Source organism: Notamacropus eugenii, chromosome 4, assembly GCF_028372415.1.
Source record: "Notamacropus eugenii isolate mMacEug1 chromosome 4, mMacEug1.pri_v2, whole genome shotgun sequence".
Lineage (NCBI taxonomy): Eukaryota > Metazoa > Chordata > Mammalia > Diprotodontia > Macropodidae > Notamacropus > Notamacropus eugenii.
The window spans coordinates 50581463-50806049 of record NC_092875.1 but is presented as its reverse complement, the minus strand read 5'-3'; the positions used below and the strand labels follow the sequence as shown (position 1 = coordinate 50806049).

Sequence of the window (224587 nt, the reverse complement as noted above, 5' to 3'; positions counted from 1 at the left end):
TTATTTTTTTATTCTGAACTGTAAAACATCATCAAACATAAACATTAACATTTTCATCTACACAGAACAGAAAAAAGGATTGTTCATGAAATTATGAATTTCTACTACCTACATCTTCCATTTTATGTATTCAACACGGCACTTTCTTTTTCCCACTTAATACTATTTTATTTTTTCCAATTACATGTAATGATAGTTTTCAACATTCACTTTCATAAGATTTTGAGTTCTAAATGTTTTTCTTCTTTCCTCCCTCCCCTTTCCCTTCCCCAAGACAGCAAACAATCTGATATAGGCTACACATAGGTACAGTCACATTTCCATTTTAGTCATGTAGTGAAATAAGAATCAGAACAAAAGAGAAAAACCACAAGAAAGAAAAAAAGAGAGAAAATAGTATATTTTGATCTGCATTCAATTCCATGGTTCTTTCTTTGGATGTGGATAGCATTTTTTATCATGAGTCTTTTGAAACTGTCTTAGATCACTATATTGCTGAAAAAAGCTACGTCTATCAACATGTCACTTTCAAAACTATCCTTACTTGTTTCTTTCTGAACTTTCCTCTGTTCTCTTATGTGCATTTCTTTTAAAAATGCTACAATGACCCTCTTTTCTTTCTTTCATAACTAAGATTACTGTGGAGCTCAAGATGTCCGTGTCTCCCTTCTGATCAGGAAGAGGGTGTAGTAGAAATCCTCTCAGATCGCTTCTATCCCTGCCTACAGGGCTGGCTCCCCTAGATCCTTCTGAAGGCCCTTCTCCTGGGGGACAGTCAGAGAAGAGGTGTAGCCAGAGCTTCCAGAATGTACTTTCACTGTCCACCAGCAGTTACATTGATAATGAAAATTAAAGTCATAATGGAAGTATGGAATTTACTCAGTTGCTAGTAAGAATAAAAATGAAATAAGTACCCATTCAACTCAGTCTGCCTCTCTAGGTAGTTCCTTTGACCACTAAGCTAAGCATGGGGTTCTAGCTTATATTCATGGAAACGCAGAACTCCTCAGAACTGCCTACTTGACACACCCAGCTAGGGGTTAAAGTCATATTTTAGCAAGACGAAGGCGAATGATTTTTTTATCTGAATGAGTCGAACTTAACAAAAATATGACTGCAACAGTGAGATAGATATATAGAAAAGAGGTCCAAATGTTCATATGGATGTTCCATATGGAACAGGAAGAAGAGAGATGTCTCTCAGCTACTTAGCTTCACAGTCAATGGGAAAAAGTCCACTTAGGGCATGCTTTTATCCCACTCTCTTAGTTGCTATCCTCGTTGTCTCGTGGACACTGTCGTTGGCTGCTCTTTTGGGGGAGCCTTCATCCTACTGCGCCACTTTCCTTGGATATTTCTTGGCATTATTTCATCATCAGCTTCAAGTTTTTCCTCACTCTAAGAGGGGAGGAGAAAAAGAAAACAACATTTCCCAAAGTGCTTTGTCATCATTTACAACATTTGTTAAAAAAAAAAACATTTGTACCGCTATCAGGTCCCACTGCCTACCCTATTCCACTTATTAGCACCCTCCCCTTCTTGAATCTACTTGGTACTTCTTTACTTGTGTATGCATCTAATTTCCTCTGCATCCCCCCACAGGAAGCAAGCTTTTTGAGGGCAGGCAAAGTTTGTTTTTGTCCTGGTATCTCCAGTGCTTAGCACAGTACCTGGAGACGATAGGATCAATGCGTATCTGTTCATTCAGATTGAAGTGCGTGTAATTGCACGAAGGGCAGTAAACAATAAGAGTGGGGCTGCTTGCTAGTGAAGTACTGGTACATTAGAATGTCAAGCTCCTGAAAGGTAAAGACTGTGGTTTTCTTTGTATCTCCTGTGCTGTGCTTAGTAAGTGCTTAATAAATGTTGATTGTCTTTAAAAAAAAATAATAAGTTTTATTTCCTTTCAGAAACTAAAATAGGGTGAACTTGTTTCCAAGATGTCTGGGTAGAAAAGGGAGGGAGGAGAAAGGGAAGAGAAGGGAGAAAGCATTAATTAAATGTCTATTATGTGACAGGTACTGTGCTAAGCTTTACAAATGATCCTCACAACAACCCTGGGAAGTAAGTGACTGACACAGCTAGTAAGTGTCTGAGGCTGGATTTGAATGCAGGTCTTCCTGACTTTAGGTCCAGAAATCTAGAGAGGAACTAGGTAGAAGTATGAGTGCTGGCAGAACACCTGACAGATGTCTTCAGGTATTCAAAAAGGCACTCCTACAGAAGAAGGGTTAGATTTTTTTCCTCTGCTTGGTCGCAAAGAGCAGAGATAGTAGAAATGAGGGGAAGTTAAGAGGCCAGTTTAGGCTGTGGAAGGTAAAGGAAAACTTTCTAACAACAGAAGAGGGAAGGGGTTGCCTCAGGAGGCTGTGGGTTCCAAGGAGGCTTGGATGATTACTTTGGAGTTATGTTGTAGAGGAGATGCTTTTTTTCTGGTATGGGTGAAATTTTGGGATTCAGATAAACTATCCAAGCCCTCGGGGTTTATGGGAGAACAGCAAAAGAGTTCTAGCAGGAAACCAATCAAGGACCTATATATCCTTGGGCTCCTAGATTTAAAACTGAAAGAGACCTCAGACGTCAGTTAGTCTAATCCCCTCATTTTACAGGGGAGAAAACTGAGACCCACAAAGATAAAGTGATTTGCCCAAGACAATTTAAGTAGCAAGTATCTCAGCTAGAATTTGAACTCAGGTTCACTGTGCCTGTCTTCTCTTCCATTGTACCTCGAGATCAAGAATAGAGAGAGAAGCAGGCAAACAGGAACCAGAATTGGAGGTGAAAGGATGAGACTTCCCTATGAGCTCAGAGCATATGGGAGCACATCATGGATGAGGCCAAAGGGGCAACAGAGAGAGCAGTATTGGATTGGAGGTTTTACTTCTTCTGTGGGGCAGTAGCCCATCCAAAACCAGTGTCCTCTGGGATGAGGGGGCTCTGTTTTCCCAAAATAGGGGGCTCATTCTCATCACCAAAAACAAAGGCATATCCATGAACCTCCAGCATCCACAGCATTGATTCAGGAGCAGACCTGGAGACTTTAGTTTCAGGAGTGAACTGGTCTTTGGGTAGAGGGCTGAGTGGATTTGGATCCCTGTTGGGCGCTGAAAAACCCTAAGCTCATCTGTCTGGGATAACCCATCAGTAGACAAATCTCCAATACAGTCTTCTTACCTTTAGAATCAAATGTAACCTTCTCTGTTTGGTGTTTAAAACCCTTCACAGACTGGTTCCAGCCCATCTTGTTTTGTTACTGTTCCTTGTCTCATCTGCCATCTTTATAATTCATGCCTGGAATACACTCACTCCTGACCTTCTTCTCTCTGAATCTCTTCCTTCAAAGCTCAGGTACAATGCCCACCCCTGAGGAGGTCCCTAGCATCCAGCACCTCCCTTCCCCAACAAAACCACATCATATTTATTCTAGTAACTACCACCATGTAAACAGGTAGTCTCCTTCTCCAGAATATAAATTTCCTTGAGGACAGGGACTGTTCATGTCTATCTTTGGCTCTATCCCCAGTGCCTAGCACAGTTTCCAGCACATAGTTAACACTTAATAAATGCTTATTGATTGATTTGTTGACCCTTCCAGGATGGGGGAATTAGTTCTGAGTGAGGTTCTAAGCACAACAGCACCCATGGCAAGCTTGACCAGAAAGTGTCCACTGAAAGTTTCTGCCTTCTCCTTCCTTCTTCTCAGTATGGGAGTTAGAGGAGAGAAGGAATAACTTCAAACAGTAGAACCCCAAATTGCCTCAGCAAGCATGGGAATTGGAAGGTGGGCCCAAGTATGCTGGTTGTGCTCCGTCAAGGTACCACATAACACATTCCTATTCCTTTGTCTGTCTGGTGCCTAGAGATAAAGATTAGATAAAAGGTTAGAATATCATGTGCTAAACTGGCTTCCTTTGCCTTGCACACAATATTCCATCCCTCATCTCCCCAGCTTTGCATGGGACAATCTCCGTGCCTGGGAGGTATGCCTTCTTTATCTACACTTATTAGAATCCTTATGTAAGGCCTTTCAAGATCTCTCCAGCTGTCAGAAGTCCTCCTCCCCCCAAAATAGTTCCTTGTATATACTTTGTATGTTCTGTATTCACTTATGCATAAATACGTTGTTTCTCCCATAGAATGCAAACCCTCTGAGGGTAGCAACTCTCTCATATTTGCTATTTCCAGTGCCTACCACTGGTACCAGGCACATAACACACTCTTAATAAATGTTTGTTGAATGAATGCTTGATAAGTTGTGATGACCTACCAGGTATAAACACTTTGTGAGCACTCCTGTCTTTGGGATGCAACGGTAAACATCTTCACCTCTGCTGAGACAGCATTGACTTTTGCACTCTTTATGACTAGAGCAGACCTCTCCCTCCATCTACAAGAACACATGCATTGAATTCTTGTCCCACAGAGGAGCTCCGCTCCCTCCCCCTCTGTTCTTAAAGTTCTCTCCCCACCCTATAGTCCCCCAAAACTAGAGCGAGTGACAAGATGAAGGGTTGAGGTGAACCTGGGTTTCTCTTCTTTCTAAGTGCCCCCCTAAGTGAAAAGTTTTAGACCTACCTTTCTCCAGGGTATACACTGCAGGAAAAATGTCCTTGGGGCACAAGATGGAGTGAGGGTAAAGTCGGTGGGAACGCAACAGTTGCTAAGGCACTCATTGTGGTGATTACAGGTTTGTCCAATAGCCTAAAGGAAAAGATAGGCTAGGTGTTCACACGCACCCCAACTTTGATTATCCCAGTCAATTTATTGTTTTTTATCCCAAACAATTTATACCTGAGCAAGGAAAATGGCTTAGCCGTTCAGTCCCTTGACCCAGCACTTCCTCTACTGATTGTGTTTCATGATATCAAAAAAGATTGTAGAGAAGAATTGGCATGTATAAAAGAAAGCTGAATCAGTAGCACAGCACATACAGTATTTATGCCAAACATTTTTGCTGGGTAATTGCACTATACAAGAGAATCAGGGCACATAAACAAACAATTAAAAACCATCAATCAGCGTGTCAATCAATCAGCAAGCATTCATTAAGATCTATTACTATTTGCCAGGCACTGTGCTAAGCCATGGAGATACAAAAAAAAAAAAAAGGCAAAAGCACAGTTCCTGACCCTGAGGAGCTTACATTCTAAAGGGGAAGATTATATGAAAATAACCATACATATACAAGATAGAGAAATGGAAGGTGATCTCAGGAGGAAATCATGAGAGCTTTCCAGATAAAAAATATTGATCTATTATACATCACCAGCTGCACTAAAGTAGTGTTTCTTCTTTTACCAGACCTTGTGTTTCTGCACCATGAAGGTGAACCTTTCCCTTTTTCTCTACTCCACTTCAAATTGTTTAGATATATATCCTCCCCACTGATATCAATCATGAGAAAGTGTCCCTTCTCTCTACCAAGGCAAGTAACTCTATATTGATTCCATCTTCTCCAAACAGATTGTCCCCACTATCAACCTCACTTTCTCTATAGCCTTCAATTTTTCCATGTCTACTGGTTGCTTCCCCACTGCCTATAACCATGCTCAGGCATCCCTCATCCTAAAAATAAAACAAAAGCCCTTACTTGATTCTTTTATCCCCAGTAACTCTCTATCTCCCATCCCTTTTGTGACTAACCTCCTTGAGAAGGTCATCTCCAATCCAGTTCCTTCCCTCTCACTTTCTTAACTCTCTGAAGGCTGATTTCTGCTCTCCTCATTCAACCAAATCCTCTCTCTCCAAAGTTACCAATGATCTTGTAATTTTAAATCCAATGTCCTTCTCTTAATCCTCATCCTTCTTGACTTCTCTGCTGCCTCTGATACTGATCTTCACCCTCTTCTCCTTTATACTTTTTTCTCTTTAGGTTTTCATGACATGATATGTTCTCTTCTTTCTTATCTGACCCGTCCTCATTCTCTGGTTTCATCCTCCTCAATGTCATTTCCAACCACTGTTGGTGCCCCCAAGGCTTTGTTCTGAGACTCTCTTCTTTTCTCCATCCAAACTATCTTATTTGGTGATCTCATCAGCTCTCATGGGTTTCAACTATCATCTCTATGAAGGTAAAATCCAGATCTATATTCCAGCTTTAATCTTTCTCCTCAGTTCCAGTCCTTCATCACCAGTTAGTTACCTTTTGAATGAGTTGAACTGAATATCCCAGGAACACCTCAAACTTAACATATCAAAAATAGAACTCATTATCTTTTCCCACAAACCCTTCCATTTTTCCACTTTCTCTTTCACTGTCAAGGGTACCACCATTCTCTCAGGTGTCATCCTCAATTCTCCACTCATATTGATTCCATATATCCCATCTATTGTCAAATCTTGTCATTTCTACCATTTCTTCCATATATCCCTTTCTTTCCACTCAGACAACTATTACCCTATTACAGTTGTCTGAATTATTACAGTAGACTCTCATTGGTCTCTCTGCCTCATGTCCACTCCAATCCATCCACCTCACTCAGTTGCTAAAACTAAATTCCTAATGTGCAGATCTGACAATGTCACCTTCCCTATTCAGTAGACTCCATACCTCCCTATCATTTGAAAGTATTGAAGCCATGGACAAAAGACGATGCTGCCATCATCAGAGAATAAGTGAGGGAAATATGGTTCCTCCCCTTCCCCACTCCCCAGCACAGATAATGAGGAAGCTCCTTATTCATACCAGATTTGTGACTTTGGCAATAGGGGTGTTGGGGTGGGGGAGAACTTTCTCAATGAAGATTCTCTATAACTGATGGTGTTATAGAGGTGAAAAGGTAAATAGGTAAGTGATGTGCCAGGAGGTGGCTGAGAAAGCTCTTCATGACCCTGAGGCCATCCCCTCTGCTCATTACACCACTGGCTCCCCTCCTTAGTCAACAAGTGGTCAGCTCCCAAAGCAAAAAGCAGCATAGGCTAGTGGGAGTATTCTCACCTGTCCTACTCAGTTGTCTTCAAGGGAAGGGACTTTTGTGGCTGGGAAGAGTCTGATTGTTGTGTTTGTTGTGGTTGTATTTGTCCTTTGTTTTCAAAGAGGACCATGACATCAGGAAGATGATGGTGACTTGCATTTGGCTTGGATTTGAGTGAGGAAGGGCTGTGCAGGATCACCAACCTCACTTTCTCCTCCTGAGCCATCTGGGTCTAGTGGCCAGATACTCATCAGCATGACTGGAGATGGCCCAGGATGCAGTGGGAGATCCTGGCTCTCTGACACAGTGTGGTGGGCTGGCAAAGACACTGAGCTTGAAGTCAGGAGAATCTTGGGTTCAAACCTTAATTTACAAGTTGTGACCCTGGGACTCACTTAACCTTGCTAAGTTTCAACATCCTCATCTGTCAAATGGGGATTTTAAGACCTATAATGCTTAGCTCACAAGGCCTTGTGAAGGTCAGATGAGATGTTTATAAAGGGGTTTCGAAATTCTCAAAGCACTCTATCAATATCATTCACCATTATCAATGGGGAGTGGGGAGAGTCCTGCGATTTCCATTGATATAGGAAGGTCCCACCCAGTGAGGAGATTCTTCCATCAATGAAGAGAGGTCAGTGCCTTCACCACAAATTACAACCATAAGACAGTGGCCTGGGGCAAAGATGTCAAACCAGGACATGCCCCCAAGCACAGCTAAAGCAAATTAAAATGTAATTGAGAGGGATACCTAGGTGTCACAGTGGATAGAGCACCAGCCCTGGAGTCAGAAAGACCTGAGTTCAAATTTGACCTTAGACACTTACTAGCTGTGTGGCCCTGGGCAAGTCACTTAGCCCCAATTGCCTCCCCCAAAAAATATAATTGAGAAGTATTTAACAAATTAAATAAAACACAATAGAACTTAGATATTAGATAATGGGGAATATGTGGTTCTCTAAGTGCAGGGATCCTTAGTTTAATGGCCCTGGTCCTGAATTTGACACCACTGTCTTAGACACCAACAAGTTAAGTGATTTACATTGCCAGTATATGTAGGAAGGAGGATTTGAGCCCAGGTCTCCCTGGCTCCAAGGCTAGCTCTCTATCCACTACAGCCATGCTGTCTCTCCATTATTAATAATCAATAACTCTTTTGCACACATATAACCTATATCGGATTGCTTACTGTCTCAGGGAGGAGGAGAGGAAGGAAGGGAGGGATAGAATTTGGAATTCAAAACATTTTTTAAATGTTAAAGATTGTTTTAACTTGTAATTGGGGGAAATGAAATATTGTTTAAAATAATCAATAGCTTTTCTTAAAAATAAAAGGGAAACAGGAGAAATGATCTGGATTCCCCCTCCCTGTCCTCCACCTTGCTCTCTAGGTAATGGAGAAAGCAGCAGTAATAGGCTGCCTGAAGATGAAGCCCTCTCTCCTTCTCCTTCCCCTAGCAGCTGTTGCCTTTTACCTACCCAGAGATAAAGCCATGACCCACCTTCCTCCAGGGATTGCACTCCATGAAAAATGTTTTCTTGGTACAAAACTTCTGATTTTTCCCATTAGTGATGCAACACTCGTTGCTGCATTCCAGGTGTGTGTGGCAAATCTCCCCAATTTTCTGTAGAGACAAAGGAATGTGGGTTCTGATTAGCTGGCACAGATCCTGATGTGGATGAATGGATGCCAGTGAGCATGTTAGGGGCTGGGGCTGGTAAGGGATGGAGTTGGTCTGTCATGTAGAGACCAATGTTGCTAAGATCAGAGTGGTCTGTCATCCAAGTGAAGTTCATTTCTTATTTCTTATTTCTTATTTCTTATTTCCCCAGCACTGCCTCTGTTGGCTATAAGTCATTTCTACTTTGGTACCCATTGAGTGGTGATGGTCCCAACATATTAGGGGGTGAGGGTGATTTTGTCCCATGTTAATATAGGGCTCAGTGTTTATAATGTCAGCGGTTGGTTGTTGTCCTTTGTTCTCAGAGAGGACCAAAATAACACTGCTAGACTAGAGTCAAGTTTCCATAATGTGTCCAACTGTGGCTGATTAGACCAAAACAAGCTTGGAATGCTCTACCACAGGTCGGGCACAAATAGTCTCTGTGAACATTTGGGGTGGATACTTTGTGCATCCTGAGTTTCCTTTGAGCTGTTTCAATTCTGCTTTGCTCACAGAGTACAGCACCTTCTCTGATGTGGGCATGGCATGCTGTGCAGTCTTGTGCCAGTGTCTCCCATGTCACACAATCAATTCCAAAGTTCTTGAGAGAGACCTGGAGAGTGTCCTTGTATCACTTCATCTGACCACCATGAGAATGCTTGTCCTGTGTAACTTCTCCTTAAAATAGTCTTTTTGGCAAGCATATGTTTTGTATTCAAACAACATGGTTAGCCCATTGAAGTTGTGTTCTCTGAAGCAGAGTTTGAATGCTTTGCAGTTTAGTTTGAGTAAGGACCTTAGTGTTTGGTACCTTATCCTGGCAGGTGATCTTCAGAATCTTCCTAAGACAATGCAAATGGAAGCAATTCAGTTTCCTGGCATATAATGTCTGTAATATCAGCAGTATGCCTTGACTCAATCCCTCTGTTTTTATAATGATGTGATATTCTGAAAGGGTAAACTTTTTTTCTATAACAGTATAGTAACTCATTTTCCTACATTAAAATCTAATAAACCTCCTCATTATCCTTCTTAAGCTCAGTCCACAGAAACTAAGTCATAAAAATTTCTTCTACAACTATTTAACTTCTAACTAATAGAAGGGATCCCAGGAGACTGGAACTAGTGATGTGGTCTGTTGTACAGCCTCCCTTAGCTGCTCTAATGCATATCATTATTTTGGGCCCCACTTAAAGTAATTTAATGTTCTCTTTGCCTCATAAAGTGAGACTAACATCATACTCAAACGTAGAATAAGGCTTCTCCAGAAGTCAAATAATACTACTGAATTTTGTATCTCTTTGATCTATTGGGGGATTTAGAGCTAAATTTTTTTCTGCTACTAGTTGAAGAATCAATATTCCCTCCTAGTATCATCACTGGGAATTTAACTGATGATTGCCCTTTCTGTAGTTTCTGCAGGGCAGCTGACCATTGCATCTTGGGCAGTTAATGTTCTGTAAATTCCCTTACTTCCTGTTCATTTCCAAATATTGGGGAAGGCTCTATTAATGGGTTTGGTCTCAGCATTAAATTTCCTGTAAGCCACTGAAATTCTCCATTTGCTTGCCTTCTTTTCTGACCCAGAGGGGAATCATCTGAACTAATTGTTTTCTTAATTATCCCTTCCTGTTTCAAATCTTTCAAGAATTCATTTATTTCCTTATCTCTTCCTTCAATTCTATGCTGAGAGATATTAACAACTTGCTTGGGGATAGAGGAATGAGACTATCAGATCCCATCAGACTTTTTCTCCCAATAATTAAATGCTGATTTTCAGATTCTGACAAAGGGCAAAGTTTTTACTTAATCCATGCATTCCAATGATTGTTTTTTTCCTGAGCCTGCAATACACAGCTAGTAAGTGTCTGAGGTCAGATTTGAACTCAAAAGATGAATCTTCCTCACTCCAGGCTAGGCCCTCTGTGCACTATGCTGCCACCTGGGTGCCCTATTTAAATCACAGTTCTCTTCTAATAGGACCTCATTAATTTTGTGACCTATCTTGTCCCTGGTCCTAATTCCCAGGATTGCCTTGGTTCCTATTCTTTTGATCTCTAAAGGCATTATTACCCTTGTTTGGTTTCCTGTTCTACAGGGAAAGAGCATATTTCTGAGCTAGCATCCTCACTTGATCTCAGAGATGTAATGGATATATTCTACAGTCTTGGGTCCTCCCAAGAAGGAAGGTTACGATGATCTAAACAATGTTACCTTATTCTCAATGCACTTCACTAGTCCTGTCTTTCTATATCCTGGGTCAAATCCAGATATATCCATTCCACCAGAATTTCCCATAGACTATTGCCTCCTCCAAGCACGAAAAATCCAATGCAAGAGAATCTCTTCCGCTAATCCTCTACCTTGTTTTAATATAGTTTTAATGGTTTGGACCAGTCCTTCATCCTTACTAATCATCTTAAAATTTTGTTGGGTTTTTTTTTTTAGATCATTGTGATCTAACCTAATGGACACGGCACTTGATTGATAGACTAAATAACCAGGTGGCATCTGATTCGTCATTTTTTAAAACATAGTCTTCACAGATTTTGCCCAGATCAATTCTATTAGAGGCTCTAGTTTCTGATCTAGTAATTATTTCCTCTTCATCCTTAAAAATACTGAAGGTTGGTAAAGAACATGAGACCTGGCTGTGGGGGCCAGCCACAGCAGTTCCTGTTCCAGATGGTGCTGCCGGGTGCAGGTGGTGAGACCCAGGTCGCGAAGGACTTGGTTCTCTGGGGTCGCTGTTGGGGAGAACCTCTCACCTTCCCTGCAACCTTAGCTGTTAGTACCTCAGGAACTCCAGCCCACCCCTTTCCAGTGTAAACACACACCACTGGCTGTCCCACCCAACCATCTTTTGAACCACAGCCGCCCCTGGGGTGGCCTGCAGGTGGTGGCCACCCAAGAAGCCTCCCTGTGCTGCCTGCATGGAAGGGGAGCCATGGGCCACCTGTGACAGATTGTTCCTACTGGGCCTGAGCCCTCCCACGAAGTCCCTGTGAGCCAGGTCGATGTTTACAGAGGACAAATAAATTCTTTTGCTACTAAGCCTTCAGCAATTATGGTAATATCCTGGAAGAAAGCCCTTCTGATACTTATAACATCCCAGGGACCATCCTTCGTGAATAGAACTGAGGAGGAGAAAGTACCTGAAGGATGCATTCTCTTGTATGTGATTCAGGGTCAGATTTAAGCTGGAAATTACAGCTATTTGAAACTAAATCATGAAGGGAAAATAGTTCTTCCAATGAAAAGTTTAAAAGATGATGCAGATTTGTATGCATCTGATACCACCCTTCATCCAAGTTTTGATGAGTATGAATTACAGTCTGTAACTTGTGGCCAGGATGTTGTTTTCATGTCTGGACACTTCCAGCACCTTGTGGGAAGAGGTATCTATGGATATCCATCTCACCTTGAGAATGAATTTGAAATGAAAGTATATTATGATAGAATAATTGTGGAATATCCATTTGGTGAAGCAACTTATGCTACAGATGGCAAAGCTACAAGCCAAAAGCAGACTTATACACCAGAAGATACATCTCAAGATGAAGAATCCATTGTTTGGACAATAATGATTGGTATTTTGAAACTAATACTTGAGGTTCTTTTTTAATATCATTGGACAGACATACACTGGAATACAGTATTCTTAACCTGTGAAGTAGATTGTGATTTGCTGTAAACATTGTTACTTTTCATATGTTTCAGGAAATAGGGTTTTGGTTAGCTTTTTATGGTGGTTGGGTGGGGGAAAAAGCCGTATTTAGTTTTGCATTGTCATTCCCACCCAAATAAGAGCAGCAAACACAAGATTTGTCATTTTCTTTAAAGAAAGAAGAGTTCGTATATCTGGAAAATATACAATTAAAAATGCTTATACTTACAAAAAACCCACAAGATCTACCATGGATCATCCATATTCTAGTATCCCCAGGTAGCACATCACTTGACCCACTATCAAGTCACTTTGCCTTCTCCTTGCTGTTCTGGTTTCCCATTACCTGTGGGCTACCTGATATAATGCCTCTAATGAAAAAACAAGTCATCTGTTCTTTACTTTTATAATTTCTTAGCTTATTTTCTATTTTTATAGGGAGAGATATACTTTTCCTATAAAATTTGGTCTACTTTTTTCTCATTTTTAAAGCAGGAAATCCTCAGCATTCTGCAGGGCAGTATTTTTAAATTTTCTTTCCAGTAGTTTTGACTTTAACAGTTACAAGGCCTCTGAAGCTAGTCTGGTATATTTGTCACCTGCACTGTCTTGGAGTACTCCCTCAGATCTGCCTTCCAACACTGCAGTTACTTCCAAGGCTCTGCCTTTTCTCTGTTCCACCCATGGACGTAAGTTTAGTAGAATGCTATCACTTAAAAAATAACAAACAACTTTTTCTTAAGATTTAACAATTCAATTCTTAGCTTGAAATAAGGCTTCATTCATCTCCTGCATGGGTATTCCTTAAACAGGATACCATTTCAAGAATGGAGAAGTATAGGTATCATGATGACCCTGGTTAAGAGGAAAATAACAGAAACCAATCTTTGGCCTGACTTCTCCCTTTCCTTTCTGTCCTAACAGGACATTTTTGCCTTTGTTTTGTTTTCTTTGTTTTTGTTTTGCCAGCATTCCATCCTAAACACCAAATGTAACTCATAGCATGTGAGGAACTGGCTTACCATTCTATATGCTGACTAGAGAGAAGATAAAATTCAATCAGACTTCTACTCACTCATACCTGAAATCACTCTTAATTAATCATGTAATTATCTATTCAACAAAATACATATATCAATGAGAGCCACAAATATTTTTAACGATAATGCAATGGCACATTTCGGTGACATTCTGAAAAACTGTCAAAAACAAGTGTTATATTAGATAGATTCCTAGTCAGAAGTGAACAGAAAAAAAAATCAGTGAGTCAGACCAGGAAAGTGATTCTAAAAAACAAATGAAGGCAGTAGTGTTAGTCTTAACTTTTAGTGAAAGTAGCATAAGAGAGAGCACTTTCAACACTGAAATTCCCAATGTTCTCATAGAAGGAGCTTCTCCTTCCAAGCAATAAGCCTTCCTCCTCCTCCTCCCTCTCACCAGCCACGATTCTTCTCAAAGGTAAACTACAGGTTAATTTATTTTATTTTCAGTTTATATCTTGTACTAATCATTGCTGTTGTATTTCAGGTGCATTAGGGACAAAAAACTTACTTAAAATTATAAATAATTATTTTTATATTAATTTTTTGGGATGTGGTACCAATCATCTGACTTTACATTATTTCCTATGGGAAAATTCACTTTGCAACATGAACACACATAACGAACAGAATCTCGGAACAAATGAAATTCATAAATCTAGGTTCTACTATACTTCAATCTAAGTACTTACCTCATTCCTGAAACAAACAAACAAACAAACAACAAAAACAAACCAGCCTACATTACAACTTCTAACAAAATAGAGTTGCTCATGCTATTAACATACTTATTCCTACTACATGCATCATCACCTCTTGACCGAACTCCTGCAAAAACTTCCTATTTGGTTTATCTGCTTCCAGTCTATCTAATCCATTGTCCATTCAGAGTTGTCAAAGTGATATTCCTAAAGCACAGGTTGGGTCATGTTACTCCCCTCCTCAAAAAGTTTCACATCGCCTTTAGAATAAAATACTAAAATGTCAAGACTATCACAATCTGGCTAGAGCCTATCTTTCTAGGTTGGTTACACATCACTCCCCCACCCCCAACTCTATCCCTTAGCCAACTTGCTGGTCCTTACCTGTGACATTGTTTCTTCCACTTCTTTTGCAGAGGTTGTCTCTTAAGTCTGGGATGGTTTTGCTCCTCACCTCTATCTCCTTAGCTTTCTTCCAGACTGAGTTCAAATGTCACCATCTACAAGAAGCCTTTTTCCCCTTCCACCAATTTTTAGTGATCCTTCTGAAATTATATCTCTTCATCTCTGCTTGAGAGAATCTGTCTCTCATTTCCTTCAAAGTATAATTCGGGTAACAAGCAGCTCCCATCTAATAGTAACTTATTAAGCTTTTCAGATCTTCTATGGAATTCTGAGGGAGTTTCTCCTCAAGCTATAGATATCAAAATAAAGTCAGATTTCCAGATCACATGAACAACAAAATAGAGGACTGATTATTTTCTCTGACCCCCAAGACTTCTCAGATCTCTCTAAAATAGAAGTTATGCACCGAAGATAAAGCTACTTAAGCCATCTTCATGATGTAGAACTCTCTGGAATCCAAAAGAAGGTACACTGCATATATTTTTGGACTTTTTCCAATATATTGATCACTTTTGTTAATTTTTTTCTTATTTTTATTTTAAAATATTTTTGTTAAATAAGATGACTTTCTGGAAAAGGGAGAGCAAAGTATACTAGTGGAAACATTGGTGAGGTTAAAAAAAACAACAAAAGATATCTATAATTTTTTAGAGTTTGTGGTATCATGGAGACTGACCTTTTTTTTTAATAAATGGGAAATACCAGTGAGCCTCAGGAGCCACAGTGATAAGCAGTGGAAGCACACTCTGAGAGAGAATTTTTGTCAGAGTTATGTGGTTGTGGCCATGATTTGTCCGCTGACCCCTGAAGGATGTCAAATATGTATTTGTAGGGGCAGGGTGCAGGGGATGAGTAAGCCAGAAAGAGAGTGTGGGTGCCGTATCACTGACCATGTAGGTAAGCCAGTACCACAGCTGGACTACACAATGGGAGCTCATCTGGGATTTATGGGGGTGCCCTTTTCATTAACAGGGACCCACTAAAGAGATTTTCTACTTGGGAATCTTTGGCTATCTTAGTTTGACAGAGAACAATTTTTAAAATTTAAAAGCATTCCAAAAATTTAATATTTTTTAAAGTTTTCAAAGAAATAAAATTTTTTTAATAGTTTTCCTATGTGTTTTTTCTTTATAAGTCTAAATAGTTCCTGTTATATAAATTTTATTATTTGAATATTTAAGCATTAATGTCTGTTGATTTACTTGCACTTATTAAGTATAGAGACTAACATAAGTAATGGTGATTTTGTATTTCTAGAGTACTGGTGCTTTGCGATATAAATAGACTCACACAGAACCTTGGTTAAAGGAATACCAGCTGACCTGAGAAATAAAGATATTGAGGTCATTTTATGAGATGGGAACCTCAGAAGAAAGGGTAAAGGATATTTCCATTCCAATATATTCGCTGTTCTTTCTGAGCTGGGAACTGGACCCAGAGAAGGGAAGGGGAGGCTCCATCCAGGGCATTCCCCACATCAATTATGAGTTTCAGGGAGAAATGGGGCAATTTTTGGATTGAATGAAACCCCTTAAAGGAGTTCAGGAGCAATATCACTCTCACCTTGTGAAATTTCATGGACCCTTGGGATAGAAGGAGAGACATCAGTAGAAGCTCCAAGATACCTGCTTTTGTGAATGGACCCAGCAGCATCCCTGGAAGAAAATGAATATTAGAGCTGGTCTGATAGGGGATGGATCACCTAATACATTCATTTCTTTCCTGCTACTCAACACTGGATAAGTTTGTTTTTCAAATGTGTATGAAAATTCCCTTTTATTTCCTAAAATCATTTCCCATACATTGGTTATCTCCCATGAGATGCCTTCCAAGTCCTCAGAGCTTTCAGGACATGACTGCCTCCATTCTGTATCATCTCCTATGCCTCTGATTAAATCAGTTCCTGGTAGTTGCCATCTCTGTCCCCTTCTCTTCTGGCCTCATTCTCTTACCTTTGTTTTCTGAGCTGAGAAGTAGGGTAGAGACTTTTTTTTGTCTTTGTGTCTACAGTGCCTGGCACATGATAAACACTAAATAATAATAATAAATATTTAAATGCCAAGCTCTATGTTAGGTCCTGCAGACACAAAACCCCAAATGAAACATTCCCTGCCCTCCACATATTTATATTCTGTGGTGGATAGAGGGGAATCCTGTACACAAAGAAGTCAGCATAAATAACATGGAAAAGAAATCAGTGGGTAAGAAGGTAGGCTTCACCACTGGAGTCATGAGCTGAGCTCTGAAGGAAGCCAGAGAGTCTAAGAGCCAGAGGGGAAGAGAGAGGATATTCTGGTCATTGAAGACACTCTGCAAAGGCCTGGTGATGGAAGAGAGAGTGGAATGTATGAAGACTGGCCAGTAGACCACTTTGGCTAGTGCGTAGAGTGCATTAAGGGGAATGATGTGTAATCTGCTTGAAAGAATAGACTGGAGCCAGTCCTTGAGGGGCTTCCAATATCAAGAAGAGGTCATATTTTATCCTAGAGACATGCGGAAGCCACTGGAACTTTTCAAGCAGGAAAATGACATGTTCAGAATTATACAATAGGAATGTCACTTTGGCTGTTGTGGAGGGATTTAATGAATGGAGGTGAGCTGAATTATTCCTCTATTTCAGGCTCCGTAGATCTCTATCCACCCCCTTTATTCACTATTGTTCATCCAAAATGAATGTGTGCACATACAGAGAAACTCAGAATAAAAATCAGTCACAAGCTATTCTCTCAACTTGGAGGGTGAGGCAGGGACAGAGAAGCCTGTTCCTTCACATGGTGGGGAACCTGTAGCCTCTAGGTCACATGTGACATTCTGGGTCCTTGGGTGCAGCTTTTTGATTGAATCCAAGTTTTATAGAACAAGTTCTTTTATTAAGAGAATTTGTTCTGTGAAGCTTGGATTCAGTCAAAGGGCCACACTTGAGGACCTAGAGGGCCACAAGGTAGCCTTGAGGCTGCAGGCTCCTCACCCTTGTCTAGGACATGGCAATTTCCCTTTCCTAATTTTTATTTTTGGTGCTTTGCAGAGCCTTCTGGGCCAAATGAGCAACAAGGTGAAGCCATCGTCTCTGATCCCCACGACCTCTCAGACCTCTCCAAAACCAAAATTCTGTGTTACAGATAAAGCAACTTCAGTTGTCCCCATGGTCTAGGACACCCAAAATCCTGAAGAAGGAAGAAAAACAAATCTGAATGTTTTTATTTATGCAGTTGTTTCTCTTGGCTAGAAATTCTAGTTGCATAGGGATGCTCCAAAGTCACGTGCCTGTGGCTTTAAACTACAATAAAAAATGGCAGCTCAGTTTGGAAAGTTATCGATACTGTTAGAGGAGGCAGATTCTGAAATTGATAGCATTAAAATGCCACCAGAGTATCTAGGTGGCTCCATAGTGCACAGAACACCAGATACCTACTAGCTAAGGGACTCTGGGCAAGTCACTTAACCCTGTTTGCTTGCCTCAGTTTTCTCATCTGTAAAATGAGCTGGAGAAGGAAATGACAAACCATTCCATTACCTTTGCCAAGAAAACCCCAAATGGGGTCATGAAGAGTAACACACAACGGAAACAACTGTCACCTATGAAGTGGGCAATGTTGGAAGGCTTAGTGGATTCAGAAATTTAACTTACAGCTACCATTATAATCTGCCTGAGGGCTAGCATCTCAGCTTCATCAGAACATAAAGCAGTTTCATAAGGCTGATAATGAGGCATCTCATGTTTTGCCTCTGCACAGACTGTTCAACCAACCACTCCTGAGACTATCTGTTAGTAGAATGGGAAGGTTTGGGCCAGTTCCATTCTCTCCAAAGGCACTGTATTGTTGCCCCTTACCCATTCCCTTCCATACTGCCATTTTAGAGGTGAGCTCATCTCATTCACAGTCAGAGTTAGGATTGCTAATTGTATACTTTCCTCCTTCATGTCCCCATACTTCTCTGTGACTTCCCCTTCACAAAGAAGAAAGAATGTGATCAAAACTAGCGATCTGTAATTAAAGTCATCTGGTTCCACTCTACTGTCCCTCCTCAGGCCCCATCCACTGGTTCTCACACTTTCTTACATTTGAATCCTCTCTTTACCATCCAACTGAAATGTGTTTTGTGTGTGACTATTTCCTCCCCAACTCTATCCTTAAATCTATTTCCTTTTCCTATTATCTTCACCTTTTTTCTTTGTTGAGTGTAATGTATTGCTGCTCCAAACTCTGTACACACACACACACACACACATACACACCCAGGAGCACACAGGCACTTGAACAAAGTGTTCAATTCTCCTTTGTCAGTTTCTGATAAGAGTCAGGTTCATGTGATACCTGCTTCCCCCACCTCTTTCCTAATAATCTTAAGCAAGAAAGCATTCTGGGAGGGAACCACCCAAGTAACCAATAAAACTGGGAGAACCATCAGAGCCAGCAGAGACTCAACCAGTAACCAGAGCCAGTAGCAGCTACAACCGGGTCACAGGAGGAGTCCTTGCAGCTGAATGACCTGTGTGATCTGGCACAGTTACAGACTGACCCATCAGCCAAGACTCCACATTCTGCAAGGATCCAGCCCGGCTGAGGAAAGGGAATGACTCATCCATTGCCTGGGCCTTGTACCAAAGCAAACTTGGTGCAGCCTGTCCTTCTGGGGTTTCCCAGGGAATAATCATCCCAAGGTTGTGGGCTTGCATTTTTGAAACAATAGTTCACAAGCTCCCACCAGTGTATTTATCTGTAATAGTCTGCCGGAAGATACAATTAGCTCAAAGCAAAGGCATTTATTGAGATGGTATCACAAGAATGGTAGCTACAAAATATTCATCCTCATAAACTTGGGATTTATTTTCCCAAGTGGGACACTTTCCCACAAATACACACAGTGTCAGTGTGAAGAATGGACAATCAGAGGACATTAGTAGAAAGGCACACATACCTACATACACACAGACACAGACACACACACACACAGAACATATATGACTAAGACAACTCATCTTCCTAGCACCCTAAGGTGCTTTCTCTTCTCATGGTGTCTGGCTCCCTTGGTTGGTATGTGTCTACTGGGCAGGTTGCTCAGCTGGGTTGCTATGTGCTATTTCACTCCTCTCCAAAACTCAACTAGACTCCTCAGGGTTAGTTTTCTCTCAACTCTGAAAATGGACTGGTATAGCCAGCCATCTCTTTATTTCCCGCTGAGCTATACTGCTCTCAACTTTGTCATTATGTCCCCACACCAGATACTTTCCCCCTCCTTCTCTTTTAGCTCTCTTTTTTGTGTTATTCCTGCATTCGATTATAAGCAACTTGAGGGCTTTTTTTTGTATCACCAGAGCTTAGGACAGTAACAGGCACATGGTAGGTGTTTAATAAATGTTTATTGACTGACCAAATAACTGTAAGAGCCTGCCTGACTTGCACCACTGTTAGATACCATTACCAATGCAGTGGGGAAGGGGAAAACATCCCCTCCCCATGCACTACCCCATCTACAGAAGAAGTACAAGGCAAAAGGTAAACATCAATTCCTTCTTAAGAGTTGGTTCCTTCCCCTGTAACTGATTCTTTTCTCTACTGCTAGACAGAACACACCTGGCTCTTTAGTTTGAAGAGCTTGCTGGCTTTTTAAGGTGTAGCTAACTCCTCAGTCATCCAATGGCTAAGCTGGCTGCCCTAGAATTCCATCAAGTTGAATAAAGGAACTTTTTACTTCCTTAAAAATATAAATATTTCTTCACATTTCCTCTAAAGTCTTTATAACTCATTGCATCTATCTGTGTCCTTTCCTTCATATCCTATAATTTTATCAATTAGGCTAGAAGAAATTCAGTTCACCAGGGGGTTTATCAGTCAATCCTTCTGCTACACTCACGTATTGTTTCCTCTAGCTAGATTACAATGTCTTCAAGGACAAGGACTGTTTCATTCTTGTCACAGTATCCACAGCGTGTAGTATAGTACCTGGTACATAGTGGGTAATTAACAACAAATGTTTGATGGTTTTTACACTCAGAAAAAGCATTGAATATTTACCTCCATGGTTTCATCTATTACAGAACCCCTGTATAACTTTAACAAATGCATAGTCAACAGTCTTGTTGGAGAAGAATCTTCAAAGCTGTATTTTCTATTAAAGAGCAAGATACTTTTTAAAATGCAATATCTATTTCCAACCTTTCTAAAAAAAATCAAGATAGACTTCTAGGTCATGTGACCTACAAGTTGAGGAATTAGTCCCTTTTCACAGATACCTTGAACTTTCTAAATGAAGAAGAGGAGGAGGGGGAGAAGGAGGAAAAGGAAAAAGAGGAGGAGGAAGAGGAGAATGGAGGAAGAGGAGGAAAGAGAAAGAGGAGGAGAATTATGTGCCATATTGCACAGCTGAACCTATAAGACAAAAAAGAGAGAATGCCAATAAGATAAAATACTTATGAAATAACAGGGGAAACTCTGATCCTCATTCAACATACTTCTCTCCCCAACCAGCCTCCAGCCACTCTTAGCTAATCTTAGCCTTACAACTGATACCATGCTCTTGTTTCTGATTCAAAGGCTCTACTGGAACCCCTTACCTCAACTCCTACCTAAATAAAGCAAGAGGTGACAGGTTAAAATTATGTTGTCCTGTGATGGAAACCTGATCCTAGGTGAGAGATCCCAAAGGTTTCAAAGACTCTACCCAGGATACTCTTCTTACCTTTCCTCCACCCCATAAAAAGCAACAGATGCTTATTTAAACTAGATGGTAGGAAAAAAGGAGGGGGATCAATGGGGAGATTGAGGTAAGGAGCCAGCATACATAGCTGTGCCAGGCTTGAAGGAGAGGAGACTGAAACCTTGTTAGTGTCATTCCTTTTCCCTCTCTACCCTGGCACTGAGGGCATGGACATGGGCCAGTGAGCATTATATTCCTCAGCAAAGAGGTTGAGGAACTCTGGAAGGCCAGCATTGGCAGCATTCCCACCAGTAATGGGGGAGAAGCCAGAAAGTGAGTAACAGGAGATATGAAAAAAATAAGCTAAAGCACCAAAAACGTCAAGGGGAAAATTCTCATGAAAAGCTCAGAGCACAAATAAATAAATCAGCAGAGATGATCCTAAAATCAGAAGTAGAGACAAATAGTAAATTTTCAAAAAGAATATTGAGTCTTCTTAATTAAATACTATAAGACAAAGGAGAGCAAGCCTATGCCTGATGATATACAGAATCCAAGGGTTCTCAAGAGAATATAGAACCACAACAAGAAACTCTAAATTGTTTAAGGGAGAGATGAATTCCTAAAATCAGAAATTAGGGCAACTAGGTGACACAGTGGATAGAGTGCTAGACCTGGAGTCAGAAAGTCTCATATTCCTGAAGTCAAATCTGGCCTTGGACACTTACTTGCTAGGTGACCCTGGGTAAGTCACTTAACCCTGTTTGCCTCAGTTCCTCATCTGTAAAATGAGCTGGAGAAGGAAATGGCAAACCACTGCAGTATCTCTGCCAAGAAAACCCCAAATGGGGTCACAAAGAGTCAGCTATGACTGGAAATGGTTGAACAACAAACAATAACAACAAAAATATGAAATTAGGAATGAATATAGGTCAGCACCTAGAGCTCCCAATGCAGAATTTGAAAACTCAATTAGGAGATTAGAAAAAATGTGAACCCACAACAGAAAATTTCTCTAAAGACATGGAATGAGGCTGGGAGACAAGCTGATGGAGTAAGTAGGAAATCACTGTCATTTTCCCTTATTGAACTCTGGGGTAAAAAAAAAATACAGACAGAAAAAAGCATCCCAGGAAAAATCTGGGAACAATGGAGCCAGCAGAAAGACAGAGTAGAGCAGTCTTCTAGCCTGGGAATCTCGGAGGATCTATAAGAAAGGTCCATCTCGCTAGGGTAAAAGGGGAACACAGTCCAGGACAGGAAATGCCCCAGAAAGCCAGTAACAAGCCCCACCTCAGAAAACCAGCAGGAGATTCTGATCCCCAGGGTGGTGGAGCAGGCAAAAGTCAATACCAGGACTCCCCAACATGCAGCTCAGAGAACCACCATGTGCACCAGTGCAGCCCCAGGGGGGTAGGCATCCTCCAACTGCCAGACCCTCACATGCCTCAGCACAACCCAGTGTTGGCAGGAGGCCTTCAGTGTCCAGACCCTGATGTGTCTCAGTGTAGCCCCAGGGAATGCAGAAAAACCCCACCTGGCCTCAGCACATGCCAGACACCACAAAGACCCCAACTCAGCATCAGGTGAAGTGCCAGACTTCTACATCCTCCAGCTGCCAGCACACAAAGCCAGTGACAGGCTCCTTGGTCCCCAGCACAGAAAGCTTGGAACAGTGCCTCAGAAGCAGAACTCAACTTTAAAAGCCAAGAAATAGGCAAACACCATAAGCAAAAATGAACACTGACCATAGACAGTTTCTATGAGGACAGGGAAGACCAAAATACAAACTCAGAAGAGGACAACAGTGTCAATATACCTACATCTAAAACCTTAAAGGGGAACATGAGTTAAACTCAAGCCCCAAAAATCTTGGAAGAGTTCAAGAAGGATTTTAAAAGTCAAATAAGAGAGATAAAGGAAAAAATTGGGAAAAGAAATGAGAGGTATGCAAGAAAGAGTCAACAGCTTGGAAAAGGAAGGACAAAAACTGACTGAAGAAAACCTGGAATATAATATTCCAAAAAACAAAGGAGCTTATCTTACAACTGAGAATCAACTACCCAGCAAAACTGAGCATAACCTTTCAGGGGAAGAGATGGATATTCAATAAAATTGGGAACTTCCAAACTTTTCTGATGAAAAAACCAGAGTTGAATAGAAAATTCAATCTTAAAATATAAGACTCAAGAGAATCATAAAAAGGTAAACAGGAAAGAAAAAAAATATGTTATTCAATAAGGTTAAACTGTTTACATCCCTATATGGGAAGATGATACTTGTAACTCTTGAGAACTGTATCTTTATTATGACATTTAGAAGGGTTATAAATAGACAGAGAGTAGGGATGTAAGTTGACTTTGATTTGATGATTTAAAAAATTAATTAAAGGATGGAAAAAAAGGCTTGTACTGGTAGAAGAGGAAAGGAGGAGGCAGAAAGGGATAAATTACATCATACAAAGAGGTGTAAAGATCTATTACAACAGAGGAAAAGAAGAGAGGGGAGTGAGCATTGTTTGAACCTTACTCTCATTGGATTTGGTTCAAAGAGGGAATAACATACACACTCAATTGTGTACAGAAATCTATCTTACCCTATGGGAAGTAGGAGAGGAAAGGGGAAAGAAAAAGGAGAGGAGCTGATAGAAAAGAGGCCAGATTGAGGAAGGTGGTGGTCAGAAGCAAGATGTTAATGAGGAGATTAAGGGGAAAAGGGGACAGAAAAGCAAAAATGAGAGGGGGAATAGGATGGAAAGACACAGTTAGTAACAATTTTCCCCCAAATATATTCAGTTTTCAACAACCACTTGCATAAGTTCCAAATTTTCTCCTCCTTCCTCCCCCCTTCCTCCCCAAAATGGCATGCAATCTTATATGGGTTCTACACATGCATTCCTATTATATTTTTGCATTAGTTATATAACATAGAAGAATTAAAACGAATGGAGAAACCATGAGAGAAACAAAACATAACAAAGGAGAAAATAGTCTTCTTGATTCTACATTCTGACTCCATAGTTCATTCTCTGGATGTGGATGGCATTTTGCATCATGAGTCCTTTGGAAATGTTTTAGGTCCTTGCATTGCTGTGAAGGACTAAGTCTATCAAAAACAGTTCTTGCACACTGTAGCTGTTACTGTGTATAATGTCATCCTGACTCTGCTCCCTTCACTCAGCATCAGTTTATATAAGTCTTTCCAGGTTTTTCTGAAGTCTGCCTGTTTGTCATTTCTTATAGCATAATAGTATTCCATTACATTCATATACCACAACTTGTTCAGTCATTCCCCAACTGATGGTCATCCCCTTGATTTCCAGTTCTTAGCCACCACAAAAAGAACTGCTATAAATATTTTTGTACATGTGGGCCCCTTTCCCTTTTTATGATCTCTTTTGGATAGAGTTCTAGAAGCAGTACTGCTAGGTCAAAAGGTATGCACATTTTTATAGCCTTTAGGGCATATTTCCAAATTGCTCTCCAGAATGTTGGATCAGCTCACAGCTCAAACAGCAGTGGATTAGTGTTCCAACTCTCTCACATCTTCTCCAACATGTATAATTCTCCAGTTTTGTCATGTTAGCCAATCTGATAGGTGTGATGTAGTAAATCAGAGTTGTTTTGATTTGCAACTCTCTAATCAATCACAGTTGGTAATAATTATTGTGAATGTGAATGGGATGAACTCTCCCATAAAATGGAAGCAGATAGCAGAGTGGATTAAAAACCATACTCTTACAGTAAGGTGTTTACAAGAAACACATTTGAAACAGAAAGATACATACAGAGTAAAGGTAAAAGGTTGAAACAGAATGTATTATGTTTCAGCTGATGTAAAAAAAAAAGAAAGGGGTAGCAATCCTGATCTCAGACAAAGCAAAAATAAAAATAGATCTAATAAAAGAGATAAAGGAGGAAACTACATCCAGTTAAAAGGTACCATATATAATGAAGTAATACCAATACTAAATATATATGCACCAAGTAGTATAGCATCCAAATTCTTAGAGAAGTTAAGTGAGTTACAGGAAGAAATAGCAAAACTATACTAGTGGGGGATTTTAACCTTACCCTCTCAGAACAAGATAAATCTAACTACAAATTAAAAGAGAAAGAAGTTAAACAGGTGAATAGAATTTTAGTAAAGTCAACACGGTAGACCTCTGGAGAAAAATGAATGGGGATTTAAAGGAATATTTTTTTTCTCAGTACATAGCATCTACAAAAAAATTGACCATGAACTAGGGCATAAAGACCTCACAATCCAATGCAGAAAGGCAAAAATATATTAAGTGCATCCTTTTCAGATCATGATGCAATAAAAATTACATGTAATAAAGGGTCATGGAAAGATAGACTAAAAATCAATTGGAATCTAAATAATCTAATGAGTGGGTCAAACAACAAATCACAGAAACAATCAATAACTTTATCCAATAAAATGACAATTATGAGACAACATACCAAAACTCATGGGAAGCAGCCAAGTAGTTTTTAGGGGGGCATTTATATCCCTCAATGCTTACATGAAGAAAAATAGAGAAAGAGTAGATCAATGAATTGGACTTGCAACTAAAAAAGCTAAAAAGAACAAATTAAAAATGCCCAATTAAGTACCAAATTAGAAATTCTGAAAATCAAAGGAGAGGTTAATAAAATTGTAATTAAGAAAACTATTTAACTAATAAATACAACTAAGATCTGGTTTTATGGGGGGGGGAAACCAATAAAATAGATAAACCTTTGGTTAATTTGATTTTAATAAAAGAAAGAAAACCAAATTATCAGTATAAAAAATGAAGAGGGTGAATTCATCACCAATGAAAAGGAAATTAAAACAATAATTAGGATCTATGTTTGTGAAATAGATGAATATTTACAAAAATATAAATTCCCAGATTAACAGAAGAAGAAATAAAATACTTAAACAACCCCATTTTAGAAAAAGAAATGAAGAAACCATCAATGAACTCCTTAAGGAAAAAGATCTCCAGGGCCAAGTGGATTTACAAGTGAATTCTACCAAATATTTAAAGAACAATTAGGTGAAAGAGGAGTCTTGCCAAATTCTTTTTATGATGTAAATATCCTGCTGATACCTAAACCAGGAAGAGTCAAAACAGAGAAAGAAAATTATAGACCAATATCACTAATGAATACAGATGCAAAAATTATATGTAAAATATTAGCAAAGAGATTACAGAAACTTGTCACAAGGATAATACACTATGACCAAGTGAGATTTATACCAGGAATGTAGGACTAGTTCAATATTAGGAAAACTATCAGCATAATTGACCATATCAATAACAAAAATAACAGAAATCATATAATTATCTCAGTAGAAGCAGAAAAAGCTTTTGATAAAATACAATACCCATTCCTATTAAAAATGCTAGAGAATATAGTAATATATGGAGTTTTCCTTAAAATGATAAGCAGTATCTATCTAAAACCATCAGCAAGCATTATATGTAATGGAGATAAGCTAGAAGCATTTCTAATATGAGCAAGGGTGAAAGAAGGATATCCATTATAATCATTGTATTCAATATTGTACTAGAAATGTTAGCTTTAGCAATAAGAGAAGAAAAAGAAATTGAAAGAATTATAATAGGCAATGAAGAAACAAAGCTGTCACTCTCTGCAGATGATATGATGTTATACTTAGAGAATCAATTAAAAAACTATTTGAAATAATGAACAACTTTAGCAAAGTTGCAGTACATGAAATAAACCCACATAAATCATTGATATTTCTATATGTTACCAATGAAGCCCAGCAGCAAGAGATAGAGAAATTCCATTTAAAATAACTATAGACAATATAAAATATTTGGGAGTCCAGCTGCCAAGATGGACTCAGGAACTATATGAACACACTTAAAAAACATTTCCCACAAATAAAGTCAGATCTAAATAACTGGAAGAATATCAGTTGCTCATGCGTAGGTTGAGCCAACATAATAAAAATGACAATTCTATCTAAATTAATTTATTTATTCAGTGCCATGCCAATCAAACTACCAAAATTATTTTATAGAACTAGAAAAAATAATAACAAAATTTATTTGGAAGAACAAAAAGTCCAGAATATCAAGAGAGTTGATGAAAAGAAATGCAAGGGAAGGTGACATAGCCATACCAGATCTAAACTGTATTATAAATCAACAATCATCAAAACTACTTGGTAGTGAATAAGAAACAGAGTGGTGGGTCAGTGGAATAAGTTAGATACACAAGACAGTAGTCAATAACTACAGTAATCTACTGTGAATAAACCCAAAGACTCCAACTTCTGGAATAAGAACTCACTCTTTGAGTTCTTGTACCCTTATACTCTACACCAAGATAAGATCAAAACAGGTACATGATTTACACAAAAGGGTGATGTTATAAGCAAATTGGGAGAGCAAGGAGTAGTCAGGTCTATGAAGAAGGGAAGAATTTATAAGCAAACAAGAGATAGATAACATTATGAAATTCAAAATGGATAATTTTTATTACATTGAATTTAAAAGGTTTTGCACAAACAAAGCCAATGCAACCAAGATTAGAAAGGAAGCAGAATGCTCGAAACAATTTTTACAGTTAATGTCTCTGATGAAGACCTCATTTCTAAAAAATATAGGGAACTGAGTGAAATTTATAAGAATATAAGTCATTCCTCAACTGAGAAATGGTCAAAGGATATGAACAGGCAGTTTTCAGGTGAAAGAAATTAAAGCAACCTATAATCATATAAAAAATTCTCTAAATCACTATTGATTAGAGAAATTGAAATTAAAACAGCTCTGAGGTACCACATCACACCTATCAGATTAGCTAACATGGCAAACAGAAAAATGATAAATACTGGAGAAGATGTGGGAAAATTGGAACAGTAACGCATTGCTGGTGGAGTTGTGAACTGTTCCAAACATTCTGGAGAATAATTTGGAACTATGCCCAAAGGGCTATAAAACCATGCATACTTTTTGATCCAGAAATATAGTAGTGTATGTCTGTATCTCAAAGAGATCATGAAAAAGGAAAAATGACCCCAAATTTATAACAACTCTTTCTGTGGTAGCAAAGAATTGGAAATTGAGGGGATGCCCATCAATTGGGGAATGACTAAACAAGTTATTGTATATCAACGTAATGGAATATTATTGCTCCAAAGGAAATGATGAGCAGGCAGATTTCAGAAAAATCTGGAAAGACTTACATGAATTGATGTTGAACGAAGTGAGCAGAACCAGGAGAACATTGTACACAATACCAGTAACATTGTGCAATGATCACTTTTGACAGACTTAGCTCTACTCAGCAATGCAATGATCTAAGACAATTCCTAAAATCTTGCGATGGAAAGTGCTATCCACATTCAGAGAAAAAACTATGCAGTCTGAATGCAGATGGAAGTATACTATTTGCTTTTTTTTCTTTGTCATACTTTCCCCCTTTTGTTCTGATTCCTCTTTCATAACCTGAATAATGTGGAAATATGTTTAAAATGATTATACATGTATAACCTATATCAGATTGCATGCCATCTTGGGGAGGGGGAAGGAGAGAGAGGGGGGAAATGTAGAACTCAAAATCTTATAAAAGTGAATGTTGAAAACTAAAAATCAATTAATTAGCTAATTAATTAAAAATAAAATGAATAAATTTGGGAAACAAAAATATAGAAGTGGAGAAAAATCTGGTGAAAGAAAAGCAAAAGGCTTTAAAAGGTTAAAAGAGCACGCAAACTCTATATAAGCCAAAGTGATTGATCTCAAAGACAGGATACATTGAGACTAACTGAGGATCATAATTATCCCAGAAGGACATGACAAATGTAAAAACTTGAACAACACAGTAATGCAGTAAATAATACAAGAAAACTTCCCAGAACTTCTAAATACAGAAAGCAAAACACTACTCAAGATAATCCAAAGATTACCTCAAAGAAATAAAACCCTAATACTCAGTAATGAAATTTAATTTGAATGACAAAGTAAATTTTGGCCAGGAAAAAAAGGCCTTCAGATGTAAAGGGGAAAAAAATTCACATGACACAAGATTATTTCATGTCCATGAGAAACCACAAAAGAGAATGGAATAGTATATTCTGGGAAGTAAAGACACTTAAGCTATCACCCAAAATAAAATACTCTGCAAATATGACTCTAATAATCAGTAACACTCAACAAAAGAGACACAACTGAGGTGTTTCTGGAAAAATAAACAAAGATATGAGCAGAATATTCAACTTGAAATATATACCTGAACAACCCTGAACAACAGAAACACAGACAGATACACAAACACACACACACACATGTACACACACACACACACATACAAGAAAGATAAATAAGTACAAGTAGCATCCGAAGCATAGGAAACAGCCTTCAGGAATGTGCTGGAGCCAGTTTAGACTAGAGATGATTATTAAATTTTGGGTGTGAGCATTTATACCTGTGAAAATGGCACATGCTAAAAATCAGGGCAAGATGTATTGTGTTGTTGACGGTCCAGACTTAAGGAAATGATTGAGAAAATGCTACTAATGCAGATTAAAATTACAAATGTTGAATAGTACTTTCCCCACTCCCAAAGAGCCAGTTGTTAAACACTTACCAGCAAACTCCTGGCTTGACAGGCTAATGCAAAAGGACAGAAATGGGAAAATGAGTATCATATAGGAAGAATAAAGAGAAGGCAAATTTGACTGGTGCATAGGGTATAGGGAAAGTGAAGAAGAAGGGAAGGAAGGAAGGAAGGAAAGGAGAGAGGAAAAGAAAGGAGAGGAGAAGAAAAGTGAAGTAAGCAAGATTCTTCATTTTCTTCCTTGAGTGACCATTAGAATTATTCAGTCTCTTGTTTCTGATGCTCTTTTCATGAACTTTGCTACCATTATGGTATGCACTATTTTTCTCATTCTTCTTACTTTGCCCTGCATCAGTTCCCATAAGTATTTCCACACTTTTTTGTAGTCTTTGTACCTACCTTTTCTTACAGCTCAATAGTATTCTATTATATTCATGTACCAAAATTTGTTTAGCTGTTCACCAATCAATGGGCATCAATCTCAGAGGCTTTGAACTTTGAGTCTTAGGTCTCACTCTGTCATAATAACTGGCATTGATATCAGGCTTTAAAATTTACAAAGCATTTTCCATAAGTTATCTCATTTGGTCCTCACAACAACCCTGGGAGGGAGGTGCTACTATTATCCCCATTTTACAGATGAAGAAAATGAGACTAAGGGAAGTTAAGTGACTCTATATACCACACCATCTAACTGCCATGAGAGGCTTTGTCCCCTGAAAAAGGAACTTCTCTGATCAGATAGGGGGAAGGTATCTTGAACAGGGGACCTTTTCAGACCCTTTAATACCATGCCTTGTAAGATGTTGCTAACAGGTATGAGTAGTTTGGATTGGTGGGCACATGAATGAGCATATCAGAAGCTGGGACCTAAAACCTTTGTTCTGGTTCCTGCTGACATGAGAAGCGTATGCACCAGCTGAGAGTCATGGACAGAGTCTGACATAATTCTATATGGTCACTACAGACAGGGAGATAGAGAGCTGACTGCATTTAGAGGAGGAAGGAGAGAGACATATATGAAGCCAGAAGGAGCTATTATTTGAGAAAGCTGGATTTGTAAAGGTGTAACCTGCACCTATGATATGCCTGAACTTGTACCTGTGCCATATTCTCTTATCTTTCCCTGGAGTGTTATTCACTTTAGGGCTGGGTAGGGGTGGGAAGGGAGATGATCATTTAGGGACACACAGACAGAGGACTGGGAGAGGATTGCTGATGCCTGGCATGTCTGAACCCCTTTGTGGAGTTCCTAGAGATCACGCTCTTATAATAGGCAGGATACCACACATGAACAAGTTGCAACATGAGAGGAGGAGGGGAAAGTGATCTGGACCCTGGCACCCTGAAAGGGTTTTCTCCCCTGCTTTTTCTGGTCCTTGACAAAGACTTCTAGTCTGCTCATTGTTTGAGAAAAAGCAATGAATTAAAAAAAATATTTTATTTTTTCCCAATTACATGTAAAAACAATTTTTAACATCCTTGGCTTTTTTTTTAAGCTTTGGGTTCTAAATTCTATCCCTCCCTGCCTCCCTCCCCTCTCCCTTCCCAGAGATGGAAAGCAATCAGATATAAGTTATACATATGCAATCACGTAAAACATTTCTATATTGGTCATTTTGTGCAGGAAGATGAAGGAAGGAAAGAAGATAGAAGAAAGAGAGAGAGAAAGAAAGAAATCCAATCAACAGCAGTTTTTAACTTGCCTCTTCATTTGGAATCATACTGAGTGTGTTCTGGCATATTCATGTTGCAGACTCTGGTGAGACCTGTTGATTGTGCCAGACAGGGTGGCCCATACCTACAATCCTGACTACCTGTGAATCACTAGGAATTCTGGGCCAAAAAAGGTTGAGCATCCAAATGAAGTCTAGGGTACCAGGTAGCCAAGAGGGTAGAGGAAAGGCAGGGGGACTCGAGTACCTGAGCTCTCCCAAATTTCCCTCCAAACAACTTTAAAATAATGCCTCAACATGAATTCTAGAGCAGCAAAACCCACACAAAGAAGGGGTGAAACAATTTTCCAGTCCAAGACAACTTTGCAGGGCAACAGGAAAGGTCTGTCACACTGGGTGAGAGTGGAGCAAAGTCCAGAACAGGCACCGCCTGGCAAGATAGCAGCATGCCTTGGGGGGGGGCAATTAAATCATTTGCAGTGACTTCCAAAGTTCTCAGCCTACAGACAGTAAGGGGGGATGTTGAAAAACTGGTCAGAAGGAGATTATAGGTATCCCTTTTTTGGCACTGGGTGCAAGAGTCTGTTGTATCACTATATGTGGATCACAGTCATGGATTATAGTCCCAGGGGGAGGAGGAACATTAATACACCAGACCTTACCACCATAGGAAAGTGGGGACTTTGGTTACAGTTCTAGGGTGAAAAAGAGTGCTTGTGGTCACTCACAGATCAGAGTATAGGCCAGGGGAGGAATAAATACACCTTTCCTTAAATCATACCATTTTGAAAGAATTGAAAACTTACAGGCCCTCAGAACTAGCTTTGAAAATAGCTGCACAAAAAAACTGAAGCTTGGGACAGTGCCCCCTCCACCCCAGGAGCAGAGCCCAACTTTAATAAAAAGTTAAAAGTCAAGAAATAGGTTGGAAAAAAGGCAAAAAAAAAAAAAAAAAAGGACCTGACCGTAGAAAGTTATTATGGTGACAGAGGAGATCAAAACACAAATTCAGAAAAAGACAACAAAGTTAAAAATGCTACATCCAAAGCTTCGAAGAAAAATGTGAATTGGTTTCAGTCCCAAAAAGAATTCCTGGAAGAGCTCAAAAGGGATTTTAAAAATAAAATAAAAAAGGTAGAGGAAAAATTGAGAAAAGAAATGAGAGTGTTGCAAGAAAATCGTGAAAAAAGAGTCAACATTTTGGTAAAGGAGGCACAAAAATTACTGAAGAAAATAACATTTTATAAGATAAAATAGGCTAAATGGAAAAAATGCACAGAAATTCAGTACAGAAAAGAACTCCTTGAAAAGTAGAATTGGGCAAATCAAAATTGATGATTTTATGGGACATTAAGAAACAATAAAACAAAACCAAAAGAATGAAAAAATAGAAGAAAATATAAAATATCTCACTGGAAAAATAACAGACCTGGAAAACAGATTGAGGAGAGAGAATTAAGGAATTATTGAACTATAGGACAGCTAGGTGGCACAGTGGATAGAGCTTCAGCTCTGGAGTTAGGAGGACTTGAGTTCAAATCTGGCCTCAGATAACTTGACACTTAGTAGTTATGTGACCCTGGGCAAGTCACTTAACCCCAACTGCCTCATGCAAAAAAAAAAAAAAAAGATATATTGGACTACCTGAAAGCTATGATATAAAAAAGAGCCTAGATATCACCTTTAAAAGAAATTATCAAAGAAAACTACCCCGATACTATCGAACCAGAGAGTAAAAAAGAAATTGAAAGAATCCACTGATCACCTCTCTCCTCTAAGAGATTCCAAAATGAAAACTCCCAGGATTACTACATTCAAATATTTTCAAAAAGAGGAAAACATTGCAAGCATCCAGAAAAAATATAATTCAAATATTGTGGAGCCACAGTCAGGTTAATAGAAGATTTAGCAGTTTCTACTTTAAAGGATCAGAGGGCTTAGAATACAATATTCCAGAGGGCAAAGGAGCTAGGATTGCAACCAAAAATCATCTACCTAGCAAAACTGAATATAATCCTCCAGAGAAGAAAATGGATATTTAATGAAATAGAGGATTTTCAAGCATTCCTGATGAAAAGACCGGAGCTGAATAGAATATTTCACTTTCAAATACATGACTCAAAAGAAGCAAAGAGAGGTAACTAGGAAAGAAAACTCATAAGAGATTCAATAAGGCTAAACTTTTTACATTCCTAAATGGGAAAATGATACTTATAACTTCTATGAATTTTATCATTATTAGGGCAGTTGGAAGGACACATAGATATAGGGGCTGGTTGTAAGTTGAATATTATGGGATAGTATTTTTTAAAATAACATTAAGGGGTGAGAAAGAGGAAGGCACTAGGAGAAGGGGGAAGGGACAGATAGAATGGGGTAAATTATCTCACATAAAAAAGACATGAAAAAGCTTTTACAATGGAGGAGAAAATGGGGAACTAGAGGGCAGTGCTTGAACATTACTCATCAGAATTTTCTCAAAGAGGAAATAGCATACACAGTTAGCTGGGTATAGAAATCTATCTTATTCCACAGGAAAGTAGGAGGAGAAGGAGATAAGGAGGAGCACTGAAAGAAGGGAGGGCAGACTGAGGGAGGCAGTAGTCAGAAGTAAAACACTTTTAAGGATGGATAGGGTGAAAGGAGAGAGAAGATAAATGAGTAAAGGGGAGAAATAGGATGGAGGAAAATACACAGTAATCATAACTAAAAAAAATTTTGCAAGAAGTTTCTCTGACAAGAGCCTCATTCCCCAAATATGTAGAAAACTGATTTTATAAGAATTTTATAAATATAAAAATTTATAAGAATATGAGATAGGTCTCAGGTGGTGCAGTGGATAGAGTGCAAGGACTGGAGTCCAGATCTGAGTTCAAATCTTGCCTGAGACCCTTACTACTTGTGTGACCCTGGTCAAGTCACTTAACCCTGTTTACCTCAGTTTCTTCATCTGTAAGATGAATTGAAGAAGGAAATGGCAAACCATTGCAGTATCTTTGTCAAGGAAACCCTAAAAGAGGTAAGGAAGAGTTAGACACGACTTAAAAAACCAAACAAACTAAGTAACAGGTACAGGTCACTATACTAGGGGCTGGAGGAGATACATAGTTTAAATAGAACACAATACCTTCCCTTTTGGAACTTTCAATCTAGAAAAAAACCAAGATAGGTAATACAGATACACCATAACACATTGTAAGTGTTATGTTGGAGAGAATGGGTAATTAGGGAAGGCTTCCTGAAGGAGGTGGCATTTTAGTTGGGCTTTAAAACATGAGGAGGAATTCAACATGTAAAGGCCATCCCAGTAAAGGTACGGAAGTGGAGGAAAACCTTAGGGGATATTTGGGACATAGAATATGTATGAAGCAAGTAAAACAAGACTAGAAAGGCAGAGAGCTCACAGTTTGTATCATGTCTTAAATACTGAGCAAAGGATTGTAACAGCATAGATTTAAAGCCCAATGGGGCCATTGAGGTCAACCCCCTCATTTAACAGATGAAGGAATTGAGACTGGCAGACTTTAAGTGACTTGAATAGGGTCACACAGCCAGTGTCTGTGACAGTATCTGACTTGCTTCCAAGCCCAATGCCCTAAATCTGGGAGGCAATAGGGAGCTGATAAAGATTATCAGAATACAAGGAACATGATCAGATCTAGGGGTAAGAAATGTTATTATGGGAATCGCATGGAGAATCAGTTAGAGGAGAACAAGTGAAGAGGTGGAAAGGCTGAGTAGGAGACATGCCATAGTCCAGGTGGGAGGTGAGAGTACTAGGATGCTGCTGGTAGGGGGAAGAGAGAGAAAGAAATGGACCTGAGAACTGTGGCTGAGATGGATAGATTGGACTCAAGGGGAATGAAAGAAGAAGCAAAGACAGCCTGAAAGCTGTGAGCGTGGGAGATGGAGTGCCAACACTGAGAGAAACCATGGAGTCAGATGAGAGAAGAGGCTTTGGAGAAAAAATCCAACCAGGCAGGTGTGGAATGCGGAGTTGGTAGTGGCCGTGGGATAGCTAGGTAGGAATGCCCTGCATGTAGGGAGACATGAGAGTCTGGACACCTCAATGTGGGTTCAGGGCTGGAGACAGAGGGTTGGGAGTCCTGTGCATGGTGGTGATAGTGGCTAAAGCCATGGGAAGGTAGGAGAAGTGTTTGAATGGAAAGGAAAAAGAGGTCTAAGCACTCATTCTTGGGAAATACTGACACATTGGGGTCAAGAAGAGGACAAAGAGCCCTGCAAAAGAGGTGGAAGCGTGGATCAATTCAGGAAGAAAGAAGTGAATCAAAGAATTGAATAGCTAATCTTGTCCAGGGCTATACATGCTTTATTTCATTTGATCCTCACACTAACCCTAGAGGAAGGGTGCCATCATTAACCCAATTTTAATGGGGATAATATGGGGAAACTGAGACCTAGAACCTAGCTGCTTTTATGATTGGAAAGACCTGAGCATGTTCTTAGGCAGATGGGATGGAATCAGTAAAGAAAAAACTGAGGAAATTGAGAGAGAAAGAGAGAGAGAGAGAAGGAGAGAGAGAGAGAGACAGAGAGACAGACAGAGAGCGAGAGAGAGAGAGAGAGAGAGAGAGAGAGAGAGAGAGAGAGAGAGAGAGAGAGGGATGGGCTTAGCAAGGTCACAGAAAAAATGACAGGAAATGGGATCAAGGGCTTAGGTAGAGGGATGAGCCTCAGCAAGGAGTAAGGATGTCTCCTTACTGTGTTCTGAGACCACAGGGAAAGAGGGAAGATAAAGTGACAATGCAATGTGGGGGTGGGGGTGTTAAGTAGGCAGTTAAATCTCTCTCATCGCTGGCCACCACATGTCACTGTCACACACTACTCTCTCTTTCCCCACTCTCCCTTTCCTCCTTTTACTCCTCCTTCTCCTCTCTCTTCTTCCTCTTTCTCTCTCTCTTTTTCTCTCTCCCCCTTCCCTTCTCTCTCTCTCCCTTCTTCCTCCCACTCTCCCTCCCTCTTTCTTTCTTCCCCCTTTTCTCCCTTTCTTTCTCTCTCTCCTCCCTCTCCCTGTCTCTCTTCCTTCCCCTCCCTCTCTCCCCCAACTCCTTTCTTTTCCTTTCCATCCCACCCTTCCTCTTCCCCCATCCATCTCTATCATTCTTTTTCACTCTATCTCTCTCTCACCTGTTCCTGAGGACAAAGCTCCAGTTTGATTCTCACAAGAACCACACCACCAAAGACTCTGAGAATCCTCCATACCAGTCACTGGGGCAGAATCTCTCCCAGGACCCACAGGATCTTTTTGGCTTCTTTAAGAAGATATAAAGCTCTCTGGGGGAAATTGTACACCGGGGCACAGTGTGGTCATCCTCCCTCTCTGCTTCGCTGTTGGGCAACTGTGGTTTTCTCAAGAAGTACGCTTTAGAGAGTGAGAGTAGAACTGGTTTACTGGGAGGGGTCAGAGATTCCTTCACTGACCAAGGCTGTTTGGAAAGAGCAGAGCAGGGATGGAGCTGTAAGATGCAAGGCTCAGGAGAGATTTCCTAGAGTTCTAAGCTATTCATGAGGATTTATGCTCTTGTTTGTTTGTTTGAAGGTAGTTGTAGTAAAAGGAATGGCATAGAAATAATAGAACCTGAGAAGGAATGACGAAGAGGGAAAGAAAGAAAGAAAGGAAGAAAGAAAGAAGGAAGGAAGGAAGGAAGGAAAGAAAGAGGAAGGAGAGAGACACACAAAAGGGAGGAGAGAAGGGAGGGGAGGGAAGGGGAAAGGAAGAGGGATAGAATAGAAGCTCCTTTTGCAAGCAGGGATTGTTTTATTCTTTGTCCTTGTGTCTCCAGTGCCTAGCACAGTGCCTGTTGATAAGGAGGAAGGAAGAAAAGGGAGGAGGGATGAAAGGGAAGGGGGAGGGAAAGGGAGAGAGCTCCAGAGAGGAAGGAAAGAAGTAGAGGGGGGAGGGGTAAAGAGAAGGAGGAGAGGGAGGTTATAATTCAATCAAGACTTGCAAGGCTGAGGAAATCCAAGCGATCTGGAGAGACCTTTGTGAAATAATGCAAAATGTGAAAAAGTAAAACCAGAGGAATGGAGGAAGGGCTAATTATAACCGGAAGGAAAGCAAGCAAGCGCAAAGAATTCTGTTGGGGACCAGAGGGAGGCACAGAAATTGTGCCATGATACTTCATGCATTGAAAATGATGGATTTGAACATAAATGGATACTGAGGCAAATTTAGTTATTTGTATCGATAGTGAGGTTTTAAATAAGGCATTTAATTTTTTTTTTAAAGCAACAGAGACCAAGAGGGAGAAGCAGAGAGGAAGAAAGAAAAGAAGAAAAAAGGAAGGGGGAGAGAAAGGGAGACTGAAAGAAAGAGGGAGAAAGAGAGGGTTTGAGAAAGGATAGAAAGTGGAGAAGAAGGCAGAGAAAGAAAGAATAAGAAAGAAAGGAAGAAAAGTCTCTCTTCTAGCTCCCCGTGTGCCCCGGGAATTTCATGAAATCTGCCACAGGAACTGAAAGAATTTTATCACCCTTGTCCTTAACGTCCAAAGAAAAGTTGGTATTCTGTCAGATGACTTATTTTGGTAAATAGCCCAGACTAGGACCTTAGAGGCTTTGATACTCTTTATCCCATCCCCATGTCTTTGTACAGCCTGTTCTCCCATTGCTTTAAGGCTGTTTCTTCTCCCACTCATCTCCTTGAATCCCTAGTTTCTTTCCAAACTCAATTACCGCCTTCTACATGAAGACTTTCCAGATCCCTTAACTTGCTGATGCTTCCTGGCCAAAATTACTTTACGTCTATTTTGTATGTGTCTATATATGTACATGCTATATTCCCCAATAAAAAGTAAACTCTCCGAGGGCAGGAATCATTTCATTTTTGCCTTAGCTTCCTAGCATCTAGCAGGTGGCATACACTAGGTGGTTCATAAATGCTTGCTTGCCTGCTTGATAATAAGATGATGGCCAAAATAACAAATGAGCACATTTATGTTTCAATAGAATAGAGGGCATGGGTCACATCCCCAGCAACCTTACGTACACTAGATACTTTGCTAATGTTCCTTATTATTGCACTAGGTTACTGGGAAAATTCTGCAACTGTGTTTTGGGGATAACAGTTTATCCCCACAATAACCTTAGGCAACCTGTATCTTGTCTATTTTACAGACAAGGAAACAGAGGCGTATACTAGAACCCTGAACAGCAAGAGATGCCAGGATCCTAGACTTGGAGCTGAAAGGGACTTCCGACGTTATCAAACACAACCTTCCCATTTTACAGAAGGTGAAAGGAGGCCCAGGGAAGGCTTAGACTCACAGAGGGTGCAGGAGGCATGGTGGGGGTTCTGCATCAGCCTGCCTGCCTCCAAATCCTATACTTTTGCCGTCCCAGAGCACTGCCTTCCGAGGTCTTCTGTGGCCCTCATGCTCCATCTTTCTCTTCTCACCAGCCTTTCTTTCTGCTCTCCTCCTTGGTTCCCCTTCTCTGTGCCCTGCTCTCCAAAACCCAGGGTGGCAGAAGTGTAAGGAGTGGGAAGGCAACGGAGCCAGAGGAATCTCTGCGAGTTTTTTCTTTCCCCGCTTTAACCTCTAGAGCAGAGAATTCCTAGAAGGCTAAGGGGGAAACTCTTCCTGGCGGTAGGTCACCCGCCGCCCCCACTACCCAGGCCATCACTCTCTCCCACTCTGAGATGCAGGGCCTGGAGGAAGGTAAATGGGAGCTGTCCAGGGAACAGTTTGTTGTGTTTTGTTTGGAACGGCTGCGACCCAGCATGGCGTGGGTCTCCCATGCCCCCTATCACTGAATGCCTCACGCCTTATCAGGTCTCCCCGGGGGACGCAGCAGGGGAATGGAAGAAGGCTCCTGTTTCTGACCTGCCATAGCCGTGGCGGTGGGGACACGGATGTCTTCTCTTGGGATCCCCTTTCCTAGGGCTAGCCCCACAAAGGCTCCCGCAAGAGGCTTCCCAGGGTTTTCAGGGCACACAGGCTAGTCAGCCTTAATCCCAGGCACCTAAAAAGTAGATGGCGAGACAGCGTGATCCCTGGGCACAAGCCTCATCCTCCAGTCTCCCCCGATGCCAAGGGAGCCTTACCTGCCTTACTTAACACTGTATGCGTCCCCCTGGTTTTTTAGGGGCAGAGCAGCAGGGAAGCCGGCCTGTCAGGGAGGTATCCAGTCTTGTCTCTCTCCCTATTCCCAGCTGCTTCCTGAGGAGGGGGGCAGGGGTGGGAGGAGGGGACGGGCGAGGGAGGAGACCTGGGGTGGAGGTGGAGGGGCGGTGGCTGACCACGAGGGGGCGTGGCTGTGGCGGGCATCTCCGCTCCCCCATCCCCGCCCCGAAGGGGTGGTGGGGCACTTTGGGACCGGAGGGACCGGTCAGTGTGCTGGGAAGCGCAGAGGCGGCTTGGCAGGCAGCGAGCGGCCCATGCCACAGACGGCTCAGGGGCCCCAGGGACTGAGGGGTGGTTCCTGTGCCCCGGGCCCGGCAGAGAGGGAGCAGGGGCCCGGGGGCCCGGGGCCCGACTTCTTCATGGCTACCTGCGAACCAGCAGCCCCTGAGAAGGAGCGCTCGGCCCGGCACATGGCCAAGACCTGCTGGAATGTCTTCTGGGGTTTCTGGGACTACGAGACGCCCAAGGTGATCGTGGTGAAAAACAGAAACTTGGGCTTCATCTACCGCACGGTGCAACTGCTCATCCTTCTCTACTTCGTCTGGTGCGGTCTGGTCCTGGGGAAGGAGGGGGCGGAGGGGGCAGGAGGGGACCCGAGGGGAGGGGGTCCTGGGAGAAGGCAAGAGGGGATACGAGGGGAGCGGGGGTCTGGGGGAGGGCAACGGGATTCGAGGGGAGCTGGGGTCTGGGGGAGGGGGGAAGGGACAGAACAGGAGCAAGAGGGGACCATCGGGGAGTGCGGCCTGGGGGAAGGCAGAAGGGGAGTGACCTGGAGGGACAAGAGAGGATAGATAGACTGGGGGTGCAGAAAAGGCAAGACATGGGAAACAGGAAAGGGAGACCCCCAGGGGGAGCAGAAGGGGACGGAACTGAGAGGGGCCAGACCTAGGGGAGGGCAAGAGAGGATACACCTTAGGGGTGGCCAGGAGAGGACAAATGGGGCAGGGGAGCAGCTGTTTGCTGGAGAAGATAGCCATGGAGGGGCAAGAAGGGGCCAAGAAGGGGAGCAACGAGTGGGGGTGCAAGAAGGGACAGAAGAAGAGGATGGGGCAAATGTGAGACTGAGCTGGGGGGGCACCAAGGGACAAGGAGGGTGGCCAGAAGGGAATAGACCCAAGAGACAAAATGGGTAGGTACCTGGAAAGCACCAGGAAAGAATAGACTTGGGGGACAGGAAGAGAGAAGTCGGAGGAGAGCAGGGTGTGAGACGGACAGGGTAGGGAAAAGCAGGGTGGAAAACAAAGATGGGGCAGAGGATGCTAGAAGCTGATGGGAGAGAAAGGCTCAGAATGCTGGCCAGACCCAGTTTCCCCCTTTTTAGAGTACAAAAAATGACAGAAATGATCCTGGGGTGGTAATGGGCTAGCCCTGGGGAAAAGCCCCTTATTGAGCTAGTTTTCCCCTTGGGGCCCCCCAACATGTATGTTGCTAGGAAAGGAGGGCTCTGCATTGGGAAAGGCACTCCCCCTAGAGAGGAGCCCCAGCTGCCCCCTAAGCTAGCCTGGGTATTCTCTCTATTTGGCAGGTATGTATTCATCATTCAGAAAGGCTATCAGGACAGTGAGACTGGTCCTGAGAGTTCTGTCATCACCAAGGTCAAGGGCATCACCAAGTCCCAGGACAAAGTATGGGATGTAGAAGAGTATGTGAAACCCCCGGAGGTGAGGACCTTTCTGGGCCAGAGACACCCCCTCATCCCAAGGATGTGGTCTGGTTCCTGAGGGTGGAAAGTAATGGCTCTCCTGTCCCTTGGCCCCTACCAATCGGGTCAGCTTCCTCTGTCCTGTTCTGTCCTGTTGTGCCCTGCCTAAGAGGGATGGGTTTAAAGGAGGAGAGGACTCCTATTGCCAGGCCCCACCCCATCCCACTTCATGACCCTCTCTTCTTCTTTTCTCTGGAGCTTAGGGGGGCAGTGTGTTCACCATCATCACCCGGGCAGAAATCACTCCCTTCCAGACCCTGGGAACCTGCCCTGAGGTGAGTATTCTGCTGCACCAAACTTTCAATATAGGCACATGGTGGTGGTGGTCAGAATTATGTAGTAATTGGAAGGGAGGGACTAAAGAAGGGAGAAGGTGGAGAAGGCATCATGCCAGATCTTTAGAGGTCATTTTCTTCTTTAGAGGGGGAAGATTTGGAATCAGGAGACCTGGGTTCAAATCCCTCCTACTTAGTAACTGTATGACTTTAGGTAAAACATTTCCCCCTCTTAGAGCTTTTCTAATCTGTGAAATAAGGAGGTGTGAAATGACAGCCTGGGAGCTGGTCTCTTCTAGCACACCTTAAGTGTAGTCAGGAGGGGATGGATAAAGAACTTCAGAAGTCAGTGGCTGGGGCTCAGTTGGCTTATCCTTCCTCATGTCCTCTAGAGCATACGCATTCGCAATGCCACCTGCTTCTCTGACAATGACTGCATAGCCGGGGAGATGGACATGCTGGGCAATGGTGAGTGTACAGGAGCAGAGCATGGCTGAGAGGCAGAATCCCTTGCTTCTGGGTCCCTGCTTTCAGAGATCCAGTTATCTTCATCCCTTTCACCCCAAATTTTCATGTTATCTCTATTTTCTTAGGAGAGAAAACTGGACGCTGTGTTCCCTATTACCACGGGACCAAGAAGACATGTGAGGTGTCAGGCTGGTGCCCTGTGGAGGACGGAGCAGTCCACAGGTCTAGAGACCACTAGAATCCATCATTGTCCCCCAGGACCTAAGTTCTCAGGCTAAAGGAAACCTTCTCTGTTTGCCTGCTTCCTATAGAACCTCCCTGGCCCTGGTCCTTGCCCTGCCCCCTCCCGATCACACTCAGGATTCACAGGAAGAGACCTCACTGGACTTCTAGCCCAATCCCTGTCATTTTACAGAAGAGAAAACTGATGGAAGTAACTTACCCAAGGTTGCCCAAGTGGTATCAAAGGTGGAATTTGAACGCAAATCCTCTGTCCCCTCCACTCGTTCACTTTCTATTCTGCTAACCTGCCTCTTGGCCAGATAAAGGCCATTCCTAAAGTTGACATGAAAAGTTGGAGAACCTGGGGCCAACCTTGGACAAGTCATTTCTCTAAGCCTCAATTTCCTCATCTGTAAAATGAGGCAATTGAACAAGATGCTATGGAATGTCCAGCTCTAAGTCCTCTCATCTGAAGACCTGGCTTTTGGCTCCAGATCTGTCATTGATGTGTGTGTGTGTGTATGTGTGTGTGTGTGTGTGTGTGTGTGTGTGTGTGTGTGTGTGTGTGTGTGTGTGTGTGTGTGTGTGTGTGTGTGTGTGTGTGTAGCGCACACGACATAATTGTTTGGGGCAAGGGAAGTGAATCTGACCCCACAAACCCCACCCCCTGGTTAGGGATGCAGCACTCTGTTCCAGGTGAGGAGGGGAGACCCTCACTCTTGATCTGTCTTTCCTCTTCAGTGAGTTCCTGGGGAAGATGGCCCCACAGTTCACCATCCTTATCAAGAACAGCATACATTATCCTAAATTCCAGTTCTCCAAGTAAGAGACAAAAAAGCAGTTTGTCATGGGGCCCAAGGCAGAGGATGGGGCAGAGGGAGAAGGGGAGAGCCACAGGGAAGGGAGTCATGACATCAAGTTTGGAGATGAGATTGGGCTCTTCCGATTGAGAGAATATCTCTGCCCCACCCCCAACTTCTTGGGACAAAGGGAGAGAATTGTCCTAACTCTACCATGCTTCTCCTCCATCTCTCAGAGGGAACATCAGGGACTATGATGATGGCTACCTGAAACACTGTACCTTCAATGCTGACACCGACCTCTACTGTCCCATATTTAAACTGGGCTTCATTGTGGAGCAGGCAGGAGAGAACTTCACAGAGCTGGCCTATAAGGTTGGGGTCTGGGGTTGGGGGTAGGACGGAGATGAAGAGTGAGGGTGGGGGGATGGACCTGAGGGACTCAGGAATGAAGGATGAGGCTTGGGACTTGGGAGTACTGTGGGAGCCAAGGGGATCCCCTCACAAAAGTGGCAGCCCTAAAATCTGAGACTGGGGGTTCAGGAGTGGAAGGTGAGGCTCAAGTTCAGGAGTGTTGTATAGGGGCTGGGGGAGCAATGGGACAAAAGTATGGGGACTCAAGAATGAAGTATTGAGATTGGGGAATGCAGCACAGCCATGAGGGCTCAGGACTGGAATATGAGGACCAAGGGGAGAGCTCCTCCTGGGATTTCTGATCAGCTTGGCAAAGGGCATAAAATGGCACCTAAAGCCCCAACAAAGGGAGAATGAGCAACAGGAGGCTGTGTTCCTGTGGGAGGGTCACCAAGTCTCTCCTGTCTTAGAAGATGGGTTGGCCCCACCTGCCACCAGAGGCAGAGGAAAGAGAAATGTGATCTGTCTGGCAAACTTGGGTATACGTAATACCTACTGAATTATTGACTGCTGATGCTCATGGCTGGCCTGCTAGCTTCCATGTGGACTGAGGAAGCCATGGAAAATTTTGAAGGTGGGAAAAGGGAAAGCTGGGGGAAGGTGTGAGTGTCAGGAACTTTGGCTCTCAACCTATAGGTTAACCCTCCAAGTGTGGTGCAGTGAAGAGAAAGCATGGTTTGAAGTCAAAAGATCTGAGTTTGAATCTCAAATCTTCAATTTACTACTTGTGACCCTGGGCAAGTCAGCTGTAAAATGAGGGGGTTGCTTAAGATAACTTCTAAGATTCCCAAATCTATGACTTCACGATACTTTCTTCCTCAGGGTTAACCTATATAATAAGGTCCAATTTAGCCCTGACTCTGATTTCTCAACCTTTTGCTTCTTCTACCTCCAGGTCTGAATGGGCTATGGACACCATCCTTCTCCTTTGTTATAAGGGACCCTCATTCCATTTCAGTCATAGAAACATAGATCTAGAGAGAGGAGACCTCAGAGGATGTCTGGATCAACCCCTCTATTTCATAGAGGAGGAAACTGAGGCCTAGAGAGGTTAGCTGACTCATCCAGGGTCACACAAGGAATAAGGATGAGAAAGGGGACTTGAACCCCAATTCTCTGACTCAAGAGGCAGGACCACCATGCTGCTCCTATCTTTGTAATCTCAGTTCCTCTTCTTTTCTCTGCAGGGTGGAGTCATTGGGGTCATTATCAACTGGAACTGTGACCTGGACCTGTCTGAGTCCAAATGCAATCCCAAATATTCTTTCCGGCGGCTTGACCCTAAGCACATCCAGGCTTCCTCGGGTTACAATTACAGGTATGCCCTGGGGACTCAGTCCCCCACCCACTGACCCAGCCAGTACAACACCAGCAGGCCAGGGTTGGCCAAAGAACCAAGGTAGGAGGATTCCCAAGAGCCAGGACTTTTCCTTCCAGGCAAAGATGAAAAGGGACAAGTAGAAGGCTGTGGGCCTTCTATGACGAAGGCTAGGGGAGAGTTTTTCCAACCAATCCAACCCAACAAGCATTTAAGCAACTATGTGCTAAATGCTGAAGATACAAAGGCAAAACAAAAAACCGTCCCTTCTCTCAGGGAGCTTCCAGGCTACTGGAAGTGGGGGCTACGATGTGTGAACATAAGTATTCACACAATTTGAGGAGAAAACCCTGATGATGAGGGGATTTAGGGAGAGCTCCCTGTAGGTGCTATGGGAGCTGCTCTCCAGTAGAATTAAGCTCCTTGAAGGCAGGGTCACTTCAGTGTTGGGTGTCATTTTCATGTCCTGGCCTAGCACCTGCAGGGCACACAGTAGGTGATCACTGCATCTTTGGATTCGGTTAACTATCAGATTCTTGAGAGCAGGGAGTGTTTGTATCCTTAGCACCTAGGACAATTGGTCAATAAGCATTTATTAAGTGTCCACTGTGAGCCAAGCACTGTACTAAGTGATGTGGATAAAAATGAAAGTCAAAAGGCCCTCAATGAGCTTGTGGAGGAGCTTAATGGAGGAGACTATTGAGGTCTGAGGGGTACTGGGGGACCCTGGAATACCAACACGCTAGGTCCTGCTCAAATGAATTCAACTCAAGCCTTCTTAAAGTCAAAGAAAAATGAAGTTTATTAAACATTCGCCATATTGGGTTGACGCTTAAGGAACCTAAGCATTTGTAATGCTTATATTCACAAGCAGGCCAGATAGAACCTTAGCTAGACAGAGTTTGAGCTAGATTGAATCTGAGCACCTTCATGGAGGCAAGATGGAACTTAAATACAGAAGAGACTGTAGGAGGGATCCTGGTGCCACCAAGTAGTCTGGGGCCCCAGGAATGGTCTTGACAGGAGCAGTATGGGACTGACCAATACCCTGGGGTGAATACAGATCGAATCTAGGGAGGGTCTTGATGGGAGTGGTCAGCAGCCTGAGGAATGGGGTTTTGATGGAATCAAGGGTGGGGAGTGCAAGAGAGACGGGGGCACAGCAATAATGAAAAGCCCATGGGCCTCCCAAGACTGCCGGATCAAATGGGAAGATTAGATTTGAATAAAAAAGACTAGATTAAGTGAGAAGACTCAAGGGGAGTTCAAGGAAGTTCCCAGAGTCTGAACCCCATCATTACCACGTGCATACAAATATATACAGATAAGCTATATGCAGGATAAAGAGGAAATAAATTGAAAGAGGAGGGCTCTGGAGTGAAGAGGGCTTTCTGGCACATAGCAGGTACTTAATACTAGTGCTTGTTGACTGATCGGCAAGCTGAGTGTTGAAGGATGCCAGAGATTCTAAGAGGTCGAGCTTTGGAGGGAGGGCATTCTGGAGGTAGAAGTGGAAGGCAGGGAGCACTTTGAAATAAGCAGGCAAAGGCAGGCTCTGGCTTTCAGTGAAAGGTGTGAAAGGCCAAGCAAAGGTATCTGGATTTGGCCCCAAAGTCACAAGGCCAGGTGTGGAGAACTTATGGCCTCAAGGTTACGCCAGGTCCTCAAGTGTGGCCCTTTGACAGGATGGATTCTGTGGCCTCGAGTCTGCAGGTTCCTTAGCCCTACTTTAGGGTATCACTGAAGATTCCTGCATAGGAGTGAAGTGGCCAATACTTATACTCATATGGGTCACCATGCTGTTTTGGTGGTCGGGTAGAGAATAAATTGAAGAGGGGAGAGACCTAAAGCCAGGAGTCTACTTTTCCACCTTCAGCCCAGTGCTTGGGGACAGAGATGAGGACATTGTAGGCACTGTCCAAATGTCATGTGAGAGTGTTGACTGTACAGATCATGTTTTACTCCTGGCCCCCTTCCATTCTAGATTTGCTAAGTACTACAACCACAATGGCACAGACTCCCGTACTCTCATCAAGGCCTACGGGATCCGAATTGATGTTATTGTGCATGGACAGGTAGGGAGCCTTTGAGGGTTATGATATTGCCTAAGGGAAGGGTTCAAGGCAGTGGCTGTAGGGGAGGATACTAAAAGTAGGTCTCTTCCCACCAGGCTGGGAAGTTTAGCTTGATTCCTACCATCATTAACCTGGCCACAGCGCTGACTTCCATTGGAGTGGTAAGTGTGTTCCCCTGGGGTCCTAGGGAGGGCATGGGGCTGGCAGAACACTTACTCAGGGCCCCTATTGCTTGCTCTCAAGGGCTCCTTTCTCTGCGACTGGATCTTACTGACCTTCATGAACAAGAATAAGGTCTACAGTCACAGAAAGTTTGACAAGGTACAACCCACTCTCCCTCCCTCCCCCTCCCTTGGGCAGTGCCCTGCAGACAGCTCTACAAGCCAGAGCCAGATGTCCAAGCACTTCCCCTTGCTACAGATGGGCAAACTGAGGTTCAGGGAAGGACCCCAAGAAAATGATTTACAGAAGAGGGGCCAGTAACCTAGAGCCCTAAATCTCTAGCCTGGGGATCAGCCTGTACTCCATCTCTGCCCCTGGTCCAAGCAGATGGTGGATACCCAGGACCCGAGGGAAGAACAAGGGCCTTCCAGCCCACGGGACTCCATACCCAAGGAACCCAAAGGCTTGTCCCAGCTCTGACCTTCCCAGCACCATCTCCACCTTTTCTTTGTGCTGCTTAAGAGACTGAGACCTTGGCTGAGGCCACAGGGTCATTTGAAGTCAACAGCTCTGCCGAAAGATGGGGTCCCTGGGCCCATGCTGCTAGTACTGAGGAGCAGCTCAGATCAACAGGCCTGGATCTGGGCCCCCAATGTTGCCTGTCCTTCTAGTTGTTGTCTAGTTGGTGAGGGCCTGGCTAAAGGGGAATAGAAACTTGGGGTATGGGAGGGATGGTTCTCTCCTACTCCAGTCCCCATCCTCCTAGCCTTTCCCTTATCTCCCCCCTTCCCGACCAGTTATTTCCCCACCACCTACTCTGAACCTGCCATATTCTGTATCCTCAGCAAAGTTGTATCCTTTTATTCCCACCAGCTGAAACCTCAATTTCCCCCTACTGGACACCTCACAATTCCCTCCCTCTTCCCATGAACCTGCTGCCAGATGGCTCAGTGACAGATACTCCTTCCTCAGACCTGAGCTCACATTCCAGGGTGACTGGAAGGGGGAGATTTCCATATCATCCCCTCTCCCCCGGCTTCATTATCCTAGTATATATGCTCCAGCTCTCCCCCAGAGAGGTCCTCATTAACCCCCTTATGCAACTGGAAACAAGATGGCAGTGAGCTCCAATAAATCACATATGACAGAACCTGCTGGACTTTACCTGTTCTTGGGAGTATGGCATAGGCCAACCACTTCCAGATCTGGAAGGCCTATCTGGCTCCTTTCTGATATAGGGTGAAGGTCATCATCAAAGGGCAAGAGGAATTTTCCTGGGCACAACTCATGGGGCAAGGGTGGAGACAGCTGAATTTAGGGACCAGGTCCTTGACTTGCTCTTCCCAATAGACCTGTCCAGCGAGAGACCTTACAGGTCACAGAGCTGAGAAGCCAGCCCCTGCGGAAAAAGGGCTGGAGAGTGTAGATTGGCCACAGGTGCCGATGTTCCGCCACCCAATTTAACTGAGAGCTGTCTCCAAGTAGAATGGGCTGCCTCAGAGGTCCCTAGGGAGGTTTTAGGCAGAGGCCAGGGGCCTGCCTGTTTGTTGGGTATGCTGGAGGGAAGCGGATTCAGGTCTGGGTGAATAGATGCACTTCCAGGACCCTTCCAACCCTTAGGTCTGAGCCTGGCCCTTTGCTGCTTGGCAATGTTCCTGTCTGTCATTCATTCTAATACACTGGGTGGGGCTACTTCAGACTGCTCTCCTCAAACCTCAGACCTTCTCCCCTGTCCCAGAGTGGGTCAGCTTGCTCAAGCTCCATGGGAGAAGTCTGAGGCAAGGAAAGTGGATGGTCCTGGAGTTGGGAGTGGGCGACTAAGGATCCTGGTGGTGATCCTGTCTCTCTTAGCTGGTCAGCCCCGCATTCTCTGAGCTTAAATCAAAGTTAAGGATGAAGGGAGAGAGGCGCATCAGTGCAGTGACAAGCGATGGGCCTGTAGGAAGCAGACATGAGCTGGAAAGCCACTGCTGGGAATGGAGAAGCAGCTGATGCTAACCTGATTAGGAGTGGAGTGACCCGAGTATGTCACTGGGTAATCCGATTGTTCAGCTCTTTCTGGCTGCTAACAGAGACCTCAACCTCTCTCAGCATCCTGGATGGCTATTTCTCAGTCCTCACCTACTACCCCCAGGCCTGTCTGCCTCCTTAACCATAGGAACTGGTTTTGGTCCCACTCCTCCAGACTGGTGAAGGAAACCCAGCTCCGAATACCACCGATCCCCAGGGACCTTGGGGCTTCAGCGCTGTGCATCTGCAGTCAGTCATGGAACAAGATAGGGAACTGAGGCTGTGAGAGGGAGGGAGGGAAGCATCCCACTTGACTAAGGCACATTGGCGTCTCTTGTGGAAAGTGGGTTGCCACTGAAGAGCTCTCAGCCATCAGCTATGTGCAGGGTATCTGCGTTACAGCCCTGAAGACTCGAGAAACTGGCTTTTCCAGCTGGGCATCTGGCATCAGCTCAGACATGGAGAAAGCCAGTTCTGAGGGCTCAGATTTCTAATCCCCAAGTACCAATGGTCACTAGGACTCTCCAATCCCACCCCTGAAGGCCTTAAAGTGGCCTCACTGACCCTGGCTTGACACCCATCTCTGCAGTGGGAGCCACAGCCATTAATGTCCTCTCCACCACTTCCAGGGACAACTTCCCAGCCTTGTCACCTAGGGCAGCCGATGCCCAGGGTTAGACCCAGTACGCAGAATGGAAGCCTGCACCATCCCCCAGTCCCCAGCACTTTCCCCAGCAGTCTGCCTTGGGATATTTGGCCCTGGCCCTTCCAGGAAGCACGGCTTGTATCATTCTTTCCTCCCCCCACCCCTCCATTGCCCCTGCCTTTATTTAATTTGATTTTGTCTTCACTCCAGAGCCTCTGCAAGCCAAGCTGACTCTGGCTTCATCTACCTGCAGGCAGCTCAAGTTTCCTACAGCACTGGGGAGCGGCCGTCGCTTTCAGGTGCCATCTCAGGCCTGCCTGGAGCCCCCACAAGCTGGGTCTGGTTATGAAGAGCCCAGGCTTTCTAGGACAACCCCCTCATCTCCTCCAGAAAAGCCTTCTGCTGGGAGCCTTCTCCTTGGACCCCCCTGCCCCTTTCAATCCCTACTCCCAAACTCTTCCGCTAAAGAGGGGGACAGGGTCAGGCCTGTGGGTTGGGTTCATTCCTCCAGTCATAGCTCAACAGGACTAGTTTTCCTGTGGACACAGAATGCCAACAGGGTCGGTATTCTTGGAATACTCTAGGGTTCCAATCCTCCCAAGATAATTGCTATAAATCCTGCTTTCCTTAAGCATGGAGCCCTAGCCAATGCAGCAATGAAAACAAACTAGCTCAAGACACAAGCATTTACATGCTCTTGCCAGTGCATGGCAGGGTGACAGGGCACTATTCTGAGGAAGCGAAGGTATCAGGTAAGCTGGTAGCCACCACTGCCCTTCTGAACTCCAGGACTAAAGCCCGGGCTTCTGGCAGGCAGGGACTAGAGTTCTGCACACCAGCAACAGACTTTTTTGGAGCAGGTACTCAAAGCATGGTCCCCAGGAGCTCCCCTGCCACAGGCCTGGAGAGGAGCTGCTCTGTACAGAATTACATTTATTCACACAGGTACCAGTCCCCAGTCTTCATCTGATTCTCAGCCACAGAAGTGGCCACAACAATCAAGGTATCTCCAGTGGCTCAGAGCCCTCCTTCTTGAAGGGTTTCAGGCCTGGTTCTGCTGTCACAGGATGAATGTTCACCCTCACCTCCTTGGACAACTTATGACCAGAGTCAGCTGTTGATTCAAGTGCTCCGGGGAATCTCCCCGCACCACAAGCTTTTGCCCACTATTCTTTATTCCTCTGGGCTTAGAAATGCTGAGTGCCTGGTCACATGTAAGTAGGGTGTCTTCTGTCCTCCCAGAGGAAGAGCTCAGTCACACTGGGGGCAGTGGGGCGGAGACCATGGCCAAATGTCTAGCTAAGAGCACATCCTCTGGCTGGGCTCTAGTTGGCAAGCTGGGGATTCATCTGGAGCAACCACTCAATCATTTCTGTCAGGTAGGTCATGCCGTAATGTCGGGCAATGTTCCTGAAGATGCCAATCTGTTCTACAAAAACCTGCAAAGGCAGAAAGGAACTGCTATCAGTTTGGAGAGAAGCACTAGGGAGAACAGAACCAGTACTGTGAGTGAAGACATCACAGACAGAAGTTGAAAGAGGAAACCCTGCAAAGGGATGACCCTGGGGAGGACGGGCCTGCTCCTACCTTGGTCTGAATGGTCAGGGCAAAGTCTCCGGCACAGTTGCAGTAGATGGGCATGTTGGCCTCCTTCACTCCTTTACACTTGAGGCAGATCTAAAATAAGGAAAGCTAAAGCACCGAGCTGTGGGAGTGAGGGGCTTCGATCCCCCTGTGCCAAAACCCCGCCTCCTTCCTTTGCCCCTCAGCTTGGGAAGTTGTAATACTCCCTGACGCCTGAGCCTATGCTCACATGCCTAACTTTCCCGGCCCTCTACAATCTGAGTTTTCTCTTTGGCCAACCTGACCTCCCACCACTCCTCAACACATACCCTGGATGTCTTGGGCAGATTCTCAAACCTTTCCTCTTCTACCTGCACGACTCTCCTTTCCCTGACCACTGCAGCCCATGAATTTCCTCTTCCCTTCAGTTATAAGACATTCCAAATAATGGAGCACTTGATCATACAAGACACTAACTTTGGACTGAGGCCTACAAATCTTAAATCCCCCTGCATATCTTGTAAGAGTGTCCTCTCTTTCTTTCCCCCACGCCCCCCACCCCTACCCAGGGCTGAGGACACAGTAGATGTCAGTAAATACTTGCTGAATGATTGGAGGATGTTCTTAGTGGGCTCGCCTCATTTCCTTCCAGCTGGGAAATGCAAGGCTACTCTCTCAACCAGAGCAAATAGCCATAAGAAGCAGGGTATCAGTCCCTGGGCCCTTCCCAGGAACTTCTTCCCTTTCTCTCAAGGGATAAGAGTTGATGGCTATCACCAGGAAAGCCAGCCAAAGTCACTACGGGCCTGCAGTCCTCCACAGAAAGAGACCTTCCCTCTTATCACCTACTTCAGTGCTGCTTGTTTAAAGCACACGGAGGGGGACAGGGAAACTCTCCTTAGAGAAGATATTGCAGCCAGTGCTGCTGCAAGACCCTGAATAGGAGGAGGTTGGATGGGACTGGTTGGCCCAGTGCCCTGCCCCCAGAGCCTCACCAGGTCCTGCAGGGTAAAGGCCATCAGCTTCTTCTGAAGGGCTTCTACCAGGGCCATCTCAATGTGGGCTGAGTCATATGCTGCCTGGCAGTTGGAGCAAAGCCACTGAGGCAAGATTGAGATATCCTAAATGGGGAAGGAAAAGGCAGCGAGATAAGCCCTCTGGCCAGGGCTTCCTGGTCTCTAGGAATTCAGACATGGTCTGTGCTTGTGCACTCTACAGCTGTGTGATAAGTCTGTGCAGAGGCCAATGAAAAAAAGCAGAGTCCAGTGAGAAGTGGTCAGTCTCTCTTAGTGGCCCTGAAGAGGAGGGAGGAACCCGGGTCCAGGGTTAGTCCACAGCACTGCTGAGAACACTCACAGCAGGGGCGGGGTGACTTAGAGAATCTCGGTTATCAGGGTGACAGGAAAGCAAGGTGTGATGCAAAGGTGTGGAAAGAAAAAAGGAGTTGAGGCCTGGGGCTGGAAGATTATGTCCCACTGAGGAGGGACCTTGGGGCTCACCAAAAGGTCATAACATCGGCTGATCTGTACCTGAGAGAGGAAGGGGTCTTTGCAGAGGTCCAGGTCCCGGCAGAAGTTGCAGTTTCGGCAGATGACTTCTGGGAGCACATAGGAGCGGCAGGGGTCCCGAAACTGGGCCTCCTCTGAGAACTCACCCACATCCACAAGCCTCAGAAGATCACGATTCAGCTTATTCACTTGGTTGGTAATGTTGGTGTCCAGAGAGAGCACCTGCAGAGACAGCCCAGGGGAGTTGGCTGAGGACTCTGGGAAGGAGATCGATCACCTGCTATGTCCTCTAACCTCCCATGGCCCCGGGGCTACCTTTCTCTAAGCTGGATGGCATTGCTAAAATCTTATTTCTTCAACTCACTGCATAGGGAGTTGGCTCATCTATACTTTCCTTAACGTTGTTGCTGCTGCTGTGAAGTACAGAAAGTTCCTGACTTACTAGTTGAAGACTCAGAATGTGTTTTTTCATAGAAATATTGTTATAAAGTGGGTAGGCTTCAAGGTCAACCCACAAAAACCAATACAATTTGGGAGGTTTAGTGTAGTGGGAAAATACACTAGGCTGTGACTCAAGAGATCCAGATTCCAGTCCCAGCTCTGAAACCAAAGCCCTCTCTGGGCCTCAGTTTCCTCATCTCTACAATGAGAGGGTTGGGCTAGGTGACCTCTGAGACTCCCTCCAGCCCCAGCAGACCATCATGCTAAGTCTATAATAGTAGTAGTCCTATGGAATTCAACCTGTTTTATGGAACATTATTCTTAGATTCAATTTGGGATGCCACAAAATCTCCCCACTGAAGACTGGCCGCAGAAATAGCTTCTACACCAGATGGTGGAAGCAAGGACTCCAGTAAATTTGGAGTGGGATGAGAACCCAGAAGCTGGGAGCCAAACATGACAGAGAGAGAGAGTGGCGAGGGTAGAGTTTTCCCTGGCCTTTCTATGGCCAGTGCCACAAGGCCCCAGACTGTGCGGGCAGCAGCTGAAAGGCAGTGACTGTAGGAAGAGCCTCTAGGGTCATGGGAAATCCCTCCAACCTTCTCTTTATGCTCTCATTGAACTCCAGCTGCATCCCCAGAAAGTCTGAGCCCTCTTGGCACCTGAGTGGACCCTTGAAGGATGATCTGGACACCAGAGGTCGCCTTTCTTACCTTGCACACATATTTTATGAACTCCAGGGCAGGGTTGTTGAGCAGTAAATGAGAGCCAGGGAGGTGTGGGAACATATCCGAGGGCTCTGTGGAGTTACGGGAGCCCATCACTTTCTTTTGGATCTTCTGAGTTATGGTAAAGAAGTTTTGGGTGAGCTCATTGGATACATAATCTTGGGAGAAGGTGATCATTCCTGGAAGAGAAGAAACTGTTCAGGTCTTGGCTGACCTGTGACTTCCCTTATACCTTGAAGGGGCTACTAGAAGAGAGCATAGGTCTTGAACACATGCCACAGAGAACATGGAGCAAGGGAGAAGGCCTCAGGCACAGCCACGGGCCAAGGCCAGGGCACATCACTCACCAGGGAGAGCCCCAGCTAGTCCTTCAGCTTCCTGGGACAATTGGCTGTTCCCTCTCCTCTTGATGGGGCTGCACCCAGGGGCACTGCGTCTCAGCTCCTCCTTCATGCTATGGTACACAGCCACAATATATGCTGGAGAGAAAGAAGATAGTGACAGAATGGTGGTGACCATCAGGGAAATACTACTCAACCCCTGAGGGACCTTAGACAAGTCACTTTCTCTGGGTCAGGTATCTGGTTCCTCACCCATAAAAGGAGGGGGGAGAACTGAGTGATCCCTTACAGCTCTAAATCCTATTGTGTTATTTAAAGCTTAAATTATTTTCCTTCTTTGAATGAGCCAAAAGCCCTTCCTAGTTAAAATCCCTGGACTTCTATAAATGCGTAGATGCTAGGGAGCCAGTCTTTCCTAACCATCACCCTCTAACTGCCTGATTAAAAGTCAGAGAAACACCAAGAGAGACATAACCTCCACAAACAACAAAAAACAATAAAACAAAAACAAAAAAACCAATAAAAACAAATGTATTCAAAATTCAAAACTACAAGAAAAATACAAATATTTCCCCAAAAGGCAATTGCAGAAGAGCAAAGGGCAAACCTGGATATATGCTAGAAGTGAAGGATATTTCAGGAGGCCCTCAAAAATAATTCCTGAAGGAGGTAATGAAGAGACTTACAGAAAACAAAAGCCACACCAAGTTAAAAAAAAAAAAAGACAGAAAATCAGCTCAAAATCAGCTTCACAGTGAGAAGCAAAGGATTAATGAACAAGGAAGGAGAACAGCCATCCCCAAGGCCAAAGGGAGGCGAGGACAGCTGAGGCTGAGAGGGCCCAAAGTCTGCCTAAGAAAGATCCAGAAGGCCCAACTTCAGGACCACTGGCACGACATAGATCAATGAAAAGCAAAAGACTTGGGACACATCTATTTGTGAAGCAATGACAACAATGTCTTGGGATAACAAAACCAAACAACAGTCTGCAACCTAAAACTTCACAGGGCCATGTCAGCAGGAAGAGCTTGGCACCTCAGAACTCTTATGGAAACATCGTAAGCAAACACTCGAATGAGAAATATGAAGAAGGAAAAGATCTATCAATACAGGAAAAAGAAAGTCTATGACTTTCGCAAAAAGTACCACGGAGGACTGGAGGGCTTCTCAGCAAACAGTGCAGTGGCGGGTCCAAAGTCTCAAATGTCAGACCTGTATTGTAGAAAATGTTTTATTATACTGTTTAAATCTAACTGTGCAACCAGAGATTGTTTGACTCCAGAATGCCACGACTCTCTAGAAATGTCTACAAGGAATTCTGGATTACCCAGGTCCTGTTTTGGGTCCACTCAAGTTTGTATTGTGGCTTTGCTCAAATTTTACTGAATATTTTTATTTACTGATATCCATCTTAATCCTTCGTGCTTTTAAGCTGCCCCCTCTGCAAAATTTCTTTATTCTACAGTAGAGGATCCCCTTATCTAAATTCTGTATAACATAAACTATCCAGAGTCATACCCTTTGGGGGTGGGAAGGAACCATACCCTTTGTGGTTTGCTGTCTGGTGCCAAACCTAATGAATCGTTTTCTAAAACTATTTCAGATTTTGGAGCATTATTCTCAAATCTAAGATGATGTCAGATATCAAGTTCAAATCAGCACTAAGACAGGAAATAATACTATTACATGATAATGAGAGGGTAACAACATGAACATGGCAGCAAATGGTCAATGAACAGAGCAACGGTCTTGGAGTCATGAAGACTCACCTTCCTCAGATTCTGTGCAACACTTAACCGTTTGCCTCAGTTCCTCATTTGTAAAAGGAGCTAGAGAAAGAAACGGCAAATTGCTCCACTATCTTTGCTAAGAAAACCCCAAAAGGAGTCAAAGTGTTGGACACCAATGAAATGACTGAACAACAACAAATCTGGGGTAATAGCGATAATAATAGCAGCCTTGACATTCCCTGTCCTAAGGATCCTCCCAATTCTGTTTTCTAAGGGCCCTTCAGCTCTGACATCCTGTGTTCTAAGGGCCCTCCAGCTCTGACATCCTGTGTTCTAAGGGCCCTCTCAACCAGCCCTGACATCCTGTGTTCTAAGGGCCCTCTCACCCAGCCCTGACATCCTGTGTTCTAAGGGCCCTCTCACCCAGCCCTGACATCCTGTGTTCTAAGGGCCCTCCCAGCTCTGACATCCTGTGTTCTAAGGGCCCTCCAGCTCTGACCTCCTGTGTTCTAAGGGCCCTCTCACCCAGCCCTGACATCCTGTGTTCTAAGGGCCCTCTCACCCAGCCCTGACATCCTGTGTTCTAAGGGCCCTCCAGCTGTGACATCCTGTGTTCTAAGGGCCCTCCAGCCCTGGCATCCTGTGTTCTAAGGGCCCTCCCTCCAAGCTCTGATATCCTGTGTTCTGAGGGCCCTCCCTCCCAGCTCTGACATCCTGTGTTCTGAGGGCCCTCCCTCCCAGCTCTGACATCCTGTGTTCTGAGGGCCCTCCCAGCTCTGACATCCTGTGTTCTGAGGGCCCTACCTCCAAGCTCTGACATCTTGTTTTCTAAGGACCCTCTCAGCTCTGACAGTCTGGTCCTAAGGGTCCTGATATCCAGGAAGATCCCATCAGTCATGGAACTCCATCTCATTACCACCCTCCATGGGGCCATCAACTCCGAACTTCCATTTAAGGAGAAAACTCAGCACAAAGCTCATTGCTCACCTGCCTTTACCACTTGGGACTTCTCTAACTTCCCCATGACCTCTCTCTTCAACTTCCCCCATTAGCCTAGAAGCTCCTTGAAGACACAGACTTGTCTTTCTTTTTCTGTTTTTGTATTTCCAACATTTGTATCAGCGTCTGGCACACAGTAGGTACTTAGTAAATGTTTATTCACTATTATTGACTGACATTCTAGATCTCAAGGTGTTCTCCAGTTATCACTTTTACATAAGAAACTTCCAAATCTTTAAGTGTCAACACCTTCCTCTAAAAAGGTAACCTAAGAAGAAACAAAGTATATATAATCACCTAAAAATATTTCCAACCCTACAACAAAGAAGTGCAAAGTAAAACAACTTGACACCCATGAAGCAAAAATGATAAAAATCAGAGCTGTCAGGGTCAGAGTTATAGGAAAAAGAAAGTACACTCACATGTTAAATATATTTCAGTGGAGTTGCAAATTGGTGTAATTTAGCAACACTGAATAAGAATTATAAAACCAATCATATCTTCTGACTTAATAATCTCATTGGAAACATATAACTCGTGTGTAATTAAAAAGAAAAATATACGTTGAAATAAATACAGAGAAACACAAAACAAACTGGTACAAATTAATATGATATGCTACAATTAAAATGGCAAATACAGAAAAATATAAATATATAAATATACGAATTAATGTAATGTGAAGGAATTTAGATTTGCGATAGTATACATGCTAAAAACACATTTATATACGTGAATGGATTATCAAAGAAATCATAAGTTGTTATTTGTTGTTTTTGAATTGTAAATAATTTTAAAAGTATGTTTGATTTTTAATGAAAAGTTAAATTCATGATAAAATTGTATTAAAAACAATTAGTAGTCACAACCATATGTATATTGGAGCATATAAATGTCTGGTCAAAAGCTGTGGTTATTATCCAGAACAGTAATAAAAAAACAAAAACAACCCCACCCTAGCAAATTCTCCAGACAGTCCTGTAGGACATCTATAAAGTCTATGACCTGGATCAATAGCCAGCCAAGGAGAATGAGGAGGCAGTGTCAGATAGACAGTGGAAGAACTAGGAGAAAGCAGTGTCACAAGAACTTAGAAAGGAACACATTATCAAGGAGAAATCTTTGGAAGGAGAGCATCTTTGGAAGACAGTGTAAGGCTTCAGACAGGTCAAGAAAGATGACATTTGGCAAAGAGGAGACTGTTAATAACTTTAGACTTCAGTTGAATGACAGATGTGAGAATCCAGAGTGCAGAGATGTTAGAAGAGAATGAAAGAAAAAGAAGTAGAGGCACCTGTCATGCCTTCTGAAAGATTTTAGTCACAAAAGGTAAGAGAAATATAGAAATGCCTTGCACCAGTGAGGGCCCAACTAAGGTTATGTAGTATAAATTGGTAGTGGAACCACCAAGCACAGTTTTGTAGTTTTTTTCACTTTTGCTCAGCAGCATATATACAGGGACAGAGGCAGTGAATGGTGAGTGATCCAAAGCTGACACTTGGCAGGCCAAGATCCCTAATATGAAAAGGGGTCAAGGAACTCAAGAGAAAAGGACAGCGGAGAATGTGGCTGGTTTACCAAGGTTTACCAAGGAGGAAGGTGAAGCTAGTGCACCAGTAATGGCTTGGAAGAGATCTGAGGGGTCAAGGGGCTGGAAGTCACGGAAAAGACAAAGATCAGGGTTAAGGGTTTCAAGGCAGAGACAAAAGTAGAATGACAACAGATGTGGTAAGGGAATATCATAGTCTGTGAATAAGGAAAGTAGAGGCAGAGGGAGAACCTAGAAGTAGCAACCTTGACCAGTGACTCAGATATGAATGAAAGTGCAATCAGTGCTGGAAAGGGTGGACAGGGTGATTGTGTCATCAGGAGGGCACTGGGTCTCAGGGAGAGCCAGAAGATGGGAGGAATAAGAAAGGAAAAGAGAGAGCATGACATGTGTTCAAGTATATGAAGGGCTGCCCTTTGGAAGAGGTAGTAAGCCTGGCATGTTGGGCACAGAGGGTAGAACCAGGAGTAACAGGTGGAAGTTATAAAGAAGCACATTTGGGCTGGATGTCTCATTTTTAACAAAGAGCTGCCTCAAAGTGGGATGCGTTGCCTGAAAAAGTAACAGGCTCCCCATTGCTGGAAATCTGCAAGTCAAGGCTGGAAATCAGTTGTCAGGCATTATTGAACTAGGATTCCTCTGGTGTATGGGTGATACTGTGAAGTGGGCACATTTACTAGCAGTATATGCCAGAGAATCTGGCAGGGACGTCCAGGGTAGATGGAAGGGTTCTCGCTAGGCACAGTGTCAGGGCAAACAAGACAGGAGCTGGGGATGGAAAATGGAGGTAACAGGCCCAAAGATCTACTCACCTGAGATAATCATGAGAAAGTAGCTCTGGCAAGAGGCTGTCTGGGGAAGAAACTGCACAATGTTCCAGCTATTATCTAGTAAGTCTTCCACGTTGGATTCTTCTATCATCTCCTTTTCTTCCTCCTCTTCCTCCTCCTCCTCTTCGCTCCCTGGCTCTTCCTCTGTTTTCTGCTCTTTCTGAGTGTTTCGTTGAAGGATTTTAAACATTATCAATTAACATCTTGCTTCTATTTTCAGTGTTTTCACTGTAAACATACTCAATTACCACCAACAAAGTGCCTCATCTTGGGACAAGATTCCTTTCCATGTCAATCCCCTGCTCAAATCCTTAGTGGCTCCTTCATGTCTCTAGGTTAACATCTAAACAAATCAGTATGCATGCTAACCATGCCTCTCCACCTCCCATCCCCATCTGGCATGGACCTGCCTAACTGAATTTTCTCATTTCTTTTCATCTGCTCTGCTCCAGCCAAACTGGTTTCCTCACTGTCCCCTGGACAATAACATTTTCCATCTCCTCTCTCTGTGCCTGGGCAAAAGTTGTCTCTTTGGAGATTAACTTCAAAGAATTCCCTTTCTAGCATGCTTCCTAGAATTCTTAGCTTTCTTTGAGGATCCAATCAGGGGCTGCCACTTATGTGAAGAGTTCTCTGCCCTCCCCCAAAGCATCTGGTATTCACTTCTGTGTCCATGGGGCACAGCTTGAGCCCCGCTCTCGTGCACAGTGGCGACTTAATAAACATTTGTTGAGTTGAATCAAACACATTCTCATCCTCCCCAAGGCACCAGGGGTGATCATCTAATGGATATGATTCAATTTACAATCTTCCTGAGCCTCACTTTCCTCATTTGTAAAGTAGTTTGAGTGCGTGCGGAAGCATGAAAAACAATATCCTCTACAGCTTCCCTAGAAATGTTAAGGAATAATATTTCTATAGCCTAAAAATCTTTCTAAACTTGCCTCCTTAGGAAAGTGCGCAGAACAAAAGCTAAAGCCTTTCTTAGGGAAAAGGATGAAGGATGTCATCAAAACTTAACTCTTGTCTAGAGGAATCCATTGATTTCTTGAGGGGAGTGGTCCAGGAAAGTAGCTTGGTTACACAAAAATTCTAGAATATTAACCCAATCTGTACTTTGATATATTGTGCTCTTTTCCTTATTCAGGATTCCTATAAATGTTACCTGAAATCACCGTGGGATAAGGAGTCATGTTGGAGGACTATGCCACATTGAACATTGCCTTCTCCAAGCTAGAAATGCTTGGATATTAGTATGAAATTAAATAAAAGCATTTCTGGCAGACCTGAGCCTTGAACATCATGTTGATATTGACGTTTTTCTTTCCCATACTTCACTGGCCCAAGAGAACTGCTGTGAGAGTCAAATAAGATAACGCACACATGCAGAGCGCTTTAGACACACCAAGTTCTATATAAATGTCAGGTTATTAACAGGTGAAGTGAGATGGGGAGACAGGGCAGACAGTGAATGATGTGGCCAAAGGCCTAAACAGGCAGAAAAGTGCACGTGGCAAACAGGCCCGTCTGGCTAGAACACAGGGGACTGGGCACAGCAACATGACAGAAGGCTGAAAAGACAGAGTAACACCATATTCTAAAGGTCTGGGAATGTCTAACAAAGGAATCTGAACTTGGTTGGGAGACAGGAGGGAGCCACAAGATGACTTCTACACTGAGGAAGGATTTGAACAAATCCACACTCGGAACAGATTAAAAAGTCAGGGAGGAAAACCTGTTAAGTGTCACTGAAAGAATAAAGGAGGTTGATAGAGGGCTGTAATGGGTTAGCAACAGTGGGAACAGAGAGAAGAGGGCAGATGGGAGAGATACAAGAGACCAGATTTGATAAATGATTTGATACAAAAACTACGGGGTAGGAGAGAGTCAAAGGCAACACTGAAGATTTGAACTCAGTGACCAGGTGGATGGTGGGCCTGGGGACAGAGATAATAAGGTCAGATGAAGTGTATGGTTAGAGGAAAAACAAATAAGCCTGGCTTTGGAGCATCGTATTTGATAGGCCACCTCCAGCAACTTCCCCACCCCAAACAATAGCCTAAGACCAACTTACTACTGACCTCTCCATAATGGACATGGTTTGGAACTTTTCCTTTGATTCCCCCATAATTAGCAGGATCCATCCAGAGAAGAAATTCCCAGCAGCGGGAGAAGGAGATTGTCAAAGAATGGAAGATTTCTTTGGAGTGGATGCTGAAAAAAAAATGCAGTAGCACAAGGATGATCAAGGAACTATAGACCACATTTCCGCTCAGACCTCCTGGGGAGCCACAGCCAATTCAGCCATGTGTATGCCATGTATAGGACCTTAGCAAGGCTCATGGCACAATCCACTAGAGGCCTTGAATCTTTGCTGTAACATGTAATAGGACATTATAAATACACAGCACAGCAGGTAGAATCTTCTGTCATTATAAATGTGCATTTTCAAAAAATTAAGTGTCCCTCACAAAAAATGGTCCTGAGTATGGTTGCCCATCCCCAGTCTAGCATGACAGCCACCATTATCTGCAAAACCACGCCTTCTTTTGAACTAAACCACTTGCCCAAGAAGAGCCAATGCTCTGAACGCAGCCCATGTTGCAGCCCTAGAGTCCTCTGTTACCATATCCCCAAGACTAACTTTGGTCATGAGGTTGTCACCTGTTGGTGATGTAGTCTATGTAGGCAATGGCATCCTCAATGCGACGCTTCTTGGTGCAGAGGATGATGCGATTGAAGTTGGCATAAATGACTGAGGAACCCAGACGTTTGAATTCAGCTACCAGCCTGAATTGGAGAAGACAAGACACAGTGATTGAGGGAAGAAGTGCAGCAACAGGGATGTCCCCAGAAATCCTCCCTATGTGGGAGTGGGCTCTATTGACCCTACAGGGCATTTCTGTGGAAGGAGGATGACACTTGCTCTGCTTGGCCAGGGAAAGGAGCAGTGAATACAAATGGTAAAGGGGCAAAATTATGCTGGATGCCAGGAAAAATTTCCTAATAATGAGAGCGTCCAAAAGTGGAATGGGCTTGTACCTTCACTGTAACACGTGACAGAACATGCCACAGATGGCAGAATTTTGTCATTAAAAGTATATATTTGTAAAAAATGTATTATTAAAATGCCAATTCCTGTGGTCCTGGGATCACCTCTAATAAGGTTTCTCTTGGATACAAGGCCACCTATTTGAGAAGGGGAACTGTGCTCTGTAAGCCAGCCCCTGCAGTCACCGTATCACGGAGGTCCAGGAGCAGAGGTCAGATGACTACCTGAAGGGTGGGACTGAATGGCCACTGATCCCCTTCCAGGATTCTGTAGGTATCAGCCCTTGGCCACTGTGGAACTCATTAGGAAGGCCCAGCTGGGGAGAGCAGTGCAGCTACAGCAGACAGCCTTCTGACAGATGAATATTCCCACTGGCCCACGAGGCTCCTAACAGACTCAGAGGTTACTCACTGGAGGAAGAGCTTCTTCATCATGCTAAGGAGAGTGCGGTGCAAAGCGGGGTCATAGAGGAGGGAGGATGGGGACCGGAGCCAGCGGTAAAAGTGCATCACTTGGTTGTCAGCATAGACATTGTGGTACTGAGTGATCTCCTTCACCCAGCCCACCACCATGCTCTTTAAGATCCTGTAAAAGAGGCCCAGAAAGAAGAATAACTTCTTACCACAAATCTATTCCCATAGCTCCACATGGATATCTCACCACCTCAAACTCAGCCAAGTAAAACCAAACTCGTCACTTCCCCACTATCTCAGCTTGAACTTTGCCCCTGACAGTAGCCTTAAGACAGGAACTTACCCTAAATGTCTTGGTTCCTTCTCTAGTAAAATGGGGTCATTAATCCCTGTATAACCTTATTGTGAGGATGAAATAATATAAAATACAAAGAGCTTTAAGAGGCAGCTAGGTGGCACCAGCCCTGGAGTCAGGAGGACCTGAGTTCAAATTTGGCCTCAGACACTTATTAGCTGTGTGACCCTGGACAAATCACTTAACCCCAACTGCTTCCCACCCCACAAAAGAGAGAAAGCACTTTGAAAACTCTAGAGCTCCTGTTATCATCTATATCACTCCCTAAACATTGACTTACATAAGGAAAAGAAAAATGAAAATTATTGCAAACATCTTACAAAATGAACCATAAAATCAAATGGAATTCTCAATTACCTAACGGAGATGGTAAACAAGTTTTCGGCAAAATGATATACTATAATATTTGAAATAAAATTTATCTGAAAATATAAAATTTTTAAAAATCAGTCTTATATTTGGTGACATTTAGAAAAAATGTCACCAAAAGATTTCAACAAAAAGTCCCACCCAAAATTCTAGATAACGTCAAAGGTTTCAATCCTGCCAACAGGCTGAGCACCTCTGATCTCTTTGCAGTTCTCATTCCCTATTGCCTAGTGTCTTGTGTAACTCCAACTCCCAGCTATCTTACAAGTTCCTTTAGGGCAGACCTGGGAGACACTTCTATGCCAGAGTTGACAAGCCAAGCTACGGCCAGATCTGAAGCTGGCAGAGCTCAAGAGCTTCCTGGTTGATAAAACAGGCTAATACTGCCACACACGTGCCCAGACCAGCCATGATGTCTGCTGCTTTCTGATCAAAGAGCTCTGGTCACTTGCCACTGCCTAGCTTGATTTTTGTTGACACTTAGGTATCTTTATCTGGACCTGTCCTGTAAATGACTTCTGAATGTTGTGACTTGGGGCTAACTTGTACAGATTCTGAGAACTGAAGTGCTCGTATAACACTAGTTAAGTCACTCTTGGATTAAACAGACTCTGAAAGGCCAGGCTCTGTCTGACTCAGGCAGAGATGCAGTGAACACCACATAGGTTAATAGTCAGCTGTTCCATGGGCCGAAGTGGGGCAGGGGGGTGATAAGAGGAAGGTGAAACTCGAAGTAGGGGTGGAGACTGAGTGTGTCTCCTGGGTTGCAGCTCATACCTGAATGTGTTAGAGCAGAGGGCAGTCTCATCATAGCTGGCTGGGATGTTGGCTGCCTGGTTCCCTGTGACCATTTCCTCCAGAGAGGCTTGCTGGATGACATCGAAGCTGATACCCATGCTGGAGGCTCCTTCCATGTCATTAACATGGTGGGACTGCAAGATGGTATTTACTGCCAAGTTCTGGATGTCCAATTCCAAACATACTGTTGACAGAAAACCCATTGCTCGGTCCTCAAACCAGTCAGCACCAGTGCTAACTGGAACCACCAATTAGTGGTCCCATGGGATCAGTTCTTTCCTGGTGGCCCTCTGCTCACTATGCTGTGAAGACTCATAGCTCAGTAATACAGAAGTTGTGCTGTCATTTGACCCCAACACAGCCAGGCTTCCATGAAAGAGATCCTGTGGTACTGAGTAACAACACTATGGGGTGAACTCTTTACAATAAAACAACATTTTTCTTGGTCCTCCTGGGACCAAGCCCATCACTAAGTGGCTCTGCTTCTCTCAAATGGGTGCAACACACACTCACCTGTGGAGTAACATCCAGGATTATTTATTTCCACTGAAGTCTGGTCATCAAATTCCATGACAAGGCGATTGTCATCTGCTTCTTTCCCACCTAAGTCAGGGCGGGATGTAGGAGAGAACCAGAGCAAGTGATTATGGTGCCGGAGGTGGCGAGAGAAGAAGAGATCTGAACCAAAGGTGGAGATGTCTTCTGGGAGGTTCCCAACAGGAATGTGAAAATATCTGTGCAGAGAGATATAAAAAAGCTCACATTCAACAATCATCACGGATTTATGAAGTGCCTACTATGTGCCAGGCAATGGTGAAACAAAGTCGGAAATGAAACAGTCCTTGCCTCAAGAAGCTTTTATTCTTTCAGGGGGAGTATATACAAAACAAATGCAAGGTAAATTGGGGCAGGTGTAGACAAGCAGTTGGAAAGATCACGAAAAGGTTCCTATAGACAGCCCCAGTTGCTCAAGCACAGTTTGGAAGGAACTGAGGGATCAGAAGTGGCAGAGGTGAAAGAGGCATGGATGGGAGATGGAATGTAGCATGAGAACAGCAAGGTGACTAGTCTGGCTGAATCATAGCCCTGGGCAGAGTATAACTTATGTACAAGAAGGCTGGAAAGGTAGGTTGGGGCTATGTTGTATGGGACTCTCAAAGTTGAGCAGCAGAACTTTTCTTTAGTCCTGAAGAGGCGGCTGTAGGAGTTTACTGAGAAATGGGGTGATATGTTTGGCAGCAACATGAAATGTGGTCTGGAGAGGGAAGAGATGACACTGGGAGATCAAATAGGGGCTTTTACAATAATGTAGAGTTTGAACCAGATGGTGCCTGTGAGTAGAGAAGGGGACAGATGAGAGAGAAATTGTGGAGATAGCAACACAAAATCTGGCCAGTGTTTGGTTACGTGGAGAGAGGGAGCAGGAGTCAAGGCTGATGCTGGGATTATGAACTTGGGTGACTGGCAGGTCACTTGTCTGACGTATGGAAATTTGGAAGGCAGCTTGAATTTAGAGGGGAAAAAATAACGTATTCAATTTTGGATATGCTTTGGACATGAGACAGAAATGTCTATGGGACACTCTGTTCCAAAAGTCATTTGGAGATACTGGACACCTAGAGCTTAGGACAGAGACCAGGGCTGGATATAGAGATCCAGGAATCATCCGGATAGAGACGATAATTAAAGCCATGGGAGCTGATAAGATCACTGAGTAAGAGCAAAGAAGAGAGGACTGCAAAGGGCGAACCCTGCAGATACATCTAGAATGTGAATGATCAACTAGCAAAGGAGACTGAGAAATGATCAGAGAAGAAAGAAAAGACACAAGGGCAAGCCATGGATGAAACTATATTTGTGAAGTGTCTGGAATGTAGCAGGCACTGATGCGCATACCCCTGCCCCTTCATGTCCCCAGAGGTCAAAGGGTGTCCAGGAGGAGGAAGCAATCATTGGAAAAAGAGAGTAGTTTTGTAAAGGAGAAGATGTTCAAGGGACAATAGCATGTGCCGACTCAGGGGGAAGGGAGAGTGACACTGTCTTAGTAACCTCCTCATCTCATTCTCATCCTCTCTGTACCATAAGTATCATCAGGCACTATCTCCTCTCTGAGGCAAGATAGCTTTCCCCCACTTACCTACTCATCTCAAAAGCCTGAGACAGGCAGGTGTCCAGGTTGAGATAGTGCCGGATCATGCGCCGGGCTGCATGACGCTGCCAGTCCAAGGCACCATAGCTAATGTCATCAGTCACACAGACTGGCACCAATGGGAACTCCTCAAAGACAGGCATCCCAGTGGCCAGCCTCTTCAGCTCCCAGTTGGACTGGACAGCAATGAGTGTAGGGCCCCGGCGTTCCTCCTGTGAGAAGGGTATAGGGGAGACAAAAGATAGGTCACACATGCGCAAGTACCGTTTGGCAGGCCAGAGGCTGAGGGGACAGTCCAAAAGGTGGCAGTATTCCCGACAAGCTCTTACCTTGTAGCCAAGCAACAGTCGCTGGATGGCTCTATAGATAGTTTTCAGGTCAGTTTCAGCTCGCACTTCAAAAATATGTTTGTCTGGTGGTAGGAGTTCAGGTCCCACCTTCTCCAACAGGAGTTGGTGCTCCGATGAATACATGGAATTCAGGTTTGGCATCTGGTTACTGCGCACCTGTCCCAATCACACCCCATCCTTGAGTTACATTAGTCTGTCAGAGGTATATAAAGGCTAAAGATACAGAAGCAATTGACACATTAGGGGAATGGGGCAGGAGAATAGTAAGGCCTTATTCAGCTAATTCAGACAGAGACCTGATTTTTAAATAGAGTCAGGCTACCTTGAGAAATCCTCCAAGGGCCATCCTTCAGACCTGGGAAGCAATGTGGCCCAAGAATGGTGGCAATGCAAAACTAAGAACTAAGGCATATTCAGGAACACTCTAAAAGCCTCCCCTCTCCCTTATACACTGTAAAATTGGCAAAGATGACCAAAAAAAAAAAATCAGTGTTGGGAAGATAGGCACAATTCACTGTGAATTATAAACTGGTAAATCATGTTGGAAAGCAATTTGAAATTATGCAAATAAAGCAACAAAAATGTCTATATAGTTTGCCTAAAAGATTCCATTACTGGGCTTATACTCCAGGGAAGCCATTGATGAGAAGACAATCCCAATATACCCCAAAATATTTATAGCATCACCTTTTGTGAGAGCAAAGAATTGGAAACAAAGTAGATTGCCCATCCATTGGGGACTGGCTAACCAAACTGTGGTCCATGAACATAATGGAATGTTACGGTGTTATAATAAATGACGTGATGAGTACAGAGAAGCATGGAAAGATCTACATGAACTGATGCAAGGTGAAATGGGTGAAGTCAAGAAACTATAAGCAGAGACAAACGATGTAAATGGAATAAGAACCAGACGTAAAAAAATTAAAAGTGAACATTACCAAGTTATAATGATCAAACATACTAAAAGGAGAGATATGTGGACATTCCCAATCTACTACTTTTCAGAAGTTGGAGACCCATGGGTGTTGAACATTTCACGTTTTTAGTCTGTGATAATCAGTTGTGCCAATTTTCCTTTCTTTTTTTTTTGTTGTAAAAAACTTAATATTTACTTTTATGGGATGATTCTTTGTGGGAAGGAGGGATACTGGGGAAAACTATGACGACGTAAAAATCAAAAGACATCAACGGAAACTTAGTTAAAAAAAAAACCAAAACAATCCCCTCCCAGGGGGGCATTTTTCTTTGCCACCACTCTGGAGCCAAACCTGGTCCAGCCTAACAATTTATTCTGGTGTCTCTTGGGAGATTCAGAGTGCCAATCACTTACCGTATCTAAGACAAACACAGAGGCTTTGCGCTGGGAGGGGAAGAAGAGCCCAAAAAGGGCCTTGCTGCCCTGAGAGTGGTGATAAAGAAAGATGTGCCGGATGCTTCCTGCGGAACAAGAGATCTTTAAGCCCAGAGTTCCACAAGTGGACCACAGCAGGGCTGGGTAAGGGAGGCAATGGAGGTCATACCTGGTTCAAGGTAGCTGAACTGTGCCAGGGAACGCATTTCCAAGTACTCTAGAGGAAAGGTCTCAGCCTCTCGGCCTGTGAGGTGCTGTACCAGTTGCCTGCTGACCATACACACACAACCTAACTGGATGAGAGCCCGCAACAATAATGGTACCTGGAAAGGAGTAAAGAGATGCACAGGGCATGGTGGTAAGAAAGGGCTATGGAGACAGCTCATTCATGTGACCAGGTCTTGGAGTAAGATGAGAAGAGCCACAAAAGCAGTACATCTAAAAACAACCTCATTCTCTTATTTGGGTTCAATATAAGAAATAATCCCTAACAACTGGAGCTTCCCTAAAGCAGAAAGGCCTGCCTCAGGGGGCTGCCCTTCATTCCAAGTCTTCCAGTGATGACCACTCAAGGCAGGGAGCTGCATAGGTCAGCTACAGGTTGGGCCATATCTCCTCTGAGGCCCCTTTGAATGTTGACATTTTGGAATTCTTGCCCAAAGGGGTTCCAGACCCTAACCTTCACTCCTACCAATGATCCATTATTACCTCAGATTTGCTGTTCAATCATTTCACACAGGAGTGGTTTGCCATTTCCTTCTCTGGCCCATTTGACAGATGAAGAAACAGAGGCAAACAGGGTCAAGCGACTTGCGTAGGGGCACAAAGCTAGTGAGTATCTGAGACTAAATTTGAACTCAGGTCTTTCTGATTCCAGCACTGGGCTACCTAGATACTGTCAAAATAGGAGATACTGTTTTCTGGAGCTAAGGCCCAGGAAGCAAACTGTACCCTGAGCCTGGCATAACAACAATCTTACACGCTCACCCTCTGAATCTCAGCCACCTGTTTCACACAACTATTGTACTGCTTTGACCAGCACAGGTGTTTTCTGAGCTAGGACAAATTCTGGTCATGAAGCCCTGCTATGAATCAAACTTGTCTCATTGCCGCTGTTTTCCCTCCCTGTCAGGGCTACAGATTCCTGTGCAGTCATCAGTGTAAGTGCTGGGATCTGCCCACACTAAAGGAGATTGGTTCTCCCATTGAGGGGAGCCCAGCACATATGTCTAATTTCCCTCCTTGCTTGCAAGCCATTTTCCTCACTATAGAAAACAAACTTGTGTCTTAGTCTCTTCTGTCTTAGTTCTTGCCTGTTCTCTCTCTCATATACGGTCCTCTCCTCCCCATCACTGTGCCCTCCCTCTGGGTAGGCCTGCAGACATTCATGTTTAGATCACTGTAATGGCCTCCCAAATGGAATCTCTGCTGGTTCTTTTCCTGCCCCAATCTGTGCTAAATCCAGAAGCCACGTTAAACTTCCTAAAACACTGTGTACATCACATCATTCTTAAGCTCAAACACTTTTAAATGAAGTCATGACTGACTTCATGTTCAAAACCCTTGGCTTGACAGAGCTCGAGACAGTAATCGTTTGGGGACATCTACTCTGACATGTAAGACTTTTTTTTTTTTAAATTAAAAAGGTCCATTACTTTTTAGTTACCTTTCATGTACCTGTGAGAAAAATGAGTAATTCTAAGCCCTAAAAGTGCCAGGTAATTGATAGAGGCAGGAGGAGCACTTACTTGAGCCTCAGTGATCAGGGAAGGCTTCATGGAAGTGGTGGGATCTGAGCTGACCCTTGAAGGGTATACTGAGGTAGAAAGGAGTGGGGAGAGCAGTGCAGATAAAGAGGATGGTTTGTGCAGAATCAAGGCAACACAAGAACAGTGAGTAAAGAAGCCTGGCTAGACTAAAGTATGTATAGCAATCAGCAATGGAAGACAAAGAAAGAGACTAGTGGGGTAGGGGGAAAAGTCTTTGGGATGCTTAGAGCTAATTCCATTGGTGTTGCCACTGCAGAAAACACAAGTGGCTCTCCTCTTTATAATGGCCCTCGGTAGAATTTCAAGCCACAAGAAAAACAGTCTCATTCCTTTATAGGTATATAAGTTTTTTGGACCAAGAATGGGAATTTCCATTGATCCTCTTTCCATCCATGAGATTTGGTTCTGAATAATGGCTCAACTTATACACAGTTTACTTCACAAAGTGTTTCTTCCCCACAAGCTTATGAAATAGGTAGTGCATTTATATTAACCTCCATTTTAAAGCTGAAGAAACCAAGCTTCAGAGGTAAAAGTGATTTGTGCATCATTGTGAAGCATGTGGGCAAAGGTAGGACTCAGTTTAGCACTCCTGGATTTTTCTGCTAAACCATTTTGGCTGTTGCCAAAATTCAAATCCAAAGAAAACCACTGAGGATGTTTAAAAAAAAAAAGCACTATCACCTTTGAAGTTAGTTCTGAAATTCAAACTCCAAGAATGTTTAAAAAGACTATTATTGGAGTAAGCATAGATACTCCCAAAGGGGCTACTTTGAAATGAACAGCACTCACTCATGTATAAATTCTATTATGTTTTTTAAATGAATTACTTATACTACCTTGTATCTAGTCAGACTTTGTTTGCTGAATCTCTACACCTACATGATGTTAAGCTACTTGAGAGTAAGGAGTCCCACAACACCTAATGCAGGATCCTGTATATAGATGGCATTTGCAGAATGAATGATCTAGATTGGTAAATACAGTTCCCACCCCAGATCTCGAGGCATTCCAAAGTTAGAAGTGCCCAGAGGGACAGTTACCTGGGTCTCATACACGCCCTCAATGTCTGGTGCAGATAAGTCAGCATTGATCTCATTAATATGTTCCTGGTACATGTCCTCTGGCACCGAATACTCATACAGATTATAGACCATGTTGGAACGAGGGAGGACTCTATTCACCTGATAAAAGAATTGTGGTTTTTCCAGAACAGTCCCCAAACTGCCTGCCTCCTGATTGTCACAAGCACACTTGAATTCCATATGCTTGATCTCCTCCTGCTTCTTCTTTACCTATTCCCCAAGGCTCATCTCTTCTTTTTAACCTCCTCTCCCATCATTCTGACAGCCAGGAGGATCTCCTCATGCCCTTTCCTTCCCTCTGTATGCCGTGTTCATGCTAGCTTCCCTCCTGAAAGGTCTTTCTTGCCCCACTTTTGCTTATCAGAGTTTTGCCCCTTCAAGTCTGACCACTCTATCTATCTTGACTGTCCTCATCCCGAGTGAACTATCCCATGTGTCTGATGAAGTAAATGAACCCACCAGTTGGGAACTCAAGATCAGATGCTGCCCTCAATGCTCAAGAAGTATAATTCAAATAACGAATGATTCTAAAGCACTTTAAGGTTTATAAATTACTTTTGTCATAACAACCTTATAAAGAGAAGTGTTATATTACATATATTATAAATAGAAGTATTCTCTCCATTTTGCACATGGAGAAACTGAAGCTTAGAGAAAGTAAGGGACTTACCCTTGTTCATGCCGTTAGGAGCTGAGGTTCACACTCCATCCTATGCTCCACCCACCAGAGCAGTATTGTCAAACTCAGAAACAGGGGCCAGTAAACCGCAGATAAAGATCTCTGTGGCCCACATGGTGACTTAATTTTAAAATGTAACCTTATCTACATTTTACTGTTTTTATTTAAATATTTCTCAATTAAATTTTAAATTGTTTTGGACTGCACTCAAGAGTGTTTAGGGGCCTGTGTTTCAGACTGTCCTTCTATCCTTGCAACAATTTGCTAAGTCACAGTTTTCACCCTAACAGGGTAGCAGAGGACAGGGGCCAGTTCAGGACTGGAATAGGACAGGTCTTCTTGCAGGATCAGAGTGAAGAATCAGGAAAGTAAGACCAAGCAGATTACTAAAATGGATCAGTCTACTAATCTCACTCTCCCCTCGAATGGCACCTGACCCCTATGCTGTGCGGAGCTGCCTTTAGCACCTTACGGAAAGAAGGTCCATCTTCCTCCTTAGGCACACGCTGGTTCACATAAAACACACGTGGGATAGTCAGTTTGATACAGTGCAGATCATTGCCAATGACAGCCCAAAGTCTGAAAAGGCCAGGATGGTTGGTCTCACTGATCTGCAAAGAACAAAACATACAAACAGTCCTTACCTGTGACGTGGTTCACTTTGCCCAAATCCTGAAGACAATGCCACTGACAAAGAAAAGCTCCAGAACACCACCCAGAGGACTTCCCTCCAGTCTGCTATGAATGTCAGTTCACATCACCTCTTTCCCCTAGCCTGCACCTAAGAATGGCCCTAGACATTGTTACACATTATTGTCATTCTCTGGGGAGATCAAAGTGTTGCATGAATTCAGCTAAACCTGAAGTCTCATTCTTGCCTTTCTCTTCCTCTCTCCACCCAGATGTAGACTGTGGGCAACAATTAGCTTCTGAGTCTCCTTATCTATCCCACAGCCCCATTTCTCTGAAGCTTAATTCTAAATAGCTATGAAAAAAGAGTAGATCCCTGATACCACAAAAGTATGGTTTGCTTTTTTCCCTATATCAGGGTAACTTCTCCACACCTGCACAATCTGCCAAGGCAGGTCCAGGATGCTGCGGGCTGTTTTTCGCAGGAAGTGCCCTAGTCCTTTGGCTGGGCCATCTCGGATGACCCCTGAGCCCAGCACAGCCCCTCTAGTCTCCACACGCCGTCTCTTCCTGCGCTCTTGGCGCTGACGGGCCTGCAGCTCCCACTTCTTCTTATGGAATGTGAGCCACACGAGCCACTCTTCCTGGGAAGAAAGCGTGAAAGGGTCAGGGTAAACAGGAAAGGAAAAATCCAACAAAAGCTACAGAAACAGGGACAACACCCTTAACCTCTGAACATCTTGGAGGAGCATCGCCCTTTAGATATGCTCTTAGAGTCAGACAATTCTCCACAACCACCCTAGTCGTTCTTCTAAGGTGCCTATGAAGCTTTCAGATCAGGGGTCAGAGGATGCAGCAGGTCCCTTTGGGGAGGTCTGAGTCAAAGGAGGAGTTTCAGCCTCCAACAATCAGGGATGTTTACTGTCCTTCTCGATAAAGGGCCGCAGAGCATCTCTACTGCTTTACCTTGGTTGTACCAAGAGATGGCGGTTGTCCCAAAATTTCTCGCCAGGATTGGGTCAACTCCAAATTCTGGGAATCTTCTTGGCTCTCTACAGGGACTCGCTTCCTTTTGGTGGCAATTGGGACTGCCGATTGCAATGGTTTGGTAAGGCCAAGGTCCTCCATGTCCAGAATCCCATGTCCCTGGCTACCCTCTGGATGTTGACTGACAGTGACCTAGAAGCAAGAAGCCAAACAGTCTAGAACTATGGTAGAGGATGTGAGTTATTGGTAGTGGTACCTTATACAACCAAGCATCCGATGTCTGATAATTTCTTATGTAAGTACCACTCCCTTGTTTTAGGGATTATCAGGGTGTGTTTTCAAGATGATGATGACAGACTACATGATATGTCTGAGCTGGTGATCAGGTGGTATGGAAAGAAGAGATGCTGAAGAAAAAGGAAGCTGTTTAGAAAATAAGGAAGCAGAACAGATACTATTTTATTTCCCACCAAAAGAGAAGTCAGAAATGTCTAGTCTAATGTCTAAAGTGAGATTAAACAAAAAATACTTTAGAGTAGGAAGCATTTACTGAAGGAAATTTTTTCAGAGAAAGAAAAAGGATCCAAAGAAATGACATTTGCAAAGCAGATGCTGGGAGGAATCCAGAAAGGGCTGAAATATCAGATCATGGTTAAGTGGCTGCAGAGAGAACAGTTTTAACTTAAAAGCAAGAGGTGATGCTTTTTAGTCAAGCAGGAGAGGAGAACGTGTTCCCTGCGGCCAGGGTGAAGAATGAGTTGGCCAGGCTGGGAGGGTAACATTAAGACAACCATAAAAGCGTCATCGTTGAGATAAGTCATAGCAGGTAGGTTTAAGTAACAATGCTGTATACCCACATTGCCATGAACTTGTGTCTCACATCCTAGAGACAGACGATCCCTTGACAATGCATCCCTTATCTGTTCTCAGCAAGGGCCTTCTTACCTGTCTCTTGCCTTCATGGATAAATAGCTCACTGATCTTCTTCTGCTTATATATATCATGCTTCTCCATCAGCTTTTTGTGTAGCCAGTCAGGGTGTCGGACTCGGGGCACTGGATTCTTTACCTAAAGAAAGTAAGCATCCCAATCAGAGAAAGGTATCTGTCTAGGTCTTGGGCCAGCCTGGGCCCTCCTCACTGGAGCTCTCAGTCTTACCTGCTGCAGGGCTGCAGGGATGGTGATGATCTTCTGGATGGCACTCCCAAGTCTTTCAATGTAGTAATCCCAGTCCAGGATCTATGTATGAATGTGTTTCAGAAAAACACAATCAGGGGACCAGGGACCACAGGAAACAGGGCATGTTGGAGAACAGGTACAAATTAAAACTGATGTCCCCTGTACTTGTCTTTTCTACATTGGCATCAAGCTCTCCCAATGTACCAACCACCTATCACTTTTAGCTACTAAAGTGATTACAGAGTTCTGTGACTGTAGAAACTCACTCGGCTTCACAAAAGGAAAGGCCAACGAGGTAGCATGGTCCAGGGGAAGGAGTGCTGGGTTTGGTTTCTGAGCACCTGATGATTCAAATCTCACATCTTCTTTATTCTACCTATATGACTACAGGCATAGTGCTTAACCTCTCTGGCCTCAGTTTCCTTATTTGTAAAATGAGACAGCTGGACTAGATGGCCCATGAGGTCCCTTCCAGTTCTAAATCTCTATCAGGTATCATCCAAGGAGAACACCTGAGGAATCCTGGATATTCTCATCTATCAGACTTCCCATAGAAATCCCATAGAAATGTCTTGTCACTTACTGTCCGAATGTCAAAGTCTTGTAGGGAAGAGCTCTTGAGCCATTTCCGGAGGAAGTGTTTTCTTACTGTGGGTTCTGCTTGGAAAATCGCAAGTGGGATGGCCCTAGGTGACACAGCAATGTCTATGTTATTTTCCGAACCTTCTCTACCCAATTATTCCGGCCAGAATGTGCTCCTCCTATTTATCGTCCCTGACAAATCCCATTGCTTGGCTTGTAAAATGCTTGTAATTCAATCACTCATACCCCAGAGAGACTCAGTTAATGTTTAATTGTGCTTGACTGTAATGTGCACATCTTTCTTAAACTTCTGGCTCAGGTTTTCTCACTGCGCCATCACCGTCTGGAGTTCTTGTAATAATTACCTCTCTGTGACTGGAGACCCTTCAGGTTTGCGGGAAATGATGAAGCGACAGCTCAGCCCAGCATCCTTTACCATCTGATCCCCCAAGAACTCAGCCAGCCTCTTAGCTGTACTGATGGACGTGGATTTTTGCTCTCCATAGTCTTCTAGTTTCCGAGACATGGAGCGGTTTTCTGAGATCAGCTCAAATAGTTCTGAGTCGGGCATGTTGGCCGCCTGGGGAGGAGAATCCACCAACCAATTCTAGGGATATGCTAAAAAGCACTGAAGTCTAACAATATTTCCCCTTAGATCATCCCTCACATGAAATCCTCCATTTCACAATTTCTATAGCCTGAATATATTTACAGCAGAATATCATGGAGAATATAATGGACTGGAAGTTGGAAGAACGGGGGTCCTATCCTGGACCTGCCATTTGCCTTTAGACTTTTCACCGGTCATTTAATCTTTTACTGTTCTTGTTCAGTCATGTGAATCGTGTCTGACTCTCCATGGCCCCATTTGGGGTTTTCTTGGCAGAGATACTGGAGGGATTCACCATTTCCCTCTTCAGCTCATTTTATAGATGAGGAAACTGAAGCAAACAGGGGCAAGTGACTTGCCCAGGGTCACATAATTATCTGAGGCTGAATCTGAACTCAGGTCTTCCTAACTCCAGGCCTGGTATTCTATCCACTTCATCCACCTAGCTTGCCCCATCTAAGCCAACTTTCTGCATTTGTTATAAAAGGGAGGGATAGTAATTAGAATAAATGATCTTCAAGTTCCCTTACAATTCTTGCTATTCCATGATTCTCTAAATTAGCTGAGGGAGATTCCAGAAAAGCATTAGTGAGGAAAACTCCCTTTTGCCAGAATCTGCTAAGCCTGAGGGTTTATCTGCCTCCAGAGGCAGAGGGCATCTGGCTCTTTTTGGTTCCTTGTGCCTGTCTACTTCAGAGACCCCCACATCAAGGCTAAGCAGCACAGTGTTAGGGAGTTACTGCTAAAATCAGACTCTGAGGATCTGGGTTTGGGACCTAACCGTGATGCTGCTAGCTCTGCCACCTTAGGCAAGTCCATTCATCTCACTGTAAGGATCAAAGAAGATCAAGCCACAAGCATTCAATGCCCACTCGGTACCAGGCTGGGCACCGGGATTACAAAATTATGAACAAAACAGTTCTGCCCTCAAAGTGCTTACAATTCTAGGGGGAAACAGCATGTATACACGTAAACGTATACAAAAATAAGAACAAAATATACACACAAAATCAACACAAGAGAAGTTTGGTGGGTTGATAGTTTGATGGAGCAGGAAAGGCCTCATGGGGGAGATGAAGTCTGAGCTGCACTTCAAAAGATATTAGGAAAACTTTAAAAAAGAAAAATGCCAGAAAATGCTAGAAAGATACCAATAAATCCGACTCCTGTGGGCGCAGGCGGCCCCTCTACAGTCTTTCCGTAGTGGTCATGCAGCCTTTGAGTGAAGATGTGCAGTGAGGGGCAGCCTGTTCCACTTCTGGACAGCTAAGCATTAGGAAGACTGTTTTTACAACTCGAACTTTCTTCTCTGTAACAATGTTCCTAGTTCTGCCTCTATGAGATTGTAATCTCTCTTCCATATCACGCCCTTCAAACATGGGAAGACAGCCATCCTAACCCACACTGAGATAATGGAGACAAAGTATATTCACTACATATGTACAATGTGCTAGACAAGTGTTCGCTATTACTACCACATGTAAAAATAATGCACCCCTGGGGGCAATACTTACCCTGCTATAGAGCACATCTAGCCAATAATCTGCTACTTTGGCAACAGACCCATACACTTCTTCCAAGGTACTGCCCTTAAGGAATGCTTCAAACACTGATGACTGGAAGATCTTAATCAGCTGTAGTTCTCCACGCCTTTTGACCTCAAAGCCCTTTAGCTCAGCCAGGGAGCCATCTTCATTGAACACAGCGTATCTACAACAAAGTAAGGAAATCAGTTAGTGGATGTGGCCTTTGACCTTCTCTTTTGTTTGCAGGAAGGCTGCCATGCTCCTTCATGTCCTGTCTGCTGTTCTTGAACCAAGAGCTTTTCTGTTCCCAAAGGACTGGTGTCACAGAAACACAGATAGTACCATAACCACCGAGAGTCCTGCTCTCAACATCTCATTGTGGCATGAAGAAGACCCTGAGTTCTCAAAGGCTAGAAGCTCTAGCAGGTCCTGTGAAGCTAGAAGGGCCTAATGTTGGCCACTGTCTGGAGACATTAAGCTCAAAGAGGATCTTTCCTGGGTTGGCTACAGGAAAACGGATATTTTGGAAACAGCAGCTCTTAAAGCCCATTTGCCAACTGAGTTAGCAATAGAAAGGGTACTCAAAATGAGTAGCAAAAATCCCTCAAAGAAATTATTCTTCATGTTCATCTGGCCATCTTCCTACTCGTTGTCCTGTTGGTTGATGCAAGAGCCAGATTCTCAACCTTCAGCCAGTCTACCATGCCACAACCAATTCCACAGGCAATATTCTCTAACTAGGGAGACTGACTCCTACCTTTTCTTCAGTTTCTTCCCCTCCTCCTTGGATGCTGGAAGAATCATAGCGAGGTATGGACCGTCCACTTCAAAAAAGATGCTGTTTTCTGAGCGGGTGATGTAAGTGAGGGAGGTGGGTTCAGTAAGCTCTTGATACTGATCATTTGTGAAGCCTTCCTGCAGACCAAGAGACAAAAGTTCTCTTCCACTCTACAGAGCTGGGCTCCCAGAGCTCCAGGTACTGCCCAAGTGGAAAGGGAATAGCAAAATCCCTCACAGGCAATAATGTGGAACAAAATCAGACAAGGACATCATATCTCTATGCCCTTCCCTTCATTGATCTGGTTTAGGTTCAAGCAACAATCAGAGCAAATAAATAATGGTTGCACTCTAAACTCTATGCTTGTGTTAGAAGACTATGGAAGCCAGTAAATAACACTCCTGAACTCAAGATAGGGTTTTCACTTCCATAATCTTCAAGTATGCTCTGTGTCAGCTTCCATGTCAACACTAAGGCTGCTCAATCTTTCTGTGAGAAAGACAAGCTTTTTATTTCTCAGAAGCTATAGAATAAAGGGGATGAGGTCCATGTTTGTATGTTAATGTTGAAGACTGTGTACAGGCAAGAGGGTATATGGACTGTTGGATACAATCCCCTGTCTCTTGAGAATGCAGGCTAACTAAGGAAAGGAGAGAGCAACTGTGGAGGCAGTAACTTGGAGAGTTCCAAGATAAGGGGTCTAGGTTTACCAGGAGAAATTTATTTCCCAACTGGGGAAACAACATGATCAAAATCAGAAAAACAGTAATGGAGAAAGAAGAGTTGGTTTTCTGCATCAGTCCAAGAGATGTTATTACAGTTCTCAGGGTGATTTTGTCACAAGCTTTAATCAGGAACTAGACACCTTTCTAATACCTACAACGTTAGGTCTCTACACTATAACTTCATCATTTTGTTTGAAATAAAACAGAATTTGTTAAATTCAAAACTGAAATGAAAACATATTCCAATTCTAAATATACAGGGAGTCCCTGTTTCTCAACAGGATTTCTAAGAAACTCTGGTGTAAAGAGTATCATATAATCCCACAGGAAATAAGTGCTTGTGTTTCTGAGGAAAGAATCAGGCAGTAAACAAATTCTCAGGGATACATCACTAGAACAAAGATGTGACATTTATAAACTTTTAATCATTTTAACTAGAAAAATGATACTCCAGGGGGAATGCACACTGGTTACACAAAGCTTCCTAATGGTATTAAGTATACATACAACACTTTAACAGAGGTTCACATCATCTAGCCATATCACCATGTTCAGATACTTTGCACAGTAATTTAGCAAACGCCAGGTCACTCTCCTTCCTTTCTCAAGGAGTCTGGTGTCCAGATCACAATCCAACTATCCAAGGTCCTACTATACCCTTGGCCTCTAGCCTCCCTTTTCAAGTTACCCCTACTCTGTGCTACTTCTATAATCTATCTTCTCCCACTCTTATTGATGGGGTGGCCCTAAGATCATGTCTCTGGAAGCCTCCCAGTTTCTCAATAGACTTCTGCCCTGTAACAAATTGGGAGGTTTTCAGAGACATGATGTAAGGGCTGGAGCCCAAGCACCCCATCATTATAACTGTGCTACTGAGAGCCACTGGAAGAAGTCACGACCATGGTGACTTAGTCCACTATGGATTTAAGTTATTTAATCTTAACTTGGCTCTCACCACTGCTCCACTATTTCCTGCCTGATTCCTGGTCCTGCTCCCTCCAGGGACTATTACAAATCTTCTCTCTTAAGTCTTCTATGGACCTTGATTTAAAAAACCAAGACATCTGTCTTTGAGATTCTTCTCCCCCACTGCACACCTCCAAGGCCCACAACAGCATCCTCTGTTCTCTTTCATCATTCTGGTCCTGGAGAAAGAAGTGCCTTTTCTTGCCAAGATCAGTCCCTCTCCGGGTGCCCTTGATATTGAACTTTCCTTTCTCCTCCAGGAGTAGTACCCTTGGATCAATCAATTTCATCCTCAGTCTTACCTTACCTCCTTTCCCACTGCCTTACAAGTCTCCTGATCTTCAGGAAAACTTGATGTAACTATGCCATGCCTTCACACTGTTTATCACTGATCCTTTTCACAGTCAAAATCTTACAAAAAAGCATCATTTCTCAAATACATACAGAATTAAGTCATATTTATAAGAATACAAGTCATTTCCCAAAGAAGATAATGGTCAAAGGATATGAACAGGCAGTTTTCAGAAGCAAAGCTACCTATAGTTATATGAAAAAATGCTTTGAATCACTACTGATCAGAGAAGTAGAAGTTAAAACAACTCCTGAAGTACCACCTCACACCTATTGTTTCACACACAGATTAGCTAATTTGACAGAAAAGAAAAATGACCAGTGTTGGAGGGGATGTAGAGAAATTGGGACACTAATGGACTGCTCATGGAGTTGAGAAATGATACAACCATTCTAGAAAGTAATTTGGAAATATGCCCAAAGGGCTATAAAACCCGGAAAGACTTGCATGAGCTGATACTGAGTCAAGTGAGCAGAACCAGGAGAATACTGTACAAAGTAACAGCAACACTCTGCAATGATCAACTTGGATAGACTTAGCTCTTCTCAGCAATGGAAGACAATTCCAAAAGACTCATGATGGAAAATGTTATCCAGAGAAAGAACTATGGAGTCTGAATGCAGATCGAAGCATACTATTTTCTTTTTTTTTTCTTTCTCATGGTTTTTCTCTTTTGTTCTGATTTTCTTTCACGACATGGCTAATGTGGAAATATGTTTAATATGAATGTAGATGTATAGTCTATATCAGTTTCATGCCATCTTGGGGAAGGGAGAGTGGAGGGGAGGGGGATTTAGAACTCAAAATCTTATAAAAGCAAATGCTGAAAACTAATAATAAACTGACTAATTAATAAAAAGAAAAAAAGAAATGACAAAGCAAGATGGCTTCAGAAAAACCTGGTAAGACTTATACGAACTGATGCAAAGTGTAATGGGCAAAATCAGAGACAACTACATAGTAACAACAATATTGTACAATGACCAAACTGTGAAATGAGCCAGGTATTCTGATCAGTATAATGATCTAAAACTATTCTGAAAGACTGAGGATGAAAATGCTATTCACTTATAGAAAAGGAACCAATGGAGTATGAATGCAGATTGAAGCCTAACCTTTTCACTTTATTTTCCTTGCTTTTTTTTTTGGTAACATGGCTAATATGGGAATATGTTTTAAATGATTTTGCATGTATAACTGATATCACATTTCTTGCTTTCTTGGGTGGGTCAGAGGTGGGAGGGAGGAACTTGAAAAAAAATTTTAAATTAATGTTCAAAACAAATAAATAACAAATTAGAAAAAAAAATATCTTACCAAAAATTGCTTTTACCTCATTCTCCACTCCTCAATCTTTTGCAGTCTGTCTTTCAACTCCAACAGTCCACTAATTATAATAATCTACCTCCTCAGTGAAAAAAGGGAGATGGGAGACTGGCTAAAATGGTGGTGGTCTTGCTGAATGGTTTTAAAAATCTTTGTTACAAGTGTCTACTGGGTAGAACGTATATTTGGAAATGAGTGTGACATAAAACCAAAGGCATCAATTAAACCTTACAAAACAGAGGTAAAAAAAAAAAACAAAAAACCTGGAGTCAGGAGACACCTAGCACATGCCATGCATCACCTGAAACTTACTGATAGGACAACTCAACCTCCCTGATACTACCTTCTCATCAGTAAAATGGAGAGGACAGCTGTAATGTCTACTTCATAGGAGCACCTTGCCCACCTGGAAGCACTATTTAAATGTTGGTTATGCATAAGAAGGAATGGCTGGATGGTGATCTTCAGGGGTAAAGGAATCACTCACATCCACAAACTCATGAGGTCCCTCTACACTTCAGCATATGCTTAGCTAATGGTTTATTCAAGTGAGTCTACTTTCCAATAAATTTATTTCTTCTCCAACTCACCACATCTTTCACTCTTAGCAGAGCACCATGATCTTATTCTAGCTGAGGTTCCACCTTTAATCCCCTTACTCCTAGGAAGGAGCACTTCTCCAGTTATCCATGTCAACCTTGCTGTTTTTAATAATCAGATCCATTACTACTGGTCCAGGATCATCTCATTTGTTTCCTCTCTCCACCTAACAACAAAACACCAGCCAAGCACAACCTTCTGCTCTTTGTCACTGCTTCCTTTTCCCACTTCTCTTCCCTATTTCACATGTGCCAGTGATAATCTTGTGCAAAAGAGTAGTCAGTGCATAGGCTGGGCTTGAAAAAAAGACCACTGTAGTATCAGAAGGTAAAAAAGGAGAACATAATATGTTTGAATGACTATCTTTACATGTATTTTCACATGTGACACATACACACATATACTTATGTATATCTGATACATATATTGTATGTATATATTCCACACAGGTGAATGGAAATGAGGAATGTGGCAGGTGACCCAGGTTATCCTCTTGACTATTAGGAAAAACAATCCCATTCCACCCTGATTTACCTTCACCATGATGTTTAACATAGCTCCAGGGTAAGAGATGGTCACCTTGGGCTTCTTTGCATTGGCTGACTTGATGACAAAATTTTCTGGGAAGCTGTTCGGTAAGACACACCAGATTCCATCTGTGTCAAGTTCTAGAGGTCTCCTGTAAAGGCAGAGAGATACAAAGCCACATGTACAATGCTGTAGGGCATACCTGAAAGTTTGGAGGCCGTCCTAAGGAGGGCTGTCATGTACTGAGGCCAGGTGCAGGCCTCTCAGCATCTGTGCCTGGTCAAATCCAAGACTGGATGGTGGATGTCTGTCTTCTGTTTCCTATCATGTAATCCCTGGTTTTTATATCCTCAGGCATCTTGTATGAGTACCAGTATGTCATTCTATCTTGTGTATCATAGAATCAATGAGTTGGCAGAGACCTTAGTGACTGTATAGTCCAGCCTCCACCCACTATAAATACCTGACAGAGTGTCAAAAGATTGTGAGATGAAGAGAATGTGTCAACAGGGAGCTCACACTGAATGGTCTTAATTTGTTTGGTGAAGAGGCAGGGTTCCTCAGGTGGGGAAGGGGGACAAAGGGGAAAAAGCAGGGGAGTCTTAAAGAGGAAAGAGGTTTGGAATAGATACTATGTAGGAAGACGGGGAATTCCTTAGGGAGGTATAAACAGACTGACTTGCTTCACTGAGGACTCAGTTGAAGTAAGACAGCATGAATTTGTAATGTATCTAGTCCCTACTGTCTCCTCAAACCCTATAGTTCCCCTCCCTTTCCCAAACTTGAAAAATGTGTCTTTACTTGCTACCTATATCTCCTCCCCACTCTTTCCTCAAACATTTGCAATCTGGCTTTCAACTTCATCACAAAAATGAAATTATTTCCTTTGAAGTTACCTTAATTGTCAATAAATTTTAATTGCAATTAAGATCACAAAATTTGTAGGTCTTTTCTCAGTTCTCATCCTTCTCAATCTATCTGTTGAATTTGACACTGCTAGACACCCTCTTCTCTGTCTGCCTCAGTTTTTTCAACTGTAAAATGGGACAATAATAGCACCTACTTCACAGGGTCATTGTGAGGTAATACTTGTAAAATGCTTAGAAGAGTGTCCAGTACATATTAGACACCTACTAAATGTCCATTCCATTTCCTCCTTCCCTCTTTTCATGACACTACTCTCTCCTGGTTTGCCCCTTAACTGTCTGATCGCTCCTTCTCAGAATTCCTTTGCTGGAGCATCACTGACATCATAGCCCCTAACCGTAAGTGTTCCCCAAGGTTCTACTCTAAGGCTCTCTTTTCATCCTCTGGACCAGGCCTGCCCAATCTGTAGCCCTTGAAAAATATAAAGGACATTTTCATCTCTATTTTTCACAGGGCCGCTGGAAATCCTTTGATAGGTCACAGGTTGTGCAGGCCTGCTCTAGACCTTCTATTTTAGTAACCTCATTTACTCCTATGAGTTCAGCCATCATCTCTATACAGATGATGACTCCCAGATCTAAATCTCCAGCCCCAGTCACTCCCCTGAGCTCCCATTCTGGATTCAGCAAATGCCGGTCAGGCTTTTCACCCTAGAGCTCTCAGAGACATCTTAAAATCAACATATCTAAAACAGAACTCATTCTCCTTCCCCATAAACTCTTCCGTCTTCTCCATTTTCTTCTTTCTGTCAAAGATAACACCATCTTTTTGGTGCCTACTGCCTGCAGCCTTGGAATTATCCTGGCCTCTTTCCTCTTCATCACCCATAGAGTTAGTCAGTTGCCAAATCTTGTACAACAGCTCTCACCCAGAATATTCCCATTCATCTCCCTACTTTGGTTCTCTCATCACCCCCAACTTCATCCTCTACAAGACTACCAAAGAAATTTTCCGTAAATGCAGATCTAACCCCATGCCCCCCCACTCAACAACTCCTATTGCCTCTAGGATCAAATGTAAACTCCTCCGTTTAGCTTAGAAAGCCCCACGTACTCTGCTCCAATCTATCTTCCCAGCCTCCCTGGACATTATTCCCCCCTCTCTCACTCTGCAAAACAGCCAGGCTGACCTTCTCTCTGTTCCTTACTTGGGACATTCCATGTCTCCTTTGCACTGACTGTCCCCGAGGCCTGAAATACACTCCCTCCTCCCCGCTCTTTCTTTAAGATGCGGGTACCATCTTCTGCAGGAAGCCTTTCCTGAGCCTCCCAATTGCTAGTGCAAACAACCTTCTCTTTAACTACTTTGAATGTATTTGTATTTATTAATTTATGCATATGCTGTGCATACTTACATACGTATACAGCATAAATATAAAGTTAATAAATACAAATGTAAGCTCATTCTTTGTCGAGGCGACCAGTGGTACAGTACATAGAGAACCAGGCCTTGAGTCAGGAAGACCTGAGTTCAAATCCAGCCTACTAGTTAGGAAAATGGTGCCTCAGTTTCTTCATCTGTAAAATAGAGGTAATAAGAGTACCAATGTCCTAGGGCTGTTGTGAGGATCAAATGAGATAATATAAAGTGCCTGGCACATAGTAGGCACTGTACAAATGCTTGTTCCCTTGCCTTCTGCCTACTAGAGATTGTTTCATTTTTTGTACTTGTATCCCTAGTGCACAGTGCTTGGAACATGGCAGGCACTTAATACTTGATGGAATGACTGATTCATCCAACTCCGCTTGAAGACTTCCTAGAAGGGAAACTAAGGACCTTCCAGTTGATTTCATTTCTGGACAGTTTTAATTTTCCTCACATCTAGTCTAAATTGTCTCCTTTGCAACTTAAATCCACTGTTCCTGGTACTGCCCTCTAGGGTCAAACAGAACATGTTTAAGTCTTCCTCAACATTACAGGCCCCCCCCAAATATCAGAACACAGTTATCACATCCCCCATCAAGTCTTTCTTCTCTAGGCTGAATATGCCCAGTTCTTTCCAACTGATCCTCACATGACATGGACTCCAGGCCCTTGACAATCCTGGCTGCTCTTCTCTGGACATTCTCCTGCTCATCAAAGTCCTTCTTAAACTGTGACACCCCAGACTGAATACAATGCTCCAGATGAAGACTGGTGAGGGCAGAGGAGAGACTTTCGACGCCTTGCTTCTGGAAACTATATCCCTCTTACTTAAATCCACCCCATGGGTTTTGGGCAGCCATATCACACTGCCAAAAACTTAGTCTCCAAAAACCTCCAGGTCTTTATTCAAAACTGCTGATAAATTATACCTCCCCATCGTGTCCTGAAGTGAGGGATGGGGGGTATAAGACTTGACATTTATCGCATTGAATTTCACTTTTATCATATTAAGATTAATGTTCTGAGTAGGGGTGGGGAACCTGTGACCCTCTAGGTCCTTAAAGTGTGGCCCTTTGAGTCCAAAGGACAAATCCTTTTATTAAGGAGATTTTGTTCTGTGAAGTTTGGATTCAGTCAAAGGGCCACACTTGAGGACCTAGAGGCCACAGATTCCCCACCCCTGTATCTAACCTGTCAAGGTCCTTTTGGACCTTAACATTGCCATCTACTGCTCTTCCTCTCAGCTCTGTGTCATCCACAAATGGGGTGTCTGTGCCTTTATCCAAATCACTTATCAGTTAAATGTTAAACAGCACAGGGTTAATCGTAGACTCTTGGGGCACTCCACCAGAGATCTCCTCCAGCTCACTGTATTATCACCTAATTACCCATGGTGGTCTGTTGCATAAACATAAGAATGGAGAGATATGTTCATCAACAAATACTAAGACAAGTGATCATCTTATCTAAGAAATGACTAAGTGACTGTGTTAAGAACCCCAGATCTGGGTTAAAGGAAGCTCCAAGAAACAATGTTGGGGTCTCAATGTCCCAAAAGCCAACTCAATCTCAGTTGGCATTAATCTGGTCTCAAGATCCAAGGTGGTAATAGTCCCACTGTACTCTGCTCTGGTTAGGCCACAACTGAAACATTATGTCCTAATGCAGGATGAATCCAGAAGGAAGGCCAGAAGGGGGCCTGAAAATTATGCTAACAACTGGGGATGTTAGTCGAGAGAAAAAATCTGGGGTCAGGGAAAGAATGTGCAAGTTATCTTCAAAAGCTGGAAGGGCCATCATGCACAAGAGCAATAAGGCTTGTTCTGTGTGCTTCCACAGGCTCAAACTAAGACCAGTAGACATAAGTTCCAGGGGCTTAGGCTTAATGTAAAGGGCTTCCTTATATAGCACTCATTGAAAGTACTGGAACTGAACACTACCTGTTGATTACCTTGTGTGAGGGATTTTGCATCAATTTTGGGAGGAGACCATTCTTGACCTTTCACAGCCCCTTCCACTCTGAGACTTGTATGAATCTCAGGCCAATTCTATGATTCTTTATAACGAGCCTTACAATGTCAAAACATCTATTAGCTCCCCATTTTGTTTGTCACACTAAGACTTTCTGGTTACCTTCCCAGTTCTTCCTAAAATGTTTCTCATGTTTCCCAGTGGTTGATCCATGGAATCTATGTTCCACACTTACCCAATCTGCTCAATCAGCTCCCGGGCCTGTGTGATGATATTGGCTCCTGTGAAGCAGACGATCCCTGCCATCTCCATGGAATACCATCGAGCCCTGCAAAGGTGACAACCGAGCAGGTATATCAGTTAGTGAGGTCACTAGACAGGAGGACTATGTCAGCTGGAGGGATGACCCCAAGAGAAGGCAAATGAGGAAAAAAGAATCTGGGAGAAAAAACCCAAACAACTAATCTCCCAGCAGTAGGCAGAAAAGGCAAGACTTGTCATCCTAGAGAATAATGCCCGTTCTTCCTGTCTCATTAGATTCATTATTACCTCTGATGGCAGGAGGAATCAAGTGGTAAAAACTCTGAGGCAAAGTAAGTCCCTACACAGAGACATGCTCTTTAGAAAAGAGACGCCTTTTCTTCTTGCTTTCCTCTCATCCCACTCCCCTGGTTCATTCTTCCGACCTTCCCACCTGTGTTGATGATACCACATCCTGCCAGTCATCCAAGCTAAAGCTTCAGTCATTTCTCTCCATAGCATCTGATCATTTGCCAAGTCCTGTGGACTCAGCCCACACAGTATTTTTGGCATGTGCCCCATTTATTACACCAGCAGAGCCCTTCTTTCTTACTGGTGACTCCCTGCCCAGGACTACCATTTTAGGAATGACCTCAACCATGCTTCATCTCACTCATGCCTGGACTTTCTCCAGAATCCTTCTCCTCCTCTTCTGTTACTGCACTGCTCCTCCATGAGGACCCTCCCCACTCCTGGGGTCCCCCTTAGGTACTGCTTTCTCCCATCAATGGAAGCTTCCTAAGGCTGTTTCTTGTATTGGTATCCCTAGTACATAGCACAACACTTGCCACATAATCACTATCCTCTATCTATTTAACTATCTTTGCAATCACTCTAGTTGAGGGTAGTGGGTCTTGAGTGTCATTTATGACCTCATACTTCATTATTACAAGCATTACATTCTCCCTTTCTCCAACAATTGTCCCTAATAATATGCTATCCCAGCCACTCCTACTAAATCATTCTTACTAAAGCACAGCTCTCGTCATGGAAGGCAATATGGTGGTGTGGTCTTGCTAGATCTGCAGTCATTACACTCAAGCTCTGATTCCAGCTCTGACACTTACTACTCCATTTGGGCAGGTTCCCACCTCTCCAGGGCTACTTTCCTTATCTGCTAAATGAGGGAGCTGGACCACCTGCTCTCTCAGGTCTTTGCGAGTTCTAAATCTACAACCCTGTGATTACTGCCTCTCACCAGGCTGCTGGGAGGCACCAGAGAAGCCTTCAAGTGCCCTGTGAAGGTGATCATTCTTACTGTCCTATGTGATCCCTTGTTCAGAAATCTTTGCTGGCTCCCAAGGCTCTCCACCTCCTCACTTTAATCTGCCCTTTCCTACACTTTACTACATTCCCAGGCTCCAGTCAAACTAGACTACTTGCCATCTCCCAAAGAGGTCCTGAGCTTTTCCTTGACACAACAGGCTCATTCTGAATGTACTCCTTCTTCCCATTTCTGCCTATTGGGATCTAGGTTCTGGTCCAGTTCCACCTTCTGCAGGAAGCCTTCCCCCATCTCCCCAAGTCAGCCATCATCCTTCTTTTCTCTGAGCTCCCTCAGCATTATTGGTGTCATGAGGTTATCTGCCATAAATCAGGGGAAAGGGAAGAGATGGGGCCCAGGGAAGCACCATCTGCTGTTCCTACATACCCTTTGCGCATCACATAACCATAGAAAGAGTTGAGGATACACTTGTGAGCCAGCTGTAAGGAATCATACAAGATCTCCATGTTCTTACATCGCTTGACTTCAGCAGCATCTCCCATCTCCATGGCAGCAGACAGCTTCTTCTTCCATACCTGAGTCAAGCACAGAGAAAAGTCACCCCTAAAAGGCCCTTTCCTTTGAACTCAATGGATTAATGAGTCACAAGATAATCAATGAAAAATGGAAAATAAAAAGAAAATGTTTCATTCTCATTTCTATGTCTTGTGAAATTAAGTAATATGAACAGATAGTTTATCGTAGCAATAATACTGCATTTGTCCAGAGACCAGATTTTGGTTAAGCCCCAAACCTGGTAATTAATGGGAAAAGTCTATAAGCACGTGGCATAACTGTCACAAAGCTTCAGCCTGAAAGTCACTGCCCTGTTCTGGGTTCCAGGCAAAGCGTTATCCCACTGAGAGACTTCTTGAAGACTTTTTTCAAAAACATAGATATCATTACACTTTGTTCATCTGGTTTCCTAGTAACAATTTGACTAAAAGCATACCAGAAACAAATGGGGGAGAAAAAAATTGCGCACATTCATAAAATAAACTCTGCATGTTCATAAAGACACCCCTAAATCATCAAGAAAAAATAAGTCCTGTCCCATATTCCCATGTTTCTTGACAGTAATGGACTTTGGTGTCTGCCTTCAGCTCTGCCACCACGATGGTGCTCCAAGGAGAGAGAGGCCTGCCCCTTCCAGGAACTTTCCAGTTAACTGATGCTGAACCCTTCAAACCCTTTAGTCTTTCAGAAATAAACTGTCTACTTCCTTGCCTTTAATGGAGGAAGAAAACTACACATTTTGGATAGATTTCTATAAAAAATGCTTACAATGAACAAAGTTTTACTGTCCAGAGGGCTCAGCTTTAGAAAATCTGCTTAGTGAATACTCCTGGAGAAACCTCATTAAATTAGATGCTCCTGGGAACTATCCTAGAACCTCCTTGCTCAATGTTAAACAAATAAAAAGTAGAAGCACTCAACCTTCAGACCCCTACATCAGCATTATCCTGATAGATAATTACAATAATGAGATGATGACGATGATGATAGCTAACATTTAATCAGCATTCGCAATGTGCCAGGCACTGTGTTAAGAGCTTTAAAAATGTCCTATTTGATGCTCATAACAACCCATGACAGATGAGGAATGTGAGGCAAATAGAGGATTAGTGAATGAAATTCTCTCACTCTAAAGACAAGAGATCGGAAATCTTCAGTCACAAAAGCCTCCACTGAAAGAAGCCCTCACTGAGACAGATTCATATCATACCTGATTGGCTCTGCATTTCTCAAAGCCCAAGGACCTGAAGGTCACTGTCCATCTGTATGTGGCCATAGAGAAGAGGTTCAGAGTGGGCCCATTAAGACTGAAGGAGCCCAATCAGTGAGGCAAATCAGCAAAAAGGTTCTCAGGACAGAAAGGGGAGATTTCAGAAATGGGACTCGGCCTGAGGCCTCTCCCAACACAGGCCCTGACTTCTGTACCTTATGTAGTCCTTTGAACTCATACCGCCGGTCTCGGAAAGCTCGTACTGTGTCTACATAAAAGGAATTTTCCCGCTGGCAGATGGTGGTGAGGCGCTCTTCCACCTTGGTGATGTGGATCTTCTTGTAAGCTTTCCGGCAGTAATCTGTTATCATGATGAAGACACAGGACAACCAGTGAGACAGAAGACTTATGCCTCCTCAGCAGGTCATAGAATCCTGTGGTAAGAAGGGTCTGTCGAGGCCACCTAGCCCACCCTGTATCTGAATGGGATTCTCCCAAAAGATTAAACAACTGGGGTGAAGGATGACTGTCTAGATTATAGTACTCAAGTGAGACCACAGCAGGGCACAAATGGGGCGGAGAGGCCAGGGCTCATCATTGCCACGGAGAGAAAGCCTAGGCCTACAGCAATACCAATTGTATAAGCATCCACTCAGAGTAATTTAAGGAAGAAGGCAGGATGCACCTTAACAGGTGCAGTTTAATTAAGAGACTGTAACACATTAAGGATGTTTGCAATGTAGGAAGCCTGATGTTTGGAAGATCGCTAACAAATCACTCACCTGCCAGTCGCTTCTTCTCATACTTAGCCTGCTCTTCTCGGGACAGCTCATGAAATGCCCGGGCTGGTTTGTCTGGGAACAATGGGGGAAACTTTTCTGACTCCAGCTGCTGCTGAATACGATGATACTCACTGCGGCTAGCTGGCACTAGCAAGGGGACAAAGGTAAAAAAATCAGAGGATACCAATCCTTGACAAAGCAGTAGTCTGTCCAACCAAGATCTGATCAAAGCTGATCAAAGACTTACTGAACTCCCCCCTCCACTGCCAGGTCATCTTTCGCTGACAGTTAGCACCTGGCTTGTTAAAGTCGCAGGCTGCACATGTGGCCTCATTCACTATGGCAGAAGGCTAGACATTAAAAAGAGAGACAGACAGAATGAAAGCTTTGATTAAACAAACTCTCAGCAGTTCAAATAAGAGAAGCTTGTCCTCACCTGCAACCTGTTAGTAAGGATAATATTGGGATACATGGCACCCACATCCAGGTGGTATATGAGAGGACACTCAATTCGATTGGGCACATCCTTAAGGGAGGTCAGTTTGTTCTTAATTTCATCACACACCTAAAGAAGGAGGAAAAGGAAACAGAAATTGAAAACCAAAGCAGAAAGATAGCTAAGGGCTATTCCTTTAAGGAGCCAAAACTCAGGTATAAGTCATACTCCCATGATCACATGAATTGTGTAAAACACAATTCAAAAATCAATTATTTAATACTAACTATCTGCAAAGGCTAGTGGTTAGTACCAGTGTCACAGACAGATATGACAGCTGTGTGGACAAAGACCACGCAGCCTAAACGGAGGGACTGATGAGTACACCAACAACTGATCCATGTGAGAACGTGATAAATGTAAAGAAAGGCCCTAAGCAGAGTGTGATGAGAAAAGAAAAACGGATTACATGAAATTAAAAAGGTTTTGCACAAACAAAACTAATGCAGCCAAAATTAGAAGGAAAACAAGAAGCTGGGAAAAAAATTTTAGAGCAAATTTCTCTGATAAAGGTCTCATTTCTCAAACTGAGCCAAATTTATAAAAGAAAGGTTAAAGGATATAAACTGGCAGTTTTCAAAAAAAGAAATCAAAGCTGTCAAGTCACAAGAAAAAATGCTCTAAGTCATTATTGATCAAAGAAATGCAAGTTAAAACAACTCGGAAGTAGCACCTTACAACTATTAGATTGGCTAACTTAACGGAAAAGAAGGATGCAAAATGCTAGAGAGGATATAGAAAGGGCTATAAAACTGTGCATACTTTTTGACCCTGCAACACCACTACTAGATCTGTAAGAGATTCAGGAAAAGAGAAATGGTCTTATCTGTACAAAAATATTTAAAACAGCTTTTTGTGGTAGCAAAAAATTGGAAATCAAGGGAATGCCCATCAGTTGGGGAATGGCTGAACAAGTTGTGGTGTATGACTGTGATAGAATACTATTGTGTAATATAATAATAATGAGCAGGATGGCTTCAGAAAAACCTGGGAAGACTCATGTGAACTGAGGGAGAGTGAAGTGAGCAAAACCAGGAGAACATTGTATACGGTAACAGCAATATTGGAAGAATGATCAATTATGAAAGACTTAGCTACTCTGATCAAGACAATGATTTAAGACAATTCCAAAGGACTCATGATGAAAAATGCTATCTATCTCCAGAGAGAGAACTGATGAACTCTGAATACAGATTGAATCTTCTATTTTTTTTACTTTATTTTTCATGTTTTTTATGTTTTCTTTTGCAACATGGCTAATATTATGCATCACTTCACATGGATAATCAATATCATTTTGCTTCACTTCTCAGTAGGGAGGGAGAGAAATTGAAACTTAAAATTTAAAGTGAATGTTAAAAAATGTTTTTACATGTAATTGATAAACATTTAACAAAATAAAAATGTGTTTTAAAAATGAAAAAGAAAAAATTAAAAATAAGTGGAGTAAGATGGGAAATTTGAGAAGACAGAAATTTCTTTCAGTTCAAGAGAGGACTTGACGTCAGGAAAGGCTTTGTGGAAAAAAGTAGCAACTTAGATGGAGCTTAGCAGGGAGAAGATCCAGCAAAGAGAAATGGAAACATGGGGGACTACACTATGGATAAAACCATAGAGACAGAGAAGGCAAGATAGGAAGAAGGGAAGGAGAGTAGTCCCATTTAGGAGAACTGTATGAGATAAGGATGGAAAGGTCAGCTGGAGTCTGACTAAGAAGGGCCTTAAATGGCAAAACCAGGAATTTACACTTTTTCTTTAAGTATAAACAATGAGAGACTACTGAGGCCTTGATGTGAACAGAATGATATGTTATAATGCTAAAGGGACTGTGGGAAAACAGGCATACTAATACACTGCCAATGAAGTGAGGAATTGGCCCAACTGTTCTGGAAAAAATTCAGAATTATATTTTAAAAAGTAACTAAACCATACATACCTTTTGACCCAGAAATACTACTACTAGGTGTATATCTGTTAAAAAGGAGGAAAAAGTTCCATACACATACACATATTTATAGCAGCACTTTTTACAGTCACAAAGAACTGCAAGGAACATGTACCCCCATCAATTAGTGAACAACTGAACAAATTACAGAATAAGGACCTCGTGATAGAGTATTACTGCACTATAAAAAATGACAGAAAAACTTGAGTAGATTTGCATGAATTGATGCAAAGGAAATAAAACCAAGAGAATCAACAGTGACCAAAATAATGTAAAGAAAAATAGCAATGAAAGACTTGTTATTTTCAAAGAACCTAACAATCAAAGACTTGAAAACTCTGATCGATGTAGTATCCAATCCCAACCTCCAGCCTAGTATGACATGATTCTCTCACCTCTTTGCCAAGAAGTGATGGACCACAGAGGGGGAAGTATACATTTACAAATGTGGCTGATAGGATTAATTTTGCTTGACTTGTTACAACAGAGAGGTTGGGGAAGCCACTGAAACGCAATAGACTGGGATGTGGAAAAAGCAGTGAAGATCAATAAAACATATTGTTTTAAACCATACAGAAAGAAGACTGCTTCCACAGTGTAAAGAATGGATTAAAGAGGGACAGCCAAGGAGCAGAAAGAAGTCCATTAAGCAGTCAAGCTAAAAACATCATTTGGCTGGAATTTGCTCAAAGAAGAAATAGTGGGGGCTAAAAAGGAGGATCCAACTTAACTTAAATCTTCCCCAAATTTCCATTGGGAGACAGTGTCTATAAGTTTCATAAAAGAAGGAAAGAGCAAGTCTAAAGCAGGAAGATAAATGCTGGGATCAAGAATACAATGAAAATGAATGTCTGGACATACATGAGGAGCTGGATGGTCAAGATTCTTGGGACACCCCACTAATGCCCCCAGAGGCTCCAGGGCTATTACCTCTTGGAAGTTGGTAACCTGCTCAATGGGCACATTCTCTTCTTCTTCAATAGCATGACGCATGGTCTTCTCCACACGCTGCAGCAAGAAGTCAAAGGCTGCAGGATTCTAGCAGAGGAGACAAGGTGATATGATACAGGAAGAAATGTTACTGCATTGAAACTCAGCCCTTACATTGACATGCACACTGACCCTGTATGGCTGATCCAGCTTTTTAAGACCAACTCACATTATCTGCAGTCTTTGGGACTATCTCTACTGACACAAGTTCAAATGAATTAGCCTAAGCTAAGGTTCCATGCAGACAACACTATTTGGAAGAGCTCTTTAAAAAGTCCGCGCAGCAACTAGAAAATATGCCTTAATGTGTATGGAGTGCCAAAGCAATCGATGACTCTTACAAATGGCCTATGGAAGCAATCTCCTCATGTTTCAGTGACTAGGAGACTGTGAATGTCTTGACAGCAGGGACTGTACTTGCCTTTCATTGTATCCCCAGTGATTAGCAAAGTGCCTGGCACATGGCAAGCACTAAATGCTTGTTGCCTTGACAACCCATATTTCGCCTGGAATCCCTTGCTGATCCCCAAAGAGGCACCAACAAGGAAGGGTACTGCAGCATAATGGTCTTGACAAATGCCAACCTAGGCCCTGTGTGATAAGATCAGGAAGGGCCTTAGAGTTTGAGGGAAGGACAGAGATGATGAGGGAAGGGCTGCTAGCTACTTTAGCCTATTCTGATTCTTGCCACCCACAAGGCAGGGACATGGATATCTAGACTCCTCCCAAAGCAGTCAAGAGGGAAGCAAAGAGAGCAGCAAAGAGTTGCACCATTTTAAATCGGCAGGGAATGTCGCTTCGGAAGACACCTGATTCCAGTGCCTCCACGTGGCCCCCAACGTATGTCTCTGAGTCCAGTACATGGCCATCTTCAGTCAGTTTGTTGAACTCCTGCTCTTGTTTGTTAGGAAAAACTATGTTGGCATGGAAAGCCTGGACCATCAGCAAGGCCTCACATAAGGTTCCTGAACCCTTCCGCAAGACCTGCAGCAGAAAAAACCAAAAGCCTTGAGAATGGCAATGTCCCACAAACTACCAGACCTGCTTGAAATCAGCCCCTGCAGTCATCATTAATAGAACAATTCACTGTGGAGAAAGAGCCTGCCTTCCTTGTCACCACAAGCAACAACTGAATGACTGGCTGCCACTAAGGGGCAGATGTACACAAAAGCCCTTTGAGGAGCAGTAGCCCTCAGACCACAAGTATCAAAATAGAAACCAGAGGTGACTGAACTTATGTTCCTTATGAAGGAAACTTTAGTGGGTCACATATTGATTTAGAAAACCACATATTAACATTATCTGTTTTGTTATATTTTTATTTGCTTTGTTAAATGTTTCCCAATTACATTTTAATCTGGTTCAGGTCACCCTTAGAAGTGTTTGGTCCACAAGAGGTCCATGAGCCACATGTTTGACACCTTTGCCCCAGATCAGTGAACTTGTTTCTAGCCCAGGCCTGACAACCTTCATCCCTGAGGAGGTAGCTCCTATGGAGAAGGAACCAGCTGTCCTCACCAACTGCCAACCAATTGGTATTCACAAGTAGGCAAGCCTGCCTGGTGGAAGCAGCCAGATCACCTGAGGGAAAGACAGGAGGCAGCACATACCAGGCAAGACCAACCACCACATCTTGATTACCATCTCCCCTTAGATCTTGATAGAGACAGCCTAGCACCCTGAATAGCCTAGCACCTTGGGAATAGCAATGCTTCTGGCTTCAGGCCTTTGGTTATTCTCCTGGGAAGCAGTCCCTGTGGAGATGCAGCCTAACAGCTGTTCCTCCAGGTGCTGTAGCCATAGCTACCAAAGACCCAGATGAGAAAGTTCTTGTCACCCAAGTCCTCTACACTGTTTAAAGGTTTCAACAACAGAAGTCGATATGATTTTATCATTGTAAATGATTATTAAAAATGTACTACCTTCTGCTTTGCTGCTATACTCTAGGGACTGTGGGATTCTTCCATCTGACTTACAGGTGAAACCTTCCAGATGTGGTATCCCCCCACTAGAATGTGAGCTCCCTGAGATTTATTTCTCTATAAGCATCCCCAGAGCTGAGCACAGTGGTCTCTCTGCACAGAAGCACTTTAGTCATTGACTCATTCATGTTGTTATGGTCCCTAGATCCCATTTCATTTGTTAGGATCTCTACTGCCCTAGACAGATGACATTCACTGAAAAGATGCAAAGATATCCATCTTCCCCAACGAATGCTATCACATCGCCACAGCCTTCTCCATTAGGAAGTCCTCTATCTTGTCTAGTACAGACACCTCAATGGATGTCACTAACATAGGTACCCCATACCAATTAGGGCAAAAATTGCACTGACCTCATCTGGTTCCATGGGGATAATAGTGCACAGAGCAAAGATGAAGGGATGGACATACTTCATATACATGTAGTAAGTAGCAACAGCATCTGATACTGAATATGTAGCTAGTGTCTGAGAAGAGAAATGAAAAAACCAGAACTGAAAAAACACAGATTAAGTGTGGCTATACACAGCAGCAATCCCAAAGAAAATCCCAAATACTGGTGAATGCCCAGGAATAAGAGGAGAAGATACAGACCTAACCTTCTACTCAATCGAAGGAAGCAGGGAGTCTCAGAATAGTAAATGTTCATGTAGGAAAAGCAGTCCCAGAGTGATGTGGTTCCAGTAGTCCATGCCCCTTCTTCTAAGCAGCATGCTCACTATCTGTCTCCCTCAAAGACCTAATGGCCTACAAAAGCCACTGGGTTCAATGGTACCTGAGGCTCCTCAGTGGCCATTCGACACATGTCCTCAGGGTCCAACTCCACAGGATCATACCCCAGTTTGGCTTTGGCTGCAGCTTTAAGGTTGTGGCTGCCCACTGGAAGGTAACTGTCCCTCTTTACCCATCTAGAAACAAAAAGAATGAAGACAAAATGATCCTCCTGGCCCTGAGTGGCCAGGAGTAGCTAATAAGGGTAGGTAATATGTGGGCAGACCCCCAAAAGTTCCGACTGCCTATAGGAACTGAATGATGCAGTGCAAAGAATAATGGATTTGGAATCAAAGGACCTGGGTTCAAATCCTGCCTTTGCCATTTACTATCTGTGTAACCTTGGCAAAGCACTTCATTCAACTCTGCAGGCTTTATTGTCCTCTGTAACATGAGAGCATTCAGACTAGGTGGCCTCTCAGGTAGGTGCCTTCTAGGTCTCCCTGCCATGGTCTTGTGGCTGGTAGGATAACTTTCTAAACTGACCTGTTCCCTTCTGACCAAGAACCCTACAGCCTAGTAGTGTGAGCACAGCACCAAAAGTCCCTTGGTGTGGTATTCCTGGGGAAGGAGCCACCGCAGCACCCACCTGAGACAGTCCATGTGGATGCACTGAGAGGACTTGTATTCCCCTTGACTGTCCTTTTGGAATCCAATCTCCTGACGCATACTCAGACCATGAACTGCTGCCCTAGCTTCCACAAACGGCCTAGGGAAAGGTGGAAAGGGGTGAGACAAGGCAAACAGGGAAGGATGACAGCAGAGATTGCTCCAACCTGTATAGCTCCTCCTTTTTACTGCAAAGAAACAACATACTGTAATGGGAAGGACATCAAGATAGGAGACCTAGAGCTGGGCCCCTACTCTTCCACTTAAAAACTAGGGGATCTTTTGCATGCTATTTAACCCCTCGAAAGCCCAGTTTGTTCAACCATCAAATGGAGATGGTCTGTACTCTACCTCCCTCAGAGGGTTATACATGAAACTGCTGTAGAACCATAAAATGACAAATAACCGAGAATTGTTATTATATTAGGGCAGCTAGGTGGCACAGTGGATAGAGTACCGGCCTGGAGTCAGAAAGACTCATCTTCCTCAGTTCAAATTCAGCCTCAGACACTTACTAGCTATGTGACCCTGAGCAAGTCACTTAATCCTATACGCCTCAGTTTCCTCATCTGTAAAATGAGCTGAAGAAGGAAATGCAAACCACTCCAATATCTTTGCCACAAAAACCCCAAATGGGTTACCAAGAGTCAGATGTGACTGAAAACGACTGAACAAAAATTATTACATTACTATCACTTTACTAAAAGGAAATGTTCAAGGTCAATTCTGTGAGCAAGGTGACAGTTTGATATTATCTCTCTTCATCTTACAAAAAATGAACACACATGCATCCAGAATGATAGGATTCCCCGAGAGTATGAATTACAAAAAGTGAAACAATTTACTGTCTTTTCTTCACTCTACCACAGGTTTCTTGGGGGGAGATGGTGTCCCAGAAGACTCAAAGCTGGCTATCTCTCCTCAGAATGGAATATACTCATTCCTGAGCAGCACAACCAACCTGTCAACAAAGGCCCTCTTTAACTCAATTCTTAGCTCCTCACAATTGTTAGTGAAGCTTCCACACTTACCAGTCAAAAAAGTCACCATTGTAAGTTACCATGATGGTAGGTTTGGTTTCCTGGACATGCTCAAACCACCTCTGGATTAAATGAGCCTGAAATCAAAAAAAGGGTAGAACTGTGAGTCAATAACTTTATCTTTTGAGAAGACATATTTGCTCCATTTTTAATGACTTAAACACTTCTTGGTAAAAGGAACCTCAAAGAATCTGGCCTCTCTCCTACCTATACCCACAAGGTACCCTGATCCAACCAGGCAGATCCAAACCAGGAGATCAGGTTTTCCCATCAAACTCCCTACCAATGCTTTCCGTTTGGTTGGACACTGATACCTATTGTCATCCTTTCAAGAAGGAAATGAGAGCCCCTTGTTTCACTCTGATCCTCCTTATCAGTCGCTCCTTCTCAATAGTCATGGGCTAGATCTTTCAACCAATCCTAATCCATAGACAAGGTTACACGGCCACTCACATCACAGAAAGGAACAAAGAATCACCAATTACCAATGGTAATGGAAGATCACCAGGACTTAAAATTTGTTTTACCATTGCACCTTCTAGCTCACCAAGCCTGGTCATCTGATGCACATTCCTTCTCTAGACCCTCAGGCAATGCCATCTGACCTACCAACACACCTTAATTAGCCTTAATCACCCTTGAGAGTAGGGATTGTATTGCTTCTCTGTTCTTGTATTCTCACTGCTTAGTACATAGTTAAGTACTTAATAAATGTTTTTTCATTCATTCATTCCTGGAAAAATCTAACACCAATTTCTTCCATGATGGGTTTGTAACTTTACTTTCAACTAAGTTCAGTAAGGTACAATGCTAACCCATGGCAAAAGAAGTAGATGCAAATTAATATCTTTTTATATCACACAGTTCTTGGGCAGGGGGAGCTCCCTAGGACTGAGAGAGGGCTGAGAATTTCTCTTAAGAAAAGTGTGCTTACCTCATCAGGTTCATTGAAGACACAAAAGGGTCCCTCATATTCTGGCTTAGGGGTGAACTCAAAATCTTCAATGTCCTCAGAGACAATCTCTCTGTTGGTGATCAGGTATCCCTAATGAAGTTGGTTAGACACCTATAGTTAAAAAAAGTGCTAGCAAAAACACAAATAAGAACCAACTCACTGCCTAAAAATGTGGCTGGCCATCCCTCCTACACACAACTCTAATGGCAACTCCATGACCTCCTACCCTCCCAAAGAAGAGACATTAAGATTCAAGTCCTAAGACTAGAGGTACCCCCAACCTTCCTACACAGTTTGGGAAGTTGTAGCCATTATGACTAGAGGTGGTGAATGATTTTTTAGCTTGTCAGCTGTTCTGACTTGGATTTCAACAGCTGAACCAGACACTCACCTGACCATCTACCATGTAAGAGATCATCATAATCTGATCAGTCTCTGCATCTGGGAACTTGAGAGGCAGTTTAGTTGTTTCAATGTCAAATGCCAAAACTACAGGGTCCTGAAAGTGACAAAAGGTACAGAGGGCTCAGTGGCAATCCAGCTGGCCTTCTTTATGATCTTAACACTGCCATTACTGAAAATACGGAAGCCCAAGACTTTCCTTTCTTGGCCCTAAGGCATCTAGATCCATGATGCTCCTTCTGGCCCTTGTCTTCTCATCCACAGCTCACTGGTGGATTTTTGTCCCCAAATTCCAGTCCAAGGGTATTTAGAGAGGGCTGATATAGGCTTCCCAGCCTCACCTCATAGGTTCAAATCAGGCCAAAAAGGTGATGACACTTAAAAGTCCCTAAGTCATTTCTGTAATATGAAATGGTTTCAGGTCAGATCCTGATGGAAAATTAAGATTGATTAGCTCTCCTTTGCCCCCTTGTGGCAGCGTCCTAAACCAGTAACACTCAATCTCATCTCTCTGGGTAGAGGGGCATGATGTTCTATGGAAAGAGCTTGTCACAACCTCAGCTAAGAAAGTACAAGTATTACTTACAGGTCGTTCAACAAGGTCATCTCGGCGAGTGATTTCAATGGGAAGGGAACTACCCCGGTACCGAACATTATACCAATGAGCCTACAAAAGGGACCGAAGGAGATATAGTGTGCATTAGATAAGGAGTTCTCTACTTCAGGAAACACTTCTGTTTACATGCTCATTTTCACCTCAGCATTTCCTTGACATCAAGGCCTTCCCAAAGAAAACACCATTCCAGCCCGGCACTCACCACATGGATCTTCAGGTCAATGGACAAACGAATGTGGTAGGGAACGTCATACTCGCGCATGTCAACTACGTTGTCCAACTGGTCAGCTATTTTCTTAGAGGCCCCCTCTTCATCAGTAGTTACACTACCCCCCATCAATGCACTCCACAAAAAAGGGAAAATAGTTATTAATTCCTCTATTCCCAGCTGCAGAATTATGGAGATGAAGAGAGAAAAGTCAGTATTAAGTGAATACAAAAATCAAAATGGACTGAGTTCATCAGGATGATTTTCAAGAATATATACAACCTTAAATACAGCTCACAAATACTTGAAGATCTGTGCCAATAAAGGGTCAGGCCTGAGTTCCTAGGGAGAGGGGGGTCTGTTCCCCTAACTATTACCCTATCAACTACTATTTACCTTGCTCTCTCTTTTCATCAGAATTAGAAACTGGTGACATCAGGATTTTAAACCCACTGTTTGTCTTTATATATGCTCATATGCTAAACAGAAGGTTCAGGAATTGACCAATGATTAGAGCACTCTGAAAATCCAGCTTCAGAGCAAGGGAAAAGTTATAGGAGGCTTCAACGTTTCAGACTTGACTGCCTAAAGTGGAGTGGTTCTTCTTTGTCTACTGCTACCACCACCACTACTACTATTACTTCTTAAACCAACATGACCTTCTACCTCTGCTTTTCCCTTACCATTCTTTCTATTGCATCTTCTGTTTTCAGTTTTTATATGTCAGGTTTTCCAAAGTTATTATTTTATGAACATCTAAAAATGATAAAATATACTTGGGACTCAAAATCAACTTGAGTTGATTAGAACCAATCCACAAATATGTCTTTTAGTAAAAGAAGACGGTGCTTTACTCGGTGGGCCAAAATAAAAAAATACTGCACCACTGAACATATCAAGCACTTGGTCTGACTCCTCAAGGATATTTCAGCCAAAAGAAGCCTGGCATCATGCTGAACTTGTTGCCCCATAAGACCATATAACTACTTCATTAGGATCAGGAAAATGGGAACGGGTACCACCTAGGGAATATGTAGCTCACCTGGACAACATAGCTGTATAGGTATCACTGGCATTATCCCGCTCTCGATTCTTCTTCACAGCTGGAGAAATCTCCTTCCTCACTTTTACAAGGTCATCCACAGTGTTAAAAGAGAGTTTAATATAATTTCGCTTCAAGCCCACCAAGTGATTTGGCTACGAAGTGAAAATAAGGTGTGTTCATGAATACAAGAAAAGACATTTTACTAATGACAGGGAATTAAGGAGACCAAGAGTAGCTATAATATGATAAAGACAAATGGAATCCAGTTCAGGGAAACTGGAGCTCTGGAGCACCTTGACTGAGGTAGTAGCAAGCCAGGGTCCTTTGATGATTCTCCCAGACCCAGCCCCTCACTGTTCCCCAGGCCACAAAGCAGCAAACTAACTCACTTCCTAAGCCTCTTCCAATCTCTCTGCTTCACAAATGTGTGGACAACACTTACCAAGTCCAGATCCTCTTTGGGAACAGTCTCCAATTTGGCAATTTTCCCCTGAAACTTCTTAGAGAGAAAAGATGACACCTCTCGTTCACAACCCTACAACGAGATCAGAATTTTAGCAATGATCAGAATCTAATGCATCTCCTAACTTTCCACTCTAGAAACACACTTCTTTTCAGATTCCAAAGCCCACTACAAAGTAATGGACAGATCATGTGGCCTGATTCAATGAAATATACATATTTACCTTCCTTGTTGCTATGTAGAAATATGGCTTATAAGCCAGTGCCACCTGGAAAAGAACAAGAGCCATCACAACTCATCCAAACATGAATTAAAAAAAGGAAGAAAAGAAGGCCAGGTGTTCTCTTGAACATTCCCTGGGAACAGCAAGGTATGCATTACTCCTTCTACTCTGATAAAGCACAGTAAGGACAACATAGTAAGGCTTCCAAACAGATGTTAAATATAGAATGGAATAAGCCTTTATTAAGCATCTAATACTTTGCAAACATCTCATTTGATGGCAGAAAAGTTCAAGACCAACAATTAGGAAACTTTCTTTTCATTTATTTGTAGCAGAGCCTGAAAGTCAATCACCCTCACATGAGGTAGTTATCTCTCAGCCTGCTATTGGACTGGTTACTGCATTTATTCATTTATTCATATCCTCCTGAGTTCTAAAGTAATCCAAGGGTACATTTGAATATTTCCTTATCAATTACTAAACTGCAACATCTTTCTCAAAAAAAAAAAAAAAAACCCCAAAACTCTGAGCCCCTAGTTCAGGTGATTAAATACTACTTACTATACTGGAGAAACCACTTTTCCTATAAGCAGTTGTTTGTTTCACTAAACATCAACGTTCCTAATCTCCTAGGCTTAAAAAATATCAGTTGCTTGCTATCCAATTATGTAACAATAAAACCAATGGTCAAAGGAGTAAATACTTATTTGTGACGTTTTAGTCGTGAGAAAGATCACAGTCAGGGTCACCTTCTACTCATCACTGTTGGTCTTAACTTCTTGTTTCTGAAACACAGTCCTACTATTAAGAGGTCAAGACTGCAGATATGTCTCTTCAAAATCTTCTATATAAAGATTAAATTCAATCCTCTCAAAAAATAAGTTCTTTCCCACAGTCTTCCCACTATCTTGCTCCAGCCTTGTCAGGGAGAGTTGCTTTGAAGATGGTGATTAAAACTCAATCAATATTCAAACAGCAATTGAACTCTCCAGCTCTTCATAAATTCCTCACACTCGAAGTATCCCCGCCACTGACTTCCCCACAAAATTACAAACTGTTACTATAATTTCAACATAACCTCAGTAGTAGAGGCTATTAAAGTTGGTGTTACAGATTTAAACAACAAAACCAATTAAAATTATAACTACTTAAACTTCTTAAATGACTTTCAACATGAGGCCTGCCAGTGCTTTTCTAAGGATCTTATCAAAGCTAAAGGGCAAAGTACAGCCGAAAGGGACTTCAGAAGTCATCTTTTCCAATCCACTTATACAGATGAGGAAACTGAGTCCCAAGGAGTTAAGTAATTTGCCTAAGGCCCTGCAGCAGAATCTGAATATATAAAGAAATGCCAGTTGAGGATGAGGTGATTTGGGGGGTTATCTCTTCTCAATTGGTTATAGGCAGAAGTGCATCAATGTCTACACCTTCTACATCACAAAATTTCAGAGTCAGAAGGCACTTCAGAGGTCATCTAGTCCAGCTTCTAACTGAAAAGGCATCTCTGATTATCCAGCCTCTGCTTCAAGAGCTCCAGGAAAAGAGAATCCATTAACTCCCAAGGCAGCCTCTTCTCCTCAGGGGAAATTCTTACAGGTGGTGGTGACTAGGCTCCTCTTGGCTCAGACGAAACTAGGCCAAATCACCAAGTGGTGCTCAGATCACTCATGGGAGAGACCCACTTACCTTAAATCGGCTGCCATCATCTTGGATGAAATAGTAATCCACTGCACTGACCAAGCGCTTATCTTCATCTAAAATCTCAGTCTAAAAAGAGAAGGCAGTAGTCTGCATTGGTAACAAAGTTCTCTTGACAAATCAAAGCCCCATCTATACAATATTAATAGCTCTTTTTTTTTTTTATCAGAGTGCTATCCTTTCCAACCCTTAGATTATATTATATATTCCAGAAATAAATTCCTTTGACCCACTGTCATTATAAGCTACCAGCCTTATTCATAAGAGTCTCATTAAGACACTCTCCAGCCTTAGAGTCTAGGAGTTTCCCCTCACCTTTCCAATGGCCCCATGACTCATTCTCTTTCACATCTTATTTTCATATACAGTCTTTCTGCTGTTTTCCTACAAAGATTACTCTCTGAACCTTCACAACACATTTTTAAAAGTAAAAGTTGGAAAGATTCAGAAACAATTATGCCTACCTTTTCAATGATCCCACATATAGCTCCCACAAAACAGAGCCTCCCACTACCTGTCTCTGTTACCAGGACAAGAAATACTAGGTAGCAATAACAGCTGACATTTATATAACCTTATTAGGTTTACAATAACTTTTTATAAAGGTATTTAGGTGGCTCTGTAGATAAAGCCCTAGGCCTGGAATAAGGAAGAACTGAGTTCAAATCCAGCCTCAAGACACTGTGTAACCCTGGGCAAGTCATCTAACTCTTCGTTGTCTTAATTCACTAGAGAAGGAAATGACAATCCACTCCAATGTCTTAATCCAATGGGCAATATGGACCAGAGGCTCTCAGAGTCGGACACAACTGAACATAAACTTTTAATACATTATTTCATTTGATCTTCATCATAAGAATTACAGTTATTATTATCACTATTTCATGAGAAAACCAAGTGCCAGAGAAATCAAGCTCATGATCATACAGTAAGCAAGCCCTGGAGGCAGAACTAGGAAGATAAAGGCTACATAAACTTCCCCTTCACTTGCCTGGGGATAATGGCTGATGAGTCTCTTCAAACCCAAGGTTACCATTCTTTCCACTTCCTACTACATCATGCTACCTCCCCCAGCAGCATGCAGAATAGATGCTCTTGGGCTAGAAGATGTAATGTAAAGAGAAAACCAAGCAGCTTACAGGGTGCATGTTGATTAGCCAGCCAGTCTTCTCTTCAGGCTCCTGCAGTCTTTCAAAACCAAATCTTGTATCCATCTTGTCTGTCCAGTGACTCCTTTCCAAACGCTTGAGGGCAGAGAGTGAAGAGGAGGAAGAGCCATCATCCCTGTGTAAAAGAATGGAAAATCTATCCTCTGCATTTCAAGATGACATCAACACTCTAGACCCAGACACAGCAATAATCCTGCTGTATGTGATTAAATTTTCTTGGTTATAGGATGCATAATATGAAGCATTTACTTTGGTTGTGGAACCCCTGATTACTAGTGACTAATCAATCATCAGTTACTATTAATTTTTCCTGTCATGTCCCTTGGACTAATATCATGCCACTGGTACTCTCCTCAACCAGGATGAACCATCCTGAATCGCCTCATACCTGGATTACTACAGTATGTGGAAGAACTTCATATGGAAGAACTGTGCCTTAGGAAGATGGGAGGCATTAGGTAGGACAACTTGGACGGATTAGGGAAGAGACTGATGACAGGTAACTAAGAGTCTACAGTAAAAGCCCAAGAAAAAGGTAACAACAGCCTCAAAACAACAAACATTTATTAAGCATAAGAAAAAGACGTGATCCTCTAAGAGTTTATAATATACTATGGTAACTAAGACACATAAACAAGTTAACAACATAAGGTAAAGCAAGATCAGTGCAACAGACAGCTTCAGACAAAATGCTATGAGAAATCTGAGAGGTAAAGAACAAAAAGTCTCATAGTTCGAGAGGACCTGAGACCATCCAGGTTCAACTTATCCAACAATAGGAATCCCTTCTATAAAATCCTTAACAGATAGTCATCCAGCCCTGTTTGAATCAAGCAAGCAAATACACATTAAACAGCAATTATATGGTGGACAATGGGCTAAAATACAAAGACAAAAGAAAAACAGTCGCTTCCATCAAATTTACATTCTAACATGCCAAAAACATATATGGGAATATGCAAAACACATATTTAGCAGAGAGAGACAAGATAACCTTGGAGGGGAAGGCACAAGCTAAGAGAACAGCTTAAGCAAGAGGAGGTCCTTAAGCCAAGTCCTGAAAGAATTTCAAGAGGCAAAGGTGAAGAGATAAAGCACTCCAGGCAGAGGAAACTGACAGTGCAAAAGCATGGAGACAGGAGATGGTGTGTCATGTGTAAAAAGTGCAGAGGGAAGTAATTATAAGTAAGGCCAGAAAGATGGAGGGAGCTTTAAACATCAAACAAAGAAGTTTATATTTGATCCTGTAGGTAATAGGGGAATTTACTGAGTACGGAGTTGAAACGAAAATCAGACAACCACCTTGGAAGCTGAGTGGAAGATGGACTAGAATGGAGAGACTTAAGCAGGGTGATCAATTTATAAGCTATTGCAACAGCTAAGGCAAAAAATGATGGCAGTCTGCACTGGGGTAGTCTAGGCTGTGAATAGAGAGATTTTGCGGAGAAAGCAACTGATTAATGATGAGTAAGAGTAAGGAGTCCAGGTCAATGTGGAAGGTGTGAAACTTGATGATTGGGGCAACGGTGGTGGTCTCAACAATAAAAGAGAAGTTTGAAGAGGGCTGGCTTGGAGGACAGTTGGAAGACAATAGTCCGGTCCTGTCCTGTCTTAGACACCTTGAGTTTCCATTTCAATTGCTCTGTAGTCTTGCCTAAATTTCTGCAGCTGATTATTTAAATAAAACATTACTTTTTGAGTGGGAGGGATGTGCAGAGAAGAATTCAGGAAAAGCTTCCTGAAAAAGGTGACCTCAAAGTTAAGCCTATAGCCAAGGCATGGAGAGGAGAAAGGAAAAGGTTAGGTAAGGTTATCAGGTGAATTGATCTAAATGAGGACTGGGAGAGGGGAAGGACTACCTCAAACACCCCTCTCCCCTTTGTCATCAATTATCCCACAACTCTACCATCTCCCACCCCGACCACTAGAAAAGGACCAGGACCTTGCCATTTGTTCTCTAGCAATAGCTTGTCCCTGTTCTCCTCCTGCTTAAGGACTGATAATCAAATCAACATTACCACTACTACTGTGAAGACAGTACTGGTGTGACAAGCTACTGTCCTATAGATTCAGTTTGAATTCCCGTGATTCTGAGTTGTAGGCTGATACCAACTGTGGAGAGTCCAGAAGAAGGACTGGACTGCACCAGTAGCAGGACTGGAAAGGACAGAAGCAAGAGATAGTTCAGAGGAAGATTACGAAGATCTTGCAATGAGGAGTCAGGGGCAAGTTTGTAGGCAGTTAGAAAGCAACCAACAGGCAAGGAGAGTGAGGATAATTAGAGGGGAAAATTTTCAGTAGAAAGGTGGACTAGGATCACTTGTGAAACAGAAGGGTGTGGCTTGGCAAGAATGACCATCTTTTTCTCACACAAGGAGACAGTGGAGAAAGGCATTTGGGTGATATAAGATGAGGAGGAAAGGAAAAGAGGGAACTCTTGGGGAAAGGGTTTCCATTTTTTTTTACCAGTAAACTATGAGTCTGTTTTCAGCTAAGAAGGGAGGGGGAAAGGAAATCAGGAAAAGGGTTGGAAGAACCTCTGTGGTGAGTTAATTCGGGAGGTGTAAAAGGGTTACTTGGCAGCAAGGCCGGCCTGGTTGAAATTAGGTAACATAAATTTGTAGTGGACCCTGTCAGCATCGGCTTCACGATTTTTCCCAATATTCAACAGTCAGATGAAACAGGTAGGTAGAAAGGGATCAGGAAAGACATGAAAAGATCACGGGTAACTTCAAGGGGTGAGGCTGAAAGCCAGAAAGAAGAGGATTTAGGAGAACTGAAGCAGGAGGAGCCGGAATGATGACTATGATGAGTTCAGTGTTCGGTCGGACCCCCAGCTGGAAAGGTCCGGCAAGCAGGTGGACGCGACAACGGGAAGGTCGGTATGGAAGAGGGAAAATACTGTCTAAAAATGCTGGAGAGCAGATCTGAGAATGATGGGCACGCAGGTATCGAAGGTAAAGAAGCAAGTGAAGGCACGGAGGAAAGGCCGCACACGGGGGTATGGGGGGACAGGGAAGTAACCGGAGGCAGCGCGGCCTCCGGGGAAGGGATGGGAGCGCAGAAGGCCGTGGGTGGTCAGCGCGGGCACCAGCGGGCACGGCCGCTGGGCACGGCCGCTGGGCACGGCGGATTCCAGGGGCTCGGCGCGGGGTGGCTCTGGGGTCTCAGCATTTGGGGGTGCACCGACGGCCCAGGGGGAGCTGAGGCCGGCAAGGCTGGGGTGGAGAGCGGCCCTCAGGGCCCTGGGAGGGACCCTGCGGAGGAGATGGGGGCGCTCAAGGAAGCCTTGGGGGAGGGGAGGCGGGACAGAGGCGGCTCTGAGGCCTCGGGGCCGGCGGGGTCGCAGGTCTCACCGACTGTTCTCGGCCTCCTCCCCGGGCTCGGCGCGCTTCCACCCGCGCTCCCGGGACACCATCTCGGGCCAGCCGCCGCCACTCTCACTCCGCCGCTCTCCTCAGGGGCGTCCTCCGTTCCCGGGAGAAATTTCGCGCGTTCCGGCCCCAAATCTCGCGAGAGCGCAGCTCAGCTCCACCCACCCCCGCCTCTCTGGAAGAGCACCCAATCAGGAGCAGGAACCGCCACGCCCCGTGGTCCTCCAATGGTTACGCGGCCCGCCCGGGAGAGGAGGGAAAGGCTTAGGGAGCCGGGAAAAACTCCGGGCTTCGTGCGCCTGGCTGCACTAGGTGCCCCCCAGCGCCGCGCCGCGCGGCGCCCCAGGGCTAGAAATGTAGGGCCGTCCCCTCCCTTTGCCCTAGAGCCGAGGTCGCGCCCAGACTCGGAACTGTGCTGGCTTTCAGCCGATGGCTGATGGCTCCGGTGGTGTCCACGTTGCGGGCCGGGCCTGGGGCCGGGGCCCGGGCCAGGCCGCTCCCCCAGCGGGTGCTGGAGCAGTATCTGCTGTTGCTGCGTCTCTACCCGGTGCTCACCAAGGCTGCCACTAGGTCCGGCCGGGGCGCGATCGGGAGATAAGGATCTAGGGACAGGGATTTGGGGAGAGCCTGGGTGGGGGGGAGATCTGGGGAAAGAGATCTGGGAAGAGCTATTGGGGGCGGGGGGGAATCAGAGGAAAGGGATCAGACGAGAAGAATCTGGGGAGCTCCATGAGGGAGGGGGAATCAGGTGAAATAGATCTGGGAAGAGCTATTTAGGGTGGAAGATCAGAGGAAAGGGATCTGGAAAGAACCACACGCGGGGGGCGGAGGGGAAAGGGATTTGATTTGGGAAGAGCCATTGGAAGAAAGGATTCAGGGAGCGAAATCTAGGGAAAGGGTTCTAGGGGAAAGAGTCAGAGGAGAGAATTCAAGGAAAAAGGATCAGAGGAGAAAACAAAATCCAGAGTGATCCAGGGAAAAGGTTCTGAGAGGAGTGATCTGGAGAAAAGATCAGGGGAAGAATGATCTAGGAAAAGGGATCAGAGAAGAGTGATCCGGAGAAAAGATCAGGGGAGAGCGATCTAGGAAAAGGGATCAGAGGAGAGCGATCTGGTGAAAAGATCAGGAAAGAACGATCTGGGGAAAGATCAGGAGACAATGATCTGGAAAAAAGATCAGGAAAGAGTGATCTGTGGAAAAGATCAGGGGAAAGCGATCTAGGAACAGGGATCGGAGGAGAGTGATCTAGGTGAAAAGATCAGGAGAGAGTGATCTGGGGAGAAGATCAGGGGACAGTGATCTAGGGGAAAGGATCAGAGAAGAGTGATCTGGGTGAAAAGATCAGGAGAGTGATCTGTGGGAAAGAGATCAGGGGAAAGTGATATGGAGAACAGATCAGAGAACGACCTAGGGAAAGGGATCAGAGGAAAGTGATGAGAACAAGGATCGGGGAAGACCTAAGAGGAAGGATGAGGGGTGAGAGATTTTGGAAGGAGAATGAGAGAAGAAATCTGAGGAGAAGGGTCAGAAAGGGTATCAACAAAGGGCAGTTATTTGGGGGAGGATGGGGAGTGGACTAAGAGAGAACAAATTAGGGAAGGGGGGCTGGGAAGAGGGGAATCAAGGAAAGGGATGGGAAAAGGGTTCTGCAGACAGTGATGCAAGGTAAAGGGATGGGAGTCAGTCTGGAGAGAAGGATCTAGAGAAAGAACAGGGGAGACAGATCGGAGAAGGAGAATAGAAGTCTGTTAAAAGAAACGGCTGGGACTGGACATCAGTGCGAAGAGGTCAGGGGATCTGGGGAGAGGGACTGGGAGATTAGGGATGATGGAGGAGGGAACTGAGAGATTGGGGATGAAGGAGGGGAACAGGGAAGAAGGATGGAGGAATAAGGATAGAGGAATGGAATGAGGGAGGTGCGTGGGAGCGTGGGAAAGGTACTGGAGTGGGGGTATAGGTTGGAGGAGCTAGGGGAGAGCGAGGGTGGGGAAAGGAAGCAGGAGAGCGAGGACGGGGGACTGGAGCTGGAGAGCGGGGATGCGGGCGGGGATTGCACCAGCGGGAATGGTGGAGATCGAGCGAGCGGGCACGGGGGAAAGGCACCCGCGAAAGGGGAAGCCGAAAGGGAGTGCGGGAGCGGGGAAGAGGGAGTGGAGTCGGGGAGAGGACTGGGATCTTGGTGTTGGATGAAGATGTCTGGGAAGGAGAATCGGACTGGGAGAGGAGATTGGGAGGGAGGAGCTGGGGAGTCAGAAGAGAGGGAGAGGAGGGGAGGTGGGGCTGAGGGAATTGAGAGGGGGAGCGGGGATGAGGGAGCCGACTGCGAATGCTGGGAGGGAGAAGCGACCCATGGGAACGGGATAGGGGAATTGGGATGGAGCGGGGAGGAGGGAGAGAATGATCGAAGGAGCTGAGACGGGAGGGTGTAGTGGGAGAGAAAGACGGAGGAGTGGGGTGGTCGGGGGAGAGAGGAGGGGACTGCGGGTGAGGGATCCCGGTAATGGTGATGGAAAAGGGGATAGAGGGAATGGGGCAGTGAGCATGGGAGAGGGGACTGGGTGAATAGGGAAGAAACAGGTGTGGAGGTGCAAGTGGAATCCGAGGTGACGGGGGAGACTGCAGAAAAAGTATCCGAGTTTGGAGGAAGAAGAGGGGGGCTGGAGGAGAGGGCTCGAGAGAAGAGAGGCAGAGAGGGAGACTGGCAAAGGGGAGGTGGAAGAGGGGACAGAAGTATGGGGGAGGAAGGAGAGGTCTGAGAAAAGGAGATGGGGAGAGTTAGGATGGGGGAAGGTGACGGCAAAGCGGGCTCGGAAGAATTGGGATGGAGGGGAGGATCAGGAGAGAGAGATCCGGAGGATGGGGATGGAGGGAGGGACCACGGGAGCGGGGATGGAGAAGGGGATCGGGGGAACAGGCATGGAGGAGGGGCTTGGGGGAAGGGGATCAGGGGAGGAAGGGTGGAAGAGGGAATCGGAGAGGGACCTAGGTAAAGCGAGATTGGAGAGGAGAGAGGGTCAGAGAAATCGGAAAAGGGGTCAGGAGTGTAGGATCTAGGGGATGGAGCTGGAGAAACGGGTGCCGTGATGAGAAAGAGGACCAGGCGCAGGGGAAGGGGCCGGGGGCGTGGGGCCTGGATCTGTGACCCGAGCCGGAGGGTACTGATCTGCACCTGTTTGGTGGGGAGAGGGGCTAGGCAGGAAGGGGGGTAGGGGGTGGGGCCGAGGTTGGGGGAGGGGAGGTGGGGGGAAAGGGGTGGGGTAGAGGGGTGGGAAGAGAGTGCTGTAGGGAGAGATTGGGAAACCTTTCTCTATAACATTCCAATTAAGTTGGGGCACGCGCCGCTGTTTCTCTGGTTACCTCCCAGTGACCAGGAAACCCCTTCTGTCGTAGGCGGAGCGTCAGAGCAAAGCTCCGCCTTCTGCCCCCGCCCCCCTGCCCACCTCCCTGGAATGCCACCTCCCCCGCCCCCACCGTCCCCGACTCCCTGAGAAGCTGCAGCTGGAGGGGTCAGGCTTGTGGACTGCGGCACGCTGGTGGTTTCTGGATTTGTTTGGGGGTTGTTGTAAATTAGTCTTGTAGCTGCAGGGGACCCTTGGCTAAGGCAGATTGAGGGCTCCGGGGGAGGGACCTGAAAGCTTCTTTTCCCATCTCCTGCCCTCCCTCTTTGGCTCCTCTTTGATTTTGGAAGTAGGGGAAGTTGAAATACCAGGGGACCGGGCGAAGGCACAGCCGCGTGACTGCAGGCTTCCCCTTGGCCCTCAAGCCCCCTCCCCTCTTCATTCCCGTTTTCTCTCAGCTATTCAGCACCAGGCTAGGGTCTTTCTGTTTGGGCTACTTTTCCTCTAGTGGCAGCTTTTTTTGCAAAGCATGCCCATGCTAGCTGCCTTCTCTTTGCACCTACCAGACAAGGCTCTAATTTCCAAATCACTTTTCTGGTTTAAGCTCTAGCACTCAAGTGGCATTCACTTCAGTACAGTAGCCAGACCAGCTCTTGTCTCCTCACTTTTGTCTCCAAAATATATCTTGCATCTGTCACCGTCCTCCACTGACCCTACAACCAGTCTTGTTTAGGTCCTCATCAGCTCCCTTCTGGACTGTTGTGATAGACTCCCAACCTTGGCCTCCTTGTCTCTGACATTTCTACAGAACACATCTGACTTGCTCAGCAGCCTGGTGTAGTGGGTAGACTGGTAGTGTGGCCAAAGAGTGGGGAAGACCAGGGTTCACTTCTGATATGTACTGGAGGTATATGATCCTGGGCAAATAAGTCATTTAATCTCTCAGTGGTCCAGGCAGCTCTCCAAAACCTGTTGGGAAACAGGTGCTGATCCACATTGCTTGCAGGGCTTTCCTGAGAGGGTTTTCTCCATCACAGACATCACAGGTCTGTTCATAGAAAAAGAAGCAACCACAATACCCTTATTGTTCAAAAAGCCTCCATAGCTCTCTATGCCTCCAGGATGAAATATAAATTCCTCAAAGCAGCATTTAAAATCCTTCCCAATCTAGCTCTAACCTACCTTTCTAGACTTATTTCCCATTACTCCTCTTCACGGATTCTAACTTCCACCCAAAGGAACCTACTTGCATTCCCTGTATGGGACATTCCATCTCTCACTTATGTGTCTAGGCACAGTTTGGCCTCTATTCCTTCGGTTTCTACTCACCTTTGTCTCTGGGAATCTCTTACTCTCTCTTTGAAGCTTAGATTCAGTGCTCTTCCCTGCCCAAGGCTTTCATGGATCCCCTCAGATGATAGTATTCCTCTGAAACAGCACAGGATTTACTTTGGATATATTTATCTGTGTACACATTGTTCTCCTCTCTCCACTCACAGTAGAATGTAAGTTCTTTGAGGGTAGGAAAATTGTCCAACCCTAGTATTAGGGAGCACAGTGCTTTGCATATGGTAGACCTTTAATAAATGCTTATTGATTGAACCTGTTTGAATTGTTCCAGTTGCCAGACAAGCATTCTGGTCTACCTTTTTGCTGATTTGGGAAGGGCAGGGGGGTGTTAGGGACAGGGAAGTTTATATGTGTCACTTTTTTGCTTATATTTGGACCTGACCTACCTCTCAGACCTGCCTAGTTATAGTGTGGAAAGAAAACTTCATTTCCCCAGTGTAGTTAGATTTGCAGTTTAATTTGAAATCTTCCTTCCTGGTCCCTAGAGAACCTTTCTCATAAGACGTGACTGTGCATTTAATGAAATCCAATCAAATGAGGAAGGGGGTGGAGAGGCAGAGCTAAGGGGAGAGAGTTAAAAGCTTTGGTTTTATCCTATATTAGAGAGAGGATATAGAAACTCTTAGAAGCTTTCTAGTTCTGAGAAATCTGACCTGTTGAATTGTCCTTTCCCTTGAACATACCTTGGTCTGGAGTACTGTGTTTGGCTCTGAGTGCCATATTTTAGAAAAGACATTGATTAGCTGGAGCACATCCGTCTAGGTGATCAACATGGGAAGGAGAATCAAAATTATAAGAAGATTGGTTGAAGGAACTAGGGAGGTCTTTGCTTGAAGACCTCCAATCGGAAACAACTCATTCCACCTTGGGATATAGTTAGAAAAATGGTTGGAAATTTTTTTTCTTATGTCAAGCTTATATTTACAGCCCCTTCCCTTTCTCCCTCCCCTGACAATTTCCATCATTGGGGTCGGGTGGAACAGATTCCATTCTCCTTTTATGTAATAGCCCTTCAGGTACTTAAACATGTATCATGTCCCTTCTCCTCCCCCTACCAAAGTGAGCACCCTTTTAACTACATGTCCTCTGCCTACAGTGGGATTCTGTCAGCATTTGGAAACTTCCTGTCCCAGATCATTGTGAGAGTCCGGAAAAAGGAAAGATGTTTTCAAAATCTGAATCTCACAGGGCCTCTCAGATATGCTATTTTTGGGTGAGTAAGAGTCACCAAAGCATGATGTCTGATGTTATGACCCAAAGACCCTTAATGATCAGCATAGGTTGTTAGGCTTACAGAAGGAGGAACATGGAACTGGTACCAAGGTAGCCACTTAATTCTTAATAGTTTTTCTAGCTTCTAAACTTTCAGAAAAGAGACACAAAAAAAAATTGGGAAATGTCAGGGCCATAGCCAAATCTCCACATAGAGCCTGTTTTGGTTTTTTTTTTTGAGATTTATTTACTTGTTGTGTGAAGAAGAATCAAATGAGTAAATGTATGTCAATCTTGAAGCACCATAATAATCATAAATTCATAGATTTAGAGCTAACAGAGACCCTCACGGGTCAATTAATCCAATCGTTTCATTTTGCAGAGGAAGAAACAGAGGCAGGCCCAGGTTAAATGACTTGTCCAGGTTCACATAGCTAGTAAGTGAGGTAGAGATTTTGAATTCAGGTCTTCCTGACTCCAAGTCACTACCTTTCTCCACCCACCCTTCCCCCCCTCCATCCCCTAAGCTACCTGTTGGCAAGTCACCTGTGACTCAGCTCTAGAAGTTGTCCTGGGGATTATTAGAGGCAGGATTCCTGACTCCATAGTCATGGAAATTTTTAAGTTTGAAAAGAAACAAAAAGTGTAATTAATACAGAGAGCAGACCACTGAATATAACTTGAGAGGTTGCATAGCCTATGGAATAGGGTTGTTGGATTTGGAACCAGGAAACTCCAAATTCAAAACTTGCCTCAGAGTCATAATAGCTATGTACTCATGGTCCAGATATTTCATCTTCTGAATTTCAGTTCCCTCAGCTGTAAAATGGTGATTGTAACATTGGCACTACCCAGCGTGGTAAGGAAAGTGCTTTGCAAATCTTAAGGCCCTCTGGGCATAAACTATAATTTGAAAGAGCTTCCATTTCTATGGAAAAGAACTGGAGCTTCTACTCTGCTTATCTGAAACCCCCCAGGGTCTGTGTCCAGAACGCAGCAAGAGTAACAACTAAGAACCAGATGTGGAGTCAGAAGACCTGGCTTCAAGTACTGCCTAAAACACCTACTGTCTGTGTGACCTTGGGCTGATGCCTTGACCTCTCAGTGTCTGTCCTAGGCAATTCTCTAAGACTATAAGCAGAAGAATCATTGCCAGTCTTCATGGATACAGGGAGCTTCTTTACCAGGGATTCCCCACCACAGGGAAATCCCAAATGGCAGTAGTAGTAGTAGTAGTAGTAGTAGAAGTAGTAGTAGTGGTGGTGTGGTGTGGTGGTAGTAACAGTACTAGAAGAAGTAGTAGTGGTGTGGTGGTGGTGGTAGTAGTAGTAGAGTAGAAGTTGAAGTAGGAGTAGTACTAGAAGAAGTAGTAGCAGTATGGTGGTGGTGGTAGTGTTAGTAATGGTGGTAGTAGTAGTAGAGTAGCAGTAGAAGTAGAAGTAGTAGTAGTACTAGAAGAAGTAGTAGTGGTGGTGGTGGTGGTAGTAGTAGTAGCAGTAGCAGTAATAGTAATAGTAGCTTCAGCCTAGGAAATAGGTTAGAGAATTGGACCAGAATTAGAAGAGGGCAGAGAGCTGCCACAGGAAGTGCATACCAAAGGGCTTTTCTCAGCTGGGCTACCTTCCCAGGAGCTGGTGGCTCCAGGCAAGAGAGGCCCTGGAATCTGGAGGAGCAACTCCCAGAAGCATCTGGGTGAAGTAAGAGCTTAAGGGTGGCCAAGGCCTGCCCTAGTCTTTCTTGATCCTAACATGGAAGAAGACTGTCCCTTGTTCCCTTGTTCCTGGATTACTACAGAGAAGTACCCAAACTTAGAACTAACAGCATTTGGATCCAAAACAAGTCTTTGGGGACCTAAGAATTCTGTAGATATGATTTTTAAAAATTACTCCCAAGAAAGACAGTGCTCATTCTTGCTGTCCATTCCCCTCTTTATGTGTCTTTATTTAGAGGCAAGATGACCTGCATCACTATTCCATTTTTTAATTTTACAGAGGAGGAAACTGAGGCACATGGAGTGGCTTCCCCAGGACCCCAGGGGACTAATTCCCCAGGGAATTAGTAAAAGAGTCAAGTCAAACACTTGTTTTCTGACTCATGAACCATAAATAATAGCTGCCATTTGTAGTGTTTAAGATTTATAAGACACATTTACATAAACAGAGGTGTATAGTGTCCTAGATCTGGAGATAGAAGGGTGTCAGAGGTCATGTAGTCCACCTCTCCCTCATTCTACAGGTGAGGAAACTGAGGCCCAGGGAGGTTTAATGACTTGCCCAAGGTCAAACAGGAAGAAAGTAACAGGATTTGAGTCTTACCACGACCCTGTGAGGTAGGTACTCTAGGCATTATTCTCATTTCACAGATGAGAAAGCAGAATTTGAGAGCTGAAGCAATTTGCTCATAGTCATGCATCTAGTGAGTATTGAAAGCAAAATTTAAACTCAGATTTTCCTAACTACAAGTCAAGCATTACAGGTGCTTAAGGCAACTTCCAGGAGCCTTCAGCATTTAGGGCCTAAATAAGGATCAACAGAGACTCCACTGGTCTAACCCTGCCCCAGCTAGCCTCAGTTCCAGTTATTCCAAATCAGGTTTTTCATCCCTTTATACACTTAAAAATTATTGGGAACCCCTCTCAAGGATCTTTTGTTTATATTTGTTCATATTTATTATATTAGAAATCAAAATGACCTGGTATTCTTATGAAAATAGTTCTGACCTCATGGACCCACCGAAAGGGTCTCAGGGATCTCTTCAATGTTAAACTATCTCAGATCCCTCTGGCAATCCTAGTGAAGCCTTTGGACCCTTTTTCTGAATAAGTTCACAAGATAAAATGCATAGAATAACAAAGACAATCAGTTATATTCAAATATAGTTGTCTACTAATTTTTAAGGTTCACCACCCACTTCAGATTACGAACCCTTGCCCTAGAGTGCCTGGTTGGTACAGAGTTGTCTCAGTGGGACTGGGGTGTCCAGCTGTAGGAGGCAAAAGTAGGGGAGGACAGCACATTGTGCCCAAAGTGGTTAGTGAGTCCCTCGTTGTCCAGTAAGCAGGAAGGGTTTGGACTATCCTGGTGCAGGCTGAGTCAGGTCAGTATTATGGACAGAAGTCACAACTAGTGGTGTGGGTCAGTTTTTTCTTCTCAGGGCCTCTCAGTCACTTCTTCTACCTGTACCTGGACCACTGGATCCCTGCTGCTATCCCCTTTTCAGGAGTCAGGAGGCTCCTGTTGGACCGGCTTGTCTTTGCCCCAGCCTTCCTGTTGTTCTTCTTCTTCTGCATGAACCTTCTTGAGGTTGGTCTCTGCCATTTTCACTTATCAGCTCCCAGAAGACCATGTTAATTCAGTTCAGCCTAATATGCATATATTAAGCACCAACTGTACTAGGCAAAGCATTTTGTTCAATGAAGTGGGTCAGAGATACAGAAACAAAAACGCAGTTCTGGCCATATCAGTCCCGTATTCACTAAGTTGCAGTGGCTCCCTATTACCTCAGGGATCAAATATAAAATCTCTGTCATTTAAAGCTCTTCACAACTCAGCCCTAACCTGCTTTTACTGTACTCTCCTTCACAAACTCGATGGTCCAGGCACATTGACCTACACAGGATGCTTCTCCTGGCCCTGTGCCTTTGTCCCCTCAAGACTGGAGCACATTCCCTTCTCCCCTCTGCCTCTTGGAATCCCTGGCTCTGGGCAACTCTCTGAGAAGAGAAGGTTCAAAGTAAATATCCCATTTGTAAAAACTTTGAGAAAAGAGGGTACCACTCTGCATTGGTAGTAGGCCTTTCCTCATATAAGAGTTGACTGTATCATCACAGGTCCAGGTCATATCCCTCCATAGGGATGTTTTCTTCCCGCCATGAGATTATAAACTAAGCAAGGACCTTTTCTTTGTTTTCTTTTGTATCTCCAACCCAAACAGCAGATGCATACCAAATACTTGCTGATTGATTGATCCCCCCCTCTACATTGAGCTGGGATGTGGGCAAGACAGGCAAAGCTCATGGATGAGAACATTACAAAGTAGGGTGCCACAGGAGCTGGGGAGAGAACAGTCAACTGGGAAATGCTCTCTGGAAGAGGAAGAAATGTTGACAAAAGCTTTAGCAAGAAAATAAAAACCTTACACATGTAGATTGAGTCCTTGCTGCTCACAGAGCCTAGTTCCATAGTCACTCTCTGTGTCTCCTGTCCATGCTACCCTGCCATATACCCAGTCCAAGGTACATTTCTGGTTATATGCCCTGCCACCTGGAGGTATCTTATGGTATCTTATGCCTGCCATTCCTAGAACGCACATCCTCCTTGCCTTCCCCTCTTGGAATGTTTAGCTTCCTCCAACTCTCACTTTGGGGACCACCTTCTACAGGAAGGCTTTCCTGATCCCTCTAATTCAAAAGAACCTAGATTTAGGACCTGAACAGACCTCAGAGGCCATCAAAGCCAACTGCCTTATTTTGCAGAAGAAAGAACTGATTTGTTAGTGTTCCTCATCCTGCTCTCATTTATCTGTGACACTGTTTCATCTACTCATTAGAATGCCCTCTTTGGGGGTGCAGTCTTGTTTTTGTTTTTGCATTCCCAGCACCCTGAATAATACCTGACACACATCCCTGGCACTTCCAAAATGCTTGTTGAATGTTGATTGCCTCAGGTGTGTGACCTTTGACCTCAATACTAGGGCACTGGCTTCAGAAGGCTAATTTTGTTCAACTTCATTTTGCTGAGAAACGGTGCTCCAGTTGTTACCAAAGCAAGCCATCCTTAGTGCTTAAATACCTACAGTGGAGGATCAGGGAGAATGGAAGAATTTGGGTGTTCTGTATGTACCTTGAGTATTTGATCACTGATCCCAAGTAAGTCACCAATCCTAGAAGGGTCTTTCTACAAACCCAGGATGGCAAAAAATATGGAAGGCTTGAGGGGTCAGAGACCCAGGGCTGGCATGGTGATAAATTGTGTCTGATGGCCATGGGTATGTCATTGAAACATACACACTTTTCCTCATTTTTCTAGGGAAAAGACATGGCAGCCTTCTCTGCAAAGGTGAAAACAGGTTACTGGTCTGCTCTACAAATGAACTGGAAAGTATGGACCCCAATTCAGTTTATTAACATTAACTATATTCCTCTGCAGGTAAGAAACCATTCCAGGACTGTATGGTCAAAGTTGAATTTCACTTTTTCCCTCATTCCTTCCAGAGATATTTCCAACAAGATTATCATGACATTCCTTATTACTTTTATCATCATGATTTTAATCTGAAAATAAGGAAACTAGTTTGCTCCATCCTGCACCTAGGAAGTTGATCATTTCAATCTGAATCCAGATCTTTACAAACTTTTGTAATTTCAATTTCTTAGATTAGGTCTATCATTTTAACCTACTGAGATCTTTTTTGGATCCTAGCTCTATAATCCAACATGTTAGTTATGACTCCTAGCTTTGTTTTCTCTGAAAATGTGATAAACATGCCTTTGAGTCATTAGTAAAAAAATATTTTAGAAACACAGGGCCGTGAACAAACCCTTAAGGTGCTTCACTAGAGACATCCTTTAAAAACAGCATTAAGCCATTATCAGTCTTTGATCCAGTCATTCGCCTGGTTCCAAATCTGCCCAACTCAACTTTTATGTGTTGCGTATTGCTCTGTCTTGCTCACAGGGATAGCATGCTATGCTTTTTCAAATACTTTGTTGAAATCTGTATTTACAGCATTCCTGTGATCTGTTATAGGAAGAGTAAGGGAAATGAGCATAGTTTGGTATGACTTCTTGTTCTTTAGGAAGTCATATTGGATCTTAACAGTCACTGCTTCACTTTCGGTATCTTCACCAACCATCTTTTTAATTACACATTCTAGAGTTTTACCAAGAATTGAAATCAAACTCACCCGTCTATAGTTTACAAATTCTATGCTTCTCCTCCTCCCTCTCCACTTTATTTTTTTAAAAATCAGAATATTTACCCAAACACAATGAATCCAATTGGCTAGGGTAGAGTGATCACATTCTGTCTTGGTGTAAAAGTAAGATGAGTCATGGTGTGCCAATCAGAGTGGGTCATGTGTGGTAGGTAGGCTTTTTGGGTCATGATTGTGGACAGCATGGGCTTTGGGTCATGATGTGGAGGGCTGAATGAGCTGCAACATGGGGGTCAGATCAAGTTGTGCAGGTCTATTGGAGTTAGGTTGTAGAGGTTAGGTTATAGTTCGGGTTAGGGGTTGTAGTTGGGGGTTAGATTGTACTCAGCGTAAGCTGTGGTGTGGTTGTCAATACTGGGTTATGACATGAAGGTCAGTGTATAGCACATAGCAATAACGATGGTGATGATTATGAGAGCTAGCATTTATATAGCACTTTAAGGATCTACAAGTATTATCTCACTTGATACTCAGAACAATCCTGGGAAATAAGTACTATTATTGTCCCCATTTTACAGATGAGGAAACAGAGGCAAGCAAAGGCCAAGTGACATCCAGAGTCACACAATAAATAAGTGTCTTCAGAAGGAGGTCTTCCAGACTCTAGGTTCAGTACTCTATTTGCTATGGTGCCCTCTAGCTACCTCATTCATCAATCAAGTTGACCTATAGATCTTTGACTAGCATGAGCTGTTATCTCTGTGGTGGTAGTCAGCGTGAGCTGTGGTGTGGTTGCCAACATAGGTGGTGTCAGGACAGTCAGTAGAGCACATAACCATCGTGATGACCTGTAGCTTCTGTGCCAGCATCGGCTGTGATATGGTTGGGTCATAGTAAGGTGTTCAGCATTGGCTATGGCAGGGAGGTCTGTTTGGGTCGTAGCGTGGTGAACAGTATGAGCTATTGTCTGGTGGTTGGCATGGTAGTGTGGACATTTTAAGGTGTTAAGCAGCTTCTCACTCTCATGAATGAAGGGTTAGCCATGGCTGTTTCCCTGCTCAAAGGATGTCCTCATGTGAGAATGGTCTCCTACCCCTTTCACCCCCCTCACCCTGACTCTGCCTCCTCTTCCTCTACCAGTTCCGGGTGCTGTTTGCCAACATGGTGGCTCTCTTCTGGTATACCTACTTGGCCTCTCTTGGGAAGTGAAGATGGTCTGGCAAGCTCAGGAGGGTCACCACAGTCCCTTGCCCTGGAGGGCCTGGGAACAGGCTATGGTCTATCTTGACAGGGTTTGCTGCTGACCCACCCTCCAAAGGCTTCATCAAAGTATTAATGACTATATGTGATTCCACATGATCCAGAAGTGAGTGTGACAATAAAAGTTGGTTAACGTGGAACTTTGTATCCAAGATGGGCAGTAGGTCTTTCTGAGCGGGTACTATCCTTTAAATGGAAATTTTAGCGTTCAAAGAATCATCAGTGTTCAGAAGTAAATTTGGGATAAATCAAAATTAAACTAAACTACAATGTCACCTCTTTATTAGTAGTGTTTTTATTTCTTAAACCAGTCATTTTGGCCCCTGGCAGTATGGCAGCAGCCTTAATGGCATATGCCCAAAAATAAGCCCCTCCTTTCATCCATTCATTCATCACAAATTTATTAAGGGCCCGTCATGGACCAGGCATCATACTGGGCTCCCTTCAAAGAATTTATATCTTGCTGGAAGAAAATACCACATATTCAGGTAAGTTGATTCAAAATATATATAAAAAATAATTTTTAGGGGGAGGATCAAGAAAGGCCTCCTATAGAGGGTATTGCTTGGACCGAACTTTGAAGGAAGCTAAGGATTCTAAAGGGCATCTTGATGGCTCAGTGGATAGAGTGCTGGGCCTGGAGTTAGGAAGACTCATCTTCCTGAGTTCAAATATGGCCTCAAACACTTGCTAACTGTGTGACCCTAGGAAAGTCATTTAACCCTGTTTGCCTCTATTTCCCCCTCTTTAAAATGAACCAGAGAAGCAAATGGCAAATCACTCCATTATCCTTGCCAAGAATACCGCAACTAGGACTCACAAAGAGTTGAAGCTGACTGAAATGACTGAATGACAATACCAATCTTAGTGCTCTCTTTACACAGATTCTAAGAGTGAGAGATAAGGAGGGAAAGTATTCTGGATATTGGAGATGGCCTGGGCAGAGGAGATCGAATGTGATGTACAAACTAGTTGGTTCATCCCATGGTGTATGACCATGAAATCGATCTGGAAAGACTGTAAAGGGTTTTGAATGTATTACTCTCTTTGTGGCTTTAAGCAAGCTTTATGATTGCCAAATAATCATTTCTGCATACAGTACTTTCTCAACCAATCTCTAGTAACAAAGAAAGTGGGGCAAAACCAACAGATACAAAGACTGTGACTGACAACGTATGCAGCGTTCTGCACTTAGAGTACCCCTATCTTTCTGCTGAGAAGAGAGAGATGATTCCTTTTCTGGACCAACATTGGCCATTACAGTTACTCAGAGCTTGATTGCTTTTATAGTGTTTATTTGGTATATTCCTTTTGTCTGTGTATCCCTGGTGCCCAGCATGGTATCTTAATGAATACTTGTTGAATTGAAATGATAGAAGAAAATTCAGGGAATTTTATCCTTCATAGGGTAGCCAGAATCAGAGAACCGATGGGTGGTTGACACCATCATCCCAGATTCTTCAGTCCTGTCCACAAGGAGGAAGAAAGGACTTCCCTTCAGAAAGCCCCCCATTTCCCCTCCCCACCCCCATCCTGAGGTTCACACTCACCAAATCTCAGACTTGGAAGAAACCCCACAGGTTATATAGTTCAGCCCGTACCTGATTCACAATCCTCTGTGCAACATCCTTGATAATTGGTCATCCAGCCTTTGTTTGCAGACTCCAGTGAGGAGGGAGCCCATCACCTCTAGGAGTAGTCCATTATGTCTTCAGACAGCACTCATTGTTAGAAGTTAAAAGAGATTAAAGTCTGCCTTTCCTGAACCTTTTGCTCATTTTTCTTTGATCTGTCCTTGGGGTCTTTAAAACATAGGCATTTTTCTGAAATTGTCGCAGAGTGTGGGATTAAGTGATAAAAATGATAATAATACACATTCATTTCGTACTTTCCTCCACTGATACCCTTTATCATGATGAAGAGGTGACCCTAAGTCCTTACCATCCCAGCACAGCATAAGCTCTGGAGGGCTCATTCAAGTTAGGAAGGTTTTGAATTTCAACCTGGTGATGGACTGACTATATGTCTGTTCTCCGAGCACCACCTTAGTTTAGTCAGAGAAACTCATCAACACATGGGCTGTAGAAAGATTTTTTTTTTGCCATAGCAACTCTTGAAAGATAACCTAGTAATAACTAGCATTTATATATGTTTGCAAAATTCACTACTTACTTTACTTCATTTTGTCCTCATATTAAGGGGTGCAGGGAGCTTCAATCTATGCCAGTGAAGTAAGGACCTAAGTAAATGAAATCAGATACCCTTGAGATAGTGAACTGTACAATAAATACTTTATAAAGCAGCCTATATCAGGACTAAACTCTTCTGAGACCTTGTTGTGGCATGAGAGGGACCCTGAGCTCTTAGAGGCTGTGCTGGTGGGATAAAAGCCATGGCAGATTCTTACCAAGCTGGAAAGGCTTTGGACATATGTCTTATTATCCAAAGCATCCACCTTAGCTCAGTTTGGAGAGAGTTCTTACCAAGTTGACTGCAGGATAATGAATTTTTATGTCAGAGCAACTTCCAAAGACTATAAAGTCATAATGAAAATCAGGATGTTGTGGTCATTGTTCAGTTATTTCATTTGCGTCTGACTCTTCATGACCCTATTTGGGGTTTTCTTGGCAGAGATGCTGGAGTGGTTTGCCATTTCTTGCCTCATGTCATTTTACAGATGAAGAAACTGAGGCAAACAGGGTTAAGTGACTTTCTCAGGATCACACAGTAAGTGTCTGAAGGCAGATTTGAACTCAGGTCTTCCTGACCCCAGGCCCAACACAGTATCCACTGTACCACCTAGTTGGGTTTGCAAAAAAAAAAAAAGAAAAAGCTTTTAAAGTTTGCAAAGCACTATTATCTCATTTGACTGACAAAGCAACCTCACAATATACACTTATCACCTCCCCACAAGGCAGCTGAGCGATCAGAGAGGTTACATGATTGACCTATGATCACAATTAGTGTCTAAGGTCAGATTTGAACCTGTCTTTGGGACCCCAAGGTTTATTATTCCATGTTGCCTGTAAACAGAGTGGTTGTGATCTTTGTTGGCAGAAGCAGAGCTCATCTGACAAAGTCACAGGTCCTTGAAATATGTATTTGGTAGCAACCTGATGAGGTATAGAAGTAAAGTGATGTTCCATCCCTGCCCAACTGGCATGGATATCATGGGGTATGGGGCATGGCAAGGGCTGCAGAATCCAGTCCCAGGCTGTTAAGGATGGCTAGAAAGCTATCACATGAGCTCTTGACAAATCAACTTTGACATAAGTTCCCATAACACAGTAAAATATAGTAGCACCAGAGCATGACATTAACCTCAAAGGCAAGATCTTTGCCAAAGGTCTATCTCTAACACATAGCAGTAGTGTTACTGTAAGAAAATCATTAAGCCTCTCAATGGCCCAGGTAGCTATGGACTAGTCACAAGTGAGTTACCGATCTGCATTGGTCAAGTAAATCATAGATCCAGATGTCCAAATAAAAAAAGCAACACAAACTTTAGGAAACTGGGTCTCCAAAAAGTTTATGGTATTTAGAACGGAAGCCTCAGATTTAGTAAGTCAACAGAAAGAGCCATTCTCAGTATCTGTTCAACAAGATGGTAGCTGATCAGTTGTCACTGCCAAAGGTTGGGGATATGTCAGTACTGTGATATTAGCTAAGAGGAGGAAAAAGACCCACTTTTCCTTATTTTGGTAAGACAGCTTTAATTCAAGTGTTATTTAATCAAAATAAAACAAATAGGAAGGAAGGAAACAAGTACTCATTAAGCTATGTGCCAGGCACTGTGTAGGAAAGTCAGAAATATGATATAACTTGCCCTCTCTTCCACAAAATAAGACCTGGCATGTGATCCTTTTATTGTGGCTTATTTATATCTCCCTCAAGCATACTGGGAAATATGTCTCGACCTGTGTATCCAGCAAAACACTTTCTTCAGCCAGGAACGATCTCTGGATTAGCCACCAGGTGGTGATCTGCTTGAGACCAATCCAGAACTCTCAGCTACTCAGGGACGTCCCAACAGAGAGAGCTGTTTTAAATAGGCTGCTGTATTCAGTCCACCAGATGGGGATCAAGTCCACAAACTCTCATACTACTTTTCTCTATCAGAAAAGCAACTTTTGTTAAATCATCACTGCTCACTGTTCCAAATTTAGTCTGGGGGGTGAAATGTAATATTAATGCGAACATTAAAATATGAATTAATCACTAGAGCTGGCTGAGGCCCCCACATTGTGAAATTACTACACTCTTTTGGGTTACTTCACATTGCATTTATGGATTTAGTTACAACACCTTATACATAATTTACTATGCATAGGATAAAGTGAAAAAGAAATTGGACCAAATAGGTCAAAATAAAGAGCATCACCGATGTTACTGTTTTGCTTTCCTAGGGCTCCTCTTGTTTTTCTCCCAGATCTTTGGATACAGATGGGGTAAATCCCTACCATACACAAAAAAAAGAAGGGAGGAGATGGAAAAGGACTGTTCTCAGAAACAGGGACTAAAATGGACAAGGACCAGCTGAATAGGATTCTAGCAGTCTCAGTGCTCTGCACCTGTGGAAGTCTTGTTTCCTCAAGGCTGTTCCAGGATCCCTATTTGAGATGGCTACACTGAGCATCTGCATGCACCTAGAAATCATAGTCGCTACATGTTCTGGGTTGTTTATGGGCATTGTCAGTGTTGCTGACGTTGCTATCAGCCAGAGAGTGCAGAGGTTTGAACATTGGGTCTGAAGTTAGAAAGTTGTTATTGTTCAACTTGTTGCTGAACAAGTTGTACAGGGCGTCTTGTGACCCAGTTTGGGATTTTCTTGGCAGAGATACTGGAATAGTCTGCCATTTTCTTCTCCAGCTCATTTTACAGATAAGGAAACAGACAAACAGGGTGAAGTGACTTGCCCAGGGACATATCTGAAGCCAAATTTGAACTCAGGTTTTTCTTACCCTAGGCCCAGTGCTCTAGCCACTGTACTACCTAGCTGCCCTAGCTGAAATCAGGAAAATCTGAGTTCAAATCCAGCCTCAGCTCACTTACTAGCTGTGTGACCCTGGATAAGTCACTTAATGTTTGTTTTCTCTAGTCTCCGAAATCATAAAATGGGGATAATAATAGTACCCACCTCCTAAGGTTGCTAGGAGGATTAAGTGAGGTAGTATTTGTTAAGCATCTAAGTAGCATAGTGCCTGGCACATAGTAAGTACTATATAAATCTTATTGCTTTCCAGGTGGTCCCCAGTTACCCTGGCCCAGGGTTGAGGCCACATGCAGCCTTCTAGGTCCTTGGGTATGGTCTTTTGACTGAGTCCAAGTTTTACAGAACAAATCTTTTTATTAACGGATATATTCTGTGAAGTTCGGATTCAGTCAAAAGGCCGCACAGGAGGACTCAGAACGCCACATGTGGCCTCTAGGCTACAGGTTCCCCACCTCTGCCCTGGCCTCTCTCCTTCTCCTAGAAACCTTGAAGGAGGGAAAGAACGCAAAGAGAAGGTTCTCATCCCACAGAAGACTTGTGTGAACTGATGCAGAATGGAAGGAGGAAGAACCAGGAGACAATATAGATGATCACCACAAAATCGTAAAGAAAAACACCTTTGAAAGACCTGAAAACTTTGATCAGTGCAATGATCAATCCCAGTAGCAGGAACCAGTGATGAACCATGCTACTGTGAGATATAACCATCTTACCAAAAACTCCACGTGACCGTCAGTGAATTAAAGAAAAAAATTATTTTTTTTAATTATTAATTTATTATTAATTGATTATTTTATGTCCTTTCAGACAGGTAACCTCTATGGAAAAGGCACACTAATCATTGGGGGGCAGCTAGGTAGTGCAGTGGATAGAGCACCAGTGCAGGAGTTTGGAGGACCTGAGTTCAAATCTCACCTCAGACACTTGACACTCAATGGCTGTGTGAACTTGGGCAAGTCACTTAACCACAACTGCCCCATCTTGGGTCATCTCCAGTCATCCTGATGAAATTCTGGTCACTAGATTCAGATGGTTCTGGAGGAGAAGTGAGACTGGTGACCTGCAGAGCCCTCCCTCACTCAAAACAAAGTCAAGTACGAGTCATGTCATCATTTCTCTGATGGCATGGTCTTCTTCAACAATGAAGGACGAACACACACACACACACACACACACACACACACTAATCATTGGACACAGACATCTTTTTATTTCCCTTCTCGACCACCAGGTCCCTCTCCTGTTCTCCATTTGCTGGATACAACTTCGTGAATCGCCTATTTCATGTTCTTCTCCTAGATGTGTTCACCCTCTCTTGTCATACACCAAATATGCATTTAAATTAGCTTGCTCCACCCTGAGGATGTGTGGGTTAGTATTAAACAACTTGTTAAGCATGCATACAAGTTTCTGACCTTTCATTTGATCAGAAGCCTGTTTCTGCTAGGTCACAGCTCTGGTTGGAACTGGTTACTTCTGACTTACATCCTGTCATCTTTCTTGCAAAGTTGGGAGTGTGTAATGTTAATCCTGTGAAAACAATTCTTTCTTTTGTTTCTCACACTACCTACCCATCTCCTAACAGAAGGCTGATGGACACAAGGTATAGAGTAAGCCATACATTTTCAGACATGTAGGAATTTGCTTTGTTTGACTATGAATATTTGTGACAAAGGTTGTGTTTTTCTTTTTCTTTTTCCCAACATGGGGCGAAGGGGAAGAAGGAGTGGACCATAATATTAGTCACCCAAAACAAACAAACAAAAAAACCTCAGAACAAAACTGAGAGTCATTGGAGCACTTTTAATGTTCAGAAAATTTTGTTTTTTCTTTCTTGTGGTTTTCCCTTTGGTACACATTCTTTTTTATAGCATGATTAATTTGGAAATATGTTTAATATGAATGTACATGTATAACCTATATCAGATTAAATGCAGTCTTGGGGAGGGAGAAGGAAAAGGAGGGAAACTGAGAATTCAAAATCTTATAAAAGTGAATGTTGGAAACTAAAAAGAAAGATTAAAAGGGAAAAATGTTCAAAAAACATAAAGAAGGAAACAAGGAAACAGGACAAGTAGAAAATGCTTTGAAAGTGTAATGATGAACCTACTATATACTTAGAAGGAAAAGCAAGCTGTATGTAATAGAGATTCACTGTTTCATTCACAAACTGCTTTTTATGTTTTACTTTGTATATGGAAATGCTTTATTTGGTGTTGGTTCAAAACGAAAAGAACAATTTTTTTTTTTAAAAGAAAGTTCTCACAAAGTAGAGAGAGCATCCTTCTATCCTATTGAGTAACTTCTGTCCTGTCACACGCAAAAATGAGAAGCTCATTGCAAACCCATATCAGAATCACCAGAATTTGCTCTGCCAGATTCTGTTTCTATGAATGGTCTCCTAAGCCAGAGGATCTTCACAGAAACAAAAAGACAAGCAGAGGCATCAGTTTACTGTACTGTAAAAAAAAAAAAAGGAATAGGAAACACCAGGCTAAATTTAATAAACATTTACCAGTTAGCCTTGTGATAGACACTGCTCCAGAGTCTCCACTGGCAGAGCTCCAGAAGAACAACGGAGAACACCTGGTTCCAACCCTGAAGAAGCTTGAGGGATCAAGGAAGTTTTCTTCCTGGGAACTGTTTTGTAAGTCACATGCTAGATTAAAGGGCTATTTATAAGGAGGTAATAGATGAATAGTCAAATGAAATGAATAGGCAGTTTTCACAGGAAGAATTCCAAGCTATCTATAGCCATATAAAAATGTTCTAAATCACTAATAATTAGAGAAATACATATTAAAACAGCTCTGGGGTACCACTACACACTCATCAGATTGGCTAAGATGACAAAAAAGTAAAACAACAAATGCTGGAGGAGATGTAGGAAAATTTCTATACTAATGCACTGTTGGTAGAGGTGTGAACTGGTCCAACCATTCTGGAAAGCAATTTGGGTTTATGCCCCAAAAGCTGTGCATACCTTTTGACGCAGCAATGCTGCTGCTATGTCTCTACCCTAAAGAGATCAAAGGCAGAAGAAAAAGACCTATGTGTACAAAAATATTTAGCAACTCTATGTGATGGCAAAGAGTTGGAAACAGAGGGGATGCCCATCAGTTGGGGGAGTAATTGAACAAGTGTGTGAATGTGAAGAAATGCTATTGTGCTGTAAGATATGATGAATGGTATGGTTTCAGAAAATCTGGTAAGACTTGTATGAACTGATGCATAGTAGGGTGGGCAAAAGCAGAGGAACAGTTTACATGGAGAAATATTACATTGTCAGAAGCTAACCGAGAAAAGATGAATGTCACAGGCACTCTAGGCAGCTGGGTGGGTAGAGTATTGGCCTTGGAATCAGGAAGACATTAAAATCATGCTTTAAACATTTAATATCTTGTGACTATGGGTAAGTCACATGGTGTTAATATCCTTCTCTGTAAAATGAAAGATTGGATCTCTAAGGTCCGTTCTAGTTCTATGATCCTGGGGCAACTGGTCTGAACCTTCTGGTAAACAATTTAGAATTATGTGAGAAAACTGATTTAAATCAACAATACCCTTTCATTCTATGGTCCCACTACTGGGCATATACCTCAGAGAGGTCAATGGCAAAAAAAATTCAACCCATATATATGTCAAAATATTCATAATAACACTTTTTATGTCAGTAAAGTAAAATAAATACCTGGAAACAAAGTGGATAATTATTGATTGATTGGAGAATGGTTGAATGATTGTGGAATAGGAACATCATGAAACATGATTGTGCCAGAAAAAAATAAAGCCTACGAAGAATTCAGAGAAACTTGGAAAGACTTATTTGAACTGATGCAGTATGAAGTAAAAAGCATCAAGGGAACAACATAAACGATCACGATAATATAAAAAGGGGGAAGAACAGTACAGAACATCAGACCCTGAGACTGATATCATAGCTGGTCTTGAGTCTAGAGTACTGAGACAGTAATAAGCAACCCACCTCTGGGTAGATGGGGCTGTGTGGTGAGGTCAGGGAACCATTTGTTGAGTGCTTGGGACCCCAAAATACTGACATGCTGGGTCCTGCTGAGTAAATTCAATCCAAGCCTTCTTTCAGTCAAAGAAAAACAAAGTTTATTAAAGATTCACCATATTGGGTTGACTCTTAAGAAGCCTCACCATTTGTGATGCTTGTATTGATAAGCGGGTCAGATTGAATCTGAGCCAGATTGAGCGCCTTCATAGAGTCAAGATGCAACTTATATACAGAAAGATTGTGGGAGGGATCTAGGGTTGGCCAAGTAGTCTGGGGTGATGGGAGGAGGGGTTTAGGGAGGGTCTTGAAGAGAATCTTGATGGGACTGGAGTGATTAGAGATCAGAACTAAGAAAGGGGGATTTTGATGTGATCAAGGACGGGAAGCAGTCAGAGGCAATCTGGAGGCATCAGACAATGGAGGGCCAGTCTAGGTTAAGGTTCACAGATTTGAAAAGCCAGATTGTGAGAAGATTCAAAGAGAGTTCAAGGGGGTTCCCAGAGTCTGTACCCCATCAAGTGGACTACAAGTGTGGGATGAGAAAGATGCTGTCATACATAATGAGCCCATAGGATTGCTTTGTTTGTCTGTACTTTGTACTTTGTTGTAAGGATGGATTCTAGAATGGGGGAAAGAGTACTGGGAATATAACAGTGATTTTTAAAAATAGAGCATCAATAAAATACTTTTAAATAAAGAGATGCTGGTGTCCAGGTATTCTGTGCTAAGTGTCTGGTGAAAGGGTAAAGAAACTCTAAGTGTTTGTCTCCAGGGGAGCTGGAGGGATCAAGGCAGGTTTCCTCCTGGGTACTGTATTTATAAGTTGCATACTAAATTAATCAGCAGATGCAGACTCTGAAATGGAAAACCAAACAGATCTGCTGCCAGCTCATGCCAGAAAAATGAGATGAGCCTCCTGGGGAAAAGGAAGTGCCAAAAGACTGGGTTCCACTGGCTTGAAGTCCCCAAATCAGAGTTCACACTTCCTAAGATCAGATGTTGAAGAGTTTGGCGGCTGGGTATTTTGAAAGATAATAGGTTTTCCTGAAGTGATGGTTCCTTGTATTTTAAACATCCAGAGCACTTCACCAAGCCTGTCTGGAGTTACACTGGCAGACATGGAAAATCAAGAGGCCTAACAGCTAAACAAAAAGAGGCTATGAGATGCCCAGGCTTGAGCCTGAGCCTTCTGAGAAGCTTACCTGTGTGGGTGGTGTTTGGGGTAGGGCTGGCAGTAAGTGCAAGCCCAGGGATATGTGTGTGCCCCACACTCATCTTGAGTCCAGCTCTTTGTGACCCCATGGACCCTGTGGAGTGGTCTGTCTTTTCTTTCTCCAGTGGACCACCTTTTGTTCCTGACACATTTAATAAATAAATGCTTTGTGATGGAGTGATTGACAGGCACCTGAGGGGATCTGGGCACAATCAAGGAGAGTGCTTTGCAGGGCTGGACCAGAGATGTATGCAAGGGATGGGTGGATATAGATGTGTAGCAGGATTCAAGACTGGGCAAGGATGTGATCAGAGCCAGGGGTGGGGAACGTGTGGCCTTGAGCCCACATGTGACCCTCTAGGTCCTTGTGTGTGGCCTTCTGACGGAGTCCAAGTTTTCCAGAACAAATCCCCTTAATAAAAGGATAAAGGCTTTTTATTAAGGGAATTCGTTCTGTGAAGTGTGTGTGTTCATCCTTTGTTGTTGAAGAAGACCATGCCATCAGTGAAATAATGGCATGACTTGCACTTGACTTTGTTTTGAGTGAGGGAGGGCTGTGCAGGTCACCAGCCTCCCTTTTCCTCCAGAGCCATGTGAATCCAGTGACCACATATTCATCAGCATGACTGGAGATGACCCAGGATGAGGCATTTGGGGTTAAGTGACTTGCCCAAGTTCATACAGCTAGTGAGTGTCAAATGTCTGAGGTGAGATTTGAACTCAGGACCTCCTGACTGGTGCTCTATCCACTGCACCACCTAGCTGCCCTTCTGTGAAGTATGGATTCAGTCAAAAGGCTACACTTGAGGACATAGAGTGCTAGGTGTGGCCTCAAGGCTTCAGGTTCCCCACCCTTGCACTATGCTATGCTGGGACTGGTGAAAGGTTTCTTGGCAGAAGGTAAGATTTAAAAAATTTTTTTAATCTTATACTTGAAGGGAGACCTGGACGCCAGGAGGCAGAGGTAAGGAGGAAGCATTGCCTTTAGCACACTGCCTGACGTATAGTAAGCCATTAATAAAACGTGTATGGGCAACCAGGGGGTGAAGTGGATAGAGTGCCTGGCCTGGAATTAGGAAGACAAGTTCAAATGTGGTCTCGGACACTTACTAGCTGTTTGACCCTGGGTAAGACGTTCAACCTCTCTCCGCCTCAGTTTCCTCATCTGTAAAATGAGGACAACACCATCTGCCTCCTAGGGTTGTTGGGAGGATCTAGTGCGATAATAATTGTAAAGTGCCTGGTACACAGTGCTACTTCAATATTAGCTACTGTAATAAATACTGTGATCGTTACCAACTGAAAACGCCCAGAGCTGGGAGATGGGATGTGTTTGTGTAATAATTCAGTTGCATAAACGTTTACGAGGAGCCTACGAGGTGCTTAGACGCCGCAAAGTAAGCCCTGGGCAGGCTAGAGAGGCCGGTCAATCAGTGCGTCTTTATTAATCGCCGACTAGGTGCTTAGCCCTGGGGCTCCAGCAAGAGGCAAACTCAGTGCCTGACCTGAAGGAAGCTGACCGGTGGCACCGGCTGGCAGCCTGCAGGAGGGGACGGAGGGGTAAGAGGCTGGCAAGGCAGGAGGGGACGGAGGGGTAAGGAGGCTGGCAAGGCAGGAGGGGACGGAGGGGTAAGGAGGCTGGCAAGGCAGGAGGGGACGGAGGGGTAAGGAGGCTGGCAAGGCAGGAGGGGACGGAGGGGTAAGGAGGCTGGCAAGGCAGGAGGGGACGGAGGGGTAAGGAGGCTGGCAAGGCAGGAGGGGACGGAGGGGTAAGGAGGCTGGCAAGGCAGGAGGGGACGGAGGGGTAAGGAGGCTGGCAAGGCAGGAGGGGACGGAGGGGTAAGGAGGCTGGCAAGGCAGGAGGGGACGGAGGGGTAAGGAGGCTGGCAAGGCAGGAGGGGACGGAGGGGTAAGGAGGCTGGCAAGGCAGGAGGGGACGGAGGGGTAAGGAGGCTGGCAGCGTGCAGGAGGGGACGGAGGGGTAAGGAGGCTGGCAAGGCAGGAGGGGACGGAGGGGTAAGGAGGCTGGCAAGGCAGGAGGGGACGGAGGGGTAAGGAGGCTGGCAAGGCAGGAGGGGACGGAGGGGTAAGGAGGCTGGCAAGGCAGGAGGGGACGGAGGGGTAAGGAGGCTGGCAAGGCAGGAGGGGACGGAGGGGTAAGGAGGCTGGCAAGGCAGGAGGGGACGGAGGGGTAAGAGGCTGGCAGCGTGCAGGAGGGGACGGAGGGGTAAGAAGGCTGGCAAGGCAGGAGGAGACGGAGGGGTAAGAAGGCTGGCAAGGCAGGAGGGGACGGAGGGGTAAGAAGGCTGGCAAGGCAGGAGGGGACGGAGGGGTAAGAAGGCTGGCAGCGTGCAGGAGGGGACGGAGGGGTAAGAGGCTGGCAGCGTGCAGAAGGGGACGGAGGGGTAAGAAGGCTGGCAAGGCAGGAGGGGACGGAGGGGTAAGAGGCTGGCAGCGTGCAGGAGGGGACGGAGGGGTAAGAAGGCTGGCAAGGCAGGAGGAGACGGAGGGGTAAGAAGGCTGGCAAGGCAGGAGGGGACGGAGGGGTAAGGAGGCTGGCAAGGCAGGAGGGGACGGAGGGGTAAGAAGGCTGGCAAGGCAGGAGGGGACCCCAGACCCAGAATTCTGCATTACGTTCCTGGAAGGGATGGAGGCAGCACAATTTAGAGGCTGCAGAAGGACCTTTGTATTCCAGCTCAGCAGGCCAGCTCAGTGTCCCCCCATTCCTAACAGAGGCGTGGGGGGCGCGGGTAGGTGGGGAGCGGACGGATAACGAGCTCAGCTCCTGGAGGGAGCCACCCCTCCCTTTCGGGCGCTCCTAGGCCACAGAGGCCCCTCCCACTGGGCGGGACCGGATCTATCCCCTCCCCTTTCCCCGCTCGCGTCACTTTGCCCCGCCCCTTCGTCCCTCACTCGACTCGCCAGCTTCGCTTGGAGGCGGGGGCTCAGGCCTGTGGGCGGGGCCGGCGGCGGGGAAGTTTGTCCCTGGGCGCGCGCCGTCCATGGCCAGAGCGCCTGCGCTTCTCAGGTGGCGGCATCCGGGGTCGGAGCCCAAGGCGTGCGGCGGCGGGAAGCGGGAGGCGGCCCAGGCCCGGCCCGGCGGGATGGCATTCCGGCAGGCGTTGAAGCTGGCGGTCTGCGGGCTGGCGGGGGGCTCGGCCGCCGTGCTCTTCTCGGCCGTGGCCGTGGGGAAGCCGCGCGGGGCGGGAGGCTCGGATGCCGAGTCCCGGTGGGCCAGCCCGGAAGTCCCGACGTGGGCGGAGCGGGTGCGCCCGGGGCCCACCCAAGGCGTGTGGGACAGCAACTGGGACAAGTAAGGACGGCGGGGCGGGGCCCTTCTCCCCGGGCCTCAGTTTCCCCATCTGTAAAGGGGGCGGGTGGACCAGATGGCCGCGAGCCCCTTCCAGGATCCCGAGACCGCCGTGACTTTCCGGCCGGGCGATCCGGGAGGAGGCACCAGGGATGGGGAGCGGGGATGGCAACAGGTGGCGGAGGGGCGCTCGGTGGAGACCCTGCAGAGCGTCCCTGGGCAGCGCGCGGAGGCGGGAGATGAAGGGCCCGCCGAGATAAGGATGCCGGGGAGGAGTGGGGTGCCTGTTGACGGACGTCTTGCGCGAGGCTTTGATGGGGCGCCCACGCTGAGCAGAGCGCCCTGATTCTGCGTAATGGCATTGCCTCCTAGCCAGGGAAGAGCCTGACACCCATCTCTATGACAGCGGAAAGGGACGATCTGACGGTGGCTTTTAAACAGGGCATTTTCTGAACTCAGAAGAGGAGGGGATCTAGGGATCCTTGGAGAGGCACCCCTGCCCCCAATCTTGATTCTGCCCTTAGGGGGTGATGGAGCAGTGCGTGATTAACACCCTGCGCTTAGGGTCGTTTTTCTTACACCTTTAGCCCAAGCCAGAAAATGAACATTTATTTAGCACCTACGGTTTGCCAGGCCTCGTGGTAAGGGCTTTCAGGTCTGCTGGGCATCCATGCTAAGTGCTGGGTAGGCAGAGCTGAAAAAAAGGCCATGGTCTTGTTCTCCTCGAGCTCACAGTCTAGTATCAGTCCTTGAAAACGAGTAAGAGATCAGTTCTGGCCTGAAGAACCTGGGAAGGCTTTGTGTGAGCTGGGCTTTAAAGGAAGGGTACGTTTAAGTGGATATCCCGCCCCAGGGAGACATTCAGGTTTGGAGAGGACAGTGGAAGCAGAGACAGGAGGGCCCAAGGTGCGCTGGCCCCTGGAGAGCCCAGGTGGATTCCTGGACCGCCTGAGCCAAAGCTAGGAGTTGGTGTGCCTGACGAGTGGACATTGCCAGAGGTCAGGTCCCTGGCCGACTTGGGCCTAGAACCCAGGCCTGGGAATCCACTGTCCAAGATTCTTTACAGGAAGTTGGAAGCTTGTAGATGTTGACTTGCCAGGTGTTCTCTAAGGGAGAGAATTCAAGACTGAATCCTGGAACAGCGATTTGAGACTCTTTGGCATAGTGTGCACAAGGCTTTGTGGTTGGTGAGACCTGGGTTTTCCATTTGTCTCTGACCTTTTTCTTATTAGCTTTGTGAACTCTCTGTGCCCCAGGCAACTCAGTGAGGCTGTGTTCTATGAATTCCAGATCAGTACAGGAGGAGGGAGTTTAAACAGTGTTGAGGAGCCCATGAAATCGGAGGTTTGAGTTTCAGACATTGATGAACTGATAAAGTCCTGAGGTCTAGACAAAACAAAATAATCACTAGGAAGTAGTGCAGATAAGGGAACAAACTATACTTATCAGTGCTTACAACAAGCAGCAAATCTTTCCATGTTAATGTTGAGGAAAAACTCAGTAAAAATAAAATTTTTTTTTAATGGTTCCATATTAGAGTTGGAAAAGAACCTTAGCCATCTTAGAGTCTGACCACTGGCCCTGGATGTAGAAGGACCTAAGGTCATCTCCAGCCTGTTTGCTTAGCTATACAATGGGGATAATAATAGCACCTACCTCCCAAGCCTGTTGTGAGAATACAGTGGGAGAATACTTGCAATAGTTTGTTAATACTAAGTCACTATGCTAGCTAGCTGTTATTATCTAGTGCAAACCTGCTTTTACAGAAGAGGAAGTAGGGCATCAAAAAGATAGGGCCCTGTGCTGGGATTGCAAGAAAAGAGATTCCTCAACACAGAAAGTACCCTTAGAGGTTAGCTAGTCCAGTCTAGGCCCCTCATTCTTCAGATGAGGAAACTGAGCGTTAGTGACTTGGCTAAGGTCACACAGTTAGTACAAGTGCAGAGCCAGGATTTGTAGGCTAGAAATCCAATGAACCAGTTTCATTTTTAAGGACTAGAATTTAAATCTTTTCTAATCAGATTAAGGCTAATTTTAAAAGACCATTTACATCCTGTGCTTTGTTTCTAATTTTAGTTTGTTTTAGAAAAAGTAAATGCAAAGCTGCATGGTACTTACTCTAGAATTTACTTTCACAAAGAAAATTTTTTAAAAAAATTAACTGTTTTGACTTTCTACACTTGCCTCTAAAATGGAATAAGATTTTTTCAGAAGGAAATTATGGCATCCATTATTTTTACAAATGGAAAAATTGTCAATTGACTAAAACCTAAGTAAGTAAATTTACTTACTAATTGTTATATGGGATCAGAACACCGAGCTGCTTGATTCCAACTCTTATGTTTAACGACTTAGATATCAAGTTTAATTCATGAATGATCTGTCAGTCTGAAGTTGGGATATGCAATATTCTTATGAAATATGCTTAGAGGGGAACTGTATAGAAGGTGACAGGATAAAATGTCTTATTTTTGAAAATTAGGAGAGAACCACGGTCTCTCATCAACCTGAGGAAAAGAAGCACAGAAACCGGTGAAGAGGAAATAACGTCCAAACTCGATAACTTCAGAGCCAGAGCCACTCGCCACATCTTCCTGATCAGGCATTCCCAGTACAATTTGGACGGCTCCCTTGATAAGGATCGGACTCTGACTGAACTGGGTATGTGGGTCTTCAACCCACAGCTCTCTTGGGCTCTTGTGTATTACGAACCTTATTTTTCTGGAGGAAAGGTTGCTGACTAGTGATGATGCTAATCCATGCATCTGTGACCCGCTGCCTTTGCCCTCCTCAAACCTCCCTCAGGACAGTTTGGTCTTTGGGAACATCTCAGGTTTATTCTGAGCCTACTGAAACTCCATCCATCATTTTTATCTCTTAAGAGTCTTTTAAAACCAACAGCCTATGTAGGGAATTTCAACTTGGACTCAAATTTGTACATACTGTCCAATTCAGCAGGCATTTGTTGGTTAAGTACCTACTGTGGGCTAAGCATTGAATTCACAAATGGAGACACAAACAACCCCTGTAGTAGGGTGACATTCTACACAATGAGCACAGGGAACTGGGGATTCCATGGTGGAGGGAGGAAGATGTGCTGAAATATTCCAGACAGCCCCACAGCTCAAGCTGCTTTCCTTACCTTTCTAAGGGCAAGCTCAGTGCTGCATTAGTCAAATGGAGCTGCATCCAGCTAGGCCTATATAAAAAGGGGCTCACTTTTCCCAAGGGCTATTCCGAAGACTTGGTATGTAGGTCACAGCTCATACTATGCAGATTTTCAGGTTTAACGAATAAAATATTGAGTGGCCCTGGTGCTTGTGAATAGTTGGGTGTTCTTGGGAGGGGATGACTACCTTGGCTGAATGTAAGGGGTAACCAAGTCTAGGTAACTAAATTAGATATTTTTCCCTGCACATGTTGAAGAAAGAAAACCTCCCAAATTTGATTTCGTTTTGGCTGTGTGTGTGCTGAGTTAACTAGAACTCTACAATGTGTTTCAACTTTAAGGTCGTGAACAGGCTGAACTGACTGGTGGTCGATTAGCTAGCTTGGGCGTGAAGTTTGATAAGATCGTGCACTCTTCCATGACCCGAGCAATAGAAACCACTGACATCATCTCCAAACACCTGCCAGGTAAGGTGACTTCAGTCTGTATGGACAATACTCTTATGTCCCTCTTTGTATCATACACCACAGTGAGGATGGCTGATGGAACTTCCTGACTCAGTAATTAATGTAAATAAGTATAAGTAGAAATGTGTAACTAATCCTAATGGACCTTTAGTGCTTTAAAGTCAGTAAAGTCCACTGAGCCTTTCTGCCCTCTTGTGAGAGAGGGGCTGTTATCCCCATTTTATAGTTGAAAAAACAGGATCTCAGCTGAAGTGACTTGTTTAGATACTAGAGCTCAGAAATATTGGAGGCAAGATCTGAATCCTAGCCTCTCTGACCTTTGAGTCCATTTCCACTGGACTACATGGCTTATTTCATTTGTAAAATGAGGGGCTGGACTAGATGTGGTAATACTGAGGAGGCCTGGACAGCCTCTTTTTCATACGTAGAAAACACAAGGATAGCTAAGCTGGTATAACATGGATTTCTTAAGGGTCATCAAACTCCTTCTGGAATGAACATGCCCAGGCTGTCCTGGAGAGTGAAGACTTTATGATCTGGACACACTTAAGTTTCTGTTTCAACTTTGACTAAAAATACTTGAATGCCACTTGCTTTTTGTGTGTGTGAGGAAGGGTTGTGGTTGGCCTTTCATTCTGTTTTTCTGTTATTAGTGTTTTCTAGACTTAAGAGTGGTACTACTGTAACCTGGCTAGCTTGGGATAATAAGGCCCCAAAGCCTAACCAAGCCTAGGAATGTTTTCTAGACTGACTTCAGCTGGTTGGGCCATTGATGCCTGGTGTACATAATAGGCATCAGCTCCATTCCCCAGCACTGTCACTGTGATGGTTACTGCCCCTTTCTCTGCAGGAGTCAACAGAATCAGCACTGACCTGCTACGGGAAGGTGCTCCCATTGAACCTGACCCTCCTGTATCTGACTGGAAGCCAGAAGCCCGGGTAAACAAAACATAACAATCTTTTTTTTCTGGGTGGCTTTTAATCTGGGGGTAGTTTGCTTGGAAAATGACACTTTGTGCAGCAGTGATGAGGCTTTGTCTCCAGGGTGTGTCTGCTCCATTTTCACGTGTACCGGAGTACATTTCTTCCGGAGTCCCTCTCCCTCTCCCTCATCTTAGATCAGCCACCTCAAGACTGGCCTTTGTATACCTCACCCAAGGGTCACAAGGGATGTTTGTGCCAGACAGATTGTTAACAGTCTGTGATTCCCCAACGTCTACCCTTAGCAGTATTATGAGGATGGAGCCCGTATCGAGGCTGCATTTCGGAACTTCATCCATCGTGCAGATGCCAAGCAGGAGGAAGACAGCTATGAAATCTTTGTGTGTCATGCCAATGTCATCCGCTACATTGTCTGCAGGTAATGGCACGAACTCCCTGTGTACAGGGCTAGTGTTAAACTTCCTTTATATTTTATTTCTACACATCTAGGAGGCTCTGTGGATAAAATGCTGGGCCTGAAATCAGTGCAAATCTTGCATTGAACATTTAATAGATGTGTGACCTTGGGCTGGTCACTTCACCTCCTGTGTGCCTCAGTTTCTTTCTTTGTTAAATGTGGATCATCATAATTTCTACATTGCAGAGTTGCTCTTGAGGATCAAATGAGATTTTTTTTTAAAGTGCCTGGCACATAGTAGGTGCTATAAATGCATATACCCTTCTCCCTTATACAGGGTAGCCCAAAAGTCTTAAATCTATTAAATCTTAAAACTTGCACTAAGACTTTTGGGCAATATGGTGACCATAGTGGTCACCAATTCTTGTGTGTCCTTAGCTTGTCTCTAGTCTGTGACTGGTTTCATCAGTGGTTCACAAGCAGCTGTGTAAAGGACATAGTATGGTACAGTGGAAAGGCAGCTTTACTGGAGTGAAGCATTAAATGCTGGCCCTGCCACTTTGCCTGTGTGACATTGGCAAATCACTTGACTTCTCTTGGCCTCAGTTTCCTCATCTGTAAAGTGAGTTGCTGGAATGACTTCTGATGTCCCAGCTTCCTGTCAGAAGGAACTACATTTTTTTAAATTTAAAATTGTTTTTTTTCCCCAATTAATAGAGATCTGCTCCTTCTTCTTCCTCCCTCCCAATTGAAAAAGATAGAAAAACAAAACCCCAGTAATAGACTCCTGAATTGGACATGTCTATGCCTGTCTACTGGGTAACCTGAGTCCACCCAGCATGTCTTGTCAGGATGGGCCATCACGTTGAACTCCAGATACTAAAGCTGTGATTTTAAATTGGAGGTGGCAGTCATCTTGCATCAGTGTATTCTCAGACCAGTCCAGAACAGGACTCTATCGTTAGTGTCTCGACTATAGTGCTGCTCATCAGACTGCACACTTTCTTCCTCCAGTTACCATCCTGGAGTTTTAGGAGAAAACACTGGCTTAAAAAAGAAGAGGCCTCTTTAACTTCTGTACCTTACTAAGACTATATAAAAATCCTGCTTGATTTTATTCTCTTTGTTCAGTATTTCACTATAAAAACAAAGGAGGAATAGGATCATACTCAAAGCCCTAAACATTTATTGTATCTTAAAGTAGAGCCATACATGTAAATGTATTCCATGCCTCCTTCCAACTCAGGCTAATTCATTAAGCTTTTTAGTTTTTATGTAGTTGTTCCAGCATTTTATGCCATTTGGGTTCTTATTGTAAGGGAAAGAAGGCTGACTTGGGAGCTGGAGGGTTTGAGTTCAGATTTCCACTTGCCCATTTCCAAGGTGCCTGACAGCTTTCAATCTATGATGTGATCTCACACTCTGAATCATTTCAAGTCTTTTATTGTATTCATATTTTTATGGCACCTTATTTTGTTATGTTAACATACCATAATTTTTTCCATATACTCTGAATACAGTGTATCCACATTTTTTGCTGTTAAAAAGTGGTTGTCAGTGTTGTGTATTGCCATATTACTTTCCAAAAGGTTTGTTAAGTTTTTTTTTCCTATAACACAGTGTTTTAGAACAGCCAGAGCAGTGTTAACTTTTTTATTATTTTGGCAATTTTTGTCCATCTAATGCATGCTGCTCCCTGGGGTATGTTAGTATGTTTGTCTTGTTCCAAGTGTCTGATCTGTATAGCATGGGCTAATGGTTCTGTCTTTTTCCTCTTCAAGAGCACTACAATTCCCTCCTGAGGGCTGGCTGCGAATGTCCCTTAATAATGGCAGCATAACCCATCTGGTGATCCGTCCAAGTGGAAGGGTGGCACTAAGGACCCTGGGGGACAGTGGCTTCATGCCCCCTGACAAAATTACCCGCACTTGAACACCTGCCTCTGAAGTCATCAGCTGCGTGTCCATTCATCTGGACCTGTCTTTGTTTGTAATGTTTGGCTAGAATGCTGCGTTTTCAAAAGTATTTGGATTTCTACTCCTGCTTTTCCTTTGCTGGCTGTACTTCTGTCCTGAAGAGATGAAACTGTGCTTAAAATGCTGCATTTCTGTCAAAGGCCTTCCTGGCCAGGGAGAATGAAGACACCACTGGGACAGATACACTTCACAGGTTCAGAAGGTTCTGGATGTAGAGAAGTTGCCTCTCTTTGACCAAAGCTTTTGTGTGACATAAGGGAATAAAGTAGGATAGGAGTTAGAAGTTATATATTTTCTATACATTTGGATGTAGCATGATATTATGAATGTGCAAGTCACACATGAGAGTAAATTTTAATTTTAAGATATCACCAATAGCTAAATTTCCTGCCATCTCAGTCAGTCTATCCCTTTGAAACTAGGGACTTCCTTCAGTCAGTAGTATGCCAGTAATGGTTATAGCTGCTTAGAGTGGGACAGTCTGGTGTGATCAATCATGCAGTTGAAGAACAGTTCAGACTAGTTCAATAATTCCTAGATCCCTAGATTATTAAAATTTACTTTTCATTCTCCTAAGGACAGATATCTAATTAAAGCTTTCTCACCATTTTTCTAGACCCTTACCACCTGGTTTTTAAAACTTACTTCTTATCCCAGTTATAACTTGTAATAGCTGCTGGGATAATAAGACAGCCCCACCTCTAAGGCTGCTCAGAGGGGATCTGAGCTGCAATATGTGCCCTCTAGAATGAGACTTGTTTGAGATAAGTGAGAAGTCTCTGCTAGCACAGACACTTTTGTCCAGCTGAGAAAAAGCCGTCAGCGTGTGTACCCAGGCTAAGTTTGCCAAATGTACCTAGGGGGTGCTGCTGTATTGTGAGGTGTTTGTTTTATTCTTTTATTGGTTTGTGCATTTTTTTGCAAAGCAATAGGGATTAAGTGACATGCCCAGGGTCACACAGTGTCAAGTATCTGAGGCTAGATTTGAACTCAGGTCCTCCTGACTCCAGGGCCAGTGCTTTATCCACTGCACCACCTCACCTAGCTGCCCAAGAGTTTTTTTTAATAAAGGTCTAATACTAGGAAAGAAGATCTAGCTGATGGTCTCTTGATGGTCCAAACTAAAGTCTTTGCTTCACATTTTAACTGGGGTGCCTCTGGTTGTTGCTCATGTCTTATGCATACCAATTAAGGATTCAGCCACCAGTAGCCCTTAAGTACTTTGGGGTATTTAGACAAAAAGTGTCTGTTCCAAATATTCTCTGGCCACAAATGTCTTAATTCAGGTAAAACAAGGTGGTAGAAAAATTACTGTGAAAAAGTGGTTATGAGATTTTACTGCAATCAATCAATGCAAACAATTGGGATAACTTATTGTTTTGTCTATCAACTTTTTTAACGTTTACACAATAAATTGTTTTATTGTATTGGTGTTACTCATTTGGTTTGGTGCTCTTTTCCAGTGTCTGTGAATTAGATAGCAGCCCCAGGAGCGGGTTGATCAGTGCTTTGCTGTAGTTTTTCTTGGATCCCCTGGAGTACTACTTTCTATTCATGGTATTGAAGCAATAGGAATATTCCCTGATAGAAAATGCCTCTACCAGTAATGTACACCAGGGAATGACACCAGAACTGAGAAGGATGTACCCCAACTCCCTTGTTCTTTATACTAATACCAAAGTTTTCATATACTTTTAAGGTTTATGAAGCACTTTCTGGTTTTTATGTCATTTGACCCTCACACCCGCCCTGGGAGGCACATACATTATCCTCATTTTACAGAAAAAGGTTAAGGGATTTGCCCAGGGGTCATACTTCTGAGCGATGTCTAAAGTGAGGTTTGAGCCCGGGGCTTTATCCACTGAACCATGTAGTTGAATCTACTGAGGTTCTATCAGTGATGTGAACTTCCATAAGCACACAGCTAAGATTCAAACCCAGGTTCTCTAATTCCAAATCCTCCCATATGCCATGCTGTACCACATACTTATTATCCTTGTCTTGTAAAAGCCTCACAAGTTGCCAATAAAATAGGAGAGACTCAGGGCTCCTTACTCTCCTTCCTCCCTCAGGTAAGGGAGTCTGGCTTGAAAATCTGGAGCAGACTGTGTCCTCAAGGCAAAGCCTAAGAGAAAGAACTGGGGAAGATCCAGCTACCACGAGCGTATCTCTCAGAAGCACCATGACCATGGAGGGAAGGCTTATTGGCACTGCTCCTGCAAGTCATTTCAAAGCCAAGGAATCTTTGTAGCAGTATGCTTTCTCATTCCTTAAGTAAAACAAGCAATGTATATGAAGAATTATCCTAGTTATTTATTCAGAATGGTGCTTTTAAGGTAATTTGGTTGGTTCTAGATCTTAACTAGGAAAGAATGCTGGCTACAACCATTCACAAAACCCCAATCTAAAAGGAATGGTTTGGGGATTCTGACAGCCTCTTTGGGCCAGCCCACTTGAAGTGTAAGGACTTAGGGACCTTTGTGAGTACTAAAGAAGGTATTAGTAAATGTACAGTCAGAAACTCCCATCATGTTACAGTGAAACCACCTGCTTCACAGGGCTCTTACAAGGGAAACAGTAGGCCTAAAAGTCTTATCTAAGTGCAAGCCATCACTACTGACTGGAGTAGACTGAGAGGAGACCCAGGTTGGGTTAGATATAAACTAGAGGCCAGATAATTCCTAGTCTAAACTGCCTGATCTAAGAGAGTAGGAAACTCAAGTATTTACTAAGTACTTACCTCTGAAGCCCAGAGGTTCACTGACCTACCTGAAGTCACACAAACAATAAATCAGATCCAGAATTTGAAGATGAGACTTGTGCAACAACAATTAACCTCTACTTGAGACCTCAGTTTAAGACCTATAACTTATTTCTAGGCCACATGTGACTGAAGACACTGACTTGACAGGTTTTAGGGGACTGGAAGTGGGCATCACTATTGATCTAGCCCTGCTACAGGTAGTTAAATTTAATGTGAAAGGAAAGTTCTGCTTTTCCTTGAAATTTTGTTCTAAACCCTTTCTGGGCTTCAGAGCTGCTGTTCTTTCAAAGGAGGGCAGAATTAGAGGCTCTCCCATGTCCACCTCAGCACCAACAGCCTGTGTTCCATTCCACCCTCTGTATCTTGGGGTCACTTTCCAGCTCCCATGTTCTATGGGCAGGGCCTGTGCCCTGGTTTTATTCTAGCATTCTTTTTCTTTTAGAAGAGAATTCTTGACCCTATTTACACAAACAGAATATGTAGCATTTGTGGTGTCACTATTAAAAAATAAACCTTTTAAAAGCCTTTTTAAAAAAATTAGGAAATACGGATTTAGTATCATTTGAAAAATTATTACGGACCTTGACGTTAGGTCATAAGCATTTGCCTTTTAGAGAATTACAAACCTGGTATTTAAAGAACCCAAATTAAGTCGTTCTCAAAGCTGAGACCCTGAAACACTTCAAGGCTCTCTCTACATCTCTCCCAAATCTCTTACTTGGGATTATGGTTTAGAATGGGACTTTATCTCCCAGGCCTCATAGATCTCCAGAAATAGAGCTTTTTACAAGTTCACAGAATGTGAAGTTGAAAGGGCCCTTAAAGTTAAGCCATTCAGGTCAAAATTTCTGTTAACAGAAAGGTCATCCAGCCTTCACCTGAAGGAGTAAACAAGGACCACTTCTGGACCTCTATAAACACCAGCAAGTTTTATCTTAAACTAGGCCTCTATTTTCCTCTTACTTCCCCTCTAGAACCAAGCAAAATGCCAGTCATCCTTCATGTCCGCTTCTCAAATATTTGGAACCTAGCAATCATGTCCTCTCAGTTTTGCTCCAAGTTAAACATTATCAGTCCCTTCAACTCACATGGTCAATCCTCATATGGTACGGTTTCTACTCCTATCACCATCTTGATCATCTTCCTCTCGACAATTATCAGCTTGTCACTGTCCTTCCTCAGATGAAGGGCCTGGGGTTAACAATACTCCAGGTACGGTTTGACGAGGGCAGAGTATTGTGGGACTATCAAGTCCCATATTCTCAGCACTGGGCCTCTCAATGCATTCGATTATTACGGTGCCATTTTTCTTATCCAGTTGTCTACTCCTTAGGTTTACAGTCTAAAAAACCCATCCCTCAGTGTTGAACTTCCCAGGGACCAGCCTTTTTGAAGTGAATTGTTTCATGAGCAGTTGTTGGTTCCAAGAATTAGACTCAAGGAAAAAAGGTTAGGTTGCTTTATCTTTACAGATGATTTTCAAGGGTCATCCCCAAGCTCCTGTCATTCACCTATTCCACATTTCCGAATCACACTTTTGCAACAGCTCAATGACCTGACCATTTTTCAGTGAAAAAAGCAATGGTGAAATTTCAACATATCTCTTTCAATTACTGAAGAAAAGTAATAAGCAAGTTACATTTCTGATGAAAATGCTAATTTCTCAAAAAAAATTTTCTAATTAAATAATGCATCTGAATATAGTTTTCACAGAGAGTCTTTTCCTTTGTTAACTGGGGCATTAGGACTGCCTACCTTAGCTCCATTTGCACATAAAAGTAACTTTCATAGCAAATGAATCACAGATTTCATAACCTCACAAACACAAAGAATTTTACAATGAAATTCTAGTAGAATCATCCTTTTCTAGGCTAGATTTAAGCATTTTACAAAATAAAGTAACTAAAAATAGTAAATAATTTCCATCAGTATTTTAATATCTTGAATGCTTTCCAAAACAGGGCTTAAAATATTAAGAAAGGTACTCTGTCCAAAGTTAAGCATATTATAAACTAAAAATAATTTATTTCATTAAATGGTACAAAGCATTATGATATAAAATGTAGTCTAACTTAGGACACTTCATGAATCAATGTGCCAAACTTGCTATGCAGCAACTTTTTTTTTTTTTTTTTAACATCAGTAGAGAACATAGTATAAACATGTGAGAGAAGAACATATTGAATCTAGGAAAAATCTGAAAAACACTGTGACCAAAAAAAAAATGGACACATTTTTATTTTCATCTTTAGGTATAAAAGAAAAGTTAATACAAACACCTTAGTATACTGGTTAGTGTAACAGAGAGTCAGAGTGGAGAAATATCCCTCTACTGTGAATTGCAGTAACAGTATTTTGTTCTTATTTAGAATGATTCTCTTTTCTTAAGAGGACACATGACTTCCACCTACTTACTGCCCAGGCTCTCTTGTACACAACAAATTAAACAATAACTAGAATAATCTTTACAATTTCAAAATCTACAGCTAGGTTCTAAAACTCAGATCCTTCTCCAGTCACCATGTAGAAGTAACAGCCTCTCATACATGAGAGGCTGTCAATTAAAAACTCCTAAAAAGGAAATAAACATTTCAAGTGCTCAAACTTAAGATGTAAGCTTACACTTTTTAAAAAAGGAAGGTCAAAAAATTAATTTCGTTTGCTTGCGTTTTAACAAAAGGCACTATTATGCTCACAAAAACACGAAGAGCAGTTCTGGAGGTCCTATGTAGCCGCCACTGTATTCACAAGAGGGCCCAGCTTGCACGTGGGCCTCGGTCAGTGACAGGGCTGCAGTCCTCAGAGGTTATAAAGCTCCATTCATGTCCTACAGCTTCTAAAACTGTAAAAGCGATTTCTACAAATACTTTGTACATTCCCCTGCAGCCTGGGCCAGGAGAAGCGGCCTGCAGAGGGAGAGGTGCCCTCTCCTGGTCTCCTGTAATATGGCAGCACACACTCTTCTGCCAAACACACCAGTGGCCTCCTTCCCAAGGCTAAGGCACAGGAGACGTTTGCCACTGCGACCTTCTGAGGCAGCTTCCAAGCTCAAGAACGGGATTGAGGCTTTCTTTAAGCCTGAAGGGATCACAGTAACCTGGACTACGACACCCATGATGGTACGAAGGGCCCTAAGTTATTGCTCATGTTCTGGGGTGACCACTTCCATTAGTTCTCACAGGTAAAAAACCCAGTTTGTATCTTCAACTTTTTTAATGCTCCCAGTGAACCAAAATTATCAGCATCTCAGACACTGATGTTTACAAGAAAGAAAGAATTAGAAAAGATTTTTGTTCAGCATCCTCAACACAATTTTCTTTAAGCCAGTTTGAAGTGATGTTAGTCAGAGAGGTGTTTCTCTTTATCACGTAATAAAAATTCAAAGCCAAAAGTTACCAAACTTTTCCTTTTTATGAACAAAATAAAGTAAAAACCTAACAGAAAGTGAATTGATGCAAGTTGAGGAGTTAGAGGAGGCTAATTCCAACCAAGTGCACTGACTCCCTGACATTCAGAGTCATCCACTTAGATACTTGGCTGTTTTTGTCAAGGAAATCATGCACCTCATCCAACACCTAAAACTGCCCCGAGGGTAAAATGGATGATTGTACTGTTCTATTATAAAGATCTTCACTTTTATTAAGAATTGTTAAGTAAGACAGTCTGAATTTGTCACTGCTGTACCAGAAAGGATTATTTAAAAATTTTTCTCTGAATTAACACTTTGCTAACTCTCACAAACTCTCACAGTAATCTAACTGGGATAATAAACAATATATATTTGCATTTTTAAAAAATTTGTACATTTGTCCTCTTCAAACGAGGATTAATAAATAATCAGAATACGTTCTTTTGTGTTATTTCAACAAAATTTTCTTCCCTTGCCTCCCCACTTTTAAACAACAAAAAAAAGAAAAATTAAATAAGGTCCCTGGAAGAAAGACTCATCTTCTACAGGGCAGGTGGCTCTGAAAGGTGACCTAACTTGAATACCAAGTTTGCATATGCGGGGCTGTACCGTCCAGGGCTCCCCAAACTAGGGGAACACGAAGCATTGCCGTATTTCCCAGGGCTGGAACACACAGAGCTTTGAGGTGAACCCGAAGTTGAACACTGGGATTTGAGTTTTCCTTTCAATGCAGGGCTCGGCCAGCTGGGGGAAAACAAAAATGGAAAGGAATGTTACTACTATGTATAATAATCTGTAGTGAATGGAGGGAAGGTGGTACAGAAACAGACATCTGTGCATTTTGGGGACCTGGGAGACAGACTGACAAGCAGAAAAAGAAATGAAGCCTATCAAGCACCAACCATGCTAACTCTCAGAAGTCTGAGCTCTCAGTGTCCATGTGCAAGAGTGAAGATGCTAAATTCTTTCATGACAGAAAAGGTGCTTGCGGCATTTAGGGTGAACAAGGAACGGTTGGTGTCCTTGAGAATTAATCCCAGGGCACGCCACTCTCTGTCCAGAGCCTCCTAGGCATTCATGACCACATTCTTCTGTGAGACAGTGGATCAAACTTAGTCAGAGCCACGAGGGACCACAGAGACCACCTCTAGCCAATCCCCTCATTTTATACGCAAGGAAACTCAGACTTCAAGGAGATTATGTGACCTCTGCAAGGTCATACAGGTAGCATCAATAAATGAGCTCTGAACCCAGGCCTTAGGCTCAAGACACAGTGCTCTTTTTCAATGCATCCCACTATTTATTCCAACTCTCCAAGGCACATCAACCACCCCCAATGCAAAACACTTCAATTAATGCTGCAAAGGCAAGATTACAGAACCACTACTTTTCATAATATTAGGATAAGACTTGGGACTGGTTGGGTGATATTAACTGGGATGGAATGAGCCCAGGCAAGGAATATCTCTCCAATGCAGGCTGGCATTGTCTCTTTCCAACTATAGTTTTAGATCAGGGAAATGAATTATCTGGGGTCACACAACCAGCCCACATCGAAAAGGGCTAACACACAGGTATTCTTGGCTCTAAAACTTGCTCACTGTCTACTGCACTGTGCTGTCTCTATTTAGAATACCGAATACAATTTCAAGCACTGCAATTATAAATTAGACTTTAGATACCCTGTTGTCAATTTTATGCAAAGCTCATTATTCAGGCAGGCAACTACAAAGAACTGCAATCCAAATGCTTACATTAAATTTGTGTCAATACCTTTGTCTTTCTAAAGCAGAAAAGGACTGAACAGTAGTCTTCCATTTGTTGATAGCAGGATATTTCTGAGGGTCAATGTCAACGTGCTCTATAGCTGCTAAAACATCCCAGTCCAGTTTGGTTGGCTCTTCCCTAGAATACAAAATAAACTGAATGGAAAAAACAACAAAAACATTTCCAAAAATCTCTCATTTTTTTCTAACTAGATGAACTCTAAGAGTACTAGACCTAGCATTTTTTCCCCAACAATTCATATGCATGTAGAGTGCCTGTCTACATGCCAACAGCCTTTTCCCATGAGGAAGAAGCAATGATGTGCTCATTCCAAGACATCTGATAAGGGATTACAGCCAAGGTCACTGGAGGCCAGACGTCAACAAGACTAATTTGACTCCAAAGAGAGGTGACCAAACTGGCCAAGAGTGTTGGCAAGTGGATGTTTTCCTTCAAAAGTCATATGTTGATCTATCAGGTGTTGCAGCCTGGCCATATTCTATGCTAGTCTTATTTGAGTATGACCCGTAAATGCAATTTTATATGGACCCTAGACATTTTACAAAAGTGCAAGCTCACTGGATGATTAAGATAAGCTTAAAACTTTCTCCTTTCCCTTCACAAGCAAAATTCTTATGAAAGACTTAGAAATTATAGAATTATAAAAATTATATATATGCTTGTTTCCCTGGCTACCGTACCATCATAAACTGGAAATCAAGAGGAAGAGAGATTTGTTCATTAAAACAGCCCACGCAAAAGTATCCCTGATGACAGAAAAGACATCTTAAATTTATTACTAATTTATATACAATATAACATACAATTTATTACTAATATAAGTGAAAAAAAACAAAACCAAACTAGACTATAAGGCTGTAAATGGCCAGAAAGGGCTTTGGCATAAGGATCATGTAGATGTTCACTGTATGTGCTGAGTACTTTAAATTCATACCCTTGAAGAAAGAATTTCTTGGCTCTTTCATTTGGAGGTGGAATCTTGGAAAAGAGTCTTGGAAAAGGAGATTCTGAAGATAAGAGAGAAGAGCCAGACTGCAATTGAGTCTGGTCACCAAGCTGGGACCCTCCATCTGGAGGACTGGAGTCCAAAAACATTCTATCCATTTGAGGTGACATTCCTTTTCCTGTCCTTATTTTGCCATTTCCAGACTTGCCCATCATAGGAGCATCTTCTAATGAGTTGTTTTCCTTTATCTTATTTGCACTGATCTTATCTACCTGGTCTCTAGAAATTTTGACTTGATTCATTCCTGAAGTCAGAATTCTCTCATCATCAGTTTTTGCCATAACTTGGTTTGTTTTCTTGAAAAATCTATTTCCTTGGTCTTGCAATGTTAGTTTGTCAAATTCTGTCATTAAATTGGAGACAGGTGAAAAAAAACATGCCTCCCCACTTGGTGACTTCTGCTTTTCCCTGCTCATGATCTGGTCTTTAGTTGCGGGGCTACAAAATCCATTTCTGTTGGAAGAACCCCCCTTCTCACAGTGTCTGCCAGGGAGCTGTGATGTGTCTATTACTTTTGCTGTGTGTTCCATGGACAGAATATCACACGGTGAGTCTCCAAAAGCACCGATGGTAGGCTCTTGAGAAACAAGTGGCTGGCAGTTATTCCGTGCTGCATTCTGTCTGTTTTTAATTTCTTCTAGGCTCATGTCATCTTCTTCATCTAGAAATGCTCCCACAGAGATGGAGTTGCTGCATTTTTTACTCCTGCCTGTATAAGACAAAGGGGATCACTTTAAACTTGTGAATAACAGATACCCATTAGATTTTTTTTTATCATAATTTCCATTAATATAGTCTCTGTATATGAACTAGGTGATAAATAACTTTAATTTCTGCCACTTGTTTCCCAAATACACACTTTGGCTGTGTAAAATACCTCATGATCAAAATTAAAATAGCAGTTTTGGATAAAAGGCAAACAATACAAATTAAACCTATGGCTGGTACATATTTTCATTCAAAGGAACTTTGCTAGAAACACAGCAGCCAGCACGATGTCAGAATGTATAAAGTATCACATCATGAACCTTGGGCATTTCAAAGCTGTCAGTCAGCAGTAATAAAAATTCTACCACATCATGTCAAAATTTCAATGTCTCAGCTTTCTTTCAGGTCACTTCTCCCTCCAACATTTTTATGGGTGTATATGTGATGGGGAAGGTGTGGGGGAGAAATTCCGCCTCTTTGGGTTTGTTCATTCTATTTTTTTTTTTTAACAGTTCTCTATCATGATTAAAAAAGTACCTTTTGAGCATGGCTATTTCTAGATATTTAATAGTTTTAAAATTTGTAACTGTGACTTTTAAAAAGCAGCTTTTTGGTTTGGATTTTCTTATTGCTCTTTCATGTCATTACTTTAGCTGGTTTGATTTTTAAACACAGACAACACAATGTTACAAGGTTAAGTAGAATTTTATCATAATGAATCTATGACCAGAAATTCCACTTCCAGGATGTTCTGACTTTCTAAAGTGCAGGATCAACCAGCAGGTGAAAAACGTCATCTAAGAACAGGTAGAAAAGCTTTTTAGCCCTGAATAGACAAGAAAAAGAAAAAAGGAAGAGAGAGAAGGAAGGACATTGATATGAAGGAGAGAGGGATGGTGAGAGGAGAGCAGAACACTACAAACAGTTGTCTCAGTGACATAGGCAGCCAATTCCTACAGAAAGTAAATGAAGCATCTTAACTCAAATGCCTTCATTCATACCCCTTCTTCCTCCAAGTTTCTGGTTGTGATCTAATTTAGACTGATAGATATTTGGTATGCCTGGAGTGAGGGAAGTATGAAAGAGAAATTAAACAGACAGAGTAGGATCCGAACACAGACGACAAACAAATCAAGCAGTATCCATAAATATGAAGCCTGACAAATGCTTAGAAGGGATACAGAAGTAATCTTCTATGGAAACAAATAAGATGTCAAATCCATCCATCCTCCTGGAAATCCGACTCTTTTATATAATATTCCAGATAAGGGGTCATAACCATTGTCTTCAAAGAGCTGAAGGGTATCATACAGATGTCTTATTGGGCATGTCTCTAAGAGGACAGAACAAAGACCACTGGGTCAAAGTTACAGAGGGAAATTTTGGCTCTCTATGGGTTTTCTTCATGAGATGATGAGTAGATTGTTCATAAGAAATGCTCAAGAAGAAGAGACTGTATGACAGAAATATTACAGAATGGACTCCTGCATAAAATAGAAGGAGGCACTAAATAACCTCTGTTAGGTTCCTATGAATTGTTGAATAAGGTACATCCACCTCATTACTATGGTTTTAATTTCTACAACACATTAGACCTGGGCACATAGAATGGAGCCTGAACATGGGTAACAGGACAAACTAGTAAACACACAAAAACACAAAACATTTAATAAATATATAAAAAGAAAAAAGAGTAAAAATTATCTGCAAAGCACATATTGTAGATTCTGACCCAGATTGGCCCTATGGGTTAAAGTTTGAGGTACTGCTAGTTGTGGCCAGTGCACGTCATACATGAAGATTCATACCTTATTTTGACCACAATCGTGATTCTGACAAAAATATATTAAGGCATATCAGAGTTACCTATGAAGTGAATTTGGACCTTTCAAGTGGCAGGGGTAAAAGAAGGCCAAAAATGATTAGTAGAGATAGAAATTCCAGAGACATAATGTTTGACAGGTAACCTTGGTAGCCTGAGATCTGGAAAGCATTTTTTTTATCATAGACATCCGTTTTCTTACCAGAAGTATTATAAGTTTTAGGTCTATTACAGGTCTCATTTTCTCCAGTTTCTTGGTGGCCTTTTTTGCTCATTTCAAGTGGAGCAAGGTATTCTTCTAGTTTTCGTAGGCCCTCCTGGGAAGATAGATCAACAAAAGAGTCCAAAAATTCCCAGTACTCAACCCACGGAAATCCCAGCTCATGGGCTAACTCCCTATAAGAAATAAAACAAAACACAAACAGAAAAGGCTTTTAAAAAATTAATGCAAGAGGCATACACTGACTGAACAAGTAACCTCAATTCAATGCAATGAAGAAAAATAGCAAAACAATTTTTCAAGCCCTGGTAATAATTTTATTTTATCCTTAACCTGAACTCCAAGTATTTATACTTTACATTTATAGAGTCTCTTTTCATCCAAGTGTAGCAGAGGAACAAATTGAGATAAACAAGTAAAGAATTCCATAAATCAGTGGAGAAAATTCCTGAACAAAATAATCAAAGGAAAAGGTTTTTGGTTAAAAAGATAAATAGTGAAAAATGTTAAATAAAGGAACTCCTCCCCCAGTTATACAAAGCAGTGTGAGGCTACTATTTTTACTATATATGAAATCTTTTTTTAAAAAAAATGTGATTTTCATTCCATTATAAGTTAGAAAAATGAAAATCTGAACCTTTCCTTGAGCACTTTTCATAGTCACAAGTAAATAAAGACTTGGCATATCACTCCAAATCAGTTATCTTTGATCCCTTAGAAAATATGCCTCAGGACTTTTTGCTTGACAAGACTGTCATGGACATGTTATTGACATGTCATTGGATTGTCAATCCAATCCAATAAGCAAACTCCATTGTTGTTCCTGTTCCTGAAAATGTACTTTTTCAGTGGGACTGAATTTTTAAGTGTATAAGTTGAAACTTTGTTATTCTTTACTTTCAAAGAATTCAACAAGCTCCAAATATTTGCATCCCATATATATGTATATGAAGAGCCAACTGAATGAAAAAGTGTACAAAATCATTATCTTGCCCCAGGATGTCACTCAGATGACCCAACAGACATCAACACCCTGAGGGGAGCTTGGGTTCCAGTAAGCCCTGCCAGCAGAGTGGAAGTCTGCAATATTCATAAGTGGGAAAGACTTCTAAAGAACTCAACTGAAACTAACCCAAGTGTGGAATTCATCAGTCCTGTGAGGTCTCTCAACTTTACCGCAGAGTAGAAGAAGAGAGGCAAAAGAGTCAATGAACATGGTTTTTAAACCTTCAACAAGTATTAATTTAACAGTTTGTACTCAAGGTGAAATCTCTGTTCAATGAATAGGGAAGTGACACAATATTAGAAGAATTAAAAAGATCCAGGTTGGCACTTATGTCAGTCACATTTATGAAGCGCTTACGAGTACGTCACACTGTATGCGCTAAGTTCTGAGGATACAAAAAAAGGCAAAAACACGGTCCCTGTCATCAAGAAGTTCACGTTTGAGTGGAGTGGACAACAAGTAAATAACCAGGTATATACAAGATGCATAGAGTACGGGGAAGGAAAGGATGAGGGAGACTGGGGGGGTAGGGAGAGGGAGAGGGAGAGAGAGAGAGAGAGAAAGAAGTGGGGTAGGGAGACAAAGAGGGAGGGAAAGTGTGTATGACAAAGCGGGGAGGGCTGCTAGGTTAGGAGTGGCCTTTTGCAGAAGGTGGGATTTGAGCTGACTCTTGAAGGACACCAGAAAAGCTATGGCTTAAGAGATCAAGAGGGAAAGCATTACAGGCATGGGAGCTAGTCAGTGAAAATGCACAGAATCAGGAATAGTGTTGTGTGTAAGGAACAAAGAGTAAGCCGGAAAGACTAAATCACAGACTGCACAGAGGGCAGTAAAGTATAAGAGGTCTAGAAATGCAGGAAAGAAGCAAGTTGTAAAGAGTTGTAAAAGCCAATGAGGAGTTTACATTTGACCCTGGAAGTTCCTGCGCAGGTCAGACATGCCCTTTACAAAGATGGCTGAGCAGAGGATTGATTAGAGAGGGGAGAAATCAAGACAAGGAGACCAAGTGGCAACTGTCCAGGCCTGAGGTGATAAGGGACTTCATGAAGACAGTGTCAGTGTCTGAGGAGAGAACTTGACCTGTAGGAGAGATGTGGAGATAAATATGACATTAGAGACATGAAGTGAGTGCAAGGATGACATGGAGGTTTTAAGTCTGGTAGAAGTAACAGGAAGGTTTGAAAGAGCAGAGGCTCAGGGGATAAGGTAATGAGTTCTGATTTGTACGCACCGAGTTTGAGATGCCTACAGGCCATCTACTCAAAGATGTCCAATGATCAGCTGGTATTGGGAAACTAGAGTTCAGAAGACAGCCTGGAACTAGATCTATAGATCTGAGGTGATAATTAAACTCCATGGAAGTTGATCACCAATCATGATAGCATGACGGAAAAAGACAAGCAAGGACAGAACCTTGGGAGATAGGACATGACCTGGAGAAAGACTCAGCAAAAGAGACAGAAATAGAACTGGGAGGGAGTATTATCACAAAAATCTAGAGAGAGCATCCAGCAGAAGGGGATAATTGCTAAGAATAATTGATAAGACTGCAGAGAGGTCAAGAAGCATAAATACTGAAAAAAGTTCATTAATGCAACAACTAAGCGATCACTGTTACAATAAGGAGAAATGTTTAAATTGCGGTTAAATGATAGCTCCACAGATAGAGTGGTGAATAATGGAACTGGCAGAGGTGGTTTCACTGAGTACCCAAAAATGCAAAAAAAGAAAAAAAAATCCTGAGACACCTGGTCATCTTAACTGGCAGTGCTCATCATGATGAGAAGCAGAGATCACCCTAGTGCCAACATTCATTGCCCAGGATAAAAGTAAGGGCAAATTTCTAAAAGGTGATTTTATTACAAAAGGAGACGACAGCAAAAACTATGGGGGAAAAGGTGGTTTGAGATCCAGACATAAAGGTTTTCAAGAAGAGAGTAAGAAGTAAGCACTGACCTACATAATAAAAACTGATTATATTTTAATGAAATGACCTTATTGCACAGTCAATTTTCCATAAGCAGTGAGATTACTGACTAATTAACTAGGTAAGGCAACTGTCAAAGGAAATATCAAATAGAATAAAATATATCAATGAGAAGATACAGAACGAGATGAAAAAGGTCAAACTGAAGTTGCTTCAGTCAACTCCAAAAAATGGGAAATAGATAAAAAGAATCACAAACTACAAAAAAATCATAGGAAAGAATGTTACAAATTACTAAAAAGAAATGCAAATCAAAATCATGAGGTTTTGCCTCATACCCCACAAACTAGCAAAGAGATGGGAATAACTGATGTTGAACAGGCTGTCAGAAGATAGCGCAGTGGTGCACTGGTGGTAGAGCTGTGAATCCATATAATCATACTAGAAAGCAATCTGGAATTATGCAAGTAATGTGACTAAAATGTCCCACCTTTTGTCCCACAGACTCCACTACCACCAAGGAAACCAGTGATAAGGAAGTCTCCATATCCTCTAAAATATTTTTAGTAGAATTTTCTGTGACATCAAAGAATTGGAATCAAAATGTAAACCTATTGAATAGGATATGGCTAAGTAAACTGTGGTAGACAAATACAATGGAATATTACTGTGCTTTAAGAAAGAATGAATGTGAAAAAAATCAAGAATGAATGCTTTGAATACAGAGAAGCATGAAAAGAGCTATACAAACTGATGCAGAATGAAGTAAGCAGAGCCAAGAAAACGACATATGCAATGACCACAACAATGAAAATGGAAAAAAAAAATACCAAAGAAATCAAAAGTAAATGTAAAATCACAAAGAATTATCATGGCTCAAAAAAGAGATATGAGATGTGCGGATTTCTCTGCAGAGATGGGAGTATAGGACATTTTACACATATTTTCAGACTTTTTCAATGCACTGACCAATTTTGCTAACTTTTCTGCTTTTTTTGTCTTTATAATGATACGAAAAATAAGATGAATAAAAATATTAAAAAAAAAGGAAATACTCTACAATTCAAGGCCAAGAGTCCATAACACCTTTAATCAGTAAATACAGCATCCTTAAGAGTACAAGCCCACTTACAAAACATTAAGAAAGAGGAGGAATGGAGCCTGAGCAGTACTATCTCATAAACAGCAATGGCCAGTTGAGAAAATAATCTTCCAGGATGATTGGCATGAGAATCAACCTAATGATTCCAGAACTCTGATGACACTTAAAAGATATAGCATGGAGCAGAAGGATTTGTCATGACTTTCATGGTAATCTATTTTCTTTTGAGATTTTATTGGTGTGGTCCAATGAGCAAAGAGTTTCTACCAATGAACGCTGGCACCTTCATCAGTCTATGGCCTTAGAAACAGAAAGACCTCAGAACTCTCATGAAATATTGCCTAGTGTGTGTCTGAACAAAAAAAGAGGTAGGCTGGCCATGTAACAAAAAGGAACAACAACACAGGAAATACCCCAAGTAATACAGGGGTACCCCCTCCAAGACAGGAAAAGAACCAGAGGCAGACCTCTAGCACATGAAGTGGATCCTCTATGAGAATTAGGAAAAGTCATGAGTGATGCTCTGCACTGGCAGACACAATTTAATATTTAAAAAGAAAATAAAATTTTTTCAACAAAATTGAACACACATTCAATTGTAATATATTCTTAAGGCTTCTTAACTTCCAACAAGGCAGTTGTGTGGTACAGTGGATAGAGTGCCAGATCTGGAGTCAGGAAGACTCATCCTCTTGAGTTGTAATCTGGCTTCAGACACTTACTAGCTGTGTGACCCTGGGCAAGTCACTTAACTCAGTCTCCTCATCTATAAAATGAGCTGGAGAAAGAAATAGCAAACCACTCCAGTATCTTAGCCAAAAATCCCCAAATAGGGTCACAACGAGTGGGATGTAACTGAATAGCAACAAAAACCTCCATCATTATTATGCAACTACAAAACAGGAAAAAGATAACTGAAAATTTTATCACAGTATGAAAAGCAAAATTCTTCAGATGACCAATTATATTAACCCAACTGTAATAATTTTTGCTAAAATTAAAAAATGCTCCAACTCATTAATCAACATTACTGTTCAATTTTTGCATTTAATTATTTTAGCACAGCCTCCTGTATACCTTCCTACTCTCTCGACACCTCTTTCTGGATCAGATTTCCTGACATTATGAAAGAAGTCAGCTCTCTCTCGAGGTGGAGTCTTCCAAAGTCTACGAAAATCTTCTGCCTAAAAAGAGAAAAATTCAAGTATTATGATAAACATTATCTGCTGACTTCAGACTGTTTTCCACAGAAAATGTTATGGCTTCAGTAGGGATGGGAAAATTTACCAATTTCCTTACAATAAAAAATTCCAGGCTCCAAACATGGATATGATGAATCCCCTTGACCAGAGAGAACCTACAACCCTACGGAGGCACTTGTTGTTCTGAAGAGCAGTTACAAATGATGGCCCTGATCTAACTGGGCAGGGACTCTTTCTGAATTTTTAACCTCACAATTATCCTAGTCAAGTCACCTAAGTATCCATCTGCCCTTGAGAAAGAAATACACAGCAATCAAGTGATTCATTCCTAGAGGAACAAGTAAAATATTTCCAGTGGCCCAATATAATTCTCCTATTGGCTGCTTAAATAGAGGGATGACATCATTACTTTTACTCACAATTCAGAAAATTTTAGAGCTTCTCATGGGATCAGCATCTCTACCTCTGGATATAAAACTAGTAACTCAGTTAAAAAATACAAGCTTGGTCTCTAGAAGCAAAGCTCTAATTTAAGATGCTTCCATGATCACCCACCTTGGATGGGCTTAATGGCCCTGCAAAAGCTCTCACACTCAAAACAGGATCTTTTGGGCTGCTCCCAAATCGGGGTGTTAATATGTGAGGACGCCCATCTGTCTGTTCTGAAGTCCATATGTCACCAATCACAGGAGAGGAATTGTCTTCTGCCCTCAAGAGTGGCACATAATAGTGACCTGCAGAAAAAATAGTGCATTTTCACTTAAAACTCAGGATACAATGTCATACTATTTTTCTGATTAGTTCAAGCTTTCATCCATGAGTATAATGATAAGCAATGAATATAATCTAACAAATGTTTTTCCATGATAAAAACTACTTGATTCAAAACATCTCCATGATCTCATGACTAATGAAAAAGCAATTACAAAGAGAATTAAAATCATATTTGTTGTTCCCTTTCAGTTGGAGTTTTTTTGTATTTTTTTTTGTTCTTTTATCTTCCCTCTCTCAACTAGATGAATCAGCATGAGTCCCCAGGTCCAGGCTCCTCATTTCCTTCCCCCAATATCTGATCCTGCTAGACTCAGTTAAGAACCCTATAAAAACCCACCAGATTTGACTGGCATAGGAAAAAAGGTGTTCCATTCCCCCTGGGGTCCCCGCAGGGGCCTCAACTCTACCTGGAAGCCCAGTGAACCTACTTGCATCCATTTTCCTGATTGCCTTAATTTCATATCTCCCCTCAATAAGCTGGTTCGCTTTTCTGATGTGCGTTGAGATATACATTTCCCTGTACTGGACTCCTGCTATTCCAAAACACCTCCCAAGTCTGAATTAGGACTTGGGCCCACTTAGACTCCAGGGTGAAAGTTCATCTGTAAAAAGGGCTGTCTAGCTAGGTATTATTTAAGGAACAGGAAGGTACTCAAGAAAAAACAGAGTTACTACTAAGGCATCAGGAATACAAAACAATCTTAAATAAAGGCTGTATAGCCCCTATCTTTTTTTTTTTCTTTTTGAGGGAGGGAAGGAGGGATCCTCTTACTGACTCTCCCCCAAAGCTGTCTTCTGCTGACTTCTCAGGCCACTGAGGTGAGCCTTAATTCTAGAAGGGCAAGTCAGTGTAGTGTCAGCCCTGGGATAAGTGCTATCAAGCTGGAAGGGTTTCAAGTATGGACCCAGCAACAGGTCAGTATATGATGACTTCTCTAAGACCAAGACCAGAGATGCTTATCACCATGCCACTAAGTGTTTACATTCTAAACACAACTAATTCATAAAACCACTTAATGAGATGTGGAAGAGGAGCAATTTGCATCAGTAAACTCCTATCTAGGGAGCTAGGTAGCTAAAGTTCTAGATGTGGAATTAGAAGGATCCAAGTTCAAATCTTGCTTTAAGTATTTACTAGCTGTATGACCCTGAGTAAGTCAGTTGGTCAGTAAACATTTATTAAGCATCTACTATGTGTCAGGAGCTGGGCTAAGCACTTTACAAATATTTTCTCATCTGATCCTCACAACTACCCTGGGAGGGTAAGATGCTATTATTATTCCCATTCTACAGTTGAAGAAACAGAGGCAGAGATCACTAATGACCTTCATCAAATCTAGTGGTCCTTTTTTCAGTACTCATCATATTTCACTTCTGTGCTGCATAGTATACCTCCTTCCTTATATGTTTTCTTCCCCTGGATTCCCTTAGGGCATGCCAATGTCTCTCATGCTCTTCGTTCATGATTCCCCATAACCCAACAATCTTCCCTTTCAGGGCAAGAGACCTCTAAAGTAGTCTCTGGTGACATTCTTCCTCTGCACTTTTTCCCTTGGGTGATCCCATCTTACCCCCCAACACTACTTCCTGTGCAGATGACTTCCTGTCTTACCTCTCCACAGTCTGTCTGGAATCATGTAGTCATAGCGGAATAGCAGACTAGGCAGCAATGATGAGGTGGTGACTTTGGGGGGGCTTAACTTCTTGAGGAGTCAGTTTCACCACCTGCAAACTGGTTACAATAGATCATCTCTAAAGCTCCTTCTAGCTCTAAAAGCTGTCTGTGGCATTCACCTGCTTGAAAGCAGGGGTCTTGATAGAAGTTTCTTCAAACACTCTTATTTCAACTCCAAGTTTCAAGTACCTACCTTTTAAATATTCTCTGATTCGTTCCTTCAGTTCTGCAGATTTATTTTTACTTCTTTCACAAATTACCTGTTGAAAGCAAAAGAAATAAACAATATCTTAAACTTTGTTGATTTTTTATTTTTGGACCATGAGATTGCTATGGAAAGAAAAAAAGATCAATGATTTTGGTGGTGTATTTTGTTAATAGATCCTATCTTCCCTAAGTATGATATCTTAAATCAATCTTTTGGACCCAGATCAAATCCCATCTCTTTTCCTCAAACCTTTACTCGTTTTCCTTCTCACATCCTCACACAATACGGACAGACTCCCTCCTACATCTTTTAGCACCACCAGAGTTTACATAGCTCTTTACAAAAAGTTTCTCTCACTTGATCTTCACAATAACCCTCGGACCCAAGTGCTATTTTACCTCCATTATACAAAGGAGGAAATTGAGGAATACAGCAGTGAAGTGATTTGCCCAAGGTCACACTAGGAAGTGTCTGAGGTGAGATTTGAACTTAGGTCTTCCTGCAGCAGCCTGGGTGGCACAAGGTATAAAGGCGTAAAGCACTGAACTTGGAGTGACAAAGAACTGAGTCCAAATCTGTGCACACACAGGTCTCCCAGAGGGTGACACCAACATGTGAGGGGTTTTCTTCTCTTTCTCCTGACCCCATGAAGACACAGGTGGACTGCTTGGACTGCACATACCATCCTCACCACGTGACCAATCCAGTTTCCAGTCACATTTCTTGGGTACTTTTTTACTCTAGTCAGTTCTGCGGGGCAGCTGGTCCCCACCTTTCTACCCTATTGCCCTCCATATGACATTTGTTGTCCAGGCTTTGGAGACTATTGTGTTCCCTGTCATGCGGCCATACATCAATATTGGCAAAATACTGCTATTCAAAAAGGGTTCTTTGGTTCTGGGAGAAAAGGTCACCAAAGAAACTGCAATTTCCCAAAGGCAATCGGGCTGCTTTCTTCCTCTTTCACTCTGGCCAAGACTTTCACATGACAGAAGTCTCATGCCCTTACAGAATAAATATTTCCTTTCAAAAAGAATGCTCAGATACTAGATGTTATTGGTCCTTCCTTCCTGAAGAGGACCATGACATCAAGAAGGTGATGCCATGGCATGCAAGTAAATTGGATTTCAGTGAGAGAGGACAGTGCAAAGTCACCAGCCTCACTTTCTCCTCTGGAGCCATCTGGGGGAGGGGGAAGAGACACAGGAGGAGCTATCTTGTTCCCTAGAATCAAAATCAGGCAGAACAGCAGATGCAAAGTGGAGTAAGGGGTGAGTCCAGTTTCTGCCCTTCATAAAGAAAGGCATCAGGAGGATTTTGGTCCTCCTCCTCTAACCCTCCAATCAGAGGGGAAAAATGGCTGAGGGATGGGTAGACTTAGCAGCATGGTGTTAAAGTTTAGAAGTGATGAGCTCATCCTGGAAGGGGCATGTTGTCCCATGGAGATGAAACCAAGGAGGGCTGTAGATGCAAAATAGCATGAGCCATTCCTCATATACATATATTACCCACAATTTGTATCTGTATATATATTGTTTGTGTAAGTTGCTTGCTTGTTATCACCCCCATTACAGAGTGAGCTCCTTGAGAGAAGGGACTGTTTTTTCCACTTCTTTGCATCCCTAGGGCTTGGCCCAGTGCCTGGCACAGAGTAGGCACTTAATAAATGCCTACTGACTGAATGACAGAGGGAAGAGGGTGCTTTTGTTTCTATACCCATATCCATCACCTTGATAAGCACCTGAACCAACGAGGAGCTTCATAAATGTTTGTAGAACCTCATATGATAAGAATATGGGCACCTCAGTGCCATCAATTACCAAGAATGGAAAATGCCCACTGTATGTCCTACTGGACCAATGAGCAAAAGTTTCACATACCAAAAACAATGCATGGTCAGGTTCACAAATACAAAATATTGCAACTGGTTAATAAATTTAAGGGTTGACTTACATCTTCAGGAGTTTGTAAATATTTGTTTCTAGGATTTTTTATAATACCAGGGTGTGAAGAAAGTACATTGACCACATCTGCGTTACCAAATTTGCAAGCAAAATGCAAAGGAGTATCATTTCCCTAAAATAAAGGCAAAGACACACTTTAGCATATCCACTTAGGTATTAACTGCCTCACAGAGTTGCTGTAAGAATAAAATAACATAATGTTAAAATGCCATAAAACACATGTACACCCTCCCCCCACCATGGCAATTTACCATAACAGTTACTCAACAAACATTAGCTGATCAATTGAGGAAACTAAAGTACTGTGTGAATCCAAGAAACAAAGTTTACTTACTGATGGATAATTGTAAAGATAGGATATAATTTAGCAGTCTAAAATTCTGCAAAAATTTCTGGCAGTATGGCTCTTTTCCTGCTAATAATCCTTCCACCTTTAAGAGAACAATGGTTATCCAGCACTTTACCTGAAAACTTCAGACTGGAAATTTTTTATATTATCCCAAAGCAAGCATAAGTTTTAATAACCTGTCCCTATGCTGAAACTAACGGAAATGAAAACAAACTGTGTGGGGAATAAGCCCTGCGGTTTCAAAAGGGAAGCTGCTGCTCCTGCGGGGAGGTTTTGTGGGGGAAAGTTATATTACACTGAAAGCTTTATTTGAGTAAGGCCCTGACCTTTCCATTCATTTAGAAGTCTTATAATGAAGAATGAAGTAATATGTTCCTAAAGACCTCCTTCACAAGGGACCTCCCTTACACTAAGCTCCCCATTCATCTGGTACTTATCAGTTACCTTTCCATGTGTATGTGGCCTGTCTCCTCATCTGTGCTATAAAAATCCTTAAGGACAGAGATTATATCTTATCTTGTTCATCAAACACCTCACAGTTTTCAGAGGAAGAAACTAAAGCTATCTATCATCATATGAAAAAAATGCTCTAAATCACTATTGATTAGAGAGATGCAAATCAAAACAACTCTGAGGTACCACATCATACCTATCAGATTGGTAAACATGACAGAATAGGAAGATGATAAATGTTGGAGAGGTGGAACGCTAATTCATTGCTGGTGGACCTGTGAGCTGATCCAACCATTCTGGAGAGCAATTTGGAACTATGCCCAACGGGCTACAAAAATGTGCATACCCTTTGACCCAGCAATATTGCTTCTAGGACCATATCCCAGAGATCATAAACATGGGAATGGGTCCTGCATGTACAAAAACATTTACAATAGTTCTCTGTGGTGGCCAAGAACTGGAAATCGAGGGGATGCCCATCAACTGGGGAATAGCTGAACAACTTATGGTATACGAATGTAATGGAATACTATTGTGCTATAAGAAACAATGAATAGGAGGACTTTAGAAAAGCCAGGACAGACTTATATTAACTGATGCTGAGTAAAATGAGCGGAACCAGGAGAGCATTGTACACAGTAACAGCCATAGTGTGCGAGTACTGTTTCTGATAGACTTAGACCTTCACTGCAATGCAAGGACCTAAAACATTCCCAAAGGACTCTGTAGGCAAAATGCCATCCACATCCAGATGGAATCAGAATGCAGAATGAAGCAGATTATTTTCTCCTGTGTTATGTTTTCTTTTGTTTTTTCTCACCGTTTCTCCCACTCATTTTAATTCTTCTATAAAATATGACTCAAGTGAAAAATGTGTTTAATAAGAATGTATGTGTAGAACCCATATAGGATTGCATGCGGCCTCAGGTGGAGGGGGGAGAGGGAGAGGCAGAAAATTTAAGACTTATGGAAGTGATTGTTGAAAACTGAAAACAAATAAATTAATTAAAAAATTATTAAAAACAATAAAAAACCCACCTCACAGTATGGGGAAATAGAGCAGGCACAGAACAAATGGCTAACAATCGCTAATGGGCACTCAATGTTTTCCTATATAAACTATGGGTCCCGACCCCACACAGGTTTAAGAAGCGCTGAAGGGGTTGCTGGTGGGAAAAGTTGAAGAAGTTCTGTTCTAGACAAGAAGACTAGGTTTTATCTTATAAAAGACAACAAAAAGGGGCCAACTCACCGTCTTATCAGGAGTGTTAAGATAAAGGTCAACAATATAGCGAATACGCTTCTGCAACATGACTTCATCATCATCCGGGTACATAAGTCGCATAAATTCAGGATTTTCCAAAGTGTCTAAAATCAATTGGCAGATACGAGCCTGATTCTCTTTGGTGGCCACATGCATGACATTGTACCTACATCCTTCCTGAAACAAAACTGCACATTATATGTCATCTGAAACTTAAAACAACTACCCCTCATTTCAGTGTAAACACATCAATTTTCATTACTGAAAATGGTCCCCAAAAAGGAATCACTTTTATATTCAGTGTGGTAATGGTTTATTTGATGATATCCATGATGCAAACAGGCTCACCTGCACTACTGTTGGGTTGTCCCCAGAACCAATTAGATAGCGTGGATTATTCCAGATAAGTTCTGAAAACATAGCTTCATCTCCCTTCTCCACAGCTTTTCGGAGTCTGGCAGTCAGATCTCGTGTACGAGGACTTTTAAAACTGTTTGCTCGCTCTTTGTTAACTGATTCTGACTCAGGTGAGCATGAGCCATCTGTCATCAAAAGGCAAAATTCAGAGTGTTCCAAAAGGTTCTCTTAAGTTTAATTTTCAATTTGGGGAGGAAATTCCATCATAAATATTGACAACTAACCACTGTTTCCTCTCTGTGTGCAAGCTGGCCATGACATAAAATGTTTCCATATACACTTGGTCTGTCTCATGGTAGAAGCCACCCTTCAGACCAGTCCTCTCAGCCCCTGCTGCCCACTCCACAATGGGCCCCGCTCATGGCAGCAGATGACATGTAGATAAAGGGATGGGGGCCACTTCTCCAATAGGGTCATACAACAAGTCTGGAGGAGTAGAAGAATGGAAATGGTTCTCCTTTTATGATCAGGGCAATCAGATTACTGGGGAATGGGTGGCTCCAGCTAGGACTACAGAACCTCAATGACCTTCCCACTACAGCCCTTAGGATTAGAAACTACCTGGCTTAGCCCCAAGGAATATGGCTGTTGATCAGGACACCTACTTACTGAGATATGGAAAATCATTTCAATATTCCAAGAAAGAGGATCCCAAATATTTCTGAGTTAAAGCCAGGATTTTAAAAAGACAAAGAGCACAGGTTTTACTCACCTTGATTTAAAAATGGTCCTGTTTTCACTGGAGAGAGAGGAAAGCAAGTTTTGCTTGGCGATGGAAAATAATCACAGATTCCTTTAGCAAACTTCTCAGCATCTTCTCTGTTTGAGAAAGCTTTAAATCGAGCCCCTTTGATCATTTTGACAGCTTGCAAAGCTTCCTTCTTGTCCTCATAAACATGAATGCTTTCTAGATAAGAAAGCATCAACTTTAATAGGAAACACCACAATCCAGCAACTTAATTCACTCTTAGCGCTCTTAGTTTTAAACAAAATTTATCTTAAAATTAGCCTCTTGGTTTTCCTCTAAAATTTCATGTTTTCCTAGGCAAGAAAAAAGGCCCTAGATAAAACAAAATACCAACCACAAAAAGAAACCTTAGCTACTTGCTACTTCTGAGATCTTGGGCAAGAAACTGAACGTCTCTAGGTCTCAGTTCCTTCTCTGCAAAATGAAAAAAACCAGACAAGATAATGACTGAGATCCCCATTAACTCTCAGGTAACGATCCCATGTAATTCAAGACCTGTGACTCTTCAATCCTACTTATGGTCCCACTGCCTTGATTCTTAGAAGATCCACAGTGGCATTAGGTCACATATTTTACTTCATCACAGACCTAGAAAAAGGCCCTGCTATTTGTTTTGGTTTCATAGGTACAGAATATACCTATACCTACTCTACCTACACAGAATGGTTTCGCTTTCAGGAGAAGGTGTTAATGAGAAGGACTTGGTCCAAGTTGGATTCACCCCTTCTTTTCATCCACATACTGCCAACTTGGATGAAAAGAAGGGGTGAATTCAAAGGTATTTTAGAGAAGAGATTTATAATGAATACCATTACTATTTATCAATATTATAAATATATCTTAGTATTTAGTCCTAAAATGAAATGTATGATGGTTAAGACTGTAAAATCTAGCCATCTGATCCCATCTCTGGTAAAACTAAGGCCTTTTATCCTACTGCCTTAGTTCTCAGAATATATATGATTACATGGATGATAGTAAGCACTACAGAGCTATTCTTTGAAAAGGTGGGGAGAGTGAAGGAAGACATCAGGGTAGTTGAAAGAAATGAGATGAAGTAGGGTAGCAGAAATAGATGGAGTAGAGGCAGTAGAACCTGGGCTGGAGGGGCTTGAAAAATGGGGTTGGGGAACAAGCTCCAAACAGTAGGAACAATATTAATGAAAATTTAAAAAGTGGATTCTTTATCTTTTTCCCCACTTTTTTGGGCCTGTGTTTTCTTTTACAACATGACTAATATGGAAATGTTTTGCGTGACTGCACATGTATAACCCATATAGAATTGCTTATCATCTCAGGGAGGGGGGAGAGGATGAGAGGAAGAGAATTTGGAACTCTAAATTTTAAAAAAATGAATGGTAAAAATTGTTTTTACAAGTATTTAGGGAAAAATTAAATATTATTAAAAAAAAAACCTGAAGTGGAAATAAATAGTGTATTTGGAGCTGAACTTGATGGGAACAAAGGACATATACTGGGGAAAGTAGGAAATAAACATGGGCACACATAAGACAGAAATCTGGTTACAGAGGGCCTTAGAAGCTAGACAAAGAAGTCTGAAGTTGAGGAAAACAATTGCAGATTTGTGAGCAGGGGAATATGATGACAGTTTATTAGAAAGATTAGGCCTAAGGTGGTGGCAATGAGTATGGAAAGAAGAGGTGAATCCAAACGTTGGAGAGAAAGACCTCATAGTGAATACCATTACAAAGTTGTCTATAATAAAATGTGGTACATAATCCAATAGCTGGTGCATTATATAACAGTGTTAATTTGGCTACATGTCAATTTTTCTAAGAAGATATAGTACAAACTAATGTTTCCTCCAGGCTCTTCCAAAAAAGTCATCTTTAATTATTTTTAGAAATATCCCTTGTTTGCTGGTGTTAACAATCAATAGGCAAGTAAGTACTTTCTATATGACAGGCATTGTACTATTTTTTACAGTAAAAATGTGTTGTGTCATTGGGGCGGAGTGAGAAATAGTCCCTTTCTTTTCCTCTTAATCAGTCATGCCTTCCCATTTTGAACATTCCCAGAAAAATCACCTAGCCCACCTGGCAAAACATGATCCAAAAAAGACCTCGGAGCTTAATGGAGGAAAGGAGCAGGGATAAAGGTGTTCTTATACCTCTCTTCCTTCTCATAATCTGTTAAGTGTTTTGAACATGGGAGTAAGAGAACTTGTAGGCCCACAGACTTGGGACTGGCAAGGTCCTTCAAGGCCATCTGATCTAACCAGATGAAGCAATGAGGACCTGCCCAAGAGGTGCAACAGGGAAGAGGCAGCAGAGCCAGGTCTAAGCTTTCAGCCTTCTTTCCACTGGTCCATGCTGCCCTCAGAGGCCAGTCATCAGCTGCATCATCTGTACGGTGAACCCATGGCAAAACTTCTCAACAAAATAACTATGATTTCTCAAAGAGTTGATTACAAAGAGATTTTCCTGTATTCTTTCTTGGGTGGTCTTTCAAGTAACCCAATTTTAAGGTCAAAGTTTATTGGAGAAAGAACCACATGGGGTTTCAAAGTATTTCCTAATGCAATCAAGTTATTTATCTTGTCATAAATGATTAGTTTAATTCTGTACCAAATTTTACTCCCATCAACTAATATTCAATTGTGATAGAAAACAGTTATCATTGTAAAATGCTGAAATAACAGATACATTATACATTGATTTATCTTAAAACAAAATCTAGATTTCCTATTTTATCTTTTCAATAATCTTTTACTAATCATTTATCCACTCTATAGCACTGTACTTCTAGGAAAATAAAAGTAACTCAAGAGGAAACCACACATCAAAAAATCCTATAAAAGGAAAAGGTTATTTTGGTTAATGAAACAGAAATACTTTAAAATTACCATTTCTTGCTAGAACGTCATCATAAACTGGACATACTCCATAGTACAGAGGAGGATCTTTGGGTGGTAATGAGATATCTTTCTGTGAATCAGTGTCAGCCATTCCACCGAGCGGCACACAACAGGTCTTATGAATTAAAGCATCCTCTTCTGGAGGATTCAAACCCATATTATAACCAAAATCTCTCTCTTCAGATAAACTGGTATACTTTGCCGGGTTGAGCACAGAAGATTTCAAAGTCTGTTTTATTGTTTGATTAATAGCAACATTTTCTGAAGCTTGATCTGGAGGGGATAAAACAACTTCTTCAGCTCCTCCTTGCTGTTCCAGCAAAGCCTGAGCCAGTTTTTTTTCAAAAATGAATCTTGTTGTTGATGTAATAGGCCCACATTTGAGTCCTGCTTTGACAATTTCTTTTCTAAGATCATCTGGATTCAGATCTTTCAATCTGGCCAAAATAATATCCATTGATAGTTTACCTAAGGATAAAATTACAAAAATTACACAAGTTAAAAATGTGCCCTTTTTGTTTGCCGATTGTCATGTTTTATTATTTTGAAATGCTACTGACATATTTGCTACCATCAGGTATTGCTACATGAAGTAGTAATCAGTAAATTGATTATGATTCCTTTTATCTATTATCAAGACAAGTTATAACTTTAAGATATTTTCTTTCTAACCTGGAAAGACTTACTTGAACTGATGCTGAGTGAAGTGAGCAGAACCAGGAGAACATTGTACACAGTAACAGCAACATAGCGCAATGACCAACTATGACAGACTTACCTTTTCTTTGCGATACAAGGATCTAAGACAATTCCAAAAGATTTGTGATAGAAAATGCTATTCACATCCAGAAAAAGAACTATGGAATCTGAATGCAGAGCGAAGCACACTATTTTCTCTCTTTTTTTTTCCTTTTTCATGGTTTTCTTCCTCTTTTGTTCTGATTCTTCTTTCACAACATGACTAATGTGGAAATATGTTTAATATGATTATACTTGTATAACCTATATCAGATTGCAAGCCATCTTGGGGAGGGAAGAAGGGAAGGGAGAGAAAAAAATCTGGAACTCAAAATCTTCTAAAAGTGAAGGTTGAAAACTATTTTTACATGTAATTGGAAAAAAATTAAATATTGTGTGCGTGCGTATAATATGTATGTATATATCCTTTCTTAAAATATGTCCATATATGAAAGTGTTGGTTCAAATATTAGGCATATAAAATTTAAGCTATGTTCAGTTTCATTCACTTCTTCAATGATCACTGAGTGTCTGCTATATGGCACAGATTTACAGACTTGAAAGTTGGAAAGGACACAAAGATTATTGAGTCTTGCTCCATCATTTTATAGATTAGAAAACACACTCATAGAAGTTGTCACTGGCCAAATCCGAGATTAAAAACCAGATAACTTTACTCTCAGTTGTGTAAAGACCATTGAAACTCTTTATCACAAAATAAAACTACACAAAGCCACCATAGTTGCTTAATACAACAAAGGTTTTCCCAAGTTTCCTGAAGAGTGACCTTCAATACAGTATTTTTATTTTAAGATGAAAGGCAACAATGGAAAGGATAGCTTTAAGAGTCAGGAGGACCTGGAACTAAAGTTCTCTCTCTGATAACTACCAGCAGTGTGACCATGGATGAGTCACTTAACTTCTCAATATTCTCAGGCAAGCCTTTAAGACTATAAGTTACTTATCAATCAACCAATCAATAAACATTTATTAGACACCTACTATGTTCTTAGTGCTGCGCTGAGATCCAGAAACACAAAAAGAGGCAAATGATGGTCTCTGCCCTCAAAGAGCTTCCAAAGTATAAAATAAGCTATACAGAGGATAAATAAGAAATAACAAACAGAAAAAGATGCTAGAATTAAGAGAGGTTGAAGAAGGCTTCTAGTAAAAAATGGGATTTCTAAAAGAAGCAGAAGTGGTCCACAGTTGGAACAGAGGAGGGAGAGATTTCCGGGCAAGGGGGATAAGCAGAGATTGCTTGTAGCCAACAAGAGATGAACGTGGACCAGCTATGAAGCAGTGTCACTGGATTAAGAGTAGAGTTCTGGAGTGTCAGGTGTAAGAAGCCTAGAAAAGGCAAGGGCTAGCTTATAAAGGGTCAAACAGAACATTTGTAGGGGCTCCTGGAGGCCATAGGGAGTCAGTGGAGTTTTAAGTAAAGGAGTGACATGACTGGACCTTGGTTTTAGAAAAACCATTTTCTTGCCTGAATGGAAGACGGACTGGAATGGTAAGGGACTTGAGGCAGTTGGACTATCAGGAAGGCTATATCAATAGTCCAAGTATAAAGTGATCAAGGCCTGCACCAGGGTGGTGGTTTCATCAGAAGAGAGAAGGCCATATTTGAGAGACATTGAAAAGATGAAATTAAGAGGCACTGGCAATAGATTGGATATGGGGGGAGGGTAGAGGAAATGAGAAAGAATGAGGAGTCAAGGATGACTACTAGGTTGCAAACCTAATGGACTGAAAGGATGATGGCATTGCCCTCTATAGAAATAAAGAAAGGGGGAAGGCTTTGGGGGGTAAAGATAATGAATTCCACATATAAATAGAAGTAGATATATGAATTACCAATGACATTGCTAAAGCATTCTCCACATTAGGAGTTCCTTACACTGATAAAATCATAAGTCTGAATTGTATATCCATCCCCCAAAATTCTCTAAATATTGCTTTTTGAATGTAAAATTCTAAACAGGTGGTCAGGAATGACTGCCAACATTCCAGATTTTCAACTGAATGCTTATACTAAATTATTTAATATATCATCTAAAAAGATTTGTCTAGAAATTAGTAACTTTGGATGAAAAACATACTCTAAGTCTAAAGTCCTGGGAGGATGATTTGTATTTGGTTAATTCAATCTAAATAAATGCTGCTGAACAGAACTGAACTTGTTCTGTATTTAGGTCTCCACTTATGTCCTCCCTTTACTTTACTGCTACTTAAATAATTCCCAGGCTATTAATGATGAAGAAAATGTAAAAAGAAATTGAAGGAATAAGCGCAGGTAACGAGGAAACAAAACTATCACTTTTTGCAGATGATATATAATGGTATACTTAGAGAATCCTAGAGAGTCAACTAAAAACCAAATGAAAAAATTAACAGGTTCTGCAAAGTTGCATGATATTAGATAAACTCACCTAAATCATCATTGAAATTTTTATATAGTACCAACACAACCCATCCAGAAAAGATAGCAGGAGAAATTACATTCAAAATATGGACAGAATAAAATATTTGGGAGTCTACCTGCCAAGACAAACACAGGCACTACATGAACACAATGAAAAAACACTCTTCATAACACAAATAAGAGATTTAAAATAAGTAGTGAAATATTAATTGCTCATGGGTAGGTCAAACTAATATATATGACAATATTGCCTATTTTTATTTGCTTTTTCAGTGGCATATCAAACTATCAAAAATTATGAGCCAAAAAAAAATAACCACAAAATTCATTTGGAGGAACAAAATGTCAAGAGTATCAAGGGAGTGGGCAGCTGGGTGACACAGTGGATAGAGTTGCAGCCCTGCCAGGAGATGGACATTCAATGAAATAACGCATTTCCAGACCTTCCTGATGAAAAGGTCAGAGCTCAATAGAAAATTTGATCTCCAAATATAAGACTCAAGAGTCATAAAAATAAATGATGAACAAGAGGACTTCAGAAAAGCCTGGAAAGACTTATATGAACTGATGCTGAGTGAAATGAGCAGAACTAGAACATTATACACAGTTAACAGCCCCAGTGTGTGAGGAATGTTTCTGAGAGACTTAGCCCTTCAGAGCAAAGCAGGGACCTAAAACATTCCCAAAGGACTCTTGACGCAAAATACCATCCACATCCAGAGAAAGAACTACGGAATTGGAACGCAGAATGAAGCAGACTATTTTCTCTTGTGTTATGTTTTGTTTTTTCTCATGGTTTCTCCCATTTGTTTTAATTCATCTATGCAACATGACTAATGTGACAATGTGTTTAATAAGAATATATGTGTAGAACCCATATAAGACTGCAAGCCGTCTCAGGGAGAGAAGGGGAGAAAATTTAAGACTTAGGGAAGTGACTGTTGAAAACTGAAAGCAAATAAATTAATTAAAAAAAAGAAAAAGTGTTTAAATAGTTTTTACATGTAATTCAGAAAAAATAAAAATATTCTTTATTTTTTAAAAAAAGAGATGTCAATCAAAACAACTCTGAGGTTTCACTTAAACCAGCAAGCTGGCAAAAATACAAAAAGACGGGAATAGACAATTTTAGAGCAGTTGCAAAAAGATGAGGTGATTAATAACATTATTAATACAATTAATACATTATTGTGAATTAATCCAACCATACTGGAAAGGAATTTGGAATTATGCTTTAAAAAAGTAACTAGCATGTCTGTACCTTTTGACCCAGAGACCTCACTGCTAGGTATATATCTCAAGTTCAGAGAAAGAAAGGCCCAATGACAAAATATTTACAGCACCACTTTTTATAAAGAACTGGAAACAAAAGTACACACTCACTGATTGGGAAATAGCTAAATAAACTGGTATTTGAACATAACATCAGTACCCTCTGAAAAATTAAAGGGGCAGCTAGGTGCCATAATCGATAACAGTGCTGGGCCTGGAATCAGGAAGACTCATCCTGCTCCCTGAGAACAGGGACCAATTATGCTTTAGTATTTGTATCCTGAGCAATGCACTTAGCCCAGTGCTCAACATATAGTAAGTCTTAATAAAAACTTTCTTCATTCATTCAGAAATGCCCTGAAGGGGTCAAGAGATGGGATCATGAGAATTAATCTTAACGAGGAAGAGAAAAATCTCTCCCTTTGAAACTGAAAAGTATGGAGGAGACTGCCTCAGTTATCTTTATGGAGGAAGAGACCAGGATGTCTGCTAGAATAGATGCCATCAGTTAAGAAATGGCTGAACAAGTATGTATGCTATATGAAAGAGAGTACTAGTGAGGTGCAAGAAATGATGAAGAGACTGACAGACTTAAATCTCAGCAGTACAACGAACCCAGACATTTCCAAAAGACTCACGATGGAAAATGCTATCCACATCCAGAGAAAGAACTATGGGGTCTGAAGGCTGATCAAAGCAAACTATTTTCAATTTTTTGGTTTTTTTCTCCTTTTGTTCTGATTCTTCTTTCACAACGTGACTAATGTGGAAATATATACATGTATAACCTCTATCAGATTGCATGTTGTCTTGTGGAGAGAGGAGGGATAAAAATTTGGAACTCAAAATCTTTCAAAAATGAATGTTGAAAACTATCTTTACATATAATGAAACAAAATACTATTAAGTAAAAAAAGAAAGAGAAAAAGAAACAAATAAAGGAAGAAAAGGTTTTAAAGAAACTTGGGAAGATTTGCTTAGATTGATGCTGAAAGAAGTGAACAGAATCCAAACAATTTATATAACACCAACATTGTAAAGGCAAACAACCCTGAAAATCATTTGACCAACCCACAACTGCAGAGGAATCATGAAATAAAAAGACTAGCTCAGAGTACAGACTGACATACACACACACACTTATTTTAACATGGTCAATGAGAGAATTTATTTTGAATAGCTATACATTGTTTTACAAGAGTTTACTTTATTTCCATTTTTCAATGGGGGGGAGAGAAGGAGTGAGAAGGAGAGAAGCCATATTTTTATTACCTGAAAAAATTTTAATTTTAAAAAATACTAAGAAAGGTGACGAGATAACAGAGTATGGAGTTTTTTTAGATGAGGTCAAGTCTTTAGGTGAATTAATATACAGATAAAACTTAGAAATGTGATTTTAGAATCAATGTTCAGTCTTTGAAAAATTACATAAGAAAAGGAAAATTTCAGAAAACTAAAATTTCCAGAAAATAACAAATAAACAAAGGAGGCTGATGTTCAACCCAGCAAAATTCTAGAATTATTGCACAGCTAATTTATGGCCACTTAGATAAGGATGACCTAGGGCTATCTAGGAGGGGTTTACTAAGTAATAGTTATAGCATAATAAACATTTCCATTTTACAAGATATTTTCATTGATATTTTTGTTCTGAGTTACTTAGGTCTCTCTATCTCCTTCCCTGAAAGTCATCTCTTATCACAAAGAATTTCTTTAAAAAAATAACAAAGTCAACAGTATTGGTCAACACATTACAAAAAAAGGCATTATGTACAACATTTGGATAAGATCTTGACTAGCCTTTTCCCCAGCTGTCTGGAAAATGCCACTGGACGGATGAGGAAACCAAAGAGGTTAAGTGTTTGGTATACAATGGCAACACTCTTCTATGTCTAGGGCAGTCAAACCAGACCGACTCCAAAATCCCTTTTTAGCACGAATATCAAAATACTATAGAAGAATAGGCCACATTGAAGAAGAGAAAATTTAAAAGGTCTTCACTTGGACTCAAAATATCAGAATCTCAAGGACAAGATGAGAGAAGCATGAAAGACATGGGAAAAGAACCAAAAGGTATTAGAGGATTACAAGTTTCATATGAGACAATAGCATACAACATGACAACAAAAAATATGACAACCAAAAAAACCCTCCTGGGATGTTTGGGCTGCTAGCTGGTGTAGGGAGTTCATATCTGGCCTAGGTACTCACTAGCTATGTGGCCCTGGGCAAGGTACCTTGCCTCATTTTCCTTGTCTGTAAAATGAGCTGGAGAAGGAAACGGCAAACTAATCCTTACCAAGAAAATTCCAAATAGGGTCACAAAAGAGTTGCATACGACTGAAAAAAACAACTGAACAACAAAAGATGTTTGGAGGCATTAAGAAAAACATGAAGGGACAGTCCCATAACGCTTTACTCAGTTGGACCACGATGACCATCTCAACAACAATAGTTGAGATCCAGAGTTGAGTGATCAGGAGAAGGCTGACAGGCTCAAGACCATGACACAGGAAGCTCAGCGGAAGGACAGGAGCACTGTGAGGACTAAGAAAGAAAAGGATAGTAGTTTTCAAGCATTTAAGGGGCTGTCATGTGGAAGACAGAATCAAACCTGTGGTGCTTCGCCCTACGGGGCAGAATTTGGAGTGTAGGTGGCAGGTGCAGAGATACAAATTTCACATTAAGAAGAGAAAAAAACTTCCTTATGTGAGAAGCACAGTTATGGGGATCACAGGCCTTCCCAGAGAGGGTCAGGGAGTTAACCTGGACTAGCTACCGCTATCCACTCCTTCCCTGTTAGCATGCCCTTAGGAAGATCCACATGATATGCCCTTTAACACAGGTGTGGCGATCATAGGGCTTACCAGGCAAGGTCAGTAAGTTAGCTCAGGATGAGCTGCCGCTGCCCACTGCGTCCCTTCCCGGAGTGCCCTCTGCAAGACCCATGTGATAAACCCATTCTCACTGAAAGAATTCAGAGACAGTGGGCAGAGGAAGACATTTATTTTTACACTTCTCCAGAGGAAGTGGGTGTGGTGCTCACTAGGAATACCCACACTGACACAGAAGCAGGGATGTGGTTACACAGTTCAGTCCCTCTTGGTAGAGCTAGGGTTAGTCAAATTCCTCACACTTATTTCCCTACACTCCCCCCTAATGCAGATTATGTAGGTATGTGAGTCAGGATACTAGTGACTTGGGTATGACCCCTCAGGCTTGAACCAGTTTTTCTAGTTTAACTTTTCTAGTCTCCCTGACCCAGGATGGCCATTGTCTTAGCAAAATAAAATAAGTGAGCTTCCCCACAGCTCTTGTCTCCCAACAACTTCTGTGAGAGCAAAACAAGATACTATGCACTAACAATTAAAATTCTGGAAAGAGGAAAGAATGGACTGTCTGATAGTACTGGATTTCCCCTCACTAGTGTGGGAAATAATTGTCTTACCAAGAATTCCACGTGGCCGTGAGTGAATTTAGAAAAAAAAAGATTTTAATTTCACATCATTTCTGCAGGTGATCTGGTAGGCCCAAGCACACATTAAGACAAGTACAAAAGCCCTTTTATAATCTATCCAGATTCGAATTTCCTTCCTGAATCCCATTGGTCAGGTCAGTGTTCACAAAAAACCCTTAAGCCACACTCCCCCCCCCCCGGGGGGGGGGTCCTACACCCTGACCTCATCTTCTCATTTCCATATTTCATTCCCCCTCCCTTTTCATCTTCATTTTTGTTTATATTTAAATAAAGAAAAGGACAATTCATAAAGTGCTTTGAGTTTCCTCCCAGGTTGTTTACATCATCCATAGCTTGAGAAAGGAATTTTCTCAACTGCGAAGAGACTTGACAAAAGCTGTGAGATGAAGATATCCCAGAATATCCATGAGAAAAAGACCCATTATCTAAGACAGCATCTGGGTCAATGGACTTCATTCCTTGTGAACCATACCTGGTTCTACAGTTTCTGACACACTGGAAAAAGGCCTTCTCAGAACAAACAAAAGGAGTCTGCTTTTTTTTAGATATGCTGATTGTCAGGTGGCCAACATCCCACAGGCTGTTTTGTCTCTGACATGAGCCACCAGTATGACTTCAAATCATGTTCATATAATTTCTGTGGAAACAAAATTCAATCATCTCTTATACTAGGTCTCTAAGACCACTTGATGAAGCAGCAGAGAGAGGACTTGGTCAGATACATAAGAGAGTTTAGATCATGGATGAGGAACCTACCGCTCTGAGGCCACATGTGACCCTCTAGATCCTCAAGTGTGGTCCTCTGACTGAACCCAAACTTCACAGAATAAATTTCCTTAATAAAAGGTTTGCTCTATAAAACTTGGGATTCAGTCAAAAGGTCACCCCAAAGGACCTAGAAGTCCTAGAAATGGCATTGAGGCAGCAGGTTCCCCACCCCAGGTTTAGATAGTCCCTGAGGGGATGCAAATGAGGGTAAAATTAAAATTGTAAAAGTAACAAGGCAGAAAATCCCAGCAGTGGGATGATGTTAGTAGTAATTTCTAAGTCGGGGCAGTTCTAAGTCTTTCTCTGTAGCTACCCTGACCACCTCCAGGGGAAGGATACTGACAGCAATCAGTAAAATGGAAGCTCTAATAATTCACCTTTCTGAATGGCAAAACTATGCTACATCAGTGATTTAATTTCATATTCAACACCTGTTGACTCCACCTTCCAATATGTTAAAAACACATGCCTTCATTGACACAGTTAGACTGTTACCAATTCCATGCAGATAATTCTCAGATCTACTTATCCAGCCCTGACTTCTAGGTCCTTGGGGGTGGCCTTTTGACAGTCCCAAGTTTTACTGAACAAAGCAGAAGTCCATCAGGTATCTCAAAAAAGATATCTCACAGACATCTTAAAATCAATATGTCAAAGACTGAATTCATTATCTTCACCCCCTCACCCATTTTTCCCTTTTTCTAATTCACCATCTTCCCAGTTACCCAAACTTGTAATCTAGATGTCCTTCTAAATTCCTCTACTTCTCTGACACCTGCATATCCAATCTGTTACCAAAGCCTATTGATTTTAACTTCAAGACAAGTCTCAAACACATCCCCTTCTTTCCTTTGACAGTGCCACCCATCCTGATGTCTGGACAACTTCAATGGCCAGTCCATCATACACTCAGCTATCAAAATAACCTTTCTAAAAGCACAGGGCTGACCAGGTCATTCTACACCCAACTCAATAAACTCCAGTGGTTTTCTATTATCTCCAGGACCAAATATAAAATCCTGTTTGGATTTGAAAGGACTTCATAAACTGACCCCCTCCTATCTTTCTAGTTTTCTCATACCTTACTCCCTAGAAATACTCTGTAGCCAGGTGACTGGTAACACACTCATTTACAGACACTCCCTCTACCAACTCAGTATTTTCACTGAGTCCCCTTGCCTAGAATTCCCTTCCTCCTCCCATCTCTGGCTTCGTTCAAGTCTCAGGTAAAATCCCACCTTTTGGGAGAAGCCTTTCCCAATGCACCTTAATGTCAGTGCCTTCCCTCGGAGTTGATCTCCAATTTGTCCTTTGTACATAGTTGTTCGCATGCTGTCTCTTCCAGTAGATAGATTTTGAGCTCCCAGGGCAGAGACAGTTTTTGTCTTCCTTTGCAAACCCAGTGCTTGACACAGTGCCTGACACCAGCGCATATTTAGTAAATGTTTGTTGACTTGGCTTATAATAGTCTCCTAATAGCTTATCCTGCCTCCAGCCCATCCTTCATCTTGCTTCCATACTAACATTCTAGCTTTACCTCATATTATTCTCTGCTCTCACCAAAAAAAGAAAAATGCTGCCATAAAACTGTGGGTTTATTTAGGGACTTTCTTCTTATCAAAGGCTTCCTTAGGGAGATTTAAAAAAGGAGTCTCTGGGTCAAAGGATAAAGACATTTTGTTACTATTCACATAATTCCAAATAGCTTTAGCTCCATCAAAAACGCATTAATGTGCCATCTGCCCACAACTCTCCTAATATGGACTATTCTCAACTTCTGTCATCTCTGCCAATTGGCACAGAGTGAGGTAAAAACCTTGAGGGTTGTTCTGATTTATATTTATTATTAATGAGAATGCTTTCATGTGGTTAGTAGTTTGCAATTCTTCTTCTGAAAACTGTTCCAAGGAAAAAAAATTGACAAAGAAATTGAGGACTTTCAATTTCAAGCATTCCTGATAAAAAGACCAGAGATGAACAGAATCTGACTTTCAAATACAAGATTCAAGAAAAGTATATAAAGGTAAACAGAAAAGGGAAATCAGAAAGAACTTAAGATTAAGTGAAGTTATTTACATTCCTACACCGGAAGATAATATTTGTAACTCATAAGAACTTTCTCATTATGAAGTCAGAAGGAGTATAGATAGAATACACAAGTGGGTGCTGACTATGAAGGGATGATTTCTAAAAAAAAATAAAATTAAGGGGTAAGAGAAAGGAATGTACTGGGAGAAAGAGAAGGGGAGAGGTACAATGGGGCAAATTATCTCACATAAAAGAGGCAAGAAAGAGTTTGTACAGTCAAGGGGAAGATGGGAGGGAACACTTGAACCTTATTCTCCTCTGAACTGGCTCAAAGAGGGAATAACATATATACTCAGGTATAGAAATCCATCTTAACCTACAGGAAAATAGGAGGGGAAAGGGATAAGTGAATAGGGTGGTACTGATAGAAGGGAGAGTGGAGGAGGCAGAAATCAGAAGCAAAAACATTTTAAGGACAGATGAAAGGCAAGAGAATAAAATAAACAGGAGAAATAGTATGGAGGGAAATACAGTTAGCAATCATAATTGTGAAAAAAACTTTGAAGCAAGTTTCTCCGATAAAAGCCTCACCTCTCAAATATATAGAGAAATGAGTAAAATTTATGGGAATAAGAGCCATTCCCCAATTGATAAATGATCACAAAATATGAAGTCAATTTTCAGATGAAGTAATCAAAGCTGCCTTTTGAGAAAATTCTCTAAATCACTACTGATTATAGGAAGATAAATTAAAACAATCTGAGGTACTACCTCACACCTTTTAGACTGAATAATATGATCGAAATGAAAATGACAAATGTTGGAGGGGATATGGGAAAACTGAGACACTAATGCATAGCTGGTGGAGTAGTGAACTGACTCAATCATTATGTAGAGTAACTGAGAACTACCCCCAAAGGCCTATAAAACCATGTATGCCCTTTGACCTAGCAATACTACTACTAGGTTTATATCGTCCCAAAAGAGATGAAAAAAACAAAAACAAAAAGGAAAAGGGCCTACACAAAAATACAGCAATTCTTTACTAGTGGCAAAGAACTGAAAATTGAGGGGATGCTCATCATTTGAGGAATGGCTGAATAAGTTGTAGTAGATTACTGTGATGGAATAGCACTATTATACTACAAGAAACGATGAGACAGATGTTCTCAGAAAAACCTGGACTTATATGAGTTGATGCAAAGTGAAATGAGAAGCAGGAGACTTGAACACAGTAACAGCAATATTGTATGATGATGAACTGTGAGTGACTTAACCATTCTCAGCAATATAATGATCCAAGACAACTCTGAAGACTTATGATGAAAAAATCTATCCATCACAAAAAAGAACTGATGGAAGCAAACTTTTTTACCTTTCTTTTTCTGTTTTTTTGAAATTTTTGGCCTATTTTCTTTTACAACATGACTAAAACGGAAATATGGTTTGTATGACTACAAATGTATAACCTATATCGAATCACTTGTCTTCTCAATGAGAGGGGTAGGAAAGGAGCGAATTTAGAACTCAATTTTTAAAATGAACATTGAAAACTCTTTTTAGACGTACTTGGGTTAATTGTTAATATAGCCTGGATACGAAGCCATTAACAGAGAAATCTGATACAAAGACTTTTTCCCCTTTCAATGACTTCCCTTTTTATATAGGTATATTATTTTTGTTTGTGAAAATTGGTTATTTTCAAGACAAAATGTAATCAAAGCAAAGTAGACCACTCTAAGGTGACATAGTTGAACAGATAAACATGTTCCCACCCACCTGGCACAAGGCATTGCACATAATAGACCCTTGATAAATGTTCTGCCAAAGGACAAATGCACGTGAGTAAGGGAAGGCATCAATCAAGACCTACTTAGGATGAGATCCAGAAATCCATACCAGGTACACCTGCTGTGGTCAAAAATATAGTGGATCTTGACTGATTGTTCTTTCCCGTTTCTTATTTTTAAAAATGTTATTTGTTACTAGGGAAGAAGAGTGAGGGATACTAGGAGAAATTTTGATGATTTTAAAGAAAAGATTTTTTTAAAAAAAGACATCAATTTCTTTTAAGAGTATACCAAATCTGGAGTCAAAAGTAGAGAGTTCAAGCTTAGCTGTGGCACTTATTGGCTGCATGATTTTGAGCACATACCTTCCCTCTCAGGGCCTCAACATGACCAAACAACCTCAAACAAGGTTACTTCCAGGTCTAGACATTACAAACCAACATCCATCCAATTACCATAGTAGCAAAAGTGCTAAATTTGGAGTCCAGAGATAGTTAAGTTGAATCCTAACTATTTAACTAGCTGTATGGCCACGAAAAAATCACTTATTTCCTGTCTTTGAGCCTGTTTCCTCATCTATAAAAGGGGTTAAAGCATGCAGTATCTAGTTCACAGGATTGCTGGGAAGGTATGTAAACCATAACAAAGTTGGTCACCATCTTCATTTGACATCAATGCTCCTCCCCCCAGATCCAAACCAAGAGTCACATCCCAGGCTCCGTCAGCTCCACTGAAACACCAAGGTGCAGGCTCTAATCAACTGGACTACTTTGCAATAACCTCCTCATTGGAGTCCTCCCTTCCAGGGTCTCATTTCTCCAACTCATTCTACAGGAAATGGCCAAATTGCCTTATCCCTCTCAACTGCCTCTAAGAGAAACTACAGTCTCTTCAGCTTGGCCTTTAAAAGTCCTTCCTAGCCCATTCCTGACAACTTCCATCTCCACATGTATTTCTTGTCACTCCCTTCACAGACTTTGTTTCTACTCAAAACTGGCCTGCTAGCTGTTCCCTAAACCTGGAACTCTATCCTCTCCCTCCCATTTCTGAACCTTCACTCATGCCTGGAAGGCCTGGTCTTGTCACTCCACCTTTAGAACTTGCAGCTTCCTGAATGGTTTAACTCAGGTGCCATCTCCTCCTGGAAGCTTACCCTGGTACCTAAAATTATTCTCTATTTACATGCTGTGTCCCCTAACAGACTGCAAAAGAAGGCAGCAAAGCTTGGTGGACAGAGCACTGGCTTTAGCAGCAGAGGACTAAAATGCTGGCTTCCCTTACTCTTATGGGACTTTGGGAGGCCTGTCTGGGCCTGTTTTCTCACCTGTAAAATGACAGTATTAGACTAAATGATCTCTAAAGTCCATTCCAGCTCTAAACCTATGACCTCACAATCGCTAACAGTTTTATTTTTGTCTCTGAATCCCTCAAACTTCTAATACAGTCTCTTTGCTCAATGAACGTTACGCATGTAATAAATGCTCATCTATTAACTGAACCAGGTGTTATACACATGTCAGCTATGATTCTGTCTAGACCACAAAGGGGTGTGTGTGTTTGTCCTTCCTTGCCGAAGAAGACCATGCCATCAGAGAAATAATGACATGACTTGCACTTGACTTTGTTTTGAGTGAAGGAGGGCTGTGCAGGTCACCAGCCTCACTTCTCCTCCAGAGCCATCTGAATGCAGTGACCACATATTCATCAGGATGACTGGAGATGACCCAGGATGAGGCAATTGGGGTTAAGTGAAAACTCAAAATACATGAACCTACGACTTTCAACCAAGTGAGGAATTCTCCCTATGGATGCTGATCAACTGTTGCGTCATTCATCTTACAGAGCTGCCTGAGATTAAGGAGAGGTTAGAAGACTTCCCTAGGGTCAAGAGAAAATACACTTAGCAAAGGACTGGAATCCTGTTATTCCTGGCTCAGAAGCAAGCTCTACCTGTATCATCATCTTCATCAGCTCTCCCCTTCACTCCTTATCCTGACCCCAGGCCCTGCTTCCACTTTTTCTGCTCCCCTTACCCCAGCACGCCAGTAATAGGCACAGTAACTTTTCCCTCAAATCTGTGACTTTATTAGTGGAAATAAATTCTTGGAGAGTCAACTCCCTCTCCCAGCGCAGAGGGGTCACTTTTGGGCAACTTAAAGACCACTTAAAGTTACCAGGATCAGTGAGAGGGTGCCTGACTTGCCCAAGGTCACAGATGGAGAAGAGGGGGGGGCAGGACTTGCTGCCTCTAACAGCATTCACATCCTGCTCGAAGGCTGACAAAGCGCTTTCTGGAGCTCATCTCCTCCGATCATCACCACATCCCTGGCATGCACACGTCAGGACTGTTTCGTACAAACGCTTTTTTCACTGACATGCGGCTGAGAAAGCTCAGGGGCCTCGGCCAGTCTGGAAGGGCCAGTGGGGCCCTCCCGCCTGGGTGGCAGCCTCGCTGCCTCAGCCCGGCCGCACAGAGCCAGGGGGGCCTGGGCTGACGCGGGGCTGCTCGGACCTCGAGGGCGTAGAACGTGGCCCCCCTGCAGTGAGGAGACCCCAAAGGAGGGAAGATCGTTGTGATGCGGGGTGCTGGGCCTCGGGCACGCCGCGAGAGAGGAGGCCGCTAGGCCAGGGGAGAGGGAGGGCAGGGCCCCAGGGCCTCCACAGTCTCACCTGAGCGGCGGCCGCTGAGAACCGGGGATGGAGGGCCGGGGGCCGGTTTGGGGGCTGAGTCGCCACCGAGGTCCGGTCTAGGGCTGGATTCGGAGCCGGGGTCCAAGCCCGAGTCACGGCCCGGGCAGAGGTTGCCGCGATCTCGGCTGACGCCTGGGCGGATCGCCCCCGGCCGCTGCTCCCAGAGGCGAACAAGACAGCGGACCAGAAGCACGACAGCCGACGCGCCCAGCAGCTCCCAGACCAGAGTCTGCCACTCTCCCAGGCCGTCTCCCCACCACATCGCCGCGCCGACCGCGGCCCCGCCCGCACCACGACGACGATAACGCCTCCCGCTCGGGCTCCGGCAGCCTCAGTAGCGCGGGGGTCCTGCCAGGGCCCTCAGGACGTCGGCTGCGCGCGCAGCCCTCCTGACCCGAGCGCTGCCTGACAGGAAGGAAGAAGGTGCAGGGGTCACCGGAGTACTCAAGGCGCCTTGAATCCGCCTCCTCGACAGATCGTGAAGACAGCAGGGGGCTCCCAGTGAACCAGGCACAAACAGGGATCGGGGAAGGTCGGAGGTACCCGAAGCCACAGGCGCAACTTGGGGCACCCGAATGTCAGTGCGCACGCGCGCTATAGCCACGCCCCCTCAGTCGTAGGGACGGGGCGAGACCGCTAACTGAGCTATCGCTCCTCCCCCTTAGATGGATTGGAGCCAGTTCTGCCCCGCCCAGTCCAATGGAGCCCGCCCCAGTGTCCCCATCAACCAACCCCAGGGGCCCCGCCCCACAGGAGCTTTCTCCTCCCCCTCCCCCCACCCCTCCTTGGGGATGTGGAGGTGGGGGGGCGGGGCCCACCTCCAGTGAGTCTGCGGCGCCATTCTCCAGGATCCTCTAAGACGGATCGGGTCCGGCCAGATTTGCCCACGTTTTAACGCTCCTAACGCGTGATGAACCCTGCGTACCCCACTCGTGTCCGCCCGCCTGACCCCCTCCCGGGAACGCAGGCAGGACTCTGCAGCAGCAGCAGCAGCCCCGTCATCAGGAACACCACGGTCACTGCGCGGAGGGGCTGCAGCTGTTCGGCAGAAGCTCCCCTTGGGAAACTGCAGCGCTGGGCTTGATGCGGTGCTGTTACTGATTAGGTGGTGTGAACTTGAGAGTGCGTCCCGTGGGTGCCCCTGCCACCCCGCCAGCGGGTGAACATTTACCGGCACACCCCGGATCCAGACCGGAAGAGTGAGGCTGGGTTCACCTCTGCTTTTATCGGAGTGGGGACGTTCCTATGAGAACCTCCCTCCACCTATGAAGATCAGCCACACCTCCGCCACTCGGGGACGGTTCCCGGGCCGGACCCGTCTTAACCGCCGTGCTTCCGCTCCTTTAATTATTTATTACTTAGCTGGCTTTGTTTATAGTTGTTACAGTGCAAGCTCCTTCAAAGGCAGGCATTGGTTTGTTTGGGTTTTTTTTTGCCTCTTTTTGTATTCCCAGTGTCTCCTATAGTGCCTGGTATCCAGTAGGTGCTTTATAAATGTTAATTGATTAAATTCAGGAATCCGTGAATCGTACAGTATCAGATTTGAAAGGCATCTCAGGTCGCAAGGGGTAGTTCTCCGGACCTGGAATGAAAGGGTCCTTAAAGATCCTCAGATCCAACTCCTCATTTTAGAGGAGAAAACGCAAGTCCACAGAGGCTGTGGCTTGAGGCAGTATGAATGGTAGAGCAGGGATTTGAACACAGGCGATAAGACTCAGAATCCAGAGCTCTGTTCACTGCCTGAAATAGAAAGAATGAGGTCTACGATCTATCTGACAAGTACGCATCTACTTTTAGAGGTGTGATTGAGTGTCAGATCACAAGCTACACTGTATCTCTCTCCAGGCAGAAAAACCTGAGTTCAGATCTTGTCTGGATTCTTTCCTACTGTATCACTCAGAGGAAGTCGATTAACATGTCTGAGCCTCCAAAATCTAGAAGATGGAGGTAATTAATAATATCTGTGTTAATAATAATGGTTCATAGATCTCTGAAGTTTAAATGAGCAACGGAGAACCTGTTAAAATGAGGACAATTAATAATGTCCATGTTAATGGTAATTAATACCTTATACATTTAGGAAGTTTAAGTGGGCTAATATATAGACAATGACTTTGTACATAATGTCCCATCCTAAAATAAATCAAAGCCATGAGTTGAAGAATGAAACATCTTCCACTGAGATCACAGGGTGTCAGGCCTAGAGGCCTAAGGGCTACCCGAGTCTTTCCTTACCTGTCGCAGGTCTTTGGCTGGCCAAACCGGATAAACGTATGAGAGAAGAGACTTTCCAGAGTTGAACAAGGGTTAGGCTTTATTCAGGGTCTTGGTTACATGTGCAGGGGGAATTCTTCCTTAGGAGAGAGGAATCCTCTTCCCAAGGAGGCAAAGATCTTACAGTAAGAGAATGGAAGTGGAAGTGGGAGTGGGAGAGGAGAGAGGGAAGAGGGGCCTTCTGTCCTTTAAGGGCCCCTCAGCGCTAAGAGCATCTTCAGGCTTTCCTGACCCTACTTAAGCTCTCCCCGCATAGTTTGCACCTGAATACGTGCCTGTTCTCAACCCTTAGACAACAATAGGTGTGCTCAAACCATGAATTAATCTCAAGGGCGGGGATGCTCTCCCCAGCAAGTTTCCCACTGGGAAGAGGCGGAAATGCATGAGATAGCCCGGGTCTCACACCTCAATTCCCAGCCATTCCCTGGGGGGCCTCATGAGAACTCTGAGGTTTAGAAGTCCTCACTTTTACCTGCCCGAAACTGTCCACATGGAACTGAGCTTACACCCCCAACAACAGGGCAGCAAATCTACCACCCTGGGGGATGTCCAATGGATTTCCCAACCAAAGAGACCCATGAAAAAGATTTTGTATGTAATTTTAAGAGGAGAGAGGGAGGAAGCAAGGGGAAGAGGTAACACAATGTAAAACAAGGCCTGGTCATCAGATCCCAGTCATCCTCAGCAAGCTAAGCAAGGAAAATCACTTCATTCTGGCTGTTTTGCCCTTTTCCATTCTTCTTCTACAGATCATTCTACAGATGAGGAAACTGAGGGAAACAAGTTTAAGTGACTTGCCCAGAGTCACACAGCTAGTAAGTGCCTAAGGCCAGATTTGAATTCAGGAAGATGAGTCTATCCATTGGGATACTTAGCTGCCTCTCCTGACACGTAGTAGGTCTTTAATAAAGAATAATGCTAAATAATTGAAATTATTGTTACTTAAGTATTCTGTATGGGAATATAGATCCAGGCCTGATTGAGTTAATTCTGGTTTTATTTGAAGTAGGACAATTATAACTTTATTTTACTATTTAGCATTAAGACAAAGTGTTGGGAAAATGTATAGATCAGGAAATTTGTCAGTGTGTTGTCTTAAGCCCATTTATCTCAGCTTACCAACTTTTTAGTTCTATTGAATATCTAATACAAATGTGATAATTTATTGTATTATAAATATTATTAGAAAAAGTGACCTTTGATACTCTTGAGTTATAAATTTAATTGTTCAAAGAGGTAAATATATTTTTTACATTGAAATTTATATAAAGCTCCAAAGGAAAACATATAGTTATGTAATATGGCAAACCAAAGTTAACCAGAAACACACACATACACACACACAAACACACACTGAATCTGAGTAATAGTACTTCACATATTTCACAAAAGCTAAAAGAATGAGTTCAACATTCTAAATAGATCAATTCAAAAAGTCTTGAGAAATATAGAAGATAGTAATAATGGTGTTCTGTGAAGATTGGTATAGCAAGGACCCCTTAAAAGGTTCTCATCTATGAAAAGCAAAATCCTAAGAAATTACCAACCTGGCTAGAAGTTTGAAGTAATTAGGTTTGAGAAATAGTGTTGAACTCTGGCAGCAGACTGATATACTTTGAGATCTCTTCAACATCTATGCTGTGGTTAAAGCACCGTAATTTAATTTTAGTTGAGAACTAGATAGAATGAAGAAAAAAAATTCAATCCACATCCCTACTCATTACATCATATTGCCTAACTTCTTAGTTGGCTACAAGTGACAGAGAAACATCTGTTAGTCCAAATGACTGTTCAGGACCACTTCTAAGGACTCTGGTTATAGAGTGCTTAGCATCCCTCGTTGCCATATATTTTATATCAAGCACTATTTTAGCTATTGTGACCTTCAGTGCCCTATTCTGTTTTAGTTATGACTATGATATATAGTGGTGCAAATTTATATGGTGCAAATTGAGAATTATTTTATTAACTCTTTCAGTGAAAATTCTCAAGGATTTCTGCCTAAGTAATTAGGGCCACTCCACTAGCAACTGATGAAACTCCTTAGAGTTTTCTGCCTGTGCCAAAAAATCACTCTTCCACCTAGAATCTTAGAGTAAGAGATCTTAAAAGCAACGGCTTATGATATTTAGCCCAGCGTACTTTGAGCTTACCCAATAATGATAGTTGTGAATTTAAATTGGTAAAGCTTTCTATGTATTTCCTAGTATTATTAATGTAAAATTGAATACATTTATTCCAAAGGAACATGACTTCTCTTGTACTTCAGATACTGTTAGATTATAAACTTAGTTGTTAAAGAGTTGTCTAAAAACTTCTATTTTTCTCAAGTATATTTCATTTTATTAAGATTATAATGTTTTCAAAAATTTATTTGTTTTTTTTTCTGATCAGATGTTTGAGCCTTGACATGGCTATAAGTTTATTTTAGCTGTTCTGGTGATAGGTCCTATAATGCTTAAACCTGAGAGCTTCCAGATTCAGAGGTTCATGCCTATAGTTATAATGAGAAAGTTTACAAATCACCTCACGTTATAAATTAGCTTATGTAAAGGAAGTAAGTTCCAAAAAAATTTGTTTAACTATATTAAAGCCACGTGGAATAGGATGAATGATTTTTTGTGTAAGGTAATTTGGAAATGCATTTAACTGAATTGAGGTCATCTGACTGGTAATGGATTTTGTTTTGTGTTTCACATCCATAATATTATGATACTGTGAATTTTGGTAAACTGTTGTATGAAATATATTGTTAGGAAAGCAGCTTCTCTTTAATCTGGATGTTAGAATTTTGAAAAAAAGTGAAAAGAAATAAAGCTTGAAAACTTACATTATATGTAACATTCTGAAGTACTTTAATTTAAGAAACTGGAAACTTCTAGGTTCCTGTAGTAAGGATAAAGTTTTATCTGAAATTATTCAGTTATCACTTATAACAATTGTGAAATTATTGGTTGTTAAGGTTACTAAGAAAAGGTTAAAACCTATGAAGTATTTAATCAGGCATATTTTTAAGAGGGAAGAATACTACTTGCTCACTTTATGAAAAGAGAATGTGAGAGGGAGAAAGACCTTGTATAAATCTCCTTATTTGTAAATCTGCCAGGTAGTCTACCTGAGCAGGGTCAGTTCTGTGGAGAAAACTGAATCCCCTCCCCCATTGCAACTCTCCTTGATAACAGGGAAGAGCAATTAGAAATTTGTTTGTAGTCTAAGACTCTTTACGGTGAATTATGAAGTTATATCTGGAGTGTCTGTACTAAAGTAACATTTTTCACCAGCTTAGTCTTACCAGACCCTGGTCTTAGACATTTCATTTTGTTACAGAGGTTCATATATCTTAAGAGATGGATATCTACTGGTCTGGAGGTTTACAGCAATTGGCCAATTTTATTTTTGTGGGTATTTGAGTAAACATCAATTGTCTATGTGAAATTACAGATTATAATTATTTTATTGATTGCTTTTACACCAGGATGAGTTCAGTAAATTTGTAAAGACCTGATAAACTTATTGTAAAATGAAAAAAATAATAACCTAACCCTAACATGTGTTTAGTGAAACTTCCTATTTGAGGTGAAATCTCATGGGACTGTAATCTGATATTATTCTGAGTTTTGATTTCAGGTATGATTTCCTTCATTGTCATGAGGCCAGTAGTTGATGGGAGTTGCCATGGGCTGCCTAAAAGGATTGCCGTCTGAGAACTATTACAGGTAGGATGTCTATGGGAAAGTTGAGAGGACAACCTTGGCATGACTGAAAGTAGAATCTTCTTGACTCAGTTTCCCCATTATATTACTTTCTTTTGAACAGGAATGTTTCCCACATGGTTAAATCCTGAATCTGCATGTAGCACCCTGTAAATGAAGTGGGACTTTGTCAGAAACTTAAATGTGAATCTTATCTAGAATCAAACAGAGCCAAGGTTGCTTTATCCTGATACCACTTGTGTTGAGGCATTCTGTGTCTTTGGGCTTGTGCCTGGGCTGTCATAACCATGTCCCTGTTTCTATCTCTCATTTGAAATTTCTGTTATCAGGGCAGACAAACAGTGGAAATTTGTCATTTGCAATACTGAATCTGTTAGTTATTAGAGTAATACTAAGACATCCAAATTTCCTTAAGTTGCAAGTGAGAATGATCTTACTGTTTTCTATCTCAATTTCTAGTCATTCCGTAACCAAAACAAGAGTAAATTGGTGCTTGAACTGTCATAAGAATAAAATTAAGTTCCTGAAGTATCTCATTCCTTCAAAAGGATGTAGGAATAATTAGACAATGGTGCAAGAATTTGTGTAATTGGGATGTAATTTTACTATTTGGTGAGATCAAATCAGAAAAATTTTCTGTTTTATGTCAAAAAGAAAAAGAATTTCAGTGCCACCATTTTTCTTAGAAGAGAGAAGTTTGTGGACTATTTTGTGCTACACTAAAAGGAAATCCAGTTTACTTAGATGTATTATTTAATATCGGAGTAACACCTGTGTGTGGAGCATGACCTGAAGGGTATCATTTGATACCATCTGAAGTTATTTACTTAATCTATTCCTGTACCCTATAACTGTTTGTTATAATTGAAGTAAAATAAGCATGTTTTGGGTAAATTGATTTGTGTGACTAGTGAATTTAGGCATAGAAGTCACTTACTTAGAAAGGTTGTTGTTTGGGAAATAAGATATACAAATAATGTGCTATAGAAATCTATCTTGAGCTACAGGAACATAGAAGGAAAAGGGAAAGTGGATGAATGATAGAGGGGAGGGCAGATTGGGGGAAGGGGTGATCAGAATGTATGCCATCTTGTGGTGGGAGGAGAAGAGAGATGTGGAAAAATTTGGAACTCAAAACCTTGTAGAAGAGAATGTTGAAAACTAAAAATAAATTTTTATGAAAATTAAATTAAAATTTTGAAAAAGGGTGTTGTTAGCTATCTGCTCAAATATAGGACTAGGTCCTTGGCAGTGTCTCATCCTCCTAAAGAGCAAATGAGCAGCTGGACTAAATAACTAGAGGAGATACCTCAAATTAATAGCTACAGTGAAATTTTTTGAGAAAAATAATAGCATCAGGTGATTATATATGTCAAATATACATATCTTTCTAATGGGATACAAAAGCCTTGAGCATATTTTAATAACAAATTGTAAAACTTTATGATCTCTCAGCTGTCATTTAAATTTCCTGAATGTATCAATGTAACAATTTGCTCATTTAAATCACAAGAAAATTATAGGCAATAAGCTGAAGTTTCTCCCCTTTCTGGGACTGAAATCCAAGGGGAAGGATGAAATAGATTGATTCCAGAAGTTAAATGATGGTGGAGTTAAGATTGATTCCAGAAGTTAAATGATGGTGGAGTTATTGTCAGTTTAAAAACTTAACTATATTGGTAAATAACAAATTCATAACCAGAAGGGCTCATTCTACAAGTCATATCCTCATAGAATCTCCCTTCAGCTTGTTGTTGGCAGTCTCTAAATCAAGTACCTGGTTTAGAGAATGATAGGAGCAACAAGGAGTGTGGAAAAATGAAAATTCTCTAATTTGATATTCTTATTAGAGCTATAAGGTTTGAGCTAATTCTTATGACATGACCTGGGTATTGGCAAAGCAGAATTAAAATGACTGAATTCAGTTGCATGGAGACCTGTTTAGTTAGTGAATTTAATAAAAAGGGGAATCTCTACAAGTGACCTGAACTGGAGAAGCAGATCTGCTAGAGGAAGCTATTCTGAGAACCTGTCTTTCCCGAAAGCCTAAGAGCAGGGATTTCCAAAACACTAGATAATTGCAATGGGAGATATTCTCAGAAACCAGATAGCTGCATGAGATGAAAAAGCCCTGATGAAATGGACAGTGGAAGAGAGTTACCCTACTTTTTCAGTCCTTCCCCTTGTGTCTTTGTTCTCTGTAAGACTTGCTTGCAAAAGGAGCCCATTTCCAACAACTCCTTTCAATGCTGTTGGTCAAACTGATTCATAGAGGAGACTGTATCTCAGTGAAGGGGAAATGAGGAAAATTCATTTTAATGCTGTATCATTTGTTTATTAATGTTATTTTGTAATATTCCCTTCTCTGTTCAAAAGGCCATGTATTACATTAGCTAATAGAAAAAACCCAACCTGGGCCATACCAGCTGAGGAATGTTATCCCATTCCTGCCTCTCCCAAGGGAGAAGCTGAGCCTTTCTTTCTGCTCTGTAAACAGAAACTAAATTAAGCTCGTCAGTGCTACCAAGAGCTACTCGTGTGACCTTGTTCCCTTCATCAGAGTGTGGCGTGGTCTGGCTCATGAAGGAGAAACTAAGCCAGAATGGAGTGGTTTTGCATGCCTCGATTGGTGGAGGCTTCTGAATCTCATGACCAGGCTTCTTTCCTCAGCTGACCTTCCCCTTCAAAGATGAAGTCAGTGGGAGGAGTTGAGAGCTCTTAGTCCAATTCCTCTTTAAATGAGCATTAATCTGGGTTGCTTTTTGATGGTCAGGGAAGTCTCTGTTAGAAGAAGAACACCAGATTTAAGATGGCCCAGACAGTCCCTTTTCATTTTTAATTGCTGAGAGAGATCATTGACCTCAATTTATTGATTCTTAATGGAATAAATTAAGAATTGGATTCTTTCATATTTGGAACTTTGCCTCTTGGAATTTTATTTAAAACATATCTATATATACTCTTTCAAACTATCCTAGCAAGGATAACATTCTTAATTTCTTTATTTATTTTTAATGTTCTACAATCACTACCATAAAACTTAGATTTTTTTATCCCTCCTACCTACCCCCCACCACCCCCTTTCCTCCCCAAGACGGCATACAATTCTATATAGGGTCTACACATACTTTCCTATTGAATACGTTTTCACTATAGTCATGCTGTGTAGATGAACTTAAATAAATGGAAGAAATCATATAACAAATCAAAACATAATACACACACACACACACACACACACACACACACACACAAATGATCTGCTACATTCTGTGAATGAATTCCATAGTTCTTTCTCTGAGTGTGGAAGGCATTTTGCCTTAGAAGACCATGGGGAAATTTTTTTTTTTAAGTTCTTGTGTTGTTACGAAGTTCCAAGTCTACCAGAAAAAACTCTTGCATACTGTGGTCATTGCTGTGCACAAAGTTCTCCTGGTTCTGCTCCTTTCACTCAGCATCAGATCATATAAGTCCTTCCAGGCCTCTCTGAAGTCTTCTTGTTCATCATTTCTTATGGTGCAATAGTATTCCATTACATTCATATACCACAACTTATTCAGCCATTCCTCAACTGATGGGCATCCCCTTGATTTCCAGTTTTTGGCAACTACAAAGAGTGTTGCTATAAATATTTTTGTACATGTGGGACCCTTTCCCATTTTTATGATCTCTTGGGAATACAGCCCTAGAAGCTGGGTCAAAGGGTATGCACATTTTTGTAGCTCTTTGGACATAGTTCCAAACTACTCTCCAGAATGATTGGATCAGCTCACAGCTCCACCAACAATGAATTAGTGTTTCATCCTCTCCCACATCCTCTCCAGCATTTATCATTTTCCTATTCTGTCATGTTTGCCAATCTAATAGGTGTGATGTGGTACCTCAGAGTTGTTTTGATTTGCATCTCTCTAATCAAAAGTGATTTAGAGCATTTTTTCATATGATTATAGATATTTTTAATTTCTTCCTCTGAAAATTGCCTGTTCATATCCTTTGACCATTTTTCAATTGGGGAATGACTTGTATTGTTGTACATTTGACTCACTTCTCTATATATTCTAGAAATGAGGTCTTTATCCCCGAGATTAGCTGTAAAAATTCTTTCCCAATTTACTACCTCCCTCCAAATTTTGGTTGCATTGGGTTCGGTTGTGCAAAAACTTTTCAGTGTAATGTAATCAAAATTATCCATCTTGCATTTCATAATGCTTTTTATCTCTTCTTTAGTAAAAAATTCTTCCCTTCTCCATAAATCTGATAAATACACTATTCCTTGCTCCTCCAGTTTGTCCATGGTATCAATCTTTATACCTAGATCGTGTATCCATTTGGACTTTATTTTTGTGTAGGGTGTCAGACATGGGTCTATGCCTAGTTTCTGCTATACTGTTATCCAGTTTTCCCAGCAATTTTTGTCGAACAGTGAATTCTTATCCCAGAAGCTGGGGTCCTTAGGTTTATCAAACAGGAGGTTGCTATAATCCTTGCCTACTGTGTCTTGAGTGCCTAGTCTATTCCACTTGTCTACCCTTCTATTTCTTAGCCAGTACCAAGTAGTTTTGATATAATTGCTGCTTTATAATACAATTTGAGATCTGGTAGCGCTAGGCTACCTTCCCTAGCATTTCTTTTCATTAGTCCCTTTGATATTGGTCCCTTTGGACCGTTTGTTCTTCCAGATGAATTTTGATATTATTTTATCCAGCTGTAGAAAAGAATTATCTGATAGTTTAATTGGTATGGTACTAAATAAGTAAATTAATTTAGGTAGAATTGTCATTTTTATTATATTAGCACGGCCTACCCATGAGCAACTAATGTTTTTCCACTTACTTAAATCTGACTTTATTTGTGCAAAAAGTGTCTTGTAATTGTGTTCATATAGTCCCTGGGTTTGTTTTGGCAGGTAAACTCCCAAGTATTTTATACTGTCTACCCTAGCTTTAAATGGGATTTCTCTTTCTATCTCTTGCTCTTGGACTTTGTTGTTAGTATATAGGAATGCAGATTTGTGCGGGTTTATTTTGTAACCTGCAACTTTGCCAAAGTTGTTTATTATTTCAAGTAGTTTTTTACTTGAATCTCTGGGATTCTCTAAGTATATCATCATATCATCTGCAAAGAGTGATAACTTGGTTTCTTCTTTGCCTATTCTTATTTCTTCAATTTCTTTATCTTGTCTAATTGCTACAGCTGACAATTCTAGTAGCATATTGAATAAGAGTGGTGATAATGGACATCCTTGTTCCCCTGATCTTATTGGAAATGCATCTAGCTTATCTCCGTTGCATATAATGCTTGCTGAAGGTTTTAGGTAGATACTGCTTATTATTTTGTGGAAAGTTCCCTTTATTCCTATGTTCTCTAGTGTTTTTAATAGGAATGGGTGTTGTATTTTGTCAAAAGCTTTTACTGCATCTATTGAGATACCCATGTGATTTTTGTTAGTTTTGTGGTTGATATGATTGATAATGCTAATAGTTTTCCTAATATTGAACCAGCCCTGCTATGAATTCCTGGTATGAATCCTACCTGATCATAATGTATTATTCTCGTGATAAGATGTTGTATTCATTTTGCTAAAATCTTATTTAAAATTTTTGCATCTATATTCATTAGAGAAATTGGTCTATAATTTTCTTTCTCTGTTTTGTCTCTTCTTGGTTTAGGTATCAAAACCATATTTGTGTCATAGAAAGAACTTGGGGGGACTCCTTCCCCAATTTTCAAAAATAGTCTATGTAGTATTGGAATTAACTGTTCTTTAAATGTTTGATAGAATTCACTTGTAAATCCATCTGACCTTGGAGATTTTTTCCTAGGGAGTTCATTGATGGCTTGTTCAATTTCTTTTTCTGAGTTGGGGTTGTTTAAGTAATTCAACTTCCTCTTCTGTTAATCTGGGCAATTTCTATTTTTTAAAATACTCATCCATCTCATTTAGATTATCAAATTTGTGGGCATAAAGTTGGGCAAAGTAATTTCTAATTATTGTTTTAACTTCCTCCTTATTGGAGGTGAGTTCACCCCTTTCATTTTTGACATTAGTAATTTGATTTTTTTCTTTCTTTTTTTTAAATCAAATTGACCAAAGGTTTATCAATTTTATTAGTTTTTTTATAAAACCAACTATTGGTTTTATTTATTAATTCAATAGTTTTCTTAATTTCAATTTTATTAATCTCTCCTTTGGTTTTCAGTATTTCTAATTTGGTATTTACTTGGAGATTTTCAATTTATTCTTTTTCTAGCTTTTTCAGCTGCATGTCCAAATCATTGATCTCCTCTTTCTCTATTTTATTTATGTAGGCATTCAAAGATATAAAACTTCCCCTAAGAACTCCTTTTGCAGTATCCCATAAGATTTGGTAGATTGTCTCATTATTGTCATTCTCTTGAATGAAGCTGTTGATTGTTTCTATGATTTCTTCTTTAACCCACTCCTTCTTTATGATTAGATTATTTAGTTTCCAATTGATTTTTGGTTTATCTTTCCATGGCCTTTTATTACATATAATTTTTATTGCATTATGATCTGAGAAGGATGCATTGATTGTCTCTGCTTTTCTTCACTGGATTGTGAGGTTTTTATGTACATGGTCAATTTTTGTATATGTGCCATGTACCACTGAGAAAAAGGTATATTCCTTTCTATTCCCATTCAATTTTTTTTTTTTGGGAAAATAATTTTAGTCTGAGTTTCCTAGAGGCAGGTAACCTCGGGTAAAATTTGGCATTGATGGGAAAGTTAAGGTGTTTTTTTTTTAATTGATTAACTTTTTTAATGTTCTACAATCGCTACCATAAAACTTAGATTTCCCCCCCACCTACCCCCTACTACCCCCGTCCCTCCCCAAGATGGTACACAATTCTATATAGGATCTACATATACTTTCCTATTAAATATGTTTTCACTATATTCATGCTGTGTAGATGAACTTAAATAAACTGAAGAAATCATATAACAAATCAAAACATAGTACACACACACACGCACGCAAATGATCTGCTACATTCTGTGAATGAATTCCATAGTTCTTTCTCTGAGTGTGGAAGGCATTTTGCCTTAGAAGACCATGGGGAAATTTTTTTTTTTAAGTTCTTGCGTTGTTACAAAGTTCCAAGTCTCTACCAGAAAAAACTCTTGCATACTGTGGTCATTGCTGTGCACAAAGTTCTCCTAGTTCTGCTCCTTTCGCTCAGCATCAGATCATATAAGTCCTTCCAGGCCTCTCTGAAGTCTTCTTGTTCATCATTTCTTATGGCACAATAGTACTCCATTACATTCATATACCATAATTTATTCAGCCATTCCCCAATTGAAGGGCATCCCCTTGATTTCCAGTTTTTGGCAACTACAAAGAGTGCTGCTATAAATATCTTTGTACATATGGGACCCTTTCCCATTTTTATGATCTCTTGGGGATACAGTCCTAGTAGCGATATCGCTGGGTCAAAGGGTATGCACATTTTTGTAGCCCTTTGGGCATAGTTCCAAACCGCTCTCACAATTTGGCTTATAAATGACCTCAGGTACTCCTCTCCACCTTGAACCTTGACCAATAGCGCTTTCACCACACACTTTCTTGTTCCTTTTGGTCCCTCTGGTGGTCAAAAGCATTAGGTCACCCTGCTGCCCTAGAAGTGAAACAAGAGACTCCACTCTCCTGCAGGTGACCACAACAAGCAGGACCCCTTCTGACCATACTCTTCACTGAGTTCTTGCTTCTTCTTGTCCACAGCCATAGCTTGGGACCATTTCTGGTCAGTGTACCTGAGCCCCATGTCTAGTACCAGTGGAAGGCCCCCCATAATCTTCCCCTCATCAGCCACCCAACCCCCACAATGTCAGTGGAGTGAAAACTCCCAAAGCTGACACTGCCACTGACATAGCTGTTGAGTTATGGTATCTTTCTCGAGGTATCTGCAGGTCAAGCAGGCCAGACTCCCACCCTAGAAGGTCAGATATTTCCTAATATCCTCCCTAGTTGTCTTGGGTTAGACAGTTGTTTTACCCTGACTTTTAATTATTTCTGCCACTCTAAAATTCACTTTGAGGTGTTATTTTAGGTTATTTGACGTGGAATTTTAGAGAACTAGGTAATTGCCTGCCTTATTCAGCCATCTTCACACAGTTCCCTGGATGTCTATTTTTCAATACTCCAGCTACCAGAACAAGCACCTGCAAAAGAAATAAAACTAAAAAATACAGTCATATTCTTCCCGGTTTGTCCAAGGTAATTTCTTATGGCCTCCCCCAGAGTTGTGGTCTTGAAGAAGTGAACTGCAAATATTATGGTCACATTGCTACTCCATGTTTTGGGGGAGGAGGAGGAAGAGGGAGGTGCCCTGTAATGTTAATGGAATATGAAGATCTTCCCAGTTCATTCATAGGTCTATGTGACCTACTTTGAGCTCTGGCCCAGCTCACAGCAGTGATACATCCTGAGTCACATGGCCACCCATTGTAGGAGGAGCTTGCCCAATGAAAGGTTAACTGATACAGAATTTTGGGGTGAGAAAAGTGATCATGAGCAGGCAGAGTGAGGAATTTTGCCTAGGGAACTTGTTTGTGGGGAGGCCTAACAGAAAAAATGCTTAAGAAGTTAGTACCGTCTGGATTGGTGATGAGTACCTTGCTAAATCTTACCAGCTGGTATCTTAATAATGATGTTCTAAATAAATATTTTGGTTTTACCTTTGAGGAAGAGGATTTATTATATTTTGTGAATCTACCCTGGAAATATGTATGCATATTCATAGTAGCTGCTAAGGGTGTCATATTTATATTACATTTGGTGATGAGGGTGGGATTGCAAAATATGAAACCTCTACTTGGAGACAGGAAGGCTCTAGGGAAGGAAATGGGAATCCTGGGATGGGAGGATTTACCTTATTTCTCCCTGGTGAGAGAATGGGCTAAAACCACAAGACTTTGTGAAAACTGGGAACCCAGGCTACAGAAGGGAGAACGCAGAGATTTAGAAAGATGTTTGCAAGGAATACCAGTAGAACCAGGGAAAGAAGTGGCAGGGCTATGGTAGAAGAGGATGAGTGTTGCTAACAAGTTATTATATCATATGTAAAAGTAGGGACAAATTGCTGGAGGAAAAGGTTCTGGTGGAAAAGGAGTTAGCTGATTTGCATGAGAAGCTTTCTATGCCATAGCATCAGAACTTTCCTTTAGAATAAGCTAGAAAATATCAGGTGGTAGTAGAAAAGATAGCTGTAAATTTAGCTTGGAAAAAGAAGAGAAAAATTAACAAGAGGAAGGTTCATGCAACCCATGCAGATGTAGGGCCTGATTAGGATCTGGACACCTGTGAGGAAGATATTGGGGAGGAATATGACACAAATTTAGAAGAGGAAGTTTCTGGAAATGTGGATGTAGTCCAATAGTATGAAGGAAGCAGGAAAAGTAGCGGGGGAGTACACAGTGTTTAAGGAAGTACCTGAGGGTTCAAAAAAATGGGAAAATCATTAGTATCTTGGATGATGACAATCAGTGACAAAGGGGCTTGAGGAGTATGGATAGTTAACATAGATTATTTGAAATTCATAGATATTATAATCTCTTTAGACAACAAGGTTTTAGGGATTTCCATATTCAAGGAGGTAACAATGGAAGTAATTTGTTAACTTTAGCTGTGGAGGGCTGCAAAAAACATTGCCCAATGACTATATGGCCTAGTGGAGAGAGACCATTCACTTAGAGAATGTATGAGACTTAAAGGAAGAGGTAATGAAAACTGCAATAATGGTGGGAGATGCAGATGCATATCACAGTACTCCTTTAACGGTTTCTCATAGAAATATAATAGTGAAGACTGCTCCTCTGGCTTATAAACACATATTTCTGACTTTAGTAATTGGGAAAATAGGGCACTTCTTTGAGAGGTGCTAGATAAGATTGCATAGTTAGGTGACTTAGGGGAATGGGGAAAAGATAAATTTCCTCAAGAGAGAAGAGCAAATAGCCCATGGATTCAAAGTCAGAATAGATTAACAAGGAGAGAAATGTTTACTCCTTTATTGAGAGCAGGGATAGATTATGGAAGAATAGATGGTATTCTAACTAATGAACTATGTAAGATGTACTGGGAAAAGGGACAGAATAGGGAAATATTAGACAGATAGGAAAATAAGAACTACAAACTCTCCTGAATCATTGTATCCAAATTTGTCACACCTGCAAGGAGGATAGATAATTGGCCAAGCCTTTGTTTAGATTAAAAAAGTACACAGTCAGAATTACAGACCCCATATCAATTTAACCATAAATTGGAAAAATGAATTGACCACTGTAGATAGGGCATTAATAGAGACTGGGTTAAGGCCTCCCTTATATATGGAAACCCTGATAAAATTAAACATGGAACCCCTATTACCATCACTGGAATTGGAGCTGAAATACCAGCCAGACAAGTTAAACTAATGATGAAAATTGGGCAATTACCTAAGAAAGGATATACAGTGATAATTGTACCTGTTCTTGAATACATCACTGGGATACATATATTGAGAGGTATGACTAAATTTGCCTGAAGGGAGATACCAATTTGCAGTAAGGAAGATAGGAATTAATGCAATTCTAGTGGGTAAAATAAAAATGGACCCAGTCACTTTACTTGAACCTTCTGAAGTAATTCCTTTAAAACAATATCACATGCCAGGTGGACAAGATGAAATTACCAATACTATAAAGGAGTATATTGAGGCAGGAGTGTTAGTCCCTACAATCACTCACTAGAACAATCCTGTCTGGCCAGTATGAAAGTCAGATGGGATGTGGAGAATGACGGTGAATTATAGACAACTGAGTAAAGTGACTCCCCCGGTCTGCTGCTGTTCCAGATAGAAAGGATCCAGAAATATGATGGGATTTGGTACATAGTTATTAATTTGACCAAATGCTTTCTTTGCTATCCCAATAGATTCTAAACAATGGGACAAACAAAGTTTGCTTTCACTTGGCAGGGCAGACAATATACTTTCACATGCTTGCCACAAGGATATCCTTTTCCTTTGCCTATCCTATCCCATAGCCCTACTATTTGTCATAGAATTGTGACTGAGCATTTGGATGAATTAGAACTGCCTGGTATACACCATTACATAGGTGATATTATACAGGGGAAAAAATGTAGAAGTGGAGGAGTTTGATGCTTTTAATTCAGCATATGAAAAGCAAAGGGTGGAAAGGTAACCTTCAGGGATTCAAGGACCAGCTCATACAGGAAAATTCTTAGGCATACAATGGAATAAGGGGCTGTGGGAGATTCTCCCACAAGCCTGACAAAAGATTCAAGATTTTTCTATCTTTACCAATAAGAAGGAGGTTCAAAAGTTTATAGAATTATTTGGATGTTGGAAGCATCACATAACACATTTAGGGCAGATTCTGAAACCCTTATATAAGGTTACTAGGAAGAAATATGAATTTTACTAGGGACTTGAGCAGAGTAAAGCTTTTGAAGAAGCCAAGGCTGCTCTACAGTTGCCCCTAGATTTATGGCCTATGCAAATTGGCCTAGTGGAATTACAAGTGACTGTACAGGATGAATATGCAAACTGGAGTTTATGGCAAAACCAGAAAAGTTGAAATATACCCTTAGGATTTTGGTCTAGGAAATTCCCTTCATCTGGAGTTCATTATATCCCTTTTGAAAAGCAGTCGTTAGCTGCATGCTGGCCCTTGGTAGAGACTGAACAATTGACTCTGGGCCATAAAGTAATATTAAGGCCTGGAATCCCAATTGTGACCCAAGTAATGAGTACCCCAGCTTCCCACAAAATTGAACATGCACAAAAGGTGAGCAAAATTAAATGGAAATGATACTTTCAAAACAGATCTAAAACAGTCAAAAGTGAAGTTTCTGCTTTACATGAATCTGTAGTACACATAACTACTGAGGGAAATGTTATATCCCCTTAACTAAAGCAACAGTTGGTATAAGCGTTGGTAAAATAGAATGAGGAATATGATAGATTAACTGAAGAACAAAAGAAACATGAATAGTTTATTTATGGAACTGCAAAATATTTAGGCCATAAAAGACATTGGAAAGTGGTAGCCTATAACCCCTGGCAGACTTTGGAAAGCACTGAGACTTGTGGAAGTAGTCAATATGCAGAATTTATGGCACTTGTGTTTGTCCTTCATTCTCAAAGAGGACCATGACATCAAGATGATGATGATTTGAGTGAGGGAGGGTTCTGCAAGGTCATCAGCCTCACTTTTTTCTCCTGAGCCATCTGGGTCTAGTAGCTGGATATTCATCAAGACGACTGGAGATGGCCCAGGATGCAATGTGAGACCCTGGTTCTTTCAGGTTAAGGTCTTATCACATTCTCACTTTGAGTGAGATACACCCATTCAATGAATAGGCTTCTTTAAGTAGTTAAAAGGATGGCCCCTTTAATTAAAAAAAAAAATCAAACTGGGAAGGGAAGACCTTCAGGGTTCCTGGGTAAAAGAGAAACAATTACTAAATAGTAATTGCTAAATAGTAATTCTAAAGGTAGTAGTGAGTTCAAGGAGGGAGTCAGTCAATGAAGATAGGATCAGAATTGCAGGCAATAGGGAAGAAGTGGGAAGGGGAGAATCATTATGGCATTTAGGGAACTAGGGTTGAGCCAGACTCAGGGAAGTTGGAAAGACCAGCAATTGGGGCTCCAGTAATGGAGACTGAAAAGGGCAGGAAGGTATGTGGCCGCTGCAGATCTTCAACCTGAACCCCTGAGTTCCTTCCTGCCCTGAGCCAATAACTAAGGGAACAGTCCAACAATGGGCATCTCTGCCACTCAAGGGCATGGAACCACATGGCTGAGTTGACAGGGTCATACAATAGAGTATGGTATTTGATGTCAGACTCTCAAAGTCTGTCCAAGCTCATGTTCATTGTTTCCATGACACTGTCTAGCCATCTCATTCTCTGCCATCCCCTTTTCCTTTTGCCTTCAGTCTTTCTCACCATCAGCATCTTTTCCAGTGGAGTCAGAGTATTTGAGTTCAAATCTTACCCTGACAGACATTTAAACTTACATTACCTTGAACAAATCACTTTCTTCATCTGTGAACCATATTTGTATTTTTGTTTCTATATCCTCAAGGTCTAGCATAGTTCTTGAGACAAGGTAGGAGCTTAGCAAATGCTGGCTGAACTGAATTCTATCCTGAAGGAATCCTTCTATTGGGCCCCCCCTGGCCAGCCAACCTCACTCAGGATCCCATCACCTGCCTAAGGAACCCTGAGTCTTAGACTCGAGGAAAGAGGCTGAGGGCAGGCCTTCCATGGCCAAGATAAAAGCCCAGTGCCAGACTAAGACAAGAGAAGAACAGAGCCTTACTTCCCTAAACCCATCCTTCACCTCTTCCTCCTTTCTTCTTCCCCTGGTTCCCAAGATTCACCAAGCTGCCTGGCCAGAAGACCTGTGGGAAGAGTGTACTGCTCTTTACCTTTGTGCTGCTGATCTCTGTGGCCCTATGGGGAACACTCCTATTCTTGTTCCTAACTTGGTGTAAGAATCTCCTCACCCAATACTTCCATCCAGGACCCTCTGGGCCCTACTTCTTACTCCAGGACCCATTCTTCAAACCATTAACCTGAAAACCCAATGAAAAGGGCTCAATGACTGTTGGGATGGGGGTGGGGAAGAAAGTTGGGCCAGGGAAAGGGGCATGTAAGAAAGGTGACCACTCATATTGTCTTGATTCCTCTGGTCAAAGAGATAGCCCAGGATGTGGAGAAGCTGTAGGAGTTCTGTGTGTATCACAGTGGTATGTATATCACCCAATAGGTCCTTAAGATGTTGTATCACTCTCCTGAGTCCTGGTCCCAAAGATCCCAACTGCCTCTCAGCTTCACGCCATGATTCTCTTTTATTTCCTGATACCACTACCCCCTCCCACACCTTCCAGAATCACAGAGCACACAACCAATACAGTTTGCAGATGAGGAACCTTGGGTCTCTGGAAAGGAACGTGACTCATCCAAGGCCCTTCACTATCTTTGCTGCTCTCTGAGAGTTTCCAGAAAGACAATCAGTGTCTTTCCTAAATGGTGGTACACGTATTGAAACATGATACTGATGAGGTTTGACTGGGATCATGCTGGAGGAATGGGTCTCAGTCAGAGCCCTGAGGGTTTGTGGGAGAACAGGGGAGCCAGCTCCATGTCAACATGAAGGCCAGGATGCCAATATTAACACCAGACTGAGGAGACAGCACCTGGGAACTGGGGGAGGGGGTGGTATGGAGAAACTGTGTGACCTTGAGGAAGTCCTATCTCCTCTCTGAGCCCACAAGACAAAGACAGGTCGTTCTGTTCTACCAGTCCCTGGGACATCCCATGGGATAATGGATTGACACATGGGATATGACTTCACCATTCTCCTTGCCATACCACCAAGACCTGTGAGGAGGTCCCTCCTGACTCCCTCCCTTTCTCTTCTCAAAAAAAGACCTGGAGATTTAGTGGGGTATGGATCAACAGTGTGATATGACAGCCAAAATAATGAACATGTTCTTAAGCTGCATTGAGAGAGCTCTAGTGTCCAGGGTTGGGGTAGTGGTGGTAAAGGCAATGTCCCATTGTATTATCCCAGTCAAACCTCTTCAGTATCATGTTCCAATATGGGTACCACCATTTAGGAAAGACATTGATTGTCTTTCTGGAAACTATCTCAGAGAGTAGCAAAGATAGTGAAGGGCCTTGTTTCATGCCCATGAGGTTTAGTTGAAGCAAGTAGGGATATCTAATGTGCTGAAGAGAAAAGGAAAATGAAGGGTTGTCTTCAAGCATCTGCAGAGTTGTCAAAAAGAGAGAGAAGAGACTTATTCTGCTTGACCCCAGAAGACAACCAGTAATGCAAGCTAGAAATTATAGGAGCAAATTTAGACTTGATATAAGGAAAAGTCTCCTAACAAATCTTGTTGTCCCAAACTGAAATGGACTACCCTTAGAAGCCCTTCAGACGTCTTTCACCAGAGACGGGATGACCATTTATTGGAAATAGAGGTGGCAGAGTGATTTCTGTTCAAGTAAAGAGATGGACTATGAGGCCCCTTCCAATTCCCTGGCCCTGGGTGGAAACTGGGACCACAAACCCTCTGTTCTGGAAGCAGCATTCATCCCCAAGACCAACCTTGTTCTCACTTTCCTTTGAAGTCCCTCAGTTCTCCAAGGCCCTAAACAAACTCCAGGAAGACCAAACAACCCTGAAATCTAAAGGTGAGAAAGTTCCATGATGGGAGGGTGGCTTTTTTCTGAGGACAAAGTATGAGAAATCTTTGCCTTCCTTGGTAGCAAAGGCAAACACCTGAAATTTCCCCAAGAGTCCTAGATCATGACTTTATGCTTTTGGGCCCCAAAGCCTGGCACCAGCCTCTGAGCTAGTTCAGTCTGTCAATGGGGTGGGGCAAAGGCGTAGAGTAGCAGAGACCCAGAGGCATCAGCCCTGGAGAAGGAAGGAACCATGAATCAATCCAGAGAAATGGATTTAGGAGTTCACCTGTGGTGGCCTCTAGGCTCCACAGAGGATCATAGGACAAGCAACTGGGGATAGGAAAACTCAAAGACCTTCTGCCTAGAAGGGAAAGTTTGCCCCCACAAACCAACCCTGTTCTTCAAAAGTCAGTTTTTCAAGACCCTGAAGGAACTACCAGCTGAACTTTAGATTATGGCAGTACTTTAAGTGATTAAAATAAAACAGGGACAACAATGTCATTTATTTACTGATTCATGAGCAGTAGAAATGGGTTAGCTACATGGATAGCCATGTGGAAAAATCAAAATTGGGAAATTCATGGTAAACAAGTCTGGGGCAAAGAATTATGGAAAATATATGGGATGTCTTTGGTTACTAATTTGTCAGTTTTTACTGTAGATGCTCACGTGGCCCTCAGCATGCTAGAATGTGAGTACAGTGCTGGTTGGTTAGTTGTTCATTCTGGAAGAGGACCAAAATGACATCACCATGATAAACTCAAGTTTCAGTGTGCCCGACTGTGGCTGATCAGACCAATACAAGCTTGGAATGCTCTACCACAGACTGGGCACAGATGGTCAGTGTGAACATTTGGGGTGGACACTCCAATTTTGTGCATCCTACATTTACTTTGTGCTGTCTCAATTCTGCTTTGCTCATAGTGCACAGCACCTTTTCTGATGTGGGCATGCCATGCTGGGCAGTCCTGTCCTGTATAGCACAATCAAATCCATAGTTCTTGAGAGAGACTTTGAGAATTTTCTTGTATTGCTTCTGACCACCATATGATCTCCTGCCCCATGTGAGTTCTCCATAAAAAGTCTTTTTGGCAAGTATACATTTTGCATTCAAACAACGTGGCCACTTGATTGGAGTTGTATTCTCTGAAGCATAGTTTGAATGCTTGGCAGTTTAGTTTGAATAAGGATCTTCATGTCTGGTACCTCATCCTGCCAGGTGATCTTCAGAATCTTGATAAGACAATTCAAATGGAAATTATTCAGTTTCCTGGCATGGCGCTGGTAGATTGTCCATGTTTTTTACAGGCATGCAACAATGAGGTCAGCACAATGGCTCTTATAGACCTTTATTTTGGTAGTCAGTCTAATACCTCTTTTCTCCCATACTTTTCTTTGGAGCCTCTCAAACACTGAGCTGGCTCTGGCAATGTGTGCTTCAACCTTGTTGTCAATGTGTGCATTCCTGGAAAGTATACAACCAAGGTAAGTGAACTTATTCACAATATTTAAAACTTCTCCATTTGTTGTGAACTATGGTTCCATGTATGGATGGTGTGGTGTTGGCTGATGGAGCACCTGTGTTTTCTTGGTGTTCATTATTAGACCAAAATTAGCACAGGCAGTAGAGAATTCATTCATATTTTGTTGCATCTCAATTTCAGAGGCTGCATTGAGTGACAATCATCTGTCATCAGAAAATCATGCACCAACACTCCCTCCACTTTGGTCTTGGCTTGTAACCTTTTCAAATTGAAGAATTTACTATCAGTACAGCAGCTGACATTGATGCTGTGTTCATCCTCATTGAAAACATTTGACAACATGACTGAAAACATCATTCTAAAAAGCATGGAAGCAAGCACACAGCCCTGGGAAGGCACGAGAGCATTGTCCACTATCCAGAACCCAGGCAAACATACCATTATGAAATTGATGTACAATACTGATGAACTTCTCTGGGCAACCAAATTTTGACATAATTTTCCATAAACCCTCACAACTAACAGTGTCAAAGGCCTTGGTCGGATCTACAAATGTTGTGTATAGACCTCTGTTCTACTCCTGGAATTTCTCCTGGAACTGTCAGGCAGCAAACACCATATTGACTGTTCCTTGGTCCTTTCTGAAGCCACACTGACTCTCAGGTAGATGACCATCTTTCAGGTGAAGGATCAGCCTATTGAGGAGGACTCTAGCAAGATTCTTACTAGTAAGAACTAAGAGAGAGACTCCCCTACGATTGTTGCAGGACAATCTATTTCCTTTATCTTTATAGAGATGGACAATGGAGGCATCCTCCTAGGGGATAATCTCCTCCTGCCATATAACCTGGAAAATTTCAGTCAGCTTTCTTATGAACAATAGTCCCCCAGTTTGTAAATCTCAGCTGGAATACAATTGGTACCAGGTGCTTTGCCACATGAAAGGAGCCTAATGGCCCTCAAAACCTCTTCTTCAGTTGGAACTTCAGCTAAGAAGGGATTGACTTCCACTTGAGGTAAATGATCAACCACCTCCGCACTGATCTAATGATGATCTGCTGAGAACACTATGGAAGTGTTCAGCCCATCTTTCTAGGATCGTGTCCTTATCACTAATCAGTGTGGCTCCATCAGCACTAAGTAGTTTTGATGCACCATAGGTTTTTGGTAAATAGCTTTCAGGGAATCATAAAACGCTTTGGATTGTTACCATCAGCATAAAACTGAATTTCATCTACCTTCTTACTGAGCCAGGAATCCTGCATCTCTCTAAGCTTTGCTTGTACTTTACTTTTGATGGAATTAAATGCTGCCTTCTTGGAGATGGATGAACTATCCTGCTGGTAAATCCTGTGGAGTTCTCGTTTTTCATTTAGCAGCTTCTGAATTTCCCCATCATTTACATCAAACCAGTGTTAGTGTTTGTGAGTGTTCTGACCCAGATGAGCAAATGTAGTGCTGTACACCAAATCCCTAAAAGCTGCCCACTCCTTTTTTGTTCCACTGTTGCCAACTGTGTGTTGGCTCAACTTTTCCTTCAAGTTCCAACAAACTGTTTATGCTCAGAGAAGAGCTCTAATTTGTTGACATTAATTCTTTCGGTAGTCATTTTGCCTTGGGGGTGGCACTTTTAATGAATGCAAATATTTAGCTTGGAAAGGATAAGTCTATGATCAGTCTAGCACTCTGCACCACATGTTGCTTTCATCACTCTCACATCTTGTCTGTCTCTTCTCCTTACAATCACATAGTCTATTAGATGCCAATGTTTGCAGCAAGGGTGCATCCATAAAGTTTTATTGCGTTTAGGTAAATGGAAAACAGTGTTGGTGATGAGAAGGTCATGTGATGCACAAGTCTTCATCAGTAAATTACCATCGCTGTTGCTGTTTCCAACTCCGTTCCTCTCTACTACTCCCTACCAAGTCTGGTAGTCTGAGCCTACTCTAGCATTAAAGTCACCCAGAATTATAAGCTTGTCCTCTTTTGGCACATTGACAATAAGGGTCTCTAGGTCTTCATAAATTTTTTTTGACCTCATCAGGCTTTGTCATGGTGGGAGCATAGGCACTGATGATGGTGGCATGACATTTTCCTGCGAGTGGCAATCACATTGTCATGAGCTTATCATTCACCCCTTTTGGCAGGCATACCAGCTTGCTGACTAGATTAATTTTGAGTACAATGCACATGATGATTAACTAGGAAAGACTGCTACTCAATCCAATACTAGCAAAATGGATCCGTCAATTGACCAGTCATTTAGGGGTCCAGGCCACACAGTGGTGGGCACAAGATTGAGGTATTTCTCACATTCATTGTTAAAACAGGTAGCAGAGAAATGTCATATATTTCACCTGGAAAAGGATTGAACTGTTCCTCAAGTAGTAACTGGAGAGATATCAAGGGGAAAAGACCCAGTTCAAGTTTGGCAAACAGATTATGTTGGACTCCAACCCCAAGATAGAGGATGCAAATTTATATGTACTTGTGTTGACACCTATTCAGGTGCACTAGTGGCTTCTTCCTATAAGAATGTGAAACAGAAAAACACCTGTAAAACTCTAGATATCATAAATCCATATTATAGAGCCTTAATGCAGACTCAAAGTGACAATGGGTCACATTTTAAAGGTAATGAAATGAAGAGATATTGTATATTAAACAATATAAAATGGATATATGATATTCCATATTATCCACAAGTATCTGGGTTAATTAAAAGAATGAATGGTTTATTGAAAGAATAGTTATGGATGTTAAGTTCTAATAATGCTTATCAATATTGGAAACATAATTTGTTCCCTGCTTTACATAATTTTAATAATAGACCATTGGGAAAAAGTATATTTCTAGCTAGAATAATGACAACAAATCTGTAAATTAGAAAGCAACAAACACATAAGATTCCAAATATTGAGCATTGAACTGTGGGGCAAGATGTCCCAGAACCCTATCAAGGAACACCTAGTTCAGTTGGATATTTTTGTTGGATAGGAAAGAAATAAGGAAAATCCCTTCTTGAATATGTATGAGAACTCCTAAATATAATTTTGGATGGATATTACTTAAATCAGGATTAGCAGCTGGAGTAATAGATTCTAATTATCAAGGATAATTTATTGTGATATTCCAAAATTTAGGTGAAGAACCTATACAGTTTGGTAAAAATAATAGAAGAGTTCAAGTGATCATTATTCCTTGTGAATTAATACCTCTTGGTGAAGACTGACCCTCTTTCTGAAATAACTATCAGAGGAACTGAAGGGTTTGGTTCTACTAATAGAAGAAAATTGGGAGCTAAGATATGGGTAACATGGAAGTTCTGAACAGAGCTCTGGATTTGGAGTCTTATCACCTGTGTTCATATCCCTGCTCTACCATTCATACTGCCTCAAGTCACAGCCTCTATGGATTTCAGTTTTCTCCTCTGAAATGAGGAGGTTGGATTTGAGCATCTTTAAGGTTCTGTTCATTTCAAATCCTAAGAACTACCCCCTGCGACCTGAGATTCCTTTGAAATCTGATATTCTGTGATTCATTGATTCCTGAATTTAATCAATCAACATTTATAAAACACCTACTGTATACTAGGCACTATAGAGGCATTTGGAATATAAAAAGGCAAAAAACCCCAAAAAACAAAAAACATAACCCTACAAAAAACCAGAACCTGCCTTCGAAGGAGCTTGCATTGTAACAGAGGCAATAACATGCAAACAACTATAAACAACGCAAACCATGGACAAAACCCAGCCTCATTCTTCCTGTCTGAATTCGGAGTGTGCTGGTAAATATTTAACTGCTAGCAGAGTGGTGGGGTGGCAGGGTGCACCCAATGGACGCACTTTCTTTTTTTATTTTATTTTATTTTTTTAATTTAACTTTTAACATTCATTTTAACAAAATTTTGGGTTCCAAATTTTCTCCCCTTTTGTCCCCCCCCCAAAACACCGAGCATTCTAATTGCCCCATCACCAATCTGCTCTCTCTTCTATCATCCCTCTCTGCCCTTGTCTCCATCTTCTCTTTTGTCTTGTAGGGCCAGATAACTTTCTATACCCCTTTACCTGTATTTCTTATCTCCTAGTGGCAAGAACAGTACTTGGAAGTTGTTCCTAAAACTTTGAGTTCCAACTTCTTTACCTCCCTCCCTCCCCACCCCTTCCCTTTGGAAGGAAGGCAATTCAATATAGGCCAAATCTGTGTAGTTTTGCAAATGACTTCCATAATAGTTGTGTTGTATAAGACTAACTATATTTCCCTCCATCCTATCCTGTCCCCCATTACTTCTATTCTCTCTTTTGATCCTGTTGCTCCCCATGAGTGTTGACCTCAAATTGCTCCCTCCTCCCCATGCCCTCCCTTCCATCATCCCCCCCATCCTGCTTATCCCCTTATCCCCCACTTTCCTGTATTGTAAGATAGGTTTTCGTACCAAAATGAGTGTGCATTTTATTCCTTCCTTTAGTGGAATGTGATGAGAGTAAACTTCATGTTTTTCTCTCACCTCCCCTCTTTATCCCTCCACTAATAAGTCTTTTGCTTGCCTCTTTTATGAGAGATAATTTGCCCCATTCCATTTCCCCCTTTCTCCTCCCAATATATTTCTCTCTCACTGCTTGATTTCATTTTTTAAAGATATGATCCCATCCTCTTCAATTCACTCTGTGCACTCTGTCTCTATGTGTGTGTGTGTGCGTGTGCATGTGTGTGTGTGTAATCCCACCCAATACCCAGATACTGAAAAGTTTCAAGAGTTACAAATATTATCTTTCCATGTAGGAATGTAAACAGTTCAACTTTAGTAAGTCCCTTATGACTTCTCTTTGCTGTTCACCTTTTCATGCTTCTCCTCATTCTTATGTTTGAAAGTCAAATTTTCTTTTCAGCTCTGGTCTTTTCATCAAGAATGCTTGAAAGTCCTCTATTTCATTGAAAGACCAATTTTTCCCCTGAAGTATTATACTCAGTTTTGCTGGGTAGGTGATTCTTGGTTTTAGCCCTAGTTCCTTTGACTTCTGGAATATCCTATTCCATGCCCTTCGATCCCTTAATGTAGAAGCTGTTAGATCTTGTGTTATTGTATTTCCACAATACCTGAATTGTTTCTTTCTAGCTGCTTGAAATATTTTCTCCTTGACCAGGGAGCTCTGGAATTTGGCCACAATGTTCCTAGGAGTGTCTCTTTTTGGATTTCTTTCCAGTGGTGATCGGTGGATTCTTTCAATATTTATTTTGCCCCCTGGTTCTAGAATCTCAGGGCAGTTTTCCTTGATAATTTCATGAAAGATGATGTCTAAGCTCTTTTTTTGATCATGGCTTTAAGGTAGTCCCATAATTTTTAAATTGTCTCTCCTGGATCTATTTTCCAAGTCAGTTGTTTCTCCAATGAGATATTTCACATTATCTTCCATTTTTTCATTCCTTTGGTTTTGCTTTGTGATCTCCTAGTTTCTCATAAAGTCATTAGCCTCCATCTGTGCCATTCTAATTTTGAAAGAACTATTTTCTTCAGTGAGCTTTTGAACCTCCTTTTCCATTTGGCTAATTCTGCTTTTGAAAGCATTCTTCTCCTCATTGGCTTTTTGAACCTCTTTTGCCAATTGAGTTAGCCTATTTTTCAAGGTGTTATTTTCTTCAGCATTTTTTTGGGTCTCCTTTAGCAGGGTGCTGACCTGTTGTTCATGCTTTGACTGCATGTCTCTCATTTCCCTTCCCAGCTTTTCCTCCACCTCTCTAAATTCATTTTCAAAATCCTTTTTGAGCTCTTCCATGGCCTGAGCCCATTGAGTGGGCTGGGATACAGAAGCCTTGACTTCTGTGTGTTTCCCTGATGGTAAACCTTGTTCTTCCTCATCAGAAAGGAAGGGAGGAATTATCTGTTCACCAAGAAAGTAACCTTCTATAGTCTTATTTCTTTTCCCTTTTCTGGGCATTTCCCCAGCCAGTGACTTGCCTTCTGAATATTCTCTTCACACCCACTTTGCCTCCAGATCCTCCCAGCCAGCACTTGGGGTCTGAGATTCAAATGCTGCTTCCCAGCCTCAGGGCTTTTGGCGGGGGCAGGGCTGCTATTCAGTGTGAGATGAAGTTCAGGTGCTCAGGTGGGGGCAGGGCCACCTCACGAGCTCAGGGGGTTTATGCAGAGACCTTCAACAATGGATCCTGGCTCCTGCCTGCTTGGGGAGCCCTGGTCTGCTCCTGCCTCCGCTGTTGGCTCCCGAGGGGGCCTGAGTTATGGGGGCACCCCACTCCCCTCTCGACCTGCCAAAGACACCCTCTCACTGACCCCCACCACCTGTGGGTGGAGGGACCCACCTGGCCACTGGAGATTCTGTCCCTGAAGACTGCTCGGATCTGCTCCTCTCGGCGCCACACGGCCGAGGCAGGGCTGGGCTGGGCTCGACTCCGTGTCCGCAGCTCGACGGACCTTTTGCGAGAGGTTTGCAGGGCTCTCTGGAACAGAAATCTCCTCTGCTCCACTGTTCTGTGGCCTCTGCTGCTCCAGAATTCCCCGGGGAGTTCTTTTTTTACCGATGTTCTATGGGTTGTGGGTTCACTCCGCCCCCACAATGGATGCCCTTTCAAGTTTATAACATCTAATGAACAGCACTGCATCAAGCCCCGGGTTGCAGACGTCTCCAGTTTCCCAAGGGCAGCTTCTGCCAAACAGCTCCAGCACCTCTGCGGGGTGGTGTTCCTGATGAGGAGGCTGCTGCTGCTGCTGCAGAGTGCCTGCGTTCCCGGGATGGGGTCAGGCGGGGCGGGCACAAGTAGGGTATATAGGGATCATTACGCGTTAGGAGCCTTAGAACTTGGGCAAATTTGGCCCGACCTGATCTGTCTTAGATGGTCCCGGAGAACGAGGGTGGAGACTCAGTGGGGCGGAGGCCTCAGTAGGGCGGGGGATTCAGGGGGCTGGTTCCCCCATCCCCCTCCCCCCGGGGCAGGACAGAAATCTTCTGTGGGGCGGCGCCCCTGGGGTTGGTGGGTCGGATGGAGTGGGACACTGGGGCGGGCTCCACGGAACTGGCGGGGCAGAATTGGCTCCAATCCATTCAAGGGGGAGGAGGACCTATAGCTCAGTTAGGCGGCTCCCCCCGACCCTACGACTGAGGGGGCATGGCAAAAGTGCGCGTGCACCCTGGCATTCCAGTGCCCTCGTCCACCCAGTGGCTCGCGGAACTTGCAACGTTCCTCGGTTGACTGTTTCGGGTTTGTGTCTGGTTCGCTGGGAGTCCCCTGTTGTCTTCGTGATCAGCCAAGGAGGCGGATTCGAGGCGCTTCGAGGACCCCGGTGACCTCGATACTGCCGGGGCTGCCAGAGTAGGAGCCCGACCGGAGCCGAAGCGATTGGGAGGTGTCATCGTCTTCGTCTTCCTGGCGTGGTCCGGGCGGGGCGGTGGGACGAGGGACCGGGCGAGTGGCCGACTCTGGTCTGGGAGTGGCTGGGCGTGTCAGCTGTCGCCCTTCTGGTCCGCTGTCTTGTTGGCCTCCGGGAGCAGTGGCCGGGGGCGATCCGCCAAGAAGTCTGTCTCCCAATCCACCCCCAGACGGGACCTCGGTGGCGACTCAGCCCCCTAACCGGTCCCCAGCCCTCCGTCTCCGTGTGGAGGCCCCGGTGCCCTGCCCTCCCTCTCCCCTGGCCTAGCGGCCTCCTCTCCCGCGCGTGCCCGAGGCCCAGCACCCCGCATCACAACGATCTTCCCTCCTTTGGGGTCTCCTCACTGCAGGGGGGCCACGTTCTACGCCCTCGAGGTCCGAGCAGCCCCGTATCAGCCCAGCTCCCCCCTGGCTCTGTGCGGCCGGGCTGGGGCAGCGAGGCTGCCACCCAGGCGGGAGGGCCCCACTGGCCCTTCCAGACTGGCCGAGGCCCCTGAGCTTTCTCAGCCGCAGCTTCCTCGTATGTCAGTGAAAAAAGCGTTTGTACAAAGCAGTCCTAACGTTTGCATGCCAGGGATGTGGTGAGGATCGGAGGAGATGAGCTCCAGAAAGCGCTTTGTCAGCCTTCGAGCAGGATGTGAATGCTGTTAGAGGCAGCAACAGCTACGGTCAAGGATCTTGGGCAAGTCACTCAGTTGAGGTTTAGGGGTTCTGGGAACCCGAAGTAGCAAACCCTCCCCTCTTTCCTTTAAGGCATTTAAGGAGGGTCTTGAAGGAAGTGACTAGAGGTCAGATACCTGGAACCAAGAAAACAGCATTTTGATAGGATTGAGGATGCTACATACCTGAAGGCTACCTGCATATAGCAGATAATGGAGGGCTAGGTTAGGTTAAGGGTAATGGAGATTTCTGGGAAGTGATAATAGAAGGCTTGTGGCCTCAGGTAAACCTCAGATCAAGTAGGAAGATTCAAGGAGAGTTCAAGGGTGCTCCCAGAGCCTATACCCCATCAACTCAATCTCTCACTGACCCTGGCTACTCTTAAGTCTTTAAGATGCTGAAAAATGGCTCATCTGTGCTGGTAGAGAAAGTCTACTGTCCAAGAATTTCTTTCCACCACTAAAATTACAAATTTTGGAGTATTTCTCTCAGATAGTGATTTAATGCAGACAAAACTATGTCCTAATTGAAACTCCAAATAAAATTAGTTATGGGTGTGTTAGTGATATGCTTGATACTAAAAGGGTATCAAGGAAAATTTATTGCAGCAAAGTTCAGAGGAATTGAACACTTTGGCCAAAGTGGGCCCCCACACTCTTTTCAGGAGGAGGGAGTGTTGGATATGGAAGTGAGATTGGCTTTATACTGTTAATTCATGATAGATCCTCCCATTAGGAGACAGATTGGTCCATTCTCCATTAGGTCACCATCTTCTCTCCATGCCATTAGGTAAGTACCCCTTGTATGATCCCTGCTTCCAAACATGTTTTAACATAGGACTCATGGTTAGAAAATGGAGGGATAATTTTATGCGGGAGTGTGTTTGCTTCTATACATGAGGTTCTTTAAGCAAATGGAGTGAAGAAAAGCCTTCTCCAGATAACTGTAGGTCATTTTCCCTGACTAGTTCCAGCTAGCTTTAGATTTGGTCCCTTTATCAAAAACTTTGTAATTTTCTGAAGGCCGCTGTCTGTCTCCTGATTGGTTGAGTCCACCTGTAGTCTGCTAGCCTTCTTATTTATTATCTGACTTATTCTCAACGACTTCGTCAATTAATAATAACTTCTATGGAAACTTAACTTTTTTGCCATCTTTCGCAGGGCCAAAGAGCCTTTAAACTTAAACAGCAAGTTTCATTAATCACAGCTTAGAAGCAGACACAGTTACTTTTACTCTCATTGAGTGTATAGCCAAGGCAATATTAACAGCGCTGGTGGTGAATATGAACATGCCAGTGTAGCTCTCAATCGCAAAGTGAGTAGACTTTCCATACAGAAGGCAGAAGAAAAATATTTATTCAGATACCTGAAAGCCAAATTTAATGATGAATACAGTTCTCTTAGCATTATACCATAGCTGCCTCAAATGAATATCTCATCCTACTCGGAAAACCATAAATTTCTCTCTTTCACTGTAACTCTATCTCCATCTCTACCTCTATCTTTATCTGTATCTCTCTATCCTTATCTCTATTTCTGTCACTAATAGCTTAATCTATATTATCTTTAATCTGCCTCTATCATTCATCCATCTCTAACATATGTATATGCATGCAGTTAAGATTGTATCTTATTAAAGCATAATGTTACTATGTCCTTAATATGTAATTAGTCATCCTTTGATTAAAGTCTATGTTGGTGAATAATTTGCATAGTGTGTAGATAGTAATTATTTTCTTTTTTATTATTAATTTATTTGTTTTCAATTTTCTACAATTACTTCTGTAAGTCTTAGATTTTTTCTCCCTCCTTCCTCAAGATGGCATGTAATCTTATATGGGTACTACACATACATTCTTATTAAACACGTTTTCACATTCCTCAGTTGTGCAGAAGAATTAAACCAATGGGAGAAACCATGAGAAAAATCAAACCAAAACAAAACATAACACAAGAGAAAATATTCTGCTTCATTCTGTGTTCCAATTCCATAGTTCTTCCTCTCTATGTGGATGGCATTTTGCCTCAAGAGTCCACTGGGAATGTTTTAGGTCCTTGCATTCCTGTGAAGAGCTAAGTCTATCAGAAACAATCCTCGCACACTGTGGTTGTACAATGTTCTCCTGGTTCTTCTCCTTTCATTCACCATCAGTTCATATAAGTCCTTTCAGGCCTCTCTGAAGTCTTCCTGTTCATCAGTTCTTATAGCATAATAGCATTATATTCATATACCATAACTTGTTCAGCCATTCCCCAGTTGATGGGCATCCCCTCAATTAACAGTTCTTGACCAACACAAAGAGAGCTGCTATAAACATTTTTATACATGTGGGTCATTTTCCCATTTTTATGATCTCTTTGGAATATAGTCCTAGAAGTGATATTCCTGGGTCAAGGAGTATGCACATTTTTGTAGCCCTTTGGGCATAGTTCCTAATTGCCCTCCAGAATGGTTGGATGAGCTCACAGCTCCACCAGCAATGAATTCCAACTCTCCCACATCTTCTCCAATATTTATCATCTTCCTGTTTTGTCATGTTAGCCAATCTGATAGGTGTGATGTGGTACCTCAGAGTCATTTTCATTTGTATCTCTCTAAATAATAGTGATTTAGAGCCTTTTGTCATATGACTATAGATAGCTTTAATTTCTTCCTCTGAAAACTACCTGTTCATATCCTTTGACCATTTATCAATTGGGAAATGACTTATATTCTTGTAAATTTGACTCAGATCTCTACATATTTTAGAAATAAGGCCTTTTCACTGACACTAGTTGCAAAAATTCTTTCCCAGTTTTCTGCTTCCTTCCTAATCTTGGTTGCATTGGGTTTGTTTGTGCAAAAACTTTTCAATTTAACATAATCAAAACTATCCATTTTGCACTTCATAATGTCCTCTATCTCTTGTTTGGTCATAAATTTCTCCATACTTTATAAATCTGACAAATAAACTATTTCTTGCTCCCCTAATTTGTTCATAGTATCAGTCTTTATACCTAGATCATGTATTCTTTTTGACTTTATTCTTGTGTGTAGTGTCAGGCATTGGCCTATACCCAGATTCCACCACACTGTTGTCTAGTTTTGCTGGCTGTTTTTGTCAAACAGTGAATTCGTATCTCAGAAGCTGTGGTCCTTGGGTTTATCAAACAGCAAACTCCCACCACATGTGACTTAGGCTGCCATGTGATTTAAGCAAGTCACATGGGCCTATTAAGAATGGGAAAGATCTTCTTATTTAAATTACCATTACATTTGGCCCCAAGAGCTTTTGTATTCATTACATCCATCAGTAGAGCAACTGGTATAAACAGAATTGTAACAGGGATAACTGAAAGTAAGCATATAAAACAATATCTTAGGCAACTGGTGTCAACAGAACTTTACAACAGTATAATAGTGATCACACAAATTAAGCACATAAAGCAATATCTTAGGGTGGGGCTTGAACACAAGTACTCCATCATCCCCCCTCGAATGAATGGGGCTTAAAATCTTGGGGTAAGGGGCAAAAGTCTCTTCTTCCATAGCTACTTCCTGCTGAGATTGGATGTAGAGCTGTCCCTGCTCCAAGAGGTCCCATCAGTTCTTTAGGCTGGCATCCGGAGCTCAGTCAATGCCAGGTCAAGGAGTGACACATCACAGTCATGGACAAGGGGTGACATCTGGCTTAAGCCACCAGGCATCTGCAGTTGGAGGTTACTAATCCTGCAGAAAACAAATCTAGCAAACAAATTTCACAAACATAAAACTAAACAGAAACAAGACAATAACCAGAAGCAGGGTAGATATAGGTTCAGCTGTGCTTCTGGAGTCCATGAACTCACTATCATAGCCTCATTCATGGTAGAATATATGAGATAAGGGTACAGTTTGGTAATCATCTCCTGAATAAACAAGATAATACCAATTATGGTATTATCTTTCCAAAGTGCTATAATTTCTGCAGCTTTTGGAACATTGTCTTCTGTTTTACCCATACTTTAGCTCCCAATTTTATTCTAACAGTAGAACCCAATCCTTTAGTTCCTCTGCTAGTTATTTTGGAAAGAGGGTCAGTAGGATACTGCTTACTGCATCCTTCTGCAGTCAAAGCTAAGAGATTTAATTGTATTGTTACCTCCTAGCATACTGTAATCTCTAAAAGCTTTCTGTACAAAAGGATTCTGATACCTATAAATTTCAAGAAATCCATGCCATCTATTGATACTTCTCCAGCTCCCTCATCACTGATTCTCACCATCCAAGATATTAACAATTCTCTTATCCTTTAAGTGAACTGACTCAAAATATCTGTTGAGTAAAATCCTCAGTTGTCTCCCTAAACACTGTTCCCTACTTGGTTCTCTTGTTTTCACGTTAGTATGGGGCAAGCTTCAGCCTTCAAAGTTGCTTACTGCAGCATTGTTTCATTTTCCAACTATGACTCAGTTATATTTCTGCCCTTGCACTCTCCTGGCAGTCATCATCATGGCAACCAGACTGGGTCTGTACAAAGGTTGTATGCACACTTCTTTTGCCAGCCTTCTGTTTCTTCTTAACTAAATGAACAGACTTTTTTCCTACCTGAGACCCCTCAGCTTGTTCTTTTAAAGGAAAGCCTGAATGCTGAGAATTCCCATGCAAACTAGCTAACTCTTTTTACGTCTGAATTTTTTCCTTCAGCAGCTCATGTCTGCTTTTACACATAATATGGTAAACTGTTAATAAAGTCCAGCTTCTCCTACACACAACTGCCAGCTCTTTCCCTGGTTTTATAGGTATTCCTTGCAAACAACTTTCCAAGTCTCTAGGTTCACCCTCCTGTAGCCTTGCTTCCCAGTTTTCATAGGGTCCTGTGCTTTTAGCCCATTCCCTTGCTAAGGAGGAATATGGCAAACCCTCCCATCCTGGAATATTTGCTTCCTCCTCTAAATCCTTTCTGCCTCCAAATAGAAATTTTGTACCCTGCGATCCTGTTCATGGCTCCAAATGTACTACCCAGGCAATATTCACAGCACTGAGGGCGACTATGAATATGTTGGTGTAGTTCACAATTGCAAAGTATAACAGACTCTCCATGTAGAAAGGTAGAAGAAAAACATTTATTCAGACACCAAAAAGACAAGTCCCCAAACCAGAAAACCAGATCCATCATAGTAGCCAAGAAATCAATACACATTAGCACTGCAGGGGACAAAGCCATTCCCAAGCCTACCACTCCCTGCCAACCCCTCCTTCCCCCCCCACCCCCCAGGACTTTCCCACAAACAAACAAACACTCAGGAACCTAGTTGTCTGTCTCTATCCTCTCTCTCTATCCACCCTAGCTGGTCTCACTTCCTCTCAGTTCTGCTCCATCCTTCCTGTTCCACCTCTTCAACAAGCTCCTCCCACCACATGTGACTTAGGCTTCCATGTGATTTAAGCAGGTCACATAGGCCTTTTAATGAATAGGAAAAGATCTTCCCATCTAAATTACCATTACATTAAGTTGCAATAAGCAATAAAGATTTACCAGGAGTCACATACATAGGGATTCCATTTAATACCTTTTCTTTCTCAAATTTAAACTTGTCCTGGTGTCAAAGCCAATTGTTAGAAATCCTTTCTCTCTATTGTACGTAAACTTGGAACTTCTCAAGGAAGTCAAATTCATTGCTTAGGAACTTTATAACTAAAGAAAGTTCTTTTCTCTGGGCTTATGTCCTTGCCCACACAAATGGTTTCCAGGGTCACTGGCAGGTTTTCAAAATAAGGAGAACTGACATGGACTCCAGGGAGGTCTATGGCTGATACTCATGACCCTGCCAATGAAACCCCATACATATAGGGGGACTGTTCTGAATGGGCAGAACCAATCCAGATAAGGTTTTCAACCAATCCCCTCCTCTCTATATACACAGTAATCAATGAAAAATTTTAAATTTCAGCATTAAAACAGTAACCAATATTATATCAATTATATTAATAATTATATTATATAATATATAATTATATATAATATATTAATTATATTGTTATATTATACATTATATAATATAATTATATTTATATATTATAATATATTACACAATTATATAATATATAATATTATAATATATGATATATAATTATATTATATAATATATATTAATTATATCAAATTGTTGTAACTATAACACAAACAATAAACTTCAGGTGACTTCAAATGCATTTTCCAGATCATATTAAAAATTCTCAATAAAAGGATGGGCTGTCTTACCCTAAATACAGACACTGACCAGAAGGCTTCTCTGCCTCTGGCCTTTCCCCATACTTCCCTTTCCCAGGACTGTTGTTGTGCTCTGACATACCTTCTTGAGTAAGGAGGAGGGAGTGGGGGAAGGAATGATGAGACTGTTGACCCCATCCTGGGTTATAAAATTTTTCTTGTCTCCCATATCTTGTGTCTTCTATCCTGTCATCCATCTTCCTCATCCTGTCCACAGTCTTCCCCCATAAAACCTCTGAAACTTCTTCATTTCTGAAACCTCCGTATGAACATAACTCTTCAAATCTTGGAATCTCACCTAGCCTTCCTGCCAGGAGACTCACACTGCTTTCTTGATACCTTTTTGTTTTCTTGAATATAAAACACTTCACCAATTTGTTTAGCATACACAATACATACATACATATGTATGTATATATATATCTATATTTATCTGTATATATATATATATATACATACACACATACTTATACATCCATATTTCCTTAGGGCTAGGTGCTCCCCAATGGCTTCCTTGATGTAAAATTGACAAAAATTTCTCTCATGATTTGCTTAGGAACTTGGAGATTTAACACATACATCTTCATAGATTCTGTGCACAGGGCAGCCTCCTTGACCTTTCATTTGCTCATCTGTTCTTCATCACTTCCCATTCACATGTACTAGGGCAATTTCATTTGGTAACATTAAATTGGCCAGTACCTGCCTCACTAATTCTTTATGTATCAGTTCCTTCCCATTGTAAGCTGACCAATTGTTAGACAATCTATCAGATTTCTTTAAAGAATTACTTTCACCATCAATGACAGCATACCAATTAGGCCTTTTTCTCTCCATTACCCTGGAAGATCCATCAATAAAAAGATGACACCCCTCATGGAGAGGAATATCTCTCAAATCTGGATGTACATTTGTTTGGCACTCTATAATGGCAAGACAATTATTTTCTAAATTCTTACATTCCATTTACTTTTTGAAGGGAAGAGGGAGGACTGATAACAATATTCAGTCACTAACATCAAATCAGCTTTTTCCATCAATATGAACTCATATTTTAATATACAAGAGTCAGTGAGCCACCTCTTGGCCCTTTGGGTTAAAATAGTCCTAACTTGATGAGGGATACTTACTATTAGAGTCTCTCTAAATGTCAACTTCCTACTTTCTTCCACAAGAATGGCACTAGCTGTCACTGTCTGTACACTTTCTGGACAACCTGGTGCCACTGGGTCTAATAATTTGGAGAGAAATGCCACTGACTTACATTGCCCTGCCTCCCCCACTTCTTTTTTATCCTTTTGTCAAATGAAGGAAAATAAATTTCTCTCTCTCTCTAACCTGATCTGGGATAAGAGGGTTTAATAGCCATTCAAAGTATATGAACAGTTTTTAAAAATTTAGTATTTTCCCCCAATTACACCTAAAAACAATTTTCAGCATTCATTCAAAAAATAATTCCAGATTCCTTCATTCCCTTTCCTCCTCATTGAGCTGACAAGCATTTTGATATAGGTTATACATGTGTAGTCTTACAAAACATATTTCCATATTAGTCATGTTGTAAAAGAAAACACAGACCAAAATTAAAAAAAAAAAAGAAAGCAAAATATAAAGTATGCTTCCATCTGTATTCAGATTTCATCAATTCTACCTTTGGGGATAGCTAGCATTTTTCATCATTAGTGTTCAGAGTTGTCTTGGATCATTCTATTGCTGACAATAGCTAAGTCATTCACAGTTCATTGTCATACAGTTTTCTCCTGTTTCTACTCATTTCACTTTTCATCAGTTCATGTAAGCCTTTCTAGGTTTTCTGAGAGCATGTAACTCATCATTTCTTATAGCACAATAGTGTTATTCCATCACAGTCATATACCACAACTTGTTCAGCCATTCTCTAAATGATGAGCATCTCTAATTCTGTGGAACCAGAAAAAATCAGCTATAAATATTTCTGTGTAAGTTCTTTTCCTGCTTTAATAACTTTTGGGATGATACAGACCTAGTAGTGGTATTGCTAGGTCAAAGGATATGCATGGTTTTATAGACCTTTGGGAGTAGTTTACAATTACTCTCTATAATTATTGAATCAGTTCACTTCCATTCACGGTGCATTAGTTTCTCAATTTGCCCACATCCCCTCCATATTTGTCATTTTTTATTTTCTATCCTGTTGGCCAATCTAATAGGTATGAAGTAATACCTGAGATTGTTTTAACTTGCATTTCTTTAATCAGTAGTGATTTAGAGCATTTTCTCAAAAGGCTATATACAACTTTGATTACTTCATCTGAAAATTGACTGTTCATATTTTGTGATCATTTATCAATTGGGGAATGGTTCTTATTCTCATAAATTTAACTCATTTCTCTATATGTTTGATAGGTGAGGCTTTTGGCAGAGAACTTTACTTTTTTTCATAGTTATGATTGCTAATTGTATTTCCCTCCATCCTATTTCCCTTGTTTATTCTATTTGCTCTGTCTTTCACCTGTACCTCCTTCAAATTGTTCTGCTTC

General features: G+C 42.3%; 6 protein-coding genes, 1 long non-coding RNA gene and 1 pseudogene across 17 annotated transcripts; 5 read left to right on the top strand and 3 right to left on the bottom strand.

Moving 5' to 3' along the window:
• Positions 1–385: 385 nt before the first annotated feature.
• LRCOL1 (leucine rich colipase like 1) lies at positions 386–39217 on the bottom strand. Of its 3 annotated transcripts, none has more exons than XM_072600827.1 (7): positions 39133–39217; positions 34228–34301; positions 15955–16046; positions 8417–8539; positions 4576–4701; positions 4268–4387; positions 386–1398 (listed from the first exon to the last, which is right to left on the bottom strand). In XM_072600827.1, exons 3-7 carry the CDS (start codon positions 16042–16044, stop codon positions 1273–1275), a joined length of 585 nt encoding a protein of 194 aa, XP_072456928.1. In that variant the 5' UTR covers positions 16045–16046; positions 34228–34301; positions 39133–39217; the 3' UTR covers positions 386–1272. The 3 variants fall into 3 exon arrangements, with proteins under 3 accessions (XP_072456928.1, XP_072456927.1, XP_072456926.1); XM_072600826.1 differs by lacking the exon at positions 39133–39217 and adding an exon at positions 36440–37314; XM_072600825.1 differs by lacking the exon at positions 34228–34301 and having other exon boundaries at positions 39133–39196.
• Positions 11622–12211, top strand: LOC140499430 (UPF0669 protein C6orf120 homolog; annotated as a pseudogene).
• A 49-nt stretch (positions 39218–39266) lies between the features above and the next one.
• Positions 39267–48018, top strand: P2RX2 (purinergic receptor P2X 2). Of its 2 annotated transcripts, none has more exons than XM_072600822.1 (12): positions 39267–39976; positions 40958–41093; positions 41338–41409; positions 41802–41877; positions 42003–42099; positions 42841–42921; positions 43136–43274; positions 44501–44631; positions 46616–46706; positions 46802–46867; positions 46950–47027; positions 47742–48018. In XM_072600822.1, exons 1-12 carry the CDS (start codon positions 39336–39338, stop codon positions 47796–47798), a joined length of 1665 nt encoding a protein of 554 aa, XP_072456923.1. In that variant the 5' UTR covers positions 39267–39335; the 3' UTR covers positions 47799–48018. The 2 variants fall into 2 exon arrangements, with proteins under 2 accessions (XP_072456923.1, XP_072456922.1); XM_072600821.1 differs by having other exon boundaries at positions 47256–48018.
• Positions 48019–50437: 2419 nt separating this feature from the next.
• POLE (DNA polymerase epsilon, catalytic subunit) lies at positions 50438–108762 on the bottom strand. Of its 6 annotated transcripts, none has more exons than XR_011965442.1 (49): positions 108679–108762; positions 105293–105437; positions 104142–104222; positions 102456–102500; positions 102212–102304; positions 101767–101921; positions 100719–100860; positions 100487–100567; positions 99890–99997; positions 99478–99588; positions 98535–98620; positions 97484–97603; positions 96899–97031; positions 96477–96590; positions 94913–95125; positions 94082–94189; positions 91147–91275; positions 90958–91060; positions 90711–90857; positions 90144–90289; positions 88590–88738; positions 86874–86966; positions 82382–82526; positions 77858–78015; positions 77089–77284; positions 75330–75544; positions 74966–75068; positions 74362–74442; positions 74149–74271; positions 73183–73395; positions 72651–72860; positions 72054–72197; positions 70866–71006; positions 68223–68376; positions 68033–68139; positions 66679–66855; positions 66338–66561; positions 64714–64934; positions 64180–64384; positions 62677–62850; positions 61878–62003; positions 61295–61427; positions 59196–59373; positions 54112–54243; positions 53750–53943; positions 52617–52817; positions 52083–52208; positions 51112–51229; positions 50438–50963 (listed from the first exon to the last, which is right to left on the bottom strand). XR_011965442.1 is itself a non-coding variant. In XM_072600816.1 (49 exons), the coding sequence occupies exons 1-49, from the start codon at positions 108738–108740 to the stop codon at positions 50850–50852; spliced, it is 6849 nt and encodes a 2282-aa protein (XP_072456917.1). In that variant the 5' UTR covers positions 108741–108762; the 3' UTR covers positions 50438–50849. The 6 variants fall into 6 exon arrangements, 5 of the variants coding, with proteins under 5 accessions (XP_072456917.1, XP_072456919.1, XP_072456918.1 ...); XM_072600816.1 differs by having other exon boundaries at positions 51112–51201; XM_072600818.1 differs by having other exon boundaries at positions 51112–51201; positions 82427–82526.
• Positions 108763–109132: 370 nt separating this feature from the next.
• Positions 109133–127496, top strand: PXMP2 (peroxisomal membrane protein 2). 2 transcript variants are annotated; one of them, XM_072600824.1, is made up of 5 exons: positions 109133–109266; positions 114481–114597; positions 117736–117898; positions 119624–119743; positions 127205–127496. In XM_072600824.1, the coding sequence occupies exons 1-5, from the start codon at positions 109133–109135 to the stop codon at positions 127211–127213; spliced, it is 543 nt and encodes a 180-aa protein (XP_072456925.1). In that variant the 3' UTR covers positions 127214–127496. The 2 variants fall into 2 exon arrangements, with proteins under 2 accessions (XP_072456925.1, XP_072456924.1); XM_072600823.1 differs by lacking the exon at positions 127205–127496 and adding an exon at positions 121611–122005.
• A 7467-nt stretch (positions 127497–134963) lies between these two features.
• Positions 134964–143645, top strand: PGAM5 (PGAM family member 5, mitochondrial serine/threonine protein phosphatase). Of its 2 annotated transcripts, none has more exons than XM_072600815.1 (6): positions 134964–135270; positions 137750–137928; positions 138778–138903; positions 139754–139842; positions 140133–140263; positions 142024–143645. In XM_072600815.1, exons 1-6 carry the CDS (start codon positions 135062–135064, stop codon positions 142172–142174), a joined length of 885 nt encoding a protein of 294 aa, XP_072456916.1. In that variant the 5' UTR covers positions 134964–135061; the 3' UTR covers positions 142175–143645. The 2 variants fall into 2 exon arrangements, with proteins under 2 accessions (XP_072456916.1, XP_072456915.1); XM_072600814.1 differs by having other exon boundaries at positions 140130–140263.
• Positions 143086–185354, bottom strand: ANKLE2 (ankyrin repeat and LEM domain containing 2). The gene is made up of 13 exons (XM_072600813.1): positions 185072–185354; positions 169891–170370; positions 166989–167183; positions 166208–166401; positions 165848–166036; positions 163783–163905; positions 161815–161881; positions 159728–159906; positions 159048–159154; positions 153918–154111; positions 151114–151894; positions 150165–150296; positions 143086–149135 (listed from the first exon to the last, which is right to left on the bottom strand). The coding sequence occupies exons 1-13, from the start codon at positions 185352–185354 to the stop codon at positions 148934–148936; spliced, it is 3126 nt and encodes a 1041-aa protein (XP_072456914.1). The 3' UTR covers positions 143086–148933.
• A 3704-nt stretch (positions 185355–189058) lies between these two features.
• On the top strand, positions 189059–209138 carry LOC140499425 (uncharacterized). Its single transcript, XR_011965441.1, has 2 exons — positions 189059–191082; positions 207971–209138. It is a non-coding gene; the product is annotated as an uncharacterized lncRNA (long non-coding RNA).
• Positions 209139–224587: the final 15449 nt, after the last annotated feature.

Excerpts from the sequence above, each read along its gene's own strand:
- PXMP2 (XM_072600823.1), top strand. The coding sequence starts at position 109,133 with ATGGCTCCGGTGGTGTCCACGTTGCGGGCCGGGCCTGGGGCCGGGGCC. Across the intron at positions 114,598-117,735 it reads CTCAGATATGCTATTTTTGG|TTTTTTCTTCTCAGGGCCTC; the intron begins GTGAGTAAGAGT and ends GGTGTGGGTCAG. Across the intron at positions 117,899-119,623 it reads TCTGCATGAACCTTCTTGAG|GGAAAAGACATGGCAGCCTT; the intron begins GTTGGTCTCTGC and ends TCATTTTTCTAG.
- POLE (XM_072600816.1), bottom strand. The coding sequence starts at position 108,740 with ATGGTGTCCCGGGAGCGCGGGTGGAAGCGCGCCGAGCCCGGGGAGGAG. Across the intron at positions 99,589-99,889 it reads CTTACATGGTAGATGGTCAG|GGATACCTGATCACCAACAG; the intron begins GTGAGTGTCTGG and ends CAACTTCATTAG. Across the intron at positions 72,861-73,182 it reads CATCTCTTGGTACAACCAAG|GAAGAGTGGCTCGTGTGGCT; the intron begins GTAAAGCAGTAG and ends CTTTCTTCCCAG.
- P2RX2 (XM_072600821.1), top strand. The coding sequence starts at position 39,336 with ATGCCAAGGGAGCCTTACCTGCCTTACTTAACACTGTATGCGTCCCCC. Across the intron at positions 43,275-44,500 it reads TCACAGAGCTGGCCTATAAG|GGTGGAGTCATTGGGGTCAT; the intron begins GTTGGGGTCTGG and ends TTTTCTCTGCAG. Across the intron at positions 46,707-46,801 it reads ATGTTATTGTGCATGGACAG|GCTGGGAAGTTTAGCTTGAT; the intron begins GTAGGGAGCCTT and ends TCTTCCCACCAG.
- PGAM5 (XM_072600814.1), top strand. The coding sequence starts at position 135,062 with ATGGCATTCCGGCAGGCGTTGAAGCTGGCGGTCTGCGGGCTGGCGGGG. Across the intron at positions 138,904-139,753 it reads CATCTCCAAACACCTGCCAG|GAGTCAACAGAATCAGCACT; the intron begins GTAAGGTGACTT and ends CTTTCTCTGCAG. Across the intron at positions 139,843-140,129 it reads ACTGGAAGCCAGAAGCCCGG|CAGTATTATGAGGATGGAGC; the intron begins GTAAACAAAACA and ends GTCTACCCTTAG.
- ANKLE2 (XM_072600813.1), bottom strand. The coding sequence starts at position 185,354 with ATGTGGTGGGGAGACGGCCTGGGAGAGTGGCAGACTCTGGTCTGGGAG. Across the intron at positions 161,882-163,782 it reads ATTTACAAACTCCTGAAGAT|GTAATTTGTGAAAGAAGTAA; the intron begins GTAAGTCAACCC and ends TGCTTTCAACAG. Across the intron at positions 151,895-153,917 it reads TAAAACTTATAATACTTCTG|GCAGGAGTAAAAAATGCAGC; the intron begins GTAAGAAAACGG and ends TGTCTTATACAG.
- LRCOL1 (XM_072600825.1), bottom strand. Across the intron at positions 8,540-15,954 it reads GGTCCATGAAATTTCACAAG|AAAATTGGGGAGATTTGCCA; the intron begins GTGAGAGTGATA and ends TTGTCTCTACAG. Across the intron at positions 1,399-4,267 it reads TCACAAAGTGTTTATACCTG|AGTGAGGAAAAACTTGAAGC; the intron begins GTAGGTCATCAC and ends CTCCCCTCTTAG.